We start from the raw sequence: 235,399 nt of genomic DNA, 5'->3' as shown, positions 1-235,399 counted from the left end.
TTGAGTTTCCACAGGCATCGACGGGATGATTAATACATTATTGATCATTTTGTTATGGGGATTTCTTCGAAGAATTTTAATTAAATTGATCGTCTCTTTCCTTTGTGTTGCGGAGCTATGATGCCAAGGAATGAGGTTAATCTATCTACGGTTTCATTAATCTTTACAGATTTTAGTTAAATTGATTTTTGTTTCCTTTGTATTGTAGCGGTTGTGATGCCATCTAGCGAGATTAATCTTTTTAGGTATATGAAGTTGTCCAAGCTTACCATCATCGTGATTTCCATGGGCCTAACAAAATGATGGTTAATGAAGTATTGCACTTTTCTCATTCCTCATTCGGCTCAACACTCTCATTCACAAGTTTTGACCATATTATGTCTTGCAAGACACGCTCATCATTTAGTGTGTTTAAATTGAACTCTACCAAAGAAAAGAAAGTGTTTCCCCCTTTTTTGTTTAATTCCTTTTTCTCTTTCTTTGTGGGTCCCACTTTACTTATTCTTACTCACTTCTCTTCGTGGGAGCAATCCTCTTCTTTTCATGTCTTCGATGTCTACCAAAAATAATGCTCTTTGTATAGCATTGTCAATCAATGGATGGTTAGAGGTCTTCTCATTTTGGTGTGATCGTGATGCCAAGGAAGAAGAGGGAAATGAAATTGTGTCTTGTGGGTGAACCTAATCATTATGTAAGGGAACACATGTTTGATTTTTCGACCCGAAAAAGGGTATTGAAAGTATGATATGGGCTATGTTCTCATTATAGTAGAAGCAAGTGGAAATTGTGCTAGTGTTTGCTCAGCAATTGCAGATACTCGGTTGCTCCCACGGGGAGTATTCAACTATCATCAATAAAGTCAACCAAAGTATTGGAACCTCTGGTGTCATGAGTGACGGATGCAACGTTGTTGTTGCGCAACACAAGAAACCACTATTATTCAGATGGTTTTAGTAAAGGAAGAGCCACGTAAGATACGCCTAGAGATTGGTCAACAGACTCACATAAGAGGATGACGGAAAAAGTTCACCGAGAATATAGCCAAAAAAAAGATTATGGGCACATGAACAAGAGACACTCACAACCAGAAAACACCCACCCAGATATTTTTTATTCTATTACCATCTTCAATCCACAAAAGCCATCACCAAATCATTTCTATTCTTATTGGTTTTTTGAGTTATTCATCTGTTCAGATTTTTCTTGTCTCATTTTTGTCGTTTTTGGTTTTGTGAGTTAGTTTGAATCAAGCCATAAGCATGCCGAGTTATCATATTTCGCTATCTAAAGCCAAGTCGTCGATGATGGTGATTTGTAGTGCCATGGTTGCCTGACCTTGGTTTATACTAGATCAAAAAGCCCCCTCATCACTACAAGACAAGTCATCGATATCGATATGTGGTTTTGATGGAAGAATCGGTTTTGCTTTGCCTTTAGTTATTCTCGATTTAGTAAGTTGGACATCGAGAGTATTGCTGTTGGTAGACACAAAGGTGTAGAAAGAAAAGAATTGCTGGCAAGAGAGAAGAAGATGGGACCTCAAGAAAAGAAAAAGAAAAAACAAAAAGGAGGGACGTCACTTCGACAATTGAAGCATGCTAAATAGCAGGCTTTACACGATCTCTGGTGCTGATTTATAGTGTTGTGGCCACCTAAGGTCAAAAGGCCCCTCATCACCACAACACAAGCCATCGGTATCAATATGTGGTTTTGATGGAAGAATAGGTTACGCTTTGCCTTTAGTTATTCTCGATTCAATAAGTTAGAGATCAAGAGCATTGTTGTTGGTAGACACAAAGGTGTAGAAAGAAAAGGATTGCTAGCAAGAGAGAAGAAAATTGGGATAAGTACACTGTCAGTGCCATAAGTTGTGTACGGCGTTCACTTTGGTGCCAAAAGTTTCCGTTGGATCATTTAAGTGCCAAATCAGAAAAAAAAAAAAAAAAACGATCATTTCGGTGTCACCGGCGAGAGATTCCGGCCAAATTAATTACGTGGTTTTATATTTTAAAAAAAAGTTTCGATTGCTTTAAAACGACGTCGTTTTCAGTCCTCCTTAAGAAAACAACGTCGTTTTGCCATCCCGCATGGATGGCCTCACAAAAACGACATTTAATTCATTTAGGGATTTTATTTATTTATTTGGGGATTGAAATTAGGGCTTTTCTGACCTAGCTCGCTCGGTCGTCGTCGCTTGGCCTTTGTCGTCGCCCAGCCGCCGTTGCTCGACGCTGTTCGGACACCCTTAATGACACACAAAGGAGCAACAACCCCACTCGTCGAAGCCTAGGTACTGAAAGACGCAGGCCAGACACTCGTCGGGGAGATCGGATATGGAGAGGGAGACATCAATGGCGACGCACTCGTTGACGGCCTCCCGAACATCGCCAGATCACGGCCTTTGACTTGGCTACCGAGTGGCCGTCGTCGGGGTTAGGGTCGGGGGTCGAGGGTCGGGGTTGGGTTCGAGGTCGAGGTCGAGGTCGGAGTCGTCTAGTGGCCATCGTCGAGGTCGGGGTCGGAGCCACAGCCGCCAAGTGGCCATCGTTGGGGTCGGGGTCGGGATCGAAGCTGTGGCCACCAAGCGCGGGGGCCGTCGAGGATGATGACTAGCCGGAGATTTAGGGTTTTGAATTGGGGGAGACACCAAACGGCGTTGTTTTAGTGTTAAGATGCTGAGTGTACTCTCCAGCGAGCCACACCAGCTTCAAAAATTAATAAAAAGTGCTACGTTGGATTTCCGGTCAACTAGATCGGAATTGGCACTAAAATGATCATTTTTCAAACTTTTGGCACTTAAATGATCTAACAGAAACTTTTTGACACCAAAGTGGCGTCGTACACAACTTATGACACTAATAGTGTACTTATCCTGAAAAAAAATGGGACCTCAAGAAAAGAAAAAAAAAATGAGGGACGTCACTTTGACTATTGAAGCAAGCGAAACAGTAGGCCTCGCATGGGGTAATATTGTCAAAATATTGTGAAATAGAGAGTTAAAGTCAATAGAGGAATAGAAAAAGCACAGCCGTTAATAAATTACCAATCATTTTTGTTATGGGAATTTCTTTGAAGATTTCAATTAAATTGGTTATTTCTTTCCTCTGTGATGGAGACCGGATTTATATATAAACAATTTGAAAAATATTTTCCTAGAAATTATTTTCTGTATCTTTTACAAAAATAAGTGGATGGAATTTTTTTATCATTCGCAAAAATATTTAGATATAAATTATTATCGATAATAAGAATATTTTTCATTAACTAATTAATTTAAATGATATAATAATTATTTAAAAGTAATTTTCAAATTATTTATATCCAAGAAATAAATGAAAGCTAAGTAAGTTTTAAATGTTGTCCATTGTACAAATAAATGTCATTATTTCCTGTATCTTTTACAAAAATAAGTGGATGGAATTTTTTTTTATCATTCACAAAAATATATAGATATAAATTATTATTGATAATAAGAATATTTTTCGTTAACTAATTAATTTAAATTATATAAATAATTATTCAAAAATATTTTTAAATTATTTATATTCGCGAAATAAATGAAAGCTAAGTAAGTTTTAAATGTTGTCCATTGTACAAATAAATGACATTTGCAGAAGTGGACAAGAAAGCCATTTAGCTTTATTTACAAAATATCTCTCTCTCCACCGCTAATAAAAGCGCGACCATTAGTCTTGCTTGCCAATTCCATGGCCAAACTACAACACCATCTGCATAATCCTTGGATATACGATCTTGGGACCTCAAACTCCATGTAAGATCAAATAAGGGTAGATAGTAGAGCTGAGCACTAGTTCAAGGTAAATCTTGAAATCAAACCGGATTGATTGTACTCAGCTGGTTTCGATTCATTTCTAGGACCTAAGAAATAGGTTTTGGGTTTTAAAAACTTAAAGCCAATTCAAATTTTAGGTATGGAATGTTATGGAACATTACCCAACTTAGAACTTACTCATGCCATCACACTCATCCCTAACTCGCACACTTTTGTACTCGCCCAGAGGAAATTCTTGCACTTTCGGGGAGATGCTCCTTGTCCTACAATACCGAGAGTGGCACTCACTTCCTTGGCTAATTGGTGTGCTCCACTACTTCTAGTAGTGTCCAATCTATCTCCAAGTTGGTGAATACTAACACATCAAGCAAACTTTTGGGGGGACATGGATTGTCTGACTTCCATCTCCTTCAAAAATTCAATTTTTTCAACCGTTGATAGCTGTCAGTACTCCACAATAATATAGCTAAAGATACCTTAGTTTTTTCATCATGTAAGGGAACACGAACAAGAGACACTCACAACCAGAAAACACCCACCTAGATATTTTTTATTCTATTACCATTTTCAATCCACAAAAGCCATCACCAAATCATTTCTATTCTTATTGATTTTTTGAGTTATTCATTTGTTCAGATTTTTCTTGTCTCATTTTGTCGTTTTTGGTTTCGTGAGTCAATCTGAATCGAGCCATAAGCATGCCGAGTTATCATATTTCGCTATCTAAAGCCAAGTTGTCAATGATGTTGATTTGTAGTGCCGTGGTTGCCTGATCTTTGTTTACACTAGGTCAAAAAGCCCCCTCATCACTACAAGACAAGTCATTGATATCAATCTGTGGTTTTGAAGGAAGAATTGGTTTTGCTTTGCCTTTAGTTATTCTCAATTTAGTAAGTTCGACATCAAGAGTATTGCTATTGTTAGACACAAAGGTGTGGAGAGAAAAGAATTGCTGGCAAGAGAGAAGAAGATGGGACCTCATGGTTTTGATGGAAGAATAGGCTACGCTTTGCCTTTAGTTATTCTCGATTCAATAAGTTGGAGACAAGAGCATTGTTGTTGGTAGACACAAAGGTGTGGAAAGAAAAGGATTGCCAGCAAGAGAGAAGAAAATGGGACCTCAAGAAAAGGAAGAAAAAAAAAAAAGAGGGACGTCACTTTGAAGCATGCAAAATAGTAGGCCTCGCACAGGGTAATATTGTCAAAATATTGAAAATGGAGTGTTAAAGTCAATAGAGGAATAGAAAAGCATAGCCATTAATAAATTACCAATCATTTTTGTTATGGGAATTTCTTTGAAGATTTCAATTAAATTGGTCATCTCTTTCTTCTGTGATGGAGACCAGATTTATATTTAGATGATTTGAAAAACATTTTCTAGAAATTATTTCTCGTATCTTTTATAAAAATAAGTGGATGGAATTTTTTTATCATTCATGAAAATATTTAATTATAGATTATTATCGATAATAAGAATATTTTTCGTTAACTAATTAATTTAAAAAATACAAATAATTATTTAAAAAAATATTTCTCAAATCATTTATATTCGCAAAATAAATGAAAGCTGAGTAATTTTTAAATGTTGTCCATTGTACAAATAAATGACATTTGCAGAAGTGGACAAGAAAGCCATTTTGCTTCATTAGATCGTACGTGTCAACATCTTTCTCTCCACCGCTAATAAAAGCGCCACCATTAGTCTTGCTTGCCAATTCCATGACCAAACTACAGCACCATCTGCATAATCCTTGGATCTACAATCTTGGTGTTGGGATATAATACATGGAAACGAAAGGATCTTGCAATTTATGTCAACGCAAAAAATCACCAGAGAAATAAACGAGAAAAATAAGGACACCAGAAATTTACGTGGTTCGGTCTGAGTATCGGTACCTACGTCCACGGGGAGAGCCAGCAGCAAATAACCCGACAGACATGATGACTAAGTCTGTTCCTTTGGCGAAGCTCAAGCTCTGCTTGAGCTATATTAGCGTTTGTAGAGAGTGAGTGCTCGTCGGGGCGTTGGGAGAGTAGCATGGATGATGAGCACTATAACTTGGCTTTAAACATCGAGCCAAGGTGGAGAATTATTAAATTATGTGATTTATCTACTCTTATATGTAGATGATATGCTGATAGTAGCTAAGGATATGTCTGATATTGATGTGCTGAAGAGGCAATTAAATGCTGAATTTGAGATGAAAGATTTAGGTGCTGTAAAGAAAAATTTGGGTATGGAGATTTTGCGTGACAGGATTGCAGGAGTTTTACGTCTATCTCAAAAGATATATATTGAGAAGATTGTGGCACGTTTTAATATGTAGTTGGCAAAATCAGTAAGTACATTTCTAGCGAAGCATTTTAAACTTTCAAATAAATTATCACCGTAGACTGAGAAAGATGAGGAATATATGTCCCGTGTTCCTTATTATAGTGCTGTGGGTAGTATTATGTATGCTATGGTGTGTACTAGGCCTGATATTTCCACAAGCTGTGAGTGTGGTTAGTCGCTATATGAAGCGTCCTAGTAAAGCTCATTGGGAAGTTGTGAAGTGGATCCTCAGATATTTGAAGGGGACAACAAACGTGGGTATAGTATACCGGAGGAACAGTAATGGACCACTGGTTTTGTGGATTCGAATCACGCCGGTGACTTGGATGATTGCAGATCTTTAATAGGGTACGTGTTTATGCTAGTGGGTGGTGCAGTTAGTTGGAAAGCACCCTTATAGGATCACATTGCCTTATCTTTGACTGAGGCAAAGTACATGACACTAACCTTTATAGCGAAAGAGGTGATATGGTTACAAAGTTTGCTCTCGAACTTTGGGTTAGAACAAAAAAGTGTGGATATACACTGTGATAACCAAGGTACCATATATTTAGCGTATAATCAAGTTTATCACGAGTGAACAAAGTATATCAACATGCGGTACCACTTCATTCAAGATGTCTTAGTTAAGGGTATTGTTACTGTTAGAAAGATTGCTATTTGTAATGACCTGGGCCCCGCTGTGTAATATTGTCCGCTTTAGATATTGAGTCCTCACGGCTTTAAAATGCGTCATACAGATTAAAGGGACAACGTCCTCGCTGTGGCCCACACGCGGTCAGGGAACCTGGCTTTGATACCATTTGTAATGACATGGGTCCCGTTGTGTAATATTGTCCGCGTGTGGGATCTAGTGAAGACCCTGTGCTCCTAAGGGGTATCAGAGTCGACTCTCGACTGCGTGTGGGGCCTAAGCCATTACAAATGATATCAGAGCCGACTCCCAACCGCGTGTGGGACCACAGCGAGGACGATGTCCCTTTAATCTTTGTGACACGTTTTAAAGTCGTGAGAACTCAGTATCCAAAGCAGACAATATTACACAGCGGGGTCTAGGTCATTACACTTGGGACCTCAAACTCCATTGGAGATCAAAGAATGATAGATAGGAGAGTTGAGCACTAGCTTAGGGTAAATCTTGAAATCAGACCGAATGATCGTACTCAGTTGGTTTCCATTCGTTTTCAGGACCTACAAAATAGGTTCCATGTTTTAAAAAAACTGAAAACTAATTCAAAAATAGTTGGTTCCAAGTTTTAGGTTTGGAACATACCCAACTCAAAACTTACTCATGCCGTCGCACTCATCCCTAACTCACACACTTTTGTACTCGTCCAAAGGAAATTCTTGCACTTTCGGGGTGATGCTTATTGTCCTACAATACTGAGGGTGCGTTTGGATGGGCATTTAGAAAGCCCATCCAAGCCCCAAAGCCCTTTCACCCTAAATTGGGGTGTTTGGCAACCATTCCCAAGGGGCTTTCAAGTAAAAGTCTACCCTTGGGAATGCTGAAAGCTCAAGGCTGGTCTCCAGCTGCCTTGAGCATTTCAGCATTTTCGAATGCTAAAGGCTTCCATTAATAAAATTTCGTGGAGTTCCATTTTTACCCTAAAAAAAGCATCGGAAACCCAAATTTACCCCATATAAAAGAGCAAAACTAGGGGTTTCGCCTTGCAGCTCCTCCAGAAACGCTCACGATCCCAACTCCTCACGTTCACTCTCTCGAGAGCCCCACGACGACGTCGACTTCAAGATCAGCTTGATATCGAATCCACCTTCGATCCGCCAACGACACTTCTCCGCACCTTCGGCGTGTAAGCTCGCTCGCTCGCTCGCTCACTCTCTCTCTCTCTCTCTCTCTCTCTCTCTCTCTCTCTCTCTCTCTCGCTCGCTCGATTCTTCTCCTCATCCGGGTTTGATGATCCCATTTGACTCCCCGCTCCCGCTTGTTTGTATCTCGTCGCTTTTGCTTCCAGGTTCCTTGTTTTTTTTTTCTATGCTCTCGCTAGTTGGTAATCGAGATCCGTGATTGTATAACCCATGGCGGAGTGTGAGGGGGAAATTCGGGGCGGTTGCTTTTTAGCGGTCGAATGCGTGGGAATTTGGAGTTCTCGTTAGAAAGCAAGGGTTTTGTGTTGCTTTGCGGGTTTCGCGAGCTGAGATTCAATCTGGGTTTTCGAGGTTGGACAGATTTTTAGTAGTGAGCAGTAAGGGCTGTGGGTTGTGGGTTGTGGGTCGTGGGTGTTTTTTTTACGAATTTCAAAGGACATACAATTGGAGTTTTCCGTTCAATGTTTTGAATTTCAAAGGACAAGTTCACAAAATAGAAATATGCATTCGCTATACTTGTTGTTTTGATTCTTCATTTCTATCAAGCATTACCAACAGAAAACTTTTGCATTCATCCTTATGTTGTAATTTTTATGTGCCTCTAAAACCGCCTAGTTTACCGCTGCTAACTATAAATTGTTTGGAGTTATGTTCTCTTCATCGGTTTGGTTCCTATTGAATGAACTTTGGCATCTGTGGATTTTTTCTCTTTTAACATTATTTGTCCATAAATTTTTGGACACCATGTTTCCTCTTTCGCTTTGCCAGACACCGATGAATACATGCACGTGATCTTATGATGCTTGGCCACATGAGCATTGATTCTGTAAACTTTATTGGGAGAAAGAGTTGCATTATGCTTTTGTAACCATGACTAGACAGTTGAAGAAATGCAATCGTGCATGATTTTTAAGGCTGCTTTGTTTAGCTTGGAAGAGCTGAAATGATTTGTTTTCTTTTCTTTTCAACCCATTGAGCTCACTTTGCTCACAAACTTGAAACCCATAAGATAATAATATTTAGACAAAAATCCAACAACAATCATTTCTTAAAGCTTTGTTGTTGACTATATATCATCATTCTCTTGTAAATACTAATATGGCAAAAATGTCGGTGATCAGCATCTCTATAATGCTTGTGAATTGTTTGAATCCCCAAAACATTCTTTTTACCGTGAATTATTAGTTGACTACTGTTGGACTACTGAACATGTTATTCTCCATATTAGATTTTGGACTAAGAGCATGCTCCACTTGAAGACTGAATGCATCGATATATTTCATTTTCATTTGTAGCGCAACTAAATGTGTAAAACTTGCTCTTCCCTTCACTCTTTGAGCACCACTTTTGTTGCGTTGTATGAGTGGAAATCAGCTATGAAAATTTGACTTCTTTCTTTATCAGCTCTCGGAGGCTTGAAGTCAGTAGGGTGGAGTTGCTTCTTCAAGTTGGAGCATTTTGTGTGGCAGTTGGTGCGTTGATTGCAGGTACTTTTCCATACGGTATTGGACAAATTTGTTTTTGTTTTTTTTTGTTTTTGGTAAAGGTAATAGATATATTGACTTTAAACCAAAAGCTATACAGCTATACACAAAAACATGGCACCAAGAACTTACACTCAAGAAGACAACAAGTTAGATAGAGTGGAAGGGTGCCAAGAAGGAGGAAACAACGCACAAAAATCATAAACAAAAACCAAAAACAACGGCAACAAGGCAGCCAAAACAGCATTACCAACAAAAGGAAAAGGAGATCTCTTAAACTTGATGACCCGCGCAGCTAAGCAGTAGCAAGAAATCATCTGCAGCAGACAAAGGCAACCCTCACATACCAGATGCAGCTCCCAACTTCAACAATACCCACCCACCGAAGAGCAGCACAAGAAGCTAACTAGCCAACCGAGCAGCCAACAACTCTCAAGAACCGGCGAAGGTAGCAGCAGCACCAAGAACCCGAACTTACAGGGGAATATCGGCAGAATTAAAAATGGACGGGTCCAATCCCAAAAGCAATGTTGAATCCTCCTATTTCGTAAGTGTTGCAACATTTCTGATATGACACGTTTACGTGATCAAATACTTATGAATTTAGGAAGTAATTAATGATATTTGTAATTTTTAATGATAATGAGCTTATTTCCTCAAAGCATATGTTATCATGTTTTTATTGTAATGAAAGTATTCTTCTTGTAATTAAGAAAGAGAGCATGTGAAGTTTTTCCATTTGATGTTTTTTAGCAAAAAAAGGAATTTTGATTTTAATAAAATTGTTTATACAATATCTTTAACATTGTTGTTAAATATAAATTAAAAAAGTCGCAAATATTATTTTTTTAATTTTAAACAAATAAAAATTAAAATATTTAGATTAATCACCAAATGTGTTTTTTACCAAACAACATTTCTCTTAAAGTTGCATTTCAAAGCAGAATTTACCAAACAGTCTTTACATTTCCTTCAAAGCCCTTTAGGCTAAACTGCTTGCATTTTCCCAATTTTCCAAATGCCGAACCAAACGCACCCCGAGACTGGCACTCGCTTCCTTGGCTAAATCGTGTGCTCTCAACTTCTGGTAGTGTCCAGTCTATCTCCAAGTTGGTGAATATTGAGACATCAAGCAAACTTTTTGGGGGACATGGATTGTTTGACCTCCGTCTCCTTCAAAAGTTCAATTTTTTCAATGTCGACAACTCTCAATACTCCATAATAATGTAGTTGAAGATACCTTAGTTTCTTCATCATTTATGGATTGTTACTTTTAGTAGATAAGAATTTTTTGTTGTTTTAACTTTCATTTTGCTTGATTAATGGATGAACTTGACATTTTATAATTGTTTTATATTTTTATTTGTTTTGTACCATACTTCTTGTTGTTTTGTTGTTCAACTATGTTGTGGTATATTTGTCTTGGTTGTAAATAATGAGATGTTTTACTAAAATTTGTCCTTTTAAGAAAAAAAGAAAAGAAAAAGGAATGGTGGATTCTAATTTCCAAGATCTAAAAACTTAGAATCAGTTTTGACAAAAGAAGTTTCAAATTCCAAGTTTGGAATCTACCCACTTTGGAATCACTCACCTCTTGTAGAGAGGTTTGATATTATGAAGTGTAACGGTCGAAGATAATGGCAACATAGCAGCAAACCGACTAAGCAAACATGAAAAGAAAGAAATAGACATCATTTTTATGATTATGGCCAAATAAATTCTACATCGAATTTGCACTAAGTAGTAGCAATATATTTCATTTCATTGAGTAAGTAAGTCACAATGGCCCAAAAACGACCGACACTTCACTTAATTGAAAAATTGCATAAAGCCATGTTCTGAAAGTTGAGATTTTGATAAATAGATCGGGTGCGAGATTGAACAATTGCAAAATTTCCAAGCATTAGTCATTTTGTCGTCACTTAAATTCATTAGAAAGTTTCAAGATAGTATTTTGTCATTGATTGTAACGGTGGAATCCATGCAATACCCCCAATGAAAAATCCATTTTCTCTTAAAAGCAATCAAAGATGGTATTTTCCTTTTCCAACTTGCTCACTCGATCAATAATTTTCCATCCTCTCTAAACCAAATCTTATTGTCAATGCCCAACTTCTCTCTCTCTCTGGGTTTTCTCTTCTACGGTCCATCAAGAATTGTCCCTCAGAATCGGCACTCTCTGCCCATTCTCTCTCCAGATTGTCGTCTCTGACCTCTCGTAATTTACAATATTAATCTCATGCCTGAATTAACAAAGTTTTATTGTTTTTGTTTTTGCCCCAACTTTAAAAAGATACCAATCTCCCTGAACTTTTTATTGTTTTTGTTTCTTAAAAAGATCTTGGCTCCCAATTCTGGCCTTTTTTTTTTTTTTTTAATATCTCCTGAAAAAAGCACAAATTTTCAGTTAGTACCCAAATTTAGCCCTTGCCGAGTTTCCACTGAATACATGTGTAATGACACATTGAATATTTAACGGCATCATCAAACGAAGCAAGGACCAGATATGGGTATTTGTCAAAAGTTTATGCTTGTTTATGAGACAACAAAAATTTTGAGTCAGAATTGGGATGCGACCTAAAGTTTGTGTTTTTTTAATGAAACAAAAAAAAAATTAGGTCAGAATTGAGACATGGCCTAAAGTTTGTGCCTTTTATGAAACACAAAAAAGTTTGGGCCAGATTTTGAACATGTACTAAAATTGCTGCTTTTTAAGGGAATTAGACAGAAAATCTTATGAAAATTAAAAAAAAAAAAAATTCTACAGACAAGAACACAACCTGAATGCACTTATGGGTTTAAATTTGATGGGAGAGATTAGATCGTCTCCATGACGAAAGACTGATGAAACTCCACCACCCTGTCTCGATCTTTAAACGAGTCCTCGACCGAAAATTGCTCGTTTAAATTAGACTATGAGATCATTTGATCGACATGGTTCTTTCTTGCTAGGGTACTTTTAAATGACCAGCAGGATCTAAAGCGATAACATGAGAGAAATTAAAAGTGAAGTAGAAGGATCCGAGGTTGTTGCCGGAAAAGCCCGTTTTACATTTCTTGCCCCGCCCGATTACACTTCGGGCCTTGACCCATTTTAAAAGGCCCGAAGTAAAGTCAGCCCAATCCATGAAACGGGGCATCAGATCAGGCCCATGATGCGATGACTTTTCGATGGTGAACTCAAATCCCTCACGAAATACGAGGGGCAACGAGACCCTAATTTCGAGTAAATTCGATGCGATAATATAAAACGAAGACGACGATTTCGATCTCATAATTTCTTCCCAAAATGAGTACTTTTTTATTACTTATTTTACAAAAAATTGAATCGATGTAGAAATGTGCGAGTTACTAATTTTTTACAATCCCTCACATGTTTTAGCATTAAATTCTGAATCTTTTCCGTCTAACAACCACCTTCCTAAAAAGTATTTCGAGTTTTGAAATACTAGTATCCGTCCAACAACAACCTTCCTAAAAAGTATTTCAAATTTTGAAATACTAGTATCCTTCCACGTACCATTTACCTTTCAATAATTATGTCACATTACTTAATTATTCAAATATTCATCGATAAAACTATTACGCTTAATTTTTCAAATGTCGAATTTCTGCATACACGCAATGGGTGCGCACATTTCACTAATAATTTTTTTTTTGGTTGAAAATGTAAGTATTGTAGAGCACATGAAATACAGGAGCTTAGGGGCATCCCCGGCATTACAAATAGAATTAATAATTGTTCAAAAAGATGGAAGTAGGAAGTGTGGCCAATGCAACATTTGACTGGGAAGGTTTAATTTTTTAGTAATGTGACGCTCTACCTCTTACATTTTTCCACACCTTGGCCAAAATGATATGGATGTCTGTTGATTTTTTTTTTTTTTGAAACCGCTTATGATTACGCCCTACCCAAATGCAATATGTGTGGTTACTAGTAAAGATACTTTGAAGAGTCTTGCCGCCAAATCTTTGCCCTTTATTGCCCTAATCATCCAGTGAAGTTCCTCATTCCATTCTCCTAAATAACACATGATTCCATTTGACGCAAGGATACCATGCCAAATGCTACTTGTCCATTTGCACTTGAAGAATAGATAAGTTCTGTCTTCTATACCAGCTTTGTAAAAGTTACATTGGATATCAATTGAGGTCATATGTCGTCCTACAAGCTCTGATGTCAATAATCTATCTCTACAAATTAGCCAGCCAATAAAATTGTGTTTGCTAATGCCATTACTCCAAATTAGGTTGTACCACTCCACAACTAGGCCCTTGTGTCTAAGTTCCTTATAAATATCACAATAACAATATCTTGAGCTAGATATAGCTTGGGTTTGAACATGTTGTAATTTGAGGAGATATCGCCAACTCCAAGCCACACTACCCTAATGTTGAGTTGCATAATTGGGGGATCTCTACATTTTGTGTTGTGAACCCAAATACTCCAAAGGGAAGATGATGGATGATTAATAAAGTTCCACAACATTCAGCTTGACAAAACTTTGTTCCATATCTTTAAAATCCTCTTTCCTTTTTAGGTGAGTGAACGACTTGCCATGCAACGATCTATGATTTGCTATCGAACCAACCCATAAGAAATCTTGAATATGTTTAATTAATCAATAAGAAATCTGACTAATAATTAATTATAAAAGATCCACCTCAACCCCAGAAATGTTTAAAGTAAATTCTCTTTTTGCTGTACTTGTTTTTGGGAATTTGGTAATGTGTTTCACTGTTTCATACTTGAAATCCAAAAAAAATTCGTTTCCCAATTCCAAAAAATCAAATTCATTTTGATTTGCCCATTTATATAAGGGTAAATACCATAAAGACCATAAATTAATATATTTATGACAAATTTATCCAAAATAACTTTTTTTGACAGCAAAAAAATCCAAAATTAACATATTTGCGACAAATATACCTTTTATTAAATTGGATTAATATCGCAAAAAATCACAAAACTAGTATAACTACGACAAACAAAGAGTATAATCTTAAACCGGTATACTAATTAACTGTCACATGTCATTCAACTCAGCAATTTGATATTAAAATTTTGACAAGAACTAACAGAGGGTAAATTTGTCACGGATGTACTAGTTTAGGGTAAATTTGTCAAAGTTATATCTATTTGGGAGGTTTTTATAGTCAAAAAAATCAATTTTAGGAAAAATTCAAGTATACTAATTTGAGATTTTTCGTGGTGTTAACCTTTGCATAATTTACCTATAAATAAAGGATGGCTTCAGCAAATTCGATCTTCTCCAATATTCCTTGGTCAACTAGGGGGATAACTTCTATTCCAAGACGTCTAAAGAGGAACCCCTCTCTCCCGTCGAAAGATTCCTGGGAACCAACCCAATTTGCGGACCGATGATGCGCGATCGAGAGAGCTCTCGTTCAAGCAAGATCTCGACACTTTATTTACCAACTTTCAGACCCCACAAATTGCAACGTCAAGGAGATTTAAGTTCCATCCTTCAATGATAACATTCCCCTCCCTTCCATTCGCGCAAGGAAGACCTTTGGAATGGCATATTGGAATCCAGAGCATGGAATATTTATACGTCGGCGACATCATTAGATATTCGCCGAAACATTTTATGCCCATCCTCTTAACTCGCTAAGCAAGATTCCGCACGTGTTTGACCTAGATAGGGACCTTAGGCGGCTCGAAAATTCCGACCGCTAGATGCTATTCCTCAGGCGATAGCTCGACTCCATTGTCGTGTCGACTCATTAGAGCACTACAGATCCATCTTGGGCTGGTCGCAAGCGCATTTAGGAGTCGTCGCTGTCAGGTTGGGGTCTGAAATCCGGGCCGAGTTTAGGGTTTCTGTCTTCGGTGCGTTTTGTTTTGGTCAAAAGAAGGATTTCTATTCGTTTCTCAGAATAATAATCGAGACTCGAGAGATACGCAAGAGGCTTTTCAAGACTAGCAAATCCCAAATAGCTGCCGAACAAAGCAATTACCCGAATGCAAATAACAAAGCACGGTCCAATGGTCCATAGCTGAAAGCACGCCCTCATCCCTCATGAACGGATCTGTCGTCGTAAACGTTAGGCAACCAATCGCCAGATTGAGTGATGAACACACGCCGTGATTCTACCTTTCGTGCACTGAAGAGATGGGAAAACATGGCTTGAATTAGGGTTTTTCCCATCTCGTTCCCTTTTTTGCCTCATGTATCAATTGAACACAAAATATCGATTAATTGATCTTGCTATTTTCGGTGACATCATCAATTAAGATCAAGACGCGTAATCCGAACGGACGATATGAAGATAAGCGTGCATAGGGATCGAGCACATATGATCGCCCAGATGTCGATTAACCTTGTGCGATTGAAGCTAGATGCAACCCACCAAACATTCCAAATTTGAATTGCCATTTCCAATGTCGGGTCGTTGTTTCTCGATTGGACCCATGGTCCATTTTCTCTTCCCCGATATGGTTAAAGCTTCTTTGGCCTAGTTCTACACGTGTATCTATCTAGATCGCGGTAACAATCTTAGTGACCACCTAGGGTTTAGACTGTTCATACAGTTTGATTTCGAGAACGTTGGACTTATGTTATGCAGATATTTTTCTCTTGTTGAAGCGAAAATATCGAATCGATGTAACCGGGTCAAAATATGAAGCGCGTGGGGCGGGTCGAATTCGAATGTACTTCATGTGAAAGGTATGCATCAATGGTACAATTTCGACATTTTTAGAAACGTTTGAGCTCACGCGACTGCGAGAGTAAATTTTCTTTGCAGCAAGGTCAGAAGGAAAGGGTACTTACACCTAAACTTGTGGACATAGTGGTGCATATATGCAGTGGTTTTGGACGGATTAAATTTTTTTTGTTTTTTTAGGAGGATTGACGCGGGCATATACGGATCTGTTGAAATTACTGCGTTGGTTCCACATTTCCCATTCGCTTCGACGTCAAAACAATGAAAAGCAGCATGAATCGATCGACAGTCTCGACAAGTTGTCTCGATTGAATAGAAATACTAAGCGAGGTAGAAGAATTTCTTGCAAATGATCATGCGCTTTTCCAAATTTTACACCAAACTCGTGATCATCGTCGTGGATATATGCAGTGATTTTTAGAAAACATCGATGGTACGTTTTTGACATTTTTAGAAACATTGATCACACACGATTTCGAGAGTAAATTTTTTTCGGATCAAGTCAAAATGAAAGGGTATCTATACTCAAATTCGGGAACACCGTCACGTAAATATGCAGTGATTTTGGTCGGATCAAAAGCCTTACCTTTTTTATTGATGCAGGCAAATATAGATTTGTCCACATTACTTCATTAATTCTGCATTCCCATTCACTTGGGCGTCGAAACGGTGAAAAGCAACATAAGTTAGTTGGCCGTCTCAATAGGTTTTCTTGACTAAATATGAAAACGAAGCAAGAGAGAGAGCTCGTACACTTGATTGTCCGCATTTACTAGCTGATGGTGTACCCTGACTATCATTTGATTCACCTGTCTTTACCCGTCTTTTCCAAGGTACGATGCTACTTAAAAAATGCACGGTTTCATCAGAAAAAAAAAAAAAAAAAAGAAGAAAAATGGTCATTACACTCAAGGTTCTGATCTCACGTACAATACACCTTGCGAATCCACCTTAATGGCTTCGATCTGGACAGGACCGTCGACCGGGATTGCCTAAATTCCTAACTTCAACCCGTTTTGATTTGAATGTCTGTCTTAGGATGATGATGAATTAGCTGCTTCAATAAATTCCAGATTGATGTTGATAGATTGCATGCCTGGGTAGGCATCTTTCGATTATAATCATGTTCATGATCCGGCTGAGCAGTACTACGTAACGTGAGCGATTTTACAACTTTTCAATTCGCTTGTAGACAATCGGTCAATCGGTGAGGTTCTTTTCAATTTGACAAGCTGTACTTTTTCTATATTTTTTTTAATGATATGAAAAGAAAGATGTCTATGGAAAATTGTGAAAAGATTTAGCTTTTCACAGATTATTTTCGTCCACCAATAAATACACACAAAAAGGACATCCTTTAAGTCATTAATTTTTCGCAGAGCAAAAAGAATTACAAATTTTTATTTACAGTGAATTTTATGACCCAACAAATTCATTTTATCTTGTGTAATAAGAGCTTATGAATGTCTGATAAAAGTGGGTAAATGATTAAATGAAAGAGGTAATTGAATTGATTGATGCATAATCAACTTGGCATGACACTAAGCTTCAATCCTCTCAACAAGTATATTCCATTTTGCAGACATGCCTGGAACAATCGACAACGATATAGTACACGAATTAGATGGTCAAATGGTCGCAACCCGAATTTTTCCTTACAATTCGAAACTCAAAATGAATAATTAGTTTAGCTTCAAATGATATAAACAACTTCTTCTTCTTCTTCTTCTTCTTCTTCTTCTTCTTCTTCTTCTTCTTCTTCTTCTTCTTCTTCTTCTTCTTCTTCTTCTTCTTCGTATAGAGATCCTCCCCTACTTTTGAAGCGCTAATCTAAATGTCGCCAAACTCCGAACTCGACCAATCTATAAAATAATTTGGAGATAAACTTAAACTCAATAAATGAAAACTCTAAACCTAAAGTAGGAGATCTATTGACCCTCAACCCGAGAGATCAATAGCATAATAACAGTTAGCGAGTAATATCGCATGCAAGAAATGAAGAAATTTCAATATCTCACATAAATGCCATTTTAGACCATGTTTCGAGTGATTCTTACTTTTAATTTTGGGCTTTTATTAATTTTGCGAAACAGACGCTCTAATTTTTATTTGATCCAAAACACTCGAAACAATTCAAGCTCTTAAAAGTTCGACTAATGAGACTATATTCATATATCACAATTTTTTCAGAATTAAGTAATTTTGTTATTTTCCAATTTAGAAGGGAAAGGCGAGAAAGGGAGCTAGAAGTAGATGGCAAAGTGCAGAAAAATTAGGCTCTTTGATGTATTGTTTTACATCAATTCGAATGTTTGTATATCAAGTAATTAAAATCTCTTAAATTTCATCCGTGTATTTTAAGGTCGAAAATAGTATATTTTTCTCACTATCTTCATTTCCTTACCACATTTATTCTTGTTAAAGCATTCGGAACCTTCATTATGTGACGAAATCATGTTATATTTCTAAACGGTCTCCTGAACATTATAAATGCTATATTTTTCACATCATTTCATCCTACTGTTCATTTACGACGAGAACTATGTCTTTTATCGACTCAAATTACACGGAAAAAATTCCCAAGGTTTTGATTTTAATTCTCCATGACGATTGTCGAGTTTCTGATATATGTCTTCTAGGATGTTAATCAAGCTATGTCATATCATCTGCAAAAAGCACGTTCCAATAAGTATCGCTTGTACAAAGACGCTACTTAGAATCATTTTCAAGAATCCTGCGGTAGAGTTTCTCTTGAAATCTTATGATGGGTTTTCTGATGTATAATCGAATCGATTGTTTTGCTATTTCTCAAAACTCAATTGTATGACTTAATGAGGTTTTAATGTCTCTATGACCAACTGCAAAACAGTGCTGAGAATGCACCGCCGTTCGCTCATCATCTAATGATGAGAAATTTGCTAAAAAGAATAGGAGGAATCAAAATTATTAGAACACGTCTCTCATTATATGTATTCTTGCAAGGAGTTTAATAGTGCAAAACTTCGAGGAGAGAATATCTTGTAAATCAGACCTTTTTTTCGAGCGATTTTTTTTTTAATATTCCGCATAAGATTTTTCTTTTTTAAATATTCCACATAAGTTTCCCAAAGAACATCTTTGTAAACACGAAATCACTAAAAAAATAGGAGGAATCAAATTTTTAGAACACATCTCCAGTTATACGACCTATTTGAAGTAGTTCGAGAGTGTAAAATTTCGAGAGAAAACATCTCATTGCTCACGCATCATTTCCAAACAATCCTACATTTTTTTTGGGATCCCACGTAACTTTTCGACAAAAATTTCTTAACAATTACAAATTATTCAATTTTACTATCGAAGCACCTTTGGTTGTACGTTCTGTCATAAGGAGTTTGAGAGTGCAAAATTTATGAAGAGAATACCTCATTGCTCATGCACTTTATTCGGGTAATAGTTACTTTGATTCAGCATAGCGTTTCGACAAGAACCTCTCGACAAGAGTGGAGTTATACATCTCCCGTTACGTTATATTTCCCCATCATTCTAACTGCCAAAAAAAAAAAAAAAAAAGAAAGAAACAAGAGAAGGGGAGAATTAAATGCCAAGGGAAGATGTCACTTCAGAGAAGCTGAATCCTATTTATTAATTAATTGGAGAGAGAGAAAAAAAAAAGAAAAAAGAAAAAGAAAGAGGAGAAAAGGTTAAAAAAATCTCAAATCCCTAAAACATTCCAAAAGGCAGAGAGGGAGAGGGGCAATTATATCTCGCCCCCCTCGTCCGCTACAGCAAACCCCAGATGGATCGCTCCCACCCACTCATTATTCACCCAATCATTTCACCTCTCCCTCTCTCTCTCTCTCTATCTCTAAAAGAATTTCTTCTTCTTCTTCTTCTTTATTTCTTTTTCTTTGTCATTTATCTAGTCCTCCATTTTGACTCTATTCCTTCTTCTAGTCCACCCTCCATGGAAAAATTAGTTCTCCCATGCTTGTAAAGACTTTGATCAATAATAGGAATAAACAAAAACCCATTTCTAGAATGATGAGAGTGCTCCGTCTTAGCTAGATTGCAAAATTTCAGACATGGACCACATTAGAATCGAGTAAATATTTTTTTTTTAAGAGCGTGAATTCAAATAAATATTACGTAATATGATTATGACGGTCCGGTATATATAATTCAGATATGGTGTGCGGAAATTTAAACGATAACTTTTTAACGTCTTTTGACAGCTATTTTCGCTGTTTGATTGATCCACAAAATCAAATAAATTTATTTTTTTTGCGACGGGACGAGAATTGCTATTATCTTGCACAAATTGCAATTAAAAGACAAATTATTAATGGGAAGAGTACAGAAATTTAATTCCCCTAAAAACCCCACCTCCTCCTCAATTCCCCTTCCCATCCGGTTTTCTCCCGACCAGACCAGTCCCATCCAGGCTCCGCCTTGCAATTTTTGTACTCTCTCTCTCTCTCTCTCTCTCTCTCTACAAAAAAGAAACCTTTTTTTTTTTTTTTTTTGCTCTTCTTTGTCGTCTTTGTTGGGATCCCAAGTGGAGGGGGGCGCTTTAAATAACAGTATCGATCTGCAGATATCCAATCTCCTCCATGTGCAGCAGTTCATTCCTTTGAAGGAGAAGAAGAAGGAGAAGGAGAACTCCTCGTCTCTGATCTTCCCCCACGGCGACGGCGGCGGCAACGACGACGGCGACAACCACGGCGACGGCCCACCACCCATCGGAAATGTCAGTCGAAATGGCCTCCGAGCGCGTTTGTTACGTGCACTGCAACTTCTGCAACACCATCTTGGCGGTAACTCCACTCCCCCACTCAGTCCTGCTAACTTCTAACTTCGTCTTTTTCTTCTCCTTCTTCTTCTTCTTCTTCTTCTTCTCCTTCTTCTTCTCCTACCCTTTCTTCTTTCCGCGATCGCGAATGCGAAAGATCGCCTCTTTCGAGTTTCGGTAGCTGCTTAAATGGCGGAATTCAAAGTGGTGTCGGGTACCCGAGTCGGAGGACAAAGGTATACAGGATCGAGCTTGATTCTTGCAACGACGAAACTCAAAAGACTTTCAAGAACCCTTTTTCCTTCCAAAGAGACCGCAAGTTTCGAGTGCTTTCCCTAAAAGAATTTCCAAATTTTATGCAGTGGACGGGAATTACAGCGAGACCAGTCCAAAAGAACATGCATACTTTCGTGAATCAATGAAATAGATCCGTGTCTCAAATTTTGAACCCCTTAACCAAGTTCAATCAACGTTTCTTTTGTTGTGATCTTGTTCTTGAGCATGACAAGGCAAAAAAACCCCATTATTTCAAGAAAACCAATGTTTTTGTTTTTTTTTACGAACCAAAGTAAAGAATGGGTCTTGTTATTAGTGGTGAGGTTATAGGTTTTCAGGTAGACTCGATAGGTTTTAGGGTTCTTTCTTCTTCTTGATCCGATCAGGTCCATGGTAGTGTGTGCCAGAAGTCAACATGAAGCCTTTTTTCTGTGATCCCTGAGACTCTTTACACGGATTTCATGTCTCAAGCTATCTACTGTACTCTAGACCCAACATAAGTTCATGCGTCCTTCCCAGTTTCCTGAACGAAAAAACAAAAAATTATGACCCGTCATCATCGATCACCCATGGCCGTACATCGTCAGCTCTCGTCAGTCGCCTAGTCATAACACATAATTTCATCAAACACTTTTTTCAACCCTCCTCTCTCTCTCTCTCTCTCTCTCTCTCTCTCTCTATACCTATACTGTGAGGTGGGTGCTTCTGTTCACTCATGCTGAGGCCAACTGATGAAGAAGCATCATGGCACAAGCACTAGAGATATATACACTCAAAAATCTTGACTAGTTTTTACAAAGATCATTTATTCTTTTTTCTTTTTGTTTTCTCTCCTTTTCTCGGAGGAAATTTTTTTCATGAACCATACACATTCTCACTTTCATGATGATAACATTAGCTGTTATCAAATATGGGGCTTCTCATGGCCTTCTTTTGAAAGAAGGAATCAAAGATCTGGGTGATCCGAGTCACTGCACAAAAGCCTGCAGGGAAGAAGAAGCAACACCCAACAATTATTTCATATTTGAAAACAAAAACAAACATTTCCCCTTTTTATTTCTTTTTAGCACTTTATTCATGGGCCTTGTAGAGTTAATGGCAATAGACTTTACGGTTTCCAGTTCTGGTCACGTCGCTTTCCATTTTGCCCGTCTTTTATGGTTCTTTGTTTTGGGGTTGTCAGAAGGAGCAACCAGAAAGAAAAGTGAGAGGCGCACTCAAATGTAAAGAACGGCCTTAAAATTTGTGAATTCCTTGTAGTTATTTACCAATGTGAGGCCTGAGTGTACCTGCTAAGAAGTTGCTTGCTGATGGGCTTTTTAGTTTTTACTCGGAGAAAGAACAAGCGACGAAGTCCTCTCTCTCTCTCTCTCTCTCTCCCCCTCCCTCTCTCTCTCTGGGCATTTGTGTGTGTGTGTGTGTGTGAGTGTTGGATCTTTTCTGGGTGTTATGGGAATTATGCTCTGGTTGCTGCTCGAACCATTTTTGTCATATGGTGCTTTTGGAAAAGCTTCCGATAAGAAATGTGCAAAGCCTGTTTCTGTACTTGACCACTCCGAAGATTCAGATGTTGTGTTTCCTAGCTTGTCATAGCTCCAACTGGTACGTGGAATGACCTAGATACCGCTGCAAATTCTCGAGTTTGGTCATCATCAAGAGCTCATCTTTGAGAAGACTATGCATTGTTAGAGAGAGAGAGAGAGAGAGAGAGAGAGAGAGAGAGAGAAGAGGAGATAATGTTTGACGATATGGCGACTAGAATTGCAACCTTCCAATTAAGCGACACTGAAATGCTTTCCTTCTGTTTTCTCTTTGGCCAAAAAAATGAAATGATTTTGAATCCCAGGAAACGAAAATTGACTGATGAGTCTTTTTTGGAGGCATGCAGGTGAGTGTTCCGAGCAGCAGTTTATACACAATGGTAACGGTGAGGTGTGGGCATTGTGGCAACCTGCTCTCTGTCAACATGGCTGGTGCTGTTCAGTCTGCCCCTCTTCCAGATACTTCCCAGGTAACCATTCTTACTTAGCAAATCTATTGTCTCCCATTAATCGATCTTCAAAGAGAAGAAAACCCTTCTTTGAACATCTTGACACATTCTTGTACTTTCCAAGTAATGCTTGGTACATGGAGACAAGTTTTTTTAGATCAGTTCACAATATGACATCACGAATAGGTTCTTTGACAAATGAGCCTATTCAGCATCAAATAAAGCTCTTTTATGTCACTCGAGTTACTAAATTCATAAACCGGTCTCAAGATCTGGCGATTGTATAATCAGAAGCCAATAATTGGCTCGTCGATCCTTATACAACAACAAACTCATGCATCAACATCCATCATCTCTTCTGCCTAATGCTTTGGAATGATAACCATGAAATTAAGCATACTGAGCAGTGTCGTAATCATATGTGTTGGTCCCAATAGATGTCCTTTGTTTTTGGGGTATATGTATGTATATCTGAGAGTACTCGCAGAAACAGCAGCCTAGCTCGGAAAACATGGCAAGGGGAAGTGGCTCCTCTTCTTCCTCCAGACCCAACAACAACACCAGCAACAAGTTCTCTTCCTTTGAACCCATAGAGGCGGAGGCGCCTCGTATGACTCCCATTCGCCGTGAGCCTCTCTCTCTCTCTCCATCCCTCTTTTTGAATGTGTGTGCAGTACGCATGTATGTATATGTACGCGCAATTGTGTATATTTGCGTGTTGTATTCATGTGTTTATCACGTTCTCTCATGGTAATGCATCTTGATAAGGCATGTACCTAGTATTATGTAGCTGATGATTATGATAGTGGGAGTCTAGGAAAGATGGAGTGGTGTCAGAAAGTGCATGGCTGTAGTAAGCTCAAAAAAGGTAAAATTCCATATGCCCAAATTACTTTTGATGGATTTCTACTGCATCTTGGAGATGCCATGCTTTTTGAGGGAAGGAAAAAAGGGGGGTGAAAAAGAAGTAGATGAATGAATAAAGCTGTTGTTCCAGCATCCTAATTAATTGATATTTCTGGACTTGGTAAGGGTTATTCACGAAACGAGTAAGAAAGGGAGCAGTTCTCAGTGGCCGTAGAAATTCTGATTCCTCTAATACACTCTAGGCTTAATGTTGAAGAGATCAGATGGTGACACCACAATGCATACATAAAAGAAAGGATCAGTATGGTTTTTCTGCGTCGATGTTGCAGGTCTTGTGTCCTTTTACAATTCAGCCCCCTTCTCTCTCTCTCTCTCTCGTGCATGTGGGGTTTTTGGCATGTCTTTGGCTTTTAGTCGGGTCGACTCAAGTAAGTACATTTGGTAGTTCCGTGCCAATAACTTCGCATCCCAAAGAGCATGTTCTTGTCGAGCTTCCAACTTGAAAATTTTCCAAAACACAGTTTCATTTCTAAAAGACACAGCAAAAGGTAAAGCTAATCCTTGAGAAAGTATGGACATTAAAACCTTTTGGTCATGTTTCCCTCATTTTACTTGACTAAGATTGTTATATGCTTCTACTTGGAGTTGCAAGTACTCAAATCGTCCTTCTCGGCATGCATTGGTGTCTTGTGATATGCACTAAAAGAGTTGATAATATGCATGCATGGAGATTCTCAGGATAAGTGTTCAAATTCTTGGTGGTCATTATCTGGGACAGAGCCTGCACATGTTCCCGAGGAAGCAATGTGCAAAGCAGAAGTACCTTAACATATGCGGTGTTTGTCTCATACCAATACGTTACAAAATCATTAACTAAATACAAATTGAATTATTGCTACACTCATAGAAATGAGCAATGACTAAATGAGGCAAGGAATAGACATGTTCTCCTTTTTCCCCCTCTTGGAGAATTACCCTTCAAATTTAAAAACTCACTGTTTGATAACTTATAAGTTTATGATAAGTATCAAATTGGCTCTCATAATTTCATGCACTTTGCAACAGAAAATCATTGTGGATGAGATTGAACAAGGAGAATTACACTCGATGTAAAATTCTCGTGTCCTTTTAAAATTTGAGATTAAGCATGTCAGAGAAGCTAAAAGTGACAAGAGAAAATAGAGCAAGTACTATCTCAAAGGCCTTAATTTAATGTGGTTTTTGATCTGTGTTTATATCCCAGGTACTACCAAATGGAGGAAAAAAAAGATTTTCTACAAGCGGTCTTAATCACCATTAGTGCATTACTTGGTAAAAACATGGATAGTTACAACTAACGCATGAAAGAGGATTAAGGCCAGTTGTGAATAATTGTTCCCCACACGTAGTGTTTATGATCATAATCCTCAATCCATTTCCCCTTTGTCAACAAACAAAATTCGAAATAGAAATTTTTTTTTTTATATCCTTTAATCCATGTTTTGCTTGAGAAAGGTGTCTTTAACAAGTGTTATATTTGCCTAACATAAAAAGAAAAAAAAAACTAAGAAAAGAACTTTTGGATGGTCTCTCAATTAATATGATCATATGCTCCTCCAGTTGCAATCGGTCGCATACATAAACCATTACTCTTATTTCTTTAATAAGGTTCTATTCATTGTAGCTGTGATTTGATTGAGTCTAATAGAATATTAATCCAAGTGATAAACTCCGCCCAACATATGATATAGTTGTGACTAATTATAACTTGTGGAAATACTACAAACAATAGGGTCTTTTTTCGTGCATTAGTGTTATTGAATGAGAGTTACTAAAGCGAGTATGCCTTCACAATTTGTCATCAATGATCACAATTCGTCGACAATGATGCAGCCCCAGAGAAAAGGCAACGAGTTCCTTCTGCATATAACAGGTTCATTAAGTAAGTACGGTCCCTAACTTATGATTAATTATTATAAATAGAGGGTTTTGACATTGATTGAAAGATATCTTTGCATTGTTTTCATTTCCAATTTTCTCCTCCTCAGGGAAGAAATCCAAAGGATTAAAGCCAGTAATCCTGACATAAGCCACAGGGAAGCCTTTAGTACAGCTGCCAAAAATGTAAGTCGATGATTCTCATGATCAATCAGAGTACACCTAATAGGCTTAATTTCAGTTCATAAAGGACATCTTTCCTAATACTTAGGTAGGGAAAAGAACAAGGATAATCTTGGCTTTTAGTTGATTAGGGCATTATACTTCTACCAATTTCTTTTTCATACTTGTCACATCTTTTTGTTCGGGCAACATATCTCTTAGTTAATATTGAATCTCTCCTATGGTATAGCCGCTGCTATAAGGTACACACTAAATAACATCTCCATAACACGTCTTGACAACATTATGATATAACTGACTTATACAACCACCCTCTTATTTTGTGTTTCATGTCAATAAATGTGAGTAAATCAATTATAAGTTCTACATGTGCATCTATATAAGTCATATCCTACTGCCACTGAGCAAAACCCTTCCTGTTAAGATTTAATGATGTCGCCTATTCCATTTTCTTCTCTATGCATTAATACCTTAAGAAGAAAATTAACAGTAAGAAGGAATCGAGAATTTCCAATATGAAACTTGTTTTAAAGATGCTTGTCGATGTCTAAGAAATATCTAAAGAGCATTTAAAAGAGTGTTTATGATGGACTTTGAAACTAAGTAACTTTGTTTAAAATACAACTGCGTATAAAACCCTTCTATGAAGGAACACAAGGAACGATTCTTATGATATACAACATGGATTCCACTTGAATGATTGATTTGATCCACCGGAATGAGTTTAAACAACATGTTCTTTAGGGTTGCACAATAAGGAAAAGAGAAATGCTAGACATGTTTACAAGATAAGGTGAGGAGCTGGCCTTTTTGACTATGACTATCTAATTTTGACATCCTTAATCCAATGTCTGTAAAGAACAGATGATCAAATATCCCAGCATGTACATTTGCATTCAATAAGAAAATTTTAGTGAAAGTACTTATATTACTGCCATCACCTTAATATAGATTGATATCTCAATGCCAGTAGAAGTTGTTAACATGGACTCTACTGTTTAAAGCTAGGGCTTAGAGAGCTAAAAATAGCACATCGGTCCGTTATAATTAATCTTATGTACTTTGATGTTGGTGTATATGTAGTGGGCACATTTTCCTCACATTCACTTTGGGCTAAAGTTGGATGGGAACAAGCAAGGGAAGGCGGACCAAGCAATTGCCGGTGATCATCAAGGAACTCACAAGTCCCATGGATTCTATTAAAGAATAGTAAAGATGAACTCTAATTCGTGTCTACGAGAGAGCTTGCTTTAATTTCTTGATTTGTCATTTCAAGAAGTCAATGAGGGCTTGATAAAAGCAAGAACACATCCCCTCAATTAAAACCCTCAATGATATCATCATCCTGTATAATTTGTTTTTATGTGGCCCTCTCATCTTTTTCAAGGTCTTGCTCATGAATATGTGTATCGATTCTTGTAATTTATTTCGAAAGAGAAACTCAGTATTTATGTATTTCGTTTGGGACATAGTACAATAATCTGCATTTTTTTCCCGTCTCGCAGACCTCTCTCCCATCAGATAACATGTGAAATTTCGTACTTCTTATATACGAGAACTTCTGGTGTGGCGGAAGATTACCCCGTGAAGATGGTTATACCTTATCACCCGCCAGCACCTCTTTCTGTTTCTCTCTTCTTTCCTCCGTTTGTTCGACGACTAGTCTCCTCTGTTGTCACTGCTACCACTAGTGTCGCCACAGCTTTCTCCTTGATGCTCCAACCTTCTTCACACCTTTGCTACTTAGTTGCTGTTGACCTCAAGGGCATAGGACGTTGTCAGCTAGCGAGGATGATGGATAGCAAATCTGACCAACGAGCTAAATTTTGATGTCGTCGTTCGCGAGTCAGGTTCATCAATAGCAACGGTAGCAAGATCGCATCGTTGAGTGCTGCTGACTATGAGGAGTATATTTTCAACAAAGTCCACATGCACCCGCACAGAGAGAGATAGTACAGTTTAGGGCTTTTCCTAGTTTCGCATGTGAATAATCCAATGTACACATTTGTCAAAGTTAAATTTGAATGGATGGCTCATGTGATTTGGACAGTCACTTTTGCCCAAGCAGATTTAATGATTGTATCGTTGCCAAATTGGGTACTATCATCCATGCAATTTTTTGGGTAATCAACCAGTATTTCAATATATTGCTAGGCGTTTTTCCTACTAGAAGGCAATAAGCTCTCTTTGTCTTCTTCTTCTTCTTCTTCTTCTTCTTCTTTTTGGTAAGTGCTTCTTCTTCTTTTTTTATAAACAAGAAAAACTAAGTTTGACCTTCATTCAGGTTTGGCTTGAGCTCTTGATCTAACATGGCCAAGACATCCCATATTGACTTCTAGCTAGGTTTCTTGAAGCTTGTATGACATCAACATTCAACCACTCACTCTCTCTCCCTCCCCCTCTCTTTTTCTCAACAGCTGTGGTTACTATCAGCTGTCAAGCTCAGAAAAAGAAATCAATGACACCGAATTTGATGGCTCAGAAGAAAAACATTCAATGACAGGAGCTCCAGGATATATGTTGGAGATATCACCTCCGTCCTCTCTTCACATTTTTTTGTTTTGTTCTCTTTTTTGGTAATTACTGCAGCACAGCTTGCTAGACACCCAGGGTCACTGTTGCACACAGATCTTTGAAAATCTCAGGTTGGCCAGAAAACACAAATAAATAAAGAATTTTTACTCCAACCCCCTGTTTAAGGTAAAACGTTCATCCACAAATTGACCTTAATCACCTATCTCTGTCGTGTATAAATTTAGCCAGTTGACTCCCTTGGTGTTGCTGACCTTGACTCAAATGAAAAACACTGCTTGTTGCAGCACTGCGTCATGTTGTAGCCTCGGAGGTGAGAATGGTCCTCTGTCAAATTTCGACACAGCAACATCCTCGAAAAAGGTGAACTTAGACATAGGCATTTCTCTCATGTTGAACAAAGTCAGTGCGGAGTCTCCCCAATATAAGGGTGGAAAGTTTTGATATTGACAAACATTTTTTATTTTTCTTTTCAAGAACCAAAAAGATCCACCCCCCCTTCTTCAGCGGTGGGATAATAATACACCCTAGATATTGTGCATATATCTGTACGTGATTGTGTGTGATACACAGAGAAAGAGAGAGAGAGAGAGGGCTCTATTTGTTTGGTGGTGGGTGGTGGGGAATACTCGGAGAATCTGTAACGTCAAATCATGTAGTTGGTGTTTTGGCTTTTATATGATGCCTTTGTGTGCGGGTCCTGTCTGAAAAAGATGGGGGAGAGAGAGAGAGAGAGAGAGAGAGAGTTTTATGGTAAGCTCTCCTCGAGAAGGCAAGGAATTATTAGAGAAATAAATGGATTGTGGAGATCCTCCCTTCCCCCATTTGCAATGTCATGTCACTCACTGACCCCTCCTGCCAAATAAACAAAATGGTCAAGAAAAAGAAGACATTTTTCTGAAGGGATGGTCAGGCCTATCTGATTTAACCTTTTCTCGTAAGCCCAACATCATAACATCAGAATCAGATCAAATCAATTTGGCCAATTGCGGTTCCATATTCCAAAGAATAAAAAAAAAAAAAAAAAGAGAGAAGGAAAAAACGGTAACCTAACCCTAACCCTAACCCTTTTCCTTACCCCACCACCATCCACACTTTTGCTTGTGACCATTATGTCCCCTTCCCTCCTCCTTCCCTCCTCCCCTTTTCCATTCATTGCTGTGGTTACAGCTGTCTGAAACACGTGTTTAAGGTCTGTAATATGTTCCCCACTTCTTCTTCATTACATTTCCTACTCCCCTTTTTTGACAAGATCAAGAAGCATGTGGTTTTTCCATCCTTTCCTCACAATGTAATTTCCGGATTTTCCGGATCGAATAATTTCCCGACATTATGCACGTGAACCATCTCATTCGTGCGCACTCAATAAAACCCTTATGCGGAGGCTTAAGCATTACCCCTGAGACTAATTAAGAATTACTTTGATGAAGATTGTGTTTCAAAATGATCATTTTTCTCATAGCTTGTAAATTTTCAGATTGAATAATTTTCAGATATTATGTATGTGAACCATCTCATTCACGCGCACTCAATAAAACCCTTTTTTCTTACGGCATGTAATTTCTAGATTTTTCTTACGGCATGCACTCAATGAAACCCTTATGCGGGAGCTTAAACATATTCTCGAGACAATCCAAAAATTACTTGGACGGAAATTGTGACGACTTGTTAAAACGCCCTAATTTAACACCTTCCCATGCATAAGTTGCATTTTGCATCTCTCTTTTCAAACCAGGAATTGCAGTGAATACTGAATATGCCTAACCATGTGCAACAGGCAAGGGGGGTAGGGAGAGAGCCGTGACTTTTTACATTCAAATATGAAAAACGTCCGTGGTCCACCAATCCAAAATCAGCTTCCAGCTATTGTCTTCTTTATGCGTCGAAAGCCAAAATTGACTTAACATTCGAGTTCTATGCATCTGCACAACTCGGCCATGTTCATCGAACGTGGCCATGCAAAAGCTTCGGTCGACACGTTCCATACGTGTTCACCACGGATCGATCGAGCCCCGACCGATTTGATATGGACGTTCAGAGCACCGGATATGGCCATACACACTTACAGACCATGCGTTCCCCAACCCATGCTGCCTTTTGCAGGACGACGCGATCTCTCTCTCTCTCTCTCCACAGAAGGACCCGGGACATTCAATGCATCGCGTCCAGCCATTTCTCATTCAATGAAGTTTCGATTTCTATGTGGCATCTGGAAAAACGCTGACGGGTCTGAGGTTTTGAGAAGATCTATCCGTTCCATGCAAAGGGAAGCGGATGGTATTAAATGGTGAATGGGAGGATTGGTTTGTCAGTCGTCCTTCTTTTGTGTTAGGGAAAGTTCATGAAAGTCTGTTCCCCAGCTCCCTTTTCGCGTTCGCAGGGCTAACCCGTTTTGTCCAAGTCGTGTAAGCCGCGATGCATTGGCGAAGATGGGCGACTTGCGTCCGTGCTGGCTAAGATCATCATTTCATGTCATTCGCTTTTTCGTGAATCGATGCAAGAGACGATTTTTATTTTATTTTCTTGGAATTTACCGGATATCGGAAATGATACTGCTGCACGGTCTCTATTCATCATTGCTCGCGTGTTAGTTTTTCCTGGAATCTTGTCAACGAGCATCACGACACTCGGTCAATTATACTTAGGATCCGTTTATCTTAAGGAAAACTATGTCCATAAAAATTATTGTCTAACGTTTCGGTATTTTAACCGAATAATTATGCTTAGGATCCGTTTGTTTGAAGGAAAACTATGTCCATAGAAATTTCCAACTTTTCGATGCTTTGATGACAAAAATTTAATTGATCTACACGAACTGAGAATAATAAATCTAAACTGAGAGAAAGAGAAAAAAAATTCTGATAAAGAAATCACTTTTTTTAAATCACTAAATAAATGGAAATTAGACATCTTCTTTGAAAATCGTTGTCCTTTTATCGCGAAATTCTCAATGAAGCACGAGGAAGACGAAGCATTGGGAAAGATAAACTTTATCTGAGATATTTAAACCATTGGAATCAGGCGATGACTGAAGGGTTATCTCACTGAGTACTTGAAATGTGAAATGTGAAATGAAAGTGGGGAGGGGATTTTGTCACCGGGTCATTGTGGGGTGGTGGTCCTTGGCCTCGGCCAAAGCAGATCGTACCACGATGCCTGCCACAATCAACAAGGTCTCGTCACATCTTACACGGAAATGGAAAAATTAGAAGCGATGTGGTCCATCAATCCCTCCCTCCCCATACAGCCAGTTCTTTTAATTCAATTATGCACCCCCACGATCGTTAGGTTAGCTTGGGCAAAATGATAATAGAAAGAAAAGAAAAAGGGAAGAACAATCATTACAGTGCACACAGGTTTTGAGAGAAGTGTTAAAAAAAAATCATAAATATTTTACATTTGTGCCAATTAATTCCTAAACAATTTTTTTATGTCAATTTAGTCCTAAACATTTTTACTTAATGCCAATTCAGTCCTTCCCAGCTAACTTTGCTAACTTGAACAACTTTTAATAATTTTTTTTTAATTTTTTATTTTTTTTTTTCTTCTCTCCTCTGATCGGCCACCTCGTCAATGGCCGCGAGGGTCAAGCCAATGGCCACATGGCTAGCAAGGGCAAGCCTCACCAATGCCAGCAAGCCGCAAGAGCAGCCTCGCACCAGGCTAGCGAGTCGCGAGGCTCAAGGCTCACCCTCGCGAGATCATAGCCTAGGAGGCGCCAACGAGGGCAAGCCTTGCTGCCCAACATGAAGTTGCCCTCACGGCCACTAGCTTGCTGCCCAACATGAAGCTGCCCTCATGGCCTCGCTAGCTTGCTGCCCAACATGAAGCTGCCCTCATGGCCTCGCTAGCTTGCTGCCCAACATGAAGCTGCCCTCATGGCCACTAGCGAGGTGACCAGCGAGGTCGACCTCACCGACCGTTACCTCTAGCCAACCACTAAGGTCCAACAACTGGCTGGAGAAAGAAAGAAGATAAGGAAAAAATAAAAATAAAAAATTCAAAAATATTAAAATGTTTTTAAAGAGTTGTTCACGTCAGTGCTAATCACGTCAACGGCTGGCATCCAATCAACAAAATCCGGCCAAAATTGATCGGAAATGGTTGAATCGGCACAAAGTAAAAAAAGTTTAAAACTAAATTGGCACAAAAAAATATGACTAAATTGACACGTATACAAAATGAAATCCCAACTTTCCTCCTGTGATAAAAGCACGAGTTGGGTCAGTCAACGTAAGCGAAAAGGATAGAGAGCGGCAGGCCATCGCTTTGGAGTCCGACGAGCCCCGCCAGAGAATTCATCTTTAGGGCTTTTGCTCTTCCTCCCTCTTTATTTGGGGTCCCGGCAGATGAGATAATGACCGGCACTGGCATATCCGGTGGCTGACTCCGTCACGTATAAGCTTTGTAACCGATAATTTTGGCGCGTCAAGAAAACCCACACCAAGGAAAAGCCAACAAGTTACACTCAAAAATTTCGATTTTCAATATCTCCATGGACAAGGTTCCCTGTATTCTACCAAGCAGATAGAGAAATGTATCAAAACAGAAAAGAAGGTTATGAGCTACAACCACAACACTATATTCCAACGCTTACCGATGAATGATTTCAATTGCTTCACCGGTCTTACAATCCTAATGACAGGGTAACAACTCCCTCAAATGAAAAAAAAAAAAAAAAAATGTCAAAGAATATCAGGTATCCCTCACATATGGTCAAAAGATTTTAAAGAAGTGGTCTCTGATTGTATAATTCTAGCACCTTCGACTGCTAACTATGTTACAACTGTCCTAGACACCTCCAAGCTTATAATCTCCCTTCGTCATCATTGATTGAGGAGAGGCGGTAAGCTGAACGCAACAAAAGAATGATACCTGTTTTGGTATGACAACTGCAAACTCAATGGTCAAAAATGGTGAAGGCTTTACAAATGTGGTCAGCCTTCAGTCTATCAAGAATTTCACTTACTCTACTTGGATTTCACACTTCTATCACTCTTCTGTAAAATAGTACATAAGCAGCGGAAGTCTTAATTTTCTCCAGGCCGATAGGGTGCACGTGGCTATCATCAAAATCGTACCATCGATTGCCACCATGCTGCATCAGCAAGATAACATTGATCAAAGGTCGTTAAGGGCCAATAATAGTAACAGTTTTGTATAGTGTCTCTAGTTTGGCCCTGCTAGAAATTGCCAGATTGATCCCCATGACTCAAATATTTGCCAGAAACAATGAACTAACGAAGAAATTAATTCTTAAAATCGATTGTTGAGGCTACATCAACAATTAAAAAGCCACATACTAGAATCTCCTCTAATGAAGTTAAGTCTGTTGAGTTCTTTGCAAATCAATATAATTCATCCAATAACTTCACAACAGAAAATGATCTCCACATTTGGCTGTAGATCACAAGCTGAACCACTTACATTAAGTGACAACTACACATATACAGGTAGACTCATGTTGACAAATGACAATCAATTCTAACATTACCAGGCAAGAAGAACATGCAAAAAGAAGTAAACAGATATACGATGAACTACACCAGAAAGTAAGAGAACATCAAGTGAAGGAGAGCTTACATGGACAAATGCAGTATAATGACCACCTCCCATGCTGCCATAGTGATTACTAACTGCATAAAGCATGTAGCGGCAAGAGGACTGGCCATTCTTCCATGCAATGTAAGCTGATAAATCAAGATTGTCTATGGGGAAGTCAACATATGTCTCTAACTTGTTTTTCGAGAAGCGGCTGTAGGAGAACCTCTTCAAATGAATTACTAAAATCTCTGGCAGTCTCCAAAGATCTAACTTTTTGCTAGCTTGGCGGTGCTCTTTGCACCGGGGGCAGTACCTGTATTAGCATATTGCATTACCCACAATTAGAAAGAAATACTGAATACAAAGAAATTAGGAGTCGATCTATAAACTAGACCATCAATATCAGAGAGAAAAAGTTATTAAGTCACGAATCATTTCCCAAAAAATTACAGTGCCAACTGACCAAAACAATGAAATTGGTTTCAGATTTCACATAATACATGGTTGTTTTATATAAGTTTGAAAGGAAGTGCAGAGTGAAGACCTCATTTCGAAAATGTGCTCCATGTGACTTGAGAATTGACAGAACAAACAGAACTTAAAGCAGAGAGTGAAAGGTATCAGATTATAAGACCTAAATTTGAAGAGTAGAGCATATGCTCATGTTGACAGAGAGCTAAATAACTAGGAGATCACACCTATCTACGCAACAGAAATTCAGACACGTATAGATCTAAACATATCTGTACTAAGGGATTAATCATTTCTAAAAGTTATGCCTAGCATCAGGGTCATAACTAGTAAAAAGCAATATATATTACGTCAATAATAGCGGTATCTAAAAGATTATCTGAATTAAAAGCCAACAGATCCAGATTTTTCTTGAAAGAATAGGGATTGCAGAAAGCACAAATCATGATTCAAAACCTAGGGACATTATTCAGTACGCAGCAATCAAAACTGTTGCATGTTGTATAAGGCCTCCAGCAGCCAATAATTTGCATAGCTTCTCAACCAAACTTCTATAGGGAAAACAATGTTTTTAAGTCTGGGCACTGACCACATGTCATCTGGTCCAAGCGGCTCCTCTGTCAGGAAGGCTTCAAGGCACTTGTATAAGGAGACAGTCTCTTGAGACCTTTTTGACAAGAATCCAGGCTTGAAAATCTCAGGCAAGGAGCTAAGAGGGTTTGTATCATAATTTTTTATCTGATTTTCAGGCCAACAAACAAGAACATGCAACTGCCTGGACATTTCAGCCTGCACCACTGGCTCACTCATCCGAATCTCACGATCCTTGGTCCCCTTTGCATCAGTTAGATAAAACTTCAGCTCAGAGTCTGGGGTAGAGTCGACTCTTTTCACATCAGAGTTATTGGACATAGCAGGACCTATAATGGGGCTCGAGGCATCTTCTGCTGTTGTGGCATCTTCAGTTCCACTGCTCTCTGTGCAATCATTTTCATTTGCAACATCTTGACCAAGATTGTGGAATGGATTAAGTAGTCTCAGATAGAGGCTACAGATATTAGATCTGTCAGCCTGACCACTGAGCCTTGCAACAAGAGGAATACCAAACTTCCCGTGAAAGGACTCCCTGACACAAAAAAGACAAATGAAAAGTTAGTAATTTTGAAACAGAACCCAGTTACTTGAAGTTCTCGAGTCATATCAGAACAAGGCTGGTGGATTTCTGTGAACTCAAAATGCCTTCCTGCTCCCATGTGAAAGAATTTCCTTATAAAGATCATGCGAGAATATATATATTAATATTTCTCTTTCTATTTTGGACGTGAGGGGAAAAGAAATCTAAGAGTATTAAAGGAATATATACACCCTCAAAATTTTCATAATGCGATACTTGTTGAAAAATCCTTACTAACATGAGGGCCAAACTATTCTTTGCTTGATCTTGGCATACTAAACTAAATTAATTTCTTAAGTATGATCCTTTGTAACCGAAAGGTTCACAATCAGATGACTAAAAATAAAATAACTCAAGCACCATTTCAATTTAAAAAAAAAAAAAAACAGAAATCTAAATGTTAGAATATCTTTGTGGTGGCAGACTGTACACTTACTCCATCCTCTGATGCATGAACACAACCAAGGGGAGATCTTCAGAATCCTTTGCTAACCGATAAGCAACTAGCTGATCTTCATCCCTAATCAATGTTAAAGAATCTGTAGGCTCCTCCAGATAACGTATGATACAGTTGTTGTATATCTGGAAAAGAAAAATGCTCTCTGCAAATCACTAAGAATTCTAAGATTCAAACTGACATACCCTCAGAGTTAATTTCTTACCTCAGCCAACAGAAGGGTCTCATCATCCCCAAGAGAACAAGCAGTTCTTAGTGCCCGAATAAGATCTTCACATTTTCCAAACTTCGGCACGGTAATGGTATAAGGACATAGCTTAGTGCTCCCATCAGTAGTTATGACTGTCAGAGTCATCGTCCGCATGGTTGTTGAAGGTAGCGGCAAGGAAAGGTACATAAATGGATCAAAAGTGACAGAAACCTTCTTGCAAACAGGACACACCAATGTTGATTTGTATTGACCCTACAATTAGAGACACAGGCAAGACTTGTTAGTGAATAAGTTCAGTATCATTCTGTATCACAAAAGAAGCAGAAGAAGAAGAAGTATTTGTTTCCCTCAAATGGGAAAAAGCAACAATTTCCCCATAATGTTCATGTCCTTCAAACATATAACATAATATCGTCAATGAACTTTTGGAGCTGCCATCTGATGTAGTAGAATACACAATTCAAACTCCTTGAGTGCTGTCTTTACAGAAATACATATACTTGATAAACTTATATTTTTTAAACAGGAAATCAAGCCTTTCCTAAGACATATATTCTCCAATGCCCAAAAGCTCATTACTTAAGTCTGCTCAACCAGTAATCAGAGTTATATAATGACCAATGCCAAAAAGATTCCAGAGAATGTGGGAAGAGATACTCACTTGACACACACGAACTATTACAGAATCATTCCGTGCTAAATGATAATGCCAATACTCATCAGCAACATCTTCATCCGGTTGCCCATCTGCATCCTTGGCTTCTACATAAGGCTTGCATTTAACCCGATTGAGATCTTCGTGAAGTCCATCCAAGAGAAAAGCAAGGAGTTCCTTTCAGGTAGAATTTATTCAATGACGGATTAAAAGTTCCATTTCAGAAATTTTTACCCAACCAGTGAAAGAAAAAAGGAGCCAGTGAAATGATTTATCAACAAACCTGAGAATCATGCTGGTTACATCCACTAAATTGAGGAGCAAATCGAGCAAGCTTTGATTTGAACGTTCTTGGTGCAACTGGAGTCGCTCCAGGAGCCCATAATTTTCTTATTAAATCACCAAACGCTAAAGCAATCTCACCCTAAAAAGGATACAAGCTGATTAGGGTAATTATCCGAGAAATATCCTCAACATGTGCAGTGACCACCACAAAACACGACAACTACATTTTGGCATTAGGACTAATCAAAATAAATGTCAGAAGAACATACATCCATGCCCAGCGGGTTATCATGATTTATCTCCCTAGCATAATCCCCAAGGAAATAATCAACGAGCATTGGTGTGTGCGCTAAGCACTGTAGGGAACTATTCATGAAGCAAGTATTTCCAAGATTCTGTAATCCTGTCAATCCCAAGGAACCAGCTTCTGAGCTTTGATTAACGGATGACATACAAACTCGGAAAGAATCAGAGTTCCCATTGCAGGCGCTTCCATTTATTGCAAGGGAATTCACTCCATTGCAAAGAATCAGAATACCCTTTTCATCCTTTTTCCCTTCTCTACATTTGATGGAATCTGATAAGCCATAAATTTGCAACTCCAGGAGAACCTACAATGAAGCATGCCAGGAGTAAGACAAGCATGCAATGCACCTCTATCTACTACCTTCCTCTCCCTTTTTCTTTTATGAAAACGATACTTTGGTCCATCTCACAACGGTAGAAAAAATTCAGTCTATTACACATTGCACTGATTTTCTCATTAACTTTATTTTTGAAAGAACTTGGACTAAAGTAGGAATGGCAATACAAGTTCAACTTACAATCTGAAGCATGCTGTAAGGCAAGCAATCAGTTACAATCAAGCCATAACATAAGCAACCATGCTGTAAGATTACTGCTAGTCTATGTTGTTTGAGATGACCACTTCAACTCTTATATAAGCATTGCTGCAACAACCCATTTGAATGAGATTAAAACTTGAATTGAAGACCAGCATATTTACTAAACCGCTTGTCTTTTGTCTACTTAAAAAACCTATAACTGGAAATAAAGATGCTGCTTCTCTGCTTTTATTTCATTTCTTACATTTACAGACTCCAAATCTAGAATTATCCCATTAGTACAAACTTAAATGGTCCATCTGAAGGTGTCCCTTAAAAAAAATTCTGCTCGTCAAAGGAAGAAAGAGGCAGTACTGACCTCCTGCTCTGATATTCTCGGACCGTCTTTTATAAACCTATTATTGTCATTTAAGAAAAACAGAGATGTCTGACCAGAAAAGTCCCAAATGCGCATCTGCAGAACAGAAAATGTCTAAATCCATCTGCTTTTGCCCAAAAGTGCATTAGATTCATCATAGAAAGTAAGATAATTACCAGTTCAATATCAACACTGAAGATCTTGCAGGCTCTTTTAAAAAGTTCGACTGCATTATCCTGCAGTGATTTATAAGACATTAAACAATTTAACTGAATATAATTCCGCCAGGTGAGGTGGCATAACAAGCTTTGCAACATAAGCATTATCATACATAAGCTCTTCAACCAAAAGACAGAAACTGAAAGCCGTGTGAAATTCAAGTAACAATAGCCAACACAAGAAAATTTAAGTATAATAATCTATTCCGTAGGTATAAATATTCCGGCTTTTATGCTTCTCCAAATCTTTCAGAATTAGTTTCTTAAAACTAAACTAACATGTCAAATTCCATTCTTTGTGAGATACAGAAAGGGCACACATGCACTCAGTCATGCAAGAGGCACGCATTCAACATCCGCGCCGGCACACAGATTCATCATCCACCAGAGGCGCACCCATTCATACAAATCACGCTTCATTGAGTCACATATCCTCTTTCACTATAACATTCCCTGCAAATCAGAAGAACCTCTTTGACCTTCTTGTTAATGACTATGCAAGTAAAAAAAATTCAAATTTGTGAAATAGCTAAACGTTAAGTAAAAGGAGCCTACAATTCCACATCTATCCACCTAATAGATCTTGATCTTATATTCTAGTAAAAGCTATGGTCTAGATCATTCCCCAAAGAAATATTTACAGGACGCACAAATTTCCAAATTGTGATAAGCAGAATCATTATCATTAAGTACGACCCTTAGAGAACTGAGCACCTGGAATCATAAAAAGGAAATCGATGCAAAAGCTTGCTTATGAATTGAACTAACTTTTTTACTTATTCTAACTGCCAATGAGCTTGCCTCCCTTAGCACAGAAAGCCTGAGCTGCAAAGGGTAGACATCAGACATATCATCTTCAGCGGCTGAGAAGCTCCTGCTCTCCTTTAAAGCAACTTTAGAGTCACTATGCCTGCACAGGAAGGGAAAGGAAGACAAACAAGGTCATTCGAATGCCACGAGTATGCATTAGGCTTCTTTGAATGACAAACATGAGACATGTTTTAGCCCTTTAAAGAGCGTAGTCGGCAACCAAAGAAACATAACTAATAACTCAAAGCACCGCGATTTCTTCCTCACTTATATGTCCAGCGTTCACTAAAAAAATTGCATTATCGGAACTATCTACAGCTTCCTATTACTAGCGACGACCCGAATGAAATCGACATCATCTAAAAGAGCAGCGTATGATATTAACAAGCCATGACGGCTCGCACTCAGATTAACCCTAAGCTAAATGCATCACTTACCACTTGAGTGCCCGAACCCACATTTCGCCGGAGACCAACGCAAAGTCCCGGCCCGAGACGCCCACCTCGCCATCCTCCCGATCCCGCGCCGCGGCGGAGTTCTCATCTCTCCTCAAATTGAACGCGAGATCTGAACTGAAAATGTTGTTGATTATCTTCATCGGGCCCCCGTACGACGACGAAGCCGGCGACGCCACGTACACGATCCCTCTCTTCCCATCGGGCTCCCCCGGCATCGAATCGTGCGCGTCCTTCCACCACCTGAGACACAAACAAACCCCGCCACGCGATTCACATCCCCGGGAAATTCTCATTCGCTACAGACGCACTCGACCCCAATGCGAATCGCAAGCGAGACATCCCCCCGCCGGATCTCGGCGCGACCGGACCCCCGCCCGCCGGCGCCGGGACTCGGCCGGAATGCCGCCCTCGAAGGGCACGGAACGGGTACCAAACGGGACCGGGAAGGGGAGGCTACCAACCTGTAGGGCACGAAGTAGACTCGCTGCTCGCCGGCGTCCGGCTCCGGCAGCTGAGCCGAATCCGGCGAATCCCCGGCGGGCCCGTCCATCGGAATGTAGAGAGAGAAAGAAACAGGTAGAGAGAGAGAGAGAGAGGAGAGAGAAGATGGAGATTTGGAAGCAGAGAATCGGAGAGAAATGAGAAAAGAAGCAACCTTGGATTTTCAGGTCAGTCCTTGGATTTTCGGGTTCTTTCGCTTTGTCGCCCCCAACCTCTCCTTTCCTCTGTTTTTAACCCCTCCCACCGGAAATTCAACAGGAAAAGAAAAAGAAGCAACCTCGGCGTGACTTCTGGTTTATTATTATTTTTATTTAATTTTTTTTTTGGAGTTGAACAGAATAATTAGATTGAGATCATAAGTAAATTGTTACCCAAAAAAAATCTAATACATTGTTATAGAGATTTGTTATCAGAATCTGTGTCTCATCAATTCAATACCCTCACCTTCTTGTAGAAGGACAACAGCTCCTAATGTTGACAATGTTGAAGAAATTGATGGCGATTGTTGAAGGCAAGGCCAAAATTAGGACTAGAATGAAAGTTTTGATTTTCTTTAGACAAAAAAAAAAATTCCATATTAGAATTAGACTTAAGGTGCGTTCGATTTCATGAAAAACTCAAGATTTGGAAAATATTTTTTGAAAAATGATTAGCATCTCTTGGAAAAAACAATCTATGGAAAATAATTCATATCTAACCATATCCATGAACGACGAAATTATTTTTCATTCATCAATTACAAGAAATCATTTTCAAAAAATATTTTTCAAATCTTGGAATTTTCCGTGAAATAAAAGCACAATCAAAGTTGGGTAAGGAATTAACCCCTAATGCATATGATAACATGCACTCTATTCTTTGCAAATTCAAAACAATTTACAATCAACGATAGCTCGAATATATTTCATGGAAATTCCCGATATCAACCTGATAAAACCCTAATCTCCCACCGTCTTCTTTGTCACGCGTTTAACAACTAGATCGCCGTGATTTTCTGCTTTACAAAAAGTAATGTTTGTCAAGATGATTTAATTAGCAAATCCCCATGAATAAAAAAAATTTAAAAAAATAAAAATAAAAAAATCCCCATGATTAATCTGGTTTTCTAAGCTAAATCCACATGCACCTACATACTTATGATTGTTTCCCCCACCTCTTATTGTCGACAATAAGTATGTTTCGGACTCTCTTTCCGCCTCATAATTTTCGAATGGCTGGCAACGTACGGCCAACCACTATTCAAAGATCCAGATAGAATATCCATCCCCGCCTTCAAAATGTTCCTACTCTAGTTGACTTGCCGTCGCCGGAAATTCATTGCCCCTGCCCAACGACCTAAAACTCGTCCCGCTTCCGGCCGTGTCACGCGCCACGCCGTTGCCAAGCATCGGGCGCAATGCCAACGCTCCATGCGGTCGTGGGTGAGAGCCGAAACCACCTGAATACAAGCGGTGGTCGCGATGCCACACCCCCAACTCTGCTCCTACTCGAAGGGCGTAATCTGTTAACAAAGGGCTCTGATTAGTACCGCCTAGAGTTCGGGAGAGAGGGAGAGAGAGAGTAGAACGGAGATTGATAGTTTACCAAATACTGAGAATTGATAACAAGAAATGAGCAGTAGCCAGCTAGCCGCAGGAGACAAGACTACATACTACATTGGTACAATCATCGCTCCTCGGCGGCATAAGCAGCATGTATGAGTGAAGTTGGGTACAGATGAACGAAGAGAATTATTAAGTAACAAAGTTACTCCTTGATGTTCAGTAAAAGCGTGAGCTTGTGTTATAAGCACGGCCCCCAGAGTACGGACCTCTAGGCTCCAAACGGTCCCTCACGCTCCCGTAAAAACGTGGCCGGTCTTCAAATGAATCGTACTGATCATTATCATAGGGTCGGTAGGCTTCCCCAACAGTTGCCGAGCTGGGGATCCCCCCGAAGCCCTGAGTATCCCTTGGCCCCATGCTGCTGTTAGAGTACTTGGCCATCAAGGCCTGCTGATATTGTTGCTGCCGCGCGCTCGACTCCCTCCGGAGGAACTCGTCTCTATGGCTAGCATGTCGGGTTCGGAGAACAGATAGCTGTTCTTGATATTGAGAATTGATAGAATTAATTTTCTGGCGAATGGAATGGACAAACATGTAAGTACCGATTGCATTAGCGCAAGAATTAATATAAAATCAAATGAGAGTATGTTTGAAGAATGCCAAAAAGGCACTCTTAATGCAATTGAACCATCTCGTGCGACATCTTCTAAGCAAAACGAGCTGAATCAAGATAGGAAATCATGAACTAAATAAAAGCTAATGCGGCAATTCACAGTATAAGAAATTTCCTAATCTGAAAACAAAACTTGTGGAACATCAACAAATCTGTACCAGCCATCTTAATATGCCATATCTCTTGATTTTAACAATAACATACCAATAGCTTATTGTACACTATGCATCGGTCACTACATAATTCAAGCATCAGTTTACTTCTCCGACAGTTAGTGCACTCCACAGTAATGCATTTGCATAGATCTTTGACTTTAGGTAGCTTGTTTCAGGGATGTTTCATGATGTTAGCAGCAGGATCTAAATCACACTATATCTTTATGAAGCCACATCTGTGGCTTCTGTTTCCTTAGTTTAGAAGTTTCCAAGAGTCTACTTTGAAGAAGGGGTAACACAGCTCCATAGAAAAATTAATAACTCATCTATAAGTGCGCCAATTTTTGTATAGGAGTTCAGATAGCAAGTAATCAAAGGTTTTATCTCATTGAAAAAGGTAATCGTTCATGAGATAATAAGAACTGCCTAGAGATATTATTCAAACATTAGGTGTTCCCAACAATTCCATATTCAATGACCTCTCGGATTATAGAAAACACGTAAGCTGTTTTATAAGAAATGGTCAGAAAGACAGAAAAATGGAGTTTCCTGTGCTTTGAGAAAACCCAACACTAGCAGCTAACCTTCAAAATGGTCCATCCGCAGTTTGAATGTTAACACCCCATCCAAAACACCCCTTGGAACCATCAGAAGAAGCTAATGGGCAATCGATGTGAGCTAAAAAAGACCCAACTGCCATACTAACATGACTCATAGTTTACGAAAGAGCTAGAACGGCTTTATGAACAGGAATTCCACAGCATTGCGGATGAGAACAACGTACACTGCAGCTTCTCTCTATGGATGTTAATTACTACAAAAGGACAAGCTCTCGGATGCCCAGGTCACTGTCACTTGACCCAACCTCCCTCTCCCTCCCATCCTCTCCCTCCCTCCCTCCCTCTCACACATGCACACCCTCCCACCCACCCACCCAACGATAGATGAAGATAAACAATAAATTACCAAAAAAAAAAAAAAAAACCTTCTTCAGTATGTTTGCAGAAACACAGGAACAATATCCATAAAACAAACAAACAACATAGACAGATAAACACTTCCTCCAATTAAAAAAGCAAATAAGGCTATCAAAAAGACAAGCACTTTAAAGGGCAAGGTCAGCTCACCTCTCTGTGTCTAACATTTTCAGCATCCTCTGCATCGTTCAATTCTTTAGCCAACTTCATAATGTCATCAAGAAATTTCTGCTCGAGACCTTCAAAAGTCTGAGAAAATGGGTCTTTCTCATATCCATGGTCCACATCTTTGTTGTGGGTCTGGGGTCTCATATCATTGTTGCCTTGCTTCTCCAAAGTGAGTCTTAAATCTGGCTTCTGGCCATGGTAGTAGGATCTAGATGCATCACCACTCTGACCTGCATCAGTACAAGCATGTTGCACAAGGCATAAGAAGTCCAGAACACCATCAGAAGGAGCACTATAGTTGACGGATAGCAATATTCAGTTACAATCAAGTCAATTATTCATTAAAAAAAAAATCGTCATACACTGAAGAGGAGCGATAGAAGGTGCATAAAACTCCTTTCAACAATTACAGAGAAATGATTTATTAGGAAACTGTTTTGAATATGTTTAGCCACAGCTACATTAAAAACTCGTTGAAGCATGCCTGTCCTTTAAAATATGAATTGTCGTGCTGCGTGCATGCAGTTCAAATACATGAGTTAATAATCAGGGAAAAGATCAAATTCACCACGTACCAAAGCAAAATAATGACAAAGAATCATGTGAGGTGTAACACAGCGAAAGTTGTCTATTACTAGTACGAAAATACTAAAAAACTCAAGTTTCTAGACCAAATACTCCAGGCAAAATCCTTAACTAATGTATCAACTAAAAGTTAGAAGGAAGAACTAAACTTGAAGGTCATCAAAACAACCTTTGCCATAATAATCAGAAAGAGTTTCCTCAAATGTGGATAATTAGTAGAACCAAAGACAAATCAGCATCATAAATAGAACTTAGGTGACCTATGAATGTGGATGTGTGCATGAATACTGCAAGCAAGTGCATGTGTATGTGTGTGTCCACCGAGAGAGAGCTCGCCTTCATAAAGCACATGAGAAGCCAATGCACTTGATGGTTCTGATCCATCCCTTTCCCATCCACGGTGTCCATCTGCTCTCGGAGTAACATATGTATTATCCCTTTCAGGAGTGAAGGCTTCTAGCTCCCCTTGATACTGACCAGAATTATGATCCATCTGCTGACCATGCTGCATCTGAGCAGCAACATATGCATCTGCCCCTGCATTCATATATTGACCCTGTCGTCTCATTTTTCCTATTCACAGAGTAATCACGACGATATCAGCCTAGACCTGACAAATACAACGATCAAATGAAGTTTGAGAAACTAACAGTAATCTCTAAAAATGCTGACGCGACATTACATCTGAACAAGGTAACATGATTGCCCAACCGATATATGTGACAATCGCCTATGCATCAGAAAAGAAAGAACTAAATTCTGGCAAAAATGAAAAGAATCTAAGCTTCTAAAGTAGGGAAGGCTGGACCAAACATCGTAAACAATCAGAAACAATTGTACATCAAAAAACCAGTTTTACCCATCACGTGGGAGTTGAAAATCAGACGAACCCATGACAGAAAAAATGAATAGAATGAGAACAGGCATGTCATTGTACATTAAAAACCAGTTTTACCCTTCACATGGAAGTCGAAAACCAGACAAATCCACGACGCAAAAAAACGAATAGAATTAGAACAGGCATGTCAAGGGAGAATCATTGTCAACAAGATCAACCAAATGAGGCCTAAATCGCAAAAAAAATCTAGCTTTTGTTCTCCCAATTACATACACACGAAGCTCAAAAGTAGAGCTCCAATATGAGAAGGAATGCCAAGTCAAAATTTTTATCGCATTCCCAACATTTAACTTACCCATGAAATCACATCCTAGCATTTTAACAGTAAATTTTTCACTGATTCGATTGAATTTTGCGTTGCAACTATAGTGCACCACCACCAATCTCGCTTCCACACTCCGCAGTCCCCACCCCCACTCCCACAGCCGTTCTCGGTCACTTCCCTCGCCGCCGGAAATACAAACACCGCTCTTCCAGCGGAAAAATCAAAGACAAATTCAAATTCAAGGACATGGTGCACGAACAATCGACGAAAGCACGAACCTCCGACGGCGGTCTGTAATTCGAGCTCCGACCGGGTATTCCACGGCGGCGAGAAGAGAGAGAGAAAGTTGGAAGTTCGTCGTTCTCAGCAGCACCGATCGACCCCGAATCTCCTTCGAATCTCCGGGAGCTTTGAAGATAAAGAAGGGGGCGAGAATTTTGCTCCGAATCTGGAATTTCCGATGCCCTAATTTGTAGAGGTTGGGCCTAAACAAGAAGGTGAGCTTTTGGCCTATCAAATTGAAACTCATTCATCCAATGAAATAAGTACAGAAAGAAAAAAAAAAAAAAAAATTAAGTATAAGAATTTATTTATGGACAAATATGGAATCAAACAGAAAAATAAATGGTTAATACATTCAAAACCCCAAACTTGTACACACGCGACAAATTTACCAAAACTATTTTTTTACCATCAAAAATCCCAAACTTGTATACCTTTGACAAATTTACCTAAACTAAACAAATTTACCCACCGTTAGTTTTAGTTAAAAGGTCAGCTGTCGCTCGATTTTGCCGAATAATCTCCTGGGGGTATTATGAAAGTACCGGATTTGCTGAATAATCTCCCGGGGGTATTATGAAAGTACCAAGAAGATACTTTCTGAATTCCAGAATTTTCATCTTCTTGAAGGTCCGGAATTCCGACCAAAGATCCTATTCCTACAGAACCATGCGCTTGATAGGTGAATCCAGAGCTGAGAAGATCTCTTCTCATCATGTCTACGTAACTGCAAATCCTCGAAGCACCGTTTCTCTTGCACCTTCATCTTCATCTTCAACACCTCCTGAGTTTCGTGTCTCTAATGCTTCAAAGATAGATTATCTTTATGAAGTCTCTATTAGCGATGAAACTAAGATTTCTGAAACCCAACTTCCTCTCATGAACCCTTATTCTGCTTTCGCAAAACCAACCTCATCATTCTCACCTATCCGCTCCATCCGCCAACTTATTCACCAAACCCCAAAGCAAGTAAAAGAGTATGTCCAATCCTCTAAATTCGACCAAAGATCCTATTCTCTGCACGAAAAGGAATATTTTGTTACTCTCCGCATCCCTCTAGAATTTCCTGCATAATGGGCTCAACAGGGATACACTCATGTCCATTATGGAGTCTGTTTCGTCTTGCTCTAACTTTCCATGGTCGAAAAGGTTTGCCGCTTGTGGCAAGAGTAGCATTGCTAGACACTGTGTTTTTACAATATCAGCATGCTTGCATTGCAGATCGTTCAAACTATTTTGAATGTGAAAGTCTTTGTCACTCTATATCCCAACTTCAACATCGCCCTTTCAAACCCCCAAGCCATTTTCTTTTATGAAAGTCCAAGTTCAACTTACCGGAGCCCCTCAAACCGCCGACTCAGAAAGAAAGAACATTGCATTACCAAATGGTTTATCGAATACAAAACCATGCACTTGACCTCAACTTCAACAATGGTAATAAAGATGCCTTGTTCATTTCCATGCAAAATGACCAGGCATCCTGTATCCATGTTCCTAGACAGATCCCAAAGGATACGTTGGCCAAGCTTCTTCCCAGACCTGGATTACCAACTACGAAAAGTTACATCAAGACAACAAACCTTTCCGTCTACGGACTTAGAGTTCGTAAGGAAAAAGATGGAACCGTTTCCATCAAATTTGGCAAGGAAAAGGAAGAAAGTCCTTCTATCTTCCAAACCCTCTTCATGATTGAACCATGTGTTCCTCAATCTATTTCTGAGCCAGATCCGAAGAAGCATGTTAGGCATTTTGATGGTGATGGACATCTTGTTCATTACTATAAAGACAATTATAGTCATTGTTTTTGGGATCCTTTTTGTCAATGTTCTCACTGTACAAATTCCCCCGATGAGGTAGATCCTTTTGCAAGACCCCCACCTCGACGGAAAAGACCAAAGGATAAGATGTTCCAAAGGTACTTAGACGGAGATTCCTCCGTTGATACTCTTGGTGAATGTGACAAATACCAATTCATGGTTTCTTATGCACCACCTCCACCACCGAGTCTAAAACTACATCCCAGACTCACCAGATCTACCAAAAACACCACCATCATCTCCTCCCTAGAAAAAGCAAGTCCTCTCTCCATTCTATAAGCCAATCCTTAAATGGGCTAAGAAGCATTCTTACCCCCTCGAAATTCCGTAAGAAGTACCATCCGCTTCCTCTATTGCTATGTTTCAGATACCGACTTTCCTCCTCTTGTCAAGGAAAGTTCTAAACTCTCATTCCCCGCCGTAAAAGTTTATTGATCCTCATGGCGATATCGCCATGTTCCTAAAATTCCTACTCCCACCGATATAGATGAACATGGGAAACGAAAAAAAAACCTCGCCGCCGAAGTCTGTTCTAAATTGGCAATCGCAGACTATGTTAGCACAAAACAATGCCTTCAAGGCAATTGACTCCAAAATTGGAAATGTGCAACAAGATCTCCGAAGGTATGATGAAAGTACCAAGAAGATACTTTCGAATTTTAAAAGGCTCCACGCCTTGGAATCGGGACAACATCTTGGGTACCATTATCTCGAAAGTCCATAGCCGAAATAGAAAAGCTCAAAACCCAAATCCAGCTTCTTGAAGAAGGAAGGTTCGGACCATTGACCCATTAGCACCTCCCGTTAAAACCGGGTATTTACCCCACCACCTCAAACCTCCATTTTGCCACTATTCCACCGATCCTTATAGAAGAGAACCGTGATATGGCAAATTTACTAATCGTATCAAAACCCCGCAGAAAGATAGGGGAAAAGAAAAGGCATCACCGAAAAAGCATCAACTACAAGATCAAGTTCCATTGTTATAAGAGAAAAGCTAGCAGGTATGATGCTATCAAATCCATTAGAATCTTTTCTAAAGGATTTAGGCACCCAGAACCTCGACTCGTTATCCAACGGCTCGAACAACCCGATCCTACCAAGACTTTGCTCCAAGTAGAACAAACTTCTCATGATACCGAAATGTAGTCTTCAATATCCTTTTCCTCCTCCTCATCCTTCTCAATTCCTCGCAAGCCGATACCCTCCCCTTTGCACCGCCACTTCATCCATATTTATGGCCGACCCACCGATGATGACATGGAGTCGATTATTCTCGATATGGAAATGGGTCGACAAGCAATCCTACTCGCAACTCCACTCCCCATGTGTCCACTACATCAAAACAATTCTTCACCATTGATGACATTCCTTACCAGAAATGGCCAAACCGTCTTGAAGAATTTCATACATGGCTAAAGACCCAATCTATCACCAATCATGATATGAATGATGTCTTGTACAATTTTGTTACAAGATTTACAGAAGCCTGAAGTTTTGGTGGCAATCACTTTCAGAACAGACCGCATTCATTTCCCGATGTCACCTAATTTCAGCCATGCCCTTACTCTCTTATATCATGTCTTTGTGGAAAAACCCGGTGATCTCATAGAGATAAAAAGAATAGAGTTTTTTGAAAGAAGATGCTGCTCCCTCCGTAAGAAACATCTTGATAAGCATTTTAAATTAATGCTTCAAACCTTTTATCAAGTTGGAGCAGACCCAAATTTGAAGCATGTCTTCCTTACTTCTATCCCGAAAGAACTGTTCCAGATAGTTGAAAGATCGTTCTTTGGAAAGCAAAGACGAGTACAAGATATTCCCTTAGGGGAAATACAGCAAGAGATCCATCTATGCCTAGAAGAATTATGCTTAAAACGCAAGATGGTGCGTACATACATCACAAATGACAAGCGCCTTGAATCGGCCCTGTTCCGTCGGGAGCTGAAAATCAAATGCTCCAAGAAAGACTGTGATGGTACATGTGGCAAGTATTCTCGAAAGAAGAAACACTACAAGAAGTTTTGGATAAAGAAATCCAAACATGGCTCCAAGCATTTCCGGAAAAAGAAGAAATGTCGATACCTACGCAAAAGAAGGGATCGCACAAGCTACAAGAAATCAAATCGTTGCTACATCTCGCAATCGAAATGACACTTTGCCAAAAGTTGTCCTCAAGCAAAAAGGTCGAATCATCTAATTCATCATATTGAGAACGAAATAGGTATTTCTCTCGAAAATGATGATATTGAATCCTTATTCTCGCCGATGAAGAACCATCCGACCAAACTCTTTGTGCCATTCCCTCTTACCAAACTTCCAAAGTGAAAATGAGTCGACTTAGAGTCCAAGAAATTTTCCACATATCACCATCGTCCCAAAACCAAACGACATATTTTCGAGCCGACTCACCGTCCACACTTCCCCGTAAAATCCTTACATCAAAGTTTGCTAAGCCTATCACCTTATATTGCTCTCATTGACACAGAGCAAGTTGTTCTATCCTAGATACCAAAATTCTTCCTGAAGAATTCTGGACCCCTTATATCCGATACTTCAATTCAAGGTCGGAGATACTTTCTCCACAAATGTTAGAACCACTCGTGACTATCCAGCTTCTTCCCGCAGTTGTTCCATAACCGCAAAGATTTTGGATCTAACATTCCCAATAAAGATCCGATAATTGGGTGGGATATCATGACTCAAATCTCCCAGCTTTGCATCATTCCTGGAAAATGTCTTAGATATAAATATCAATTTTCTGAGTTTGTTAATATCCAGAGATTGTTTTCCATTGAAATGAGTCTACTAGACCCAATTATGCAAAAATTGCTAGAATCTTGTTCGTAATCCCATGCAAAATTTGCTCAAAAGTGCTCTCATCCTTTGTGGAAAAACCCGGAGTTCTTTGTTCGCCTTCCCTTCAAAAAAAAAAAAAAATGAAGACATAAACCCAACCAAGGCGAGCCACATGGGAATGAAACCAGAACATTTGGTTTTAGCCCAAAGGGAATGCCGAACTTTTTGCAACAAGGCCTTATTGAAGTTTCTGACTCACAATGGGCTTGTGAAGCCTTTTATGTCAATAAGCGTGCCGAGCAAAACAGAGGGAAAATGAGATTGGTAATTAACTACCAACCCCTCAATCTTTTCCTCCAAGACGATAAATTCCCTTTACCATCTAGAGACTCACTCTTTAATGGTCTAATCAAAGCCCACATCTATTCCAAATTCGACCTCAAAGCTGGATTTTGGCAATTGGGCATCCATCCTGAAGACAGATCCAAGACAGGATTCTGTATTCCGAACCAACACTTCCAATGGAAAGTTCTTCCTTTTGGCTTAAAAGTAGCACCATCCCTTTTCCAAAAGGCCATGTGTCGCATCTTCCAACCAATTCTATCAAGTGCCTGTATACATTGACGATATTCTCGCTCTACGCCCCGATGAATAGCCACACCGCCAACTCCTTGAGCAGTTTGCAGAAATCGTAAAGAAGCATGGTATTATGCTCTCGCAAAGGAAGATGAATATTGCCTAGACAGAGATTGAATTTCTTGGTATGCACCTTAACAAAGGTACATATTACCCAGGGTCACATATCGCTCAAGAATTATTGAAGTTTCCTCAGATAACTTCACAACAAAGGTGTCCAAGCAATTTCTTGGGATAATTAACTATCTCGTGGTTTTTGTCCCAAATATTGCAAAGCTTCTGATTCCTTTGCAATCCATGCTAAAGAAGAATTCCCCACCTTGGGGAAAAGCTCAGACCAAAGCAGTTGCTGAACTCAAAGAAATTATGCAGAATCTTCCACCATTACAAATACCATCAACAGGTAAACGGATTCTCCAAACTGACGCCATTGATGAATACTGGGCAGCCGTTCTTTTTGAAGAAATTGATGGTAAGAGACTTCTCTGTGCCCATAAGAGTGGAAAGTTTTCTCAAGCTAAAATGCATTACCATTCCACCTTCAAAGAAATCTTAGCAGTCAAAAATGGAATAAAAAAGTTCGAGTTTCATCTCATTGGCCACCATTTCCTGGTGGAATTAGACATGGCATCTTTCCCTCGATGACCGAGTTTAAACAAAAGCAAATTCCAAATTCACAACCGCTTAGATGGGCTGAATGGTTTTCAAAATACTCCTTTGAAACTAAGCATATTCCCGGAAAGAAGAATGTACTTGCCGACTTCTTATCAAGGCCAAAGGCACCAGCAGAGATCAACATGTATATCAAAAGGCCGTTTCCATATACTCAACCATGGAGTAAAATACAAAATCGAGAACATCAAAGATTCACAAAGCTGGAAATACCCCCAGAGATTATTCAAAGCAAATCCAGAACGACCTTGCCGAGAACCCGGAGAACCTCATGTGGCAAAACCACACGCACCTATTCGATTCAATGGAGGTTCGATTCTCTATCCTTTTGGGTTAAATATGAATTATCCATTCATTCATCCTCTTATCCGGAAGGAAGATGATTTTCCGAGTACCAAAACGTTATTATGGTACTTAACCAATAAGTATCTAATAGCTTTTGAAATCCCAACTTAAGATTCATTGCTAACCTCACAAGGATATTCTTGCTCTAAGAAACATTGAAAGGAATGTGATAGAAATCTTTTAGAATTTCTAAATTGGTTCTATCCCCTACGTGTTGGAAACAAGACTTAGAAAAAGAACCGAGATCGATGACGCCAAACCCCGAAGTCCATACCATCCTCGTTTTTTCGACGTCTTTGGAATTTTTGCAGAAATAATGGAAGCATTCTAAATGCACCACCGGAAATAGGAACCACATCCTATAAACCCGACTTGAACGGTCGAGAAGCTCGGATTTACAGATCTTATCCTAGATCTTCGACTCGTGAAAACGAATATCGAGAACTCCAAAGAATCATATGTCAGAAAACAAGACCATTCCCGAAGATATTTGAATAATGCACCCACTACGTGCGATCATTATGACCTAGCACTAGAAGCTAAGGAAGCACTCGGACAATACAGACAAGTTTCCCAAGAGCCCGAAATGACAAATGAAGAACATTCCAATCCACTTGACCCCTATGCACGCTTTGGAGGACCTTCCCAAGAATTCCAAAGCATGGACACATCCTTAAATAACATCCAATTGGCCTCAACCAAGAATTGACCTTCAAGAAGATGAAAATACAAACTCGGGCTGAAGAAGAAGCATCACATTGGGCTCATGAACAAGCATCCTCGTCAAGATTGAACCAAATCCTCTCACCGAAGACCTTTTGAACAGAAGTACGAGGCACATCTCCTAGAAGACTTGTCATAGTTTATAATTTTTTGATCTTTTTGTGGCATCACTATTCAATCTAGCACTAGGCTAGGGAATTTCAGAGGGTCATATTAGTCACAAATTTACCGACCCGTGAGCTAGGTCCCCGTGTGTCTTTGTGGTTTTTTATGGTCGAATAAAATTAATCTTCCATGGCTTTCTAAATTTCTTCATCCAAAGGATCCTTCAAGAAATTTAGGGTAGGTTTTTATAGTTCGAGTGTCTCTAGGCTCGAACTAAAGGGTGAGTGATTCCCTAAAGGGCTTGAACGGGGTTGTTCGCCTTCGTCGTGGGATGCATACCTGGTAAATTTACTCTCCTTCCCGGTTCTAAGTCTAGGTCCATTCATGAAAGTTAAATAACATGACACGGGTATTAATCTAATTTTCATAGGGTATATATCAATTTGGGATTTTACAAAATAATTTTTGTGATTTTTTTGTGGTATTAAATTTTTCATAGGGTATATTAGTCACAAATTTTGGGGGTATTGGTCGAATAAAAGGTATTAACATAAAATAAAATGCTTCTTGTCGGACTATTTTTGATTGAAAGTACGTCTTATTTCGTTACATGGTATTTTATTTAAGGATGATGATAAAATTAGCTAAAACTGAAAGGATTCTTTTGAAGTGAAATGGTATTGTAAAAAAGATCAAATATATCTTCCCTATAAAGAGTAAGTATTAGTTAAGTTTGAAATGAAGTTAAAACAAGTACTAAAAAGTTATAGCATATAATTAAATATAAGTTGTATCTATTTTAAATATTTTTTATTATATTCCGGTAATATTTTAGTATGTTCATGTATTTACTCTTCCATTTGGCGTTCATTTATCATAGGCTAGCGATTCAACTCGAGTAAAGATAAAAAAAGATAGTCCTAAATTTAGATTTTCTAAAGAATATGACACTCATGAGTATATTAATACTTAAATATTGTTCTTTTTCACTATTTACGCACATAAAAGCCCAGGACATTCTTACAACTAACACAAATAACAACAATATGTAAACACATATGAAAATAAAATATAAAAATACCAAAATATCAATAAAAATATACATTCGGGCGGACCTCCTAACTAATTAAAGAACAAGTAATGAGAAACCAAGTGTGCATAACAGTATTGCCATTTTTTCAAAAAAAAAATCAATCCCTTTAATCAATAATTAGGATTTTTCATTGCATAATGAAACTCATATTGCAAATTATGGCAGCTTTTGCTAGTCGAGGGGTCTTTTGAACTCTATAAATTAGACACTAAACTTGAATTATTAAGATGACTTTTTAATTCAATCGATGATGAAAGATCCAGAAGCGCCATAGTACAAGACAACTGTGGAAGGACCGTGCCTTCAGTTTGGAACGAGCTGAATGAGGCACGGGCCATGAAAGCCGGTTCCATCGATGGAACTGGTTGTATTACTTTGGCATGTGGTGCTTCCTAACTCAATGCAAACTCATAGATGTCATCCAAGCGCTTTGCAGAATAACATCAGTTCGATTTGGTTCTCCTTGGGGAGCTGAAACCGAACCAAACTAGCTCAGGTGGAAAAAAAGTAGTGATCAAATTGAAGTAATTTCAACCCAATCGAACAGCATAACATAAGACCCCCCCTAAACTGCTTGACAACGTATCTTCACTGCCTATACATCTTTCGGGCCATTATACCCTGCCTTCAAAGAATGACAGCTTTTGATGCATGACTTCTCTGCTAGCTGCTGAATGCCTCTATCTTTCATTATGCTCTCTTTGCAGTGTCATGTAGATCTTCCTGTCTATCTGATTACGAAAGGCGCCTTTGCTGGCATCCGGAGACAGCTGAAGTTGAAATGACTTATGACATGCAATGCACCTATAAGGCGTCTAGATGCAAACATATTTTCATTTACAAGGGAGATACAAAGTACTTTCGAGATACAGAAGAATAATACACCAGGAAATACAGTGAAATATGGCATGGGGCAATCATGTTCAGAAAAGAAAGCAGTATCCGACCTTTTGAAGTCGCCTAAAGATATGGGTATAGGGGATTTTCAACTGTTGAAGACCAGAGATCCGAATCTGATACTGAAATTGAAGCTGATGCAGGTTAACTGCTGATTCAGCTCATCCTCCATGGTTATCCTTAGAGTGTACAAGCCCTGCATGTTAATGAGATTCATGAATATGAGCAGCTCAATATCCTCTCACCTCCATAAGGTTTAAGACTTTCTATGCACTTGACGAATGTGAACTTGTCAAGTAATAATGAAAACTGGATCGCGAAAATTCATCATGGGACTCTACACATATAAGCTAATGGCAATTCACTAAAAGGCCACCTATCTCAGCATCTCTCTCTTGAAACATCAATAGGCACACAAGCCAGATAAACACAAATCCTCAGATGGCCATATTGTACTATCTAGCATTGCTACCTTGAAAATTTCAAATTGTCTTTAACATAATCACATTGGAAAAAGGCAACAGACAAGAATATCAAAGCATGTGTAGTCATTTGAAACTTACTGGAGGAGTAAATATGGGTAAACTTTGGGTGTGGGATAGCACAAATTTTCCTGCTGTGATAGGACAGGATATCTCTTCGCAGAGATTGTGGGTCTCCGTATGGACTTGAACCCCGAAATATGTAACTCGTATCACCACTTTTCCATTGGAGAGATTTTGACCTTGAAAAGAGAAGCAACAAGTGTAATGACAGGTAAATGACTAAGCTGGGTGCAACATTGCATATATGCATGAAAAGCATCCACAAGCATGCAAATGACTGGCCAATATATCCCCACTAGCAAGAGACGTATGAACTATGGTGGTCTCGGATAAGTATATCCTATAAAAGATGACCAGTGCGGTTGTACATGTCGCAGAAGAGGGCAACTGAGTCAGGATCAGCGCACAAAATTTACCTGTCTTCGACTATTCATGAAAGACTGGAGTAAAGAATTATTATCCTCAATCAATACACAGATTAATCAAGGCAACTTGCAAATAAGTGACGCAATGAGATGGATCCCACATGAGTAGCAGTAGCAGCAAATCAACTAGGTTCCATACACTGCGTCTGAAGGAAACCACATTCATCATGCCATTATGCTCTGAAGAAGCTAAGGTCACAGATTTGCTAATGACCTTATGTCAACTAGCGGGTCTATTATCATCCTCCTCCTCTTCTCCACCTTACTTCTCTGAGAGGCCTCTTTCTAGGCCCCCATATGCAAAGATGTCTGTTCATATTCTGAGAAGTGATTGCAATCCCTAAACTGTCATAGGCCAGTCTTTGCATGGAAAGGGAAGCAAAAAATTACGCTCTAAGCATATGACTAGGCATCACAAAATGCTACTTTGAATGATATTGGACATTTTAAGGTTTTTCAACCAATTCAGGCAGAAGCAATGGATCTGGGTAAGCAATTCATCATAATCAACAAGTTAACACTCTACTCTTTAGCCCACAAGAAAAGGGACAGAACATTCGCATGATAACATTTCATTCTGGGAAGAAAAAGAAATATCCCTATACCCACTTCATTGCAAAGCAAGCATCAGTTTTTTTTTTCTCTTTTTCAGTACGATGTACTTAAATTGACTGAAGAAAGGACCTCCACTTGACAGTCTAAAAGAAAAAAAAAAAACCTTTTGGCTTCCAATCATGCAAAACCCTCCAAGCAATAGAATTGAAATCAGGAGCAAACTTGTTCAGACACTACATCGCAATTATCCTCAAGCTAGGTGCAGTAAATTCCTAATTTCCCAATAAAGAAACACATATTTAGGCGCCGTGATGCAGGGGATTAGTATCCTATGCAAATGATGAGTGACAACAAGCTCCTAACCCACATGAACACAGAAGAAGAGTCCAATAACAGTACAATAAAAACCGAGATTTTCCCATTCTACAGAAGGATAGAAGGGACTGATTCATTCAGAGTACACAACTATAAGATCTTTAAAAAGTAGTACCTGTAGAAGCAGAGATGTCAAAGGTGGTCGGCTTGCCTGGAACCACTGGGTTAGGCGATATCTTAACATCGCTCACCTTCACGACATAGTCCCCAGAATTATCTGCAGTCACAAACCAGAAGAAAACAGAAGAAAGGAATCGATTCACACAATTGCCAAAACAATTCAATCATAACCCAGTAGGACAGGATTCTATATAAGCCTATCAATCATCAAGAACACCAAAAACAGAAATGAACAGAATCAAGAGCGAAGAAGACTGACCGCAATACTTGATGCTGGTGGCGCAAGCGAGAGGCAAGAGGAGAGCGAACGCGAGGATGCAGAAGAGCGAACCCATTTCTTGATTTTACGAAAAGGAGCGATCTTGGCGATTAAAAGGGAGAGCTTTTCCGGTGGGGACAAACCAGCGGCAGAGTGAAGTGGTTCCCGGAGGGGGACACTCGAGCAGACATCGATCCCTCGTTGCACGGATAAGAAAAGGGAGAAAGATTCCCACACGCAGGAGAGGCAGACACCAGGAAGGAAGGCGCTTGTCGTGTACTTGCTTCGGGACAGATTTTTTCTCTCTGTTCAAAGGTTGTAATGATGATGGAGTGTTCTAGAGGACGACTGTCCATCTAACCAACCAATCATGGAGTGGCTCATTGCCCTCGCCCTTTGTCCCTTTGTATCACCCGCCAGACAAGCCATGCACATGACTTCGTTAGTTAGGTAATTATTTTTTCTCTTTTGCCTAGAAGGAAGAGGTTAGTTGGCCATCGTACTCTGTATTCTGCGATAGGTGTCCAGAAGGTTTTAGTTGAGAAGATGATGTATTAGACGTCTTATGAATGATACCAATGAACTCCCACTGCGAAAGAAAACGTGAATCGCGAACTTCAAAATGTAAGTAATTTGATTTAGTAGATTTTCCGGATATGTTGACATTTGATCCCATGACGGCTTTAGGAAAAATCAGCCGAAATAGTATGTAATCTGTAAGTTAATTGCTACAACTATCGCTGTTTAATTGACCAAAAGAAAATCGAAAAATCCGAAATAATACATAAAGCTAATTCAAATCCATAAGTTAGTTGCTACAACTATCGACGAATAATTGATCGAAAGAAAATCGATAGTACCATACCACTATCGATGTATAATTAATCGAAAGAAAATCGAAAGGATACCATGGACTGGGTATCAAAATCTCTCTTGAAAAATTTGAATCAGAAAGAGGTCGGCTAAATCGGCCAGGAAATGGCGAGTGCAATGGAACATGGACTAACGCCAAGAAATTCCTGAACTGGGAAAAATCGTTGCCCATCCCGAGAATCAATGCCCTGGAACTGACAACTAGAAGTAAATCAATTTTGGAAGTCAATCAAGAAATAACAATGATCTGTTTTATCGACCCGGCGCAATTTTTAAAAGGCTGCCAAACAAAACTTGGGACATGGAGATTCGTAGAATAAGAATGGCCTCGAGAAGAAACAAGAAAAGCACAGCTATATTTGAATTTGTCACTCACGTTAAGAAAGATAGTAAAACCTTCATCCACCCAGATGTCCAAATACAGAGGACCAAGTGCAGGGGGCAGAAGCCGCTTGACATCACTATTCCCCATCGACTCCATAAGAACCTCTAGGCATAACATTCATCACCCACTACACCCGAAGTATACCCTCCCGGAGTTGTTTTGAGACCTTACGACCGGACCATATTACTGCTGGGCGCATTGCACGCGTTGAGCGCCGCTGGGCATATCATCATCCTCATCGTATGCTTCAGCCTGCGCTTGTTGCTTTCTCCGCATCTCCTCTTCGATGTTGACGTCATGCAATGTTGTTTCCTCACACTCATCCAGCTCCATCTCCGTCAGCTGCGACGCTGGCTTCTGCGGCAGCACACTCTGCAGAGCCTCGACCTGCTCAGGGCTGAGAGACTCTGGGAAGTCCACAGTGAAGTGAATGTAGAGCTTCCCCTTCATGAAGGGCCTTTGGTACATCGGCATACCCTCATCATTAATAGCCTTGAAAGAATCTGCAAGTGTGAAGTACGCAAAATTTAGCATTGGAAGGTCCACAACTTACGGTAAAATACAGCGCATGTCTTATTATAAATCATTTGCATACCAGGCTTGACAACTTCCCCAGGGTTTGACTTAATAAGGAGCTGCCTGCCATCCAGGTGAGTCAATACAAACTGGAAGCCACACAGAGCCTCAGTGAGAGAAAGGGTGTGCTCCACGAAGAGATCGTCGCCCTTTCTCTTAAATTTAGGATGCTCCTTTTGTTGGAGGATGAAAACAATGTCTCCTGTAACTGTATCCGGCTGCACAGAAGCAATAAACGGAAAGTCCAATCAATGATGATTCAAATTGTGAAACCGGGCCAGTTAAAAGACTATGGAGTTGCAAATTAATATTCAACTAATACATACAGCTTCATCTGCTTCACCAGGGAATGTAATCTTCTGTCCATTCTGCATACCCTTCTCAACAACAACTTCCAGCACCTTCTTTTCTGGGACAACCTTGTCTCCTTTGCACTGCGGGCAGCGATCCTTCTCATTAATGGTCTCTCCTGTGCCTTTACATTCATTGCAAGCTTGTTGCATCTGCTGGATCATGGATGGACCCAGCTGCCTAATGGTCACTTTCATACCAGTCCCTTGGCAACCAGGACATGTCATCGACGCACCAGACTTCGATCCTTTCCTGTAAATGAGTTCCGTGAGCAACCCCACATGACCCTGAAGCATGCCAAAGGCAGTGAAACAAACATTGCAACGCTTACCCATTGCACTTAACACATATCACATTCCTAGAGAGAGATAGCTTCTTTGTAGTCCCAAGATAGAGATCCTCCAGAGACGCCTTCAAGGGATGAACCACGTCCTCCCCTCTTCTCTGTCTACGTCCTCGGCTGCTTCCACCTGTTCACATGAAAATCGCAACATTTAAGCATCTACAATTGACAAGACTCCCACTAAACAGGCGTTACCCACTAAAAGAGGCCTGCATCAGCCAGTGCCGATGAGCAAGTCATTACCTCCAAATCCACTTCCACCAAAGAAGGACGAGAAAATGTCAAATGGGTCATGCCCACCTCCACCACCGCCCATTCCCTCCTTGAGGGCATCTTCACCATATTGATCGTATATCTCACGCTTCTCAGGATCACTTAAGACCTCATATGCCTGCGCAAGCTCCTTGAACTGCAGTGAAAACACATAAAGCATCAAGCTTTACTCCAACGAAGGAACAACTGACCACCATCACTCAAGAGACAGCTCCCCATACTTCGCTCAACGACAGCAAAATCAAATTCCGTCTCAACAACAAGTACTGCTTTTTAAGATACCTTAACCTCACTATGGGCAAATCACCAACCACACAAGCTTAGCAAACCAGTTCTTCGCAAATTCAGCTGATATCTCATGGGGAAAAAAAAGCAAAATTCAAACCTCCACTAGAACGGCCCGCCTAATTCAGTCCCTGTTCCACACGAATCCTCCGTACCTTCCCACGCAATTCAATCGCAATGCCTAATAACATGAGCGCATCGAATATACTCAATCGCAATCGCAATCCCAACCCCAACCCCCTCCTAACCTATCCTCGCGAACCAGGAACAAATTAATCGTCCGACCACAGAACCTCGCCGGAAACCGGCCACAAACCACGCCATCCGACAACCCAAAAAAATCGCCGCCGGCGAGGACGGACGACGCAGATTCAGGACGGGTGACGGTGACGGTTACCTTCTCGGGATCGCCCCCCTTGTCCGGGTGGTTCTTGATGGCGGCCTTCCGGTACGCCTTCTTGAGGTCCTCCTGGGAGGCGTTCTTCGAGACTCCCAGGACCTCGTAGTACCGCGTGTTGTCGCTCTTCTTCGGCGCCCGCCCGAACATCTTGCCCCCCCTCGTTTCGCTCGGTCGGTCGGTCGGAGGAACGGGATCCCGAATCGGCGGCGATCGGTCGACGGCGACGGTGTGCCTGTGCCTGTGCCGGCGCGGGCGCGGAGGAATCTAGAGAGAGAAACGATGAAGGAAGGAAGCGCTGCTGTGGCTGAGGCTGTGGAGAGAGAGAGAGGGAAAGCGGGGGGAGTTCTTATAGAGGGAGGGAAGGGCAGCTTCGTGGGAGATGCCGGGAACGGACGGTGGAGATTTCGCGGACGCGAGATCGGGCCCCCTCCTCCTTCGTCCACGTCTCTGGAGTTTGACCCCCGGGGAAGACTCTGGAGTCTTTCTAGAACCTTCCATCCCGCAGGTGCACCACACTGCAAGATATCGAAGCATATTCGCATTCGCCCCCTCTCCGAATTTAAAGGAGTCCCTGGGTTAGAAGTCACTGGAAGCTCAGTAAAATAATATAATTTCCTTCTTCGACAAAATATCCCCCAAAAAAAAAAATCTTAAATCTGTAATAAATTCGTCACGAATTAATTTTTTAACCGCCAAAATTTTTGAGTTAATTTTTTGACTACTTAAAAACCCAAACTAATTTTTTTTTAAATTACACTCCTTAACTTCTGTTAAATTAGATTATGAAAAGAATTCCTAATAAGTCCTTAAAATGAATTTTATTTTAAATAAAAATTTAACTTTCCAATCTATTAATGACATTTTCGTCATTTATTTTTATTGAATTTTTTCTTTCTTTTTTCTGATTTTCTTTTTTTTCTTCATTGATGGCTAGTCTCAAGCACTGACTGTTAAAGAGAGCTGGGCTAGGGTAGCCCTTGCTAGCTCTAAATGAAGGTTGCCTCGCTAGCGGCTAGCAACGGACAACCTCGCCCCAGGGAGGTAGCCCTTAAAAGCCATAGGTAAGGGCTGCCCTCGTTGACCTCGGCAAGGCCGGCCCTCACCCAATGGCCGGCGAGGGTCTTGGGCCCTCATTGACACATATCGAAAAGAAAAAGAAAAGAGAAAATGAAATAAATAATAATTTAAAATTAAATCATCTTTTGATGAAAATGCCATCGATCGATCGGAATATTTAGTCGGTCAATGATTGGCAAGGTTAAAGTCTTATATAAAATTATTATGATCACTTCAATCCCTTATTTGAAATTGGCATAGCTACTTCAAGCATTTATTTTACACAAGTTCTACTTCAAATGAGAGCACTTCAGCTCTTTGTTTATAATTTTATGTTTGATTAATACAACAAAAAATTACAAACCGATATACTTGTGACAAATTAAAGGTAAAACCCTAAACTAATATATCCTAGGGGTGAGCATATCTAGGTTTGGCCGGTCCACCACTAACCCCATAACCAACCCTTACAGATATCGGTCCTCAATTTTAGGACCAAGGACCAACCTTATTAAACCTTGGACCGAGGAATGGATTGACCCAATGGGCTTGGTGTGGTTCTAGGATCAACCCAAGATCAACCGATAACTTTTCTGTTTCATTTTTTCTACTCCCTCAAAAGGCAATCTACCAATTGAAATTACATATCTATCAACAATGTTGCGTTGTACTACCAAACTATAAATTCCAATACATATTCAACAAATTTAAGATAAGGCAACAATGAAAATTTCACACCTACTAAAAGCAATAAACCATAAAAACAATTAAGACCGCTTATAGAGATATGAGGCAATATGGGAATGAACGGCAAGTAGGAAAGTTGTTTCTTTTGATTTTGCAAATTGAATACTAAGGCCTGTTTGGCAACACTCCAAACAGTGACTAATTCGATTTTTTGTTCCCGAATCGGTTTGGGACGAGAATCGCGTTTGGTAAAAATTTTGTTCAGGAACAAATTTGTTCCCTGAATCGAGTTTTGGAGTAGAATTGAGAATAAAAAAAAATTGATTCTACATCCGGAATCAAAAAAGAATCAACACGATAAAACTCTTCTTCTTTCCTTCCGCCATCACGCGACCGTCACCCGCCGCCGCTCGCCGCCGTCCGCCGCGCTCACCACCGCCGCCACCGCCCGCCCGGCCGCCACCGGCCGCTGGGCCGCCTGGGGCCGAGCTCACCGAAGGCTCACCGGCCGCCGGACCGGGCGAGCTCGCCGGAGGCTCGCCCGGCCGGGCGAGGTCCCGCGAGCTCAGCTGGGAGGCTCGCCCAGCCCACCGGCGAGGTCCGGCGAGCTCGCGAGGCTCGCTTGACCATTGGCGAGCCTCGCCGGGCCGGGCGAGGCCCACCTAGCCACCGGGACGAGCTCGCCTAGCTCGACCGGTGGCCAAGCGGCCTCGCCCGGCCAGGCGAGGCTCCGCTCGTCCACCGGCGAGGCCGCCTAGCCACCGGCCGGCTCGCCTAGCTCGACCAGGTGGCCGGGCGGGCTCGCCGCCCCGGCGAGGCCCGCTGTCCACCGGCGACGCTCGGCCTCGCCGAGATCGGGCGAGGCCGAGCTCGGCGAGGCCGGGCGAGCGTCGCCGGCACCGGGCGAGGGCCGGGCGGCTCGACCGACGAGGGGGGCGCGCGAGGGCCGGCGACGCCGGTGAGGTCGCCGGCCCTCATCCGGCCGGGCCGCGGTCCCGCGACCGGCCGCAAGAAGAAAAGAAAAATAGGAGAAAAAGGAAAAATGAAAAAAGAAAAGGAAAAAAGGTAAAAAAAGAAGAAAAATTATTTAAAAATAAAAAAAATAATTTGGAAGAATCAATGGACACGTTATCAAACGCAATTCTATTCCAGGAATCAAAAATTTTATACGATTACCAAACACGTTTTTTACTCGGAATCGGTTCTCGGGAACGGAATAAAAATAATCATTTCTTGTCGAATCGGTTCAGGAGAACGTAATCGTTGTCAAACGCGCCCTAAGAGAACAAATAAAACATAAAAGAACAAGTATTGGAGGAGGATGCCATGAGGAGTTGTTTAATGTTGTTTACACCGTTTTGGATGTCGTGAGAAGTCATTTAATACTATTGATGCCGTTTGACTTAGGGAATATATAAAAATATATATATAAATATTTACTATATACATATAATATATTTTGGATATACCCACCCCGCGGTGGACGAGTTGATTCGCGCCTTGCCCCCTCATCCGAGAGGGGAGAGGTTCAAAACTTCTCGCCCCCATTGCACGACTTAAGTAGGGTGCCGTGAGAGATGGGTCCCTGCGCTAGTGCCCCCAGGTTTACTTCGCCAGCCGCCGGCTATACGATGGTTCTCGAGTCATAAATATATATATAGTCAGAGTAGGTGCAGGTTGGATTGATCCAAAATTCTTAAGATCAAGAACCAACCCACACATTGTTGGTACAGGAATCCCAAAATCAATGACTAGTCCAATCCCCTTAGGAACCAGATCAGGACCTACAAGATTGGGCCGATCCAGAGTCGATCTAGGGTTAACCTTGGATTGATGCTCACCCCTAATATGTTCGTCAATTACCACGAATTACCTAACTTAATAATTTGATGATAAAATTTAATGAAAACTAACATATGATACACTTCTTACAAATGTATCAATTCATAATTTTATGATTAAAAAAAGAATTTAAGATAAATTTATGATAGATATACATAACAAAATTTAGTAACATGAAATTAGTGACCGCATGGAAAAGGTAACAGGAGACGTGTTTTAATAGCTTAATTTCAAGTGATTTCATGTGCATGAGAAGGTTTCTCTCAAAAATTATTTGAAAAATTATTTGAATATATATTTATGGGATGCTCACGGCGAAACGTAACAATGTTCAACTTGCACCGAGACCGTGCATACCTCATAGTCCGTTTGATAACATTTCTGTTCAAAAATTGTTCTAGGGAACAGAAATATGTTCCAGAGAATAATTTTTAAACAAAAACGTGTTTAGTAAACTTGTATAATTTATGTTCCTAGAATAAAAAATAAAAAACAAAAAAAAACACATGTTTTGTAAACTTATATAACTTTTTTGTTTCTTTTAATTTTTAAATATTTTTTATTTTATTTTTCCTTTTTCTTCCTTTTGGCCGGTCGCCGACCTCAACCATGGTCGGCGACCGGCTGATGAGGGCCGGCGGCCTTGCCCAGCCATGGCGAGGCAAGCCTCGATGGCGAGCCTCGGGCGGGTAGCCGGCCATGGCCAAGGCCGGCGGCGGCCAAAAAAAAAAAAAGAAGAAGAAAAGAAAGAGAAGGAAAAAATAGGAGAGAGCAAAATTGTTTCTTGGAAGTGTTTTAGGAACAATAAATAAATTTTTCTTTTTTTTTTTTTATTTCGGTCCCAAATCTGTTCCCCGGAACAAAAAAAATAGAATTTTTTGTTCTCGAGAATAAACATGTAAACAAATACGTTTCTGTTCTTTTTTTGTTCTCCGGAACAAAAGAAAATAAATTGTGTTCCGGGGAACAAAAAAAGAACACAAACAAACAGGCCCCTAATCCATTACAATCAATCATCGGAGCTCATGTCCCATAATTTCCCTGAAAAAAAAAAAAAACTTTCACTATGTATGTCATTCGCTTGTTTCTTGAGGATAACCTCTTGATATCGAATATCACAATTTCACATGAGTTATCGAACTTTATCTCATCTTTTCCCTCTTTCGGTACGTGAGTGATCTCTCGGAATGTATTCGAAATGCCCGATTCACGTGTATTAGATAAGCTCGATTGAAAATATAGAATGAAAATTGTTTATTTATTGTTTCAAACGAAAGACATCGTGAATTGTGTTTACAATATCATAACCAATTTATAAAAAGCCATTATATAATCTAACATGTAGTTCCATCAAATTCAGGTATCCATACTATCGACAAAGGGCCTATTTGTTAATGTTCTTTGCTTCTATTTACGAACAAAATTTCTATTTTTTTGTTCCAGGGAACATTTTCATTTCTATTCCAAATTTATTTTTTTGTTCAAAGAATACATTTGGAATAGAAACAAGAAACAAGAAAAACGTGTTTATTGTTTAGGAACAATTTTAAGAACAAATTTTCTCTCTCCTCTCTTTTTCTTCTCTCTTTTTTTCTTTTTTCCTTTTCTTTTTTTTTCTTTGGCCGGTCGTCCGGCCTCGGCCATGGCCGGCGACCTCGGCGGAGCGTCGCCGGCCCCTAGCGAGGCCTCGCTAGTGGCTAGGCAAGCTCGGGCTCACGGATCCAGGTGAGCCCAAGCTCGCCCAAGGCAAGGCGAGGCCGAGCCTCGCCGCGCAGGCAACCTTGGGCAAGCTTGGGCTCACCGGATCTGGGCAAGCCGAGCTGCCCAACCAAGGCGAGGCTGCTGGCCCTTGTCAACCGTCGTTGGCCATGGCCGAGGCCGCCGACCGGCAAAAGAAGAAAAAAATAAAAAAAAAAAAGAAAGAAAATAAAAATAAAAATATTAAAAAATTAAAAGAAAAAAAAAAGAACACAAATTTACCAAACATGTTTCGTTCATTTTTTATTAACGAAACAAGTTTATCAAACGCGTTTTTATTCAAAAATTGTTCTCAGGAACATAAACACTTTTTTCTATTTCGTTCTGGAATAATTTTAAAAGAAATGTTACCAAATGTGCCCTAAGCCATCCTTACCATTTTCATGATTCCTCAAAATACTAAGAGTGCATTTGGTGACGTTTCTGTTAAAAATTATTCCTTGGAACAAAAATAGTTTTTTATTTTCGTTCCCCAAAACAATTCTTGAACAGAAGAACACGTTTGGTAATCGCACAAAATTTTGCTCTTGAAATAGAAAAAGAACATAAACATGTTTGATAAACTCGTATAATTTTTTTATTTCTTTTAGTTTTTTTATTTTTAATATTTTTATTTTATTTTTTTTTCCTTTTTTCTTTTTTCTTCCTTTTGTTTGGTCATCGGCCTCGCCTTGGCAAGGTCGGCCTCGCCTTGGCTCGAAAGTGTTCCTAGGAACAAGAAACAATTTTTTTCCACTTCTTGTTTCCGTTTCAAATTTGTTCCTGGGAACAAATGTGTAAACAAATGCATTTCTATTCTTTTTTATTCACCCGAACAAAAAAATATAAATTTTATTCCGAGGAACAAAAAAAAAAAAACAAATGCCCCCAAAGAATCCATTTGGTAACATTTATTTTCCAAGAAACAATTTCTTATCATAAATAGTATTTTTCTATTTATATTCCCGTAACAATTTCTTAATAAAAGAACACGTTTAATAACTATATAAAATTTCTATTCTTAGAATGAAAAAAGAATAGGAATGTGTTTTGTATGATTCATGAACTTTTTTTATAATGTGATTTTTTAATTTTTTTCTTATTCTTTCTTACTATTGCCGATCGCCGCCGCTAATGACTATCGAGCCAACCCCAATCGGCGGTTGACCACGGTAGTTGGTGGTGGCAAGCGGCGATTGGCATTTTTGGTGGTCATCAATGGTTGGGGTGGGCGGCAACGGTAGTTAGTGATGGTGGTTGGTCAGCCAATTGGCGAGTAGCGGCATCGACGGTCATTGGCAGTAGCGACAGTGGTGGCGAGGGTGAGGGCAAGGGTGGGCCGCAACAACGATCGGAGGTTGGCGATGACAGTCAATGGTTGGCGGTCGACCGGCGGGCGCCGGCCGACCCACCGAAGTTGGCAACCGGTGGTGGTCGGTCGACAAGCAATAGGTGGTGAAGCGCCAACAACCAACGGCATGCGGCGATCCATCGGGCAGTGAGTGGCAGCCACCGATTGGCCGGCAAGTGCAAGTCGGTGACAATGACGACTAAATAGCAAGGGCGGTAGCTAGGGGCGAAGGGCAACGAATAAGGAAAAGAAAAAAAGAACTTATTTCTATAAATTGTTCTCAAGAATAAGAATATATTTTTTATATTTTTATTTCTATTCCAAATCTATTCCCCGGCCACTTTTCTATTCCGGGGAATAGAAAATTAATTAACGTTACCAAACAAATTTATGTTGTTTTTTTTTTTATTCGTGAGAACAAAAGAATATAAATTGGGAGAAATAGAAACATTACTAAATATACCCTAAGTGATTTTTATATGTAGTTACCACATTACCATTTTTAGATTGGAAAATGTATCGTTACCAAGTAGTTTCTTTTGAGTGGGTAAATTCTCGATAAAGTAGGGCGTGTTATCTGATTATTATTTTCTTTTTTGTTGCATTCGAAAGCCGAACCAAAAAAATTAGTAGACACATGTAGCGTAACTAGTTTAAATAAGATATAAGTAGATTGAAAATCATAAATTTTGTTATACAAGTGTAATTAAATAATAAAATTTGTAAAAAAATATAATCAAATTCTAAAACTTATCAAATTAGTGCGGTCGAACTATTACGTTAACTTTGTCAAACTCTGCCGACAAAAATGCTGGCGTGGGATTTTCTCTATTCAATTTGGCATTAAGGTTAATCAAGATATTTAAATGACATCATTTTGATTAAAATCTCAATTTTTAGCCTACAATTTTAGTTAAATTATATTAAAAAACAAGAAAGTCAAAAGGTTTTTTTTTTTTTTAAAGTACAATAGTCTTGCCTCGTGTGACCGTCGCCCCATCACTAAGGGAGGAGGTGGCGGCCATAGGCGAAGGGTTTGTTTTTTTTTTTTTTCGTCTCTTTTTTTATGTTGCTTTTTTAACTTTTAGCCTTTTTTGGTTCGTCTTTTTTTTTTTTTGGGAAAAACTTTTGGATTTTTTAACCTAATTTAATTAAGATTTCGCGTAAAAATTAGGATTTGAAGACGGAGAACTTTACCTGTGCGATGTTGGAACCAGGTTTTTTCTTTTCTCCTTCCATTCGGAAGCTGAGGCACAGAGAGTTCTCCAATCGGGGCCTTGGTCTTTCTCCAGCCATCTTCTCATTCTTAGGCAGTGCGAACCTGATACACCTGAGTTCTATTATGATTTTAATCACTGTGATTTATGGGTAAAGTTCATTGGCTTACCCTATGGGAGAGTTACCTATGATGTGGTTGAGGAAATTGCTTCCAAACTAGGAGCAGTTGTTGAAGTGAAACTGGAGGAAAAAGGAAATAGCACCTACAAAGTGGGTAAAGCCAAAATGACATTGCCATTAGAAAACCCTCTGAAGACCGGTGTGATTGTGAATTTAGATAACAAAAAGCTTTGGGTGGAATTTAAATACGAACGACTGCCCTATTACTATTATTCCTGTGACAGAATTGGCCATTATGCAACGGAGTGTGCTGAAATACCTTACAAGGAGTCAGGGTTGGAACAGAACTTACCGGCCAGATGTGGTGATTGGCTGCGAGCTGAGGTGAGGGAACTAAGTCCTTATGGCAAAATATTTTATGGAAAGAAGGAGATCCCTCCTAAAGAAGTGGATGTAGTGCCTGAAACCCCATTATCTCCTATTCCAGCAATAGAGTTCACCATCATCCCAACAAACCCAGGTCTGTAATACTCAGCTAAAGGGAAAGAAAAGTTACAAACCTTCCTCATCTCGGGAACTAATTCTGTTTGAAGCGAAAAGCCCCCAAAAGAGGGGAAATTGCTGCATTTATGAGGAATCAATATTGATACTCCACGAGGAACAGATGAAGGAAGCTGAAATTGGGCTGGAGATGACCCCCCCTGCAAAGTCGAAAGGGAAGTGTGTGAAGTCGACAAATTCAAAAAAAGTAAAAAGATTATGTCCATATGGAGCACAACCATCATCTCAACATTTAGAGAACAATACTAAGCTAGTGAAAACACCTATAGGGTGGCGAAAAGTCAAATCAATGGGTTCGGTGGCTAGCCCTAATAAGCCACCAAATTACCCATGAAACTCTTAGCTGGAATTGTCAAGGGTGGGCAACCCCCTGACAATCCAGGCCTTGCGAGTCACTGTGACTCAAGAACGGCCCAACCTTGTTTTTATTATGGAAACAAAAAACTCGGAACATAAAGTGCTCAGAATAAAAATGAGACTTAAGTTTCAAAACAATTATATAGTTAATCCGGAAGGTACAACAGGGGGCTTAGCTTTATTCTGGGATGATCAACTGCATTTATCCATTGACTCCTCCTCAGCCACATCAATCTTTACTCAATGTCATCTGAAAGACAGTAATAAGAAATGAAAATTATTTTTCTCCATGCTCCAAATGTCTTCAAAGAAAGAATCCAATTATGGGAACATATTTTTTCAGTTAGTATGCATTATCGACTACCATGGCTTTGCCTGGGTGATTTCAATGAAATACTAAATCACTGGGAGAAAGTGGGTAAGTACAGAGCTGAAACTTATAGGTTAACAGCTTTTAGAGACTTTGTTAATCAGTGCTCCTTGATGGACCTGGAATGTAAGGGGTGCTCCTTCACCTGGTCAAATAAACGTGAGGGAGAGAATCTAGTCAAAAAGAGACTTGACAGGGCTTTCTGCTCACTTCAGTGGAGAATTACTTACCCAGAGGCTGATTGCATTGCACTCCGGCGATAGGCTCGGATCATGCTCCTCTCTTGATATCCCTAGCTCAACCAAAGAGTAGAAAACGAAAGCAGTTTAAGTATGAAGCATACTGGACTGACAATGCAGAAAGCAAAAACATAGTCACAGATACCTAGAATGACCCTGCAGCAAATGATCTTAGCCTGGTGGAGAAATTGCAGCAAGTACAACAGAAGTTGATACAGTGGAGCAAGAGCAAATTCGACCATGCAAAGAAGAGGATCACCTGGCTGAAAGGTGAACTCCATAACTTGATGAACATCACACAAATTAATGGAGAATCAGCTCAAGAGAAAGAGATAACTAAAGAAATTGACCAACTATGGCGACAAGAGGAGATGTATTGGGGTATGTGGTCGAGGATAAGCTGGATAAAGTGGGGTGACAAAAACACTCGATTTTTTCATGCGACGACAATTCAGAGGAAATGTCGAAACCAGATAACTATGCTGAAAAATGAGAGTGGAGCATGGGTTCAAGGGGATCGCGGCTACGGGGGATGACAGAGCAGTATTACAAAAGTCTATACACATCAGTGGGCTTCCGCAACTGGCAACCTATAATACAACTCATTCCTACTTTAGTGGATGACCAGATGAATCATACCTTAATGGCTCCACTCACCGAGGAGGAAATCACCACAGTTATGCAGCAGCTAGGAGCCTTCAAGGCACCTGGTCCTGATGGGTTTCATGGCATCTTCTATAAAGAGCACTGGTCAGCAATCTCCAAGGATATTTATCAAGCAATGCAGCTCTTTTTCACCTCTGGTCATCTAGATCATGCATTAAACATAACACTCATCACACTGATACCCAAAATCCCACAACCTGAAAAATTGGAGCAATATCACCCTATCAGTCTCTGCAATTTTCTATACAAAATAATCTCAAAAGTACTAACAAACAGGCTCAAACCAATTCTACCACACATCATTCAGAGGAACAGAGTGCATTTGTGGGAGGTAGGCAAATTCAGAATAATATATTGATGGTTCAGGAGGTGCTACATAGATTACGAACCAGCAACAGGAAAAAGAAATTTCAAGCAGTTTTAAAACTTGACATGCAAAAGGCGTACGATCGCATTGAGTGGGATTTTCTTAAGGCCTGTCTAACAAAATTAGGTTTCTATGACCTATGGGTACAGTGGATTATGCAATGAGTGAGCACAATATCTTTCAGCATAAATTTCAATGGAGAGCCCTTACCTTTCTTCAAACCCACCCGTGGCTTACGTCAAAGAGACCCACTCTCACCTTATCTCTTTATCATTGTGGCCAATGTGCTGTCCATCTTGATGAAGAAAGCTGTTCAGGAGGGTTTGCTTACAGGAATCAAATTGAACAATCACTGCCCTACTCTGTCCCATCTACTCTTTACTGATGATTCGATCTTCTTCTTGCATGGAACAATTGTAGAATGTCAAAACTTGGCGATATCTTAAATCAATCTTGCTTTGCTTCGAGTCGAGTAATCAATCTCAACAAATCAGGCATCTACTTTAGTAAAAGATGTCCTACAGCTCTAAAGAGAAACATGACATCAGCTCTTAGAGTTCCAGAAATCACAAAGACAGGGAAATATTTGGGCATACCTTCAAACTGGGGGCAATCCAAGAAGGACATGTTCGCATGGATCATAGCTCGGGTCAATTCTAAACTGGACAGTTGGAATGAAAAATTGCTATCAAAAGCAGGAAATGAAATACTCCTGAAAGCAGTAATACAAGCTATCCCTCAATATGCTATGTCAATATTCAAAATACCTATATCGATTTGCAAAGCAATTGAGAGAAAGGTTGCATCTTTTTGGTGGAAAAACAATGAGAAAAAGGTTGGAATTCATTGGAAGAAGTGGGATTTGTTGAAAACCAGGAAGAGTGAAGGGGGTTTGGGTTTTAAAGATTTACAGATTTTCAACACAGCAATGCTAGCAAAGCAGATGTGGCGCATAATTAAAAATCCAGACTCTCTGTTAGCCAAAGTATTGAAAGGGCTGTATTACTCACATGGTGACTTCTGGAATGCTAGTAGAGGTTCACGGCCCTCGTGGGGTTGGCAGAGTATCATCAAGGCAAGGGATTCGGTTGCTCCTCAGGTCATGCACAAGATAGGAAATGGAAAGAACACATCAATCAGAACAGATAGATGGCTAAAAAGTGGACTCATAGGAGGCCCAGCAACAAACCAAGAACCAAAAAAGTCTAAGATCTCATAAATCCAGGTACAGGCACATGGAATGAACTTCTACTACACTCTATGTTTGATGAAAGAAGGGTTCAGGAAATTTTAGCCACACCCATTGGCTTACTTGATGAAGAAGACAAACTAGTATGGATGCACACAAAAACAGGAGAATACTTAGTAAAGAGCGGCTATTTTATATTCAGGAATGTCTCTGTCATACCACGGGATACACAAGCAACCTCGTCTCATCAAGCCAATCCCAATCTCTGGAAATATATTTGGCAGTCCACAACCCCACCCAGAATTAAAATTTTCCTCTGGAACTCATGCAATAATGCCCTAGCTACAATGGAAAATTTGCACCATCGCAAAATCGTACCTTCTCCTTTATGCCCCCTCTGCAAACGGGAAGCAGAAACGCTCGAGCACACATTTCTTCTCTGCCCATGGACTGCCAAGGTCTGGAACTTAGCCCCCCTGCATCTACAGATCTCCAGATTCGGCCTTACCCGGTTCGAAGACTGGATCTGCAGCATACAACAGAATCCTATTATCTCGGGCAAATTTAATCACATAGCGGTGGTATTATGGAGCAATTGGAAGGAACGAAATCGGTTTATTTTTAGTCATCAAAACCCAAGGCCGCAATCAACTATAGCTAGAGCAGAGGCGTTCATAGAAAGTTACAGAGTTCTAAACGGCAAACCGAACAGCAAAAAGGACATCGAACACTTATCTAAATCCTGGCTTCCACCTCCTCCAGGTACGATTCGAATCAATATAGATGCATCTTTTGCTCCCGATCTGGATAATAACGAAGCACCCACCGATGTGAGAGAACCCCCTCGACATAGAGCTACCATCGCTTGTGTTTGTCGCGATCACCGAGGCTTCTTGGTGGACGGTTTTGCGAAGCTAGTCGCTGCTACTTCGGCTTCTTAGGTAGAGGCGATTGCAATGGAAGAAACCCTAAATTTCATCGACAGCCGTAGCTTTCTCTCTCCTCAGGTACACTCTAACTGTTTATCTCTAGTGCACGCGTTAAAGACTTTGACTGAACTGAGTTGGGAACTTCAACCGATTGTGAGCCGGGCCCAAGCTAAACTCGGCCATCTCTCGGGCCTCTCCCTGGCCCACTGCAACTGTAGCACAAATCGCCCTGCGGACTGGATAGCGAAGGCATGCCGAAACAACTCCTCACCCCCGAACTGGATTTCTAACCCCCCTACTTTATTTGATCTTTTATGCACTGATGTTCTGGGTGTTATTTTCCCTCATATGAAATAGTAAATCAAGTGATGATGTTTGCTGATAAAAAAAAAAAATTGAAATGATATTGTTTTAGTGTTTTACTTAACCTTAATTCACGTAGCAAAGAGAAAGTATTGAAAGAAGTTATGTCAATATTTTCCATTAGTCAAATTGGACAAAATTAATGGATGCACTTAATTTCACAAATTTAATAAGTTTTAAGAGTTAATGACATTTTTTTTGTAAATTTTAGGATTCAATTATCTTTCTTGATAATGGGCTAGCCACTCTCGGGATTTTACGTCTAAATAGCAAAGAGAAAGTATTGAAAGAAGTTATGTCAATATTTTCCATTAGTCAAATTGGACAAAATTAATGGACGCACTTAATTTCACAAATTTAATAAGTTTTAAGAGTTAATGACATTTTTTTTTGTAAATTTTAGGATTCAATTATCTTTCTTGATAATGGGCTAGCCACTCTCGGGATTTTACGTCTAAATAGCGGCTTGTGGTGAGGCCCGATAATGCTACCGAGTACCGAAGGGTCATGTGATCCTTGAAGGATGATCTCCGGTAGTTCCTCGGTCATAAAAAAAAAAAATTATATTTCTTGATAAATTTTATGATTTTCAATGCTCTTATTCATTTAAGTAAAAAAGATTTATGGATCAACTCACGCATAAGGATCTTTTCTGTAATTCATGACCCGTCTATTTTTAATTAAGTAAAAACGTCAAAATTAAAAATATTATCCAAATGTTTGAAAAAAAACGAAAAAATCATATGAACTTAAGTGTCAATATTTATAAGTCGCGGAAGCTCAAGATGTGTCGAGTTAAAAACGTTCGAAGGGCCGTCGGTCTTAACTTAGATTAAAACAAGAATAAGAAAGGAAGATCTATCTCTCAATTTGGCAATTTCTGTTTTTTTGACGGAAAAAGCGGAAACACGGTCGCTTTATACATTATTGACTCGTTGAATTAATCAATGCCCCCGCAATTATTAAAGTCCCGGGGTCCCCCCAGCCACACAAATTCCGGAGCCTAATTTATTTCGACCCTCTAACCTCCCTCCAAAACAAAACAAAAAAAGAAAAAGAAAAAGCGAACCAAACAAAAAGGTCAAAAAAAAAAAAAAGAACAAAGCTGATTGTTGATTTTTCACCTGAGGAGCCGGAGACCCGACCCGCGCTAACGTGCGCCCCCGCCCCCACCGCCCACGTGGCCGCCGCCGAGCCGGCCAACCCAACGGCGCGGACAAGACGTGACGGCGACCGCTCACGCCGTCGCCGCCGTCGCCGCCGCCTCCTCCTCCCGGCGCACGATAGCCGGCGCCGCCGCTCCCTCCTCTCTCTATCTGCTGTGCCGGCGATTTTCTACTCCATCGCCACCTAACGCGGATTCGGAAATAATTCTGTCGCTCCCTTTTTAGAGATAGAGAGAGAAAGGGAGATCGTGGCGTTATTTGTTATTTGACTTTTCCGACTGATTTAGATAGATCAGACGGCCCAAAAGGCATCTTCTTCCCCACCTCCTCTTCCTCTCTCTCTCTCTCTCTCTCTCTCTATCTCTATCGGCTTGCTGCTACTCTCTTTCTCTCTCTACCTGCTGCTCGTTCCGCGACGTCCGCGTCTGCTCCAGGTGAAAATTCCGAGCCTCCTCTCGCCCAGCTCGCGATCTGCCGATCCGCATTGTTTCCGCGCTCAATTCCGCCCTCGATCGCTAGTCATTTTCTCGCTGCATTTCGCCGTCGGCTCCGGCGACGGCGGCCCGGCCTGAGTTCCGCCCCGGTCGGATTTCGCCGTCGTTCGGGCGCTTTCGGTTGTCGCGATTGCTGTAGTTGCCCGGGAAATCTCGCTTAGGTGGTGTTTGAGCTTGAATTTTGCGCGAGATTGTCGGTTCTGGGGCTCTTGCCGGCGCTTGAGATAGGCCGGTCGCGCTGAGGAGCTCGTTCCGTGAAGTTCTGCTCGTAATTGGTTGGTTTTGTGCAGAGCTGCAGTCGGAATTTGCTCTCATTTGAATTTTTGATGAGAGATGTGGAAAAAGACGTGATTTTTATCTTCCCAATTCAGTGTTGATGTGCAGTTTTTCTTAGTGTTCTTTCTTTACTTAAAGACTGCTTCTTGCCTAGTTAGCGTCTTGACCGTTTTTTCACCTGGGTTGTGGAGGGGAAATAGAGCAAATAAAGTATTCATCCCACCGCACACGAAGAGCAGAAGGTGTTCATCCCACTACAGTAAAGCCCACTAAGCATTCGTCCCATTAAGTGCATCTAAGGTTCCGTAATACTGTTCATGGTCTGACGAAGTTTAGTAGTTGAATAGGTACGTTTCAGCTGAGGATACCATCGCATGCAAAAGCAATGTTGTCATCATTTTGTCAACATCGGAGGGAGTAGCTCCTTTTTCTCACATTAATGGGCTTAGTAATGGCATGAGATAGAAAGCAGTTGACCTGTGATCATAGTGGTGATTTACGAGCTCCTGAGTTATCATCATGGTTTTGTGCCTCTTGGTTATGCTTATTGATAGGCTAATTAGCTCAAGTCAAGGAAAGTTCTATATTGAACAATAGAAAATGCTTACCTGTGGATAACTTGCTCATGCCTAAGTTGGTCTTGGCTTGAGTGGACATTTTCTGGTTTAGAAACTTGGATTAGTGTCGGCTTTGACTTGCTTTCTATGTTCTATGCAGTTGCGAAAAAAATGTGAACCAATACAATCTCAGAACTTATTGATGAATTTAAATCTCCTCCCACAACATCGCCATCTTGGGAATGCAGCTTGCATTTTTTTCTTCATGTGAATTACTTCCGATCATTGTGTTTTGACTCATCCTGCTCAATTCACAGTAACGGGCATCCCTTATATTTGTGTTATTCTTCTGTTTTCGTCTTTAGTTATTATGAAATACACCCAGTTAATAATTTTACACTAAAGATCTTGCATTTTCTCCACCAGGTTGGCATTGGCTGAGTGGGGCTTACTCGCAGTATGGGTGTCTCAGGAAAATGGATTAAAGCCTTGGTTGGCTTTAAGAAGTCAGAAAAATCACCTGCTTCTGAGAACAATGAAAATGTGAGCATTTGTTTCATATTTCCCTCTACACAATGTTTCCGTCCTCGCGATTTCCTTCCAGTTTACAATATATATACCAGTCTTCTCTGAAGTCGCTTATTGTTCTTCTCCCAGTCATTTTCCTCGGTAGCTGCTTTTGAATTCGCGCATCATTATCAACTAATAGTTTTGTATGAAGGGCAAGTCAGGTTAAGTACATTTCAAACTAGAGATGTACCTTCTTTCCTCTGCTGACCTTACTACTGACATAACTTTCCAAAAAACAGTGGTTCACATTCCTGTTATTGTACAATTACCTTATTGTTTTAAAAAAAATAGGATCTAGACTTTGCATTCATTTCATTAAACAAATCGGTTGAGATGTGTAGCACCCAGAATTCTAGTTGAGTATGGGCTAAAAAATGTCTCAATCATTGCAGGGAATCTGCAAAGTTAGTTTGGGGTTTCGTATCCCTATTATTGTACAGTTACCTCATTGATTTGAGAAAAAATGGGATCTATACTTTGCATAAATTTGATTGACCAAATTAGCTTAGATGTTTGGCACAAAGAATGCTAGTTGAGTGTGGGCTCAATATGTCTGAATCATCGCAGGCAATCTGCAAAGATAGTTTGGGGTTTCCTATTCTTCTTTTGTAATTTGTACTCATTCCTCAAGTTTCTCAAGTAAATTTCTTAACAGTGCAAATTGTGGACAACCAACTCTGTCATCCTTCTTCGTCAATAATGCTGTTTCTGGTTTGCCCAACAGAGTAGACAAATATAGACTCCAAGTCAATCCTGAGTATCATTTAGGCTGTATCATAATATTGACTTGGATAGTGATACTGGCATACTGCTTGTCAATGGTTTAGAATGAATCAGACAAATGGCAGACAAAAGGGTTGTGGTGGGATGGGGCTGAATCTGCCCATAGTGGTGCTCAGGTGCACCTAGGACCATCTTGTACATCTTAAGGTTGTATCACTGACAACCTCTTAGGAGTAGCCAAAATCCTTGCAATAAAAGAAGCGAAGAAGATTGATAAATACTATTCCTTGCCCATTTTTTACAGATGGCAGCAAACATGCTTCTAACCCTCTCCCCTCACCCTCACTACTTCAAACTCTTGCTGAGTCACCCCTCACGTGGTAAATGCAAATATGAGTCTTTAGCTGAAAAAAGGAACGTTTTCCAATTCCTCTTCCATTTGCAATGGCTCCGTGGGTTTGGTTTGGTTACATTACTATTGCTTTTATATTGATGGTCAATGTGTTCAGGCTGTAATTCAAAACTCCCTAGTCAGTCATCCACATATGATAGCCTCCAGCACTTTGTCTTTAATTCTCTTTCACAAAAGGAAGCATGTGGTGTTGCAATTATTAACTGTGTGGCTTTTGCAGTTAATAATAGCTTGATCTCATCAACGGTAAACCACCGTGTGTCCATTTTGGCAGTTATTTGCATCACACTACTGATTACTTTATCTATGCCATGGATCAGCTATGAAGGCTGCTCATATTCTTCCAATTGCAAGATTTGTCTGGCCAAATAAGATTGTCACTCTAGTGGTCTACATGTAAATCTTTATTTCTCTGGCTATATTATCTAGCTTGTAGAGTCAGCTTTACAATGATCCTTTGGGGTTTCAGACCATCTGGCTGACGAAGAACTTGAGGAATCCTTTCTTTGCTTGAAATGTTTTAGTGAATGTTAAAGGATGATGGATCTGGGGAGTCTCACTCAATCTGATATATTACCGTCTACAGAAAAGTTCAGGTAGTAAGTCTCATCACCGGAGAAAGCATTCAGTTGAGATAGACAGCTATAAACTTGAAGATGCGTTTGATTGCAATTCTGCTGGCAATGATGAAGATAGGAAAATTCCGGAGGCTGCTGGAAACCCTTCGACTTCTGTTCAAGTACAAGAAGCAACTCATGATCAGCAAATTGCGAGAGAAGAGTGGGCTGCTATACGTATTCAAACAGCTTTTCGAGGATTTCTGGTATCGGTGCTTTCACCATCTACAGCATTTATAGTTTGTTGAAACATAGTCATAGAAGCCTTGGGTCTATGATGTGCTCTTACCTGTCCTTCCTACCTATTTTTACCAAACCAATCTGGACTGCATGCTTTCTTTCCGTACTTATTTTGGTAATCAGATGAACAATGGTATGAAAACACAAATTTTGAATCTTAGAGCTTGTTGTGCAATTAACTTGGTTTTTTTGCAATGGCAGATGAGCAAGTTCATCTTTGTGAATTGTGAACTATAATTTAAATGGAAGTTATCTTTTGATAGCGAGGCTGATTATGCTGCAATCAACTCAGAAATAGTAATAAAAATACTACCTTTAGCAGCTGCCTCGCTTTGGACAACACCTGTAGTCTCAGATTCTTCTCAGTTCACTATTTGAGTTATTTATTATTGGCTCAATGACTATGATAAAGTCGATGATGGTGGAAGTCCTGAGGTTTGATATATGTAACTTGTGTAGCTATGAGAGTTATGTTAAGGCTTCAATTTGTTATTTTGAAAAAAAAAAAAGAAGAAGAAGAAAAGTCCCATATCCTATCCTTCATGCCTCTGTACAGCATAGAGCATCATTATTTTTCGGCTCTCTTTCAATGTTTTAGATTAGCACTGATCAAGTAGTCTGTCTTGTATACACAATTAGGCTAGAAGAGCCCTACGGGCTTTGAAGGGATTGGTGAGGCTTCAAGCCCTGGTCAGGGGCCATGCTGTGAGAAAGCAAGCTGCGATAACTCTGCGATGCATGCAAGCACTAGTGAGAGTTCAGGCTCGTGTCCGAGCAAGACGCGTTCGTTTAGCATTGGAAAGTCAAACAGTACAGCAGAACCTTCAGCAGCAACTTGCAAATGAGGCCCGTGTTCGTGAAATTGAAGTAAGTTCGTCAGTTCTTGTTTTCAAGACATAGCAATTCGTAAAACAAATATCTTTTTCTCTTCAAATTTTTATGTGAAGTAGATCTGACTAATCTTATTGGATGCAAAACAAACGAGAGTCTGCATGTGTAAGATCATCCCTTGGCAGCATATCAAGTAGGAAACAGCTACTTGACAACAGGCTGAGTTTATATGCATGATGATTGTTCAGTGACCTGAAATAGGGAGGCTGCTTTGATTAATATAAAACCAGAAAGCAGCATATATAAAATGAAAATGTACCTTTTCTATGACCGGGAGATGAAATCTGTTTTCCATGTTTCTGCTGAGTTGCATTTTAGTCTATCTTTTTGAGTAAAAAAATTGAAAATTGTTGATTGACATCACGAATTAATGGCAGAATAATAGCCTGAGAGCCATCTAGTATAAAAAGCTAAATAGGTGGAAATCTCTTGGCAATGCTTACATCACAAGAGTAAAGTGATGTAGTTTTGTGCTAAACCAATCTGTGATTGTGTTCCTGCTATAATGTCCCCTACTAAGTGCTTTATTTAGTTCTGTCTGCAAGCGCAGGAAGGATGGTGTGATAGCGTCGGTTCTGTTGAACAAATCCAATCCAAATTACTGAAGAGACAAGAGGCTGCAGCTAAGCGGGAAAGAGCAATGGCATATGCTCTAGCTCATCAGGTGATGACATTGGCAACCTTGATGGATTTATGAAGGACTAATTTGGTTAAATGCGTTGAATGCAAAGGCATGGAACAATGCAAAGCAATATAGAATTTGGAAATAAGTTGGATGTCTAAACATGCTATCAGAACCATGCTCTTGACTAGGTCTTTCCTGCAAATTCCTTTTGATGCTGTTAATTCAACATTTGCCATATATATGACTATGCGCGGACATCTATCATGGATGATACATGTGACAAACATGTAGATATTCTCGATAAATTAAAACACATCTATATTATTGTCCCTAACTTTTGTTTTGAAACATGTGCACTACTTCCCCCATGTAGATAACCCTGTGGATGGTGGCTTCTCATGAGGTCAATGAGACAGCACAAGAGCAGCCATAAATCTATGCAGTAGCACCCTTTTTTCACGAGTTTTCATAATCTCGAGCTATAAAGCTGTTGATTCATTTTTAGCAGTGTAATTGCCTAAAATTGGCCAAACTATGATGACAGCAACATGCCCTTTCTTTTCTAATGAGTCCTCGGAGAAAACTTACCAGGAGTTTACAAGTGCACATGTAAGTTTTGGTTAGTCTCATGGACTGCTGATATCCATCAAAGGTTTTTTTGTTCACAAGCTAATTCAATTTTAGCTTCTCAGGGTAGCTTGTAGTCTGCTTCTCATCTGCTGAACGTATCCAGTCTGTGCACTCTATAATGTGAAACCAAAGCTTGGCTTGCTTGAATTCCTATATGTTGTGGCCATACTAATTTGAACTCTACAGCATCTAATAAATGTGTTTTGGAAAGACATGGATGATCTTGCTGGCTGACTTTGAACTCCCTATTCAGTTCAAGCACAATGCCACCTGGAGCTTACATGTGTGGAGACACTAGAATAAGCTTTAGCACAATCTCAGGCATCTGAAAACATGGGAAGAATGTTTTTAAGAAGTGGGGGGCCTTTCGCTTTTATCATAAGATAGGAAATTTGTTGCTTGTGTAATGGAATTGTTAATGCTTTTTGTTGTGTAGTGGCAAGCTGGATCGAGGCAGCAGGCCCTGCCTGCAGGTTTTGAACCTGATAAAAGCAGTTGGGGTTGGAACTGGTTGGAGAGATGGATGGCTGTTCGACCTTGGGAAAATCGCTTTCTGGACATCAATCTCAAAGATGGTGTTATGGTTCGGGAGGAGGGTTCAGATGAGGGTAAGAATGGCATCAGAACCCAGATAAAATCCGCTGCAAAGAAACCGGCAGTATCTAATCTCTCCATCCAGAGAACGGGCCCTTCTCAATCTGATGGTTGTGGTAGTTCGCCAAATGACTCAACCAGTACACCTGAGGTGACTCAAACGGTCTCTTCCAAGCCAAAGCCAAAGCACGTGACTCAGAATGCACTTGAAGAAGCCAACCAGAGACCTGGTGTTGGTACAAGATCACACAGCAATCCTAAGGAAAGATCCACACAACCTGATAAACAGGCAAAGAAGCGACTGTCTCTGCCCAATAACGGTGAGTTCTGTGTTACTTCTTTAAGTTCTGCATGTTGTTGTCCTATTGGCTTCATGCTAGTTTACAGTTAATCGGACTGCTTTTCCAATCAAATACCAGTTGAGAGTTTAAACGAATTTATGCTCATGCTTGCAATTTGAGATGAAGCATATGGCATGCCTCAGTTTGATCGACTTGGTTATTAGACCACAGTTTGAGTAAAAGGAATTTGAGGTTCCGCACAGCAGCTTACATTATGGTCATGGTAGCATTTGCTGGATTCTATGCACCTTTCGTGTATCTCTACATTTTTCCTTTTCATTTCTTTCATCTCTCTTATAATTAAACAGATGCTCAAAAAACTGTACTTTTTCCTTTTTTCTTCATCTTCTCATTCTGGGATGGTCTTAGATTAATTGTTATATTCTGCATTTTAAGAGTTTCAGATGGTACCTGCATCAAGGTTTATTTATCATGGTGGCTGCCTAACTGTAAGAATGTCAGAAATAATTTATCTCAACTTTGTCTACAGATGGAGAATAATATTTGAGGTTGATAACTGTACATGGAACACCCACATACTGCCCTTCTGTTGTAGAATCTGTAAGGGATTTCAGGTGAAGGAAGCATGCAAAATCATCTCTTAGAATTAGCTGAAAAAACGGCTTTTTTCTAGATTCAAAGTTGACATGATTATGTAAGTTTCATAAAAGTTAGTCTGGCAAGGTAAAAATGAGCCTCTTTGCATGCTGGTACTTCGTAAATTTTTCCAAAACATGGAAGTGGAATCTTGACACTGTAGAGGTTCTGAGCAGGGGCTTCTGCTGGGAATCAGGCAGCCAGAAATTCTGGCAGGACTGCTGTAAAAGGCACCATGGGTTCTCAGAAGACTCTCAAGGACAAAGCCAAAACTAATGGAAGAGGGAACCTAAACCCTGAAAAATCTGCACCTCAGGCCATCGATGCACAGCCTTGAGACGTGAAAAGGGAAGGTGGGTCCCAGATTTATTCCATCAAGGTGCTCCGCTTTGAGAGTGTACATAGATGTTTATTGTTGCAGGGAGGTTCGATCACCTGAGGAGATTTGTTCTCCAGTTGCTCAACTATTTATGACGGCAGCAGAGTGGAAGAGACTAGTTTGGCTGGTTGTAAGAATTAGACATGCGGGTCTCAATTTGTGTTGATAGAACTATAAGTTTGTCGGTGTTGTGGTTATATTTCCAAAATAACACAGTTTATGTAGTTTGGTGCATCTTTTACTTATTCGGTCGTTGGAGAGTAGATCCCTTTGTATTCGGTTGCGCAGCGAAGAAATGTAGCTAATGGATCAGCAATTGTGAATTAGGAATATCCCTGTTAGATGTCTGCTGAGCGAACTATCTGTACAGATTGTGCTGTTGGTTCGACTTCTTTATATCCATCAATACTGTATCCACTCGATTTTCTACTTTGGCAATGGTTTGGCGAATTTTATTGACTTGCCTTTGCTCCTCCTTGCCCTTCACTTCCTCGAGTGTTTGTTACTTGGCAAACTCCATCAGTTCATAATATGGGAAAGAATGGGAAGATTTTTGAATTCGGGATGCAAATGGCGTGTTTGGTAATTATTATGTTTTCGAAAATAATTCATAATTAGAAATTATTCTTTTTTATTCTATTTCTAGAATAATTTTTAAGCATTTTAAGTCATTTAGTAATTATCCAAAATTTTTATTTTTTCAGAGAGCTCGAGCTAGAAGGCGAGGCTCGATGTACCGATATGAAAATTTCTAAGCCAAATCATTTTTTTAATTTATCTCAATTTTATTACCTTTTTTTTTCTTTCCTTCTTCTTCCCGTGTCGATCCCGAGCCTTAGGGCCGCCCGGTCGCAGTCCTTGACCCTCGGAACCCTAGTCAAGATCTTGTCGGCCGAGCCTCGCCTTGGCGGGCGAGTGGCCTCACCTAGTGAGCCCGAGCTTGCCCAACCGTCGGCGAGGTTGAGGCTCGCGAAAAGAAAAAGAAGAAATAAAAAGAAGAAGAAAAGAGAAGAGAGAGAAGAAACGCTTCTTCAAAATTGTTTGTCGAACAAGAAGCAACTTTTTTTGTGTTTTTTTTTTTGACAATGGTAGGAACAAAAAGAAGAAACGCAACCAAACGCGAGAAGAAGAATAAGAAAAGAAAAAGTGAGAAAACTTTTTGAAACATTACCATGCAGCCCCTAAGTTGGCATGATTAAGGAACAATGAACAAAGAATTAACTTTTTTTTTATTTCTCGATTTGGTTCCAAATCTACTTCCTAGAACAAAAAAAAATAGAAATTTGTTCCTAAAAACAAAAATTTTACCAAACGGATTTCTATTCTAAATCTACTCTTAAGAACAAAAGAATATAAATTTTTACTACTTAGCCGATTGCCAAACGCGCCCTATAATATTGATCATACACTCAGACACACAACGGGGTGCGTGCGGGCACATGTTAAATGATGGATGGGGATATATTTCTTTAGTTGTTGTGCATGCCTTGCTGCTGGAGCATCATGAACGCGATTGTTGTCGAGGGGCAATCACAATCATTAAGGGATAAACCTTAGGAAAAGGTTTGATGATGCGGGCAATGAGTATTATTTCTTCTTTGCCATAAAATTTCGAGGAGTAATCCCGAAGCGCTTCCTGGAACGGCTCTGGTGCATGAAATAGATTAGAATAAGTCAATTCATTCGAGGCACCCAAAAATTTCGCTCCAGCAGATCATCCATGTGAGAAGGAACAAATCAGCACTTGGTGTAAACATCGTAATGGAGCCACGACCGCTGCTTATGGCTCCTCCAACCGCCAGGAGGTTTCGCACACTTGTGAGCAAACGTTTATGATATCTCTTCAACTAGCATATGGGGACATTTCATATCTGCAAACAAAGATATCATCTCCTCAAAGAAACTGTCATTTGCTCCTACAGAGCCAGTTACCTTCCCCTCTAAAGATACTTTACTTTCGAGAAAAACAATGAAATTCGTGACCTTTGTTGCTTCGTCAATGGTTAAGGGAACAAGAGATGTAACATTTATGGAGCACCTGAAATTCTCGCCCATATCATAGCTTTCTTATGGTAAGCCCGTGTATAAAGTGCATAATGGAAAAGAAAATAAGAAAGGGTACAACTTTTTCCTTGGCAAGCCTCACTTGAATCTCTGTTTTGGAAATCATAAGACGTATAAGAATTTGAAAATTGAACCAGAATCCAGTCTCTACTACCTTCTCTCTATAAAAAATTCTCACTCTTTCACTCTTGTGAATCCTAAAATTGAAGAGGATCGAGTGCTTGCAGCTTCTACTCCCGATACGTCCAAACTATTGAATGGAATGCCTACTAAAATGGCAGGTGATTTTTTACTGTCCAGAGTTTGAGCAGAACCACCATCAATCAGCTTCAGCTCCTAAATGATAGGCAGAAGAAATGGTGTTTGAGGCCTTCAGGGTTAAAGCAGTCAAGAAGTGAGGTTGCTGATGCCAAAATAGACAGTTTTCTGGTGAAATGCATTGATGGCATAATCAATTTGAAAATGACCAAACTGAGACTTGAATCTCAAGCCATATCCAAGTCCAATTCCTGAGCCTGGTTTTCCCTGCCTGAGAGATGGATTTCCTGGAAACCCCAGAATAATGTCGATGAGGTAGCAGAATCAACAGATAAATGAATACCAAAATGAATTGCACTCTCTCTGCAACCAATATCAAACATTATGACTACATGTCTGAGGTATAAATTCCACGTACACCCTAATCAACAATATTACAACATTTTGGTGCTTTCTTGAGTATTGACCATGAGTACCAATTGTCCCTCACCCTCGACCTTTTTCTGACCCATCGAAAGATATAACTACATGGGAACTAGTTAGCCAAAGGGTATGCCCTTTGCAAAGAACCAACTACTCCAGCTCAAGACTTATATCAATGGTTATAAGCTTTCCAGCAGGCCTCAACTTGTAAAATTACTAGTGCAGCTTGTCAGGTCTATGATGATAGGTAGAATGAAGGACTTTATAAGGTCACTGCTTATACATTAATGCAGTAAAAATCTGTTCAACGAGAATTTACAAGGAAAAGTTTTTCAACTTGCCACTCACTGATATACTTGTCAATAAATAGGAAATGAAAGTTACCAGGTACATGACGACCAGAGCCCAAGTCTGTCCCACCATCCAAAAATATTGCACCATCCATTCTCTTGTTCTGATTCATAGGCAACACAAGATATATCTTCATATGAAGATGCTTCATTTGACAATTGAAGATTATGCTAATCAAGTATTGAAAGATAAATTTGAAATTTTCCACAACCCCACTTTACTTGCATCATGCAACAATGAATATAGCCAATGTATTTTCTCCCATTGATTTATCATAACAGACAGTACCAGTCTTTCAGATGACAGTGGAAGCTGGTGAAGACTTAAATGCAGGTAGAAGAATACTGGTTTATGAACAAAAAGGCTCAGAGAGAAAGTAGACCAAGGGAGCAAATCCAGGTAGAAGAAAAATCAGAACAACAAACTCCAGTTTCAGAAAGTGGACGAACCACTTAAGGTGAGTAAGGAAGATGCGATAAATTGACCTTGGAGAAGAAAATAAGCACAGCAAAACACCCCACCAATTATGGTATTTCAGCTACATAATTAGTGAATATCAACCAACATGAACAAGGTTTGGCAGAGTGCCCTCACAACATATGCATGATTAGATGCGTCTCTACAAATGGAACAAACACTACGAGCAGGCCATTCTGGCATACGTAACAGCATTGCAAAAAGCAACCAATGTGGAACTTTTACACATGCAGCCTCTACTATGAAGCCAGAGAAAATGCAAAAAGAACTTGATGCAAGTCTTGATTGTCAGATACAAGTATGATGATGATGCCGAAGCATACCAGAGGGAATGTTAATTCGTTGTTAGCAACCAGGCATGATCTCCCAGCTCCAATTGCACCCTCACCATAGCCTCTCACACTGCTAAGACCTCCAATTGCAAATGCTTGATATGGAGCCATGTCTCCTACAATCGAACCGCCTGTCAAACTGTCAGTCCAAGTGTTAAGTGAGTGGCAATTGGAAATGTCATGTTATAAATTATGACCTAAACTATCTCGAGACAGCAGGTCAAGATCTCAAAACTTCAAGACTAGTCAGGCAATAAAGTACAGTCCATAGTGCCTGCTCATTTTTAACTATAAGCTCATCCCTCAGTCTCATATTTGATGTCGAGTCGTTGACACGGCTGCTATCCTACTTGTAATTCTTAACTTCCAACGCATCAACAAATGCTTCCACAATGAATGTTTATATAGAAATACCATCAAGCTTTTTCACAGCTTCTCTATATTGAACTTGAGACTTGTATTGATACCCAAATTGCTTAACACTCTAAACTCTGGTTTACCAATAGTCCTTTCTCTTATGCTTCTTTCTTTCAAGTAGTGCTGAGATTTTCTCCTTCCAAGACTAAATTGCCTCCATTTCACCGTCTTTTCTTTAACCACCTAGCTTTACAATTTGACGAATTTTGCAATGGCCAGTAAAAGCCCCAGTAAAGACATGTCGACTGGTCAATGGATCTTTTTGAGCAGATCATAACTGGAAGTCACCTTGTCAAGAGAAATGCAGGGCCCAATTTGACTCCCTTTGATGCGACAAATTTGAGCTTATTAAATATGATCCACTTGGAAAGAAGTGGAATTCCTTGCTCTATTTGAAATCTAATCTGCAGCAACACAAATACGAATTGTTAAGGAAATTCAGATACAATCTTGAAACTCAAGCATAAGATTTGGACAAATTCAAATTCCAGATAGCAAAGATACATTACACGAAAAAAGCTGTCCTCATTTGCCTTCGCATATTGAGATTCTTGCTTTAAAACCACCATACTGTCGTGGGGATTACCGCTGCATTTCAGGCAATACCGAGACGTTATTGAACACGATTCATAATGCTGAGGATTTTGTGTAAGAAGCCTGAATTACCTGCAAGTGACAGGTAACCCATCAAGATCCCTGCTTATGGAGCGACCCTCGTCGTTTAGAGGCCGAACATGCTGCATGACTTACAATAATCAGTTTCTCAAAGGAAAAAAACAGTGACAATCGAATAAACGATATCATCATATAAGGGCACGGATGCTCAAACTAGATTGATTGCTTTTGATCGCAGTGGTATAAATCTGACCTTAAATCTGATACTCGTTGTGCTGCTCCAGTTGGAATTTGCAGGCTCTGTTAGATCCAGTCCAACCGAGAATTGTGACAGATTCACACCTCCACTCCCTGATTGTGAGAAATTATCGGTAGGCGTACCATGCACCCCAATCTCAGGTGAAACAGAATGCTGGGGCACAATCACCATATCAATCCAATATTCTCTATAGACGCAACTGGTTTAGAACTTCACACGAGCATCTACCCACCACTCCTTATAGAAAAGCACCATTTTTTTAGCCCGCCCTTTATGAAAGGAAACACGTACCAAATTACCTGAATTACAAATGACTGCTGAGAAAGCCATTCAGGTCGTGGCCTCCTATAAGCAATTAACGCATTGGAATCATACAGGCCCTTGTCCCACGAAACATCAAGCTTCTCGCTCCCACCAAATAGGTTTGGGTGTTTGATGCAAAGACTGAAACCAACAAACAAAGCTAATAAAGATACTATAAAGCCAAAAAGCCCGAAAGGAAAAGTTTCAAATACAGACAAAACAGAGTCCAACTGGGGCATCAAACGGATGTAACAGCCAGAAACTTTACCTCCCTATTATAAATGAAAGCGGACTCTGAGAGCCCCTGCAATAGAACAAACCGAAAATGAAGCATTATTTGGGGGGGAAAAAACCCAGCAAGCAAAGTGCTTCTCTCTTGAAACTCTCTTCTCCGCTGTCTCGCATTCACTCTTTACTCTTCCCACATTTTCCTTTTCAAAACCAAACAAGTAGAAATAAACCACTAGCACAATCAACAACATCGCGACAGAGAAGTTGGAGAGAACCTGAGCGAGGGAAGCATCAGAGAAGAGCACAGCTTGTGAGACAAATCGACGTTAACGTCGATCTTGGCTGCGCGACAATGCGACGACAGAGAGTCAGAGAAACCCAAAAAGAATAAAAGAAAAAAACACAACCTTTGCTTCAAGAAACCACCACCACGGAGCGCCGCGGCGAGAAAAAAGCAAAGAACAAAAGAACAAGACGAGTGCTCAGCGACCCCGGCTCCCATATCTTCCGAGCATTTCGAGCCTACCCAAGAAGAGAAAAAGCGAGCGAGAACAGGGGCAAGACGGGACCTTTGCCGGCGTGGATGCTCTTCTGAGCTCCCATCCAAAACGGGTCGAGCTTCAATTCGCGAAGCGGGCTCGATCGATAGCCATGGCACGGCCTTTATACACTCAGAGAGAGAGAGAGAGGAGACGTGGGGGAGAGAACAAAGGAGTCCTCGGCTCTGAAGTTTGTTATCTGCTTTTCCCTCTTTGCTTCGTCTGCAGCTGCACGAGAGGCTTGGAGGTGGAGGCACCTCCTTTTTTGTTCTTTTCCTTCTCATTCTTATGATATGGTGTCCAAAATTAATTTTTAACTTTTAATTTCTTTTTTGCTTTATATAGAAAGTACAAATCTTTCCAAAGATTTCTAATTTCATGTTTTATATAAGAACAATTTCATGAATTGCCCCATATGATATTCTAAGATGCACTATCACAGTATGGTAAGGTAAAAAATTTTGGCAAAATTAGTAGCTTGAATGGTCGACTAAAAGCCTATTTGGTAATTATTATGTTCCTAAGAAAAATTTATACTTAAAAAAAAATCATTTTGTTTTATGGATAAGTTTCCGAGCATGTCAAAGCATTAATTATTCAAAATTTCTATTTTCAGGATAGAAATATTTGGTAAGATTTCAAATTCTTTTGTGATTTTTAAATTTTTAATAAGTTTATTATTTTTTTCTATTTTCCTTTTCTTCTTCTCTTTTTTCCTTTGGTTGGCAAACTCGTCGGAGCATAACCAACCCTTGACGAGGTTGACCTTGTGGTGGCCCGTTGACGCTTCGACAAGGTTGTCGGCAATCGGCCAAAGGAAGAAAGAGAAGAAGAAAATGAAGAAAGAAAAGAAGGAAAGAAAAAAAGGGGACAAAAATAAAGTGGACTTAATTTTAGAATTATTCCAGGGAGTTAAGAAACAACTTTTTGTACTTATTGGTGCAGTTCCAAATCTATTCTTGATAACAAAAAGGTTACCAAACAAATTTATATTCTTTTTATGTTTCGGGAATAAAAAGAATATAATCAAGTACTATTTGACCAATTACTGAAAATGGCCTAAGGCTCCATTTGTTTCAAATAAGTCATTTTACAAAAAAATAGCTATATTTCCGGTGTTCAACTAAACTTTAAAAATGAACTATAAAATATTTTCCATCATTTAATAAGAAAAATCTTTTCTTGCATGCACTCATTTTCAATAATTTTTTTATTATTTTACTTTTTAAATATATTTTAAAATTTTTCTTTCTTTCCTTCTCTTCTTCTTCAACCTTGGTCGGTCACCGACGCAATTGGCCATTGGTGAGGCGCTGTTGGCCAAGTCCAAAGAAGAAGGAAATAAATAAAAGAAATTTTAAAAAAAGGAAAAGAAAAGAAAAAGAAAGCATAAAAATAAAATGAAAATGTGTATGGTGATAGAAAGTGATGTAGAAAAAATTATGGAAAATGTTTTCTTCTTTTCAAAAATGAAAAATATTTTCCCCAATTTTTGAAGGTGTTTATTAATATAGTGGAATTTTTTTTTCCTTGACTAGTTAATTTTCCATTAAATAAACATTGGAAAATACGAAAAAAAATTAGAAAATCATTTTCGTAAAATAAATAGAGCTCGAAATTCTTTCCAGGATTAAATTCATATCCCTCATCCCACACCTCTTCTTTCCTCCTTGAATTGCAATCTCGTTCATTTTTTTTTCTATAGACATAATTCATGGCTTTTTTGTTTCAGCGACGAGAAATTTTATTGATTTGACTCTACATGTGTTCATTTAAGAGCACATTGTGAATGTAAGATTTATTTAGCTGTTATAGAAAAGTTTAGTTGTATTTTGTTCCACAATAATTTATTAAAGAAGTAGATTATTCATGATGAGCTAGGGTTAAAATGGAGATCGAAATCCTCACCGTGATCAAATAGAATTGCCAAAGTTTGGGCTTCGGTCAAAATAGTAAAAGAAATATGAGACAATTTTTAAGAAATAGAGCTAATGAACACGTGCTTTGCTTGTGAAGCCAAAAAAAGAAGAAAAGAAGGTATATCTAGTGATGAAGATTTGGTCTACATAGGGATAAAAGTTAATATACATAATTATCAAATAAGAAATATTTATATTACAAGATATAAGAAAGTTTAATTTTATTTTGGAAAGAACTGGAGATTCAATAAGTCATCATCTGAAGTGTCAACCGTTTATTTACTATACAGGGATAACAACTTAAATGGTTAATGATTTGTGAATTTTTAATTTGTTCAATATGCTTCATAAATATGTTTAACTTAATCCCTAAACAAGTTTAGGGACAATATTGAATGTTTTCACATTGTTTAGGGATTAAATTGAATATTTATCAAAACTCCAAGATTATACAGAACAAATTTAAAGTTCATGAACCATATTATATATTAAATTAAAGTTTAAAAATTATATCGAACAAATTAAAATTTCAGAAATTACCTTGCATATTGAGTCAAAATTCATGGACTATTCGTGCCATTTTTCCTATCATGAATTATGATTTTACCCCTGGTTTACTATTAGACGAGTATAATATATAATTTATTTAATTAAAGAATTTAATACAAAACTTTGAGGGGTTGCAGTATTACACAGACAAATTAGGACTAAAAAAAGAGCAAAATCCTGCAAAAATAAAATAAAATAAAATAATAAATTCCTAGGAACAATGATTTTGACTTGCCCACCTCCATTACAAATTGCAAACCCGTTAACGTCGACATTGCCCTCCCTCCCTCTCTCCCTAAATTATACGAAGATATTCAAGTTTAGGGACAACATTGAATATTTTCACATTACCTAGGGACTAAATTGAATATTTATCAAAAATCCGGGTTATATTGAACAAATTTAAAACTCATAAATCATATTGTAATCGAGTTAAAGTTCAAAGATCACATAAAACAAATTAAAAATTCATAAATTATATTATACATTGAGTTAAAATTAAGAAATTATTCATGTTATTTTCCGTACTAAGAATTATGATTTTACCTCTCGTTTACTATTATATGAGTATAATACATGATTGATTTAATTAAAGAGTTTAATACATAATTTTGAGGGTTTGCAGTATTACATAGACAAATTAGGGCTAAAAAAGAAAAATATCCCTAAAAAATAAAAAATAAAAAAATAAAATTCGCCTAAGAACAACGATTTCGAATTGCCCACCTCCATTACAAATCGCAAACCCGCCGCGCCGCCCTCCCCTTCCTCCCTCCCTCCCTCCCTCCGTCCCCGCCCACCGCCGCAAGCGGCAGCTCTCCACCCCCGCCGTCGCCGATCCCCGTCCGGCCGGCGGTTCCCCGGAGAAGCGCTAGGGCTTTGCTCGTTGCCCTCCGATGGGGAAGAACGAGAAGACGGGGCTGGGTCGGGCCCTGGTGAAGCACCACAACCAGATGATCCAGCAGTCCAAGGAGAAGGGCCGGTCCTACCGGAGCAAGAATGTCCTCGAGTCGGTCACCGACGTCAGCAACATCGACGCCGTCATCGAGCAGGGCGAGGAGGAAGAGCTCCTCCAACTCGCCGCCGACCCCTCCTCCCGCCCCGACCTGCCTATCAGATTGTACGGCCCCACGGCTTTCGTTTCCTCCGCTTGCTTGAGCTCTTGAATGAGTGATTTTTATCATCGTATTGGAGCTGCATGTTGCTTTTTTTTTTTCTTTTCTTTTCTTCCGTTTTGGATTAGGTTGTTTAGGTGTTTGTTGTGAATATGGGGTTTCCGTCAGCGTTTATCATTTCTGATCGAGCTTGAGATGGATGTTGTATTGAGTTGTGTAGTTTGGCTCGGGTTCCACCTGTGAAAGGTGTTCTTTTGCTAATCGATGCTGTTCTGTCGGGCGGGCGAATGTGCATTGCGGGACTCGAAAATCTGAACGGGAAGCGAAACTGCGGTCGCCTGACCTAGCAAGTTCTAGCAATCAAATTCGTAATCTACAGTCAAAACACTATTTTATCTGTTGGTTTTTGTCTTGAGGATATATTGTAGTTTCTTGATGGTTGATTGTATGGAGGATTGAGCCCTATCTGATAGTCAGAATTTTCGTTTTTATGTATATATCTTGCGAAGTGCGATTACATGTTACTTAAGAAAAAAAACCTTGTATGGTGATTAGAAGCATCGAAATTTTGATGTACCTGCATGTCAAGGGTAATTGTCAAACCACTCAACCTATTGAATTCGTTTTGATTTCTGGGTATTACTGTTACTGTTAACTTCTGATTCTCTTTGAGATTGAGAACTCATCTGACTGGCGAATTTGTTCATGTCCTTCCTCTCGGTTGCCACAAGATATGCATAACTTTGAGGCAATTGCTAATGCTCATGGGTAGTTATTAATGAATCACGTGTTCTATTGATGCTGACGCTTTGTGAGTTCCGTTTGATAGGGACTCTGGTTCTAGCAGCATTGGTATGAGTCCTGAAAAGAGGAGAGAAGAACAGAAGAAAGAGGAAGCTCTCCATGCTGGTAGCCTCAGTGTTCCACGGAGGTATGTATTTTCTGTTGCATCAATATTATAGTTGGACTGTGTTAGATGATTAAGACACAATGCCTTTCCCTCCTATAGACCACCATGGAGCCCTTCAATGTCCGTAGAAGAGCTTGATGCCAATGAAAGACAAGCTTTCTTAGTTTGGCGGAGAAGCCTTGCGAGGTAAGTTTTCATCTTCTTGTCTTATTTGCTTCCCTCAGAGCATAGGGTGATTACTTCTTTGTATGTTCTAGAAAATTTTTGCGTTGAAGTGATATCATCACTTTTTCTAAATGCCTTTCAAGAAAATGAAGAAGAGGTCCTCCTATGGGATGACGGTAGCGTGAGTACTCATGACCTCGGGTTCAAGGGGATATAAAATCATGAGTTGGTTTTGAAATGGATATGCTAGTCTCCTACCTTATGTATGTGAATGATGAATATATGTTGGATCGGTGCCTCCAATGGAACTGAAAATTCAAATCTCGAATTTCTTTTAGGACATATTGGTAGAATGGGGTGTGATTATTTTCTTTCCCAAGTTGTGTTGTAACTTTGGTTAAGTTTTAAGCATCCTGTTGTGAGAGAAGGCTTAGTGTTGGTCACTGTTGTCAGACAAATCTTTAGCAGACTCTGGTCATAGGTTTTCTGCAAGTATTTGTTTTTGATATTTGCGGAGTTGATAGTATTAAACCAACCATGTCTGAGATTCAGTGTACCAAGTCTTTGGGTTGCTTTCGAAGTTACTTAACTTTTGCATATATCCTGGTATGACAAATATTTCCTGCTTAAGTCCACTGTGCAAGGAAAGGGATAGTTATGATGATTATCGTCTGGATTTGGAGCTGGGATTGTTTTCATCCAACTCATTTATGCATGCATATTCGTTTTCTTGGATTCGATCCTGATGTTTCTCATAACTGAATCTGTTTCAGGCTTGAGGAGAATGAAAAGCTTGTTCTTACTCCATTTGAGAAGAACCTTGATATCTGGAGACAACTTTGGCGCGTAGTTGAACGCAGTGATTTGGTGAGCTTGTCTTTTGATAATGTGAAACCAGCATTTTCACCTTTTTTTTTAATTAGAAGGTGAAAGGATCGTTGGACTCTTTTAGTTAGAGTTGTAGGTGCTTGATGAGGACTATATGGCTTCATCTGTGGCATGCTCTGACTAGAACTTGGAAGCATGTACACTTTGTATGATTATGATACCAATGTAATGAAGTTCAAGGAATTATCTCTAGCTCTTTTTCTTAACCTATCCCCATGTAAGAATGGAGTCTAGATAATTGTCGCTTGTGAACATAAGAAATGACAGAGATTGATTCAAATCTTGTCTTCTTTCCTATTTATTTAATGATCATGCCACTCTACCAGAAGATCTACCGTCCAAGTAGGTTTTTGCTCATATGAGGTTTTTCTTTTTTCCGAGATGAGAATATTTTAAATTAACACATAATATCAGTTTGATAAAAAAATGGTGGCTTACCTCCACATTTTCCAGAATATTTTTTAGCCTGCATGACTGCATTAGTACATGGTTTAGCATTTTGTTTGGTGGAGCAAGTGCTGTTGAACTGGAGGCAATAATAATCTTATTTCAAGTCTCTATGTTCTCTATCCAGTTGTTTTCTGGTGACCATTATATTTGGATCAAGACTACATGTTTCATTATTTTGTGGAGTGTGCTTTTCCTCTACTGTATCTCTTTCCCTTCCTTTCTGTTCATTTAGGCAGAAGGTTCATCATGAGTTGCCACTGTAGTACTGATACCTGTGAACGATGCTGATATTGATTTTCCTTTCAGCTTGTAATGGTTGTAGATGCTCGAGATCCATTGTTCTATCGATGTGCCGATCTTGAGGTATGTGTTGCTTTCACTCTTATACTCAGAGCTATCTGTTGCTTTTATTCCCAGGTCTCTTGTGCTTATGATTATTTTAGCAAGTTATAAAAGGTTTTTTAATTAAATTATTGAATTGCTTATTAGAAGATGCTTCTTTTAGTTAAAGAGGGAATGCTTCATATTTGTGTGGTGTATGGTCGATGGACTATACTTATGTGTCGCTGCTGGTTGCAAATGATTACTTCTTTGTGTTGAGAGAGCATGCTGGAATACTATGCGTTCTCGTGAAATGGTGGAGCAATCAGTGCTACTGCTTAGCATAACATGGATTCTGCTCTTATTTAGGCCTATGCTCAAGAAACTGACAAGTACAAAAGGACATTGCTTCTTGTCAACAAGGCAGATCTATTGCCAGTTTCTGTGAGGTTCGCACTTTGTCCCCTATTTGATGGAGCTGGAAAATATCTCCTGTGTTCAGCTTCTTTAAAGTTTTCGTTGGCCTGTCTGTTTATGCAGGGAGAAGTGGGCGAAGTTTTTCCACCTCCATGAGATTTTGTTTGTATTCTGGTCTGCCAAAGCTGCTTCTGCAGCACTGGAAGGGAAAAAGCTAGCTGCTCCCTGGAAAACACAAAATAATAATCAAGAAGAGACGGATGACCCTAGTACAAAAATATATGGTAGGGAAGAGCTTTTGGTGCGTTTACAGTTTGAGGCTGAAGAGATTGCCAAGTTGCGAAGGGAATCAGGGTCTAGCAGTACAGGTCCCTCGGATGGTCACTCTGCTGGTGGAGACAACCTTTCTAAACCTGTTGTTGTTGGTTTCGTTGGATATCCAAATGTGGGGAAGAGTTCAACAATTAATGCTTTGGTTGGTCAGAAGCGGACAGGAGTCACCTCTACTCCTGGGAAGACCAAGCATTTCCAAACTTTGATTATATCTGATGAGCTCACTCTATGTGATTGCCCTGGATTAGTATTCCCGTCTTTTTCTAGCTCAAGGCACGGGATGATTGCCTGTGGGGTCTTGCCCATTGATCGGATGACCGAACATAGGGAGGCAGTGCAAGTAGTGGCCAATCGAGTCCCAAGAAGTGTCATTGAGAATGTATATAAAATAAGTCTGCCAAAACCTAAGCCGTATGAACCGCAGGACCGGCCTCCCCTGGCTTCAGAATTGTTGAGGGCTTACTGCGCCTCACGAGGGTATGTTGCCTCTAGTGGTTTGCCTGATGAAACCCGAGCTGCACGGCAAATCTTGAAAGATTACATTGATGGAAAGCTACCTCACTATGAAATGCCCCCTGGCATGGGCGACGAAGAGTGCTATGACGGAGATGCTGCAGAACCCAGTTTGAGTGAAGTGGCTGAATCAGAATCATCCGACATTGAAAATCCTCCAGATAATGAGGATGAAAGTGAAATTGGCCCTGTATTTGATCATGTACTTGATGATTTGAGTTCGTTCGATGTGGCTAATGGGCTATCTTCCAAGAAGGTAACCGTGAAAAAGTCAAATGCGTCTCACAAGAACCATAAAAAGCCCCAAAGGAAGAAAGACCGTTCTTGGAGAGTCGGGAATGACGATGGAGATGGAATGCCAGTCATAAGAGTATATCAGAAGCCACCGAGTGGAGGACCTGTAGTGGCTGGATAGACGCCTTGTCAGAAATCCAGATCAACTCCACGTCATTAAGGGTGGTATGCTGCTATTTATCCCTGCATCATTGGGCAGGCCTGCATATTACATTGGCATGCGCTGTTTTCATCAGCTGCCAGGTTATAAGGTGGAGGTTATGGTGATAAGAGAGAGCAGGATTTCATCAGCTGCTCTAGTCTTATGTCGTGAGGCAGGGTCGGCTATCTGTTTGTTTGGAGGAATGCAGACAAGGCGTCATCCAAACACGGGAGTCCTTATAATGTAACTCGTCATCTTGTATTTTGTAGCTTGTACCTCTGGTTTGGTGAATTTCTTTTACACAGCATAGCTTTCAGTTTCGTAGAAACGGCACACGATTAGAACTTTTTCCATCCATCCTACTTGGTATAAGCTGAATCCGACCTTTTATACCAGGCCGGATGCATCTCACCAATGAACTTCTGCATCCCGAGTTTTCAAATCTCATTTTCTGTTGGCTAGCTTTTCTATGGCGTTACTGCCGCGTAGGGGGTGCTACAGGTGAGGAAAATCGCCTTGGCTGTTATCGGGCCGAGCTCGAGTTTGAGTTGCTCACGAGTCCGATGGCGAACTCTTCATGGCAACTGCATGAAAAGGGTGAAAGAGCAAAACACGACTCGAGAAACGGAACGCATCAATGCTTCCCCTCTTCCTGAGAAGGAACCAAACACCGTTAAGATTCGTTAACGTTACAGTTGGACCCAGAAAACTCAATTTAGCCGCACGTTCCCGCCGTCACAACTCAAACGGGCTGGCTCCTCGGAGTCGTCGAACAAACTAACGGTAACTCGACAGGAGATCCATCAATCTTGCGGCGGTGAAACTGTTTATAAACGGAAGCTATTTCTTCTCACTTGTCATCATCATTATCATTATCATTATCATTAAAATATAATCCAAGGGAAATTAAAGGAGAGGGGAGGGGGAGAGAATGCGAGGGACCGAAAGTGACTCTGCTTTTAATGGAGGAGGAGGAGGAGGAGGAGAGAGCATTATGACGCACCTTTTCTCTGCATGCACAGCCACGATAGTACGGCCCCCGAAGTAACCCCCCCACCTTTTTCTTAATCGCTCCGAGCGACACCGAAGAGAGAGAGAGACGCGTTCTTGTTGGTTTCTTCGTTCGTTTGCTCTTCCTTGCCGTCCCCTCCCCATTGCTGTCTTCGTATTTCTCCCCTCGGCCGGCTAGAGAGAGAGAAAGAGGGAGAGAGACAGAGAGAGAGAGAATAGAAACAAAAAGGAACGATTTTGACGAGAACCCATCGCCGCAACGGACTTCCCCTGGCGGATTCTCCACCGTGCCGTCGCGGATTCTGATCCCGTTCCGGCGCGCAGCGCGGTTCCTTTCGACGGACGTCTCGAGCGGGGCCCGGCTCCTTCCGAGCCGATCGGAATGTCGATCGGGAATGCGGATTTCTAGGGTTCTTCGTCATTTGCTAATTGATTGGGATTGACCGATGCAAGGCGACTCCGCGATGCCACCCGAGGCCGATCGGGATCCCCCGGCCGAGAATCTCAGCTGCGATTGGCCGCCTCCGGCGGCGGTGGCGGCGGCGGCCGGTGGAGAGCGGGCGGAGGAGCAGTGGCGTGGCGGAGGCGGGTCGGCTCCCGGGACCCCGCGGCTTCACCAGCTGCCGCTGCCGCAGCCGGTGGGGCCGAGGCACGCCCCGAGGTATGCGGTGGTGGATGCGATAATAGAGGAGGAGGAAGACGGGCCAGGGCAAAGGTGCGGGCACACGTTGACAGCGGTCGCCGATGTTGGAGACGAGGGCTCGCCGGGTTACATGGGGCCGAGGCTGATAATGTTCGGGGGCGCCACCTCGCTCGAGGGTAATCCTGCAGCTTCGGGGCCTCCGTCATCCCCTGGAGGTGGAGGTGCTGGAATCAGTACGTGATCTTCCTTACATGATTTAACTATTGGCTACTATGTTAATTTCTTTAGTTCATGACGTATGCCACGATGGGCATGCATGAGTTTGTATCTGGTGTCTAATTGATGTTTTACCATGTGAACCGACTCGGATGGGATTTGTGGGAGATAATTAGTCAAAATGCCTAGCAATATCTTTACTACTCGTGACTACTGCTGCAATGGAGGAGCAGCTGGCTTGTTCTGTTAATTGATGAACTAGTACACCAGATATAAGGAGTTACAGAATTGCTTGACGTTAGTAAATTGAATGACATTCTAGTACCATGTAAAGTGGAAAATTTTGGTGGGTCAAAAAAGGAAATGGATATCTTTGGGCTCGTGAATGAGAATTTTTCTAGGAGTTGGCTATTGTTGAGTAATTGCACATGTTTTTGCTTCCCTTCCCGGTCAACTAATTGGACTTTCTATTCTTGAGAGTAGCGTTAAATTTTATTATGGAAATGTGAGCGCAAACTGTATTATTCTTTAGGTGTTTGGCCATGGATCTAAGTTACGCACCACATGTTCGTGGAGGTTGAGATGTTGATTTGACAGCTGTTGTATCTATTTGAGTTGCTACTTGGAACGATTTGGGAGTTTTTTTGACAATTTAATAGGATGACATTCCTCATGGTGCCAAATCCTTTTGGTATTGGTTTTTTTTTTGCAGGACTAGCGGGTGCCGCTGCTGATGTTCACTGTTACGATATCTTGACAAATAAATGGTCCAAGTGAGTCTATAATCCTGATGATGTTATTGTTCTGTCTGCTTGGAGTAGAATTTATGTTTGGAGTTGAATTTACGTTGAAGAAGAAGATATGGATCCATTTTTGCAGGATCACTCCTCTCGGAGAACCACCATCACCAAGGGCAGCTCATGTTGCCACTGCGGTGGGGACAATGGTAGTTATTCAGGTTTGTGCACAACACTGACTAGAGTTGTAACTACATGCTCTGCTCCTATTGGTTATTTCCACATTGTTTTTCATCCAGTATAATGCTACATCTTTGATTTAACAGGGAGGCATTGGTCCAGATGGCCTGTCAGCTGAGGATCTCCATGTTCTTGACCTCACTAGTCATCGTCCCCGATGGCAAAGGTAAGAATTGAGGACTTGCGGCATAATGTTAATGACATGAACTGTGTTGTTGTCTGAACGGGCTTCTTTTTCTTGTAAGAGTTGCTACTCAAGGCCCCGGTCCTGGTCCTCGTTATGGTCATGTAATGGCTCTGGTGGGCCAACGGTATCTCATGGCAATTGGTGGAACTGATGGTAAGCTTGATGGTCTACGATTTCTGTATCTCATTCTGATTTTAATGATTATATATTTGATGAATGCTTAGTTTTGTCACATGTGATTATGCAAGTAAGACATCATAGCTTCATCTTCCAGGGAAACGAATCTTGGCTGATGTATGGGCACTGGACACAGCTGCCAAACCCTACGAATGGCGTAAGTTGGAGCCAGAAGGGGAGGGTCCGCCTCCATGCACGTACTCTCTCTCTCTCTCTCTCTCTCTCTCTCTCTCTCTCTCTCATGTCAGTGAACTTTGACTGAGCTATATGGTGCTCTCTCAAATTTTGAGTTCTTACATAGTATTTCCTTACTGAGCAATGATGCCATGATTTCTCCCACTCTTGCTAGCAAGAGAGGGGGAAAAGGACAACGTCAACAGGAGGAAACCTCTGGAATGCAAGAGCAAGACAGATCATAAGATAGATCACGGCAACCCTACACATTCTGTTCTCTAACTGTAAAAATTGAAGTTGTGAACCCTCAAGTTGCAGGAAAAAGAAGAATCTTGGAATCCTGCAAGCTCCTGAGTGTTTCATGACACAATCCAAAGCTTAAGTCTGGCTCTAAGTTTGAGTTCAGGGGGTTCTTTACTTTCTCTTCTTTAAAATTTCTCCCATGCTCATAATTTAAGTAGCTGAGCTGGAGATCTCTTAAGTGAAGCCTAAAAGATGCCTTGTCCAAGTGGTGTCTGACAAGGATCTCCTCTGCTGCCATATTAGGATATCCAAGGGCGGGGGGGAGGTCCGAATGCACCCTCTCTCTCATTAACATCTGGTCCCATCCTCCTCAGAAACCACTTGGTCAATGCTTAGAAAACAAAAGGAGAAAGAAGATAGATTAACAAGAGATGTTCAACTTTCAGTCATCTTGTGGAGGAAAATGAACAATAAACTGCGATTCTGACTTCAACATTAAGTATGATGAATAGAATCAAGCTCATGAGCTTTCATGTGCATGACTATTAATGGGAAGATTGCTTCTTGTGCAATCCTTTTCTACTTACTCTGCATGGTCTTCTTCTCCTTGTTTCTACCACAAAGATTTAACCCGTATCTTTCATATATGGTACCACATGGCCTGGACTTTATGATTTGGAGTGGAGCCCATCTTTCTTTCCATCACTGTGACAAATGATTGTTTGCATCAAGTTCTGTGACAATTTTCATTTGGATGTGGACTATTTTTTGTTGCATTCTCTATGTCTATGACATGTTATATTACATTGTCTGATAATTCAGGAAAATTGGTGAAAGTTTTATGCTTATTTTAGTTTTATTGTCCCAAAGGTACGCAACAGCAAGTGCACGCTCTGATGGTCTCCTTCTACTTTGTGGAGGGCGGGATGCCAGTGGTGTTGTGAGTTCAATTCCTTGCTCAATTTCTAGCTTTTGCATGTTTCTTAACATAACTTTCGAAAAACTGCTTCATGCAATCCTCTCCTTTATTGTGATGCCTCTCTCTGCATAAATTGTCATCATCTCTTGTGCTTATGGTCTTTGTGGGGACAATGACGCTTCTTCATTCTATTAGTGGACAAAATTCATATAAGAAACTATGCAGAATGAAATCTTTGGAGATGATGGGAGGGGATTTACATCTATTAATACTAATACTGTTGGAGTTCTGATGGGTATTCCATCCCCATACTTTTCTCTTAAGTTATACAACTTTAAATGGCAAATCAAGGAGCTGCATTCATTGTCATAGAGGTGTGCATGTTGTGTAAATGTGTGCAATTTGGGACATCCTGATAATGCTCTCTCCAAGTAAATTCCAAGATCGACTTATGTGGATATTGATCACTGTTGATGTGAATTTAATTTAAGAAACCTTCCCAAATGGATTCTTTTTAATGATTCTTAAGTGCTATATTTCTGTGAATCATTCTAAAAGTGGTTAATTTTTGCTTTTACTGATATTCCTCAATTTTTTCTAGCCATTAGCAAGTGCCTATGGGCTTGCCAAGCATAGAGATGGACGATGGGAATGGGCAATTGCTCCTGGTGTTTCACCATCTCCAAGATATCAACATGCAGCGGTGGGTTATGTCCTGACCTTACTTTATTATCCTGCATTAAAATGCTGTTTGTCTTTTTGAGTAAGATCTCTCATTTATCCTTCTATCTCAGGCCTTTGTTAATGCACGGCTTCATGTGTCTGGTGGATCACTTGGTGGCGGACGCATGGTTGAAGACTCATCAAGCATTGCAGGTACTTCATTTAAGTCACTATATCATGACTTTGACATTCAAAATACACTCATAGCTGTCAACAAGCGTGATATAGAATGATTATACTTGTTATCTTCTAGTTTGCTGCCAGAGGCTATCGATTTACTTGGTTCACTAGTTCAGGTCGTGTGCTATGAGTCTTAATGACATTTCAAATGTCAATTTTTGGGAAATTAGACCTACACCCTTTGAGTGATCAAATGGGTATATCCATTATCTAACATACAGAATTATTGTGTTGCCTTTCTGTTATGCTATTAGAAGTACAGCAAAAGATATGCTCTCTACTCTTTATCCTTACTCTCAATGGTGTCTCATCCTCACTCACTCTTGGTTATTCATTGAATGAAAATGAGGTTCTACAAAACTACAAAACACACGACTATTGTGGTTTCCTCTCATTGTTGTCCGTTTACTTTGACTTTCCAATTTTATAACTGTTGACTGAAACCTCTCAACTAGTGAAGCCTGGGCTCCTGAAACTCTCTCTCTCTCTCGCAATTGCAAGAGCTTCCCTGAATGCTTATTGACTATAGACAAATGGGAGCTATATTCTAAGTTGAGTCATGTGAAACTACCTTCCCAATTTTAAAGTTCTTATCATTAAGAAGGGGAAGTTGGGGAAATTGCAAAAAAAGAAAGAGGAAAAAGAAAAAATGGAGACCACTATAATGTGGGTTGCAACTTTGCTTCACATCCTTTCGACTTTTGCAATTAGCCCTGTAGACTTCACTTTTAGTGAGAGGGAAACTGCAAGCATCCAAGCGAGGCTGTATTCCACTAAAATTCTTATTGTCATGTATCTCCTATTTTCAGTGTTGGATACTGCAGCAGGTGTTTGGTGTGATACAATGTCTGTTGTTACCAGCCCTAGAACAGGCAGATATGCAGTTGATGCACCTGGGGGGGATGCTGCAGTTCATCTGATGAGGCGTTGCAGGCATGCGGCTGCTGCTGTTGGTGACCTGATATATGTATACGGTGGTTTACGCGGTGGTAGGTCATGCTACTGTATTATCATTTTTTCTCTAAACCATTGTGCCGCAGCACTTGTCATATTATGAACTAAGTTTTGACCTTTTTATGGTAATTATCTTATGGTTGTCACTTCCAATCTGACAAATGTTAGTTATAGCTTTTTAATGCCCATTAAATAAATACAAGAGTAGGATGCTAAAAATCACGTCTTTTTGCATTTACAGGTTAACATTGTGCTTTGCATTGTCAGAATTGTGAGTTTTGGTTCATAGAACGTCAAGTGAACTTATCATAGTAGTAGCAGGGGTTTTAGTGATGTGTGTTGTTGGTGTGACAGGGGTTTTACTTGATGACCTGCTTGTTGCTGAAGACCTAGCTGCTGCAGATACAGCAACAGCTGTTTCACAAGCTGCAGCTGCAACTGAAAATGATGATATGTACACTGACAGGAAGACTGACCATGCCATGTTATCGGGCTCCTGGTAAACTAAAACTAGTGCATTTTTTATTTGTTTATTTCAATCTTGATTATGAATCAATCAATATTATCTTTTGGCTACCACTCATTTTGAAACATTCATGATACACTTTCTAGGAGGTTGAACAAGGGAGTCGAGTATTTGGTTGAAGCATCAGCAGCAGAAGCTGAGGCTATCACTGCAGCTTTAGCTGCTGCTAAAGCACGGCAAGCTAATGGAAATGTTGAATTGCCGAGTAGGGATCATGGGGTAGAGGCTACCTCAATCGAAAAGCAGGTATATCCATTGATCATGCTGCCTAATTCTGCTAGGTTAAATAGTATAGCTGCAGCTGGAGGTCAGCTGCATCAATGAGTTAGTATTGCCAGCATACGGATACTGAATCATACATTATCCTTCTTGAAAACATGGAGTAAAATCTTGGTGCCTGACGATATCCAATGTCTCTCTTCCATGCTTTACAGGTTGTTTTACCTGCAGAGGCTAAAGCTCTTGGTAGCACTGTGAAAGGATATCCAATAGATCAGTTTGAAAAAGATGGCAGGCAGATTTCAGTGAACACAAATGCAGCAAGGAAATTATTTGATGTTCAGATGTCCTCTAAAAATGTGCCTAAAAAGGTATGGAAGAAGTGCTTGGTACTCGGTGCTAGCATCATTTTTCTTTTGTCACACAGATAGATACAGTTGCATGGTACAAGAATAGTTTATTGCAGATTTTGGTTAGTTGCTACAGTACCAACATATATCATGGCTCTGCTAAGACTAATCTGGGTAATTAACATCCATGGGCGAAGTTTAATAAACTTTACAACATTTCTAAGAATCTATACTTATTTGTTAATAATATTAAGGAGGTTTATCAGTAAATGGACCTTTTTTATGTCTAGCCAATTGGTAGTGCTTTTTAACGGTCAATTATGTAAGTTGCCAATTAGATGTCTGGGGAACTAGTACTCAAAAGGATTGGCTATGGAATCTCACTACCCCCCATTTTTTTCTTGGTTAATGAAAATATGCCATCAGATTTTGTTTCACTCCATGCATATATTCTCTTTTAAGGTCAATTTATTTCCTCTTTTCCGTGATCTGGGAAGTCTATGGGGATGTCCCCAATTTGCTCGATGGTATTTAAACATCTAAAGTTGATACGATTATCATAAAGCCATTGTTTTCCTGTATTTTTTGTTGGCAGTATCATTCTGTGACTCTTTCTGATTTCAGGTCATTGCACATCTTTTGAAGCCACGTGGATGGAAGCCTCCCGTTTGCCGGCAATTTTTCTTAGATTGCAATGAAATAGAAGATCTTTGTGACTGCGCTGAGAGGATATTTTCTGCTGAACCCAGTGTCTTACAGCTGAAGGCTCCAGTGAAGATATTTGGTGATCTTCATGGACAATTTGGAGATCTCATGCGCCTATTTGATGAATATGGTTCCCCTTCTGCAGCTGGGGACATTGCGTAAGTGTTGCACAATTAATAAATATGCAATTACTATCTGCATTTGGACCATGTTGTTCGATATACAATCTATATTTGTGAAAGTGCAGTCTATCACATGCAGAACGATGTTTTAGATCAACCTCTGCAATTTATGCATCTAAGTTCAGTCTTGTCACAGAATGCGAGGAAATGTTAATTTTCAATCTCGTTAGAATTATCTATGTTTTCTACCATGTTTCCCTCCATGTCTTTCAGTCCGTGTTCATATAATAATGCAGGAAGTCCCAAACTTTTTTAACAAAATATGTTGTAGTCTAAAACCTTTTTAAATTATTGCAATATAGTTCTATACCATTTTGAAAAGATGCCATGTAGTCTGGTTCATTCCATCCCTGATCTGTCCTACCTGCCGACCATTACCACCTAATTTTTACAAGGTATCCACATAGGAAAATATCAAGAAGGGGATGAGTGGAAAGACCATATTGCCACATTTCAAAAGTTTAAGACTGTATTGCACAAGAAAAAGGTTTAGCACTGATTGTGTTCCTTACACAAAGTTTAGAGGCTCCCATCACATTTTCATTATGGGGTCTGTCGTGCTCTGGGTATGTAACCAAGGTTTGGATCAGACCAAACTGGTTGGTTCAGCTAATTGAATAGGGAACCGGATCGAGAGTTCTGATCCATTTTGATGTTTTTGGTCAAAGTTTCTGTCTGTTGGCTGTTTTGGCAGTCTCTATAATACTATTGGAGAAAGTACATGGCTGCTGAAGGTTACAGAACAGCACAAGGGAAATTGATAAACTTTTTTCCTCTTGAACTTGCTATGTGTATCCATGTTGCAGCCAATATGCTGTGGAGGTCATAAAGATGAGAAGTCACCAGCCTTCTGTAACTAGTCCTTTTCTGCTTGCAAGAAAACTATCTTCTCTTGTGACTCGAGAAAAAATCTTCTCCTTTGTTCGTATGTGCTGAAATTCCTCACTTTCCTAGCACAAATATTGGAGATTACTCATTTACCCCTTTCTGATTTATTTGCTAAAATTCGCGTGTTAGCTTCTTATTCTCTGCTAGGAATCTATTTGTGTCTACCATACGATATAGGACCTTATAGCTCATCTTTGTGCTATCTGCTAGCTAATTTACTAGAATTTATGCCAGATACATTGATTATCTCTTCTTGGGAGACTATGTTGATCGTGGCCAACACAGTCTGGAGACAATTGGTCTTCTGCTTGCGTTGAAGGTACTTCTATCGAATGAGCTATTTCAAGATATCTATTGTCTAGTCACTCAAGATTATCTGCTGGAGACTGATGTTTAGAATTAGCTAAATTACATTAGTCTTGCAGGTTGAATATCCGGACAATATACATCTAATTCGTGGCAATCATGAAGCTGCAGATATCAATGCCCTCTTTGGCTTCAGGATTGAGTGCATTGAGCGCCTGGTAACTAGATTTTACGTATAGAAATTATATAAATGTCAATGCACTTCTAGTTACGTAATGTGTTTGGTCAAATAGGGTGAAAGAGACGGAATCTGGGCATGGCATCGGATAAATCGCTTATTTAACTGGCTCCCTCTGGCAGCCCTTATTGAAAATAAAATCCTTTGTATGCATGGTGGTATTGGCCGTTCCATAAATTATGTTGAGCAAATTGAGAATATTCCCCGGCCAATTACCATGGAAGCGGGCTCAATCCTTCTCATGGATCTGTTATGGTTAGTGTTGATCTATCTCTTTTAGTGTTGATTTAGCAGAGATTTTTGTTGACACTGGGTTAAACATATTTGAATCATACCCTAGGTCTGATCCCACGGAAAATGATGGTGTTGAAGGACTTAGGCCAAATGCCAGAGGTCCAGGGTTGGTCACTTTTGGGGTGAGTCGTTTTTGCTTTTCTGCAATTTTGTTATAATCATTGGGGCTCAATGACTTAAGGAGACTATTAGAAGAGGACATTAAAAACACTATAAAAATCTGGAGTTGTACAATCAAGTTGTTTTGCATAATTCTATCTCATATGGTACTTTGAGGACTCAAATGTGTAAATGAGTCTTGTACAATCTTTTTTTTTGGAATTTAATAATCGGTAATTATTTGGTAGTAAAAATATTATTTTGACAGTTTCCAGTCTTGATAAGCAAGTGCATAATTGGTTAACTTTGCTAAATTTCTGTGGCTATTAATTACTCAAGGAAGGCCTTATCGACTGCTCTGTGAGTAACGTGGCTGTTATCCAGCTATAATTTGGATGTGCTAGTTTATGGGACAAGTGACGGTGTGCATGATATGTTCCTATTTACATATTGCACAAACGTCTCTTGGAATCCAATCAACCATCCCTCAGTGAAACCTTCCTCCCAAAAGAAAGTGCATTTTAGTTTTATCTATAGAAGAGTAACTTTTGCTTTGGTGTTCAGCAATTTCCTAAGGAGCCATTCATTCTTTTGTGAACTGAATGAGGATGGCTTTACAATTCACCTTATAAAAAATGTTATATGGATTGTAATTCTAGCGAAGGAAGGTGTCTAAATGAAGTAAGTCATCATGACTCAAATCAAGACATACCAAGAAGGGATGGTGGTTTTGCACACAATTCAACAAAATCTTTGGGAAGAGTGGTTCTAGTTTGCTTTTTTTAAAACTGTGAAGTCTAGGCTATCGAGCCTTTAGGTTGTTTTGTTTCACTAATACCTTGTATTTAAACTTTTAATGAACCTCGAATCTGCTTCTGTATCTGCATGTAGCTTTCGATCTAGATTTTCTAGTTTTGATATTGCAAGTTGCTGCCTGTGGTGTAATGTTTCTATTTCTTGATAACGTGCAGAGCACAATTTTGAGGTTTTATATATTTATCTATTTTAAATCTTGGGGCCAAATCTCAATTTTGAGGTTAAAATTCCTGCTTTATTTGCTCTGGGGAGGAACTGGACTTTTTTTTAATCAAGTTATCATATCATATATTTATTAATTTGGAGTCGGCCTCTCTTTTTACCCCCACTCTGAAGATATATCTAAAAATATGGTGGTCAGCAATGAGGACTGCTTGGTGGATGATGTTTTATTAGTTGGATCATATACAGTCGTCCATCTCTCGCCATTTTGGAAGAATTCAATTGTGTCTCCCCTTTTTTAATCTTATGATCATGCTGTTGGTCCAATTACAAATTGAATAAGATGGGGCACAACTGAAGAATTTTCTTGCAGCCGGATCGCGTGATGGAGTTTTGCAACAACAATGATCTCGAGTTGATTGTACGTGCTCATGAATGCGTGATGGATGGCTTTGAGCGTTTTGCCCAAGGTCACCTAATTACATTATTCTCAGCAACAAATTACTGCGGTACGTTCTGCCCGCAAGATCTCCGTAGTCAAAGCTGGTTGTGGGGCTAGGCAAATAGTTTAGTGTTTCTGAATTTTCTTGACCTATTTGTACAGGTACCGCAAATAATGCTGGGGCCATCCTTGTACTGGGCAGAGATCTAGTCGTGGTCCCTAAGCTTATTCATCCTCTGCCACCAGCGAGCTCATTCCCAGAAGCGTCAGCTGAATGCCAGGCCGAAGATACGTGGATGCAGGTTCTATTTGCTTGTTTTTGTTAACATATCTTGAAAAACTCCTCTTTAGCAATTCCGTTTTGTTTTTTACACGTCTTCCTGTTGTCAATACAATCAGGAGCTTAATGCTAACAGACCTCCCACACCAACTAGAGGGCGTCCACAACCGCAAGTAACCAAAGATCGGGGTTCTGTTGCTTGGATATGATAGATACTATTTTCGTACACTTACACCAGGTCTAGGTAGCCAGATTTCCTCCAAATTACCAAGACGTGAAGAGAACCAGCTCCAAGCTCCTCCAGCCATGTGCACCGCACAGAGTACTACGAGGCATGGGGGTGCGCATACATCATTTGTACATATATCTGTCTTCATCCCCTTGAATACAGGGGTGTTTCCAAGTAGCGCTTTTAGGACATGATTGAGAGCGGCTGTGGGGAGACGACATACAGAAACCTTCGACTTGGGGAAGATCTGACAAAAATCTGCCACCTCGGCCTGTAGAAGTTGCAATTTTTCCTCCTCTCTTTACTACGAGAGGTAAAAGAAGAATTTCCTTCCTCAGATTCATTTGCCTTTTTGTTTCCCTCTGTTTAACCCTTTTGTTCGTTCAGAAGTATGGTTATAGCGTCTGTAAGTTGATAGTAGTCGCCTAGATTTTTGTCCCATTCGGACAATGTAAATTCTTTGCGATGTATCGGGAGAGGGCCGAATGAATTGTTTGTCATATCTACTTGCTGCTAACCACGAGAGCTCAAGTTTTGCGATGGACTGTCTTTGTTTTTCCGGTCAGACTTCATAACTCGGACCAATGTTTAAGCATGGAGCATGTTCACTCTTTTCCTGAAATCAGCAAAGCAACCATACCATGTATGTGCATTTGATGTACTTCATTGGCTTGGTAAGAAAAAGGCATTAAAAGGTTATTTGGGAACGATGGTATACGGATCATTGCCTGATGAAAGAGCAGAGGTAGAAAGTATTCAGCGATTCCGTAGCACCACGTCGACAAGCAATTAAAAATGCCACATTCATTGACCCGGAATTGAATATTGTTTTTTTCTTTTCGAAAATTTGCCCGAATTCTTCTCTCTTCCTCCTCCACGGCGATGGAGCTCTTTCTCGGCACTCACGATCTCCCTGATCTTCGAGCACGCTGATATCTTCATCAACCATCATCCCCACAACTTTAAGAACGGGGGCAGAAATCTCTCTGCCTTTTTCATCTACAAGCAGATTCTCCTGCCTAGCAACTCTTTTTCCACCTTTTGTCCATGGCCGTGAGCCTTGACATCGAGCTCAAGATCCCGACGGCTGTGGAAGAGCAATGCCCGTCAACGCCTGAACGTGTTTAGTCATAAATGATTAATTCCGATGATGGCCATGGATCAGCAAGGCGATGCCTGAACATATGTTTGGCCATGAACTCTAAGATATGGAGCTCTAGAGGACAACGCCGTTGAGGGCGGCGCTGCTGTTCCAGATCTGGGAGGCTGGAGTAGACAACGTTGCTGGTCCAGATCTGAAACCACCGTTCAATCGGCAGCCGGCGGAGCAAACTAGGGGGAGCACTAGCGGGGGCCTATCTCCCACGGCACTCCACTTAAGTTGTGCAATGGGGGCACAGAGTTTTGAACCCCTCCCCTCCCGGATGAGGGGGTAGGGTGCAAACCAGCGCGTCTACCGCGGGGTGGGTTAGACACGTGTTAAATTTTTTTTTTTTTTTTTTATGACCCGGGAAACTCGTAAGCCAACAACCGGCGAGTAAACCCTAGGGCTCACGGAGGAACCCACCATCTCCGTGAAGCGGGTAAGTTCACTTGCGACGTCTTTGGGGATTCGAACTTCTCCCCTTCGTGAGGGGGAGAAAGCCTGAAGCTAGCAGCGCCACTCAGTGCAGTGGTTTGTTAATTTATAAGTAGATGCAAGTGAAAAATGCCTTACCACATCAACCATTATGGCATTATTTGGTAACCATCCAAATAGTGTTTGATTTTGATTTTTTTGTTCTCGGAAACAGATTTCTATTTTTTTGTTTTCGAAAGTAGATTTGAAACGAAATTAAGAAAAAAAGTTGATTTTTGTTCTAGGAACAAATTTAAGAATCAATACCAACTTTTCTTCTTCTTCTTCTTCTTCTTCATCGATCGCTATCCCGTGGTTGTTGTTTGCCACCATCTGCCGCCGTCCGCCATCCACCGGCAACCGGTTCGGCAAGCTTGCTAGAGGCAAGCCCAGCCACCGGTGAGGTGAGCCTCGTCGGTGCTGCCTCACCTATAGTCCCGGGGAGGTCGGCCTGGCCACTAGCAAGGCTCGACCAACAAGGGCCGATGGCGATGGTTGCCAACTCTCGTTTGGCCAGTCGCTAGTCCGGTGATCAGCCACAAGAAGAAGAAGAAGAAGAATAGGAGAAAAAGAAAAGAAAAAAAATTATTTAAAAATTAAAAGAAATTGATTTGGAACAAAATCAATAAGCACAATACCAAACATAATTCTATTCCAGAATTAGAAATTTTAAACAGTTACCAAACGGTTTAAAAAGCTTATAAATTTATTCCGATAACGGAATAAAAAAAATATTTCTGATCAGAATCTATTCCCAGAAATAGAATCGTTATCAAATACGCACTAGTTAAATGTTTTCTCAAGTTACTGGAGTGTGCCTAAAAATTGTGAACTTCCTAGTCAATTTCATTTGGCCATAATCGAAGTCACTGAAAATGTTAATTTGCATGTTTAAAAATTACTTACTAGAAATTTTAAATCATTTCACATCAGAAAAAGGCTACTCATCATATACGAATGTTAGCAACTAAAGAAGAGTATGGACTGTTCTCATAAATAAGTTACTATGTCAAAATTTAAAATCATACATGAAAAGTGACAAATGGGCGAAATAAAAAGTAGCTAACAGGGTCAAACTCAAAATTTTCCATCTACTCCAGTCAACTTTGAGAAATTAACTGCAAAGAATTTCCTTTCTAATGCAGAGTTAATAGTCGATTCTTATAAGAAACACTTTGATGCTATTAAGTACATATTCACCTTTTCAATATAGTAACTAATCACGGTAAACGAAAATTTTACTTTCGTACTAGTACTTACCTACTTTTCTGTGACAGAAAAGTTGCTAACTTCATAATAACTTAAGCTAATTGCCAGAATGAAGACCCATTCTTCATATAATCGAAGATGATCATAGCTACACCTCAAGGACTCACTTAAAAAGGTTACAAACATATGCCAAAAGATTCATTCGTTCAAGACAAAGCCACAGGGAACCTCTTCAATGAAGAATAAGTACATGCACCAACCCCACAGACAAGCCCCTCTCCTGAGGAGGAGCTAGAGGAAGCCCCATATCTAATAGTCCGAACGATCTTCTGGGAAATTCATTTTGGGTTTGAAAGATCCAAGTTACTGCAGCTGATGATATCGGTCAGCCCCGCTTCACGGGCCTCTGGACGTAAGATTTATTAGGGTCCTCCGTCTTGAGCTTCGGAGGTCGAGTTTCTCCTTTCTTAACCTGCACAATACGTTTAGAAGGTCTATCAAAAAGGCCCCCCTCATGATGAAAGTAGGTCCCAGAGAGTGGGAGGATCGAGGAACGGTCCTGATAGGGTCATATTTTTCCTAGTGTCGCATGGGCATGAACCAATAACACTAGTAAGGATGCAACCGCAGCAAGAGCTAGAATATAATTTTATGTTGTCAGCTCACTCTAAGCTACAAGTGAATCATGGAACACTAAATATAACAAGTCTCAGGATATCTTCTCACCTTCTTTCCAGACTTCATGAAATCCCTCCAGCTTGAAACCTGGCAATTCAGAAGAACCACAGAGAAAATTATATTCTTAATATAGGAAGAAGCTAGTAAACCTTCCAATTTCATTCAAAGTCAGCAATGCAAAATTAAGACAGTAGAAATGATGTAAAAGTTGATGCCTTATCTCTTTGTGAAAGCAATTACACCATACAAAATGTGAAACTAAAACAGAATATCTTCCAGAGATCAACCACTGAGTCACCAAAAAAAACATTCCGGGCTGCACAGAAGCCCGCACTGCAAGCATTCATGCACCAGCAATTGCCATATTAGCTCTTAGAAAAGCCAGCTTCTTTAGGATGGTAGAGTAACAAAAGACTAATTCTGGAGATCATACAAAATTGATTTGTCACAGGATAATTCTACAATCAAATTACTCCCATAATTGAATTACCTATAGATCTAAATAGACCTACTCATGAGGTTCCAAGCAAAAATAAGCATTCGGTGCAAGCCCCATGTATCGAAACTACAATAGTAGGTTTAAAAGTAAAGAAAGCGAACCCGTTGTTCTCTTGTTCCTTCCCATTGTTCCTCATGCTCCCGCTTTCTTTTCCACATCTCTTTCTGTTCCTCTTCATCCTTCTTCAATCTACCTTCCTCTTCTGATATCTAAAGAAATCAACCAAAAGTAAGGCATCGGTAGAAGGAAAAAGATTCTAGTGCATGAGCACAAGGCTGGGGAAGAGCAGCACACATACCCTCATCTGCATTTTCCTACGCCTCCATTCTTGTTCTGTTAGTATCTCTCGAACCTTCAATTTCAGTTCTAGCTGAAACTCCTCTGATCGTTCATGAATCTGTTCATATTTTCCCTGCACCATATGAAAGACACAAACCACTCTGTGAAATTATCCAGCTAGAACAAGAAGCGGCAGATTTGGGGGGAAACGGTGAGTCAGAAGATTTCGATTTTGTAGTTGATCAAGTATTCTTTCAATAAATTACTAAAAGGAAAAAGAAACTAAAAGAATTTCATCCCCAAAATATATGAAAAAAATGGAAGAAACCATATTGTCAAGTTTAAATCAAGAAGTTTCATACTGAGTGCATCTTTTCTCTGAAGTGGTGTAGTAAAATTTCAAGCATATGCAAGTGGGAAAAGACATACCTCATCAACCAAAGATTTAATCTTAGAAGCTGTATCTTTCTTCAACTGTTTCTTCCTTTTTGCTCTAAGTTCGTCTGCAGTTGCAAATTCAGTATTTTGAAAAACCCATAATATTGGAAGTAATAAAATCTATTAGGCAGCAGTGTAATACCAAAGGAACCTTTAATACATAACACGAAAGAACATACTATAGCCAGATGTCACTTACCCATAAATTGCATTAAATGCATGAAACATGCAAAATATGATCCATTTGCTCATAAATAAGGAAAAAAGATTCCAGGTGATCACACGATCCAGAACCAATAAATTTCAGTTCATGTTAGCACAGCAAAATTTACTTATTTGAAAAGGATTCCATGTGGACAAATGAGCATGCTTAGAAAGAATTATAAACCAAAATAATTATTTATACTGACCTTTAGCAGCCATAACTTGAGAAAGAATATAGTCTCTTTCCTGTTGATCAAGTAATAGTTGCTGGGCTTTGGCTAAAGCTGCTCAGAAAAAAACCACCAAAAGGAAATTAGATCCATTTGTAGAAAAATAAAAAAGAGGTGTCATCCAAGCTAGCTGAGAATGAAATGATATATTCTGCATCCCACCAACCAGCAAACACTACAATTTAATAACTAACATCATGGCTGATGTATCTAAAAGTCTCCACATGCTTATGAATACACTCTCAAGTCTTAACTCAAAGAAAACAAACCCAGACCGATGAAAAGTTTCATAATTTCTCACTTTTTTGTTGTGTCTTTGAGCAGAATATGGGTAACACCAGACAAAGCACATCAAAGTTCAAGAATTGTACCACTAAGCCGTTTATTGATGCTTGCATTGGACTTCATCTCATCTCAGCAACTAACTAAGTCCTATTCCCAGAAAAAAGGAAAAATAAGGGCTGATAGCTCCAACTCATATCTCATTTTATTTATCACCGGTGGTCATGGCCTAGTGACTAAGGCTAGCAGAACAAGTAGCTCATCAATTTCAATTTGATAAGAACACGCAAAATGTACTGCCCACAAAAATAGACCCTACTTTCACTCTAGTTGAACCTCAGCCCCCTAAAGAGAAGTTCTAGTTAAACACTAACAATCTGCCAGTATCTAGTCTGAACAAGCCAGACTATGGCTAAATAATCTCTAAAAGTCACCTCCATAAAATGCCAATGCAGACATAGGTGCAGACACAGGTGAAACTTAAATCAGCTGCCTTTTTTCAGTTTGGTCAGATAAGTCAGTCACTTAAAAGTGTGAACTTTCTAACAATATGGAGTTCCTCATGCAGAAAAATAATCCAGTTCAAAGGAACATAATTCTTTAAGTGCCCTTCTCAATGCAGGAACTCAGATATCTATTGGAAACAGTTAATTAGACAGAAGACAGATGTAAATCATGAAACCCCAATTTATCCACCATAGAACTCAGTCTTGCATGTTTCCTTGCTCAATATCACCTCTCTTATAGGGTTTGCCATTTTCAGAAGTCCAATCTCAAAGTGATACCCCGTGCTTTAAGAGCATTTCCTTCTAAACAAGTCCAAGTATATTACATCAATCCACCAATGACAATATTTACTCTCCTCTAGACAACAAATCCCTGCATTCACCTTTTCAACCCAAGCAAAAGAAGAATAAAGGAAATGCTTTTGTCTGTTGATTGTTCCTGTTTTATTTGGAGCGACGCGAACAACATCATGACTTAAGGTCTTAAGTCCCTAAAAATATCTAATCTAAGGAACATTACAATATAGGACCGCTAAGCCTTGATTTCATACTTGGAAAGTTCAAAGCATTTCCTATTGTCATCAGATATAATTCTTGATTAATCCAAGTACAGGTCCCCAAAAATGAAGCAATGGAACTATTACCTCCAAATGCTTCCTTCGCTTGTGGATGTTTGCACTTATCAGGGTGAACAAGCAAAGACAACTGAGAATGACAGGAGTCAAATGACAGACTTGTGTTAGAGCTTAGGCAATCAAAAGTAGACAGATAATCATTGTTAGAAAAGTAAAAGTGGATACCTTACGATACTGCTTTTTCACGTCCTCAGGTGACGAGTCAAAGGGTAGATTAAGATACTCAAACGGATTCAACTTGAAGCATGAAAGGATCCTGAATTTTATTTTTCCCATGAGCATTAAAGAATACGTCAAGAGAATAATGAAGACTCATCAAAACAAGCAGTGACAGTTCAGTAAATTATTCATGTGAAGCCTGAACAAACAGAAGATTCAACAAAAAGAAAAGGACAAGGGCCTTTCATCTAGTAATAAGAAATTGAACGCAATGACCTTTCTTTTGCGAAGTGATATCCCTTGATGAAATCACCATATTACAGGGGGTCAAAGGATAATATAGGTTGTTTTTGTCTAGATTCTTGTGGGACATTCAATAATCTTAAGATCCTGTTATCGTATGGAAGCTATCCAAAAGGAGATGTTCTGTCCACTTTTTACTTCCTTTGCAGGTGGGGATTTTAAATTAACTTTCTTCTTGAATATGATATCTCCAGTTGCAGTCGGAAGGTTGCTAACAGCATTTGACAATGATGAGTTCAAGTTTTCGGTCCAAAGCCCAGAATCCCTCTTGCTAGTTGATTCATAAGCTCCTTCACTTTATATAGTTTCTCAAAAAGCTGCATCTCTAAAAACTTCACTGAGCTTTTATTGATCAGAGATCCCAGAGTAAAATTCAGGAAGCAAAACTTTTCCAGGCACAAAACTAAAACTAAGCTATGTCCATCTCTCCATGCACGAAGCACATAATAATCTCCGCATCTAAACTCTGCAACAGGTTATGCCGCTATCGCACTAGCCAAAAGAAGCTCTCTTTTTTTTTCATGTTTATAATCGTTCATATTATTTAGTTTCTAACTCCGCAGGACCACGCCTGAGTGAATTCTTTCTGCGTAAATTCAGTCAGAATCAAATTAATCTGACATGGTTTCCAACAAACGTATCAAATCAAGGTACTAACTCCCCATCATTGCTTATGCCCCACCCAGCGCAACCCTCATTCAACTGATTAGCTGAAGCAGCAGCAGCTCAGCTCATCTCACGCTTCGACGAGATCACAAGGACGCCGATTCCCCAGAAACATAGGCCTTGACAGCCAGACTCAACACCCTCCCATTCGCCTCTCTCCTCAAATCAATCCTCGAACTCGCAAATTCAACGAACTACAATCGCCGCTCGAGATTCGCTCGAATCAGATGAAAAGGTATTCCCTTTGGCCCAATAACCGAATACCCAACTCAATTTGCGACCGCGCAACCACTGAGAATCCAGTAATCAAGCTAAAAATCGCAGCAACGAAGCGGGTGCAACTTCCAGAAGAAAGAATGGACAAGAACAAGAACAAGAAAAGGAAAAAAGCAATCGCCGCTCGAGATTCGCTCGAATCAGATGAAAATGTATTCCCTTTGGCCCAATAACCGAATACCCAACTCAATTTTCGACCGCGCAACCACTGAGAATCCAGTAACCAAGCTAAAAATCGCAGCAACGAAGCGGGTGCAACTTCGAGAAGAAAGAAGGAACAAGAACAAGAACAAGAAAAGGAAGAAAAGCAAGCAACTTTGCGGGGAAGAGAGAGAGACCTGGCGACCTCGTTGTCCCTCTCGACTTCGCTGACCTCGGCGAAGAAGGTCTTGAGCAGCAAATCGTCGTCCGGCGTCGCCGTTTCCCCCATCGCCGCCGCGCTCGCCCTCTCGGCGTCGGATTCAATTCGATCGCCGTCGCAACGCACCCCGGAAAGAAAGAGAGAGAGAGACACACAGAGGGAGAGAGAGAGAGAGAGAGAGGAGAAGACGATGCTCAGTTCGCAGAAGCTACGCGTCGTTTCGTGCTCGGGCTTCCTCCTGCGCCACGTGGGCTTCCTCGGCCCAATTCATAATGCCGCGCATCGGGCCCCCTCGCAGAGGCCCAATTTCGGAAACAGATAAATTCGGCCCACGTGAAACGAGCGAGCTCCGGTCCGCTAGCTCGGGTGAATCGCAGGGATCAGTCGAGTCGAAATGTTCAGATACCCCGTGCTGATGAAAAAGAGGAAAAGAAGCATTTGCATGAATTTTTGTATCGTAGACCGCCGTTACCATTTAATCTGGAATCCCGTCTCGTCCTGAAAATTATTTATAATTCAATGCTGATGTATAGGACTATGGTACTAATGTTTGAATGCAATTTCCCATTTACCTAATATGAGAGATTTCGAACTCTTTGACTCCAGCTTTGTGTGAAATTAATGGAGGGTTAGAGATTTTGTACTCTGGTGTCGATTGATCACATGGTTTAAGAGGTTTTGGACCGTTCCAAAGAAATCATGGGATACATGACGAATACATATTGCCAAAAATGAAAAAGTGCAAGGTAAGTGAATCGGAGTGCATATGCGGTATGTTAGAGATATATTTAGAAGATTTCGTATATTTCTCTTGATTGGTCTTGATGGATTGTAATTAATATTTTACTACTTTAGATAGTAATCATGTAAAACTCATAAACAGGCCTATGTACTCTTGATTTGATAATGTATAAAATATTATGTTTCTCTCTTTTTCATCACAATTCTTAATTTGGTACCATAGCTTTATTGTTTTTTGAGAAAGCGCCTATTAAGTCTATTTCATAACAATGCCAACCGCATTGGCTGTGTTTCTTTGCTAGCTTGCAACCTTCTGTAGCCATTTGGCATTGTTGACAAAATAAACACCACCACTAGATTTGCCACCCACAGACAAACCAAGTCTTAAAAATTCATTGCAAACAGCCGCCGAATGCAACTTCATGTGCTGTCACGCTTGGAATCCACCAAGCTTGTTGCAATAAAGTGCTCTTGTGACGCCTTCGGGTGCTTGTTTTGGAAAATAAGCACCACCATAAGCATCACCATCCTCTAACAGACAGATCTTGGTGACCATGTCGCCGTCCATTATCTCACACGCTCTCACACACCCTGTATGTCGGATTTATGTGTCCTCATGCGTGCTATGTCTACATGCACCAATTGCTTCTCCATCGCTAACGCCATTGCTAACGTGCTTTTCATGTGCCCGATAGCCCCAATTAAGCTGACGTCAGTCTGCCATGTTAGCTTCCCATGTTAGCCCTTGCCACATTAGCATATTGTTACGTCATCGATCTACATTAGCCTTTGACCATTGATTGTTGAATGGCGTGGATTTACTGTTGACCAACATTAACCAAACTTTGACATTAAATGATTTAGTCAAACTGGTCCGATCGATTTCGAGACTATATCTGACCAATTCAGGCACTTTCCAACAAGTTCGTGGCCATAATATGCACTTTATTTGTTTCAACACAGTAGATTGGACAAGGAATGTAAAGAAACTAGTACCTAAAGAGCACACATGGAGAGAATAAGGCAAAAAATGGACTCAACACGTTGAAATACTTTAGGAACTAATTGGTCAGACATAGTTTCAATGTCCAATTGTCATCGGCTATGACCTATGCAACATAGAGGGATGGACAACCATCCCCAAAACCAAGGTCCACATGCAAGTTCATTTGCCATTGCTACTATCATAGAGGTCTCTTTAATAAAATGTCTGTCACTTTCTCTTTAAAGGATCTTTATTTCATTCTTCAAAAATTTGGTACTTCTAGCTCCTTTGTCCTTTTTGCTATGTCTATTTCTTCATAAAACTATTGATTCGTGGTTTTTAAATCTGCTTGCTACAATCATATGATTTCAAATTCTAATTTGTTCAATTAAAATCATTCATTTCATATGCACTCATTCTTCACATAGGTAATAATAGTTCCCAAATGAAAGTCAGCTATGTAGGAAACATTTCAATATTTACATTATTCTTACTTAACACATTTAAACTTCCTAAATTCTCCATAAATCTGATTTCAGTAAAAGAATTGTGTGAAATTGATTTTGACATTCACTTCTCTTTTATGGTTGTCATGTGTAGGTCCACGAATAGGATAGGCTATCGCAATTGGCTGTAAAGTGGGGTGCCTCTTTGAGTCATTTCCTTCAATATTCCCAATTCTTTTGCTAATTGTGTTACCACAGTGTCATTTAAAACTTGGCACTAAAATTTGGCATTCCCGATTAGATCATGCTTCTTTAACTAGATTTATATTTTTACAATAAAAAAACTAGATTTATAACTTTTTTTTTCAAGAAGTCATTCAGGTTCTATTGATGATACATATTTTGATTGTCTACCTTGTAAATTGGAAAAACATGCCTCGTTGTTTGATCTTAGTAAATTTGTTTCTCAGGTTTCCTTTGATCTAATTCACTCTAAAACCTGGGGTCCATCTCCAACCCCCACTATTGGAGACTCTCGTTATTTTGTAATTTATGGTTGATCATTTTTATTATACTTTATTTTATCTTATGAAGAATTGATTTGAACTTATTTGTATCTACTATGAATTTTTTTCATGATAAAAACAATTTTTTCTCAAAATATCATAACTTTTCGTACTAATAATGCCACGGAATATGGAGACATCAACTTTTTTAAAATCCTCTACCAAAATGGTAATATTGTTCATTGTTATTGTCTAGGAACTTCCCAACAAAATGGTTGAACAGAACGTAACCATAAGCATATTTTAGATGTCATACACACTTTTTCTAATTTCCACCTTTTGTCCAAAACAGAATTGGGGAGGGCTTGTCTTACTAATGCGTACACTATTAATTGTATTTTGTCACCTATCATAGGTAACATTTCTCCTATGAGCGCTTGCATAGTAGTGTTTTCAATTATAATCTTCTTCGAGTCTTTTGTGTACTTGTTTGTACATTTTCTTCCGCATGAATGGACTGAATTAGAACCTTATGCCTGTTAGTGTTGTTTCCTTGGGTATGGCATTAAGCAAAAAAGGTATAGATGTGATCCTATTTTTAACTGTTTTCGTATGTCTTTTCATGTTACCTTTTGGGATTATGTGACGTTATCATATTTTCATCCCTTCAAATCATCGGATCATGTTCCCCTCTTCACTAACACTATGGTTGATTTATTCCTAGAAGATCTCACATCTTCATCCAATTGTGAATCTTCCTCTCTAGAAATGTCATCTTCTTCTAATCTTGATGTCAATCCTTTTGGCAATACCACCTTAGTAGCTTTTGATGTATCTACTCCATCCACAGATTATTCACTAGCTAACAATCTATCATCCTTTGTCTATTGTTTCACAAGAGCAAGTCAACCTTCTATTTGACTTCGTCATTACCATTTTTACTCGATCATTACTTCACTTTCAGAAACTCACACATGTAGAGAAGCTAGTATGAATTCTCTTTAGGAGCAAGAAATGGCATATGAGTTGTAGGTCTCAGAAAATTTTCATACATGAGATTTGTTTGATTTTACTTTCAGTAAATTCTTTGTAGGTAGTAAATGGGTATATAAGATTAAAAGAAAGACACATGGTACTGTGGAATGTTTCAAATCTTGGTTAATGGTGAAAGGTTTCACTAAGGAAAATGAAATTTATTATGAGTATACTTCAGCTCCTGTTGCAATCCTTACTTCTGTTAATAGTTTGCTTGCCATTGCTGCGATTCAGCACTAGTCTTTGTTCTATATGGATCCTAAAAATGTATTTGGGAATGGTAATATCATTGAGAAAGTTTATATGGTGTTCTCCCTAAATACACTCGTCCTTCCAATGAAGTGTGTCGATTATGTCAAGTATTATATGGCTTAAGGCAAGCTCTTTGTACATGATATTCTGAGTTTAACTCAATCATGAAACCTCTTGGCTTCAAATCCAGTCTTCATGACATGCTCTTTTTGTTTGACATGCATTTCGTGGATATATTATGCTGCTCTTATGTGTAGATGGCAAGGTTATTACCAATGATGATCATGTTGGCATTTCAAAACTGAAGCAATATGCCATTCAACAATTTGAAATAAAATATCTTAGGTGACCTGGCTACTTTTTAGGCTTGCAAGTTAATTCAGATTCCTCTAGTTATTATCTTTCATAAGAAAAATATGTCATTGATCTTGTTTCTCAAGTTGGACTCACTAACAACAAAGTTTGCTACAACTCCTATTGAGACTAATGCCAAATTTGATACCAAAGATGAGATTCGTCTTTTGAATCCAATACCCTATTGATAACTAGTCGGCAATATTGTATATTTCACTGATACTAAACCTAACATTGCTTATGCTTTTCACATTGTTAGTACATGACCGCACCCTGTACTACTCAATTTGTTGCAATCGTTCGAATTCTTCGCTACATCAAGAGTACGTTATTTCCTGACCTTCGCTTTTTTGCTCATTCTACCTTGCAGTTGACAACTTATTTAGATATTGATTAGGATGGTGACCCTTAAGATCATTGCTCCACTATAGGCTGCCATTTTATTTTTTGGCAACTCACTTATCTCATGGCGTAGTAAGAAACATACTACTATCACTCACTCTAGTACAAAAGTAGAACATCAAGCTCTTACTAACATTAGATCGGAGTTACTAGGGTTACAATAGTTGGAAGAAGACATGAGAGTGCACTGTAATAGTGGAACAATTATTTATTATGACAACCGAAGTGCTACCTAGAATAGCACATAATGATGCTTTCAATAAATGCACCAAACACATTGAAAAAGACTGTATTTCATCCGATGCCACGTTCTTCATGGCACTATTCAACTTATATCTACTTCATCTACTAAACAAATTGTTGATGTCTTCATGAAGACATATCCATCCGGTAATTTTCTAAATATATTCTTCAAACTCAAGTTGACCTCTTTCAAATAACTTTGAGTTTGAGGGAGGATGTTATCGATATATTTAGAAGATTCTATATATTTTTCTTGATTGATCTTTATTGATTATGATGTTGCTAGCTCAAATCACCTAGAAGGGGTGAATAAGTGATAAAATAAAATGTTGACTTAATTAAAGCAGAATATAATAAATCAAGATCACCGTATGCATGAGTTCTAGATTCTAGAACAAGGTTTAGAATTTGTAATGCTGTAGAATGAACTTTAAGAATAGCCTATAAGTGTGCAATGAACTTTAACAAGAATAATAAGAGAATAAAGATAAGAGAGATTGCACACGAGATTCTATAATGATTTGGTTTAGATCAAGCCTATGTCCACTCTTCATGCTGACAGCCTTCTAATTGAATTTCACTATATGATCAATAAGATATTATAACTTTGAGTGCAAATACTCGATGGTAAATCACACTTTCTCACTAAGTCATTTTTTTGGTATTTCTCTCATAATCACAATCGTTTAAGCACGCTAGGACATGTGTATAATCAAAATTCGCTTAAACTTTGGAATTATAGATTCTATGCCTCATCTATATTTTGCTCCTTAGCACCATGGTGTCCTTATATACTCCCTTACTTTCAAAGTAGCCATTAGATAGCTTCTAGAGGATTGTTTTCCATTTTTGGCTGATGGACAACATTGTGTTAAGAAGATATAGTGATCGAAAAGTGATAAGGATATAATCACCATTTGATTCTGATTGCCCATACAATCGAGATCTTGGTTTTCATAAGTAGAGATTTTTTGGTTGGAAAGAGCTTGTATTCATGATTGATTCACCAATCAATTAGATTAAGTTAATCAAATATTTCTTGGTGTAGAATCCAAACTAGATTTGCTAGCCGTTGTAGAATCTGAGATGATTTCATTCTGGATCCGTTTCCTTTTAGATGAACGCACAAATTTCATTTTGAATCAAATAAGTATCTATGAACTAAGAAAGTCAAGATGTGAATAGAATGAGATCTTCTTCTCTGAACAAGAGAATCTTGGAAAATAAGAATTGAGTTTTGTCTATGTCTGACTTGGTTCCGTGTGAATGCTGAGGATTGTTTAAACATCAGGAATGAAAATTCTATGAGACAATCAAAGTTAAATAGAAAATTTTGTCAACTTCAAAATTTATGGGAGTTTTCTCTAATAGATTATACTTAGATAGTTATCATGAAAGGCCCGTAATTAAGCTCTTGTACTCTTCACTTGATAATGTATAGAATATTGTGGTGCTCTCTATTTTATTCATCACAATCCTTAACTCAGCAAAAAATGGATAGGCACATGACGTCTAGCCAGCCTTGGTTGGGGACCTTGATTGATTTGTAAATTAAATCAAAGCGATTTGGTTGGTTAACATACAACACTATATTAAAAAGAAGGCAATTAATCAGCTGATTGACTTATATGTTATGGGCAACAAAGCAAGGACAGAGATCTTCATAAACGACATGTCGAGAATACGAAGACTTTCTGTTAGATGTTGAATATGACCTTATATATAATAGCCAATTTACAGGGTGTTACATCTTTTTGTCATCTTTATAAGCTAGTCTAATATACCTAGAATTACTCGACCCATATTTTATCCGGTGAAATATTACTTGGAACAGCTTCTTAGACGTTAACCACGTATATGGCTTTTGCCTTATTCCTTCCACACCACAAAAAGAATCACCTTTTCTTTTTCGTTCCAGCAACGCGATCCCACTGAACAGTGTGGATGACTGAATACTCTTTTGAGGGACAACTTGCTTCCACCAGGTTGTTCATGAAGCAATTCATTTTTAGTGGATGACAAAAGAAAATATCCATCACACCCTTAACCGACAAGAAAACATCAAGAAAAAGTGGGGGATGATGTAACCCCAAAAAAATCACCATTAGTTTGGGACAAACCGACGCCTGTCAAAACCCCAGTGGCCAGGAGTCACAGAAAGGCAAATTAATCACAAAAGTAAAGGAACATCATAATAATCAGGGGCCAAGCTACATATTTGAAAGTCTCTATTGAAGTCAAAGATTGATCTCAAGATCTTGTTTGAAGACTTTTGTATCTTTCTAGTTAATACAAGGACACAACATGATAAAAAGAAGCTATGTATTATAACTGACGACACATGATTCACATGATTCTCTCTGATCTACGTGAAATCAAAGCCAAAGTGCCCTTTCTCTCTTCTTTCTTCTCTTATTTGACTGCACAAAGTTGTGATGTGAGAAGAGAAATAAAGTGGGAAAATCAGAGTCCCAAGGGGAACAAAAGGAAGGATGCAAATTATGTTTTTCAGGATGTGGCAATGCAATGGGGCTCCCAGAACAGAAGAGACCTCCTGCCTTCCTTGCAACTTTTAACCCCAGAGGCCCAACAATCTGCTTCTTGTTCTTGATGTTGCTGATCATTCGAAACAAAGCTCTTCGTGATGATGTACTTGTTCGAGTAGCTTTTAAGGGCAAGGGTTTGTTGTTGGTCACTACAGATTGGGTTGACTATCGTGGTCACAGCGGCGCTAGCAACCGTGGATTTGGTCCGCCAAAAGTACTCATAAGCATTGAAGGACGGCGGTGGCGGCTCAGTGACCACTCGGGCCACCTGAGCTAGTAGTGGAAGCGACTGCGGAAGGAGGATTGGGTCATCTTCTTCATTGTCCTCCTTACCACTAAACTTGTTAGGCCATGCGGTGTTCCTATTAGCTAAATCCATGGGCTTCTTTTTCATCGTAATTGCGATCTTATGGACATTATTCACATCCCCACGGGCTAATATATTTGATGGAGCTTCTTCATTGTCCTCCTCCTCCTCCTCCTCCTCCTCTTCCTCCTCCTCCACCTCTACCATTTCTTCATCTTCTCCCACTTCTTCTTGCTTCTTGTCGCTCTCGCCGAAACCCAAGAATTCCTCGTTGAGTTCTAATACCTCCTCTTGTTCCTCCTCGCCTTCTCCTGCTGCTTCATTGCCATCAGCGACATGCTTGAAAGCGCCGTTCATGTTGAAGGTGAGGAGGAGGCGGCCATCCTGGCGTTGCACGCAGAAGTTTTTCTCTGAAGGGATCGAGATGGCCTCGAGGACCAAGCGCCCATTGTCCCTATGGGTTTGCATGCGGAGCGAGGCCCCGTCAGAGCGAGAGAGCCAAGGGAGCGGCGGAGGGAAAGACTTTGGCTGATGCCTTTTCTTGCCCAACCCCGCGTAACTGCTGTACTTTGCGAAGTGGAGCTGTTGATCTTGATCTTCCTGCGGCGATTGCAGCTTTGCCAGATCTTGAAGCACGGTGTCACTCTCCTTGTCATCTTCGTCCGGGAGATCGCCCATCTCTGATGCTGGGCACGAGGAGAACCTGTCGGATCCTGTCTCAGAGCCAAGGCTCTCCGTGCAGATCTCAAGGCTCTTCTCGCTCAAGGAACTCGCAGATCGCCTTACCAGAGGGTGAACATACGGCGGCGGGGCCTGCACGGACGGCTCTTCGCGCTTCTGGGATATGATCGAGCTCCAGATATCGAACTGGCTCGACTTCTCCAGATCCCGACTCTCCTTCCTCTTATCCTCATAGCTGTCTTCTTCATCATCTTCTTCAGAGGAAGAAGATGAGTCTGCAATATGGGCAAGAGCATTCTTGGAGACCAACCCATTTTGGGAGAGCCACTTCTTGGAGGACATATCAGCGGATAGAGTCCGGCGCAATGAAGAGGTGGGTATGGTAGGCTTAGGCTCAGATCCAAGAATGGTGGTGATGCCTTGCTTTTCGCCGACCACCACCCTGGCTTCTTCATGATGATGGACCATTGCTTTCAGAGATGGAGATAGACCAAGGCTTTGGCTTAGAAAAGCTGTCATATTATCTCTCTCACTCTCTCTCTGATCTCCAAGAAAAAGCTTTGGCTTCAGATCAGCTGCAGAGAGGGGAATGTTAGGAATAACAAGTGAGATAGGGCAAAAGAAGAAACGAACTAGAACATGCATGAATTGGTGAATCCCAAGAAGCAGAATCTACACTGAGCTATCGAACAAAAGATCGAGTTACAAAACCTTGTGATATATAGACAAGCATTTGAGTACGTGGTATCAAATCATGATACAGACACACAGTGAGGGTGCGTGCTCACTTACCTCAAGCTGATAGAAGCAAGAGCTTCCAAAATTCTTCTGAGGAGTTGAATTTTTTCCTTCTTTTGAATATTTTTTCTCGAGGGGAGGATAGGGAGATGGAGGGGAGGACACAGGAGGAGAAGATGACGTCTCTGAGGAGGGAAGGGTTTTGTGTGGCCGATGGCAAGTGAAGGGAGGGGTTCCGGGGGTATAAAAAGGAGCCCAAAAGGCCTTTGGAATCGTGTGCAATGGGACCCCTCCTTTGAAAAGACAGCTCTGTACGTGCTTCGGAAAAAAATATTGCAAACTTTATTGGTATGCACTCATTTGTATAGGTATCTAACGTGGTGTATAAATCAATCATACGGCGATGCTAAGTAGTGCTAAAATTTGTGCATATATTAATTGGATAATGACAATTTTTTGTGTGAATGCTGAGGCAGATTCACAAAATCGAGCTATGATTGTGATAAGATGGACTCTTGTTGAGTGTTGAATGTTGAATAATGTGACCTACATATGTACATCAAGTTTCTTGTTGTATTAAAGATCATAGATTTAATTTTTGTATGGAATGTGATACAATTTTTTCAATATGAACAATAACATTTATCATGTATAAGTAGCATTGAGCGTAGCTAAGGTTTGAACAACTAGCCCAAAATAATTTCTCAAAAGTTGAAATTATATCCTAGATAGAAGGTTTAAGACTGATTCTCTCTATTTTTTTCCTTATAATACGATCTTTTGTTTTCCAAATTATTAATTGTGAAATTCTAACTAGCTAAATCTTCCTAAAACAATAGCAAAATCAAAAATTTGATTATATAATCTCATAGATGAGTGATGAATCTGAAATTTTTCTTGGAATTCATTTTTTCCCTACTGTAAAACTGGAGTTATTAGGCCAAGTTTAGGAGGAAGAGGTGGTTTGAGGAATTAACCGATTCATCCTAGAATCGACTTAGAATTGGACTAACCACTAAACCGATTAAGGGACTGAATCAAATCAAATGCTCATTCCTAAAAAGAGAGCTCACATGCCCTTATTGTGCATATCGCAGAATGAATGCAAGGCCCCATTCATTTGAAATTATGTTAGTATAGAACATAGGCATTTTCAATAGGGAACTAATCCCTAGATAGAATCCATGATGCACCTTAGTGCAATGAATTTTTCAGATTGGCGTAACTTCATAGAATCACAATGCGTTAGTTTGCTAGTAAATTACAACGCGTGTAACATATGCACCTAAGGGATCAATATGAATAATATATGCATGACATAATCGATCTTTTAAATCACCTGCTCAAAAGGCGAACCATATACTAAAAGCATGAGTCGAATGATTGCTTGATTTCTTCGTCGAGGAGACATGTCTTTTTATGATTAATTTTTCTTTTTTAACACCTAGGGCCGGTGCCTCCTAAAACCATAGTCTATTACCCCGTATGGAAAAGCAAGAGCTACTACAAAACGATAGACATTTACCAATTTGGAAAAGTTGAAGAAGAGAGAGAGAAAGGGAGATGATGGTGATTGGTTGGAAAATGGCTTAAGGAGGAAGCAAAATGAAGCACTTTAGGAGCCCCCAGCATGATTGGGTGGCTAGACGCCATCATCACTAGAATCGTTGTTATATAAAAGAATCAATATATATATATATATATATATATATATATATATATATATGACATATTTTATGCATTCAACACATTAATAAAAACATGCTCAACAATGAACATTTATATTAAAAAAACATAGATTATTAATTAGCTGCTTAACTAGTATTTAAATAACGGAAAAAGTCTTTCCTTGATGATGCACATTTATATGAACCGGATCAATCTCAATAGTTGCTCTTGAGAGTTCCACATAAGTCTCACATAGCTATATGACTATAATTCTACCCCATCTATAGAAACGGGTCTAGATAGGAATTTCTCTTAGAGAGTACCCGTCGATAAAATTCTTGAAAAATGAAAAAAAAAAGGGGGCAATTCAATAATAATCAAAAGGAATCATGTATGTAGAAACGAATTGAAGGTGTCACGTCTCACTGGACCGAGCTCTCTTTTTGCCTTTGCATGGGGCTGTCGCTTCTGCCTATCTGAGCCTTTTTCGTGTGTGTGGGTGAGAGAGAGAGAGAGAGAGAGAGAGAGAGAGAGTATTTCTAAGCTGAACAAAAAGTACTCGTGCGATTTATACCCAGTAAAGTGCCAAAATAAACCCACCACTCACTCAAATTATTGCAATAATACCCTAAAAAAAGGTGGTGATGTGGTGCACTTCGAGAGAGAGCCAAAAAAGGGAAAGAAGAAATCAAAAGACGTGTTTTTTCCATGGTTTCGCCTCAAACTGAGGAAAGTGTGTCCGAGACTACACAAAGTTTTTTGTGTGACGGGTCTCGTCTCTGCCTATAAAGCAATACCACTCAATCCCCCACGATCTTATCTACTTTGGTTTTTGTTGTTGGCCTACGTATATAAGCGAACCACAAGGGAAACACCCAAAAAAATAAAGTGGAAGAAGAAGAAAACTTGGGATGGGGACGCCTGAACAAGCGAACCGGATTTCACAACTTGCATATAGAACATAGTACACCTAGTGACTTGTAAAATAAATATAAGATGAGAAAGGATTAGACAAAAAAAAAGAAAGAAAAAAAATGTATTAATGGGATTATTTGAAAATTATTTCAACCATTTAAAATTCTTCACCATAATACATCTCAAAAAAAGAAGAAATGGGTATCCCATGAAGACTTTGGATGAAAATTTTTTAAGTTAAAAGTCCTCAAAAGTATAAATAGTAGAGATTATATATAACTTAACTGCTAGAGGTAATTGCTCAGGCTTTGAACTTATAAGTATATGGTGACAACTTGTTGTTCGTGAGATTTGGATTCAAGAGATCCCTTTAGGATTGAAATACCATGAGCAATAGCTATGACTCAAATCAATCCAGAGGTTTTACAACAGGTTTTATTTTGGGTAAAATCCAATGATGGTTTCTTCAAGTTGCCCCTCCCCTCTATTTTCATCTATGAAAACAAATCACTTCCATTCAAATGTTGCGAAATGGCAAATTACCATATCATAATGTCAAAATTGCTCTTTAATTTTACACAAAGGGGAAAAATGCGAACTTTCCATGGAATCATTGTTGTTAGATCCACCTTTTTCATCATTCAATTTTCAATTTTTTTCTATGTAATCATTGATGTTGGATCCGTCTTCTTTCAATCCCTTTCAGATCATTCGATGTTCACAATATTTAATTAGAATATTTACAGATGGAATCGAGGGTGATAATGTTACCTGTAATGCTATTATTTTGAAGATTAAATCATTCACCGTGAATTTGAAATATTCCAAAATTAATGAATATTTGATCAATAAAAAGTCTAAACGATATCTTTTTCTATTGTACAGAAGTATCTTTTTCCTTGGTTACATGTATTAGAAAATATCAAGCTTAGAGAAGTGTTGTAGCATCGGCTTTCTATGTTTAAAAAAACAGAGAACTGCATATACATACGCTTTTAATTTATCATTAATGACCAAATTAAAAAGCATACTACTTAATCAGGATATATTGGGTATCCAGCAATTAAAATTATTCATAACAAGGAAAATAAGAATATCCATTATCCATTTGTATTCTGTGTGCTTGCCCGACAAGGAATATGATAAAGAAAAAAAAAAGAGAATTAATCAATTTGATAATGATGGGTGGAACAGAGGACCAAACCAAAATGAGTGGCTTGGAGGGTGACAATATGACAAAGGTTCCACTTCCGATGGAATTCAAAAGTCGAGATAAAATGGACCGACGGCATTAATTAAACAATAAAAATTATTCATCCAGAGAGAAAAGAAAAAATACAATTTAAAATGACAGTTGGTGAAGGAATTTCTGCTCAATCATGGAATGTCGGAAAGGAAGTTCCAAAGGCAAAAAATCCAAATATTTAATTTGGATCTAGCTACCATGATTTTTTCTAGGTATTTGTAGGCTTTGACCCTCAAGTTAACGGGGCTAATTAATTTGAATTTTATTTCATTGTGCTGATGCTCCTTTTTCTTCTCCTCCTTTCTTAGTTTTTGGTTTTGATCCTCATGGAGTTGTACAATGCCATAATTCAATTCAAAATTTTAAAGCATCTAATATTGATTTTCTATGAATTTATATAAATTATATATATAGTCTTTCTCCACTATTATTTCATATTTGCTGCTTTTCATTTATTAAGTTATCAAGTTGAATTTTCTAATACAAAACAATAGTAAAAAAAAGGATCAAGAGTTCATATAAAATGACCGGCGTAATCTTTGTTCACTCAAATTCCTCTATATCTAATAGTAATTCTTGACCATGTATATTTATATGTTTTGGACACCCTTATTATTTAGAAACAAGCACATAGTACACCGCTGAAAACTAACTATATATATATATATTCTTGGAATTGCCATTTTAAATTCCTTTTTTTTTTCAATCCTTTTCGTCATCCAGTGAGATCGGGATCATCAAAAAGCGAAGTCAATGAATTGGGGCCACGCGCCCATAAAGATCGCTTACGATCCATGACAACCACTCAAAAGAACTTTTTACTTTCATTTTACTACTTTCCCTAGCACAGAACTCCTTTTCTTCTCCCTCTCTCTCTCTCTCTCTCTCTCCCTTTTCTCATTTTGAAGAATTTCTGAACATTTAATAAAATAAACATTAATAAATAGATACTTACAGGAGCCATGGTGGCCTCTCATACCCATGTCGCCGCCCACATTCTGCTTTTCTCTCATGTGAAATTATTATCGTAACCCGAGTCAATCCCTTCTCGTTAATTAATTAGTGATTTAAATAAAACTAATCCATCCTATTCTGGAGGTAATCAATATGAAAATCCCCTTAATGCAGCACCAAATCCTAAAGTGGATAATTTAATATTAAAGGATTTTATAGGTATAATTCTAGCCGGATGAATCGATACGGAGTTGACTTATACCAATGTTTGGATTTTGATATTTCATAGAATCCGAAGTGCCTTGGAAAGCCCTTTTGTATTTTTCATCGTCAACGGTCGGTGCCCTATTATAAATTCTAAAGACTAATAAATAGTCCACTAATATGCGTAATTTTAGTTGTTAATTTGCCTTGCACATAAACCGAGCATGAGTCATTCTCTACTCAACTCGCACTTGCTTAGCAATTTAAAGGACAAAGTTCACAGAAGGATGTCAATGCATCGGAGTCGTCAGCTTTTAGAATTTAAATACTCGATATGAAAGTTTTGGGACTTGAGCGCATCATCTGGATAAGTTTTGGGACTCTTACTGCAATTATCCAAAAAGTATATGTCCACAAACTTCATCTTGAGTTTAGGTATCTGCTAATATTCAAATGGTCTCATTGATGGGTGTCTCTTGGCCATTTGTTAGGTACACTTAGCGAGGAATATTTTGATTTTTCTGAAACATTAATAATAAATAAGAAGAGAAAAACAGCACATCTGAAAAAAAAAAAAAATTCTTTGATTGCTTAATAGGTATCGAGAGATACCCATTAACGAAATCCATGTTTAAATAGCTGGCGCATGTGCGCAGAAGGTATAGGATGCACAATTGTACAGTTCCTGAGATCGGATATTTAAAGGTTCGTGGACATTACCACCTTAACAAGGTCGTACTTAAAAAAATTAATAAGCGACCAAGTTAATTACAGAATAGTCATGCCTAATCGTAATTACTGAGTTCAGCGAATGTGGGTCACCATTCAAATCAAGATCACAGGATCGAAAGCTCATTCTTAGACTCGAATTCAATTTTTCTCAAGCTTAAACTCGCAAGATCTTCATAACTTTTGTGTTGCTTATAATTTTTTTTATGGACTTTTATATGGTATGTCGACATGGCATAAAAAAATTGCTGTACAAACCGGTTTAGACATCAACACGAACAGGATTTTTAGTCTTGATAATTGTATTCATTCCCTTAACAGACGAGAATTTTCATTTTATATTTATTTATGTGAAAAATGTGTTTATGATGAACTAAAACCTGAGTGCTTAAGAAGATAAAAACTTCTATTTTCATGCGAGAATTCTTTTTGTACCCTCGGAATGCTTGAGGACCATATACATCGCGTAAAAATCGACATATTCGAATTATAACGAAAGTAGACGAATCGTTTTGTGCCAGAGCACGCGTGTAAGGACGGGGAAAAAGCTACGACAAAAGCGGAAATGGAATTTGGCATCAACGTTCACTGAAAGGAAAAACATTAAAGGAAAAAGAGAAAATCAAAGGGAATTTGCCGTGATTAGACCGATTTAGATTGGATCACACAGGTGGCGCGCGGTCATTGGACAAGTGAGAGGAAAGGACGTGCAATGGGAACTTGCCACGTAGTGGGTGGGGGCCAAGGAACTTCACGAGACGAGGGAAATTCCTTGAAATGTTTCCCAATGAACAAATTGTCCTTGAAATGGAGACCAAGCATTTTGTGCGAAATGACAGCATACGATTCCCTTTCATCAGTTTTTTTTTTTTTTACTAAATTTATTTATTTATTTATGGTTAATATATCATTTGATGTTTGATTCTTAAACGCTAAATTTTCATTTATCTGTACAATCAGCTCAAAAGAAAATTATTCGTGTTTTGAAGTTACGTGACGTGATGAATATGAATCACTTCTTCGCGTCGTATCTTTAAAAAACGATGATCACATCTGTCGTGGATATGAAATTTCACATGTTTCATCAACTCAATCAAACTTTTTGTGGTCTTTGTACATGTCGCATGTGAAAGGGACAATTGGAAGTAGAGAGTTCGACTCAAGTTACATCATGTCTATAAAAAAAAGGTTGATATCACTAAAACCCCAAACAACAAATTTATCATTAGTTTATATTAAATTGTATTGTTAAATCGTTAAATTTGATGACATGTAACAATTGACCAATTTAGGGTTTTCTATTGTATTAATTCAATTTAACAAAAATTAATTGAGAGCAAATTTGTTACAAATATATGAGTTTGAAGTTTTTAATTGTAAAAAAGATTAGTTTGGAGTAACTTTATTGTAGATGTACTAATCTAGGGTTTTTTGTGGTTAAAAAAATGGGCTATGATAATTTTGTTACGAATGTATTGCTCGGAGTTTTTCGTGATATTAATTCATAAAAAAAAATGAGACGGACAATAAATGAAACATTGAGACATTATATATATACATGGCCGTAGATATACAAAACATAAGGCCTCTCAAGATTTAATATGAGGGGCATCGATGATTTATCCCTATAATTCTATAAAAAAGAAGAGGCAATTCCAAAAAATAAAGAAATACCTCAAAATTGGAGTATAGTGGAAATGAGACGACATGCACAATAAGAGAGAAAGGGCAAAAGGGAATTGGACAACTAAGCTCTAGCCACAGGACATGACCTAACCAACCCATGTATGCATGTCTGCCCACGTACGTACTTTAAGGACACTCCCTTCCCCTCCCTCCCTCCCCAACCCAAATTTGTCTCTCTCCTGGATCGCCATTCTATCAAGCGAACGTCAACAGAACTTTCTCAAGAAGAAGAAAAAAAAGGGATTTTTCTCCTCCTCCTTTTTCTCTGTCGTGTGGAGGGAGGGGGCAAAGGGGGAAATCCAGGGAAAGAGACGGTGGGAGGAAAAAGCGAGAAGGAGAAAGAGGAAGAGGGAGGGAGATAGATTCGGGCCGGCCCCCTCGGCGAGCCGTGCTTTATTTAATGGTGAATTGGTGATGCAATGACGCCCCACCTTTTGCTCATATTCCCCCGCCCCTCCATCACAGCGAAAGATCTCTCGCTATCTGTTCTCCTTGGGGATTGGCGGATCTCGTGGCCCGGAAAACAAAGGTGCGTAAGGAAGATAGCGATGTGCGTTCGTTTGGGTGTTGTTGTTGCTGGCTAAATCAAGAACGAACTAAGAACAATAATTCCGCACCTTAAAGGATGCTACTTTGACAAAAGCCTGATCTTTTAAAGAGAATTGCCTTTGTCGATAGAGATTGACGGTGTCCCAATCGGGCGTTTCCTATTGTTGGGAGATAATGAACCAGAGTTGAAATTGCATGACCATTGATAGAATCTACTCGAAATGTGCGTGATTATCAAGTTTGGTGGTTAGTTTTTCTTTTGTCACGTCTGATCCAAAAGATAAGGTCTAGAATGAGAGGTGTAAGTTGCAAAAGCATTGCAATCGATCTCGATATGAAATTCCTGCTCTCGGCAATATCTTCGCCGCCTCACTTTCCTTCATAACGTTCCTGGAAAGGAGAAACCGGCTTGAGCCCTAAAATCATGTCTATTAGACGATGCACACTTGAAAAATTGCATAAATTTCTTACACCATTTGTAATCCTATTTTCGTGATTTCAAAAGTGCTCTTTCCGGGCTCAACGGATATGGATCCAATAGATTGAATGTGATAGCTACAAAAGATAACAAGCTACAAAAGATAACAAGCACATGTGCATACTATACAACCAAAACAAAATGAAATGGTTCCTTGTTTGAACCACTCATTTATATTTTAGCTTATATCTCTTACAATCCATGCGAGTATCGGAATATGTCATTCGCGAATTGAGATTTTCCTACTTAAGGTGGGTTTTTCCTCAACATAGAAAAAGAATGAAATAAAGGGGGTGAAATGTTGGCGAGAATATGTTGGAAATTCTTTCTAATTCCTCGTCCTCCTTTCTTTTTTCTTTTTTCTTTTTTGGCGTGGGGGTGCTGGCTGAGTATATAGACCGACGGTGGAAGATGGCCATGCTGGGGAAGGATGGCAAGTGGGCCACGTGGAGGAATAAAACGAGGAGGGAGAAGTTGGCTTGAGGTAGGGGCCTCGTTTGTCGTGGTCCATCTAGAAATCGACCCGTCAAAAATTGAAATTTCTCGTCCAGGATGGCGAGACTCATCCGTTGGCGGTGGCTCTCTGCTCAGCCATCACCTTCGCTATTGCTGGCCAGCCTAGCATCCTCCCATCTAAAGTCGTGCATGCTCCTATTTCTCCACACACAAAAGAAGAAGAAGTATTTATTTGTCAATTTTTGAAATTCGACTGATGTTTTTTTCCCTTCCTTATAAAGAAACATGACTAGATTGCCATGATTCGAGATTGTTTGTTATCGATGGCATGAGAATTAGTTCGTCATTTCACTGTTTAATAGATGAAAACATGATTTACCACATGATTCTTCTATATTAAGAAATTCAATCCAAAAACATAAGATATTAAATGAAGGAAGATCGCGTGAATATAAAGAGTATGCATGATCCCGTTATCGTGAAAATCATGCCTCATGATATACATGTTGATTTCCGCTGGTACTTTTGGTCTTGACAAGAAATCAGCAAGCTCATTCTTTTTTCCAGCAATGTGTTTAGTCTCAAAAGAGTATTTTGATATTTCAACATTTGTTTCATGTATAAGGTGGATTAGGAGCAGGCATCTGAAATTTGGCCACGACATGTGAACTCTAACTATTGGAGGTGGATGCACATATGCGAAAGTAATAACATTAGTTCGGATATCATGTGAGATTTTATGGGATGATTATTAACTGTTCTTAAATTTTAATCTGTCATATGAAAGTCATCATTTATTTATTTGTTATTTTAATAATGCGCACAACAAATTTACTCACGAGAGATTCTTCATTTATGTGGCAACATCTTCCACTCAAGTAAATTTTATTATATGCACGTACGATACAAGTGACGTATCGGGTGCATTTGGTCAGGGATTCGGTTGATTCGAATGGTTGAACATGCCCTGTATTTTTATTATATGCACGTTACAAGTGACGTATCGGGTGCATTTGTTTAGGGATTCGATTGATTCGAACGGTTGAACATGCCCTGTATTTTTAATATAGAATTTTATGTATAGGGTAGTCAAACAGCCCTCCAACCAGAATTGATAGGTGAAACTTTTTTTTTTTCTTTTGGGTGATACAATCTAGGTGACTTTAAGAAAAGCGATAAAATAAATCCAAAAGCAGCCTTGGCTATGCTTAGTAGTTTCGACCTAAGCCAACCTAAAAAGGTGAGGAATCGAAGATTTTGCATAGATGTATTGCCGGGACTAGAAACTTTTCATGTTGCACGGGAGCTTTGACCCAAGTGGCCCTTAATATCTGTCATGGGCTAAAGCATTAGAAAGGTTCTGACCAAAAGAAAAAGGAATTGCGAAAAGGCAGCTAATCATACATTGAACTTTATCCATGATTTACTTGCAGATACAGAGTTACAGGACACTTTGGAATTAATTATTATATTACAACGCCCGCTAATAAATAAATAAAAATGCATAGAGAATCCTCTTAAACTTTTTTGAGTTGATTCTCATTAGTTTATCAGAAAAAGCTTATGAAGAAAATAATCATGACATAATATTATTGAGCAGTCAAGTAATGCGAAAATGATGTGGTCGGGTATCGTCTTGCCCTACCAATCAATATAAGTGAGCCAATCGATTATAATACAGATATGTCGAAGTATCAAGCATTGCTTATCTATGAGGTTTGTGTGTTTTTTATGGACACTTGATCTCCTTCCAATGATTGGTTTAAACTTTTAGATTGGTCATTTGAACACGGAATTAGAGTCACGTTTTGCCTGGTTAATTTTGCATTTGCGACTCCCTGTTCATCTATTTACATGTGTCATTTCTTCATATGTATATTCTCTTTATATGTATGCTATATTCCTCAATTTATTGTTTGAACTTTGGGGTTGATTATTCTGACATGATACATGGTACCGACGAGTCCGGAAATAAGATGAGGCTTCGATAAGATGAGGCTTCACTTGCTTTTCATGTTTTAATATTCTTCCTATTGGCCTTTTTGGGCTACGAGTTGGGCTCGTGCTCTGCACTTTCTAACCCAAATTCAATCCCAAGAAGGGTCCCTTTATTCAAAGATTAATATCTGGAGGGAATTGAAGGATCTAAATAACATGATGTTGGAGTAAATGTTTTGTTGAATAGTGTACAAAACAGCAAACGCCGAGCAATTGAAATAACATCATTCCTTTTCATATATATCGGCTCGTGCTTGAGAGCTAGTTGTTGCAATATCCCGTCTTAGTTGACCGTTTTTGCAAACCCATATAATTCGAAGCATATCTAATTTCAAGGTAGTCGTTTGATATACATATCATCAAAATAAAAGAAAAACATACGTCTTATTTGGTCTTCACAAATTTTCGTTCACGTATTCTTAACTTGCCATATACGAGTTCTTCCTACAGTACATTGTTTTGCTTTTGCCAAAATTATCACTATTTCACTTTTAACTTAAATGAAGAATGAGCCCCATTGAAGTTTATGCTCTCGAAGTTTGAAAAAACAACAGAAGTTATCTCACATCAAAAGTTCTTGTTAGGTTGTGAAAAAGAGATGACGGCCGCAACTATCACTAGGAAGAAAGAAACCGAAGTTTCCGAATTGTTCATATTCTTTTCCCTCCGTTCCTTTGATTATCCTTTTGATTGGTGGGATACAAATGTTGAACTTACCCACTTTTAATTTCAATTGAGTTTACATGCAAGTGATAACTACACATCAATCGGTCTTCTAATCAAACCAAATATTTTCACTTTTGAGCATAATATTTTACGGTCTTTGAATAAATCGGATATTATAGCAAAGTTGAGTGATTGAGAGGAGATCGTGAGCAAGAATAAAACATGATAGACAAGAGATAATAATAAAGATTGAGAACAAGTATGGTCAATAAATGACCATTACCAACCAAAACTTTTGTCAAATCGTAAAAGGATTTAAGATTTAGGATTTTATCGATGTCACTAGTCATGTGTATCAATACTCCGCTATCAAGATATCACATTGGATTAGAAGTGTCAGCACAACTGAGAGAGTTGAGAAGGAGTATGAGAGATCATTGGTGGTGACAGTGTGGTTGAATTGACATTATGGAGCAGTGTGCTTAGCCCCATCACATATTTGACAAAAAAGATGAGACCTAGGTTCGAGAATATCTTTCTAGGTGAATAAGGGAACATCGGGTCTCAAACCACCATGGGGCTGACTAGAAGAGGTGGAGCAACGATCAGCATAAGTGCCAATAATGACTGTGAACTAGATTGGTCATAGGAAGATTGCAAACCCGATCGATCGTCCACACCTGGTCCCCTACTAGATCTTTGGCCCCTAGTATTATGCCAAAGACAGTCAAATATGGATTGGTTAGGTTTCTTGACATTGTTTTGAAAATCAAGTTTTAGCCCAATTTTCTTGGCTATGCAGCGATTAGTAATGTGTCATTCTAGAGTGAGATATCTTGTGAGATGTTCAAAGGTTGTGGACTTTATGGAAAATTTCAGCTGTGAGGGTCAAATTGATCAAACTCTAAACACATTGATCCGTCTTGACGTAGGCGTGATATCTTTTATTTCTTGCATTGACATGCAATTCTCATACAACAAACAAACGTGCTACTCATGTGTATGTATGTATATGAACACACTCATATTATTAAAAGACCATGAGCTTATTTCAACTTCAAATATGACATTACACCAACTCCCCCCTTGTCTTGTCTCGATCCTCTTGGGCCTTATCTCTTCCCTTGGTCCCCCCATCCCTCTCCTCCTGCCAACCACCACCCGACTCCCCCTCTTTATTTGCCTCCCTACCCCCTCCAACCTCGGTCCACCACTGCCCCTCCTCCGGCTGACCGACCGACGAAGTCGTGTTGGCTGTCTCTTCCCTTAATCTCTAATTGGATGGAACAGTCAGATGAGCTCACCTCCCTCGCCGCCCGCGTGTCAAGCGTGGTGAAGTTGTTTTGACTGTGGGTGCACTTAAGGCAACCACCTCACCAGTATATGGGACTCTTCCAGTGAGATAGGATTCAGCGCCAACGGTGTAGATACGTAAGCGTCGCACATACGAGGGATAACGTACATAATACCTAGACTTCATTTGATAATTGAGAAAGTTCGAGTACAAGGGAGTCAGTTAATTCCTATATAAAAATACTTTATTCGTATAATTAAGATAAATAAAGAGCTTGATGAGGATGTTAATCAATTTTTCAAATTCGCTTCATGCTAAGCTAACTAAATCTGTCTATCTAATTACTTCAGTAAAATTAATTTTGTCGGCCATGTTGTCTGGTTAGCGAATTCTCTTAAATTTTAGGATTAATTCTCATTAATTTATTAGAAAAGACTTATGAAGAAAATAACCATGACATAATATTACCGAGTAGTCAAGCACGAAGACAATGTGGTCAGGTGTTGTCTCACACTCGCCAATCAATATTAGTGAACTCAATCGATTGTAAATTTATAATATAAACATGTTAAAGTATTTCACATCGTTTTATGTGCACATGATCTCTTTTACCTATAGGCTTAAAATTTTGGATTGGTCATTTGAACAGGGTATCAAAGCTAGATTCTGCCTAGTTGATTTTGCGTTGTCAATTTCCACCTGGTCATTCTTAATGTGTATATGATCTTCATTCTAACAAGATATAAGACACTGGCTCAGTCTGGAATTTAGATGAGACGTTACTTACCTTTTCATGTCTAATTATTGTTCCTATTGGCCTTTTTGGGCTTACGAGTTGGGCTCGTGCTCAGCATTTTCTAGCCCAAATTCAATCCCAAGAAGGGACCGTTTATTCAAAAGATCAATTTCTTGAGCGAATCAAACGATCTAAACAGCATCATGTTAGAGTGCAAATTTTGTTCGATTGTGTACCAAAGAGCCTATGTCAAATAAAAAATCTACATGATTTCTTTTTGTATGTATAGGCTTGTGCTTGAGAGCTAGATATCACAATGTCCTATGTTATTTGACCCTTTATGCAAACCGATATAAATCGAAGCATGAGGAATCTCAAGGTATTTGTTTGATACATATGTCATTATTCTATAAGAAAAACATACATCTTATTTGGCCTTCACAATTTCTGTGCACATATTCTTAGTTTGTCATATAGGAATTCCTTTCACAGTTCATTCTTTTGCTTTAGGACAAATGACATAAATGGTTTACGAACTTTAGTTAAACAAACAATATTGTCATTGAATTTTTAATTTGTTCAATATAGTCATTAAATTATTAGTACATGTTCATATCATTCATTAAACTGTATGAAAATATTTAATATCTTCAATTCAAGTTAATAGAATTTGCTAATATGACTTTTGATCCATTAAGTTTGAACACCAAATGACAAAGAAAAGTTCTACGTGGATTATCCAAATAAGATATTCTAATAATCCACGTCATCAAATAATAATGGACATGTTAATGCCCTAATTTTTATTTTCTTTTCCTAAAGTAGATAAATAAAAAGGTGAACATGTGGACTCATTATTTTACAAATCCAACTTAGCATATAATAGTCCACGTTATCAAATCATGTCTAATTTATCGTTTGAGCAAATAGAAGAGTTACATCAAATATTTACCAAGAGTTTAGGAATAGTATTGAACATATTAAAAGTTTAGGGACAACAATACACAATATGTCAAAATTTAGACCATTTGTATCATTTTCCCTTTGGCAAAAATTATCACCATTTTGCTTTTAACTTAAATAGAGAATGAACCCATTGAAGTTTTATGCTCTCGAAGTTTAAAAAAATAATCAACAACATGAATTCTCTCCCGCTAATAATTCTTGTTTGATTATGAAAAAGAAATGACGGAGGAACCATCACCGGGTAGGAAAAAAACCAATGGTTTTTTTAATCTCTAGTTGGACGATGTTTTCTTCAATACATTTCTTCAACCTTATCTCTGAAGGGTGATATGCAAAGTTTCAATTCACCCACTTTTCTTTAAGGTGCATTTATTTCTTTAGAAACTTCATAATAAAGGAAACTATTTTTCATAAACATCATTTTCATGGAAAATAGTTAGCTTTTATTTGTTTGACGGTTTAGGAAAAGAGATTTTCTTCTTGTGAGATGGAGAAATCATTTTCCCCCGATTTGAAACTGTTCTTTTCATTTAATAAAAAATGTTTTCCATATCGATTAGTTCTCCGTCATCTAATCGCCTAAAAGTAGAAATACAATTTTCTTGAAAATAGTTTTTCTTCAAACAAATAGACTCTTAAATCGAATTCCATAAATTGTAAACTCGTCAAACAGTCTCTTAATTAGAATTAACAGTTGCACTTTTGAGCATAGGAATCTTTCTTACCTACTGAATTTACCGTACATTGGTTCCCTTCCCTTCTCAAGCAAGCAAGGAAGCAGAGCGCACGAGGAATCCCTGCTCTGCATTTTTGCTGTCGTTTTCATTATCGATTATCTGTTGCTTTTGCTTCTTCTCTCTCTTTTTCTTTAACCTTTTGAAGGGCTAAAGCTTCGTTGCCGTGGTTGACCAACTTGGTTTCCGGTCAGAGCTTATTATCAAGTCCTAAGCAAACACCGTCACACATTTTTAAAGGAAAAATTACCAAAAAATTCTAAATTTATTGTAATTTTTTTCAATTCAAGCAATTCAATCTATCTGTGTAATTTTGGCCGATCAGCAATGACATAGACACTAATCGGTGTTAGTTGTCTGGCCGATGCTAGCATAGACAATATTTATATAATATTTTATTTTTTTGAATTTTTTCTTTTATCTTTCTATTTCTTTTTTTCTTCACTTCCTTCTTCTTCCTCAAGCTAGTCACTACCTCTAATTGGCCAGATGCATGGCCAACAAGGCCATGCAAGCCTAGTTGTGGTTGGGAGACCTCGCCTAAGCCCCCCCCTCAGTTGGGCTGGTGAAACTTGACCTCACTAGAGGTCGTGACGTTGAAGGCCATGACCTTGTGCAGCCTCTAGTGAGGGTTGCTAGTGACTAGCTGGGTGAGGATCGAGCCTCATCGGCCATGGCCGATGCTCAACCTTGTGGCCTCTATCTTGAGTGAGCCTCGTCGGCCATGGGTAGGTACTGGCGTTGCTCAATCATGGCAAGGGCGGCCTCGTCGTTTCTAGCGCGCGCGAGAGAGAGAGAGAGAGAGAGTTTAAAAGATTGTTCACATTAATAGTGGCTAAGGTCAGTACCAATTGACCAAAATTGACTGAATTGACTAAATTGATACAAAAAATAAACATTTAGGATTGAATTGAAAAGCTGCAATAAATTTATGACTGTTTTTAATTTTTCCGTTTTTTATATTTCCTATAAAAATATAGAAAAGTACAAATCCATGATCGCACGTGAATCCTAATTCTATATACAGCTTATGATGACAAGTCAACAATTGTGACTATTCCTACATATAGAACTCATTCCAAGTCAGAAGAGATTTGTCTTTTGTTATATATAGTCCTTCCATTGAAATTCAAACAGATTATGATAAGACCAGACATAAACTGCCAAAAAGAAAGAAAGAAAAAACCATATATGCATCCCTAATTAGTGCCTACCTAGGATACCTTGTTAATAGATACACTTGAATACAAGGTGAATTGTTCCACACGTTGGAGTGCATCCTGAGGACCGCCCTCGCTTTGCTCTTCAGGTACGCCGGGCAGTCCGCTTGCAGCACCATGCACAGCTTCGACACCGCGCCGACCCTGAGCATCTCCATCACGACCTCGCCTGTCGGCGAGAACTTGGACACGAGCGCAAGGACCTGCAACGCCTTGTCGTCCACGGCCGGTGAGACTCGGAGCGTCCGCTTGGTGATCATCGCGATCCCTCCTGCGTGCCTCAGGAGCTGTGCCCTCCCGTCGGCGCAGGAGCATAGCTGGGCTAAGAGGTTGAAGGCCAGCTCGCTGACCCGCTTCTCAGGCTTCCCAAGCTCGAGCTCCACAAGCTCAAAGATCACCCCGGCCTCGATCATCTTATGCCGGTTCCGCCCCAAAGGGCATGCTTCGATGAGGACTAGCAGCGCTGATTTGATACCTTGTTGAGACATCCTCGTGTCTCTCAATATCTTCACTAAACTCTTGAAGAGGTCGAGCTTCAATCTCTCTTTTAAGCTAACATTCGCGATCTCCATCACGTTTTTCATTATAGCCAACGCGTGAGTCTTCGATTCAACGCCGTTATAGCCTGTTCGGAAATGCAGCGCCCATGCCAACGAATCGACGAAGTAGCAATTTTCCTTGACAAGATCCTTGAGTTCTGCCGTGGGGCTCCATATCGAATGGAGGATCCTCAAAGCCTCGCCGAGGCACGTTGTGTCGCTTTGCCTGAAGCACTTTATTATGGCTTCTACCATCGCATTAGCCACCCCAGCCTCGACCATGCACGCCCGGTTCCGCTCGCTCTCCTCCACCAGTCCTTTCAATTCCTTCATCACCTCGACGATCGAGTGCTCGGCCGCGAGCTCCTTCACAAGCTTCCGGACGCGACCCCTGTCGAGGGGCGACTTTGGGGTCGGGATCTGGTCGACCCCATTCTTTGCGTTGCCGACGCACCACGCCTGGATGAGCCGGAGGAGCGTGTGGTTCGGGGTGAGGCCGGAATCCCTCGGCAGCGGCTGGTTGGTGACGGGGCACGTGGCCAGGCCGCTGCTGGAGGACTTGGACAGCCACTTCTCAATGCTCTCGCGCTCGTAGGTGATGCCCGTCACGGTCGTCACGGGATCCCTCATGAGCTGCAGGGATATTGGACAGAGGAAGTACTGAGGGATCTCGACGTCACGGCCTTCCATGGATCGACGCAACGTCAACTCTCAGATCGAAGAGAGAGAGAGAGAGAAAGAGAGAGAGAGAGAGAGAGGACAATACAATATTTCCTAAAGATGGAGTTGATTATATGGTGGTAAGAGAGCTCCCGCACGGTTCAAATGTGCCACAAATTCTTCCGTCGTCTCCTTCTTCTTCCTTCCTCCTCCTTTTACCAGTCGGCGGTTCAGCGGTCAAACGCACGAGACGCAATGTACGAACATCCACCTCCGCGAAGACTTTCCCTTCGCCACGCGGCGGCCACTGAGTGGCTCCTCCGCGGGGCCCGCCGCCGCAGGGCGAGCGACATTATTGGTCGTAAAGGTCGCGCTTCTTGACAAAAACTCTCGAGCCCGCGATTCTCCTCGGTAATTTCTGGGATTCAAACGGACAGAATACGGGCAAAACTTTGTAGGCGGGGTGGGGGGGCCCTCTTGCTTTTTGAAGTTCGTGGGAGAATTCTACAAAGGTGGACGGATTGTTTTTGCGACTCAACTGAACTTTATTTGGACTTGTTAGGCATCTCATGTTCACATGCCAAACACGCAAGGCCCTACTAGACATGTCCCCGTAAGTTATTCTTTACTTGCTTAGTAAGACACAATCGTTTCTAGCTTTTACACTTCTCCAAATCTGGAGTGATTCGCCTCGGTCCGACGAGGAATTGAGTCACGAAACCATGTATCTTATCGTACTTTCTTATCTTTTAGCTCTACCCATCTTCCGTCTAGGGCAAATCACCTTATTTTAACGATGAAACGAATTGCGAAACAATGTATTTTATCTCACTCATTGTATTCTGTGCGTTTGCTGCTACACCTTTTATCTTGAACTTTCATGTCATATATTTAGTATCCGTGTTTGTATGGTGAAAATAACTAGCAAAATTATCAAGTATAGTTTTGAACCTATTATATGGATGTCAATTCAGTTATATATATATATATTTTTTTTCAGTTTTCCAAATTTAGTGCTAAACATTCGTGCGAAGTTCCAATATAGTTTTCCCGGCCAACTTATGCCCACAATCGCTGACGTGGTAGCATATCGCGTAGGATGGCCAATGATGACTCTACTAGTACATCGACGATTGCCTAATAAAATTAGCCGGAATGATTACATTGACATTTCTCACGAAGGTCTAGGACTATATCGTTAAAATTTTAAAAATTTATGATTGGATTGATATTTGTGTAATAGATTTAAAAATTGATCAGTTAATTTTCTTGGTCTAAACAACACCGCGTCAAAGAAAAGCATCAATATAACACGAATGGAAATTAATTTTCTAGTGGCGAGCGTTCTTTTCCCGTTAAAACTTTTTCAATAATGCTCGTTCCGCGTTTTCCCATCTCACATCGCGTGAGTGTTAGAAGAATTAAACAAGTTTTGCAAGATCAGAAGTGCATAGAAGTCGGCATCGGTAGAAAAGCCAAACTGAAGAAGCAAGCGAAACAGAGGAAGCTGAAACGAGAGGAAAGTCGTGAGTTGGCGATCCAATAGAGTTAATGAGCTGGCGATCCGTGACAACGGGAGTTGATCCATGAGCTGGCAATCCGTGGCAACAGGAGCTGGTGATCCATGAGATTAAGGCGAATCACGAAGCGAGGTCAAGTGAATCGGAAAGAAGCTACAGTCGGAGAAGAAATACACGTGTCTTGCTTATCTTCTGTTGTAACAATTTGATAACGAAAGCAGTTGAGCTAGTGAGTTAGTATAAAGGAAAATAGAGAACGAGAGAGAGTAGGTTGAATTCATTGTTAGTTACGAGTTCTTTGAGCTCTCTCAATTCTTCATCGAAGCCTTTTTCTTCGTTCTCGTATTTTGGAGTTGATGAAAGATTGTGTAAAGAAGAACTCGAAGTTCTGAAGAAGAAATATAACGAAGTCGAGGTATTTTCATTGATTGCTTGAAGATCTTGTTACGTATTCGATTTCTTCTCATGGTATCGAGCCCATCACCGGGTATGATAGTTACGATGAGTTCTTCTTGCATGATTTGATAAAGATCTTAGTAGTTCTTAGATAGCTTACCTTCAAAGTTCTTGGATTATCTTCAAATCTTCAAAGTCTTTGAAACATAGAAGAATGGCCACTAGAGTGCGAAGTATACTTTTCTGTTCATGTGAATATAGGTAACTTCGTTACTATCAAGTTGAATGAAGAAAACTTTCTGTTGTGGCAAGCTCGGTTTAATAGATTTCTGAAAAGCCAAGATCTAATTGGCTTTATTAATGGTGAAACATTACCTCCAAGTCGAATGATACAAGGCGAGGCGGGAGAGATAATGAATCGATCATCTGGATTGGATAAAAACCGATCAGCTTATATCATCACGGATAAGCGGTGCGGTATCGAGAAAATATTCTAAGTCTAATAATTGGCTTAGATACCTCACTTGAAGTTTGGCAGGCTCTCATAAATAGATTTACACGAAATCTATTGCAAAGGAGTTTGAGTTAAGGGAAAACTTCAAGTCGCAAGAAAAGAAACAGATCACTAAGCGAATATCTTCGAGAGTTCAAAAACATTTGTGACCAATTGAATGCAATTGGAAAAACATTGATGATATTACAAGAATGTTTGGAATCTTTGGAAGGGCTAGGTCCGAATATGAAACTTTCAGAACAACCATGTATTGTCTTAAGCCTCGGCCAGTATGATGAGGTTATCTCCCAACTTGAAAGGTTTGAAACCCGATTACAAACATACTCTATGAATGAGTATAATTCTAACTTGGCCTATTATGGGCAAAGAAAAGCTGGAACAAGTCAAAGAATCAATCCCGAGAAATCAAAAGAAAATTTTCGAGGAGAAGTGAGCTATGGAAGAGGTCAGCCTTTTATTAGAAGGGAATATGGAAATAATTCTGCGAAGCTGGAAGAAATCAACAACATAGAATGAATAACCTGTATTCAACTCGGCAAGGTCGGGTTAATAAGGATAATTGGTCCGGCTATGGTCAAGGATTTCGACCCTATTCAAATCCTACACAAAGGTATCAAAGTGTTAGGTCGTACCCACCACAAAGCTCAAATGGTGATAGACAAACACAGAATACAAAGCCTACCAATAATGGCCCTCGCAATGCCGGATCGTAAGAAATCAGGTCACACGGCACTCGGATGTTGGTATAGATTCGACAATTCATACCGGTGGATGAAATACCAACCTGCATTAGCGGCAGTTCACATTGAAGAACCCTATGGCTCAGAATGGTATCCGGATACAGGGGCTACGGCACACATTATCTCAGAACCTGGTATGATTCAAAACTTCAATACATATAGTGGTAATGACCTTTGTCATGATAGGAGATGGATCTCACTTATCAATCTCATGCATTGGTAATGGAATACTAAATACAGGAAATAGCAAATTACCTCTAAATGATGTATTGATAGTCCCTGCAATCACCAAGAATCTTCTATCTGTATCGAAACTGACAGATGACTATCCTTGTTCTTTTATTTTTGACAAACATGGGGTATATCTAAAGGACAATCACAATCATACAACAGTGAAGCTAGGAAGGAAAGTCAAGGGACTTTACCAGGTGAAACCTAAAGCTCGAAGCTTTCTTCATACAAACTCAACAGGAAGTAGCGAGAAGATATCCGGCATCAAAGGCTTGCTCACACCAATCTTAAAACAATGAAGATTCTTGCAGAAACAAAATCTCATTCGGCTTAGTTCCAAAAGTCGAATATATGTGGCGGTTGTCAAATTGCTAAAAGTTCAGCTTTATCGTTTCATTCCTCAGACCATATTTCTAAAGTTCCATTAGAAAGAATACATTGTGATGTATGGGGACCTTCACCAATTCAATCTGTTCAGAAATTCTCCTACTATGTCATTTTTGTGGATGATTTTTCTCGATAAATTTGGATATATCCTATGAGGAAATCGAAGTATATGAGATATTCGTTATGTTTCAAAGACTTGTAGAAAATCAGCTTAGTCACAAGATAAAAATCTTCCAGAGTGATGGAGGTGGTGAGTTCACTAGTGATAAACTCCAACTTCATCTACAGAAGTGTGGAATTCAGCAATTCATCTCCTGTCCTCACACGCCAGAGCAAAATGGTGTCTCAGAAAGAAAACATAGACATGTGGTCGAATTAGGATTAGCAATGATGTATCATGCTAAAGTACCACTGAAATATTGGGTCGATGCATTCAAAACAGCAGTTTATGTTATCAATCTTCTTCCCACAGCAAAACTACATATGCATTCACCTCATTACCAGCTCTACAATAAGACACCAGATTACTATTATCTTCGTGTTTTTGGATCAGCTTGTTATCCATGCCTCAGGCACTATACAAAGCATAAATTTGATCCAAGATCTCTCACGTGTATCTTTCTTGGCTATAGTGAGAAGCACAAAGGATATAGATGTCTCTTACCTACAAATGGAAGAATCTACATCGCAGACATGTAATTTTTGATGAAAATGTCTTTCCCTTTATTCATACACTTAGTACTGAATATCAGAAGGGATCTGATCTATACAGACAGTGGATAAAAGGAGTCCTACCTTCTAGTTCCAACTCTACTAAGAAGCCTCAATCACAAGACAATCTATCAAAGGTATATTTACAGCATACCAGACTTAACCAAGTAGCTCCAGAAATACAGAATGGTGAGCTCACTTCAAGTAGTTCTGAAGGTCGATTCCACATACAAATGTCACTTGATCCTGAGATACAGAGTACTGTTAATAATATCTCCAGTAATATTGAATCACAGCAGTTGCCTCCACCCTTAGAGGAACAAATATCTACAAATCGAGAACCTGTTTCAACATCAACTGATATCACAGGACAATCTCAAATCAGTATAGACACTGGAAATATACAAGGTACATCTTCAACACATCCTATGCAAACTAGACTACGATCTGGAATTATTAAAGCAAATCCTAAATATGCTTGTCTGGTTGAGTATAAGATTCTGTTGAACCAAAATCAATAAAGTCTGCTTTAGAGACCAAGGCTGGTACCAAGCTATGCTAGAAGAAATGGATGCCTTACATCGAATCGGACACAGGAATTAGTTCTCGCATTAATCACATGAATGTAATCGGGTGCAAATGGGTGTTCAAGACAAAACTTGCACCCGATGGAAGCTTGGATAGACTCAAAGCTAGGCTGGTTGCCAAAGGCTTTCATCAAGAAGAAGGTCTTGATTTCACGAAACCTTGATCCGTAGTAAAACAGGGCAACAATTCGAATAATCCTATCGGTAGCTATGATGAAACAATGGAACATCCATCAATTAGATGTCAAAAATGCTTTCTTACATGGACACTTAAGTGAAACAGTGTTCATGGAGCAACCTCCAGATTTAAAGATTCACAAAAGCCTCATCATGTTTGTCTTCTTCGAAGATCTCTTTATGGACTTCGACAAGCTCCTCGAGCTGGTTTGATAGGTTCAGCAGCCTTTCGCTTGAATATGGTTTTTTCGTAGCTCTACCGATCCTTCTCTATTCATCCCGCATACCGATACAGCCACTATTCTCCTATTACTTTGTATGTAGATGATATTATTCTCACTTTGGAAGCTCACCTCACATGATTTCGAGTCTTATTACTTCTTGAATACTCATTTTCATATGAAGGATCTAGGTTCTCTTCACTATTTTCTTGGTATAGAAGCTACACGAAACTCAGATTATCTATTCCTTTGCCAAACCAAATATGCTCTAGATCTTCTCACTCGAGCTCATATGCTACACTCCAAACCGTTTTCAACACCTCTTTCACTAAAACCACCCATTTTAATCAATGATTCTCTACCTTTCCATAATCCTACGAGTACGAAGTCTAGTTGGAGGTTTGCAATATCTCACCTTAACTAGACCAGACATTGCTTATGCCACAAACATACTGCCAACGAATGCAGCAACCTACAATTGCTGACTTCAATAAATTGAAAAGAGTCTTACGGTATATAAAAGGTACTATAAAGCTTGGCTTATTTCTTCACTCTCACAGTACAATGCATCTGTATGGGTACTCTGATTCAGATTGGGCTGGTTGCCTCGAAACCGAAGATCAACTACCTTGGGTTACGTATATATATTGGATCCAATCTTATATCTGGGCAGCCAAGAAACAACCTCGTGGAGCAGATCATCTACGAAGCTGAATACCGTGCTCTTGCTTCAGCCACTTTGCCGATCTTACTTGGGTCGGTTTTGTATTACGTGATATAGGCTGCTTTCTTAAGCCTCCTATTCATTTGTCTTTGTGACAATAAGTCTGCAATATCTCTTACTCTAAATCCTATCTTACACGCTCGAACCAAACATATTGAAATAGATTTCCACTTCGTTCGGGAAAAAGTTTCCTCGGAGTTCATTGCATGTTAGCTACATTCCAGTTCTTATCAATTAGAGATATCTTTACCAAACCATTGACCCAGAGCACATTCTTATATGCGAAACAAATTGGGAATTTGTGCACTCTCCATTCCCAATTTGAGGGGAATGTTAGAAGAATTAAACAAGTTTTGCAAGATCGAAGTGCATAGAAGTCAGCATCGGTAGAAAAGCCAAACTGAAGAAGCAAGGCGAAACAGAGGAAGCTGAAACAGAGGAAAGTCGTGAGTTGGCGATCCAATAGAGTTAATGAGCTGGCGATCCGTGACAACAGGAGTTGATCCATGAGCCGGCAATCCGTGGCAACAGGAGCTGGTGATCCATGAGATTAAAACCGAATCACGAAGCAGGTCAAGTGAATCGAAAGAAGCTACAGGTGAAGAAATACACGTGTCTTGCTTATCTTCTGTTGTAACAATTTGATAACAGAAAACAGTTGAGCTAGTGAGTTAGTATAAAAGGAAAATAGAGAACGAGAGAGAGTAGGTTGAATTCATTGTTAGTTCCGAGTTCTTTGAGCTCTCTCAATTCTTCATCGAAGCCTTTTTCTTCGTTCTCGTATTTTGGAGTTGATGAAAGATTGTGTAAAGAAGAACTCGAAGTTCTGAAGAAGAAATATAACGGAAGTCGAGGTATTTTCATTGATTGCTTGAAGATCTTGTTCTGTATTCGATTTCTTCTCAGTGAGTTGGGGACGCCAGTCTCCACCAATGTCTATAGACAATCAAAGATTCCTTGGTTCTATCTTTACGGCTTCTAGATGCACAAACCGCAATAATCACTCCATGTTGTTGTGTACTATAGTTGGTAAGAAATACATGATTTAGGAAAATAATTATTAATCCTTGAATAATTGTAGGAAAAAAGAAGAAGCAGGGGCTGTTGCGGCTGGCAACACGACCTAGCCTCGCCACCATGTGGTATTGATGCGGCGCAGCATTAACCCTATCTAGCAAATTTGACCCAAAAAAATAAAATAAAAACGAACTTACAATAGATATTTCCAAGGAGAGAGAGAGATAAAAAAAAAAAAAAACCCTTGGCCAGAGGATGATAAATTGTCGAATTTCAGCATCAACCCATTATCGCTTTCTTTTTTTCTTTTCCCTAATTCCTCCGTTTTGTTTTATAAATGTTTTACTAGCTCGGTGTTTGAAATATACGATGATAAATTAATGCGGCACCACGTCAATACCCATGCGTTGGGGCTTATAAGCTACTTGGTCACGGTGAACATTCATATATATTATCGAAAAAATATATAAGGGTTCACCAAAAAAAAAAAAAAAAACATAAGGGTGTTAAGATAAATTTTATCGTTTCAGGAGGTGACGACTGTATAAATTGACTAACGATGAGGTCACTATCATTTTGTTTGTAGCCATCCATTTGAAAATGAGATGGAAGATGGAAGACAATTGGGTAGCCATTATTGATTTTCCCCTAAATCCTCTGTTTTGCTTTTGAAATTTTTTACTAACTTGGTATTTGAAATATGTAATGATAAATTAACTTGGCGCCATGCATATACCCATCCATTGGGGCTTATAAGTTATAAGCTATTTGGTCACGGTGATATTCATATATGTTATCGAATTAATACATAAGGGTGTTAGAATAAATTTTATAATTACAAAAGGTGTCGACGATATGAATTGACAAATAATGAGGTTACTATCATTTTGTTTGCAACCATCCATTTGAAAATATTATTGATTTACAATACCATGTTAAAAAGCGAGGCGGGAAATTATTATCGATCACTGAACATGGCCGAAATTTTAAATTCCCGCTCCTAGTTTTGCACAAAACATAATATATTTGACGAAAAAGCTAATTTTATTTCCTTGTCGTGACATATATCAAAAGTGAGTCTGACCAGTGATTTTTCCCCGCGTTGCTCGGAAAATGTGGGGAAATTAGAGTGACGTTCACCTCGACGGTCCAATAGAATGATTGTTTGACTTTCCACGAATCTGTGTTTGGCCTGTACACACCAATCGCCTCTTTCCACAATTTCAATACGTCTGACATACTTTGCACAAATTTATAACATAAAGAAAAGATTCGATCGACCACCGACTAGTCAGAGCGAAATTTGACTTGACAAGCCGTCGGATTTCTATTCCCACAGTAATCTTCTCATGTTTAGAATGCGTCATTTTCTAAATCCTGAGGTAATCAATCGATTAATCAAATTTAGCATGATAAGTATACGATGTTAGCAAATATTTGAGGTGGCATTGACCAAGAAAATTAGTATAGTGACTGGATACTTTAGACGGTGTTGACCAATTGGAAATTTCTAAAACCATCGACCTCAACGGTTTGACTGACGAGCAAGAGAGGACATCACGTCCATCTGCATCAATCAAAGTTCCAAGCGACAGGAACTCGTGGGTCACGACTCATTCTCACGTTGGACCGTATATTTAGTTATTGATTCAGGTAAATAACCAAACACTTCAGCAACATTGGGCATTTACATTGCAACTTTCAATTTGATAAAAAAATAAATAAATCTTCTATCATTATAATCAAAGTAGTATCATTTCTAACGCCACATCAAGTGATACATCGGCATCAGCGACGAGTGGGATTTGAATTTGGGTACTAAACGTGCATTTCGTTTAATAATTGCAAATTTCTGTTGCAAATGGTAGGCCACAAAATTTCGCGCAGCATTGTATTGTAAATGGTAGTATTAGAAAAATTTAAACACAAATGACGCGGTGCCCAATTTATTGTGCTCAAGACTTCTTTTTTCTCTTTCGTTTCATGTGTGTACTTATACACACTAATTTTGGATATGTGCTATATTTTTGTAGGACGTGATGTTACCGGTCAATCACGAGAAGCGCTACTGCGATTTTCCATACGCACTTTCATGTACTTCAAGAATTCAACGATTCTAAAACTGCTGAATCGAGAAAATTCAGTTGGAATAGCGGTGGATTTTGAACTTGACTTAGGAATATCAACTGAACACGGTAGGAAGAGAATGGTGTCGAGTTAGAAGGTGTGATGGGTCGATTCTGTCTTGAAGACCTTAGCAACTCACGGCAATTTTTAGAGCTTGTTTCTTCGAGTTAGTTTAAAATGCATCCTTGGTTTAGTCATAGTTTAGCCACTGGCCTGTGCAAGGGAAAGATGAGGAGCATAAATTTATTGGTCGAACTCAGAATATGATGGAAATTAGAGAGAGAAAAAAAATCTCGAAACACTAATCCCGAAATACACCACTTATATTGCACATTTTTTACAATAATGGAAAAAGATTGTGCCATGAGTCCTAAACTTTATGTACAGAATGCGGTTGAGCCCTAAATATTTCAAGTGGTTTAATCAAGTTCTAAACCTTTACCTAAAAGCATGATGTAGTCATAGACTTTTTGATAAAAAATGTAATCAAATTTATACTGGGAAGTGGAATTTAAGGTTACAGTATGGATGATCTCAGAGTGCCATGTATGCAATTTTTAAGTACCGTTCATCAAAAAGCCTTAGTTGCGCTCTTTGAAAAGGACTGGGACTTGGTCGGAGCAATTGCAAAATTTTGGATTGCAGCTCCACAACCTTGGATTGCAGCTCCACAACCTCTTCGAGATTAAGCTGCTCTCCTTTCCTGATTTAGATTGAAGTCAAGTTTTGGGGGTTTTACCCTCTCGAACTAGATCTAAATATAGATATGAGAGCTTCTTACAAGTATTTGATTTGTGTTATTTTAACATTGTGGTGTTGGTGTCTTTGGATGGCAATGGTGATGAGGACGTTCAATCTAAATGCGCATCGCAAGCCATTGCAATGGATTGGGAGATGTCGATGTGTGCTTATCACCGAATCTGGTGATCGGCCGTCGATTGTTTACTATATCGGATCTATTTTTGAGGAATGAGAATGTGTTTTTAGTTACAAATTATGATTTGCTATTTGGGATTGGCTTGGCTTAAATGACTTTTTATGTAGCTCTTGAGTATTATTACGATATATGAATGGTATCTTTCTTTTCAAAAAAAGAAGTGCTTTTCTCGATATTCAAGACTCGATTGATTAAAAGTTTAGGACTCGATGGGTTCCACAAGCCTACCCTCAATTTCTTCACTTCTTTTCTCCACCCACGTAAAACATTCGAGTGCCTTGTTAACTTGGAAGACAATGGTTTGTCAAAGTATTAACTAGTTCAGTATATATCAAGAAGACCATAAATACGAATTCTTTTGCTAATCACAATAAAATAAATAGCTTGACTGTACCATATCAAAATCGTAATTATCTTTTTATTAAATAAACTAGTCTTCTCGATGTGCTAAAAGAGAAAAAAGAAAATTAAAGCGTGGATCCGAGAAGAAAGGGTTTTCTTTAACGGGCCAAACTAGCCCAAATGTACGATTCGAATGGTAAAGCCCAATCAACAAGGAACGAAGTAAAATACAGGATTAATTAGGTTAATAAATGAAATCACCCTTCGACATTAAGCTCAACGTTGTATGGGTATGTCCTCCTTTGTCTACTCATCATCCTTCACCTAGGTTACGAAGATCGTTCGATTTCATAAATATGGTTTGTACAAAAATAAGTGAATAAATAGCTTGAGTGTACCATGTCAAAAAATTTTATGTTTAAAGCTAGAGAAAGAAAAAGGAAATTAATATTCCCAAACTTTCAATATTCACTCCTCTCTCCAACTTATTTAACTTTCTTATATGATCGAATATGTACTCGTCTAGATCGGCTAAGGATTCATGCCATGCGGATATCGGGATTTATTACATACACAACATCAATGCTGAAATGACCTATACATAAAATACTTTGTCGGGGGACGACAATGATAGAATAGCAAATATAGTACGTAGTTTTAAATGATGTGAATTCTACCATCTTAACCATGAACTCTTTTTGCAAGGAATTCGAAGTGGAATAACTAATCAGATGATTCAAACTAAGCTAAACTTATGATCTCGATGACATCTGACAGAGGTGTAGCAGATAAAATCTAATGCAAAGTACAGTACTACATTAGTTAACTCCTAAGTACACGTCTCCAATTGCAAAATATATAATCTGAGCTATGAGAAAACTCCGGAAAAGCTTCCTATTTTGCATGTATATATTACTACAATACTTGTTCATTTACACTAATCCCTTCTGTCTCAACCAATCTCTATCTCTAATGGTATATATATTATCGTACAGAAAGATACCTCCGTGTTCATGGGCAAGCAATAAATTGCCCATTAATCAAATGGAGAGAAACTTGCATCGTCATCAGATCTTGATGCTATCGATCATGCAACGTAATCAGGCAACAAATGGTCTGCAAATCTTTTCCTGTTGTTGATGTCGATGGCCTCATAATTTATTGAGCCTGATTGAGATTGTTGTGGAGCACCAGCGATCCCGAAGAAATCGGCCTCACCACCATTTCCCACCACAAGTTTAGTCCTTCCCAACTGATGATGATTCATGCTTTGGTTGGGGAAATAATTCTGTGGGGCTGCTGAGACTGAGAGCGAAGGGCTTTGATCGCGGTGCGGTAGGCCGAGGGTGAGGGCCACGCAGTTCCCGTATCTCCCGTCGATGTTCCCCATCGAGAATGCGCTGAACCCGCCATGGATGTACTCGTCGCTGCCACCGCCGCCGAGCTCTCGGCTCGGCTCGCTCCCCTTCATGTCCATGGCCCTCGAGAGAATGATGCCGTGCGGGTTCATCAAGTCGGGGCTCATCCTCGGCTTTTTAGGACTTGAGGTGATCCCGACTTCTACGTTGGACGACCGTCCAGTCAGAGTGAAGCCGTGATGGGGAGGGATGGCACAGGGCATGGGAGAAGTTGAGGAAGTCGAGTTGGAGTTCTCGGAGGGTGAAATGGCGGCTTGATTGAGGGCCTTGTTGGGGCTTGATTGGAAGGATTTGATGGAGCTGTTCATTCCAAAGGCATTGTCTTCTTGAGATGCGGACTTCAAACCGGCAGCGTCCTTGTTGGATTTGGTGGCGGCCCTGCGAGTCGTGCCGTTCTCAGACCCAGCTTGCTCTCGGCTCTTGGTCTCTTCCAAGTACATTTCTTCGACCATGGGCTTCCAGAGGCGAACCCGAGCGTTGATGAACCAGTTAGACACCTGTAATTTCGAGTCGCATTCACTGTTCTGTATACTAGCTTCACAGAAATATCGAAAATTTACGAGAACGAGCCACATAATCAATCCGACCAGAAACTTGTAAGAAGATTATGATCTTGAGTTGGACCCGATCGTTTACGTACCTGGCTCCTGGTTAGTCCCGCTTGTTTTGCGAGCATGTGTTTGTCCGAATCTTTGGGATAGCTGCAATTGCAACAAGCCAGAATGTTGAATGTACAATTGCAACTCAAACATAAAGCGTGGTCGTCAACCATGAACATGGTTTAAATTACTCCTATGATCTACAGTTGATCGAACTTACCTTTGGACGTATATCTTTTAGGGTAATAAATCGAGCCATCTAGATTGAGGTACTTACGGGTGGAGGAAGTGTTCGAAGAGCCAAGCGCGGAGCACCGAGACGGCACGCTCCGGCAGTCCTCGTTGAGGTCTCCAAGTGTTGTTCTGATGGATAATTCCCAGCTGGTGAAGTGCCCTTTGCTGTTGGAAATGATGGTCGACGTACCTCAATCTCGAGCCCTCCATTTTGACGCCCATGCAGTCATCCTCGCCCAAGCTCCTGCCCGTGGCCTTGATCTGCGATGAGATAGCGTCCTTAAGGCACTTGAACTGCCTGGATATCGTCTGCAGGGCCAGGGCGGTGTACGATTTCGCCACACCGATGCCAGCGGCTTGCTCAAACGAGGAGACTACCAGTTGCATCTGGCTGTGGTATTGTTTGTATCGCTGCTCCACCTTCATAGTTCATAAGCAAAAGGTAAATGAAAAGGAAGTGAATGAGAAAGAAATCTTATATGTATATCAACAGGATAGAGGAACGAATGCCCACACAACAGTATTATTATGGACAGTTCCTACAAGATTCATTCCTGAAAAAACATAAATTTTTTTGTTTGTTCTGAGACCAAAAAAAATCCACCAAATAAGATAAATACGAGACTAAATAACATGCATATGGGTGACTATCTTAGTACGATTAGTGAATATATATATATATATATATATATATATATATATATATATATATTTCTTTTTCCACTGCTTGGATAGAAAAAATCGGATAATTGTCATAAAATTGTATTGTCTTTTCATAAGCTCAATGTCAAGAACGAACAGGAATGCTTTTAGAGAGAGAATAACTAAAGGCTAGCTAGCTAGACAATCATAATTCCCTACTCATTGTCTCCAAAACTAGCCAAAATTGAATATTTCATTGGGGTGTAGTATCAGAAACTAGCTTGCAATCTAACACTTCATCAGTTTCTCAGACACCCACTTTGGAGTTTCAGCAGGACATTCTTCTTAATTGAGATATTACAAAGTGACTAGGCATGATGATTAGCTTGACGAGGACCAAAAAAACCTTTTAGCAACAACTTGCGCTTCGCTCCAATCTCCAATAATGCAGATATCTAGCGATTCACTATTTACATGTGGCCACACTAAATACCTTTGAGAATTATAGTATATTGCGATTGCAAATATGTACATATGTCATATATACCTCATCAAGCATGTCGACAAGCTTGGCCTTCTTCATTTGAAGCTCCTGTCTGTGAGCCATACCCAGCTCACTACCACTTGATGACGACTCAACTTTTTTCTCTTCCTTACTCGAATCCTTGTTACCAAGTTTGCTCTTCTCTTTATTGGCACCCTCGGCTGATGAGTGATTCTTGATCTCTTTCCCGACGTTAACGACTTCGTCCAATAGCTCTTGCGCGGCCTTCAAGTACTTTGACCCCAGAAGGACGCCGTGCAGGCCCAAGACCACGTTCGAGACCGTCGAGGATGAGTTCCGTGCCAACACCCTCGCCTCGTTGATCCCCGGAAATTGACGGTGGCTGTGCCCGCGGATGTCGCTCTCCCTTGAGAGCGGCGACTGCTCCGTGGAGAGGCTCAGAGACAGGCCGCGCTGAGAGGGTGAGACCCCGGCAGAGTTGGTCGCTGAGCAAATCTGGAGCTGGTCTGTGGAGGCGGCTGATGTATCCGGCTGGCCCCAGGGGTGGTTAAGCCGAAACCTTGGAGCTACGCTGTGAAGGGACGGAATCTCGTGACGATTAGGGTGTACGTCCGATGCAGCAGGTCCAAACGGTGCTGCCGGTCCAGAAAGTGGAATCCCGACGAAGTGGTTGTGGTTCAACTGTGGAGAGGGAGCTGGCTGTGTGGCACTCCCCATAGGATTCAAGAAGAGGGTATTGGGGGCGGTCGCGTCGTGGGCAGCGTTGGAGTAGGGGATGAAGTTAGGGTTCAGGATGTAAAGTGTCTGCAAGCCGTCAGTGGCTTCGATTTCGGAGCTCCCATGAAAGTACGTCGCCATGAGATTCAGAGAGGGGATTTGGGTCTGTCCTGAAGATAATATTCACTGTCAAGAAAAGTACAAAGCAAGTACGGACTTCGATCTCGAGATCTGCACACTCTTGTTTGATCTCTTGCTCAATCGACAACTGCTGGAAGCAATGACAAACATCCCATCTTGATATGCTGATGAAATTCTTGAAACTGAAGCCTCACCTCAGAGAGAGAGAGATGGGGAGAGAGCTTCAGCAAATCACAGATGACGAACGTCGAGAAAAGACGAGGAGTGAGAAGAGTGGATGTATTTATAGGAGGAATCCACCATCAAAGGAGGTTGCAGAGAGAGAGAGAGAGAGAGAGAGAGAGAGTACAAAAGCCAATAATGGGTAAAAAGATAAACACACGAGAGAATGAAATATAAATATATAAGGGTGTGTGACTCAAACCAGATCCATCAAAGTGAGTCTTTCTCTTTCACATGATCATGATATGGAGAAAGACGAGCAAATCTTTTCTTTGTCAGAGACGCCCTCTTGGGTTTCTGCAGACTCTCTCTCTCTCTCTCTCTCTCTCTCTCTCGACAAAAATTATTGTTTAAGCAGAGTTTGGATCTAATAAAGAGAGGTACTTATTTCCTCTCGAAGAGGATATAGAATGAAGAAACGGTAATAGTTCACGGTCAGATGCAATGATTTACCCAAGAGAAAATATTACCCTGATTCACTTTAGGGTAAAAAACTACAGGTACTCGTCTCTACACCCAAGACTCCATATATTTTATTCATCGTGATTGATTGCCTATATCACGTTAAAGAAAGAAAAAAAGAAAAAGAAGTTCAGTCCGATGGCGTTAAGGAATAATTTATTTGATAAAAGAGCGAAGTTGCATCCAAGAATCCGCACCGCACAGTTTCTGTTAGGTAGAAGCCGATGGATACAGACGACGAAGATAATTTTCTATGGCTTGACCCTCTTTCTTTCAGAATCATCTGATGAAATTTAGCACGTCTCATCAGGAATGAGAGAGAGAGAGAGAGAGAGAGAGAGAGAGAGAGATGAAGATGTGGGGTCGTGGAGGTGATGGGAAGAGCTGAAAAACGAGGAAATGTCGACTTCTCCACTTGAGGGTCGAGGAGGGGCCAAACGATAATAATAGAGAGGCGAACAGGAAGAGAAAGTTTAGGAGATGGTCACTTGGCATTCATTGAATCCCACCTTTATTTAAATATCTCCTTGTCCTTTACCCACCTTTTTCTTATATTCTCTCTTGATTAGGTTTTCTCTCTTTCCCCTTTTCCTTTTTCATATTATTTTTATTATTATTTTTGTGTGGTGGAATGCGAGAGTTTCTGGATATAAAGCAGATGAATAGTTCGGGGAACTCCACGCGGAGTACACTCCAAGCCAACCTCCTTCTTTAATAGTGTATGTCGTGAAATCTTGCGTATAGTTGTAAGATAGTGGGAAAGCAGAGATCCAACGCGCTTAGGAAACCCTAGTACGGCTGAGTTCACCCTTTTAAACGTGAAACGGACACACGACTTCTGCGAAATGAACCTGAAACTTGTAGTAATAACTGGAGCAAGTGGTTCTGATGCAATTCGAGTTCGTGAGCATGTTTATCTAGCGGCATTGATATCATTTTCTTGATTTCGAGACGAACCAAAATGTCTCCTTGGTTGGATAATCATAAAAAAATACAGAGAGAGAGAGACAAAACCACTTTCGCATGGTTTGAGGATTCTTAATCCCGAGTACCGTCAGCCTGCCCTAAGCACCACCTTGCCGTACATCTAAATTTTACATTCCAAAAAAAAAATCAATCTAGTAAACCCTAATTACAAACGTGTCTTCGTTTCGGAAGACTCTTTCCTTGTATAAGCTCATGCTTCTAAAGGGTTGCTTTCCACTATCAAATCTACACTTGCATAAAGAAGTTGTTAGATGTAAATATCGTCTGCACTTTTCCAACAATTTAAGCTTTTTAGATACTCAGCGGTGCATTTTTTTTTTTTTTAAGCATGTCACTTCCTAAATGACAAGTTATGTTCTCCTTTTTTCCTTTTGGGAAAAAAGAACACTATTCCGTTAAATAGAGCAAGCATCTTATACAGAAGTCCTTATCAACACACTTTTAAGACTAAGCATTCTTCAGAAGAAACTCAAATGATCGATGCAACCATCGCAGATTTGGGCGTGTGCATTGAAGGAAATTGAACGGATTTGAAGGTATGAGGGCAAGATCTTTTAAACTAAAGCATTCTTCCTTGTCCATAATATCTAGGGTTTCCCTTATATTTAACTATAATTATCCCCATGTAACATGTGATCGATTAATTGTACGTCCTCGAGAAAAACTTAAAGCTGGTTAATAACTTCTTTCCATGCATCCAACTTTAAGTGGAGAAGAGAGGAAAGTTGAAAAGGAAGATAAAGTGCAAACGTACCATCAGTGTCGGTTTAGCAATAGTGATGACAAGTGCGTGCATTAGCTTTAATCAATCATGGAGATTGTAATCAATTCTAACAGATAACTTATAAAATATCGAATATATTAAAGAAGTCTAACTTTGTGATTAAGAAGTGGTTTACGTCGACCATTAGAGGAGCTATATATATCTAGGTGTAATCAAATCAAGAAACATGTACACTTTTAGATGGGCATGATGGAAACGAAAGATTAATTATCTTTTGACCGTCCCGTACCAACTGTGATGTTTTGGATTACCTGGGAGAAGGCTGCTTCAAAGTTCAAAGATCATAGAGCGAAGAATATCACAAGATAGTTAAAGTCGCTTTCGGACAATTATATTAGATGATAAACTCATCCCATTAATTCGATAGTATATTCGGGCAATCCGTATGTACACCCAACTACACATAACCATCAGAATAAGATAACAGTACTCCTATCCGTAATTTTTTACGGTTATTATTTTTGTATTATTCCTATCCGTAACTTAAGAGCAATTATCTATAAGGTTGGCATGGTTGTCTGAGTACTTCCAGCTCAAAAACTTGAGATTAAATGTTCGAATCCTACCAATTGCGTACCTACTATTCTCAGTTAGACTCATTCCTACATATGCCAATGGCCAATTTAATTAATTCATGAGACTTATGAAGTGGTCGTGGGCCTTCAAGCATCTCGGGCTATATGCTCGTGCCCTTGAATTAAAGAAGAAAACTCTGGAGTCCTTCCTCACGTGTAATAGGTATTCCTTGACAATTAGAAGGTGCATATGCGCCTCCTACTATCTTACTCGATGTGCAAGGCCAGGACAATTTGCATTAGTCGTAGTTTATATTCTTATGAACCTATTTTTCTTACGTTGTCTAAATCAGGAATCTATGCGCACGTAAGGACTTATTCCTAGTTACTTAAGGGGGAAAATATTTAGAGTGTTAAAGGCATATATATATTTTAAAAACTCCAAACTGATACACGTGTGACAAATTTACTCAAAATAATTTTTTAACTATCAAAAACCCAAAACTGGTAAACTTATGACAAATTTATCCCAGTTGATAATAAAAAACTCCAAACTAGTATACTTGCCATAAATTTACTCAAAACTAATTTATTCAACCGTAAAAAAATCATAAATTGGTACATTTGTGACAAATATACCATATGTTAAATTGGATTAATACCATAAAAAATCACAAAAATTGTATAACTGTGATAAACTGAGAGTAAAATTATAAATTGGTATATTAGTCGATTGTCACATGTCGTTCAATTTTATAATTTGACAGTAAAATTTAATGAAAACTAATATAAGGTAAATTTGTTACAAGTATATTAGTTTGGGGTAAATTTGTCAAATGTATACCAGTTTAGGGTTTTGGTGGTCCAAAAATTAGTTTGAAGTAAATTTTTGTCACATGTGTACAAATATGAGATTTTTCAGGGTATTAACATTTTCTTTCTTTTTAGGTCGAATGTTAAAGGCATGTTCAAAGTTATCGTAGGATCATTATCTCCTCGAACTCTACAAAATATTTTAAATTGTGGAATCTAAATAATGCTTCACGAGTTGCATCATTGGAGGCGCTATAAAGACGCTCCTTGGGAAGAGAAGATCATGAGAGAGTGAGGTCGTTGATGAGCTATATTTATCTACCTACGACATGGTCCTCCCATTTTTTTTTTCATTTTTTTTTTAAGATAACAATACAAGAAGCCCATGTAAACAATGTTACTTTGCAAAGAACGTTTGTTCAGTCTTATGATCACCTAAATTGGCACATGTGAAATTTAAACAAAACAATGTTTAAGTAATGATATACGTTATTGGCTTTTCCACTAGAGTCGAAGTGGAGCCGGTGGCGAGCGAGAGGCCGCAGAAGGCTCGTTGGGCATTTTGAAATTAGGGTTTCCATATTTATGGAATTAGGGTTTTTTTTATTAGTGAAATTAAGTGAGTTTCTACGATAAGATTATTTGTAAGAGTTTATGTTTCATTCATCAGAAAAGGAAAAATTAAATTGTCGCTCTACCTCCTTTTTCTAAATAAGCTAGCAACACACTCCAAAAACAACCTTTTACTTCATGGAATCGTAAAGATGCGCAGAGTATCAGTATGTCATTTCTTGAACAATGACGTTTCTGCACAATAGGATTCGAATAGTTACATTAAGATTAGCTTAGAGAAAATCAAATTTAAAGTACTTTGAATAAGGTTCAATTCTTTATGTTTTCCACCAAAAGTTACGAACATTGAATGGTTCTTGAACCACTGAGCTATGGTGATGGATGAAGACCCTTATCCATTTAGTGTGACCTACACTTTTGCATGGTGGAAAAAACAATGATAGTTAGCTGGTCCACAAAGAGTGCTTTAAACCCAGAAAGTCAATAAAATCAAGAACAAATTGAGGATCAAATGCTCAAAAAGAAAGCTCGCGTTTCGACATATATATCGCATCACTTGCTTTTTGCACGCCCCATCAATTTGAAGGCGACACGGACACTACCGGAACTCGTGATACATATTCTTCATAATATAAGTGGTTCATTGAGTGATGGGATTTATGCCATCCGTGTGCTGTTCGTGTGTATCGAGTGACAGAATTCATGGATGCTACGAACGTGAGGGAATCTATGCCTTGGATCAAAGATTGCTTTTCCTTTTCCTCTTTAGGTTTCCAACAATATTACTTTGACTTTGGGATATTAAATTAAAAAGTTGTGTTTATCCCTAGATCGAACTCTTGTTGCTCTCTCATTCTTTAAAAAATTAACGTTGGGGTGCACGTGTGAGGATGTTTCGTGAAAGAAGTTCCACATCGAGAATGTGGTGTAAAATGAATTAGTTAAAAAATCATAATGTGGTTTATAACTCATTGGTTTGAACTTTTTGGAGTAAATATGGATTGAATTGGATATATTTAATGGGTTTGCACTTGGGCAAATGTTGTGTTCTTGCGGAGTTTGGTCAGGCCAGGACAACGGTGGGGGAGTCAAGTCATATGCTGTGTTTCTGCTGAACTTGGTTTCTGCTGAACTTGGTTGGGCCAAGGTAAATGAAAGAAATTGTTGTTGAATTTTGACCTAATATTTAATGTGGTCTATGAACTTTTAATTTGTTCAATGTGATCTTGAAACTTTAACCCAATAGGCAATATGATCCTTAATTTAGTACATGTTCGAACTAGTCCCTAGACTAGATGAAAATGTTCAGTGTTGCCCCTAAACTTCAATTAATGATAGATAACATTTGATACTTTCATATAATTTAGGGATTGCTTTGAATAAGGGATCACATTAAATAAATTAAAAATTCAACGATGATATTACTCGTTAGGTTAAAGTTCAGAGACCACATTGAACAAATTAGAAGTTGAAGGATCATATTGTACATTGGGCCAAATTCATGAACTATTCGTGTCATTATCCTAGATAGGAAAAGTATTCAAAAAATTCGAAGCATATTGCACTTATGCCAATTTAGTTATAAATCTTTCGATTGTGCCATTTAGTTCTAAATATTTTCACAATGTGCCAATTAAATCATTTCGATCAATTTTAGTTGGAAATCGTTGACATGGATGTTGATCGTCGAAATGGATACTGATTGTCTTACGTGACACAACCAGTGCTAATGTGAATAATTTTTATAATTTTCTTTTTATTTCTACCCTTGCCGACCAAAATGAAAGTAAAAAAATAAAATAAAAGATAAATTCAAAATTTTATTTAATAATGTCCACATTAACGTTGGACATGCCACATAAAATGGCTAGTATCCACCTTAGCGGTATTCTATCAAAATTGATTAGATAATCTTAATTGGCAAACCAAATAAAACTCAATTGATAAAAATATGAAAATGCTTAAAATTAAATTAGCACAGTTGAAAGGTTCATAATTTTTTGACAAAAAAAAAAAAAAATTAGGATTTGAATTGACACAATTGTAATAGGTTGACCAATTTTTTGACATAGGAGATGTGGTGCAAAGTAAAACAATTAGTGTTTCCTAAATGCTCTATAATCTGTAAGTTTAAATTTTTTGAATGATTGTGAGTCCAATGAAATATGTTGACTGGCTCATTTAGATTCTCTCTCGGCAATGTCCCTCGATAGAGGTACCAAACTTTTGCTATGCCTCCCAATAAGTAAAAACCCATTAATTAGTCAAGGTAAAAAGACTCATTTTCTGAACTTCGGAAGTAATAAAGTTGCAAATAATCGGATAAAGAGATGAAAACATTATATATAGTACCTTAGCACTCTTCCTCGACGGTGGAATCAAAAGAGTTCAAAGCATACCGACTCAAGGGGAAGGAATAACTGAAACTCATGACACATAAAGTAAAAGGGAATAAAAGAGGAAGAATGTAAGGAGTTGCACATTAGAATTTCTAATCAAAATACTATGTCAAAGTGAGAACACATACATGAGATTGCTCCAAGATCCTTGTACTATCAAAGAACAATGTTAGCGATGTCTATATTTTACGAGATAAATGACACAAATGATTCATAACCTTTGGTTCAATATATAATGTAGTCCCTGAACTTAAATTTGTTCGATATGGTTTCGGAATTTTAATCCAATGTACAATGTCATCTCTTAATTTTTTTATTTGTTCAATGTGGTCCTTAGACTTTTGGTACATATAGAATTTAGTCCGTCAATTGTATAAAAATGTTTATTATTGTTACTAAACTTGAATTAATGAAATATTGAACATTTTCATACTATATGGAGACTAAATTGGACATGTACCAACTTTAAAAAAAAAAAAAAATTGGACATGTACCAAAAGTTCATGAGCTATATTAAATGAATTAAAAGTTCAAGAATGACATTGCATATTGAATTAACATTCAGAAACCATATCGAACAAATTTAAAATTCAGGGACAGCATTACACATTGGACCAAAATTTATGAATCATTTGTGTTATTATCCCTATTTTATATCCTTAACATATGTATTAGAATCCTCACCAAAGATCCTATCATTTCTTGCCTTTTCTCTTATTCTCATAAATCAAATCCGTTTCTAATATATGTGTGTGTATATATATTTGCGATCTATGGTACGTAATTAATCCCTTGAAGAAGGGGTGTTTCTTCCCTCGCCAAAAGACGAGAGTTGTGCAATTATTGACACATCAAGAGCACCATGGCATCGCTTGTTCATACACATGCTTGCCCCCACAAGGAGGGGCCGACGACAGAGAACGTGACGTGACCTTTGGGTTACCCAATAATCTCTCACTTATTGGCTGCAAAGTTAGGGTTTGTGCATCGTTTTCTGCCATAATTAATTAAAGTCCATTCCATTCCAAGCACGCAACCTGTACTAGTTGATTTGTTTGGTTCTTATCGCCAACGATAGGCCCCTCAATCGCGACATTTCATGTACAAATCACAAAGTGGTGGGAGCCATGCTGCTAATTGCTGATGCCATGGTACGATTACCATAAATGTGCACCTACTTATACCCCTATCTGACTCTTCTCTCAGGGCATAATTATGCCGCCACAAAAATTATCTTTGCCTAACTTTTCTTTCGGTTATCTAAGGCCCGATCTTGGCAATAGTTTGCATTTGTTTGTAAAATGGTGTGGTAATTGGTTAATGAAACGCGATTGTTTCTGACTTCATTTTCATGGCATTTGGGTATCTGAATATTCGGTTTGACTGCTCATTGATGAGAACGATTTGACCCGTTGGCGTTTAGGAGTGTAATTGACTTGATTTGATCAAATGAATTTGTTTATCAATATATGTTCAAGTAATAGGGGTGAAGAGAAAAACATGAGATAGGATCTACAATTTTATTCGTGAATAAAAGCCATTTTAAAAGTGGAGAATACGTTCGACCGAAAAAAAAAGAAAAAAAGGTGGAGAACTACGAACAAACATGCTCATTTGTTTTCGAACCATCGGATATAAACCAAAAAACATAACTCTTTTGAGTTTGTTAATAAACCGTCAATCATCAAAAGTCACAAATCGGTATTCAAATATATGATATCTTCGGAATTATTTATAGAAAATAAAATAAATAATAAATAAATCCCAATTCTTTGGAATCTTAATTTTTCGAAATGTAAAACAAACAAAAAAGAACCCAAAAATAAAATCCATTTCATAATTTTTATTTCCAATTTTCCAAGTGTCAACTATCACTCTTTGACTTGAAATAATATGCTACTTTTCTATTTTCGTCCATTCTCTTTTCTCCTAAATTCAAAACACCACAAAATATTGCTATCTCAGAGAGAGAGAGATTCTTTGACTTGAAATATTATGCTACTTTTCTTTTTTTGTCCATTCTCTTTTCCTCTAAATTCAAAACACCACAAAATATTACTATCTCACAGAGAGAGAGAGAGAGAGAGAGAGAGAGAGAGAGAGAGAGAGAGAGAGAGGCATTTTCATTTCATTAGTTGAATAAGATTAAACTCATTTTTCCTAGACAAACTTATATAGGTAAAACAATGTGTCTGAAAAGACAGGCTTTTGTCCTCTCATTATTTGATTTTAACGTTGACAACAGGGGGTTTCTGGTTAGCTTTAACAATAATAATGCCCACCCACCTGTCTAACTTGGTTAGCAATCTGACATCTTCATTGACTTCAGGAGATGGAGATCTTATTTCCTCATACCTTGAATCGTATTTTTTGCCTCAAACAAGAATTGACCTAACTCATACTTGTTCAAAGCAAAGCCCCAACATCGGCACAAAAAAATCTTTTTAAAACTTGAAAACCAAAACTGGAACTCCGATGATCTTTTGGCCACGAGAGAAGTTAGTATCAATCATTCATATATTCGGGAACAAAACTATTGTAGCTATACCTTTTTCTTAAGGTAGAACGCCTTAAAATTATTCATTGCCAACGTTTATTTATCCTTTGCAAGAGAAACGAACGGGTGATATTTCATAATATACCAATTTTAATATGATTGACAGAACTATATTGCGAAGTGTGACTGCAAACTTCAAGTAGGTGTCGATTCTCATGAAGCAGCTGAAAAGTACTTCTTTTCTCCCTTTCTCTTTTGTCTCCGTCTTCTTCTTCAACCTTCAACCATCACCCTCCCCTCCATCTATTGTTGATTTTATTTGAGTCTTGTTCTTTTCTTCTTCTTTTCTCTCTCCTTATTTAGATTTGTGAGCTCTATTTTCTAGGTCTAATTCTAGCTCTGAGAGTTTGACTCTCATAATCTAGTTTTAGATCCGTGAGTTTTTCTCTTCTGATTTAGATTTGAGAGTTTTATAATATTTTCGAGGATTCAATAACCCCATGTTTTATCCATGTATAGGTTCTCCACCTGTGATCTAACTGAATTACAATTATTTGTTCTTCCAAAAGTTATATTTGTGTTTATTAAATATATTTTGGTTAGTTCATATGAATTTAGGCACGCACCGTAGTTATTGGAGAAGGAATTCCTGACGTTTGCTCATCACTGATGATGATACGATATCTAATGATCAGCTACTAGTTATTTTGCTTGATAGATTCATTCTTATGGAATGAGTACGTGCTTAATTTTTCGATGCTCTATTGATCCCCCTTATTTTCTAGATTTTGGTTTTGTTTTATAGTATTTTGGATTTTGCTTTGTTTCGATTTAGTTTGCCATGAAAGTTAATGTATTTATCATTCGCCCTTTTGAGTAAAGAATACAATTTTATTTCAATAGAAAAAAAATCATATAATATTTTCTAGGCAAAAAAATCAAACCAAGTGTGAGAAGGAGTATTAAAATATTGAAATAATAAATCACGTATTTATTTAACAATTTAGGTTTTTAAAATAGTTGGCTGTTCAAATAAATCACGTATTTATTTGTTTTTCCTTTTCGTTCTCCCGTTACAAGCGAGTCCGACGCTATTCTTTTGCCCTTTCAAAAGAAAAAGTTTTTAGGGAAGGCAGGTGAGGCGGGGCCCACATTATCCTTCCACGTGGCAGCGCGTCGTGCACTCGTGGGGAACCTTTTCGGGCGGTGCATTGAACTTTAGCGTGACACCGCGGGGCCCAGCGCGGGTACAGATTTTTCCCCCGCTCCGGAGAGACGCGTCAACATGTCTCCGAAGCCCTTCGGTGACGGGCCCACCCCGAGATTCGGGCTCGAAGTGGGGGAAGGCGGGGGCCCACGGCCCAATTCGTCGAGGCGAGTTGACGGGTCCGAAGGCCCACCACCGCCGAACGGAGTCGACATCTCCCCGTACCGAAGCTTTCTTTTACGCGACCCGCGCGCGACTTGTCGTATTGCCAAGGTTTAATTTTACTGGATTTTCATTCGCTCACTGCATTTACGTTGCATCATTTTAAAAAAAAAAAAAAAAATATTCAAATGGAAATATAAGGAATTCGAGACGTAGAGACGATGATAGGACTGTGGTTTGTTTGGATACGGTCACGGAACTCGAAACCATCACGGGAAAATGACATGAACGGTCCTTGACTTTCGTTCGACCCGCGATGTGGTTCACGGGTTTTTAATCTGTTCGATGCGATTTCTGAATTATTGATAAATGTTGAGTGTAAACCTTCTGTGTGCCTAATTGACAAATCGGATGTTATTTGATGACGTGAATTATTATATATTGAGTTGGGTTTTTAAAAAAGAATGAGGCGACGTGTGGATCTTTTTATCCATTTACCTTTGGGAAAACGGGAAAAAGAAAAATTATGTCATTAACATGTTCATTGTAATTTGATGATGTGGGATTATTATATCATGAATTGAGATAAATATCTTACTTGAATAGTCCATGGATAATTTTGTTTTGCGTTCAACCATCCAAACTTGACGGAGTGGAAGCCATAATGGCACATTCTATTTAACTTGAATTAATGAAAGGACGATATCGAACGTTTTTATATAGTTTAGGAATTAGATTGAATATCTACCAATACTCCAAAGACTACATTGAACAAACTAAAGTATGCTTATGCTCTCCTCGAACATGAAATGACTAAAAGCAAGGTGGCAAAATTATTGAATCAGCCCCACTCCTATGCCATTCATTCCTAAATGATTCAATTTTGCTAATTTTGCCCTAAATTTTCATCCTAAATTTTCGTGTGAAATTATAATATAATCATTGCGGTTAATTTAGTACTAAACTTATGAGATCACGAAACGCTGGATCATTACAGAAGAAAATCAAGACATTGGACTTCGATGTCTTTCCTGACCTCGTCGTTTTATTTTCATTAATATCGATGAATTTCCTTTTCTTTCCCTTGGAACTCCAAAACGGGGGAGGGCTTAAAGAGTGAGTAACGGACCTTGGCCCATTTTGTGCAAGTGGCCTTTCCGTGATAGTACTCCATTTTTCAACTATTTCTCATTTTTTCCCCTCAAGTCAAGGCCAAAAAGAAAAAAAAGAAAAAAAAAAATATATATATATATATTTGAACAGGTTCAAGACCTATCTCGCCTACCGCTGGAATGTTTGGACTATAGCTGCAATGAAGTACCAACAGCCCATTGAGCCATCCCCACAGTCTCATTAGATAGAAGTGCAAAATCTCAAATAAACGATACACCTAAGTTTAGATTTGTCTTTCGCAGTTTAATCAAGGTTTCTTACGATACATCACAGATTGGGGAATCAAACTTGTGACCTTCGGCTTGCGAACCGAGGCTTGGGCCACTCGACCGACAACTTAGTTCTTGCTCTCGATGCCACATTGCACATTACAAAGCGTTGGTCATATAGTGTTCTTTTGATATGTCTAGACAACAACTAATGGAGAGTTCTAATTTGAGAGGGGCGGGTTAAGGACACCCGAGGTCGAGATGCAGCAAATTCACATGCACCATTTTAGAACGGTAGAGAAGGACGGTGCTAACATAGTTTTATGCACTAGTATGCTTCAGGCATTCATATAGATCTAGAACCACTGGAGAAAACTTAGATACATAAGCCCAAAAACTCTGGTCAAACTTGCTGGCAAATGAAATGTGGATGCGATTGCAGGGCTTAGAGGCTTATTGATAGGAACTAAGCCCCATTTATCGATCTCTTTCGCCACTCTTACTAAACTCGGGCTGGCTAGCAACGTCTACTGAGGAATTAGCCCATTATAAATCTTGCAATTATAAAATTCCATGTGCGAAAATTCACATAAATTTGGATTGAGAATTGGATCCGTTTATTTTACCAAAATTGAATAATTTAAAAAATACTTTTCTAAAAATAATTGATTGTGTTGCTTGAAATACTTAGTTGATAAAAATTTTTTCTTTATTCATTACGTTTATATATTTTTGCAGACATTGAATATATTATTTTTCGTTCATTCCATAAATTATTTTTCAAATCATTAATGTTCCACAAAATAAACGCACTAAATAATCTTGAACTTCAAAATACACACACTCCATAGATCCTTCAAATAAACCCTAATGCTACTTAATTTTTTTTTTCTTTGTCGACAAGAAAGGCCACTGAAAAATGTTTTGAAATCAAGAAGTGTCTAGCAAGCTTCATAAAAGAAAATACAGAAAAGATTTTACATTCTTGAATAACAAATCCCCCACCTCTGATTTTTTTATTACTAACCATCCCTTCACCTCTCAGACATTCTTGAAAGTAATAGGAAGATCTCTCTTGTGGGGTCGATCCCAATCTCAACATTCCCGACCCATCCTTGGCTAGGGCTGACGATAATCATGACGACGATGTCGATAATGATGATGCTGTCGTGGGAACGTTGCGAAAACATATGCGATGTTTACACAGGCACACCTGTATCTCTCGAGACGTGCCATTCACGGCTGTCTTTTGATTCTATCCTTGAGTGGTCTCTCCACTATCTCTCTCTCTCTCTGGCTATGCATATACCGAGGGGCTATCATAATCGAAGCTTTTGTACTTTGGACCTATGTTTTTTCCATGACTAGATCCTCTTGATTGAGATTTTCGTAGGCGTTCTAGATTTCTAGTTTGACCCGTTTTGCATCTTTCATTGCCTTCCTACTCCCCAGTCATCATGTCCTGTCTTTAATTTGCGTACCTACAAATTAATCACCCAAAAACGAAAAAGTATGAAGTGTTTTCGCGATTTGAAATCTTTCCATACCCAAAAGGACAATCATTGGCCATCATATTCGTGCTTGATCCCATCGATTTTAGAAGATGCGATGGCTCCTCCTCGTCCTGACTTCTCAAGTGTGCTTCGAGAACACTATCATTGATGATGATTCGTTTGGACCCGTCAATTTTCGTGAGGAAGGATGTCTAATTATGTGCGTATCGGAAGCTTATATCAACGATGAGAGCTCTTTTCTTATGACCAATGGACATGGGCGCATAAATTCGATTATCTCGAAACTCTATATGAATTGTTTGACTTGTTTACAAGTGCGTTTGATTCAATTTTTTCAGAGAATTTTGGATGAGTCCTTGTCCCAAAGTTGAGGTGTCTAGTAAAATACTAAAGGCCTTTGCGTCGAAATTTAGTTTTGCAAATGCGAAAAACCCAATGAAATTTGAAAACAACATTTGCTAACGGTATTTTGAATATAATTTAAATTTCCTTCCAATCTTGCAATCACTAATAATTTTGTAATTATGTATTGCTCTGGTTAGTATTCATCATCTTTCTTCTTCTCACAAGTACTATTCGTCACTTTAGATATGTGGCTAGTCGCAAAGAAGCTCAAGAGATGCCTATATTAGGTCACCTTAGGTTGTGCAACACCGGCTTTGCCTCGCTTGGGGTCATGCGACCAAGACAGCCCTCACCTAAGGTTCTGCTGATGCTCGAAGGACTAAATCCGCGTCGCCTAAGGTCACGTAACCTCGACATCGACTTGACTTAGTTGAGCAACCTTGGTGGCACTCGTTTAGTGCCTGCAATCTCTGCAGCCCTCACCTGGGGTCACGTCAATGCTCGGAAGGACTAGATTTGGGTCACTTGAGTTCGCATGACCTCGGTTATCAGCTGTCACCGGAGCCTCCAGTTTCGCCCGCGCTGCTGGAAGTCTTCTATTGCCATTTTTGGTTCTTTTCTTTTAACTAAAGTCATTTACAAATCTTATGTAGATAGTGTTTTGCAAACCTATTTGCATCTCGTAAAAATTCTTCCATCCAAAGCCCGTTGCCATCACCACTGCCGTTGCCGCGGTGGTCACCATCTACTGACACCGGCATCATCCGTGAAAAAGAACGGCCTATCTCTCTCTCTCTCTCTCTCTCTCTCTCTCTCTCTCTCTCTCCTTCTTCATCTCCGCTGCCATCACCATTGCCATTGCTGTTGTGGTCACCACCTACTGACGCCAATATATAATCTTCAAACAGCATCGGTCCATCCCTCTTTCTCTACCCACCCACCCATCCCATCTATCCATCCATCCATCCATAACTTTGAGGTTGTTTGCCTTAGAATTAGAGGTAAAACCATCGTCATTGGCATTTTAGGTTGACATGTGCGCTTGAAGGGGGCATGGCGAACGGAAGAAGTATCTCTCTCTCTCACTCTCTTTATGTTCATTTTTTCATGTCTAGTTCCTTGGTTCAATTCTTTCGCAATACAAACCATATAGTATCTAAAATTCTTTTGCTTTTTCAGGGTTAAAAGATATTAAGATGCCACAACAAGGATTCGAATGATTAAGTTGAACCCATACATGGTCTTACGACTTTGCGGAGACCTGTGTTTTTGGTAAACAATCGCCCGGGCCTGGTCACTGCGACCCCCTTTGTGAGGAGGCACCCCTTCTCCCGAAGTTAGATGACTTGATCATAAAAATCAAGTTAGATGACTCAATTATCCAGAATCGAGCACCCAATTTTATAAATTGCACAAGTTAGAGGCCTAAACAACAAGAGAATATTACAGAGCCCCTTAAGTTAGGGCAGCCATTTGAATTGATATAGACATTGGACCAAATCTCATGTATCACTTACATTTGTAATTTTTGGTGTGTGTGTGTGTGTGTGTGTGAGAGAGAGAGAGAGAGAGAGAGAGAGAGAGAGGCACAACGAAAGGGTCTCTTTGGGAGCATGATTTGGCTGACCTTTGTCCGAACAATCTATGCATGGGATTCATTAGGTTTTTCCATTTTCTTGGTTTTTTAAGCACAGGATTTGACTAACATCAGACACCTTTTGCCGACCAAATGGAAAGGATACCCCGGAGATGCATCATCCCAATTACATCGCGTGATTTAACGAGCTGGAGATGGAGACATGCATAATTTCGAAAAGCAGATTAATCATAAGTGTTTTGTTCTGTTGCCCATTAAGTGTAGGCTCATGCAGAAGCTGAAAAAAGCTTCACTTGATTTCTGAGGGGAAAAGAAAAAAGCGGGCGATAAAGAATCCGGAAAGGGAGAAAAAGTAAGATCATTTCCTCGTAGCGATTTATGACCCGTTAAGTACGATTCATTTTCTCATGACTTTTGATACGAATGGAGTTTCGACCCCTTAGTATGATCCGAAAATCTCATTCGGAGTCTAGCACTAGGGGCCATGTCATGCATTGCAATGCTTTTGACCCATCTCAACTCTTATACTCGTTGTTGCTTTCGCTTGACACATGAGATTCAAGAATAGAATCTCCCCTGACAAAACGACATATTAAGAGATGAAATCTTGCCTCAGCAGAAAAAAAGAATGATTAATTAGTTAGGGCGAATAGTGATGTGAATGATTTTTTTTTAATAACTTTATGAACTATTTGTTTTTTTTCCCCACCATTGGTCATCTTCCTAGAAGACTAGCTGAGGCCTAGAGAACATTGCCAGCCACTAGCTGAGGCCTGGAAATGCCAGCTAGCCATTAGGCAAGGGCTTGCAGGGTTGCACGCTCTGTTTCGTGCCGCTTCTTGGGTGATCTTGGGTAGCCCGATCTGCATGAGTGACTCAATTGGGAAGCATGACTTTGAGCAGCGAAAGCAATTGGTACTGCCAAATGGCTTTGATCTTGCGGTGCAAGCATTACAACCTCTAGTGTCATCACCTGAACCACCAACCCCATCGACCACCAATATCGAGTGGAGCACTAGTGGTGACCCTATATCCATCGATGGCATCCATATCTTCACCCTCTACTTATCCCAATCCAAGAGGCTCGTCCTCTCAAAGCCCTCTGAGAGCCTTGAGATCTCGCAAAAGCCATTCCAGTTTGAGTTTGTCATCTTCTCTTTGATTGAGGAGCTAAGGTCGGTGGCAATAGCCAAGGCTTTGTTGTCCTTGCTTGGTGCGCGACAGGAGTCACTGGGCCACTGTCCATTCTAGGAAGAATAACAATGAAAAAAAGAAAAGAAAAGAAAAGAAAGAAAAGAATAAACAAAATATTCGAAAGGTGAAAAATTGCAAAAATTGTACAAGTGCTGCTTGTGTCACATAAGAGGACTGATGTTTATGTAAGCAATTTTTAGCAAATTTATTGGAAGGATTATATTGACAAATTATCAAGAGTTTTAGAACTAAATTAACCAAATTTAAAAATTTAAAATTGAGTTGATCACCATATAATACGTTTAAGATTTTTTAGATAATTACCTTAAAATTAGCATCATCTACCTGTGCAAGGCATGGGATTAACACTTTTTTTTTGGTTTACTTGTCAGATATGATATTAGATACCTTCTTGGGTTTTTTTCTTCATTAATAGCTATTTCGATATGTCAATTTTTGATAATTCAAATGTTTCCTTCGATAATTTATCTTGGTTACCTAGTAAGTACCATTGGAGCACTTTATTAATAAAATATTTTATAAAGGTTTGCGTGTACGGATAATTGTCTCTCCAAACCGACCAATAAAGAGAACTCAACTGAGAAAATCTCAAAGGAACTTCAAAAACCTTGCAAAGCAAAAAGGGGAGAAAAAAGTTGAAGTAAATCCGCCATCAACGGAATATACATATAAATTATAAAGTAGGACCCCATTGGATGATAAATAATGCGGTGATACCCAACAAATCAATATAATGACTGACACGTGTCAGGATTAAACTAAATCTCACCAAAAAAATTATTTGTGGTGGGCTGATAGGAGAACATTCCATCATATGCATTGGACAAAAGATAGTTTAAGGAAGGATCCAAAATGGGATTTAGGAGAGATTTCACACACACAAAATAACACATCTTGTCCCAAATTCCCAATGTCAAGATTCTCATGCTGGGTTTGTCCCCTGGTGGCCTTATCTTTTTGCCTTTCTCTTTTTATGGCTCTCAAGATCAAATCATTTTGGAGAAATAATTGATTGTTTGGTGGTGTGTGTGGTGGAGCACTTTGCCCTCTCCCACGCCCACAAGACCCAACTCCTTTTGCCTATTTCCACTCAAGCAAGAGATAGAAATAATGAAGAGCTTGGCTAGATCAACTCCTTTTGAGCTTTTGCGGATGGATCGCAAGTGATTTGACCTTGTTCAACTTTTCATGGTGATGTTCTCAATTTCACTTCTTTTTTATTTAAAAAGGAAATTGATCGAATATTACCGTCAATCAATTCTTACACGGTCCGATAAAAAGATAGTCCGTCAATGGTGAATTGGGAGATTTATAGAGAATCATTTTCATTTTCCTGCGTCCCAACTCGAAAAAGCTCCACTACGTAAAAGGTCAAATCCTAGACTTCTTGCTTAGTTAGATCCAAAACTGAAGATGTTATGCATGCAAAACCTCGTCCGTTTTATCAAACTTACCCAATCCTTAATTATTATCATTTTACCTAGGGTCCAATTATAATTAGCTTGCTTTGTTGAGTTCATTGACTTGGGTACCGAATCATTTTGGACTAAGTAGTGGGTCGACAACAAAATCCAAGTTGGTCTACTCAAAATCATTTGATGGAAAAAAAAGGTGCAAAACACATGGGATCTGAATTCAACCGCACTTCCACTCCTACAATTTAATTTTTGCAAAAATGCCCATCTACCTTCATGTATTTTTTCTTCAGTCACGTGAATCAAAATGTTGACTTTATTCGTAGAAGTCGTTTTTTTTATTGGAAAGCATTGGCAAGTATTTTAAGTTCAAGTAGTGTCCCTAGAAAATGGTCAAAGGTCATTTTTGGAAAAATCACCAAAAAAATCATAAATTTATTGCACTTGTTATTATTCAAGCATACATTCTTTGACAATTAGTTGATTCAATTATAAATTTTTCAATTGTACCAATTTAGTCAAGAGTCTTTTAACAATTTGCCGATCTAGTCCTTCCGGCTAATTCTGGTCGAAATTGTCAACCTAATAGTTTAGTCAGCATTGGATGTCTTATGTGACATGATTAGCACTAACGTGGACAATTTTTATAATTTTTAAACTTTTTTTTTATGTTTTTTTTTCTTTTCATTTATTCTTTTCTCCAACCTTGAGCCAATGACCATGGCTTGGTCTGGGTGAGGGTTGTGACGCCCTTGTTGGCCAACAGGCGAGGGTTATAGCCTTTGCTTGGGATATGGGCAATGGCCCAACACCCTTGTCGTAGTGGGGAAGGGCCATGGTGCCCTCGCCCAGACTAGTGGAGAATCGCTAGCCCTCGTTGACCCAAGGTTGGAAAAAAAGAATAAAAGAAAGAAAATAAAATTTAAAAATTTATTAAAATTAAAAATTTATTAAAATTAAAAATTGCAAAATTTATCCACGTTAACTCTAGATGTGTGACAGTCATGTAAATGATTTTAAGTCAAAATTAGTTGGAATGACTAAATTGGTAAAATGTTAAAAGATTTGAGACTAAATCGACAAAATATTTGGAATTAAATTGGCCCTATTGAAATGTTAGATTAAATTAGCCAAATTGAAAGGTTTATGAATGAATTGACAAAATTACAATAGGTTTATGATTTTTTTTGTTGATAATTTTCCCATCATTCTTTTATAACTAAATCATTTATAGCATAGTTAATAGCAAAAGAACCAGAACATTAGAGATTTTTTGACTTATATCATTCGCACAAACATAAGACACCTCAATAGTCCTATCTTCGTTTTCTTTTGTATAATTGCCACCTCAAAAGTCCGATGGACCGGCAAAAGATTACGACTAAACCTGATCAAATGACGAGTGGACTGATTAGGTTACATGTTCATAAAAATGTCGACTTCAATTTTTCTTTTTTTCTTTTTTTGTCGTAACGTTAAGATTACATCTTACAATATGAAACGTGAGAAAATAGCACATTTTTATTGGGAAGGATGGTAGGTTTACTAAAATTAATCTACAAAATTAGTTTATTAAGTAATATATCAAATTCAATTAAATGTGCCTCTAAACAAATGAGAGGACAATTGTCTAAAAAGTTTTAAACTTATTATGTGACGGCTAATTAGTCATAAATCATTCAATTGAGCCAATTTAGTTATAAACCTCTTGAAGATTTGTCAATTTAGTCATAAATCTTTTGAATATATGCCAATTTAGTCATAAACCTATTATTTGGATATTTGATCGAAAAGACTATATTGGTGAATCGTCAAAAAAATCATGATTAAATTGGCACAATTGAAAGGTTTATGATTGTATTTGTCTTTCCACAATAAGTTTAAGACTTTTTGGACAATTTTCTCAACAAATACGTCATTTATAGTTGGCCACTCTAGATCAAGATTTACTAGACTAATCTATCAATGTTTTTAGGAGAGAAAAAGGTATATGCGTGTGCACTACCATCCAAACTTTCTTCGGCCTTTGTTTCAATTTTCCCAATTATCATGGATATCATGGTGATCTTTTGATATAGTACCTAACTTTGATGGAGTATGCCATGCTCTAGAATATATGCATTGAGCAAGATGCACGACTGAAACTCAGTCAAGAAATCAATGTTAATTATTTTTTTTAACATAAATTATTACCCACTTTTCCAAACTATATTTACACACTTGAGACACTTGATTTTAAAGAAAAATAATGCAAACGAAGACCCCAAAAGAAGCAATATCCTCATGTGATTACAACTAGGGCTCCATCTTTTCATGCATCCTATACAAACTTCTTTATTTGGCTCAGGCGAGAGACCAGTCACCAACCCTAATCTAAATAAATCAGTACTATTATTCCTTCTCAGCTTTTGCAGCTTACAAGACCCACTTGGTTTTTTATATTAAAAAACCTCTTCTTCCACAGTCCAAACGGTCCACCCACCAAGTGAATCTTTCATTGTTTTTGACCACTTGTTAATTATTTATTTACTTTTTGGCAAAAGAAAGGAGTATAGAACAAAAGCACCTTAATTCTCAATACCTAGCTAAGAAAGTTTAAGTGGGTCCATGCATATATATTATACAATATCTCATTGTTTTATTGAAAGGAATATGACCAGAATTGCCGCCTCGGCCAACAAGAGTCATACTTGATCACCATTTGAAAATTTCACAAGAGTCACATAAATATAAATAGGAGAAATGAATTGTCATTTTCATAGTATACGATATACCATATCTTTTTCCATTCTTGTGTGAATTTTTTACAAATTTCCTATTTTTCTTTAAATTTTTCTATAGGCTTCAGTGTCATTTCCATAACACTTAGAAAATATATAAATGGGAAACACATAACCGAGATAGGGTGGGATTTGACATTAATGAATTAGATCTGCATAGATCTTGATTGCTATTGATGAGATTATTTCAAGTTGATTCTAAAAGGGTTTTTCACCAAAAGAAATAGAAATAACCAAAAAGCATAAAAAAAAAAGAAAAGAAAAGGAATGAAAATGAGAAGGAGGGTAATTCAGATTTCCCCTCCCTCCCTTCATGTATTGAGATATAATTTGAATGGTACATATCTGAAGAAGTGGGCGCTTGATACACACTGCTTAGACAACTTCTTTAAAGAAAACGAAAAACGTTGTTCTAATTTTTTTTTAAATTAAATTATATACAAGGAAAATAACTAGATTACCATCAGATTACTGAAAAAGGTATACAGAAAAAAAATTATGGTTCTATAGCAAACCCTAATCTGTTTCGCCCCTAACCAAAATAAAATAAGAAAACCCTACTCTTGGCTTGGACTTCGTAGGCATATAATGAGAACACATGATGGCGTAGAGCCACAGAGAGCCACAGCCAAAAAACAAATCGAGTGGGAGAGCATTAGGCGAACAAAAAGCTGTGGACATGCAGAGAAAAGCTCCAAGCTCGAAGACGGAACGAAACAATGGCTGGCTTTTGCTCCTTTCCTGTTACTGGGAATTAGGGTTAAAGTCATTCTCCCTTTCATAGGGTGAGTGGAGATTTTTATGGGCTCAACACGCACATGACCTGCACAGTTTTTCTTGCGCGAGAAAGAACAGCATCAGGGATGAGTAGGGATAATCACTAATCACCAAACGGACTCTCCTTTTCCCAAAGTTGAAATAAACAAACGGCACAAAACGAAAATGGCTGTCTTCTTCTTGGTAAAAAGGGTGAGAGAAAGGCTTATCGAAATACTTGTTAAGAATATTTTATTGGAAAGTTAAATTTTTTTTTCAATCTCTGGTCACACTCTTTGGAAGAAAAGTTAGTGCGCGAACTACTGGAAATATTTCCTTTTTGATCGGTGACAGAATTTCAAAAGATAGAAAGCTGAAAAAAAGATTCTAAAATCTTTGAAAACCTGGGGGAGTTTGGCTCGTGTTTATCCATTCATTGGGGATTATAACCAGCTAGAGCATGCGTGATTTTTCCAAGGAAAGTTAATTTTGCGCAGCTCATGCTAGATAATCCGGTTTAGGTGCGAAGACAATGCTAATTGGCCTACTTATAGATGCGCTCGAGCATTGGGACTAACTAGGTTTTCAAGTGAATCCATTAGGCTTTGAAGCAAGCAAGTGACATGCATCGAACATACTTCAACTTGTCTTTTTTGGTCGAAAAGTTACTTGAACTTGTTAGTCGGTGAATTTTCCAGTGTATCTTGCATCTAGAGTTAGAGTGAAGTACTTTTAAAATTTGAATATTAGTAAAATTTTTTATAGTGGATTGGGGTGCTGACCAAATGTTCAATTGTTTACGTTGTAGGTTTACCTGTTCATTTAGATATATAAAAAGAAAGAAAGAAAGAAAGAAAGAAAGAAAGAATGAAAAAAACTGATGTTATTAGAGTTTAACCACAAGCTTTCCTTTTGTTATAGAAGATTACTATAACACAACCTTATACTTGGACATTTGGCCAGAATATATCCCCATTATATTGAATTTTATGATTCAATTTCGAGGATCTAATTCGACCCTTGTCTAATTGAAAGAAAAGTCATACTTTCAGTTCTTGCATTTTTTTGAAATATTTTTCTATTATTCTAGTCACCGTGTTGTTCTCAAACTAAGATTTAAACCCTCTCTTAAAAAAATTCAGCTTACAAAGAAAAATTAACGAAACTACACTTTCCATCTCAATGCTTCTATCAAAAGTGTTCGATTTAATTTCCTTAACTATGTTTCTTTCAAGTACTAGTCTCTCTATACTCAAATACCATGTGAATTTTTCACGTCAAACTAAAAAGAACCTCGATGCGGCATCGGTAAAATCAACACATCATATACGTACTCATAACTAGGCGTCATTAAAATCGACGTTTATAATAAAAGATCGACAGACTCATAAGACCCAGCGTCGGTAAATTTTGGGGGTGTGGGGGGTAAAAGGGGAAATTCGGGGAGAAATATGACGCGAGCAAGACAACAACCCGCACCACACGCTCCTCGATCCTCTCTCTCTCTCCTCTCACCCGCCCGTCATTTTAAATTAGCCCCTCCACCCCCACCCCCTTCAGTGGCAGGCGACCGTAATTACGCCCCAACTCCGTGCCCGCTTTCCTCGAACCCAGCACCCTCTCTCTCACTTTCTCTCTCCTCCACCCCCCCTTTCCCCGGCGTTTTTATTATGACGCACTTTAGCGGGGAAGTGGAGGAGAATTATCGGGGAGCACGCACGGGGGAGCCAGAGCCTGCACGGAGATCGGGGAGCGAAAGCGAAGCCGAGGAGCGAGCGAGCGAGAGGCGCACCCTCTGTCTGCAAGTGAAAGTGAAACACTCCCCTCACTGAGTCACTGGTTCACCGGTTCACCCCCTTCTTTCTCCCTCTCTCCCTCTCTTCCTCTGTGGGAATTTGCAGTGGCTTTAGAGCTCATAGCTTTGCTGAGAAACTCTCTGTGGGCGGCGAGAATGGAGCAGATTATGGCCATGTACAAGCTCGAAGCCTTCGGCATCATTTGAGCTTTCTGGGTTCTCTCTCTCTCTCTCTCTCTCTCTTTACCGATCTCCTTCCCTTCCCGAGCTCTCTCTCTCTCTCTCAAAACTTATCGCCGGAGATGGCCTGCCGGAGCATGATGTCGGGGAACTTGGAGCCGGAGAGGAAGAGGAACGGTGGGCTGAGGACTAAGCAGGCGGGACGAGGATCGTGCCGCGGCAGTTAGGCCCGGCGCCCCGCGAGTGCCCTCTTGAAATTCCCTTCCCCCCCTCCTTGTCTGCTCGTGCATGCTTGGTCCCCGCGCGCGCCCGCGCTGCTCTGTCGTGACGCCCCCGTTCTTTTGCTGTCCGGAGCTTCGTCGGAGCTCGGAGCGATATGGGGTACTTGCTGAAAGAAGCGCTCAAGACGATCTGCGGCGTGAATCAGTGGTCGTACGCCGTGTTCTGGAAGTTCGGCTGCCAAAATCCGAAGTAAGCCTGTCCTCTTCGCTTTCGTCCTTTCCCTTCTGGTTTCACCGACCGTTTGGTTGCAGAGGATTCTTTGCGGTCTCGTAATTACCGGGAAAATTCGAACTTTTTTCTTGGTTCTTCATTATCTCCCCCATATGCATGGGTCGAACTCTTGCTGCGAGTTCTGTTTCGGCTGTTTTTCCAGGAGAACTGGACGAAAGAGAGAGTTTCAAGTTTTTTTCCTCAGTTGGGAAATATAACAAAAAAAAACAAAAACAGTACTTTGCCAATTTTCTGGAACGAAAACATTTAACAAATCGATATGTTTGCATATTCTGATGAATTTTCCTGTTTTCGTTCGGAAGAAAATTTAGATGACTGAAGAGATTTCTATAATCGAAAGTGATTTTCGTTGTCGGTGTTGAGCCCCTTGAGCGTTGAAGGTGGAGTCAAACTGTCAAAGTAGCCGCGTCAGGCCTGTCTTGTTTTCTAGTTTGTGTCGCTGCAGTTTTCCTTTTTCTCTCTTTTTGGGTCGATGGGTAGTGTAGGAAATTTCAGACCTTTCGTTGCTTGTCGTCGTGGGTATGCTGGAAAAGTCAAAGAAATCGACGCAGCAGTCCAATAAACCGAATCCTAAAAAAAAAATTTCTTACTTTTAAAAGAGGATCTGTTATGCATGTGCAGCTTAAAGTCTTCTTAGTCTATGGTTCGTTTAATTTACTTTATCTTTGATAATATTTCGCATTAACTTTGTTGTGGGACATGGTAATATTGTCGTTCCTTTTCCTTTGGAATTTTCTGGTTTGGATGAAGATCCAATCAAATAGGTGAAAAATTAAGTTTTTCGTGCTTTCACTGCGCACAGTAAGTGCTCTGACCTGTTATAATCTGCACTTGCCGTAGACAATTATTATGTACTGACCATTTGGTTCCTTCTGTAAAAATAATTGCTAAAATAAAAAAAAGTTGTTTCGTCCAAGTAGATGCGGCTGGTTGCAAATTTCCTTAGAAGCTTGTTTGTAGCAGTGAAAGGTCTATGACATACCGTGACACGAAATTAATTCTCAAACTGTGTGAATTTGTCATATGACGAGGTAAATGATTCCTTAGTTGTATAGACCATGTGATTATGATAACCAAGCTCAGGAATTAATTATTAGGAAGGATTCACCAGCCAGGTTTGAATTTGGTTATAGAATATTTGACAAAATTGTCAATAATGAATCATTGGATTTGCCCACCAGGCACCCATTTGACTTTTGGCTGTTCAGACTTCAGAGCAAAGAACTTATTCTAAAAGCTGATTCAAGATTCATTAGGAAAAAAACTTGTTCCAAGCATTGTGGATGTCGTGAACTTGTAGTTCTGGAATGGGAGATGGAACTTATATCAAGTTTCTGAGATGAGCCTCAGGCACCTTTTTTCCTTGAGCATTTTTTGTCTGCGTTAACTCTAGCCCGAACACTGAATTTCATTGTCAAACATTTTTAAAAATTCTTAACACGAGCTTGAGACGTGTCATCAATCCCTTTTTTGAATTTGAGAAATGTACATATCCATTGCAGGCTGTTAATATGGGAAGAATGTTACTATGAGCCTCTACGATGTTGCGTTCCTCCTTCAACTGCTGTATCTGTGATTGGCAAAGTGCCTATGGGGGAGTTTGATGGATGCTTGGTCACTCCTGAAAATCAGTTTGCTATGCCTGAAAATCATGCAGCGGATAAAATTCAGTCACTGATTGACAAGATGATGATACAAAATCAGATCAATATTGTAGGTGAAGGGTATGCATCGGTTTCTTCTTCTACTTTTTCCTTTACTTTTGCTTGCTTTCCTCATTTTTGTCATTTCAGTTTGTACAATGTTGGTTATTATATTTTCAGAATAATAGGACGAGCTGCGTTCACAGGAAATCATCTGTGGATACTTTCAAGTAGTTATAATGGGGATGCCTATCCACCCGAGGTATGACAAAGATGGACTCTGAGAAATTTTGTTTGAACATGGCAAAGCATATATTGAATTGGGTCTTGGAAAATATGGTTTGTGTTCTCAAGTTTTTATCAAAATCTGCTGCTAATAACAGTCATGGAGAATAGGGAAGTCTAATCATGTATGTTTTCATATTATTTTGGAGTGAATACACACTTTTGGTGATAGTTTTTCCTTCAATGGAGTTGAGTGAGGATATCAGTAATTAAGTTATGGGGCCATACTACAGTTCAGCGCGTCTTTTTTCTTTTCAATTTCTAGCACTTTGAGAGGGATGTTTGTATTGGACAGTTAATATTGTTAGGGATATTTCCGTTCAGATTCTTTTTCTTCTATTCCTTAGATATTGTAATATTTCAATGGGTATTGTTGCATTTCGATTGCATATGGCTTCCTACATTTAGAATATTAATTAACATGGGAAGAATGCATCTATATATTCTTTTTTGAGGGGAGTTCTGGATTGGGGAGTTGTTGGGTGGTTGTTCTGTTTTTAGAATTGGAACATAAGTTTTCGAAACCAAAAAATGACAGAACCTAATCTAACTCATTTTTTGTCGATGCATGTTCATTGTTCAAGGTACAAAATGAGACGCTTCACCAATTTTCAGCTGGAATGCAGGTAACCCAGTCTTTTATATATTCTCGGATGTTCTTCTCTTTCACGCTTGTATATGAATTTTTGTTTATTTATTATTGTTTATATATGGTCCACAGACAATTGCGGTCATTCCAATAACTCCGCATGGAGTTATACAAGTCGGTTCTTCTTTACATGTAAGTCTTCCTTCTGAAGTTGAATTCATCCCTTGTTTTTTCCTTTCCATTCACTTGGATCTCTTCCCTTCCATTGATTTTGTCTGGATCCTCGTTTTCTTTGGAAAACTTATAATACCCAGAGATGTCGGAGAACAGCCTCCCACTTCTATTGTTTAGCCGCTTTGCTTTCATCAACTTCAGTTTGAGCATTATTTGATCTTTTTGTTATTTGTTTTTGATCTTTTTGTTATTTGTTATTGGCTCTGTGATTGTCTTAGAACTTCTTGCAGCATATCTTAAGCAGGATTCTAGAATTCTCATATTGAGTTTTGTGGGCTGTAACAGTTATAGTAGGTGTCACTGGGTTTCCAGAAGGCAGTTAATAAGTTAGTAAACAAATTAAATGTCACTCTCAAGTTCCCTTTTAGAGCTGAACTAATTATGGAGTACTCATATATTCAAACATGGCTTCTGAGTGCAAATTTGTTGGTTGTGGTACAATTGGTTCTTTCTTCTCTATTAGCATGGGAGAATTTGTTCTTAGTCTTTTGTTAAAAAATGCTACTTATCATGAAGTCTTATACATGGGCAATTGAAAGATCTTTGACCATTTACCAACCCAACCTCTGGCCTGGACATGAAAGCGACAGTCTGGGAAGAAAATAGTGGTTGGTGGGTGGCGTAATTTTGTATTTATTAATGTGGGCCAATGATTCCTGTAGAGTCATATACAAAATGGCTCAATTACTTCTCCAAGATGCAAGTTGTGCGTGGTAATGGTAGATTTGAATATGCATTTCTAATCTATTGGTTGGTGTCCCTTCAGATTATGGAGAATGTGAGATTTGTGGATGAAGTGAGGAGTTTGATCCTGCAACTGGGGTTTGTCCCAGGTTCCGTGTGTTCCGACACTTATGCAGCCAAATTAGCTGTTTCTCTTGGAATGCCTGCTGCAAATCTGTCTAGAAATGGTAAGGTCCTGAGTACAAATGCTAATTTGTCAGGGCTTGCTAATCATCAATCTTTTTCTCAAATAACGCGAGTTCAAGATAATCCTTTGACCACTGCTGTAGGATTTCAGACTTCTAACCAGCCATTGAGTTTGCTGGAGTCCCATGGCCAACTTGGAGCTGGAGATTTTGGATCCCAATCAGTTTGCAGTGCACTTGAGGTACAGCCGCACCAGCAGGCTTCTTCATCTAACATAAGGACAGGATCTTATCATCAAAGTGGTTTTGGTCAATTAGGTGTTAACCGCAACCACTTGACATCAGAGATGAATTTGTATTCGGATGTCTGTGCTCGAAACCTTATCATTGAAAAGAGTCATGCATTAGATGGCCGTGTCACTTCTCAGTTGAGAACAAACGGGGCAGGGCACATTGATATGCATAAAGTTTCAGACATAACTGCATTGCATGGGGTCAATAATGGAATGAGTTGTCAACAAAAGGAAATTTCGAGACTGGTTTTCACAAAGACGGATGAGGCCAAAGTCCGCGGCAATGATTCATCAAGCTTGGAGGGTATCCCTTTAATGAGGGTAGATGACAGTACAACCACTAAAATGAGCCATTTGCTTTCAGGAGGCTTAAATCAGACAAATCATCCCATGGACATGAAAGCTACTGGAATTGATTTTCCTTCTGGGCAACTGAAGATGGAAAGTGCTCTGGCAGGAGCCTTCAATGGTTCAAATGAGCATGTGTCAGTGAAGGAGCTCATTCCCCAGTCTCTTCATGCTTATGAGAAGTGTAATAGCACAAGTTTTCGATTTGTGGAAGAAACTTCAAATAATTCATCAGGAGATGATTTATTTGATGTATTGGGTGTGGAATTCAAAAATAAAATACTAAACAGCAATTTCAGTAAAGTAAACGGTGGTGGGCTTGATGGTAGCCCTGGGAAGATGGGCAAGGAAACGTTGATGTCAGTGTTGAAGGACTCTGGTTCGGCTTTATACTCAACTAGTGAGAGCTTTTCAGAAAGTGGTGTTTTCCTGGGGGCTGGTGCTGGAGATGGTGATCTTTTAGATGCTGTAGTTACCAGAGCTCCGAAGCAATGTGCAGATGATGCTGTATCCTGTAAGACGACATTGACAAATATCAGTAGCTCCAGTGTCCCTAGTAGTTCTTCCAGCTATGGCTGCTTTAGTGCGCTGGACAAGGTGCCACGGGAGTCTTTTGGATTCCCAAAGCCTCTGGAAAAAATTGGGACAACAGCCCCTTGTTCTTTCATATCTGGCTGTAGCAAGGAGGGAACACGCAGTCATTCCTTCCATGGATCCCAGATTAGTTCCTGGGTTGAGCAGAGTCATGCAATGAAGCGTGACAGTAGTGTCTCCACTGGTTATTCCAAGAAGCCTGACGAACTGATAAAATCAAATCGTAAAAGGTTAAAACCTGGAGAGAATCCTAGACCCAGGCCAAAGGACCGCCAGATGATCCAAGATCGTGTAAAGGAGCTGCGGGAAATTGTACCCAATGGGGCAAAAGTAATGCTCTCTTTACTTATTTTCCCACTATTTACTATCTGCTGTTTAATCTTTATGATGTTCACATTACGATGCCTATATAACTTAAAATGCTATGGGCCTCAACAGTGTAGTATAGATGCTCTGCTGGAACGCACCATCAAGCACATGCTTTTCCTTCAAGGTGTCACGAAGCATGCTGACAAGCTAGAACAAACTGCTGAATCCAAAGTATATATCTCTCTCTCTCTCCAGAGATATCGCACATACTAGTGTGCATGAATATATCACCCTAGGTAGCTCATGAGTTTCTTGTCTTAAGATGCAGATTATTGACAGAGAAGGTGGATTGCTTTTGAAAGACAATTTTGACGGCGGAGCAACATGGGCATTTGAAGTAGGTTCACAATCAATGGTCTGCCCAATCATAGTCGAGGATCTTAACCCACCTGGTCAGATGCTTGTAGAGGTATTGACTATGATATCCTATTTACTTCATTCTCTCTGAAGTTTTCCAGATATGCCTTATTTACATTGAGGGTTGCAACAGATGCTTTGTCAAGAACGGGGTTACTTTCTAGAGATAGCTGACATTATCCGAGGATTAGGATTGACCATTCTTAGGGGGAAGGTGGAAGCCCGGAATGACAAGATTTGGGCACAATTTTCCGTGGAGGTGATCATCTAATTTAACACTTTGCCCCGCTATCATTTTCCATTCTTTGGCATATTGCAGAGTATCTACTTACAAAGGTGGAGTTGGTGTGTTTCAAGTTTAAGTGAATGCTCCCTTTTTCAATCATCAGTCTGAATTCATTCCTACTTCCTATGAGAGGATCTCCTCCTTTGTTCGTTAAGCGCTGTCATTTTTCACTTTTGCAACTTTTTGCAGGCAAATCGAGATGTGACGAGGATGGAAATATTTATGTCACTCGTTCCTCTTTTGGAGAAAACTACCAAGGGCAGTCCAGTGCAGGACACTGCCATGGAGAGAATTCAGATGGTCCAGCCCTGTATTGCTGCTGCAATACCCAAGATTGTGCAGTGACCACCTGCTTTATATTATCCTTGGTCTGGCTAAGTGTTGAGAGCGAGCTTGGTTCTTGCTTGCAATGACTAACATGGACTCCAGCCCAATTCTGTCTAGCTGTTTTTACGTGGCTTAACTTTCCAGTATCTCCCGCAAAAAGATGATCCATGTCCTCACAGCACCACCGCTCAATGGTCGACCCATGCGAATGTTGTGGTAGGGCTTTTCTAGGATGATTGATCTGCTCCTCTCGCACAATGGTTCGATATGGGATAGGCGGGGAAAATCTGCAATTCATTTGTTGATTTTTGTTGCAGTTGTTCCTGAGGGAACTTAACATTGCTGGGCTGGACATATTGATTGTCTGTAAAATGCTTTGCCTGTTATCTTCGTGGAACTCCTTGTAATCTCTCACGTGGACTCTTGTAATTTGTATTCTTTTCACTAATCTTGCTTGTCCGAGGATTTGAACATTCTCAAATGGCCGCTCTCTCTCTCTCTCTCTCGGGAAAGAATATGAGAAAGCAAAATCTCTACGTCATGTTAAACAACTTGTTATTTTCCTTGAGATCCTATGTTGCTTCCTCAAGGATCTACATTTTACTTGAGAAGCAAAAGGTTTTGAGGCAATGGGGGATAAAAAGAACTCTTTGCGAATTCTGCAAACAATCTTTTTGAATGGACACTAGAAATGCTAATACAAAACGGGCTCCTCGAAGTTCTTTCACATTGTTAAATGGGTCGTACAGGAGTCCCATGTGCCTAGCAGAAAAGGCGAAAGGATGATCTCGTGGCCACCGTCGAACTTGGAGGTATATGCTCTGAATCTGGGTATAAAAAATGATAAGTTATACTCCAAGTGGATGTCATGATCAAGCCCACATCGACATATTCTCTATTTTCTTAAGCATTGAAAGGGGGTGTGGTCGAGTCTATGATGGCCTAACCTGCTTATCACAATCGTAAGGGAAAACAAAGTATTCAAAATTGAAATTATAATGCCGGGGGCTTCAAGATTCCCCACTGAAGCCTCCGTCTTCACTTAAAGAAAATATAGATACACTAATCATTAAAAAAGCTCCTTTTAAGTGGGAAAAAAAGGGTTTCTTTAAAAATTCATGTAGGAGAGCTGGTTTTATAGAGATTTAAAGTAGAGATTTCGGAAAGTCTTATGATGTAAGGTGGGTTAAGTATATACAGTCTGCGTTTGGACTTTGAAAAGCACTTAGTGATGCTTCCTATAGTTGGAAGAACTTGATTCTAACTTAAAAGCGTTGTCACATCTATGTTGAAGTGCTAAGTGTGTAGATGGTAATTTGATGTCGTGTGGCATGATAATTGGCATCCAATAGTTTCTTGCTTGGAAGATTTCTTCTCAGGATGTTGCATAATGTTGCTTCGCCTGAGTACAATGATTCCATTATCATCTATCTCCAGCATATAGTTGGAATTGACATCTTCCCAAGTTCGATTAATAGGTGCAAGCACAAACCCTAACCAAGTTTGATATCGCAATTCTCAAGACTGAATGTTTTGGTCATTGCAGCTCAGATAATGAAGTTCTCAGTAGTTAGGTGACTGAGATGCTATTTTAGTTTCATGGCAATAAACGATCAGTACAAACTAATGTGGTTTAGCCTAAGTAACACCTAAGTTTTTGTCATATTGCGTGGTGTTGCTCGTGCTTAATTATATGCTCGAGATGATACCCAAAAGCTGGAATTTATGTTGCTTCTACTAATACGCACAAAATATGCCTTGGGGACAGATGAAGACCTATGTATCTTTTGGTTTCGATGGAGCAGTAGGGGATTTACTACTTCCTGTTTGTTTCTCTATGTTACTGGTGTGTGCTTGTACGTATAGCTTGCTGTCTTTTTTCCTCGATGAGCAGACTGAAGTAGAGAGAATGACGGAGATTTTAGGGCTCTTATTGGTGAAATACACATGAACGGCACAGCCAAGTGCTTAAACAGCGCAGCACGCCAACTCCAAAGAGCCTAGTCTTAGGAATTGCAAAACTGGGTTTATAAGGGTGCGTTTGGTAATGTTTCGTTTAAAAATTGTTTCTAAGAACATAAATAAAAAAGTGTTTCTATTCCAGGAAACAATTTTGAACAAAAAAAACGCGTTTGGTAAACTGCTTTTAGAAATATGAAAAGAATAGAAACACGTTTGGTAAGTTTGTATAATTTTTTTATTTCTTTTATTTCTTTTAATTTTTTTATATTTATATTTATATTTTCTATTTTCTTTCTTATTTTTCTTATTTATTTTTCCTTTTTCCTTTTTTTCTTTTTTCTTTTTCCTTTTTCCTTTTTCTTCTTTTTTGGTGGTAGCCGGCCGCCGGCCTTAGCCATGGCCGGCGACCGGCCGACGAGGGCCGGTGGCCTCGCCCGGCCACGGCGTGGCTCGCCGACCCCCGCCGAGGCTCGCCGGCCGGCCGGGTGAGCTCGGCCTCGCCGGATCCGGGTGAGATCGAGCTCGCCCGGCCCGGGCGCGAGGTCGGCCTCGTCGCGCCGTGCCGACGGTGACCCAGAGCCACACTGTCGTCTCCCTCCACTGCATCGGCGACCGCGCTCGACGCCTCCTCGCCGCCACCGCATCAACGACCGCCCCTCCGCCTCACGCCCGATCGACGCATCTGCAGGTCTCGAGCCTTCGTTCGCCACCGCCGCATAAGATCTCACCGCGCCGTGACCCACGACTTCGAGATCTGCTCGATCGTCGACCCCGCGCTGGCCCACGACTCGACCGGCCGTCCTCGCCGCTTCGCTCCTAGACGTCCGCCGCTCGAGACCCCACGGCCGAGCCCCACACCGCAGCCGCCGTCGCCGCCCAGCGACCCGCGACCCAGCTACGTCACCCGCTCACAGGTGGAGACGCTCGCAGCGGCTGTCGGTGCCGGAGAGGACGACGGTGGAGAAGCTAGATGGTCTCGAGACAGAGGCGGCTGTCGGCACTGGAGAGTGGGAGGCGCCGGAGAAGACGACGGTGGAGACGCTTGCAGGAGGAGAGGGTCGTAGGAGAACACCATTTTGTTTCTTTTTTGTTCCTCAAATATGTTTCAGAAATAAGAAACAAGAATTTTTTGTTTCTTATTTGCATTCCTTTTGTTTCTGGGAACAAAAGAACAAAAAAGTTCCTGGGAACAGAAACAGGTGCCAGCCAAACGCACCCTAAGCAACATCAACCCTCGAATGCAAGTGGAAGAGAGAGAAAAAAAGCCGAACTAACAACGATATGATGCTTTGGAATCAACCATTTCGTGAGCTCATGATTGCCCTTATCATCATGCTATCATCACCATTCTCGTGAACAAGTACCAAATGGGAGTAATGTAATCGAATGTGCATAAATGAATCAGAGTGACCAAACCTCATTTCAATACACAAGAACATGATTCCAAAAAGAGAAAATATTCAGTGAATGCGGGGTGCTGCGTTCACAAGCTCTCCAGTCCATCGATCCGAAAGCGGGGTCAAGGAACTCATCTTCAACCATATTTCAACATCCATTCGGGATATTTCTTTTATTTTATTTTGGACAGCTACCCGATATGAAAAGATTAAAAAGGAATTATACCTATGAATAAAATTATTCTTCGGAAAGTACTGAAGTGTTTAGCCTAAAATTAGACATGCTCGATGTTGATTTGATTTCTTAAGATATGGTCTTTCTTATGTGCTCCAATGCTTTTGAGTCGGATGCATTTGACCATTGCTCTCTGCTTTTTTCTTTTTTTTTTGGCGAAAAAAAGAAGGGTTGAGAATTGTTCGTATTTTGAAACTATAATGACAAAAGAAATGGCTAACTCAAACCCAATGCGTTTTTAGGTAAAAGGTCCTCTCCGAAATGGAGAATCCTCTCTACTTCTGGGTAGCGACTTCCCTACCTTCAGGGTAGTTTCCGATTTCTTCTACCATGAAAAACCCTAATACCACCTTCGAATCAACCCAATCTCTTCTCCCCAAACCTCACTCCCACAGAATAGCCTTATACCCAGGAGAGAAACCCTAAATCCCCCGTTCCCAACTTTAAACCAGTGAGCGACAACCCCAAAACCACAATCTCTTCGATCATTTTCTCCCCTTTGCTTTTCTAATGGAGGAATCTGACAAACCATCGCTTTGACCCAGCCAACAGCTTCTTCCCCAAATCACTGTTCCATAGCCCAAACATAGATTCAGAGCTCCCTTCAATCGGAAAAGGCATCTCTCCTCTCGTGCTGGCTCCAAACTCTTCGTCCAACTCGTGTGAAGTCTCATCAAGTTTCAGCAGAACACTGTAAGCTTTTTCCTGCTTCCCCCTGTACCCAACAATCGTAAGATGGCAGATCAATTTGAAGAAGATAGACGGGTTGCAGCCCTCTGCAAGAGCCTAGGCCAGTTATGGTTTGAAGAAGATGTGGTAGATGTTATAGGTAATATTACGGAGGAGAACATGTTAGAATGCCGAAAAACTCTTTTCGGGAAATTATTCTCCAAGCCGAATGTAAACTATGCAGCTTTCGTAAGTACTATGAAACGAGCTTGGAAAACAGAAAATGTTACTTGTGCTGTAATAGAGCCTGGCTATTTCTCTTTTTCTTTCCAGTCGGAAGCTGACAAACAAAGGGTTTTAGACTCTGGACCATGGTCTTTCTCTAGTAACCTGCTAGTATTACAACAATGTGACCCTGACACTCCCGAAATGTGTTATGACTTTAACTATTGTTCCTTTTGGGTACACCTTGCTGGCCTTCATTTTGGGAGAGTTACAAATGACACTGTTAGAGACATTGCTTCAAAGCTGGGTGAAGTAATAGAAGTGAAATTAGAAGCCAAGGGGAACATCAACTACAGGATTGGTAAGGCAAAAGTAAGGTTAAATCTGGCCAATCCTCTGAAGACGGGAGTTCTAGTGAATCTGGAAAGCAAGAGGCTATGGATTGAGTTTAAATATGAGAGACTTCCACATTACTGCTACTCATGTGGGAAAATTGGCCACTATGCCACCTTTTGTACAGAAATACCATATGAGACTTCAGGGTTGGCTGAAAACTTACCAGGAAGATTTGGGCATTGGCTAAGAGCTGAAGCGCGGGAGCTCAGTCCATATGGAAAGATCTTCTATGGAAAACAGAATATTATGTTTGAAGAAGTTGAAAGTGTGCCTGAGACCCAAATACCTGCAAAGGAGACACAGGTACAAGATCAAAACCAGAACCAAAATCTGCAAACCAGCGAACAGAACACCGATGCCTATCAACATGCTCAACAGAAAAACAGCCAAGACCCCCCATCTCGAGCACTAGTAATCATGGGAGAAAAAAGCCCCCAAAAGAGAGGAAGTTGCTGTTTGGATGAAGAATCAGTAATGGTTATTTATGAAGAACAGTTAAAGGAAGCGAAGGTGGAAATGGAAGAGAATTCAGTAAGTGACAAGGGCCTGATGAGGAACAAATCGAAGAGTATAAAGCTATCTGCCTCAAAAAAAGGGAAACGTTTCTGCCCCTATGGTGCCCAATCATCAAAAGCACCCCTCATAGAAAACACGCAGCTGGTGGACACTCCCATTCAAGTGATAGAGAAGTCCAATCAATGGGCTTTGGTGGCTAGCCCTAATAAGCCACCAAATTATCCATGAAGATATTGAGTTGGAATTGTCAGGGGTTGGGCACACCCTTGACAATTCAAGCTTTGAGAGTCTTAGTGACTTAGGAAAGGCCCAGTATTATCTTTATTATGGAAACAAAAAATCAAGAACAGAAAGTGCATCGCATAAGGAGGAGGCTGAAATTCCAGAATAGCTTCTTAGTGAATCCAGAAGGTATAGCAGGGGGCTTGGCGTTGTTTTGGGATAACCAGGTTAATCTATCTATTGATTCTTTCTTGGCAAATGGTATAAATGCTCAATGTCAAATCACAGCAACGAAACAAAGAATGCATATTACGTTTATACGTGCTCCAGATGAATTTTAGAAGAGGGTATTGTTATGGGAGGCTATCCACAGAGAAAGTTTACATTATCATCTCCCTTGGCTGTGCATAGGGGATTTCAATGAAATTATTTATCACTGGGAAAAAGTGGGGAAGAAAAGAGCCGAGAATTACCGTCTTACAACCTTCAGAGACTTTATGCACCACTGCTCGCTAATGGACTTGGAAAGCAAATGATGCGCCTTCACTTGGACAAATAACAGAGAAGGTGAAAATTTAGTCAAGAAACGCCTAGATAGAGCACTATGCAATGTAGAATGGAGGATTGCACACCCTGCAGCAGAAGTTTCAGCACTACCAGCAATAGGATCTGACCACAGTCCTATCTTATTAACACTTAATCCTCAGCAGAAACGAAGAGGAAAAAAATTTAAATATGAAGCTTTCTGGTCAGAAGATGAGGAATGTGCACAGATAGTCAAGGCAACTTAGACTGATTCTGAACAACAGAGTTTAAATGTAGTGGAGAAATTAAAGCTTGTGGCCCAAAAGCTGATGAAATGGAGCACAAATAAATTCTCTAACACACAAAAGAGAATTGAAAGGCTGAAAAGTGAATTACAAGACTTGATGAATTACACGGGCATATCTCAAGACAATGAGGTAGCACGGAAGATCACACAAGAGATAGAAACATTGTGGCGTCAAGAGGAGATGTATTGGGGGATGAGATCGAGAATAAGCTGGCTTAAATGGGGGGATAGCAACACAAAATTTTTCCACGCCACAGCTATTCAGTGAAGAACTAGAAACATAATCTCTATGCTGAAAAATGGAGATGATGCTTGGGTAAGAGAGGACCAACACTTAAAGGAAATGACAGAGCAATACTTTAAAAAGCTTTATGAGTCAGTGGGACCTCGGGATTTCCAGCCTATTCTTCAACAAATCCCAACATCGGTGGACGATAATATGAATCAACAGCTGACCGGCCCTGTTACTTTGGAGGAGATAACTACAGTTATGCATCAATTAGGTGCCACAAAAGCTCCTGGACCAGATGGGCTCCATGGCCTTTTCTTCCGAACACATTGGCCAGATGTATGCTAGGAAATATTTAGGGAAACTCAGAACTTCTTCAATACTGGCTACCTAAACCCAAATATAAACCAAACACAAATAACCCTTGTTCCCAAAACTCCAAACCCAGAAAAACTTGAGCAGTATCGCCCAATCAGCCTGTGTAATTTCATCTACAAAATTATTTCAAAAGTTCTGACAAACAGACTAAAGCCTTTGTTACCGAACCTTATTGCTGAAGAACAAAATGCCTTTGTGGGAGGAAGGCAAATACAAGACAACATTCTGCTTGTGCAGGAAGTTTTACACAGATTGAGAACTAGGGAGAGGAAAAGGAAGTTCCAAGCTGTTTTAAAACTTGATATGCAGAAGGCGTATGATCGCATCGAATGGGATTTTCTCAAAGAATGCCTAACTAAGATGGGATTCTGTGATCAGTGGGTCCAATGGGTGATGCAGTGTGTTTCGACGATATCCTTCAGTGTAAACTTCAATGGGGAACCTTTACCTTATTTCAAGCCTACTCGAGGGATTCGACAAGGTGATCCTTTGTCTCCATATCTCTTTATCATAGTGGCTAATGTGCTATCTACCATGATGAAACAAGCAATAGATGATGGCATAATTAGAGGAATTCAGATGAATAGCAGCTGTCCTACGTTGTCACACTTACTATTTGCGGACGATTCAATTTTCTTTCTGCATGGAACAATATCATAATGCCAAAATCTAGTGGCCATCCTACACCACTATTGTTTTGCTTCGGGTCAAGCCTTTAACTTGAACAAATCAGGCTTATATTTTAGCAAAAACTGTCCACCTACCTTGAGGAGAAACATGGTTTCCGAACTTAGAGTACCAGAAATTGAGAAAATAGGAAAGTACTTAGGTATTCCTTCGGATTGGGGGGCATCAAAGAAAGATATGTTTGCTTGGATCCTTGCTAGAGTCAACAAGAAGTTAGAAAGCTGGAAGGAGAATTTATTCTCGAAAGCAGGGAAGGAAATTTTGATAAAATCAGTGATACAGGCTATTCCTCAATATGCCATGTCCATTTTTAAAATCCTTGTTTCAATTTGCAGAGCTATTGAGATGAAAGTTGCAAACTTATGGTGGAAAACTAGTAACAAAAGTGCTGGGATTCATTGGAAGAAATGGGAAAATTTGAAACTCAGAAAGGATGAGGGGGGTCTTGGTTTTAAAGATCTAATTGTTTTCAACAAGGCTATACTAGGTAAGCAAGCCTGGCGAATATCACAGCAACCTCAATCTCTTTTAAGCCGAGTAATGAAAGGGTTGTACTATCCACAATGTGATTTTTGGAAGGCAGGCAAGGGCTCAAGACCTTCATGGGGATGTCAAAGTATTTTACAGGGGAGAGAATCCATCTCTCCATATATAATGTACTCAATCGGCAATGGGAAAGAAATCTCTATTCGAGATGATAGATGGCTAAAGAGTGGACCTATTGGTGGCCCAACAACTAATGGGGAACCAGAGCAAGTAGCTGATCTAATTGATTCTAATACTGGAACTTGGAATGAACCCATGATAAGATCACTATTTGATCACCAGTGAGTCCAAGAAATACTTGCTACTCCTATAGGGATGCCTAATGCAGCAAACAAGTTGGTTTGGACACAAAACAGATCCGGCACATACACAGTAAAGAGCGGCTACTTCTCAACTAGAGACAAATCAATCGGCAGTCAAACAACAGCAGCAACTTCATCTCATCAGACCAACCCTGAACTATGGAAATATATCTGGCACACTGGTACCCTCCCCAAAATCAAAATGTTCTTATAGAATGCATGTCACAATGCTTTATAAACGATGGACAATCTGTATAAGCGCAAGATCGTACCTGACCCGATCTGCCCCCTATGCAAACAGGAAGTGGAAACTGTGGAACACACCCTCTTGCTCTGCTCTTGGACAGCCCGTATATGGAAATCAGAACCCCTGCAAATTAAAGTTTCAAGAACGGGGTTAACAAGGATAGATGAATGGTTGTATAAGATGAAGGCAGACCCAAACCATACCACAAAGTTCGCCCAAATCGCTGCTACCCTCTGGAGTATCTGGAAGGACCAAAACAACTACATCTTCGGCCACCATCCCCTGCAACCGAAGCAAACAGTGTTCAGGGCAGCCGCTCTACAAGAAAACTACACCAAATGGCATCAAAAATCAAAAGGTGAACCACCTACCTCGACTCACATCAACCGATGGCATCCTCCGACTCCAAACTCACTAATAATCAACATTGATGCGTCCTTTGCTCCGGTCGAAGTGGCTGCTTCAGATTCCCAAGCGAACAAAGGAACGGTCGAGCACAGGGGAGCGATCGCGTGCATCTGTCGCGACTCCCGGGGCCACCTAGTCGACGGATTCGCCAAACCAGTAGCGGTCTCCTCTGCAGAACAGGCGGAAGCCATCGCTTTTCTAGAAACCCTAATTTTTCTCTCAAACAAGTCTCAACTCCAACTGAAAGTGTTCTCTGACAGCTTCCTCCTCGTGCAAAGCTTCTCCACTTAGAAGGACATAAGCTGGGAAGTACAACCCATCTTGGATCGGGCCAAAGCAAAATTAAAGGACTTCCCAAGCCTATCCTTGGCCCACTGCAACAGGGAATCAAACCGCCCAGCATATTGGCTCGCGAAATCTTGCAGAGCTCAAAGTCTTCCGCGAAATTGGTTATCCAGCCCTCCATTTGTGTTTATTGATCTATTATGCGCGGATGTTCTTGATGTAATTCCCCAAAACTTTGCTTAGTAAATCAATGGCAGTCTTATTCCGAACAAAAAAAAAAAACTATAATGACAAAGCCTTTATTCTCAATAGAAAAATATAAAGCATATTCCCTTCATACCCTGCCAAGTAGGAACAATGAATTTAATTTTTATATATATTGTGTACAATGCGGACTTAGATGCATTATCTTTGTTACATTTTGTTGTCCCAGAGATAAGGGGAGTTGATACTTTGACTATTTCCGGATTGCTTGTAAAATAGTATCTAAGATTATTAAAATAGTAGTCCTTTTTCGAAGTCTAATTTGTTTATTGACTACTCTCTAATTCTCCAAAGCATTTTGAATTAACCTCGACCGGACCCTTCGCTTATCAGAATCTTCCATGTTATACTAAACTTATACAGTCCATAACTCTTATCATATACCACCTCGAAATCGGTGTTGATGGGCACTTCTCTAAAGTCGATCAAGGTGGATTCCACGTGGTTCAACATTGAAAATTAAAAAAAAAAGTTCTAAACCTATTGTATTTATATCAATTCAATTTTAAATATTTCAATTATACCAATTTAATCCTAAATTTTTTCATGATGTGCCAATTGAGTCCATTCGACTAATTTAAGCCAGACATTATTGATATGAATGCCGGCAGTTTAACGTGGCATGGCCATCGTTGACATGAATGCCTTGATGAGATTTGGGCTAGGTGACGGCACTGTGATGCCCTCAACCAATGCTGGTGAGGGTCGGCTGGCAACCCTTGTTGGCATTCAGTCCATAAAAAAAATGAAAAAATATAAAAAAGAAAAAAGAAAAAATTATTAAAAATGTTATCGTTAGTGCCAGTTGCGCAATGTAGAACGGTCGATGTTTACATATATAATTATTGGTCGGATAGACTCAATTGACAAAACTGAAAATGTTTAGAACTAAATTGCAATATTTGAAATGTTTAGGATTTCATTGGCACAAATAATAGATTTAAGAATTTTTTTTGGTAATTCTCCTATCTAGCACTAACTGAGCTGAGCTTATACAGTCCAAAAACTTTATCATATACTCCCTTGAAGTAGGTTTCACATGGTTCAACATCAATTTTTTTTTTAAAAAGTTCTAAACCTATTGTATTTACACCAATTCAATCATAAATATTTTAATTGTGTCGATTTAATCCTAGAATTTTTCATGGTGTGTCAATTGAGTCCATTTGGCTAATCTAGGCTGGACATCACTCACATGGATACCAATAGTCTAACATGGCATGGTCACTGTTGACACGAATGTTTGGACGAGATTTGAGCCCGGTGAGGGCACTACAATGCCCTCACCCAATGTTGGTGAGGGTCGACTGACAATCCTTGTTAGCATTCAATCCACCAAAAAAAGAAAAAAGAAAAAAATTAGTAAAAAATTATTAAAAAACGTTATCATCAATTCTAGTTGTGTCACATAGGACAATAAGTGTTTACATTAGTAATCATGCTTACATGATAATGTTGTTTATACTAAATTAAAGGTAGTTCCTATCAACTTAATAGTGATATCAACTCAAGGTTACTGTAGTTTTGCTAAATCATTTTTGCATTTGCTATGGGAGAGAGTACTAGAGCAATGATGGAGCATCGCATACTAGTTTAGAAATTGCCTGAGCAGGCAGCAGCGCGTCGTTGTGGCCGGCGGCCGACCGAAGAAGAAGAAAAAAAGAAAAGAGAAAAAGAAAAATGATTATTAAAAATTAAAAATTATATTTTAAAAAAAAATATATAAAAAATATAAAAATTAAAAATTATATTTAAAAAAATTTAAAAATTCGATTTAAAAAAATATTTTAAAAATAATTATAAAATTTTCCATTAAATTTGTATTTCATAAAAATGTTTTAACAACTTTTTTTATAAAAAAAAATCATAAAAATGAATTTTTTTAGGTTTAGTTAAAAAAATTTCATGTTACCGTTTTTAGTTATTCAATGTTCACTTAAAATAAGAGAAGCATGTGCATAGTCTAACTTTTTTTATAAATATTTCAATTTATAGGTTTTTTTAACTTTTATTTTATTTTATTTACTATTTTTAATTTAATTTGAAGTTTTAATCCGATTAGCATATAGTAGAAATGGATTTTCCTAGAATATTAATAGGTTTTAGCAATATGGATCGGGTTGGGTATGGGTTGGGTACGGGTCGGGTCGGGTCGGGTATGGGCTACTTGATTTATACTACATGAATATAGGTCAAAATGGGTTAAATAGGTTAAATATGGGTCGACCCAAACTCGATCCGACCCATCCATTTGACGGGTCTAGTCACGGCCAACATTCAACTATATACAACTTCACTCAAAATCTTAAACTTATAAGATATGAGCCAAATTAAAATATATTAATTACTCCAGATGACACGAATTCTTCAACGTAGAATTCTTTCCGACACAATACCATGCAGTGAAGCCACACTGCCAAATGATAAAGTCACATTGCCTTGTGACACTAGTTAACAAAAATTTATTACTTAATTAGTAAGCACGCGTTATTTTCTTTGATATATATCATATTGTACACAACCATTCAATGTCAAGGAGAAAGAAAAGAAGACCAAAACCCTATGCCACGTATGACGTAAATACCACAAGGCCAGCGTACGAGTCAAACGGCTCTCGCAGCCATAGCCACCGTCGCTCGCTGCTCTCCTCTTTCCTTCCCCAAATCAAACTTCAGTCCTCTCGCTCGAATCCTCATCGCCCGGTCGTCGTCGTAGATCAAACCGCATCTCAGGAAGTACGAGGCCATGGATTCTTCACTGTCATCCTCCGTAACGGCAGCCAAGAGTGAGAGAGTCACAGCTCCGTACGGCTCTTCGAAGTCCCTCATCACCGCCGACGTCGTCTCCGGTGCCTCCAAGAGGCTCGATGGCATCTCCGTCGACGGTGATGGCCGCCTCCTCTGGCTCAAGTCCCGTCCTAGCGAATCGGGGTACGTAACTCCACTTACCATTTTTCGTGATACAAAGAATAAACCAGTTAAACTGAGTGTTCGGGCAATATTCAGTTTCTGGGTATTGTGATTGGTGCTGGAATGATGCTTTCGTGGATGCGAAACGATTGTCGGGTTGTTATCCTCGTGGTTTTGTCATGCGAATGAGTCTCGACATTTTTCAGGAGTGTACTGACTTATGGATGGTTATTTTGGATATTCGATCGACAGTTAAATATGAATAAGAGTACAAAGAAAGTTGAAATAGCATAAGGTTACTCGATGTTCATTATTACTGGCACGATTTTCTCACACTCTCACCATGTTCATCAAGTTACAACCTTTTCGACTTCATTTTTCAATTCCATATAGGCGGAGCATGGGTACCATTTCTGTTTTATAAATAGACACAAAATTGTTCGTGCGACAATAATCCCAAAAGACAAGCTTTGACTTATGGCATCAATGTCGCACACGGATCATTTAAGATTGGACAATACTCGAGGTGAGGATATCCGATTGACTTAGGCCAGGGGTAAAAACAGTCATGGAGGTGATTGAAAATTGATGGTGACGAGACTTTAGGATTAAAACTATAAAAAATTCTCAATTGTGCTCGTTGTGGTAAAAATATTTCAAATTTTTTTATATCACTAAAAATCCTAAATTTGTCTATTATAACATAAATACTTCAAACTTTTTTTTTGTATAATAAAAATTCTGAACTTATACTATATTATAAATAGAACTGAAATAGAGGATATATATTCTCACATATATAAGTTTGAATTTTTTTCATGAAAAAAATTCAAGTTGTAGGTATTTTTGTCATAACAGGTAAGATTATGATTTTTGGTGATGCGCGTAAAAAAAATTGGGGTTAATACAATGGGCATAGTTTATTTTTTTATTCTTTTTGGTATTTGAACACAATTTGTCTTTTTCTGCCATGTGGGCTGCTCCAAATGGGAAACACTCGCACGCCATTGGCGCTGGCGTTTGGAACAACCCACTATCAGTCCCACCTCCTTAGAAAAATCCACCTTGTACTGGGCCGCACGACTTATAAAGACCGAATGTTTGACATTGTAGCCATCTCCATTCGCTTTTTTTCCTCTATAAATAGGAGACCCTTGAGACCCCTCCTCACGAATAAGGCATTTTCAGACTTCATCCCAGTCAAAACGGAGGCCTCTCACTCTCCTCTTTCTCCCTTCTGTCCTCATGCAAGTCTGTGCTCACCCAAGAGAGAGTCGGAGCCCTCGCTAGGGCAGGGAGGCAGTTGATGGGCTTTTCCAAGAAAGTGACGGCAAAAGTGGTGGAGGTGGCCAAGAAGGTGATGAAGCTCGGGCAAGATGACCCGAGGCGAGTCGTTCATTCACTTAAAGTAGGATTTGCACTTTCCTTAGTGTCGCTGATCTATTACCTCCAGCCGCTCTACGACAGCTTCGGCATCAACGCAACGTGGGCGGTCATGACTGTGGTGGTCGTCTTTGAATTCTTCGTTGGTAAGTTTATGGTAGACCCGCAGTCAGATCTTCGTTGGATTTTACCGCATATGCATTCAGTTGTTTCCATTTACTAATGATGGTTTTATATGAGATGGGCTTAAGGCCCGTCCGCCCATGTTGGGCCTAAAAGCCCGGCCCAAAAGATTAGGGCCCATGGATGAAGGGGTACGATTTTTGTTTTTTGGAGGGATGTATATAAGGGAGGAAAGAGAGGGAGAACGTACTTTTTGACATTACGTACGTTCCTTCCTCCCTCTCTCCCTCCAAAATGAACAGTAAGCAAAAGAGGCGACGCTGTCTTCCCTTCAAGGCCAATTGACGTCATCGGATCGAACATGATCGGTTTCTCTTCCTCAATCTTTAGCATTGGTGTTTAATCTGTGGCTAATAAGGTACGCTCGAATCCGTGGTGTGCTTTAGGATCAGTGATACGTGATTTTCCCGGGCTTCGTCTTCCGCATTCGTTTTTATGGGTTCGATTTAGTGTCGAATCCGATTTTGGGAATCTTTTAATCCCAACATTGGTATCAGAGCCCGAGTTCACGTTTTCCCGACCCTTTTCATGTTTTTTGATTGAATTTTCGCGAAAATATTCGGCCGACACGGATTGGGGCAAGAAATCCCAACACCCGAGCATTGTTCATCCATTTTTTTCGAGTTTATGTAAGTCGAAATTGATTTCTGAAGGCATAGGGTGAAAGGGCTCGTCAAGACAAGTCTGGCGACATGTCGTTCGCCGTCGGGAGATGCCACAAGCGCGGCCAGAAGCCGCTGCGCGTGGGCGCCATGCGCTGGAAACGCTGGCTCGGCCAGCGCGTGCACCACATGCGTTGGTCGGCGAACCGGCACATGCGCGCCGCCGGCCGGCGAACCGGCACGCGTCGGTCGGCGAACCGACACTTGCTGACGTCACCCAACGGTCGGTAACCGCTGGGATGACGTCATCGATGACGTCAGCGCCGACGACGGTTGGCCGGGCGGTCACCGGTAGCGACCAGAACGACGACCCGACTCGACCTGACCCGCGGACGCTTGGCACGCGCGCGGCATGTGCCAGCTGACGTCTGCGTGACGTCAGCCCGCGCACGCGCGCGGCACTTGCGGTCGGTTTGTTCGACCCGGCTTGACCAGCCCGACCGGTCCGACCGGCCCGACCGGTCCGACGATCGACGACCTAACCATTGACCGTTGACCTGTTGACCGACGACCGTTGACCCGTTGACCCGTTGACCGTTGACCCGAAAAAAAAAGGAATTTGTTTCTTTTTTCATTTATGTCTGTGTGGGTTAGAGGTAATCCATGTTTTATTCTGCATTTGTTGCATGAATTATGAAAAATTATGTATTTTTCATTTTGTTTATTGTGGATTATAAGTGATCAATTTTTTGGTTCTGCATTTGTTGCAGGAACTATGATGCGTTATGCACGGATACCTGCAATCCTGAGAACGGACGAAGGAAAAGCTAGACTTAAATGGCTGATGAAAGAGTTAGCTGATTATCGGTGGCATGATGGTGATTTAGTATCACACGTGGTCAGGGTCAATCAGATGATACAGGAAATCATCTGGAATGGTTATCTTATGCCGGATTTTGAGAAGGTGCCAGCTTTGATGAACACTCTTCCACCTAAATGGCAAGCAATGTTAGATCGGCCATGGGAGGTCAACGTGGTCCTGGGTTATAGGAGGCTAATGGTAGCTTTTGTTAGAGAGTACTATAGGGTTGAGTTAATCAAAACTTCAACCCTTAGATTGAGCGCCACATGGCGCAGAGTGAATGCGCCTTGGAGGTGACATGAGAGCTCTCCAAAAGTTTTTCCATGGTTGGCAAATGTGCCTACAAATTTCTTAGATATTTTGACCGATAGATTAGAAGGGACATTCCCTATTTATTTCTTAGATTAGTTTGAGATGTTTTTTAAGTGTGAATATCTCTTTCTATGTTGATATTTCTCCTTTGAATATATTACTTAGTGTAATTGATTGTTGTATTATGTGAAAGCATTATTATTCTATTGAATGTTAGATATTATTTGATTTCTGTTAATTGCTGATTGCTGTGGGTAGTTAGCTGTGGGTAGTTCATAGAAGTTTTTGTAACTTCATAGAATTTATTTTGCATAAGACAATTATATTAATAATAGTTTTAAGTTAGGATTTTTGGAGGATGATTGGAAACGTAGTGACCTTTTGATTCTGAAACCTTACTTGAAATTATTCATTGATATGATGGGTCAGTGCAAAGTGGATGCATAAATGATAGGCATTAATTATTCGTGCATATATGTCGATGTGTTGGATCGATGGTTTCAACAACTAAGAACGTAATTGTTGATATGAATGGCAACAATTGTGAAATATTGAATATGAAGATTCAATATGTGCTGGAAAAGCAAGAAGCACTAGAAGCTCTTGACCATGTTATGGAAGATCTTGAGGATGCTGTGCACCACCTTGAGCTAGTAGAGGACTGCTTAACGGCATGTGAGCCGAGAATAAATATTTGCAATGCTGGTTCTAGCTCAAAAATGGCTTTGAGCTCTAAGCGCAAGCGTATTGATTCGTTCGATATGTGGGAATGCAAAGGATCAAGTCCTTATTGCAAGAGATCAAGAGTTAACCAACACAAGAGAGGAAAACGTCCTCAAGTGAAGAAAATGTCAAGGGTGAGGTGTTACAATTGTGACAAGAAGGGTCACTATGCTTGCAATTGTTGTGAGCCGAAAAAGGTAAATACCTCTTGTACATTTGAGAACTTTGCTTATGCGTCAAGTTCTGCATTATTAGCTGAATCCAATCCTTTGTGGACTGTAGATTCAGGAGCAACAGACGATGTAGCGAAGGATAGAGGATCCTTCGTGGAATTCCGACGAATACCAACTGGAACTAAGTGGATCTATGCGGGATATAACTCCAGAGATGAAGTTAAAGGGATTGGCACCTGCCAATTGAACGTGCGTGATGGACGCACCTTGTTCCTACATGAAGTTCTATATGCTCCGGAGATTCGTCGAAATTTAAGTGTCTGTTTTTGGTGTTGGTTAAGCTTGTTATTAGTGTGAACTTCTGTAATAGCAGTATAGATTTGTATTTGGATACAAACTATTATGGTTGTGGTCATTTTCTGGATGGTTTTATTGTACTAAATGTTGACTGTAGTGATGTCAATATTTGTTATTCCCTTGTTTCATGTCTTCTACTTCATATGGTAATGATGTGATTATGTGGTATGCTAGACTTGGCCATATTGACCAACATTGTATGAATAGACTAGCCAAAGAGGGCTTGTTGGGCAATATTGAAAAAGTCGATTTGCCCAGATGTGAGCATTGCCTAGTAGGGAAAACGACAAGGAAACCATTTGGAAAAGATAAAAGAGCTAAATTTCCTCTGCATTTAATCCATTCGACGTCGTGGTTCAATGAATGTGAGAGGAAGGCATTGGGCTGTTTATTTCATCACTTTTATAGATGATTATACTCGATTCGAATATGTCTATTTGATTTATCATAAATCTGAAGCATTAAGTTGTTTCAAAAGGTTTATGAACTTGGTAGAAAATCAATTAGACAAGAAAATAAAAGCATTGAGATCCGATCGAGGTCGATAATTTTTATCTAATGAGTTCAGAAAATTATGTTGTGAAAAAGGAATAGAAAGAAAGTTGTCTATTCCAAATACTCCTAAACAAAATGGTGTTGCAGAGAGAAGAAACAGAACCCTACTGGAAATGGTTAGGTCTATGATGGCGCATGCTAACTTACATATCACTTTTTTGGAGTGATGCGTTGTTAAATGTTGCCTATATACTTAACCGGGTGCCTTCCAAATTAGTTAGTTCCACTCCATATGAGTTATGGATAGGTAGAAAACCGGACTTAAGTTTACTTAAGCCATGGGGTTATGCTGCCTATACTCATAAGTCCTCTCACAAATTTGGGAAATTGGGTCCCAGATAAAAGAAGAGTATTTTAATGAGATACTCCGAACACTTGAAAGGGTATGTGTTCAAAGGTGAACAGGAAAGTGGGAGTATAACTGAATTTTAATCATGGGATGTCATATTCTTAGATAATGAATTTCCTAAGAAGGGCGAAATAGGGGAAGATTACTCCTATTTGAAACCTTGGATCAAGATAATGATATTAGTGGAGTTCGTCCAAGTGGGAGTAATATGAGAAGTGATGAATTGAATTCAACTCATTCTCAATTACAACCACATGATAAAATGATATTGTCATAATCTAATCCGAGTGGGAGCATAATGGGGAATGATGTGCTAAGTGTATAATCTCTCATATAGCGAACAAGTCGCCAAAGTATTCCCCGTCGACGTTTTGACATTGAAGGGGAAACTTTTATAATTGCTCCACGAGATAAGGATGAGCCAAGAAATATTAATGAGGCTTTGAAATGCGATAGTAAGGAAAAATGGATTTATGCAATGAAAGAGGAGATAGAGTCAATGAAGTCAAACCAAGTCTGGGAACTAGTTGATCTTCCAAAAGGACGTAGAGCTATTGGGAACAAGTGGGTTCTCAAAATAAAGCGAAAGGCTGATGGCTCGATAGAAAGGCATAAGGCTTGCCTTGTGGCGAAGGGGTATAATCTACATGAAGGAATTGATTATGAAGATACATTTTCTCCTGTAGTGAGATTTACCTTGATTCGCATTATTCTGGCAATAGTGGCTAGTATGGATCTTGAGTTACATCAAATGGATGTCAAGACTGCTTTCCTCAATGGAGAATTAGAGGAAGAAATATATATGGAACAACCTGCTGGTTTCATAGTGAAAGGCCAAGAAGAAAAGATATGTCGATTTTGGGGGTCGATATATGGCCTTAAGCAGTCGTCAAGACAATAGTATATACGTTTTCATAATGCCATAATGGCATATGACTTTACAATGATAGATGAGGATCATTGTGTATATATCAAAAGATCCAAGGATCAATTTGTGATCATATCATTATATGTTGATGATATACTAATTGCCGGCAGTAATATGGAGTTTGTTAATAATGTCAAGAGTTGGTTGTCTTCCAACTTTGAGATGAAAAACATGGGTGATGTTGCATACATTCTTGGAGTTAAGATTTCAAGATTGTAAACCCATAGATACTCCATATTACTAAAGGCGAGGGATTGAGCCACAGATTGTGTTCAAAGACTCCACAAGAGAAGGAACAAATGAAATGTGTTCTTTATGTTAGTGCTGTTGGAAGCTTTATGTACATTATGATGTGTACAAGACCTGACACATGTTTTGCAGTTGGAATGATGAGTAGATACCAATCCAATCCAGGTCAAGCACATTGGAAAGCCGTTAATAGAATTCTAAGGTATCTAAAGGGAACTGCTGATTATACGCTGAGTTATTGTGGAAAGGATCTGCGACTCTGAGGCTATCTTGATGTTGATTGGGGATGAGATTTAAATGAAAGGAAATCTACCTCTGGGTTTGTTCTCTTACCAAATAATGGCACCATATGTTGGAGCAGTAAGAAACAAAAGTGTATAGCCTTGTCCACGATGTAAGTTGAGTTCGTGGCATTATCAGTAACAGTATAAGAAGGTGTTTGGCTTAAGATATTTTTTGGATCATTTAGGTGTTATTGGAAGTGCTGCAGATTAATTGTTGGTTAATTATGATAGCCAAGCAGCAAAAGCGTACACCAAAGATTCAAAATATCATGGCAAGACCAAACTTATAGATACCAAGTACAATCTTGTCAAAGATAAGATTGCACAAAAAGATGTGAACTTAGAGTACATACTATGCATAGAATGGTATCAGATCCTATGACAAAGCCAATACCTAGAGATGTATTTTGTGGCCATATGAAATCTCTAGGATTGTGTAGAGGCTGATGTACTGAATATTGTAATATCCCTAAGTGTTCACATTTGATGAATTTGTGTTTTCATCATTAATGCCTATGAATCTTTGTTTGATCTTTATGCATCTTAATGCTCAGTGCACTACTTTAAGTTGAGAAAGTATGTCGGACAGATATAAGATTAGCCCACTCACACGGGTAATCGCCTCTATTTACTGTGTGATAAATAGAGATGAGACTGTTTTTAAGCTTATTATCTAGATGATAATCGAGAGCTCAAGCTTAAAATACGTATGTCGCCTTAACTGGGTGTTAAGATGAGGGCATAATACTTACTATGTCCGAAAGTAAAATATCCCACATATTTTACTTTATCTGTCTGTGATGCCAGATGTGAGTTCTGATGAATTTTGTGAATGAGTAGATACGTGAACTCAAGTTAGACATTGGGTATGTCTGAACTATCATCTGTACGGTATTGAAAGGTGTAGATATACGCTCAATGGGAAATGAGTTAATACCGTAATACGTATTTCATACTACGTATGCATGAAACAACCAATAAGAGTGGCAAAAGTTTGATCTCAACTTTTTATGTCGTGTGAGACTCTTGAGGAAAAGAGTTCCTCAATTTTTTAGTCCTCTCATGACTCTTACTTATTCTCAAGATTTCTATTTAGTGTTTGCTATCTTAGGATGTTGCCAATGGTCATGAGTTGATTCGATCTAATGGGGCATTTCTAGAAAAGCAAGCTGAACTGAAATTGAGAGTTTGAAGGGAAGAGGAAGATCGGATTTGGAGAATCACATTGTAGTTTTTTATTCACTGGTTAACCAATTATGACTGTCTTTGGGATAATCATAATTGTGAATACAATATATATATATATATATATATATATATATATCATTGTTTAAAAGAGATCAAGAGAGATATAAATGTGATCGATCGATCTAGGGTACTGCATACTAAATCTACTCAGAGTGTGATGCCCATTATGAGCTGTTATATATTCCTAACATATGTATAGCAATGAGCTCTCAAAGTATGCTGGTCGCACGGATTATTTACCGGTATGAATGTTGAAGAGAGGTAAAGAGAATTGTGTTCAGCTCACCATGTGCGAGTGGGAGATGATGGTTTTTTATATGAGATGGGCTTAAGGCCTGTCCGACCATGTTGGGCCTAAAAGCTCGGCCCAAAAGATTATGGCTCATGGATGAAGGGTACGATTTTTGTTTTTTGGAGGGATGTATATAAGGGAGGAGAGAGAGGGAGAACGTACCTTTTGACATTACGTACGTTCCTTCCTCCCTCTCTCCCTCCAAAATGAACAGTAAGCAAAAGAGGCGACGCTGTCTTCCCTTCAAGGCCAATTGACATCATCGGATTGAACATGATCGGTTTCTCTTCCTCAATCTTCAGCATTGGTGTTTAATCTGTGGCTAACAAGGTATGCTCGAATCCGTGGTGTGCTTTAGGATCGGTGATATGTGATTTTCCCGGGCTTCGTCTTTCGCATTCGTTTTTATGGGTTCGATTTAGTGTCGAATCCGATTTTGGGAATCCTTTAATCCCAACAACTAACTTAAAAAAACAATTTCAGGGGCCACTCTAAGTAAAGGGTTGAATAGAGGATTAGCGACGTTGCTTGCCGGTGCACTTGGTGTTGGTGCTACTCATTTGGCGAGTCTCTCAGGAAAAACCGGCGAGCCCATAATGCTTGGTTTCTTCGTCTTTCTTCAAGGTAAAGTTATTGCAATATTAAAACGAGAAATTAGAAAAGCACTCAAGAAGAAGTGAAAAATAACGGGGTTTGACTTGATTGAGCTGAATTGGTGATTGACATAATGTTGCAAAATGCAGCCGCCGGTACGATGTTCGTGAGGTTCTTCCCCTGAATCAAGGCGAAGTATGACTACGGCATGCCGATATTCATACTAACGTTCGCGCTGGTGTCGGTGTCAGGTTTTCGGGAAGACAAGATAGTGGAGTTTGCGCACAAGTGGCTCTCCACCGTCGTCATCAGTGGTAGCGCTTGCCTCATCGTCTCGATCATCGTGTGTCCCGTCTGGGCCGGCGAAGGCCTCCACTGGCTCATCACTTCCCACATGGAAAAGCTTGCCAACTTCTTGGAAGGTACACACAAATCAATCTACAAAATTTTCCAAAAAAAAAAAAAACATAGGAAGGAGTATGCGAAAGAAAATTCACCAAACCCTAAAAACAATGTCAAAAGAGATAAAACGTATTGTAATTATAGGGAAAAAGATTGATTGCAACATTTTTTTTCCCTTAGGATTTGGGGCTGAATATTTGAGAGAATCAGAAGACGGTAACTCGAATCGAGACAAGTCACTTTTTCGAGAATACAAAAGTGTTCTTGGAACGAAGAGGAACAAAGAGCAACGAAGAATCTTTGGTGGGCACAAGTTCTTTTGTTTTTTCCTCTTATCTCTAGTTGACACTTACGCATGTGAATTGTCACTTAACTATGTTCACATGATAATGACACATGATTATGTCAGGCAAATTTAGCAAGTTGGGAACCATGTCATGGCCAGTTTGGCTTTCGTCATCCGTGGAAGCAATACCTAAAAGTTGGAGCTTTGATTCGTCAGTGTGCCTATAGGATTGAAGTTCTTGAGGGCTACCTCACCACTAAATCCCAAGTAAGTTAGATGCTTGAGTGCATTAACTATAAGAGACTATTTGGGTGCACCAACCAATGGAGTTTATATATATTTTTAGATCATATGAGTTTCACTCGAATCCCGTCTTATTCAATGATAGATGTGAATTAGGCTTACATGCAATGGATGGAACTAAGAATTTTCCATAACACTTGAGAATGTTTGACATTACATTATTTAAACATGGTAAAATAATGTGCGTTGCTAGAAATTCTCTTTTTGTAACGTAATCACTCACTCTCGTCATTTTTAGGCGCCACCACAAGTTCAAACCAGACTCAAGGAGCTCTGCGCAGAGATGCGCATGGAAGCCGCCGGAGCTTTGAGGCAACTCTCATCTTCCCTCAAGACGATGACTGCGCCATCCTCCGCAACTCCCCACCTTGAGAAGTCCCGAATTGCCGCAAAAGCCCTCGAGTCGCTGCTCAAGACAACCTCCTGGAAGGATGCGACCGACCTCCTCGCCGTCGTCCATGCCACCACCGTCACCTCGCTCCTCATCGACATTCCTGACTGCACGGACAAGATTGCAGAGTCTGTCAACGAGTTTGCCTCCCTTGCCGGCTTCAAGACTGCAGAGAAGGCGAAGAATCATCTCAAGTGCAATGAAGTCGTGCTGACTGTAACTGCACCTGAGGTGACAGTCTCGTCGGAAAATGGGAGTCCTCTGGTCAAATCGCCTCCAGCGCCGGTGTTGTAGATATGTAGGCATCGTATATACGAACGACAACGTACATAATACCTGGACTTAATGGATATTTGAGAAAGTTCAGGTATAATGGAGGAGTTTTATGAGAATAATTACGACCAACGAGGAGCTTGACGAGAACGTTGCTAAAATTTCATATTAGCTTTCATTCTGTCTGTACTTCATAAAAATAATATGGTCGGGCACGTTTTCTATCTTTCTTTTAATATGGTCGTACATAATAGCTGTAGATCATCATTCTTATTCGCACCACTTTGACACAAAGTTGTTTTTACCGGCAACATACGTAAGTATGAACACAAAAGAAAAAGTGGGAGGTGAAGTCTCTTGGTCTGGGAAATTATTCCATCCTTAGATCATGACATACAAGGCATAGCCATCAGTGGATTTACAACATGCAACTAAAAAACAAAATATTAAAATATAGATTCAGATCAAAGTTCCATTTTAATATCATTTTTTTGTTAGTGGGGCGCTCGTGTGTTGGTGTAAAGGAGAGGTAATATTCTTGGATCAAGCAAAAAAGAAACTAATCAAAAATAGAAAACAAAGGAGTGTACAAGTTGGATACTGCTGTTGACATTGTTAAGTGCTGACACTGCAGGGTTAGAATAAAAAGTTAATGGATTAAAAAAAAAATTAAAAAAAGGATTAACAAGACTTGACGAAGTTCTGACGTCGACAAAGTCTAAAAAAACTTATCATCTCTCACATGCTGATTGCAATAAAAGTTTCCAGATAATTCAAAAAATTATAGAAAACACTCTCTACAATTGAAAATCAAATGATAGTCAATTTAGAGTCCTGAAAAGCACGTGATTGATCACCACTCGAGTTTGGGTTCCTGAAGTTGATATTGCTAGCATATATATCATTATGGTTTTCTATCGTTCAACTTACATTAAACCAATTGAATTTATTCGATGCTTAATGAGCTAGTCAGATTAATAACTATGTAACCTTTATTTTGTCCCAACACATGCACAAAAGTTTGAATCAGTGTAGAAGAATTATATTTGTGAATTTGCAATCTAAAAATTGATTATGCTTTCATTGTAAGTAAGCTTACCTCTTTTGACGTGAAATAATAAATTAAAGAAAAATTATGTTAGGCAACTTTGCATGCTCGCGACGTGCAACTTGTGTGTGGAAATTTAGTATTTTATTTTTTTCTAGATTCATGGTCTGGCCAGTTTCTGTTATGTTAGGAGCGAATTAGGTCATTAGAATTTACTAAAGGGGTTGAATTTGCCATCCATTTAAAAAATACAAGGTGCAGTTATGCCATCCAATTTAGAAAAACAAATTGAAAATCTCAATTCAATCTCTAAATAGAGAAGATTTTGAATTCCAATTGAAAACCAAAAGAAGGGGAGATTATAAATGTTTGGGGGTATTCGCCAACCCCGAAGCTTGAGAGATAAATCAATTACTAGTGACCATGATTTTATCTATAAGAAATTCATAGCCATAATGAAAGATGGAGAATGTATGAGATTTAGGGTTTATGTGGAGCATAGTTTTAACCGTTGTTGTCTATTGGGCCGAGGCATGGTTCATCGGTCAAAATTCCTCAGAATAGGAGAAGCCCATAAAGCTGCTACGAGACCGGACAAATTATGTGAGAGAATGAGCTTGAATTAGACTATTAAGGGCGGGTAATGATAATCCTTATAAATCTGTTCCAAAATTATTTTTTGTTCTAGAATTATTTCTGGAATAAAAATCCCTTTGGTATCATAAATTTATTCTTTTATTTATAGAACAAATTTTTAGTCAATAAATATATTTGGAATAGAAATAAAAAGTAATTTTTTTTATTTCTCTATTTCTAAAACAAAAATGAGAAATAAAAACTCTTATTATCATTCATCCTCACTACTAGCTAGCCTACACACCCACTGTTGCGGCACGCCGTTCGTTGTTGCCAGCCACCACCGATTATCCCACCCCGTCTATCACTACTTGAGATGGAGAAATCTTGTATTGTTATCAAAATTTTATTTATTTATTTTAGGAATAAAAATTTTGTGTCGTTATTAAACACATGTTTTTGCTCAGAAACTCATTTAAGAAAAGAAATATAAAAATCTATTTCTATTTTAGAAATGAATTTCTGATCGAAATGGTTATCATTCATATCTTAAAATTTATCTATCACCTTCTCTTGTTGTTTGAAAGAAAGGAAGAAGCAAACTCATTCTCACTTTGCATTCAATTAGTCCAAGCTTTTGTGAAACTCTGGCCAAAAGTTGGTTGCGTTGGTTCGGTTTTAGGGTAATGAAAAGCCATTTTCACAAATGTCTTTTCCTCCATGTCTATTTAGTGATAAAAAATAGTGTTTCAATAATTGATTTTTGGTTAAGTAATTTTGAAGGAAATAATTAAAGGAAAAAAAGAGATTGAAGCAACAGGAGCTGGAACCGAAAGCTTTACAAAGAAGAAGCAACAAAAGTAAGTTTCAAGCGAGGGCCGTCGTGAGCCCAAGCGAGAGCTTTGAGGTTGCACGACCTAGGTGCAGTGAGCAGGGGAAACAAACTTCTTTAATAAAAATTACCATCACTGGAAAAAGTTGAACAGATTAAAAACATCACGTCGCCTACTTCTTTTTATAAGATTTTTTGGAATTGTTGCCGACTCTAAAAGCCTAAGTCGTTAGGTGAAAGCATTATTTCATATTTAAATACTTTTTTACTCCGTCTCGTGTGTAATTTGTGTTGAGAAAATATGACTTTGAATCAATAGAACAATTAAATCGGACTTTAAGACGTAATATAACTTTTTAAAAGAATTTATTTGTCTTATGAAGTTATTAATATTCACCGACAAATATGTTTTAGGATATAATAAAGTCTTAAAATTTATATAATAATTTTAGTATTTCTCCATGATTTTCAAAATTGCGCTTTTATTCGCATACTCGTATGTGAGTATGGAGGGTCTAGCTTAGACTCAATCTTTTCTTTAGGTATATTAAAGGAACTCTGGCTCACCTCCTCCCATTTTTTCAATGTAGGATAAGGAAACACTCACTTAGTAACAAACTTCCCACAATTCCTTACTTTATATGTAAAATAAGATTTTAAAAATAATTTTTTTTAAATCATACACCTAAAATTTCAGTTAAGTTAATATACATAAATAAAATCTTTCGAGTTAAATATTACAAAATACAATTGAGTTAAATATTTACAAAGTACAAGTATTTCAAAACTTGACAAGTAATCGGGTTTAAACTTGTTCTTTTAAATAATAGAATCGGAGATGCTGCACATATACTAATCCCTTTCTCCCTTTCTCCCTCTCTTCCTCTGTGGGAATTTGCAGTAGCTTTAGAGCTCATCGCTTTGCTGAGAAACTCTCTGTGGGTGGTGAGAATGGAGCAAATTATGGCCACGTACAAGCTCGAAGCCTTCGGCATCATTTGAGCTTTCTGGGTTCTCTCTCTTTCCCGATCTCCTCCCCTTCTCTCTCTCTCTCTCTCTCTCTCTATCTCTCTCTCTCTCTCTCAAAACTTATCGCCGGAGACGGTGGGCTGAGGACTAAGCAGGCGGGACGAGGATCGTGCGTGCATGCTTGGTCCCCGCGTGCGCGCTGCTCTGTCGTGACGCCCTCGTTTTTTGCTGTCCGGAGCTTCGTCGGAGCTCGGAGCGATATGGGGTACTTGCTGAAAGAAGCGCTCAAGACGATCTGCAGCGTGAATCAGTGGTCGTACGCCGTGTTCTGGAAGTTCGGCTGCCAAAATCCGAAGTAAGCCTGTCCTCTTCGCTTTCGTCCTTTCCCTTCTGGTTTCACCGACCGTTTTGGTTGCAGAGGATTCTTTGCGGTCTCGTAATCACCGGGAAAATTCGAACTTTTTTCTTGGTTCTTCATTATCTCCCCCATATGCATGGATCGAACTCTTGCTGCGAGTTCTGTTTCGGCTGTTTTTCCAGGAGAACTGGACGAAAGAGAGAGTTTCAAGTTTTTTCCTCAGCTGGGAAATATATATATAAAGCAGTACTTTGCCAATTTTCTGGAACGAAAACATTTAACAAATCGAAATGTTTGCATTTTCTGATGAATTTTCCTGTTTTCATTCGGAAGAAAAATTAGACGACTGAAGAGATTTCTATAAACGAAAGTGAATTTTGTTGTCGGTGTTGAGCCCCTTGAGCGTTGAAGATGGAGTCAAACTGTCAAAGTGGCCGCGTCAGGCCTGTCTTGTTTTCTAGTTTGTGTCGCTGCGGTTTTCCTTTCTCTCTCTTTTTGGGTCGATGGGTAGTGTAGGAAATTTCAGACCTTTCGTTGCTTGTCGTCGTGGGTATGCTGGAAAAGTCAAAGAAATCGACGCAGCAGTCCAATAAACCGAATCCTAAAAAAAATTTCTTACTTTTAAAAGAGGATCTGTTATGCATGTGCAGCTTAAAGTCTTCTTAGTCTATGGTTCGTTTAATTTACTTTATCTTTGATAATATTTCGCATTAACTTTGTTGTGGGACATGGTAATATTGTCGTTGCTTTTCCTTTAAAATTTTCTGGTTTGGATGAAGATCCAATCAAATAGGTGAAAAATTAAGTTTTTCGTGCTTTCACTGCGCGCAGTAAGTGCTCTGACCTGTTATAATCTGCACTTGCCGTAGACAATTATTATGTACTGGCCATTTGGTTCCTTCTGTTAAAATAATTGCTAAAATAAAAAAAAAGTTGTTACATCCAAGATGCGGCTGGTTGCAAATTTCCTTAGAAGCTTGTTTGTAGCAGTGAAAGGTCTATGACATACCGTGACACGAAATTAATTCTCAAACTGTGTGAATTTGTCATATGACGAGGTAAATGATTCCTTAGTTGTATAGACCATGTGATTATGATAACCAAGCTCAGGAATTAATTATTAGGAAGGATTCACCAGCCAGGTTTGAATTTGGTTATAGAATATTTGACAAAATTGTCAATAATGAATCATTGGATTTGCCCACCAGGCACCCATTTGACTTTTGGCTGTTCAGACTTCAGAGCAAAGAACTTATTCTAAAAGCTGATTCAAGATTCATTAGGAAAAAAACTTGTTCCAAGCATTGTGCATGTCGTGAACTTGTAGTTCTGGGATGGGAGATGGAACTGATATCAAGTTTCTGAGATGAGCCTCAGGCACCTTTTTCCCTTCAGCATTTTTTGTCTGCACTAACTCTAGCCCAAAAACTGAATTTCGTTGTCAAACACTTTTAAAAATTCTTAACACGAGCTTGAGACGTGTCATCATCCTTGTTGAATTTGAGAAATGTACATATCCATTGCAGGCTGTTAATATGGGAAGAATGTTACTATGAGCCTCTACGATGTTGTGTTCCTCCTTCAACTGCTGTATCTGTGATTGGCAAAGTGCCTATGGGGGAGTTTGATGGATGCTTGGTCACTCCTGAAAATCAGTTTGCTATGCCTGAAAATCATGCAGCGGATAAAATTGAGTCACTGATTGACAAGATGATGATAAAAGATCATATCAATATTGTAGGTGAAGGGTATGCATCGGTTTCTTCTTCTGCTTTTTCCTTTACTTTTGCTTGCTTTCCTCATTTTTGTCATTTCAGTTTGTACAATGTTGGTTATTATATTTTCAGAATAATAGGACGAGCTGCGTTCACAGGAAATCATCTGTGGATACTTTCAAGTAGTTATAATGGGGATGCCTATCCACCTGAGGTATGACAAAGATGGACTCTGAGAAATTTTGTTCGAACATGGCAAAGCATATATTGAATTGGGTCTCGGAAAATATGGTTTATGTTCTCGAGTTTTTATCAAAATCTGCTGCTAATAACAGTCACGGAGAATAGGGAAGTCTAATCATGTATGTTTTCATATTATTTTGGAGTGAATACACACTTTTGGTGATAGTTTTTCCTTTGATGGAGTTGAGTGAGGATATCAGTAATTAAGCTATGGGGCCATACTACAGTTCAGCGCATCTTTTTCCTCTTCAATTTCTAGCACTTTGAGAGGGATTTTTGTATTGGACAATTAATATGGTCAGAGATATTTCCGTTCAGATTTTTTTTCTTCTATTCATAAGATATTGTAATATTTCAATGGGTATTGTTGCATTTCGATTGCATATGGCTTCCTACATTTCGAATATTAATTAACATGGGAAGAATGCACCTATATATTCTTTTTTGAGGGGAATTCTGGATTGAGGAGTTGTTGGGTGGTTGTTCTGTTTTTAGGATTGGAACATAAATTTTCAAAACCAAAAAATGACAAGTTAATCTAACTCTTTTTTTGTCGATGCATGTTCATTGTTCAAGGTACAAAATGAGATGCTTCACCAATTTTTGGCCGGAATGCAGTTAACCCAGTCTTTTATATATTCTCGGATGTTCTTCTCTTTCACGCTTGTTTATGAATTTTTTTTTTTAATTATTATTTATATACGGTCCACAGACAATTGTGGTCATTCCAATAACTCCACATGGAGTTATACAAGTCGGTTCTTCTTTACATGTAAGTCTTCCTTCTGAAGTTGAATTTATCCCTTGTTTTTTCCTTTCCATTCACTTGGATCTCTTCCCTTTCATTGATTTTGTCCGGATCCTCATTTTCTTCGGAAAATTTATAATACCCGGAGACATCGGAGAACAGCCTCCCACTTCTATTGTTTAGCTGCTTTGCTTTCATCAACTTCAGTTTGAGCATTATTTGATCTTTTTGTTATTTGTTATTGGCTCTGTGATTGTCTTAGAACTTCTTGCAGCATATCTTAAGCAGGATTCTAGAATTCTCATATTGAGTTTTGTGGAATGTAACAGTTATAGTAGGCGTCACTGGGCTTCCAGAAGGCAGTTAATAAGTTAGTAAACAAATTAAATGTCACTCTTAACAAGTTCCCTTTTAGAGCTGAACTAATTATGGAGTACTCATATTCAAACATGGCTTCTGCGTGCAAATTTGTTGGTTGTGGTACTATTGGTTCTTTCTTCTCTATTAGCATGGGAGGATTTGTTCTTAGTCTTTTGTTAAAAAATGCTACTTATCATGAAGAGTCTTATATATGGGCAATTGAAAAATCTTTGACCATTCACCAACCCAACCTCTGGCCTGGACATGAAAGCGACAGTCTGGGAAGAAAATAGTGGTTGGTGGGGGGTGTAATTTTGCATTTATTAATGTGGGCCAATGATTCCTGTAGAGTCATATACAAAATTCTTTTTTACTTGGTTAATCAATGGCTCAATTACTTCTCCAAGATGCAAGTGTGCGCGGTAATGGTAGATTTGAATATGCATTTCTAATCTATTGGTGGGTGTCCCTTCAGATTATGGAGAATGTGAGATTTGTGGATGAAGTGAGGAGTTTGATCCTGCGACTGGGGTTTGTCCAAGGTTCCGTGTGTTCTGACACTTATGCAACCAAATTAGCTGTTTCTCTTGGAATGCCTGCTGCAAATCTGTCTGGAAATGGTAAGGTCATGATCACAAATACTAATTTGTCAGGGCTTGCTAATCATCAATCTTGTTCTCAAATAACGTGAGTTCAAGATAATCATTTGACCACTGCTGTAGGATTTCAGACTTCTAACCAGCCATTGAGTTTTGCTGGAGTCCCATGGCCAACTTGGAGCTGGAGATTTTGGATCCCAATCAGTTTGCAGTGCACTTGAGGTACGGCCGCACCAGCAGGCTGCTTCATCTAACATAAGGACAGGATCTTATCATCAAAGTGGTTTTGGCCAATTAGGTGCTAACCGCAACCACTTGACATCAGAGATGAATTTGTATTTGGATGTCTGTGCTCGAAACCTTATCATTGAAAAGAGTCATGCATTAGATGGCCGTGTCACTTCTCAGTTGAGAACAAACGGGGCAGTGCACATTGATATGCTTAAAGTTTCAGACATAACTGCATTGCATGGGGTCAATAATGGAATGAGTTGTCAACAAAAGGAAATTTCGAGACTGGTTTTCACAAAGACGGATGAGGTCAAAGTCCGCAGCAATGATTCATCAAGCTTGGAGGGTATCCCTTTAATGAGGGTAGACGACAGTACATCCACTAAAATGAGCCATTTGCTTTCAGGAGGCTTAAATCAGACAAATCATCCCATGGACATGAAAGCTACAGGAATTGATCTTCCTTCTGGGCAAGTGAAGATGGAAAGTGCTCTGGCAGGAGCCTTCAATGGTTCAAATGAGCATGTGTCAGTGAAGGAGCTCATTCCCCAGTCTCTTCATGCTTATGAGAAGTGTAATAGCACAAGTTTTCGCTTTGTGGAAGAAACTTCAAATAATTCATCAGGAGTTGATTTATTTGACGTATTGGGTGTGGAATTCAAAAATAAAATACTAAACAGCAATTTCAGTAAAGTAAATGGTGGTGGGCTTGATGGTAGCCCTGGGAAGATGGGCAAGGAAATGCTGATTTCAGTGTTGAAGGACTCTGGTTCGGCTTTATACTCAACTAGTGAGAGCTTTTCAGAAAGTGGTGTTTTCCTGGGGGCTGGTGCTGGAGATGGTGATCTTTTAGATGCTGTAGTTACTAGAGCTCCAAAGCAATGTGCAGATGATGCTGTATCCTGTAAGACGACATTGACAAATATCAGTAGCTCCAGTGTCCCTAGTGGTTCTTCCAGCTATAGCTGCTTTAGTGCGCTGGACAAGGTGCCACGGGAGTCTTTTGGATTCCCAAAGCCTCTGGAAAAAATTGGGACAACAGCCCCTTGTTCTTTCATATCTGGCTGTAGCAAGGAGGGAACACGCAGTCATTCCTTCCGTGGATCCCAGATTAGTTCCTGGGTTGAGCAGAGTCATGCAATGAAGCGTGACAGTAGTGTCTGCACTGGTTATTCCAAGAAGCCTGACGAACTGATAAAATCAAATCACAAAAGGTTAAAACCTGGAGAGAATCCTAGACCCAGGCCAAAGGACCGCCAGATGATCCAAGATCGTGTAAAGGAGCTGTGGGAGATTGTACCCAATGGGGCAAAAGTAATGCTCTCTTTACTTATTTTCCCACTATTTACTATCTGCTGTTTAATCTTTATGATGTTCACATTACGATGCCTATATAACTTAAAATGCTATGGGCCTCAACAGTGTAGTATAGATGCTCTGCTGGAACGCACCATCAAGCACATGCTTTTCCTTCAAGGTGTCACGAAGCATGCTGCAAGCTAAAACAAACTGCCGAATCCAAAGTATATCTCTCTCTCTCCAGAGATATCACACATACTAGTGTGCATGAATATATCACCCTAGGTAGCTCATGAGTTTCTTGTCTTAAGATGCAGATTATTGACAGAGAAGGTGGATTGCTTTTGAAAGACAATTTTGACGGCGGAGCAACATGGGCATTTGAAGTAGGTTCACAGTCAATGGTCTGCCCAATCATAGTCGAGGATCTTAACCCACCTGGTCAGATGCTTGTAGAGGTATTGACTATGATATCCTACTTCATTCTCTCTGAAGTTTTCCAGATATGCCTTATTTACATTAAGGGTTGCAACAGATGCTTTGTCAAGAACGAGGTTACTTTCTAGAGATAGCTGACATTATCCAGAATTAGGATCGACAATTCTTAAGGGGAAGGTGGAAGCCCGGAATGACAAGATTTGGGCACAATTTGCCGTGGAGGTGATAATCTAATTTAACACTTTGCCCCGCTATCATTTTCCATTCTTTGGCATATTACAGAGTATCTACTTACAAAGGTGGAGTTGGTGCGTTTCAAGTTTAAATGAATGCTCCTTTTTCCAATCATCATTCTGAACTCATTCCTACTTCCCTTGAGAGGATCTCCTCCTTTGTTCGTTAAGCGCTGTCTTTTTCACTTTTGCAACTTTTTGCAGGCAAATCGAGATGTGACGAGGATGGAAATATTTATGTCACTCGTTCCTCTTTTGGAGAAAACTACCAAGGGCAGTCCAGTGCAGGACACTGCCATGGAGAGAATTCAGATGGTCCAGCCCTGTATTGCTGCTGCAATACCCAAGATTGTGCAGTGACCACCTGCTTTATATTATCCTTGGTCTGGCTAAGTGTTGAGAGCGAGCTTGGTTCTTGCTTGCAATGACTAACATGGACTCCAGCCCAATTCTGTCTAGCTGTTTTTACGTGGCTTAACTTTCTAGTATCTCCCGCAAAAGATGATCCATGTCCTCACAGCACACCGCTCAATGGTCGACCCATGCGAATGTTGTGGTAGGGCTTTTCTAGGATGATTGATCTGCTCCTCTCGCACAATGGTTCGATATGGGATAGGCGGGGAAAATCTGCAATTCATTTGTTGATTTTTGTTGCAGTTGTTCCTGAGGGAACTTAACATTGCTGGGCTGGACATATTGATCAAATTGTCTACTCGGGATTGGCCGTCTGTAAAATGCTTTGCCTGTTATCTTCGTGGAACTCCTTGTAATCTCTCACGTGGACTCTTGTAATTTGTATTCTTTTCACTAATCTTGCTTGTCCGAGGATTTGAACATTCTCAAATGGCCGCTCTCTCTCTCTCTCTCTCTCTCTCGGGAAAGAATATGAGAAAGCAAAATCTCTACGTCATGTTAAACAACTTGTTATTTTCCTTGAGATCCTATGTTGCTTCCTCAAGGATCTACATTTTACTTGAGAAGCAAAAGGTTTTGAGGCAATGGGGGATAAAAAGAACTCTTTGCGAATTCTACAAACGATCTTTTTGAAATGGACACTAGAAATGCTTATACAAAATGGGCTCCTCGAAGTTCTTTCACATTTTTAAATGGGTCGTACAGGAGCTCCATGTGCCTAGCAGAAAAGGCGAAAGGATGATCTCGTGGCCACCGTCGAACTTGGAGGTATATGCTCTGAATCTGGGTATAAAAAATGATAAGTTATACTCCAAGTGGATGTCATGATCAAGCCCACATCGACATATTCTCTATTTTCTTAAGCATTGAAAGGAGCTGTGGTCGAGTCTATGATGGCCTAACCTGCTTATCACAATCGAAAGGGAAAACAAAGTATTCAACATTGAAATTATTACGCCGGGGGCTTCAAGATTCCCCACCGAAGCCTCCGTTTTCACTTTAAGAAAATACAGATACACTAATCATTAAAAAAGCTCCTTTTGAGTGGGAAAAAAAGAGTTTCTTTAAAAATTCATGTAGAACTTGTTTTATAGAAATTTAATGTAGAGATTTCGGAAAGTCTTATGATGTAAGGGGGGTTAAGTATATACAGTCTGCGTTTGAACTTTGAAAAGCACTTAGTGATGCTTCCTATAGTTGGAAGTACTTGATTCTAACTTAAAGCGTTGTCACATCTATGTTGAAGTGCTAAGTGTGTAGATGGTAATTCGATGTCGTGTGGCCTGATAATTGGCATCCAATAGTTTTTTGCTTGGAAGATTTCTTCTTAGGATGTTGCATAATGTCGCTTCGCCAGAGTACAATGATTCCTTTATCATCTATCTCCAGCATATAGTTGGAATTGGCATCTTCCCAAGTTCGATTAATAGGTGCAAGCACAAACCCTAACCGAGTTTGATGTCGCAATTCTCAAGACTGAATGTTTTCGTCATTGCAGCTCAGATAATGAAGTTCTCAGTAGGTAGGTGACTGAGATGCTATTTTAGTTTCATGGCAATAAACGATCGGGACAAACTAATGTGGTTTAGCCTAAGTAACACCTAAGTCTTTGTCATATTGCACGGTGTTGCTTGTGCTTAATTATATGCTCGAGATAGAACCCAAAAACTGGAATTCATGTTGCTTCTACTAATCCGCACAAAATATGCATTGGGGACAGATGAAGACCTATGTATCTTTTGGTTTCGATGGAGCAGTAGGGGATTTACTACTTCCTGTTTGTTTCTCTATGTTATTTGGTGTGTGCTTATACGTATAGCTTGCTGTCTTTCTTCCTCGATGAGTAGACTGAAGAGAAGAGAATGACGGAGATTTTAGGGCTCTTATTGGTGAAATACACATGAACGGCACAGCCAAGTGCTTAAACAGCGCAGCACGCCAACTCCAAAAAGCCTAGTCTTAGGAATTGCAAGACTGGGGTTATAGCAACTTCAACCCTCTAATGCAAGTGGAAGAGGTAGAAAGGAAGCCGAACTAACAACGATATGATGCTTTGGAATCAACCATGTCGTGAGCTCATGATTGCCCTTATCATCATGCTATCATCACCATTCTCGTGAACAATTACCAAATGGGTGTAATGTAATCGAATGTGCATAAATGAATCAGAGTGACCAAACCTCATTTCAATACACAAGAACATGATTCCAAAAAGAGAAAATATTCAGTGAATGTGGGGTGCTGCGTTCGCAAGCTCTCCAGTCCATCAATCCGAAAGCTGGGTCAAGGAACTCATCTTCAACCATATTTCAACATCCATTCGGGATATTTATTTTATTTTATTTTGGACAGCTACCCGATATGAAAAGATTAAAAAAGGAGTAATCCCTACGAATGAAATTATTCTTCGGAAGTACTGAAATGTTTAGCCTAAAATTAGACATGCTCGATGTTGATTTGATTTCTTAAGATATGGTCTTTCTTATGTGCTCCAATGCTTTTGAGTCGGATGCATTTGACCATTGCTTTCTGCTTTTTTTTTTTTTGGTGAAAAAAGAAGGGTTGAGAATTGTTCGTATTTCGAAACTATAATGACAGAGCCTTTATTCTCAATAGAAAAATAGAAAGCATATTCCCTTCATACCCTGCCAAGTTGGAACAATGGATGTAATCTTTATATATATTGTGTACAATGCGGACTTTTTTTTTTTTTTTTTGGTCGATCAATGCGGACTTAGATGCGTTATTTTTTATTACATTTTGTTGTTCCGGAGATAAGGGGAGTTGATACTTTGACTATTTCCGGATTGCTTGTAAAATGGTATATAAGATTATTGAAACAGTAGTCCTTTTTCGAAGTCTAATTTGTTTATTGACTACTCTCTAATTTTCCAAAGCATTTTGAATTAACCTCGACCGGACCCTTCGCTTATTAGAATCTTCCATGTTATACTATGCTTATACAGTCCATAATTCTTATCATATACTAGCTCGAGGTGGATTTCACATGGTTCAACATTGAAAATTAAAAACAAAAGTTCTAAACCTATTGTATTTACATCAATTCAATCCTAAATATTTTAATTATACTAATTTAATCTTAAAATTTTTTATGATGTGCCAATTGAGTCCATCCGGCTAATTTAGACTGGACATCATTGATATGAATGTCGACGGTTTAACGTGGCACGGCAATTGTTGACATGGATGCCTTGATAAGATTTGGGCTAGGTGAAGGCACTGTGAACCCCTCACCCAATGTTGGTGATGGTCGAATGACAACCCTTGTTGGCATTCGATCCATAATATATATAAGTTAAAAATTATTAAAAATGTTATCGTTAGTGCCAGTTGCGCCATGGAGAATGATCAATGTCTACATCTACAATTATTGGCCGGATAGACTTAATTGACAAAACATAAAAATGTTTAGGACTAAATTGCGATATTTGAAATATTTAGGACTTTATTGGCACAAGTGTAATAGGCTTAAGATTTTTTTTTTTTTTTTTGGTAATTCTCCTGTCTAGCACTAGTTGAGCTAAGCTTATACGGTCCAGAACCTTTATCATATACTCCCTCAAAATTAGTGTTAATGGATACTTTTCTAAATTCGATCAAGGTAGATTTCACATGGTTCAACATCAAAAATTAAAAACAAAAGTTCTAAATCTATTGTATTTACACAAATTCAATCATAAATATTTTAATTGTGTTAATTTAATCCTAAAATTTTTCATGGTGTGTCAATTGATTCTATTTGGCTAATCTAGGTTGGACATCACTAACATGGATACCAATAGTCTAACGTGGCATGACCATTGTTGACACGGATGTCTTCACGAGATTTGAGCTAGGTGAGGGCACTATAATGCCCTCGCCCAATGTTGGCGAGGGTCGGCTGACAATCCCTATTAGCATTTAGTCCTCCAAAAAAAAAAAAATAATGAAAAAATAGTAAAAAATTATTAAAAAATGTTATCATTAATACTAATTGTGCCACGAAGGATGATTAGTGTTTACATCAGTAATTATTGACTAGATAGACTCAATTGATAAAACATGAAAATGCTTAGAACTAAGTTGGTATAGTTGAAATATTTATAACTAAATTGATACAAGCGTAAAAGGCTTACAAATTTTTTTTTTTTTTGGTAATTTTCTCGTCTAGCACTATCTGTGATGATTCCAAACTAGATGATCCGATTGAGTGTGGGTGATTTAATTCCAAAAACACGTATATCTCTCTTTGCACAATCAAAGAAAGATAAATGTGTTTTGGAATTAAAGCATAGAAATATGTAATAGGGGAGGCAAGTAGAGGGCTTGAAAAGATTTGAATTCATAACCTTATGCTTCAATATAATGTAAGCTTTTATAGGATCACCATCAATTTTCTTAAAAGTTTAAGCCTTTAGATAAATATGCGATTTAATATTTAAAATATTCTAACATGTTTTCTCACACATATTGCATGCAAAAATAAATTTGTCCACTTCATGAGAAAAAAGAGAGCAGTATATTGTCATAAATTTTTTGGAAAAATTACTAATAAAGTCTTAAACCTATTGTAATTATACTAATTTTTTTCATAAACTTATATTTTTGGTCAATTGAGTTCTAAACCTTTTGTAATTATGCAAATTTTTTCATCGACCGAATTTGGCCAGCTAATGTTGATATTGATAATTTTTTAACAATATGTTATATTTTCAATTATTTCATTTCTTTTCTCTTTTTTCTTTTTCCTCCTTTCTCCTTGTTCCTCTAGTTAGTCATTGAATTGAGGTGATCGCGTCGGATTAGATGAGGGCTCACCTCACCAATGGCTTAGCGAGAGCTCACTCTTGCCCGCCGACGTCGAGGTAAGCCTTGCCACTAGTCGGTGAGATTGCCTCGTTGTGGATCGGCCCTCACCTCGATCGGTCGCCTCGGTTGCCGAGATCGACCAAAGGAGGAAGGAGGAAGGAGGAAAAAAAAAAAAAAAAAAGGAAAAAGAAAAGAAAAATAAATTAAAACTACAAATAAAATAAAATAAAATATTATTAAGAAATTATCCACATTAACATTAGTCGACAGCTAGTGCCTCTATTAGCGTTGGCTGGCCAAATTTGACCGAGTGAATTGAATTGACACAATTACAAAATCTTTATAACTCAATTGGCTAAAATAATAAGTTTAAAACTTAATTGACACAATTGTGATAGGTTTATAATTCTTTTGATAATTCTCCCTAACTTTCTTTCTCTATTATATAAAACTTTTCGAGTTGGAGTGCAACAATTTAAATTAAATCAACAAAGTTTAGAAAGTTTCCTACAATGGATTTGTCATTTATGATGAAGGTTGCATATTCGATCGACAGTAAAATATGAATAAGAGTACAAAGAAAGTTGAAATAGCATAAGGTTACTCGATGTCCATTATTACTGGCACGATTTTCTCACATTCTCTCACCATGTTCATCAAGTTACAATCTTTTCGACTTCATTTTCAATTTTATATACGCGGAGCATGGGTACCATTTATGTTTTATAAACAGACACAAAATTGCTCATGCGACGATAGTCCCAAAAGACAAGCTTTGACTTATGGCATCGTTTAAGTTTGGACAATACTCGAGGCGAGAATATCCAATTGACTTGGGCCAGGGGGAAAACAGTCATGGAGGTGATTGAAAATTGGTGGTGACGGGATTTTAGGATTAATACCACATCAAATTTTCAATTGTGCTCATTGTGATAAAATATTTTAAATTTTTTTTGTATCACTAAAAATCCTAAATTTACCTATTATAACACAAATACTCCAAACTTTTTTTTTTGGTATAATAAAAAAACCCTGAACTTATACCTTATTATAAATAGAATTGAAATGGAGTGTGTACATGTCTAACATATATAAGTTTGAATTTTTTCATGAAAAAAATGAAAGTTAGAGGCATTTGTGTCATAACTGGTAAGGTTAGGATTTGTGGTGACACATAAAAATATTTGGGGTTAATACAATGGGTATAGTTTAATTTTTTTTTCTTTTTGGTATTTGCATACAATTTGTCTTTTTCTGTCATGTGGGCTGCTCCAAATGGGAAACACTCGCACGCCGTAGGCGCTGGCGTTTGGAACAACCCACTAAAGTCCCACCTCCTTAGAAAACTCCACCTTGTACCCCCACCGTACGACTTATAAAGACCAACTGTTGACATTGTGGTCATCTCCACTCGCTTTTTCTCCTTCATAAATAGGAGACCCTTGAGAGCCCTCCTCACGAATAAGGCATTTTCAGACTTCATCCCAGTCAAAACGGAGGCCTCTCGCTATCCTCTTTCTCCCTTCTGTCCGCATGCAAGTCTGTGCTCACTCGTTGAGCCATGGAGAGCTTGGAAATGGGTGTTGCGACAAGCCAAGAGAGAGTCGGAGCCCTCGCTAGCGCAGGGAGGCAGTTGATGGGCTTTTCCAAGAAAGTGACGGCAAAAGTGGTGGAGGTGGCCAAGAAGGTGATGAAGCTCGGGCAAGATGACCCGAGGCGAGTCGTTCATTCACTTAAAGTAGGATTTGCACTTTCCTTAGTGTCGCTGATCTATTACCTCCAGCCGCTCTACAACAGCTTCGGCATCAACGCAATGTGGGCGGTCATGACTGTGGTGGTCGTCTTCGAATTCTACGTTGGTAAGTTTATGGTAGACCCACAGTCAGATCTTCGTCGGATTTTACCGTATATGCATTCAGTTGTTTCCATTTACTAACTTAAAAAACAATTTCAGGGGCCACTCTAGGTAAAGGGTTGAATAGAGGATTAGCGACGTTGCTTGCCGGTGCACTTGGTGTTGGTGCTACTCACTTGGCGAGTCTCACAGGAAAAACCGGCGAGCCCATAATGCTTGGTTTCTTCGTCTTTCTTCAAGGTAAAGTTATTGCAATATTAAAAGGAGAAATTAGAAAAGCACTCAAGAATTGAAGAATAACGGGGTTTGACTTGATTGAGCTGAATTGGTGACTGACATAATGTTGCAAAATGCAGCCGCCGGCACGACGTTCGTGAGGTTCTTCCCCCGAATCAAGGCGAAATACGACTACGGGATGCTGATATTCATACTAACGTTCGCGTTGGTGTCGGTGTCAGGTTTTCGGGAAGACAAGATAGTGGAGTTTGCGCACAAGCGGCTCTCCACCGTCGTCATCGGTGGCAGCGCTTGCCTCATCATCTCGATCATCGTGTGTCCCGTCTGGGCCGGCGAAGACCTCCACCTGCTCATCGCTTCCAACATGGAAAAGCTTGCCAACTTCTTGGAAGGTACACACAAATCAATCTACAAAATTTTCCAAAAAAAAAAAAAAAAAAAAAAAAACATAGGAAGGAGAATGCGAAAGAAAATTCACCAAACCCTAAAAACAATGTCAAAAGAGATAAAACCTATTGTAATTATAGGAAAAAAGATTGAATGCAACAATTTTTTTTTTTCCGTAGGATTTGAGGTTGAATATTTGGGAGAATCAGAAGATGGTGACTCGAATCGAGACAAGTCGCTTTTTCAAGAATACAAAAGTGTTCTTGGAACGAAAAGCAAAGAAGAATCTTTGGTGAGTACAAGTTCTTTTGTTTTTTCCTCTAATCTCTAGTTGACACTTATGCATGTGAATTGTCACTTACTATATTCACATGATAATGACACATGATTATGTCAGGCAAATTTTGCAAGTTGGGAACCATGTCACGGCCCGTTTGGCTTTCGTCATCCGTGGAAGCAATACCTAAAAGTTGGAGCTTCGATTCGTCAGTGCGCCTATAGGATTGAAGCCCTTGAGGGCTACCTCACCACTAAATTCCAAGTAAGTTAGATGCTTGAGTGCATTAACTATAAGGGACTATTTGGGTGCACCGACCAATAAAGTTTATATATATTTTTAGATCATATGAGTTTCACTCGAATCCCGTCTTATTCAATGATAGATGTGAATTAGGCTCACATTAAATGCATGGAACTAAGAATTTTTCATAATACTAGAGAATGTTTAACATTACATAATTTAAACATGGTAAAATCATGTGCGTTGCTAGAAATTCTCTTTTTGTAACGTAATCACTCACTCTCGTCATTTTTAGGCGCCACCACAAGTTCAAACCAGACTCAAGGAGTTCTGCGCAGAGATGGCCATGGAAGCCGCCGAAGCTTTGAGGCAACTCTCATCTTCCCTCAAGACGATGGCTACGCCGTCCTCCGCGATTCCCCACCTTGAGAAGTCCCGAACTGCCGCGAAAGCCCTCAAGTCGCTGCTCAAGACAACCTCCTGGAAGGATGCGACCGACCTCCTCGCCGTCGTCCACGCCACCACCGTCACCTCGCTCCTCATTGACATCACTGACTGCACGGACAAGATTGCAGAGTCTGTCAACGAGCTTGCCTCCCTTACCGGCTTCAAGACTGCAGAGAAGGCGAAGAAGCATCTCAAGTGCGATGAAGTCGTGCTGACTGTAACTGCACCTGAGGTGACAGTCTCGTCGGAAAATGGGAGTCCTCTGGTCAAATCGCCTCCAGCGCCGGTGTTGTAGATATGTAGGCATCGTATGTACGAACGACAACGTACATAATACCTGGACTTTATGGATATTTGGGAAAGTTCAGGTATAATGGAGGAGTTTTATGAGAATAATTACGACCAACGAGGAGCTTGACGAGAACGTTGCTAAAATTTTCATATTAGCTTTCATTCTGTCTGTACTTCATAAAAATGATATGGTCGGGCACGTTTTCTATCTTTCTTTTAATTGTCCATCCAAATTATGGTAGTATCAGCAGATATTTTACTTATGAAGTGGCAATGTATATGAAAATTAAAACTTAACAATTTTTTTTGGGTTGATTAAACTTCACTTTCTAGCTTGCACATCCCGAAATCATGTCAAGAATCTCATGCATAGTTTCAATCAGTGCAACCAACCAAGTTGTAATTTTTAAAGTATCAACATAATTCTGAATATTCATTAAAAGACGTATCATGGTATCTCCGAATTAACTTGAATAATACTTTTGTATTTTACTCATGATTAGCCATGGGTGCACTGGTCACGGTATTACCGGCACATGCTAAATTTAGACTAGTATAAGCCATAGCATACATAGTACTACCAGCAATACGGGGTTGAGGACCACCAGAAATTGGATTTATCTCATTTATCAGTTTGCATTTGCGATGTAGGCCAGGAGACTGGTAACAGTCTTTACATTTTCCATATCAAAACACTCCAAAAGGTTCTTGTCATCCAAGTATATAGAGCAAGGTGGCGGACGTCTGTTGAAGATCCTTTATCGAGCACGGTGCTCTCGCTGGCGTATCTCATACAATCTCTACCGTCGATGCATAAGGGATGCCTTAGCGACTGAGATTGGCCAAGATACAAAGAAATGTACAGTATGTGCGGGATAGAGGATCGATCAACGGCATCCCACTCAAGCACCAAACCAGTTGTGCACGCGGCATGTTGCCCTTCGAACCCCTCGAGTACTAGATACAAGTGACACGGCCGCAGATGTAGCATGATCCAAGACCGTCCATGATGTGGCCGTGTCATGCACAAGGGCCTTGCTTGTGGGCAGCCTAATCGATCCAAGCATGATTTGTCAATCATGCGTGATCGGTCTATGCGTGATGCAAGCAAAGGCCCGTGCACGGCCAGTGACCGACTCATGATCAACGTTCGGCCAGCCCCCGTTCAAACTGCGGTTGTTCAACTACTTTGTGTTAGGCGGCCATGCTGACCCTGATCTTGCTTCTTACATGCGCCCATGGGTATTTCCAAGGCATAGAGCCCTTGAGTGGCATGATATGTAGACTTGACATCATTCAAACTCCACCGTTGGATCGGAGGGACGATCAACAGCTGGGAAAATACTTGAACTTATATAAATAGAGGTTCCTCCCCTCATTAAGCTCAGCTTGTTCATAGTGAATACACTTGCCCCTTTGTGTCTACGATCCCTGTGAACGTGCATGTGCGTATAAGGCTGACTTGGGATCGTAAATCCCTAACGCCACATGGGTGATTGATCAATTGGAAACGACCGACCCATGACACAAGTCTCATCTTCACGTCGGATGAACTTCACGGTGTGATTGCAATCCAACTCGAGATTAATAAAGCACAAATTCGAGTCACAAAATTAAAACAATAAAAAGAAAAAAACATGACGGACTGTGATCTAAGCTACATGTGACTGATAGCGAAGAAAGATCTAGAAAACTGTTTGACTATATCGGCCAATTGCACTAGAAAAACTTTATCAATCCAAATGCTTAGAGAATTCAATTCAGTCAAATTTATCATTGATTCGACAAAGAAGATTTTTTCAAACAGCACGAACGAAGCATTCTTTACCACTATAAAAGATAATCGAAGACAGCTTTTCTCGTAAATCGTCTTATGTCCAGAGAATATTCGATGTTATTCTGATAACTTGCTTCTTGAAAACCCTATAAAATATAGTATCAGCATGATCATGGTCACACAATTATCTATGTCCTAGATTGATAGTTTGTGCCTTGTGCATCAATCGAGAATGCAGATCTACGTAGTGTTCCTGAAATTTCCAGAGTGTCTCTTATGTTTTAGTAGATAAATAGCTCGACAATTCAAGTTTGGATGACCGCATAGAACCATAATAAGTTCATTCTCTTATATGTTCATTAAGTGGCAAAAGCACCACCAAAAAGCCGCCTGATGAACTCCCGAGAGTTCTTTTGTCATGAACACTTCAGCCACGGCCATTGGATAGAGCTGATTAATTTGACAAAGAATCTCTCTCCTTTCTAGCAATTGTTGTTAAAAATAAGTTGACGAATTGTGAACATGCACGAAGAATTCTTCATTCTTCTGCAGCAAGTCCACCAGCACCGCACAAAATGAAACATGAGTAAGTGGTGAACACAGAAAGCAAATCAACAAAGGGAGAACTTGGTGGGACTCTGAGTTGTTTCCCACCACACAAATCTTCCTCACGATGTCCTTGATGGTGATATTAACCTTTTTAATTTGTCTGGTGCTCCCGAGAATGTAGAACTCGACAACACCTTTTGAAAAGATAAATCGCACAAAGCATATATCACTTTTATAAACTACACTACTTATCGACGGTAGTTGTAGAGTCCTACCGAATACATTAATTAATCCAGAAATTTTCTGTGGTTCCATCTTCTGTGCGCTTATCAAGAATATTTTTTTTTTCGTTTTCTTTTGGCTGCGGAAGGACGGCATTACATGATAACTTTGTATTTTCTCTCTCTTTTCAACATACCCATGATAAAGTCCCTAGGGTTTCAAAAAAACATTAGGCTATGCCATTGTCATCCCTTTTTGGAGTGCCTTAATTTAAAAAGAAAAAAAAATCAAAAGAAAACTAGAAAGAAAGAATGAATATCGACGCTATATCAACGAAATGCATCTTGATTCTTGACTACTACCACAACCATTACGACCGCGTAGGCCGCCTGCTCAATTACTTCTCAAATTTCTAGCCTTCTTTATAGAACAGAATAGAGCAACTGCAAAAAAAGATAAAAGGAAAAAATAGAAGCACAAGCAAATTGCATGGTGGCCAGCTGTAGATCATCATTCTTATCGCACCACTTTGACACAAAGTTGTTTTTACCGGCAACAAACGTAAGTATGAACATAAAAGAAAAAGTGGGAGGTGAAGTCTCCTGGTCTGGGAAATTATTCCATCCTCAGATCTTGACATACAAGGCATAGCCATCAGTGGATTTACAAC

General features: G+C 39.4%; 17 protein-coding genes, 1 long non-coding RNA gene and 2 pseudogenes across 29 annotated transcripts; 10 read left to right on the top strand and 10 right to left on the bottom strand.

Annotated features, from left to right (window-relative positions):
• Positions 1 to 20,474: 20,474 nt before the first annotated feature.
• Positions 20,475 to 27,631, top strand: LOC104421368 (putative axial regulator YABBY 2). 5 transcript variants are annotated; one of them, XM_010033284.3, is made up of 7 exons: positions 20,475 to 20,574; positions 20,709 to 20,928; positions 23,068 to 23,190; positions 23,666 to 23,795; positions 25,909 to 25,957; positions 26,064 to 26,139; positions 27,220 to 27,631. In XM_010033284.3, exons 2-7 carry the CDS (start codon positions 20,860 to 20,862, stop codon positions 27,337 to 27,339), a joined length of 567 nt encoding a protein of 188 aa, XP_010031586.1. In that variant the 5' UTR covers positions 20,475 to 20,574; positions 20,709 to 20,859; the 3' UTR covers positions 27,340 to 27,631. The 5 variants fall into 5 exon arrangements, with proteins under 5 accessions (XP_010031586.1, XP_010031585.1, XP_018720022.1 ...); XM_010033283.3 differs by having other exon boundaries at positions 23,663 to 23,795; XM_018864477.2 differs by having other exon boundaries at positions 23,657 to 23,795.
• A 5,478-nt stretch (positions 27,632 to 33,109) lies between these two features.
• On the bottom strand, positions 33,110 to 40,780 carry LOC104421367 (ubiquitin carboxyl-terminal hydrolase 8). Its single transcript, XM_010033281.3, has 13 exons — positions 40,616 to 40,780; positions 40,134 to 40,394; positions 39,655 to 39,796; positions 38,845 to 38,904; positions 38,669 to 38,764; positions 37,735 to 38,076; positions 37,464 to 37,604; positions 37,187 to 37,357; positions 36,520 to 36,777; positions 36,294 to 36,439; positions 35,273 to 35,809; positions 34,252 to 34,525; positions 33,110 to 33,766 (listed from the first exon to the last, which is right to left on the bottom strand). Exons 1-13 carry the CDS (start codon positions 40,702 to 40,704, stop codon positions 33,650 to 33,652), a joined length of 2,634 nt encoding a protein of 877 aa, XP_010031583.1. The 5' UTR covers positions 40,705 to 40,780; the 3' UTR covers positions 33,110 to 33,649.
• A 1,436-nt stretch (positions 40,781 to 42,216) lies between these two features.
• On the bottom strand, positions 42,217 to 46,420 carry LOC104421365. 3 transcript variants are annotated; one of them, XM_039303987.1, is made up of 4 exons: positions 46,199 to 46,419; positions 45,094 to 45,330; positions 44,155 to 44,402; positions 42,217 to 42,769 (listed from the first exon to the last, which is right to left on the bottom strand). In XM_039303987.1, exons 2-4 carry the CDS (start codon positions 45,323 to 45,325, stop codon positions 42,416 to 42,418), a joined length of 834 nt encoding a protein of 277 aa, XP_039159921.1. In that variant the 5' UTR covers positions 45,326 to 45,330; positions 46,199 to 46,419; the 3' UTR covers positions 42,217 to 42,415. The 3 variants fall into 3 exon arrangements, with proteins under 3 accessions (XP_039159921.1, XP_010031577.2, XP_039159922.1); XM_010033275.3 differs by having other exon boundaries at positions 42,305 to 42,769; positions 45,094 to 45,367; positions 46,199 to 46,420; XM_039303988.1 differs by having other exon boundaries at positions 42,305 to 42,769; positions 45,094 to 45,294.
• An 8,387-nt stretch (positions 46,421 to 54,807) lies between these two features.
• On the bottom strand, positions 54,808 to 57,956 carry LOC104421366 (putative phosphatidylglycerol/phosphatidylinositol transfer protein DDB_G0282179). Its single transcript, XM_010033279.3, has 4 exons — positions 57,569 to 57,956; positions 57,305 to 57,406; positions 55,853 to 56,013; positions 54,808 to 55,485 (listed from the first exon to the last, which is right to left on the bottom strand). The coding sequence occupies exons 1-4, from the start codon at positions 57,642 to 57,644 to the stop codon at positions 55,378 to 55,380; spliced, it is 447 nt and encodes a 148-aa protein (XP_010031581.2). The 5' UTR covers positions 57,645 to 57,956; the 3' UTR covers positions 54,808 to 55,377.
• Positions 57,957 to 58,766: 810 nt separating this feature from the next.
• LOC104421364 (dnaJ protein homolog) lies at positions 58,767 to 61,382 on the bottom strand. Its single transcript, XM_010033273.3, has 6 exons — positions 61,052 to 61,382; positions 60,340 to 60,505; positions 60,085 to 60,223; positions 59,729 to 60,005; positions 59,422 to 59,620; positions 58,767 to 59,329 (listed from the first exon to the last, which is right to left on the bottom strand). The coding sequence occupies exons 1-6, from the start codon at positions 61,199 to 61,201 to the stop codon at positions 59,010 to 59,012; spliced, it is 1,251 nt and encodes a 416-aa protein (XP_010031575.1). The 5' UTR covers positions 61,202 to 61,382; the 3' UTR covers positions 58,767 to 59,009.
• Positions 61,383 to 75,549: 14,167 nt separating this feature from the next.
• LOC104421362 (protein IQ-DOMAIN 1) lies at positions 75,550 to 83,671 on the top strand. Of its 3 annotated transcripts, none has more exons than XM_039303579.1 (7): positions 75,550 to 75,706; positions 77,026 to 77,142; positions 78,891 to 79,127; positions 79,801 to 80,028; positions 80,603 to 80,716; positions 81,744 to 82,221; positions 83,016 to 83,671. In XM_039303579.1, the coding sequence occupies exons 2-7, from the start codon at positions 77,059 to 77,061 to the stop codon at positions 83,174 to 83,176; spliced, it is 1,302 nt and encodes a 433-aa protein (XP_039159513.1). In that variant the 5' UTR covers positions 75,550 to 75,706; positions 77,026 to 77,058; the 3' UTR covers positions 83,177 to 83,671. The 3 variants fall into 3 exon arrangements, with proteins under 3 accessions (XP_039159513.1, XP_039159511.1, XP_039159512.1); XM_039303577.1 differs by having other exon boundaries at positions 80,585 to 80,716; XM_039303578.1 differs by lacking the exon at positions 75,550 to 75,706 and adding an exon at positions 75,749 to 76,041 and having other exon boundaries at positions 80,585 to 80,716.
• A 1,577-nt stretch (positions 83,672 to 85,248) lies between these two features.
• Positions 85,249 to 89,737, bottom strand: LOC104421361 (outer envelope protein 39, chloroplastic). Its single transcript, XM_010033270.3, has 11 exons — positions 89,518 to 89,737; positions 89,224 to 89,290; positions 88,986 to 89,021; positions 88,714 to 88,858; positions 88,409 to 88,567; positions 88,207 to 88,277; positions 88,050 to 88,128; positions 87,829 to 87,944; positions 87,115 to 87,262; positions 86,348 to 86,417; positions 85,249 to 85,827 (listed from the first exon to the last, which is right to left on the bottom strand). Exons 1-11 carry the CDS (start codon positions 89,549 to 89,551, stop codon positions 85,670 to 85,672), a joined length of 1,083 nt encoding a protein of 360 aa, XP_010031572.1. The 5' UTR covers positions 89,552 to 89,737; the 3' UTR covers positions 85,249 to 85,669.
• Positions 89,738 to 92,718: 2,981 nt separating this feature from the next.
• On the top strand, positions 92,719 to 97,950 carry LOC104421360 (GTPase LSG1-2). Its single transcript, XM_010033269.3, has 7 exons — positions 92,719 to 93,075; positions 93,900 to 94,001; positions 94,080 to 94,166; positions 94,919 to 95,012; positions 95,790 to 95,846; positions 96,174 to 96,253; positions 96,345 to 97,950. Exons 1-7 carry the CDS (start codon positions 92,852 to 92,854, stop codon positions 97,480 to 97,482), a joined length of 1,782 nt encoding a protein of 593 aa, XP_010031571.2. The 5' UTR covers positions 92,719 to 92,851; the 3' UTR covers positions 97,483 to 97,950.
• A 552-nt stretch (positions 97,951 to 98,502) lies between these two features.
• Positions 98,503 to 110,183, top strand: LOC104421359 (serine/threonine-protein phosphatase BSL3). Its single transcript, XM_010033268.3, has 21 exons — positions 98,503 to 99,390; positions 100,086 to 100,146; positions 100,253 to 100,331; positions 100,437 to 100,516; positions 100,596 to 100,690; positions 100,812 to 100,911; positions 102,002 to 102,071; positions 102,652 to 102,753; positions 102,845 to 102,926; positions 103,763 to 103,942; positions 104,262 to 104,406; positions 104,520 to 104,679; positions 104,868 to 105,023; positions 105,627 to 105,865; positions 107,012 to 107,096; positions 107,203 to 107,301; positions 107,377 to 107,576; positions 107,662 to 107,737; positions 109,066 to 109,201; positions 109,297 to 109,436; positions 109,534 to 110,183. The coding sequence occupies exons 1-21, from the start codon at positions 98,961 to 98,963 to the stop codon at positions 109,621 to 109,623; spliced, it is 2,805 nt and encodes a 934-aa protein (XP_010031570.2). The 5' UTR covers positions 98,503 to 98,960; the 3' UTR covers positions 109,624 to 110,183.
• A 2,218-nt stretch (positions 110,184 to 112,401) lies between these two features.
• Positions 112,402 to 118,158, bottom strand: LOC104421358 (J domain-containing protein spf31). Its single transcript, XM_010033267.3, has 9 exons — positions 117,964 to 118,158; positions 116,387 to 116,477; positions 116,231 to 116,291; positions 114,775 to 114,852; positions 114,356 to 114,429; positions 113,946 to 114,059; positions 113,749 to 113,856; positions 113,197 to 113,235; positions 112,402 to 112,942 (listed from the first exon to the last, which is right to left on the bottom strand). Exons 1-9 carry the CDS (start codon positions 118,053 to 118,055, stop codon positions 112,856 to 112,858), a joined length of 744 nt encoding a protein of 247 aa, XP_010031569.1. The 5' UTR covers positions 118,056 to 118,158; the 3' UTR covers positions 112,402 to 112,855.
• A 6,958-nt stretch (positions 118,159 to 125,116) lies between these two features.
• LOC104421356 (protein FAF-like, chloroplastic) lies at positions 125,117 to 127,427 on the bottom strand. The gene is made up of 2 exons (XM_010033266.3): positions 127,277 to 127,427; positions 125,117 to 127,059 (listed from the first exon to the last, which is right to left on the bottom strand). The coding sequence occupies exon 2, from the start codon at positions 127,001 to 127,003 to the stop codon at positions 125,459 to 125,461; it is 1,545 nt and encodes a 514-aa protein (XP_010031568.2). The 5' UTR covers positions 127,004 to 127,059; positions 127,277 to 127,427; the 3' UTR covers positions 125,117 to 125,458.
• A 16,284-nt stretch (positions 127,428 to 143,711) lies between these two features.
• Positions 143,712 to 144,950, bottom strand: LOC104421355 (E3 ubiquitin-protein ligase PUB24-like). Its single transcript, XM_018863525.2, has one exon. It carries the CDS (start codon positions 144,948 to 144,950, stop codon positions 143,712 to 143,714), a length of 1,239 nt encoding a protein of 412 aa, XP_018719070.2.
• Positions 144,951 to 148,149: 3,199 nt separating this feature from the next.
• On the bottom strand, positions 148,150 to 148,562 carry LOC120288890. The gene is made up of 3 exons (XR_005546799.1): positions 148,516 to 148,562; positions 148,346 to 148,393; positions 148,150 to 148,221 (listed from the first exon to the last, which is right to left on the bottom strand). It is a non-coding gene; the product is annotated as an uncharacterized LOC120288890 (long non-coding RNA).
• Positions 148,563 to 156,283: 7,721 nt separating this feature from the next.
• Positions 156,284 to 160,612, bottom strand: LOC104421354 (BEL1-like homeodomain protein 1). Its single transcript, XM_010033264.3, has 4 exons — positions 158,992 to 160,612; positions 157,846 to 158,222; positions 157,610 to 157,670; positions 156,284 to 157,466 (listed from the first exon to the last, which is right to left on the bottom strand). The coding sequence occupies exons 1-4, from the start codon at positions 159,805 to 159,807 to the stop codon at positions 156,639 to 156,641; spliced, it is 2,082 nt and encodes a 693-aa protein (XP_010031566.1). The 5' UTR covers positions 159,808 to 160,612; the 3' UTR covers positions 156,284 to 156,638.
• A 22,497-nt stretch (positions 160,613 to 183,109) lies between these two features.
• Positions 183,110 to 190,587, top strand: LOC104421351 (transcription factor LHW). Of its 2 annotated transcripts, none has more exons than XM_010033261.3 (11): positions 183,110 to 183,878; positions 185,423 to 185,644; positions 185,744 to 185,825; positions 186,433 to 186,474; positions 186,570 to 186,629; positions 187,438 to 187,582; positions 187,685 to 189,105; positions 189,214 to 189,315; positions 189,407 to 189,553; positions 189,635 to 189,760; positions 189,977 to 190,587. In XM_010033261.3, exons 1-11 carry the CDS (start codon positions 183,784 to 183,786, stop codon positions 190,130 to 190,132), a joined length of 2,598 nt encoding a protein of 865 aa, XP_010031563.1. In that variant the 5' UTR covers positions 183,110 to 183,783; the 3' UTR covers positions 190,133 to 190,587. The 2 variants fall into 2 exon arrangements, with proteins under 2 accessions (XP_010031563.1, XP_010031564.1); XM_010033262.3 differs by having other exon boundaries at positions 183,111 to 183,878; positions 189,413 to 189,553.
• An 8,364-nt stretch (positions 190,588 to 198,951) lies between these two features.
• On the top strand, positions 198,952 to 199,656 carry LOC120288679. Its single transcript, XM_039302771.1, has one exon. The coding sequence runs from the start codon at positions 198,952 to 198,954 to the stop codon at positions 199,654 to 199,656; it is 705 nt and encodes a 234-aa protein (XP_039158705.1).
• Positions 199,657 to 204,129: 4,473 nt separating this feature from the next.
• Positions 204,130 to 213,593, top strand: LOC104423452 (annotated as a pseudogene).
• A 3,308-nt stretch (positions 213,594 to 216,901) lies between these two features.
• Positions 216,902 to 221,285, top strand: LOC104421348 (transcription factor LHW). Of its 3 annotated transcripts, XM_039303942.1 has the most exons (7): positions 216,906 to 217,039; positions 217,153 to 217,352; positions 218,882 to 219,103; positions 219,203 to 219,284; positions 220,026 to 220,085; positions 220,897 to 221,041; positions 221,144 to 221,285. In XM_039303942.1, exons 2-7 carry the CDS (start codon positions 217,258 to 217,260, stop codon positions 221,239 to 221,241), a joined length of 702 nt encoding a protein of 233 aa, XP_039159876.1. In that variant the 5' UTR covers positions 216,906 to 217,039; positions 217,153 to 217,257; the 3' UTR covers positions 221,242 to 221,285. The 3 variants fall into 3 exon arrangements, with proteins under 3 accessions (XP_039159879.1, XP_039159877.1, XP_039159876.1); XM_039303945.1 differs by having other exon boundaries at positions 216,902 to 217,352; positions 221,152 to 221,277; XM_039303943.1 differs by lacking the exon at positions 220,026 to 220,085 and having other exon boundaries at positions 216,902 to 217,352.
• On the top strand, positions 221,225 to 224,057 carry LOC104421349 (annotated as a pseudogene).
• Positions 224,058 to 230,005: 5,948 nt separating this feature from the next.
• On the top strand, positions 230,006 to 232,185 carry LOC104423451 (aluminum-activated malate transporter 2). Its single transcript, XM_010035941.1, has 6 exons — positions 230,006 to 230,303; positions 230,399 to 230,539; positions 230,656 to 230,928; positions 231,103 to 231,215; positions 231,321 to 231,464; positions 231,739 to 232,185. The coding sequence occupies exons 1-6, from the start codon at positions 230,006 to 230,008 to the stop codon at positions 232,183 to 232,185; spliced, it is 1,416 nt and encodes a 471-aa protein (XP_010034243.1).
• The last annotated feature ends 3,214 nt before the right edge of the window (positions 232,186 to 235,399 follow it).

The sequence above is a fragment of the Eucalyptus grandis genome, chromosome 10 (assembly GCF_016545825.1).
Source record: "Eucalyptus grandis isolate ANBG69807.140 chromosome 10, ASM1654582v1, whole genome shotgun sequence".
Lineage (NCBI taxonomy): Eukaryota > Viridiplantae > Streptophyta > Magnoliopsida > Myrtales > Myrtaceae > Eucalyptus > Eucalyptus grandis.
Note: the sequence above shows the minus strand (reverse complement) of the source record. Positions and strands in the feature narration are given on the sequence as shown.

What these genes read in the sequence shown, in the direction of transcription:
- LOC104421355 (XM_018863525.2), bottom strand. Translation starts at nt 144,950, where the DNA reads ATGGAAGGCCGTGACGTCGAGATCCCTCAGTACTTCCTCTGTCCAATA.
- LOC104421348 (XM_039303942.1), top strand. Translation starts at nt 217,258, where the DNA reads ATGGGGTACTTGCTGAAAGAAGCGCTCAAGACGATCTGCAGCGTGAAT. An exon ending in ATCAATATTGTAGGTGAAGG is followed by an intron (nt 219,104 to 219,202) that starts GTATGCATCGGT and finishes TTATATTTTCAG; the next exon opens with AATAATAGGACGAGCTGCGT. An exon ending in GGGATGCCTATCCACCTGAG is followed by an intron (nt 219,285 to 220,025) that starts GTATGACAAAGA and finishes TACGGTCCACAG; the next exon opens with ACAATTGTGGTCATTCCAAT.
- LOC104421359 (XM_010033268.3), top strand. Translation starts at nt 98,961, where the DNA reads ATGCAAGGCGACTCCGCGATGCCACCCGAGGCCGATCGGGATCCCCCG. An exon ending in ATACGGTGGTTTACGCGGTG is followed by an intron (nt 103,943 to 104,261) that starts GTAGGTCATGCT and finishes TTGGTGTGACAG; the next exon opens with GGGTTTTACTTGATGACCTG. An exon ending in CAGGGTTGGTCACTTTTGGG is followed by an intron (nt 107,738 to 109,065) that starts GTGAGTCGTTTT and finishes ATTTTCTTGCAG; the next exon opens with CCGGATCGCGTGATGGAGTT.
- LOC104421362 (XM_039303577.1), top strand. Translation starts at nt 77,059, where the DNA reads ATGGGTGTCTCAGGAAAATGGATTAAAGCCTTGGTTGGCTTTAAGAAG. An exon ending in CTTCTGAGAACAATGAAAAT is followed by an intron (nt 77,143 to 78,890) that starts GTGAGCATTTGT and finishes TACCGTCTACAG; the next exon opens with AAAAGTTCAGGTAGTAAGTC. An exon ending in ACTGTCTCTGCCCAATAACG is followed by an intron (nt 82,222 to 83,015) that starts GTGAGTTCTGTG and finishes GGTTCTGAGCAG; the next exon opens with GGGCTTCTGCTGGGAATCAG.
- LOC104423451 (XM_010035941.1), top strand. Translation starts at nt 230,006, where the DNA reads ATGGAGAGCTTGGAAATGGGTGTTGCGACAAGCCAAGAGAGAGTCGGA. An exon ending in GCTTGCCAACTTCTTGGAAG is followed by an intron (nt 230,929 to 231,102) that starts GTACACACAAAT and finishes TTTTTTCCGTAG; the next exon opens with GATTTGAGGTTGAATATTTG. An exon ending in ACCTCACCACTAAATTCCAA is followed by an intron (nt 231,465 to 231,738) that starts GTAAGTTAGATG and finishes CGTCATTTTTAG; the next exon opens with GCGCCACCACAAGTTCAAAC.
- LOC104421368 (XM_018864477.2), top strand. Translation starts at nt 20,860, where the DNA reads ATGTCAGTCGAAATGGCCTCCGAGCGCGTTTGTTACGTGCACTGCAAC. An exon ending in CTCTTCCAGATACTTCCCAG is followed by an intron (nt 23,191 to 23,656) that starts GTAACCATTCTT and finishes GAGTACTCGCAG; the next exon opens with AAACAGCAGCCTAGCTCGGA. An exon ending in GCATATAACAGGTTCATTAA is followed by an intron (nt 25,958 to 26,063) that starts GTAAGTACGGTC and finishes TCTCCTCCTCAG; the next exon opens with GGAAGAAATCCAAAGGATTA.
- LOC104421356 (XM_010033266.3), bottom strand. Translation starts at nt 127,003, where the DNA reads ATGACAGCTTTTCTAAGCCAAAGCCTTGGTCTATCTCCATCTCTGAAA.
- LOC104421361 (XM_010033270.3), bottom strand. Translation starts at nt 89,551, where the DNA reads ATGGGAGCTCAGAAGAGCATCCACGCCGGCAAAG. An exon ending in GGGTTACCTGTCACTTGCAG is followed by an intron (nt 88,129 to 88,206) that starts GTAATTCAGGCT and finishes CCTGAAATGCAG; the next exon opens with CGGTAATCCCCACGACAGTA. An exon ending in CTCTGGTCGTCATGTACCTG is followed by an intron (nt 85,828 to 86,347) that starts GTAACTTTCATT and finishes TGGGGTTTCCAG; the next exon opens with GAAATCCATCTCTCAGGCAG.
- LOC104421367 (XM_010033281.3), bottom strand. Translation starts at nt 40,704, where the DNA reads ATGGACGGGCCCGCCGGGGATTCGCCGGATTCGGCTCAGCTGCCGGAG. An exon ending in CAGTTAGAATAAGTAAAAAA is followed by an intron (nt 38,905 to 39,654) that starts GTTAGTTCAATT and finishes AAATCACTGCAG; the next exon opens with GATAATGCAGTCGAACTTTT. An exon ending in TAATAGTTCGTGTGTGTCAA is followed by an intron (nt 36,778 to 37,186) that starts GTGAGTATCTCT and finishes CTCTAATTGTAG; the next exon opens with GGTCAATACAAATCAACATT.
- LOC104421351 (XM_010033261.3), top strand. Translation starts at nt 183,784, where the DNA reads ATGGGGTACTTGCTGAAAGAAGCGCTCAAGACGATCTGCGGCGTGAAT. An exon ending in AATTTTCAGCTGGAATGCAG is followed by an intron (nt 186,475 to 186,569) that starts GTAACCCAGTCT and finishes TATGGTCCACAG; the next exon opens with ACAATTGCGGTCATTCCAAT. An exon ending in AACAAACTGCTGAATCCAAA is followed by an intron (nt 189,316 to 189,406) that starts GTATATATCTCT and finishes TCTTGTCTTAAG; the next exon opens with ATGCAGATTATTGACAGAGA.
- LOC104421364 (XM_010033273.3), bottom strand. Translation starts at nt 61,201, where the DNA reads ATGTTCGGGCGGGCGCCGAAGAAGAGCGACAACACGCGGTACTACGAG. An exon ending in AGGGGGGCGATCCCGAGAAG is followed by an intron (nt 60,506 to 61,051) that starts GTAACCGTCACC and finishes TTTTCACTGCAG; the next exon opens with TTCAAGGAGCTTGCGCAGGC. An exon ending in CTGGTGAAGCAGATGAAGCT is followed by an intron (nt 59,621 to 59,728) that starts GTATGTATTAGT and finishes GCTTCTGTGCAG; the next exon opens with CCGGATACAGTTACAGGAGA.
- LOC104421366 (XM_010033279.3), bottom strand. Translation starts at nt 57,644, where the DNA reads ATGGGTTCGCTCTTCTGCATCCTCGCGTTCGCTCTCCTCTTGCCTCTC. An exon ending in CACCAGCATCAAGTATTGCG is followed by an intron (nt 57,407 to 57,568) that starts GTCAGTCTTCTT and finishes TTGTGACTGCAG; the next exon opens with ATAATTCTGGGGACTATGTC. An exon ending in TGACATCTCTGCTTCTACAG is followed by an intron (nt 56,014 to 57,304) that starts GTACTACTTTTT and finishes TCTCTTTTCAAG; the next exon opens with GTCAAAATCTCTCCAATGGA.
- LOC120288679 (XM_039302771.1), top strand. Translation starts at nt 198,952, where the DNA reads ATGGACAATCTGTATAAGCGCAAGATCGTACCTGACCCGATCTGCCCC.
- LOC104421354 (XM_010033264.3), bottom strand. Translation starts at nt 159,807, where the DNA reads ATGGCGACGTACTTTCATGGGAGCTCCGAAATCGAAGCCACTGACGGC. An exon ending in TTCGAACACTTCCTCCACCC is followed by an intron (nt 157,671 to 157,845) that starts GTAAGTACCTCA and finishes TTGCAATTGCAG; the next exon opens with CTATCCCAAAGATTCGGACA. An exon ending in CGGGACTAACCAGGAGCCAG is followed by an intron (nt 157,467 to 157,609) that starts GTACGTAAACGA and finishes TCGAAATTACAG; the next exon opens with GTGTCTAACTGGTTCATCAA.
- LOC104421358 (XM_010033267.3), bottom strand. Translation starts at nt 118,055, where the DNA reads ATGGGGGAAACGGCGACGCCGGACGACGATTTGCTGCTCAAGACCTTC. An exon ending in TTAAATCTTTGGTTGATGAG is followed by an intron (nt 114,060 to 114,355) that starts GTATGTCTTTTC and finishes CATATGGTGCAG; the next exon opens with GGAAAATATGAACAGATTCA. An exon ending in TCATGAAGTCTGGAAAGAAG is followed by an intron (nt 112,943 to 113,196) that starts GTGAGAAGATAT and finishes CGTATTGTGCAG; the next exon opens with GTTAAGAAAGGAGAAACTCG.
- LOC104421365 (XM_010033275.3), bottom strand. Translation starts at nt 45,325, where the DNA reads ATGAGACGACAGGGTCAATATATGAATGCAGGGGCAGATGCATATGTT. An exon ending in TTCTCATGTGCTTTATGAAG is followed by an intron (nt 44,403 to 45,093) that starts GCGAGCTCTCTC and finishes GTACTGATGCAG; the next exon opens with GTCAGAGTGGTGATGCATCT. An exon ending in AAAATGTTAGACACAGAGAG is followed by an intron (nt 42,770 to 44,154) that starts GTGAGCTGACCT and finishes TCCATTCGCCAG; the next exon opens with AAAATTAATTCTATCAATTC.
- LOC104421360 (XM_010033269.3), top strand. Translation starts at nt 92,852, where the DNA reads ATGGGGAAGAACGAGAAGACGGGGCTGGGTCGGGCCCTGGTGAAGCAC. An exon ending in AGCCTCAGTGTTCCACGGAG is followed by an intron (nt 94,002 to 94,079) that starts GTATGTATTTTC and finishes TCCCTCCTATAG; the next exon opens with ACCACCATGGAGCCCTTCAA. An exon ending in CTATTGCCAGTTTCTGTGAG is followed by an intron (nt 96,254 to 96,344) that starts GTTCGCACTTTG and finishes CTGTTTATGCAG; the next exon opens with GGAGAAGTGGGCGAAGTTTT.